This window comes from Hyaena hyaena, unplaced genomic scaffold (assembly GCF_003009895.1).
Source record: "Hyaena hyaena isolate Hyena2069 unplaced genomic scaffold, ASM300989v1 scaffold_404, whole genome shotgun sequence".
NCBI lineage: Eukaryota > Metazoa > Chordata > Mammalia > Carnivora > Hyaenidae > Hyaena > Hyaena hyaena.
The window spans coordinates 899,717-1,136,830 of record NW_024081036.1 but is presented as its reverse complement, the minus strand read 5'-3'; the positions used below and the strand labels follow the sequence as shown (position 1 = coordinate 1,136,830).

The window sequence follows — 237,114 nt, the reverse complement described above, 5'->3', positions numbered from 1 at the left end:
AGAGATAAAAACCTTTCCAAATAAACAGAAATTGAAAGAATTTGCCACCACTAAGCCAGCCCTACAAGAAATCCTGAGGGGGATGCTCTGAAGGAAAGGTTGCAAGGAACAAAGATACCAGAGACACCACCACAAACATGAACCCTACAAAAGATACAAAGACTCTAAACCCACATACTTCAATAATAACACCGAATGTAAATGGGCTGAATGCTCCAATCAAAAGACATAGGGTAGCAGATTGGATAAAAAAACAAAATCCATCTATAGGCTGTGTGCAAGAAACTCATTTAGACGGGAAGATACCGTCAGATTAAAAGTAAGGGGATAGAGAAATATATAGCATGCTACAGGAAATCAAAAGAAAGCCGGAGTAGCTATACTTATATCAGAAAAACTGGACTTTAAATTAAAGACAATAACAAGAGATGAAGAAGGGCACTACATAATAATTACAGGGTCCATCCATCAGGAAGAACTAACAATCATAAATGCCTACGCACCGAATATGGGAGCACCTAAATATGTAAAACAATCACAAACAGAAACAAGCTTATAGATAAGAATGTGCTAATAGCAGGGGACTTTAACACTCCGCTTTCAGCAATGGATAGGTCAACCAGACAGAAAATCACTAAAGAAATAATGGACTTGAAAGACACATTGGACCAGATGGATCTGACGGATATATTTAGAACTCTACATCCTGATGCCAGGGAATTTACTTTCTTCTCAAGTGTGCATGGCACATTCTCCAAGATAGATCACATACTGGGACATAAAGCAGCCCTCAATAAATATAAAAGAATAGAGATCATACCATGCACACTGTCAGATCACAATGCTTTGAAACTTGAAATCAATTACAGGAAGAAGTCTGGAAAACCGACAAAAACATGGAGGTTAAAGAACACCCTTCTAAAGAATGAATGGGCCAATCAGGCAATTAGAGATGAAATTAAAAAATATATGGAAACAAATGAAAATGAAAACACAACAATTCAAAATCTATGGGATGCGGCCAAGGCAGTCCTAAGAGGAAAGTACATTGCTCTCCAGGCCTATTTCAAGAGATTAGAAAAAGCGCAAGTCCAAAATCTAACAGCTCACCTAAAGGAACTAGAGGCAGAGCAACAAGAACGCCCTAAACCCAGTAGAAGAAGAGAAATAGTAAAAATTAGAGCAGAAATAAACAACATAGAGACCAAAGAAACAATTGAACAGATCAATGAAACCAAGAGTTGGTTTTTTGAAAAAGTAAACAAAATTGACAAACCTCTAGCCAGGCTTATCAAAAAGAAAAGAGAGAGCACCCAAATAGACAAAATTATGAATGAAAATGGACTTATTACAACCAACCCCTCAGAAATACAAGCAATTATCAGGGAATACTATGAAAAATTATATGCCAACAAATTGGACAACTTAGAAGAAATGGACAAATTCCTAAACACACACTCACTACCAAAATTCACACGGGAAGAAATAGAAAACCTGAACAGACCCATAACGAGTGAAGAAATCGAATCAGTGATCAAAAATCTCCCAACAAATAAGAGCCCTGGACCTGATGGTTTCCCTGGGGAATTCTACCAGACATTTAAAACAGAATTAATCCCAATTCTTCTCAAGCTATTCCAAAAAATAGAAGTCGAAGGAAAACTCCCGGACTCATTTTATGAAGCCAGCATCACTCTGATTCCCAAGCCAGACAGAGATCCAGCAAAAAAAGAGAACTATAGGCCAATATCCTTGATGAATACGGATGCAAAAATTCTCAACAAGATCCTTGCAAATCGAATCCAGCAGCATATCAAAAGAATCATCCACCAAGATCAAGTGGGATTCATTCCTGGGTTACAGGGCTGGTTCAACATTCGCAAATCAATCAATGTGATCCATCATATCAATAAAAGAAAAGATAAAAACCATATGATCCTGTCAATAGATGCAGAAAAAGCATTTGACAAAATACAGCATCCCTTCTTAATAAAGACTCTCGAGAAAGTTGGGATAGAAGGAACCTACTTAAACATCATCAAAGCCATCTATGAGAAGCCTTCAGCTAACATCATCCTCAACGGGGAAAAACTGAGAGCTTTCCCCCTGAGATCAGGAACACGACAGGGATGTCCACTCTCACCACTGTTGTTTAACATAGTGCTGGAAGTCCTAGCATCAGCCATCAGACAACAAAAGGAAATCAAAGGCATCAGAATTGGCAAAGAGGAAGTCAAACTTTCACTCTTCGCAGATGACATGATACTCTACATAGAAAACCCGACAGACTCCACCAGAAGCCTACTAGAACTGATCCAAGAATTCAGCCAAGTTGCAGGGTACAAAATCAACGTACAGAAATCGGTTGCATTTTTATACACCAATAATGAAGCAACAGAAAGAGAAATCAAGAAACTGATCCCATTCACAATTGCACAAAAAACCATAAAATACCTCGGAATAAACCTAACCAAGGATACAAGAGATCTGTATGATGAAAACTATAGAAAACTTATGAAGGAAATTGAAGAAGACACAAAGAAATGGAAAAACATTCCATGCTCATGGATAGGAAGAATAAATATAGTTAAGATGTCATTACTACCTAAAGCACTCTACACATTCAATGCAATTCCAATCAAAATTGCACCAGCATACTTCTCAAAACTAGAACAAACTATCCAAAAATTTGTATGGAACCACAAAAGACCCCGAATAGCCAAAGTAATACTGAAAAATAAAACCAAAACGGGAGGTATCACCATCCCAGACTTCAGCCTCTACTACAAAGCTGTCATCCTCAAGACAGTATGGTATTGGCACAAAAACAGACACATAGACCAATGGAACAGAATTGAGAACTCAGAAGTGGACCCAAAAGTATACAGCCAACTGATCTTTGACAAAGCAGGAAAGAATATCCAATGGAAAAAAGACAGCCTTTTTAACAGATGGTGTTGGGAGAACTGGACAGCAACATGCAGAAGAATGAAACTAGATCATTTTCTCACACCATGCACAAAAATCAACTCAAAATGGATAAAGGACCTGAACGTGAGACAGGAAACTATCAACACCCTAGAGGAGAAAGCAGGAAACAACCTCCTTGACCTCCACCGCAGCAACTTCTTACTTGACACATCCCCAAAAGCAAGGGAATCAAGAGCAAAAATAAACTGTTGGGACCTCATCAAGATTAAAAGCTTCTGCACAGCCAAGGAAACAACCCAGAAAATTAATAGGCAACCAACGGAATGGGAAAAGATAGTTGCAAATGACATATCAGATAAAGGGTTAATATCCAGAATCTATAAGGAACTCACCAAACTACACGCCCGAAAAACAAACAACCCAGTGAAGAAATGGGCAGAAGACATGAACAGACACTTCTCCAAAGAGGACATCCAGATGGCCAACAGACACATGAAACGATGCTCAGCATCCCTCCTCATCAGGGAAATACAAATCAAAACCACACTGAGATACCACCTCACGCCAGTCAGAGTGGCTAAAATGAGCAAATCAGAGAACTCTAGATGCTGGCGAGGATGTGGAGAAACGGGCACCCTCCTACACTGTTGGTGGGAATGTAAACTGGTACAGCCCCTCTGGAAAACAGTGTGGAGGTTCCTCAGGAAACTAACAATAGAACTCCCTTATGACCCAGCAATAGCACTGCTAGGAATTTACCCAAGGGATACAGAAATGCTGAGGCATAGGAGCACATGTACCCCAATGTTCATAGCAGCACTCTCCACAATAGCCAAACATGGAAAGAGCCTAACTGTCCATCAATGGACGAATGGATCCAGAAGATGTGGTTTATCTATACCATGGAATACTACATGGGAATGAGAAAGAATGAAATCTGGCCATGTGTAGCAACATGGATGGACCTTGAGGGTGTTATGCTGAGCGAAATAAGTCAGGCAGAGAAGCACAAATATCATATGTTTGCATGTATAGGAGGATTAGGAGGAACTTGATGGAGGAACAAGGGGGAGAAGAAGGGGGGAAATGGGGGAAACGGAGAGAGGCAAACCATGAGAGACTCTTGAATGCTGAGAAACAAACTGAGGACTGATGGGTGTGGGGGGGAGGGGGGATGGGCATGGAGGAGGGCACTTGTGGGGATGAGCACTGGTTGTTATATGGAAACCAATTTGACAATAAACTATTTGTAAAAAATTAAAAAAAGGAATTCTTTCTTCTCCTACTCTGCAAGCACTACTATTGTTTTCTACTTTTCTAATTCATGAGTTTTCTTACTCCTCTTTGACACCTTTTACAACACTGCTCTTTATGTGAGGAATATTTTGTTAACAAAATGTACCATACACAGCCAATGAGCAGAGGTGTTAGTTCATAATGCTTTACCTGTTCAGAATTTAAAGTTTTAGTATTTGTAGGCATGTGGGTGACTCAGTCCGTTAAACAGCAGACTTCAGCTTAAGTCGTGATCTCGTGGTGTATGAGTTTGGACCCCGTGTTGGGCTCTGTGCTGTCCATGAGGAGCCTGCTTTGGAGCCTCTGTTTCTTCTCTCTGTTCCTTTCCCACTCACACTTTCTCTCTCAAAAATAAACATTTAAAAAAATTTGAGTTTTATATTTTGAGAATGTTATTCATCAACTCGTTCCACAAGTACTTATTTATTACATAGGCACTTGAAATATCATGCAGTCACTCAAACAATATTAACAGTAGATTACAACAGAAAAGTTTAAATATGTGCATAGAAACAATGGAAACAAGTACAGTGACCTTTCGGTGGAAGAACATGAGTGGTGTTTTCTTTTTTCTCTATAACAAGTATGCTTTCATTTGATAAACGAGAAATTTTAAAAAATGAATCTGGGGGTGCCTGAGTGGCTCAGTCAGTTGAGCATCCAACTTTGGCTCAGGTCATGATCTCATGGGTTTGAGTTCTTGGCAATGAATGGAGAGGAGGGAGACTTCTCTGAGTCTTCCCACTTCCATGATTATAACTTTTGAGTTGTATGTATTTTTACATATTCAAAGGAAAAAATTAGATGCAAGGATGAAAAACATCAAACTAAAACTACAAACAAAAAAAGTAACCTATGCGTAATTAAATATATAATCTGACTATAAACTTTGGCAGTAGGGCTGTTATTATAAACCCCAAAGTAACTGAAAAAAAAAATCAAACTTAGCAGTAAAGTAGGACCAACTTATTGGCATTCATGTGATTCTGAAACTTTAAGTTGTAAGACACAGGAAATAAGTACATATATTTACTCTGATGTTGTAGGGAACCAGGATTTTCACTATGAGGAAGAGAAATACAAATCAGGAATGTGGAAAGGAGAAGAATGCTATGTTCCTAAGCTAATAGTAAAGTTATCACTGTACACTCATGAACTTAAAATATTTATGTTCCCTAAATGCAAACTGGTGAAGCCACTCTGGAGAATAGTATGGAGTTTCTTCCAAAAACTAAAAATAGAACTACCTTACAATCCAGCAATTGTACTACCGGGTATTTACCCAAAGGACATAAAAATACACATTCAAAAGGGTACATGTGCCCTGATGTTTACAGCAGCATTACCAACATTATCAACAATAGCCAAACTATAGAGAGAAGTATCCATTGACTGATAAATGGATAAAGACGTACATGTGCACATGCACACACACACACACACACACTACTCAGTCATCAAAAAGAATGAAAATTTCCCATCGCTGTGACACAGATGGAGTTCGAATGTATTATGTTAAGTGAAATAAGTCAGTCGGAGAAAGAAAAATACCATGATTTCGTTCATATGTAGTATTTAAGAAACAAAACAGATGAACATATGGAAAGGATGAGGTGGAGCAGTGAGGAGAGAGGGAAACAAACCACAAAAGACCCTTAAAAACAGAGAACAAACTGAGGGCTGATGGAGGGAAGGGGGGGAAGGGGGATGGGCTAGATGGGTGAAGGGTTTTAAGGACAGCACTTGTGGAGTGCCTGGGTAGCTCAGTTGGTTAAGCCTCAACTGGGTTATGGTTCAGGTCATGATCTCACAGTTTGTGAGTTTGAGCCCTGGGTCTGGCTCTGTGCTGACAGCTCAGAGCCTGCTTGGGATTCTCTCCCTCTCTCTGCCTTTCCTCCACTCTCATGCTCTCTCTTTTCTTTCCAAATAAATAAACATTTTCTGTTTTAAAAAAAAAAGAAGGGCACTTGTGATGAGAATCAGGTGCTGATATAAGGGGTGAATCCCTGAATTCTACTCTTGAAAACGATATTGCACTGTGTGTTAACTAAAATTTAAATAAAAAGTAAAAAAGTAGAGTAAAATAAATAAAATGAAATAAATGGAAATAAAATAAAATAAAATATAAAAATGTTACCTAGCGCTGAAAGGGTCGGAAGCAGGGACAGGCCAACAGCTGTGCATAAACCCATGCACCCCACGACTTGCTTTCTGGATCTCATTCCCTGTAAAGCAACACGGGCTCCTGAGCAACGGGCGATAGCAGCCCGGGACACGGAGCTACGAGGCCACGCTGGAGTCCTCTCCAGCCACAGACGAAGCCACGTCCCTGCCCGAAGCACAGCGATCACCGAACTCTCCCAGCTAACACCGGCGACGGCTGCTTCTGCACCAAGTTCAGCTTCTCGTTCTGTCACGGCGCCTCCAGCACCCAGTCCAGGGCAAAGGCCCACTTCCCCGACACAACTTAAATCCCCAGAGTCAGGCCCTGCTAACATCTGTGCTTGCAGTGCCCTGCGGGTCACCAGTCACCGCGGGGTCTGGGGTCCCCCCGCTGCACTGGAGGCCTCTTCTCGTGGGAGGGAGGGCTCTCGGCACCTCCCGCACCCCCCTCCCCCCACGGGAGCTAGAGCGTCCCGGAGGCATATGTGCGCAGGCACCTCTGTGGATGATGGAACGCATCTCTAGACCTTTCCTCGTAATTACACACCACCGCCGGGATGGCGTTTCAGAAGCTTCCTCTACCCCGTGCGTGCTCCCCTGGCTTCGCTGGCCCCCAGACACAAGCATTCTCAAGGCTTCTGGCTGTTTTTCTGAAGCCATCTTCCTAAATAATATGCCTATTCTGTTACTTCTGGAGTTGCCTACTTTAGACATTATTTCTTACCTTTCTACAGCATGCTCTCTGTCTTGTACATGTGAGGAAAAAAATTATTCAAACTCAGAGGAAAACAGAATGACAACTGCTTGAGTTTTTTGAAATGCTAAAGCATTTTCTCATAAATCTGTTTGACTCTCATCTGACACTCCGGGGGGAATGTAACTTGACGTTGCTCAGAAAATATTCGGTTAACAATCTACAGTGGATGCTGCTTTCCTTCACACACATCCATCCATATTCACTTCCGCCTCATTATCCAACTGTAATAATAAGTCTTTAAAAATTGACCATCAGTATTGACATCATCATGACAATGAAAGTGCCGATTATTCCTTTCTTGAACCATGTGTTTCACCAAGGGCCACCCTGTCCTTTCTCAAATGTGGAAAATCCTCTTTTCTGGACCACAATGTCCTCTTGGTGAAGCACCGAGCTCTTGACTCCCCCTGAAAACACCCTGTAGTCACGTCCCACCGCTGGGATGCGAGGAGCCTCTGCTGATGAGCAGGAATCACGGCAGCACCCACACAGCCCACCGCAGATCCTCTGTAGAGTGACCAAAGGCACCCGGGCTTCGGGCTGGGTAAAATGTTCATTTCGCACACTCATCTGTGTTTAGCGGATCAGCTGAAGACGAACGGGATTTAAGTGATCCAGCCTCACTCTTCAGGTAAATCTGGCATTAGATACGATGTTAATTCCTTCCCCCGTGCATTATCACTAGATGAAAGAAAAGGGCTTTCACCATTTTTATGTGAGCTATGTAATACAGTTTTATCCTTACTTTGGAGACCTTGAACTACTTAGCATCATCATATATTTGATTATATAACCAGGGACTGAGGCACTTTTACTTTGGTGACCCACAGAATGAGGTCGGGTTAGCTTTCTGAATCTAATGATCTGAGGCCCTTAAAGAAGTGGACATGGACATTGAAGAAGGACCCATTCCAGAGAGTATTCTGGGAGCTAGCTGTTACAAAACACACTCAGTGATGCTGCGATTTTGACAAGGTTGGTGGGTATGAGAGCGCAAAATTGCTGCCTCCTGAAGATGCAGAAACATTTTAGAAGAGACAAACATGAACTTCTAGTAGCGTATTTTATTCCTTTTCCAACTCCATCTCTTTTTCTGTTCATTAGTTTTCAATTCATATAACTTTCTGTAAAGTAATCTGTGGATAAGATGATCTAAAAATTCTCTAAATTCCATTGAGTGATTCTCTGCAGTCTCTGCATGTCCTTCTGTGACTATTTGTCAGTGACTGAGGTTGTCAACTTTAGCAATCCGCAGGTACAGGATGCCGTGGAATATGGAGGAATAGTGCATCTGGGAGAGGCAGCTACTTAGCTTTAAAAGGATGTGCGGGATGCCTGGGTGGCTCAGTCAGTTAAGTGTCCAGCTCTTGATGTCCGGCTCTTGATTTCCCCTCAGGTCACAGTCTCATGGTTCATGGAATCAAGTCGCATGTCGGGATCCATGCTGACAGGTCAGATCCTGCTTGGGATTCTCTCTCCCTCTCTCTCTGCTCCCCCATTCCCCATCAATAAACAAACAAACAAACAAAAAAAAAAAAGGATGTAAGAAATCAGGCCTTGAGGGAGGCAGATGAATGGCAGGAGAAAGAATAGGAATGAGACCCCAGTTTACAGGCAGACTCAGGTCTTCCCACTAGAGGTAATAAGTGAAGTCAGAGGAGGTGATACAACATCTTGGGGAAAGTACACAGAGGAAAAAAGACTGAAGAATGTTTATGCCAGAACTAAACCAAATGTAACACCAAATCAAAAGGTAAACCCCAAATTCTAAAGGGTCCTTGAAAGTTCAGAAGACAGACCTTAAGGTGGGTTCAAATTCTCAGAAATGAGAAGTAGCTCATCAGTGAGTGGAAGTAAAAGTGAAACCCTTGTCACAAATGTTTTCTATTCTAGAATGGTATCCAGGCAAGAAATATTATTTATTCTTTATATATTCTCTTCTAGAAAGTACCAACAAGGTATGCTGAAAAATATCTGGAGACTAAATAATAAACACTTAGCCATCCTAAAATGCTGGAATATATGAAGCCTCCAAGAAACACACACACATACAAACGCATACCGAATTCAAATATATGAAATGTCTCACTCAATAAATCAAGCAGAAGGAAGGAACTGAGTGACTGTTGTCTAAGTCGTTGAGATCTACAGTTCTCTGAATATGGAATAAAAATAGATTGGTAGTCATTTTCTGTTTAAGACAATAGTCACATTAACTTGATCTGTGCTTTTACCAGCTTTCTGAAGAGTGGCAACAGACCTTTAACTTTCACTGGGCCATGGAAATGATAGCCATAGAATGATAACACACAATTCAAACTTCTCAGAGAGTGAGGTTGTGACTGAATGTCTGGCATCCAATGATAAAACTAGTTTGAGGATCCCTGCATAATCACAAATATCCTACTTGTGGGAGCCAGTGGACTTTCAGTCTGGGGTGGGTATCATGGCCCAGGGCAAGGTGATGGGGTCCAGGTAAGGGCATCTGCATGTGACCCTGAAGGCTGAGTCATGTGGCACATTTGTGCACAAAAGCACCGTCTGGCCCAGCACAGGGTATCAGAGCCCAAGCATGGTGGAGCCCAAACAGGGTGGTAAGTGACCAGGTGAATGTGGCTTGGAATCATTCCTTCTCTGTCTCTAGGCATCACCTCTAAACTTGTGTGTGTGTGTGTGTGTGTGTGTGTGTGTGTGTGTATACACACACATACTCATGATGTGTGTTTTGTGCTGGGGGTGGGGATCCACTTTCTCCTACTCTAGAGGACACTAGGGTCCGAATCCACATAATTCCAAGTCCATCCAGACCAAACCTGTCTTTTCTACTCCTCTCCTTTGATATTCAGGTATTGTCTATCTCCCATGGCCTCATCTGAATATAAGTTCAAATATATGGAAACCAACTTGACAATAAACTATTTGTAAAAAAAAAAAAAAAGAAAAGAAAAGAAAAGAAAATATTAAAAAAAAAAAAAGTACTACTTTTCTCATATCAGAAATAACCCAGCTGCAGTTGTGAGCTGAGCTAGCCTTAAGATGCCCGCAGGAGTCAACATTAACCATTACAGTAAGTGCCATTTTCAGCATTAGAGGTCCATAGCCAGGTGAAGTTCATCGCTTCTTCCACCGGATTCTAAGAGCACACAGCTGCTGTATTTGCCATGTCAACTGGCAGTTCAGGTGTGTATGTGTTTGTCTGTGCCCTGAAGGCTGTGAGCTGCTTATCCAGGAGCTCGGTGTTTCACACCTTGATGGCCCAGGCCCAGAACACAGTGTTTCATGAATGTGTGTTGCACTGATAAACACCTAAGCCTGGGGAAATGCACAGCAGCCTAGTACACGGCAGTTGTTTTATTGAGATTTGAGGCAATGACGCTCGGGATTCCAGCTATGCTCAAATAACAATGGAATTTGAGAGGTTCTTTCTAAATTATGACAGCAGGTCAAAGGCTTTTTTTTTTTTTTTAATTAAAACCATGTTGGCAGTGGAAGCCTTCTTTTTTTTTTTTTTTTAGAAGCACACAATTTCCATCTTTCTTCTTCTACCAAATTATTTCTCAGTTTGTTTCCAAGTCTTACATTAAATAATGCTTTCTCCTATGCTACTCAGGAGAATGGAGTGAGGATGGTCTTCAGTTGCATATTAAGTATATCAGAAGCTTGCAAACCATATGAATATTTATTACCAAGTTTCATTCTGTGAGTTTGCACCATGTGAACTTCCTTAAAACCCATCACACAACATTATACAACTTAAAAGGTAAACTACAAGACCTGATGGCACAGAGTCAATGAAATAAAACACTTCAAGTGATTAGGTTTGCAGTTCAAAAGGAAAGGAGAAACCTCCACTCTCAATGCACATATCAAATATTAAATCTCACCCAAAACCCCTGGCCAGCCCCTGTGGACAAGGGGAAGGGTGCCTGATCAGCAAAGTTTGGGTTATGCCCACCGTAGCCACTAGAATTAATATGATTTTAATACAAGGTAATGGGAAGACTGGATAACCACATGCGAAAGAATGATGTTGGTCTCCCACTTTGTACCATTCACAAAACTAACTCAAAATGGGCTAAAGACTTAAACGTAAGACCTGAAACCATAAAATTCCTAGAGAAAGCTCCTTGACCTTGATCCTGGCAATTTTTTGGAAATGACAGGCAATTTTTTGGAAATCACAAGTACTAGCAACAAAAGCAAAATTCAGTAAGTGGGACTACATCAAAGTAAAAAGTTTCTGCACAGCAAAATAAACATTCAGCAAGATGAAAACACAACTTACCTAAAAGGAGAAAAATATTTGTAAACATATAACTGATAAGGGGTCTATATCCAAAACATCCAAGGAATGCATCCAACTCAATAGCAAAATCACAATCTGATTATAAAATGGGCAGAGGACACAAATAGGTATTTCTTCAGAAGACATACAGATGGCCAACAATTACATGAAAAGATGCTCAACATCACTCATTACCAGGAAAATATAAATCAAAACCACAATGAGATATCACCTCCCACCTCTTAGATCGGCACTATGAGACAACATGGATGACTCTGAGAACACTATTCTAAGTAAAATAAACCAGTCACAGAACAGATACTACACGATTCACTTATCTGAAGTATCTAGAATGGTCAAACACGCAGAAGCAGGGAGCAGAATGGTGGCTGCCAGGGTCTAGGGGAAGAAGGCAAAGGGGAATTGCTGTTTAATGGGTATGAAGTTTCAAGATGAAATGGTTCTGGAGATATGCTGTACAACATGGTGCTTAACTGTATTTTATATTTAAAAATTTGTTAGGATAGATCTCATATTATGTGCTTTTTTACCACAATTGAAAAAAATTCTATTGCTCAGACCCATCCAGATTGTTGGATTCATTCATTTCCACTGCTGCACATCAGTCCATTGTGTAAATGGAATTTTCTGTTTATTCATTGACTGTCCTGCTGATGGACCCTGGAAGGTTTCCAGGTGTTTATTATTGTAAAGAACACTGCTATTAACACTCTCTACATACCTCTTAATGCCCATATGCAAGAGTATTTCTTGGGTACATACCTTGGAGTAAAACTGCTAGGTTTTTATTTGTTAATGTCCAACTCTAGGAAGCAATGCCAAGTTATTTTTGCAAAGTGACTGTGATTAATTACACTTTCCCAGCAATGTACAAAACCCTCCTGTGGATTCATAGCCTCTCCAACATTTGTTTTTGTCAGAACTTTTACTTTTCATCAGTCTGATTGTGGTCTTGATTTTTATCTCCCTAGATGAAAATGATATTGAAAGCCTTTTTATATGTGTATTGATTGGCCATACGAGTTTCCTTTTCTTTGAAATGGCTGCTCATGAATCTTGCCTATTTTTCCAATGGATTGTATTATTTATTGAATTGTAAAAGCTCTTTATATATATATGCATATATATACACATACATACATATATATGATTGATATTAATCCATTATCAGTATCATATGATGCAAATATTTCCTCCCAGTTTATAAGTTACCTTTTCAATTTATGTTTTTTTGAGTTAACAAATTTCTTAATTTTTAATGCACTAAAATTTGTCTATCTTGTCTATTACATTCAATGTTTTAAAAAAAAAATCTTGTAGAAGAAATCTTTCCTAGCCCAGGGTCTAAGACACATCAGTATTTTCTACCAGGAGTGTTAACATTTTGTCGTTGGCTTATCAGTCTCTAATCATTTGGAACTTATGTCTACATACATTGTGAAGAAGGAATCCAACTTCATTTTTTCCCATATGGATGACTTTTCTTAGTCCTGTAGTCAAACTGTCTCTCCTTTTGCCATTATCAACTCATGTCACATTAGTCAGATATCAAACATCCACAAATATGCTTTGATTATCCCTGAACCTATGTCCAGCAGTTTTAATTATCGTAATTTCATATTAAGTTCTGATGCCCGGAGTAAAATAAATCCTCTCCTCCTGATATTCCTCTTCAGAAATGTTCTGGTTACCTTAGATATTTATTCCATAGAGACTCCCAAATAACTTCATCAAATCCTATCAGAATTACCCTGTTGAAATTTTACCTGGAATTATTTATTAAATACATCCATCAACTTGAAAAGAACTGACACTAATCTTGGAAGTTACAATATATTGTATAACTTCTACCACAGAATCATAGACCCAGGTCCACAGGGGAGGAATGTCAAAGTCAATTTTTAAGGGGAAAAAGTCATCTAGGAGACACTGCTGTGGTTACCTTTGAAAAATACCATCTGCCACTAAGTCTCCTTGCCTATTCACACTGTATCAGTCTACACTTTTATGTCTTTAAAAATATGCCTTAATAATAAACATTTTTAATTTTCCATGTGGAGATAGTATAGGTTTTTAGTTAGATTTACGACTCAGTACATTATATTCTCCATCACTCTCATCAATTAGGTCTTCTCTTTAAATATGTCTTTTGGTGCTTGTAATGTAAAGAAATGCAACTGATTTTGAACCCAGTCACCTTGCTAAACACTGCAAATAATACTTTTACTCCTCCTTTCTAATCTAGGATTCCAGTATATTTTTCTTATTGCGCTACAAAGGATAGTTTTGGGGTTTTTCTGTGTTTTTTTTTTTTTTGTTTGTTTGTTTGTTTGTTTTGAGAGAGAGGGAGAGAACAAGTGACTGAGCAGGGAAGGGGGGCAGAGGGAGAGAGAGAGAATCATAAGCAGGCTCCACACTCAGCATGGAGCCTGACATAGGGCTCAATCCCACAACCCCAGGATCATGACCTGTGCTGAAATCAAGAGTCAGACGCTTAACCCAGGTACCCCTACACTATTAAGGATCTTTTTAACATAATATTTTTAATATATATTTTTAAGTTTATTTTTTAGAGAGAGAGAGAGAGAGAGAGCAGCAGAGGGGCAGAAAGAGAGGGAGAGAATCCTAAGCAGGCCCTGCACTGTCAGTGCACAGCCAGATGATGGGTTGAACTCACAAACTGTGAGTTGATGACCTGAGCTAAAATCAAGAGTCAGACACTCAACCGACTGAGCCACTCAGGCGTCCTTATATAGGATCTTTAATAAAACTGGAATAAAAGTGGCAATAGCAGGCTTCCCAGGGAACATTCCTTAATTGTAAGGAAATAGATACTCCTGTTTCTCCATTTAGAATGATGGTGTTAGATGTTTTTTATACATATGCCTTACTGGTTAAGGAGTTCCCTTCTATTTGTAATTCACCAAGAGATTTTAACATAATTGTAATAGAATGCTTTAAGGGCTTTTTCTGTATCTACTAAGCATAGTTTTTTTATACATATACTGATATGTTAATAATGTCATTTAGAATTTTTGCCTATGTTCATAAGAGAAATGTGCCTGTACATTTCCCTTCTCATGCTGTCTTGGTTTGGTTTTGGTATATTTGTTCCATAGAACAAATTGGTATTCTTCTCTCTTTTGATATAATTACAAGAGTTTGAATAAAACTGGGATTGTCCTTGTCTTTTATAAGCAAGTCTGTTAGAACCTGCTTATAAAATCATCTGTGGGAAGATTACAATAACTTCTTCAATTTCTTTACTAGCTACAGGGCTATTGAAGTCAATTACTTCAATAATTTTGAGGTCAATTCTAATAAATTATATTTTTCCAAGAATTTGTCCATTTCATTTATGCTTTCAAATTTGCTAGTCTAGAATGGTTGATTGTATTTAGTAGTATCTCTTTAATATCTATTTTATATCTACTTATGTCCCCTATCTACATTCATTGTAGCATTTCTGTCCTTTTACATTTTCAGTTCATAATTTTTGGCAGAAATTTGCTGCCATTATTTTTTTTAAAAAACCCACAATTTTTGCTTTGTTGATGTTCTATATTGTAATACCTTTGATTCTATTTCATTGACTCCTGCTCTTTTTTATTTTCTCTTCAACTTAATTTAGGTTTATTCTGTCATTATTTTTCTAACTTCTTAAAAGATAGGCACAACTCATTAATTCTGAAGTCTTCCTCTTTTGGACAGATTTAAAGCTAAAAAATTCTCCCAAGGATAAAAAAGCGAGAAAACTTTCACTTTTGCTGCAGCCCACCAGTCTTTATGTGTAGAGCTTTCATTATCATTCAGCAAATTTCCACTGTGGTTCCCACTTTAACTTGTGGATTTTTTACAAGTGTGTCTTTTAATACACAAAGATATCTTTTTGTTTTTAAATTTTAATTTCATTATAGAGCAGTAAGAGTTCTTGGTCTACATGGACTCATCTTCGAAATTTCCGGAAGCTTTCTTAGTTGCCCAATACCTGACCAACCATGAATGCTTCGTGTGGATTGAGGGGGAAATGTGTTTTCTCTAATTCTTTGTTATTTTTAAAGTTTATTGATTTATTTTTAGAGAGACAGAGACAGCCCGAGTGCGGACGGGGCAGAGAGAGGGAGGGAGAGAGAATTCCAAGCAGGCACAGAGCCTGATGTGTGACTTGAACTCACGAAACCGCGAGATCATGACCTGAGCTGAAACCAAGTGCCAGACACTTAACCAACTGAGCCACTCAGGTGCCCCTTCTCTAATTCTTGATTGCAGAATTCAGTATATATCCTAGTTGAAGCTTATCAATTGTTATTCAGTTTTTCTATATCTTTTTTTGAGTTGATTGCTTAACCTATTAAAAATCAAGAGTTGGGGCGCCTGGGTGGCTCAGTTGGTTAAGCATCCGACTTCGGCTCAGGTCATGATCTCAGGGTTCGTGGGTTCAAGCCCCACATCAGGCTCTGTGCTGACAGCTCAGAGCCTGGAGCCTGCTTCAGATTCTGTGTCTCCCTCTCTCTCTGACCCTCCCCTGCTCTCTCTCTCTCAAAAATAGATAAAACATTTTAAAAAAAAAATCAAGAGCATGTCTTGAAAGCTCCTCCCGCAATGTCAGTTTTATCTCCCTGTAGTTGTGCCACTTTGGACTTCAAACATTACGAGCGTATTTTATTAGATGCATGGATGTTTAAAATTACCACATCTTGATGAGTTTAATCCTATATCACTATGGTGACCTATTTTGTCCCTAAATTTTTTTTCTTAAAATCGATTTTATTCTACATTAATCTGTTTTATTTTAATATTTATTTTTTCATCCTTTCATTTAAAACTTTAAACCACATATGTTAGACTTTTAAATTCAATCTTTCAAGTTTATCCTTTACTTGTGAGTTTAAGTCAATTAATTTTTATTGATATATTTGGATACATTTCTGTCACCTTATTCTTTCAATTTGTCCCCTTTTTCTGTTTCTTTTTTATCCTTTCTTACCCAAAAGAAAAAGATATCTGCATTCCCCACCTCAATAACAATATATCATTCTTTTACATTATGTATTCCTCCTCTAATGTCCATCATATTGATATTATCTAAACATGTTTTTTATATGATATACATATAATAATTTTTAAGACTTTTTCCATGTGCATACACGTTACCACAGCCTAGATGAAGCCAGTCAACACACTCTAAAAGATTAATATTATGAATTTCTGTCACCAGAGATGAGTTTTGCCTGAACTTCATATAAGTAGAATCATCCGATATATCAATTTAGTGTTTTTGACATTTATTCATGATGTTGTGCTTATCAGCATTTTGTTATTTTTTATTGCTTAGCAACATTTCATTGCCTAAATAAACCACAATTTTTTAACCTCCATTCTTACTGTTGGGCATTTTGGGCTGTTTCGAGCCCATTTCTCTTGGGTCCTTTTTGCCTTTAATATTCCTAAATTTTGCAGCAAGGAGTGATCATAGTCACTCACTCCCCACTGAAAAAACAAGCCCTGGTCGGTGAGAGGCAGTGTTAGGAAGAGACATTTTGAGACCGCAGAGCATTGACCTGGGGGGCTGAAGTGGCAGAGAGCAGAAGGGCCTGATGGGGGTCAGTGCCCTCACCCGTTTTCCCAGGTGCTCACAAGTATGCGGCTCTTCGCGGCTGCCTAGAGTCTGCCAGGGAGCCCTCCGGGGCCAGAGTTCTGAACAAGCAAGGGTGGGAACTATTGTGCCCAAGGCGCACCTTGGAGAAAGGAGAGCAAATCCCCAAGGTCTGCTGCTTTCCCTCAGAAGCCTTGCTGACTGTCTCCTGCCACTGACCACAGAACCCCCACCACTACCCACGAGAGTTCCAGGAGCTTCCGTGATGGTAGGGCTCTCCCACCACTCTCTCTCCCCTCCCAGGAGTCAATCTCGGGGGAGGATCAGCCGACCTGTCTGTTCAGCATGTCGGCTAGTCCCAGCCCCCATATTCTAAACAAGTTCAAATCTTTAAATCATACAGAGCAAATGCTATACACATTGGATCTGCCAGTTTTGTTTCACAGTCTGTACACTTCCAGTTTCCCCATTTGGTTCAAAACTCGAAACACTGCACGGGAGCTGTTGTGTCCTCCCCTTGCAGACGGAGGTGTGCAGCTGCGCAAGGGACAGAGGCATAAGAGATTTAAAGTGATGCAGTTACAGACTTCATTCCCCAGTAGAATGAGCATTTCCCCCGATTTCTCATGAAGGCAAACTATGAAGTTTCCTTTGAGCCTCTACCACTGCCCCCTGCTTTCCTTCGGTGCAAAGCAGGGTCTTGCTTATTTCAGTCGAAGTCAGATTCCTCAGTGCCTGTGGCTGCCGAACGTGGGGACTAAACCAAGAACTGGAAAGAAGCTGACAGGTGACCTGTTGGTTTACGCTTCGGACACAGCATGGGTGACGCAAACTGGCTTCTCCTGGCTCTTCCACACTGCTCGGGTTCTGTATTCACAATTCACGGTTCTGTATTCACAAAGCTGAAACCTACACTCTGTTGCCCAAAAAGAATATCCCAAGTAAGATTCCTAGGAAGCAATGGAACTTGAAAGTTTAGATTAGTGTCTGATCCATGTGGGTGCTGGGTATATTTTCAAATCATATTTAAAATACTAGAGTTTTTTCTCTTTTTCTACCGAACTAAAAAAAAATATTCTGAGTTTACTGTAATTGTAAACAGTGCTTTTTCTTTCATTCATTTTTAGAACTCAAAAACCTATTCTCATAAAAGAAACACGGTTGTGCCTATTTTGATAGTCAACAGAATTTTCACCCTAATTTACACTGTGAAATTCTGAAGCTTTTACTACTGAAGTATTTTCCACATTCAGTCATTCAAATAAATATAAAATGTACATCTCCTTCGTGCAAGGCATTGTGAGAAGCAGAAAATTAATGCTCAATCTTGAAGCCATATCTAAGCAGATGGTGGGAACGACTGTATGCAAATCAGCATAATACAAGAAGGAAAAACTAAGTGATATAAAAGCTCAAAAAAAAGAAAGAAAAAAAACCAAAACCAGTATGGAAACTCAAAGAGTAAAGAATTTCCTCCCAGCTAGGGAATCTGATGCAGCTTTGCAGGAGAGGTGACATTTGATCTTGACCTTTCAAAAAGCAGAAATGAAGTGTGAGGGTGGGTGGAGGCACCTGATGGAGGGAAGTTGAAGATTTAAGTCACGGAGGTAGGAGAGAAAGGGTAAGCAAGCTAGAGAATGTAAGGGGGTAAAAGCTGAGTAGAGAGTAAGTTGAGAAAGTACCTATTTCCTCTAACCTGTTCAATCTTTTTCTGAATACAGGGAGCCTGGCAAGGATTAACCAGTAAACAAACAAGAGGGAGTTCAAAGTTTCAAGAAAGTTTACAAGCTTAATAGTGTAAGATAGTCTCTCTTAATCGGCCCCCCTCTGACCAGATTTGCTAAGGTTTAACAATTCTCTCCATTCTCCCAATAAACACAGTGGCTGACGGCGCAGCCCATGCACACAGAGGCTGGCAGCAGGCCCCTCCAGCACAGCTCTGACTTCCATTAGGCAAATTTCATGCTGACTGAGATCTGGCTCTCCTTGCTCCTAAAAATTTGATCCACTTAGACTAGTTACTGGAATTACAGAATTTGGCTAATGACAGAGGTGAGATGAAAAATGAGCATTTCTGTAAGGACTAAGTTGAATGTTTTGCAAAGAATTGGTAACAAGTAGTCCCTTACAAAGGGCTATTGAGTCCTAGTGTGGTGAGGTAATTGCAAAAAAAAAAAAAAAAAAAAAAAGAAAGAAATAATAATTAGCAAAAGTAAGTAAAAATCCAGAATTCCCAGATAAAATGGTTTAAAAAAAATCAGGAAGAAGCTGGGGTTTAGATTGCTTGATAAGTGTCTTAGTTCTTGCTGTTTATAAAAACCAAAACTGGAAACTGTCCAGTACATTCAACGTGATAAATGCCAAAAAAAAATTTGTGTTAACATCAATGAAGGAAGCACCCTCAAAAAAGGCCTCAGCCCTTAATGAAAATTGGAAAGTACATATTCTCATTTTTGAAATAAAATATATAGATTTTTTCCATTAACCAGTTTTTAGTTCCTATCTTTGCGAGTGTCAGAGTCCGTTCAGTCCAACTACTCCATGGCTCTCCATAAGTGGGTGGGCTCTGACAGCTAAGGCTTCCGGGTCATTGGGGTAAACTCTACACAGGACGTCTGGTTTCACACCCGAAAATCATCTTACTTTTGTTCTCTGACATTAATATTTCTGGTTCTGAACACAACTGGAAATAATCATAAAGTCCAAAGGAAGACTGAATGCATTCAATAAGCATCTAATAAGCTTTACAATTTTTCACTGGGAGGCTAATACTCTTACCCCTAATCATGTCACATTTTTCTCTTAAAAACTAGAACATTGACCTGTGGGGCTGCCCAACCCAACCAGCAGAGGACTGTGTCACTACATATGGTGGTGAGCCCAGCTAGAGGACTCTACTCTGTCACCTCCTTTGCAGCTGAGTGACCGTGAGTGTGACTGTGTTCTGTCCAAGAAGATGTGAGCCAAGTTGTTGGGAGAGGTCTTACAGGAAGGATCCTTAAAAGGGCAGCAGACAGTGGGGAAACCTTTTCCTGCCCTTTTCCTTCCTGACATCCACGAGATAACCTGCTGAACGAGGCGTGCTTTCCAAGACGTGCTATCAAAGACCGGAGAGCAGAAGGACAGACACTCGAGCCCCTGACGACACTGTTAGCAAAGGAATGGCCCCTTGGGGGCTTCCTACATGTGGAAAAAACACCCACTAAAACATAAAAATAAAAGAAACTCCTCTTTTAACTAAAGCCATAGTTATTTTCGATTTTCTACTCTGCGCAACTGTGACTTTTCCTAACAGGTAGACACTATAAACCAGGTATCTTATCTAAGTGGATACGGTGCAATGCAATTTTTATGATAAATATCACCAGAAAATGATTAAAAGTAGTTCTCCGCTTTATAACCTGTGTTTTTAGAATCTCTCTCCATGGCAAGCCAAGGGAAGAATGTTCTAATAGAGTATCTGAGGAAAGCATGTTCTCAGAATTTGTCCAGAACCGCAACCAATCTGCTCGCCTCCAGAATGCTCAGGATCACTGCCCAAATGAACCAAATGGGATGCAGATGTTCCCAAGGCACAGCCGTGGGCCGAGGAAAAACCACAGGGAAAGACATTATTGACATAGGAGAATGCGTGCAAGAATTCATTCCATGCAGTCTACACTAAGACACGTATTTTCCTCTTGACTTTCATGCCAAATTAGTTTAAGAGAAATTTATCGAATGCTACGTTATAGATCTTTTGTGAAACATTATTTTTAAAGAGCATATCTTCTCCTGAAGCAGATTTCTCAAACGCAGAAGGAGCAAATGAAGCACAGAGATGGACGTTCTTAGGCACATGGAAAACGGGATCATGCTGAGCTCATCATGTCGCCAAACATCAGCATCCTGGGGGCTTGGTGTAGTCTTTCATGCATCTTGAGCCTTGGGACCCAGCCTCCTCTCACTGAGTCCTAGTGACTTGCTATTTAAATTTTAGAAAGAACTTCCCATGAGGAATAATTTTCAACTTAGGAAGAATAAACTCTTAAGTTGCCCGTTCACTAAACAATAGCATTTAATCATCCAATCCCCTTGACTCTCTGGACCGCAAGAGGTCAGCAACAGATGGGACAGATGGAAATGGCCACCCTCACACTGACAGATTCTTTAAGCTGAGCTTTTCTTTTGGAGGCTATGTTTTTATTTCTTGTGTTTCTCAGCCAAATTGGGGAAGAGCACTATTTCACCAAGTCACAGTCAATCTGACAAGCAGAATAAAATGTACCAAGCCTACCTAGCTGCACTGAACACCTCCATACGGGGCTGTGTAAGACTTAGGCTCTCGGTGATGACTCAATGAGCTCAGTGACCTCAAGACAGTGAGCACATCCCCACTAGAAACTGACAATCCTTTTGGAATGCTGAAACCTCAGTTTTGACAACAGAACTCATTTCCCAGCCTATCCCACCCCTAGAGATAGAAGGGTTGCAATGGCACAAAGGATTTAGTGTTTTAATGAGAAAGAGACACATTTGTGATAACTACATAAGAATAATTCATCACTAATAACAGCCAAGGGACAATTGACTATGTACCAGGTATACTATGCTGGGCACTCTAACCTGTCCCCAACTTTACAAGGCAGTGCCTCCTCCCCCGTTACAGTGGAACCTTGGAACCTTGCTGTTCCAAGGTAGCCCCTGCTGTGCACGGATGAAGCGAGGGTTGACACCAGGTCCATGTGGCTCCAGAGACCAACTTCCGTAACCACTCGGTTATGCTCTCTCATTCCATAAGAGAACCGTATGCATACCTGGTGTCTACGGCAACAGTAGGAATGCGGATCATTATTCCTATCCATCAATCTGCCAAATTCAAGGAACATCATGAGTCAAGAAGCAGATCTCAGGAAATGGGGGTATACAAAGTGCCAAAAGATGAATGATGTAAGATCACTACAGAAGATGAGTATATTTAATACTACAAAGGGAAACTGATGACCTGCAGTTAACTGGGCAAATTCTATTTTTCACTCCTTTCTTTACAGAACACCAAAGAAAAATACAGCCAGTTACTCATTTTTGAAAGTGATTTTAGGAAGAGCTGTAAAGGCTCCAGATAGGTCTCCTAAGCAGTCTACTTTTTCCTCTGTTTTCGAAACCAAGGACTACCTCCTCCCACAAACTGCTCAAGGTCTTAAATTCAGAAGCCTCTGGATCAATGTCTGCACATTCTGGTTAAAATAGTACAGGCTTGGTGTGCATTCCCAGCACACTAGCAATACTAACCCAACCAACCAAACAGGCCAGGAGATGGGAAATTTGGAGAGCATGAGGCATGAACTGGTCCCCGACACCTATTTTCTGAATCTTTGCCTAAACTAGGGATGTGTAATAGAAAAAACACTTGACTAGCATTCAAGACACCCAGATTCAAGTCCTATTTCATTAGTAAGTAGCTGAGTAATGTTAAATCGTTTTCAAGTTCCAGGCAGTATTCTGTAAAAGCAGGGGAAAGAACTGTCGGCTCTCAAGCTGTGGTGAGTGTAAAGACCACCCGGGGAGCTCACTAACAATTCTCCTGGTTTGGGCCTAAGACTGTTTCAGTGGGTCCAGGAAGCTGCATTTCAACAAGCTTAGGGGCTTGCGATGCTCCAGCTGCTGACACACTGAGCCGGTGGCCTGTGGAACCTCCTGCTTCCCAGCTTCTCCACTGGCTGGCTAGACACACTCTGAAGAGACACAGAGAGGAAGGGCTGCCGTCAGCACCAGGGTGCTCCATGCCTCTGAGGCTTGTGTCCCTGGACACCTACAGATGGTAGCCCAACCCCTCCTGAAGCCATGGCCTCTGTCCCTCTTCTGGGTGACAGACCTCCTGGGCTTCGGCAGGTAACATCCCCGCCTGGTTTGAGCTACTGGGCTACACACCCCCCCACAGTACTACCCTGAACTGCTAGAGAAAATAATCAATCACCATTCTTCCTGATTTAAAGATGTGAGGCAAAGGATACCTGATATGTCAATCAATCAATCAAGAACCATAAAGGAAATAGTTATTTCCTTGGAGAGATCTGATTTTTTGTAGGAAAAAAAATGGCTGTTAGCTTTAAGATCCAAATACAAAGACAGGAATTGCGGTGAGGAAGAACAAGGAGGCAGCACAGGATAGACAGGCAGGCAGCCACAGACAAACTCCCTAGCCTTGCTCAGCCTCCATGTATTCACCTCCAACACAGGGAAAACAGTCATTTAGAGGAAATAGATTAAGTAATAAACATTCTAAGAATAGCGCCTGTGACACAGAAAGAGCCCTTTAAATGGAAGTTACGAAGAAATCCAACTCATTATTCATCAGTGAGGTCTTACAAGGTAATACCAAGAAAACAGCACAGAATATAAGAAACCAGGAGGAAAGGTAGAAATAATTCCTGATTCCTGCTCTCAGAATCGGGTGAATTTTTCAGAATATTGGCATGTCCATTTCTTTGAGTTACCTTAGGCAGCCCAGAAACTTCTGAACTTCCTAGATCCATTGTTCTAATCAATAATTTTCAGACACTACAAATTTTTCTGCTTCTATCTCACTAGTTAAACATCTATTCCTTGCTCATGCTTCTAGCTAACATCTTCTGGCTTATTTTAGTGACGGCAATTTGCTAAAGCACTTTAAAAATGTAATTTTTGGGGGTGCCTATGTGGCTCAGCATGTTGAGTGTCTGAGTCTTGATTTTGGCTCAGGTCATGATCCCAAGGTCATGGGATCTAACCCTGTGCTGGGCTCCTTGCAGAGCATGGAGCCTGCTAAAGATTCTTTCTCTTCCTCTGCTCCTCTCCCCTGCTTGCTCTTTTTCTCTAAAATTTTAAAAAAATGTTATTTTTTTTGTTAACAATTCAATTAAAACTTTTCTGTAAATAATGTGTGTATGTAACTATGTGTGTGCATGTATACACACAAACACACACACACACACAAACACACACACACATATTTGTTTTTCTTCTCTTGGACACAATTTTCTTACTTTCAAAAGTGTTGGGAAAACTGCCAAAAGTAATCAGTACTTGAATTGGTTCTAATTTAAGTTCTCAGTTCAGAACTACGTGCCAGTTGAGGTGACATCACACCTGACAGAACTTGTTCCCCCTGCGAGATTTTATTAAGTCTTATTCTTCATGATGTCTTGGCCCTAAGCTAGAATTTGAACCCAGGCCCTATCTGATCATAAATTCTATTTCCTCCTTTATTATTACACAGCATTTCAGAATTTGAGAGGTGAAAATAATAAAATGTAACAGGTTAACAAATCATAGGCAAATGAGTTAATATCACTAAAAATTGCATAAAGAAGCTACTCACAAAATCCTAGACATTTACATGCAAATATCTCTTCTCTAATGGATATGCCCTGGGCAAAATAAAGGTTTGTGAAGTAAGTATCTGTACTGACAAGAGCCAAATTCCATGTAATAAATTAAGGAAAAAAGGAAATCAGAACACAGTGTCATCTTCCAATTACTAAAATTTATATTCATGACACCGATAAAAATCTGCAAGCAGCATTAGTCAATTTTCAGTTTCGAAAAATATTTTATTAAATAACTGTTAAATAGGATTTTTACAAAGCATAGAAAAAGGTAAAAATGCTTATGTTCCCCAAAGTTTCTATGTGATTTTTTCACCCTCTTCTCGTCAGCTGCTCTTTCTCATGGGGCCAGTGCGAAGGGACGCAACGAGGGTGTCACCCGTTCTGCTTCCCATCGAAGAGGAAGGGCACGTGCTCTGCAGAGACTCAGCATGTCTCCAGGTAACAGGTGCTACACGGAGCCTGCTTGGAGGTGGGCTCACCTGTGGCGGCTGTCGGTCTCTGGGAGGAGCCCCTCGCGGGGGCTCAGGAAGAATTAAGAAGCTGAACAAGGTTTTCAAGACATTTCAAATAATAGGCATTTAGAGGGTTTTCTTCTGAGTTCGAGAAAGCTGAAAGAGAAAAATAAAGAACATGGAACAGTAAGTTTATTAAATTCAGCACTGCACTTAAGAGCAGCCAGAAGTCATATTTATTTTTTATTTAAACTTAAGCCTCTAGATTCAGTACCTCTAGAAACTCATGGTCACAGCAAGAAACCAAAAAAACTATAAGCCACTTATAAAGAATCAGACTGTAAAAAAATTAGTTACTAAGTAATTAGTAACAAAATTAGTAACTAGTTAACACAAACTAATAACTAAAAGACTTCGCACAAGGACACAGTACCGTGCCTTAGCATAAAAAAGTGTTCAAAGAAGAATGCTCATTGAAAACCTGTGTCACTTAAAATGAAAAATGAACTGTGAAAAGAAAACCCTGCCTCATATCATGATCACACCATAGGCTGAGAGGAGACAAGGGCAGGGGATCTATTCTCGGAGACTATAATTCAACTCCCTGATGTTAGATCAAAGTTTTCTGTTCAAGGTCAATTCTAATTGGGCCCAGTTCTTATCACCTAAGAACACACTAAAGCATGGTGGTAGCCACTGGCAAAGGATGTTTAGTGCAAGAAAAAAAAAAAAAAAAAGGAGTTGGAGAAAGATCACAGACACATTTTAAGAAATTACTCTCTCAAACCTTCATCTATTATAACATTTTATTATTTAAAAAGTGACGTAATGAAAAGCATGGACCAGTGTTGAAAACTGTCTTTTTGCCGTGAACTACCCAAATATTTCATTAATCAAATAATTCACTTAATAGCTTCCAAGTTTAATTGTAATGTCTTTCATAATAAAACTTACTTTTCTTTGCTAAGGAATACGCTTCATCCACTCTTCTTTTTATTGATGGATTTTTCAAAGTTGTTTTTGCCTGGAGAAAACAGAGCAGCCCATGAATCAGGCCTGTTCCCACAGGCTAAGGGTCAGGACACTACAATGCTACCGCGCCGCAGCTGACCACAGGCACACAGGAAGGTGGTCCTGGGATCACACAGGCACACAGCCCACCAGAAGTCACCCATATCCTTCCCTCTCTAACGGGACTCTCTCTCTGCTGCTCCATGGTCTTTACCTCTGCGCTTCCCTTACCCCCCTCCCCTAATCTCAAGTCTTAGAGGAAGACTCAGTCTTGGTTTCAATATTTCGTATTCCCTCCAACTCCAGATTTCAGATAAAATATATCAAACAGTGACAGTCGGTCAACAAATATTTACTAAGTGACCGTGAAGTGCCAAGTCCCGTGCGAAGCCTCGGGGATACAAGGCAAAAGCCCCGCCTCTTGCCCCGGGTCTCCTCGCCGGCTGGCGGGAGGAGCTGGGAGCACAGAGAGGGCACCCCTCGGGGATGCTGCCTATCCTAACGCTCTCTGTCACTATTTAGTCGCTAGATACACAAGGGCATTTGTCTCAGGGGCGGGATGTCTGCAATGAAAGACCAGACCAAAGGCCAGAGTGGGCAAGTGCGCGGCTGCGCCTGCTCTCGCTCCCCTGCGGCCGGCCCTGGGCTGCGGCCGTCCGAGGATCAGGGCAAGACGAGGAGGAGCCACACAGCTGGATAAAGCTTTCCTACCTGGTTTTATTTCAGGATGTATTTTTGTCCTTAATTCGTCTTTCAGCAGAAACGGTCTACACTAACGTTATGCCAATATGCCAAATCAGGCTATGCCAAAAGGAGAAGTCACCCAACAGAGACACCCTTCTGAATTGAGACATCCTTTTAATTAAATGACAATGATTTCAACTGATGGCTCACTAACTGTATAAATGCACGCGGCAATAAGGTCCCTGAGTTCGTTTTTTTGTTGTTTTGTTTTGTTTTTGTAATCTTGCTGCTGCTCCCCGGGCGGGCGTCCCTGGCTGCACTCTCAGAGGCTTGTATTTGCCCCTGGCTAGAACAATAACTTTAAAAACTGACCTTTTGATAATTGTGAATCAGAGCCCAAAGCGCAGCTGCTCCAATCCTCTGAGCACGTGGATTCTCGCTTTCCAGACAGGCAGCTAGCACACTAATGACTTTTTCTAATAATAAACACATTAGGGGGAAAAAAAAGTTCAGTCCCAGACATCACAGTGCATCTGATCTTGGACTAGTCAGACAGTCCCTTTGCCCCCTTCCGAACACACACACAGTTGGTATCACTAGACTATGCAGCCGTCCTATGTACTATGTGTAGGAGGACGGACACCCTCACAGCAAATTATCCTCAGGACACAACAGTCAGCAAGGCCGTGGCCACTTCGTTCTTTTGGCCCTAATTCAGCAAATGCACATTCAACTCAACAACAATAGTGCAGAAGTAAGTAATTACACAAAGTGTTGTGTAAATGAGCTGTCCAATTATAGCTCACATTTTGGTGTGCAGGAAAACAGATCTGCTCTTATGATAAATTATCAAGACCATCATACAAACATCAACCGCATGGGTTACTATATAAAACAATAAGCAAGAAATATCAAATTAATTAAGCCTTTTAGAAAAGGACTAAACATTTTAGAGAAATGTTTTTGTGTATTTATGTGTCAGAGGAAAATGTGATTTAAAGGCATATCCACACAAGACCTGTCCCCTTCTTGCACAGCTAGGCAGAGTGTGAAATCAGGACTTACAAATCATCTGCAGCACCCTACTCATGTTAAGGGAAGACACAGTGAAGTCCAGTCCCTAGGAGATTTGTCATGGTGTTTCCAAAGAGTATATGAACCTATCTTCTTACTTATTTTTATATATCATTATATAGTATCAAAGTGTTTTTTCCTCTAAAATGTGTTTTTAAAAGCACGTTCCATTCTTAAGGGCTGTTACTGGGCTCTGTCTGTCTCTCTAACCATTCCCACTCTACTGGATGCATCTGATTAAACTGTAGCCTGGTCGAGGGCAAAGTCTATCTGCTCACTGATAAACATTCCAACCACAGTGCCAATGCATTTTAGAGGTTCAATAAATACTAGTTGGATGAAAGATTCCATAACAAGGGGTGCCAGGGTGGCTCAGTCAGTTAAGGGTCCAACTTTGGCTCAGGTCATGATCTCCCAGTTCACAAGCTCAAGCGCCATGTTGGGCTCTGTGCTGACAGCTCGCTCAGAGCCTGGAGCCTGTTTCAGATTCTGTGTCTCCCTCTCTCTCTCTGTGCCCTTCCACCTCCCTCATGTTCTCTCTCTCTGTCTCTGAAAAATAAAACATTAAAAAAAAGTTTTTAAAAGAAAGATTCCATAAATAAAGCAACAAAAACGCTGTTTAGGTGATTCTATTAGTTTTTGCTTATAAATTATTTATTTGAGAAAAGAAAAGAAAAAAAGAATTCCATAAGTGAATTCTGTATACTCGAGGGACAGTGCGGAAGGTGCACACGATGCTCACCTTTCTGCCAACCAGCCCCTGCTCCTTCACCCAGCTCCTGTGCGTTCCCTGGCTTCTCCCACGGCTTCCCCATGACTCGCCTACATAATTGGTTACCTGATGAACTCATTCTGTGAGGTTGGAGGTGGCACATCATCAAATGAAACGGTGGTTCCCATGTGTCTTTCTGAGATTCACCCAGTGGTGTTTTTATACAGTGCACTAAACACAGCATATAACCCATGATCTAAATAAGTTTATAATAACTCCTTCTCCCAGTTACTGTCTGTCAAGCATTTTTAATAAAGTACATACACAGATTAGTGTGGTGCCCCCACGAGGTGATGCAGCTGGATAAATTTTAAAAAATATGTTTCATTGTGAAATATACCATGCATACAAAAAAGGCACATTAAACACTTTTAATAGCTATGGAGTGAGCACCCACATACACATATAAATAACCTCAAGAGAAAAGATAACAGTAAAACGTAGCTAGGTAAGTAGGAAATGAGTTTTACTTACTACTTTTCTTCTTGATTTAATTACATATTTAGGGACGTCATCTTTATAGTTTTCAGAGTATAGGACTTTCACCTCCTTGGTTAAGTTTATTCCCAGGCATTGTATTCTTTTTTGGCACAACTGTACGTGAGATTGTTTTCTTAATTTCTCTTTCTGCTACTTCATTATTAGTGTATAGAAACACTACAATCTCTGTATATTGACTTCGTATCCTGCGACCTTACTGAATTCATTTATCAGTTCTAGTAGCTTTTTGGTGGAGTCTTTTGGGTTTTCTATATACACCATAATGTCAACTGCAGAGACTGACAGTTTTACTTCCTTTCCAATCTGGATGCTTCTTCTCTTTCTGGTCTGTGGCTAGGAATTCTAGGGCTGTGTTGAATAAAAGTGGTAGAGAGTGCGCATCTTTGTCTTGTTCCTAATCTTAGGGGAAAAGCCCTGTTTTTCACCACTGAGAATGATGTTATCTGTGGGTTCTTCACATGTGCCCTTTATCATGTTGAAATACGTTCCCTCTAAACCTACTTTGTTGAGGGGTTTTATCATGAATGGATGTTGTACTTTGTCAAATACCTTTTCTTCATCTGTTGAGATGACTGTGTGGCATTTATCGTTTTCTTTTGCTGCTGTGATATCACATTGATTGATTTGCAAATATGGATTCACCATTGAATCATGGGAATAGAATAAATCCTACTTGACCTTGGTGAATGATTTTTTTAAATGTATTCTTGGATACGGTTTGCTAATATTGTGTTGAGGACTTTTGCATCTATATTCATCAAAGATATTGGCCTATAGTTCTCTTTATTTGTAGTATCTATCTGGTTTTGGTATCAAGGTAATGCTAGCCTCATAGAACGCTTTGAGAATAGGTATAACTCTCCTTTAAATGTTTGGCAGACTTCACCTTTGAAGCCATCTGGTCCTGGACTATTGTTTACTGGGAGTTTTTCTTTCATTACTGATTCGATTTCACTACTGGTAATCAGTCTGTTCAAATTTTCTATTTCTAACTGGTTCAATTTGGGGAGGTTATGTTGTTTCTAAGAATCTATCCATTTCTTACAGGTTGTCCAATTTGTGGCCATATAATTTTCCATAATATTATAATTCTTCGTGTTTCTGTGGTGTAGTTGTTATTTCTTCTGTTTTTGATTTTGCTTGAATTCTCTTTTATTTTTTTTTTTACAAATAGTTTATTGTCAAATTAGTTTTTACATAACACTCAGTGCTCATCCTCAAAGTGCCCTCCTTCATGCCCATCTCCCCCTCCCCCCCACATCCATCAGTCCTCAGTTTTTGTCAGCATTCAAGAGTCTCTCATGGTTTGCCTCTCTCCCTTTCCCCCACCATTTCCGCCCTTCTTCTCCCCCTTGGTCCTCCGTCAAGTTCCTCCTAATCCTCCTATACGTGCAAACATATGGTGTGGAGGTTCCTCGGGAAACTAACAATAGAACTCCCTTATGACCCAGCAATAGCACTGCTAGGAATTTACCCAAGGGATACAGAAATGCTGAGGCATAGGAGCACATGTATCTCTTTTATTTTTTTAATGAGTTTGGCTCAAGGTTTATCATTTTTGTAGATCTTTTCAAAGAATCAGCTCTTGGCTTCATTGTTCTGTTCTACTGCTGTTTTGGTTTCTATTTCATTTATTTCTGCTCTGATCTTTATAATTTCCTTCCTTCTACTGGTTTTGGGTTTTGTTTGTTCTTTTTCCAGCTCCTTTAGCTGTAAGGTTAGGTTGTTTACATGAGATTCTCCTCGAGGCAGGCTTGCATTGCTCTAATTGTCCCTTTTATAAAGGACAGCTTTCCCTGCCTCCGAAAGATGTTGGACTATTGTGTTTTCATTTTCATTTGTCTCCAGGTACTTTCTGCTTTCCTCTTTGATTTCCTGGTTGATCCAGCCATTGTTTAGTAGCATATGATTTACCTTCTGATAAACCTCCAGAATTTTTCTTGTGGCTGATTTCTAGTTTAATAGTGTTTGGTTGAAAATGATGTATGGTATGACTTCAGACTTTCTCAATCTGTTGAGACTTATTTTGTGGCCTAATGTATGATCTATTCAGGAGAATGTTCCATGGACCCTGGAGAGGAATGTGTATTCTGCTGTTTTAGGATGGAACGTTCTGAATCTATCTGTTAGATCCATCTGAGCTGCTGTGTCATCCAGAGCCACTGTCTCCTCGCTGAAGTCCTGCTTGGATGATCTGTCCATACATGTAAGTGGGGTGTTAAAGCCCCTACTATACGTATATTACTGTCAATTATTTCCTTATGTTTGGTAGTAGGTGCTTTATGTATCCGGGTGCTCCCATGTTGGACGCATAAATATTCATAGAATTTGGCTATTACTTCGAATATTTTAAGTTTTCACTTTCCTATCTCCTGCAAACATTTCCAAGCTTGTCACTTATTTTTCTAAGTATGGTATGAGTAAATGTATCTTTAACTCTGTGTTTTATAATTCTAATAAAGGTGGTATATTTCTCCCTGCTGCTTCTTCCACATGTTGCCATGTGTCCTGATGTGACTGGTCTCATTTCCCTGTACGCTAGTTAATACTTCAGAGAAGTTATTTGCGGAGGTTCTCTGAGGCTCAGCGTGCACTGTCCTGCACCCATCAGAGTGGCAGATCGCTTTCTTTTCTCTATAATCACCTGGGTGTGGGTGGGGGACCAATTTAATTTTGATTCATCTTTCTCCTAAGAGGTTAGTTCTTTGGAGTTCCACCTTAATATAGACAAGATGGCCCAAAACCGTGGATACATCGTGGATAGTGCTGAATGTATTTCCCTGACTCCTTGACATGCGTAAACAAAAGCCAAACATACAATGTTGGCAAATGTCCCTGAGACAAAAAAATATATACTTCATATATATTTTTTGTGTTTCTCTAGGCATAGACTTTCAATCAAAATTGGCCTGGGAGTTTCCCACTGTTTTTTCAGTACTTTGGTTTCTTTAAGGTCAATTTTGATATATTTTATCTAGCATATTTTTGTTGTTTTCAGAGGAGACCTTGCCTGACATTTATAGAAACAAAGAATACTCTGGATCTATTTTTCCAGGCCCCACAACCCACTCTACTCCTGGCCATCACACCATAGGTTTGGGCACTAATGATCAGAATTCTGCAGTCTTACGTGGGAGATTTTTAAGCAAGCAGACTCTGCTAAGCCCTCCCCCTGGATCCCTAAGTGGAAATGGGGGGCTGGGCCTGTGACATGCCTTCAAAGGGCCATAAACAAACTGCACAGTTGCCACCTCCTATCCCTGCCTCGGAGGCCCCGATCTCAGGTCTGTGGGACTGAGGAAGTTCCTTCTTACCATAAGTTTGTCCATCTGCTTTAAGCTAAGGAAGAAGAGAGAGCATCACTGTGACAAAGACATGCTAAAAATCAATCCAGAGGGAAAATACAGATTTCTCCTTGAGTTCCCTTATGCCGTACTTTTTCCAACTCTCTTAGTAATAACATCGCAGTGAGTGGTCCCCAAAGAAAAACCTTCCTTGCAGAAAGAATAACTAATAGATGAGAGCAGGCATGGAGGCGGAGCCCTCATGTAGCAACCTCACTGCCCTGGGAAGTAGGGCCTATCGTTATCCCTCTTTACCAAATGGAAGGCTAAGGCTCATCTCCGCGGCTGCGAGCACGGCGTCAGTGGAGGAGTTACGGAAAAGCAGAGCTCAGATCCACAGCTCATTTCATAAGTTAAAAGCTGACTGAGCTTCTAAAATCTTTCCCTATGTTTCCAGCTATTCAATAATTATCAGAAAAAGAAAATCACCACTACACACACGGGAGAACATAAGCAGAATCACGGTCACTTACTTAGAAAGCTCCACGTGTCACAGAAAAACATGTCTGGAAAAAGACTGAGGTTAAAAACATGCAAGGAAAACGAATTCATCTAGCCGGAGCAACTACCATGTTCAAAAAATGATACCAGGCACATTACGTGTGTTTATAAACTGATTTCCACCAGAGCCGAGAAAGGAAGGACTATTCTACAGATGGGGACACTGGACTCCAAGCAGCTGCCCCGGGTGGTGGAGTGCACGTGTAAGGGTTGGCATCCAACACCAGATGGTGGTGGGGTGGGGGGGTGGGGGGGGGAGATCCAGAGCCTACCAGTTTTTATTTCCCCAAAACAATGCAATGTCTCCTTATAAAACTCCCTCCCTATACACGTCACACCATCCTCACAGAAACAGCACATGGCTGCAGAAAGACCTTTTCATTTCTCTTTTCTGTTTCAAAATTATTCTGAAGCCTGGCCTCCACTGGTCCTACATCTCAGAGAATCAGGTCTCTGTAAGGCTAATTTCACCATTGGGTCTTGGGTCCTGACTCTCCTGCCTGCTCAAGAGCTCTCTCAGTCATCAAATATTCACAATGTGCTCACGAGCTACAGGCACAATTCTAGATGCCATGCGAAGAGGAGAGACAAAAGCCTCCTGACCTCCTAAGAGCTAATGTTCTAGTGTGGGCAGAGCAGGAGCGATCGGGTCTACGCCAGACATACAGTCTCTCAACCCGTGGTCGTCTCTACAGGGAGGGAGAGGAGATAGTGAAAGAGAAGAGAAGGAGGGAGGAGGAGGAGGATTGGGGGAGAGGGAAGGAGGGGAGCGTAAGGAGGGTATGGGGATACCACGATGGCAGGTTGTCTGGAGAGGCTTCACTGACACCGCAGCATCTGCTCAGAGACCCCGGGGAGCCAGGGGAGGAGAGATGGGAGAAGTCGGGGTGAGGCCCGAGGGGGTCCACGCCAGGCCGGGCTCTGCCTCCCTGCTGCCTCCCAGGTCAGATGGCAGCGGCAAGATGGCAGCGGCAAGCCGGGGTACCCTGGGAAGCTTCCTGGAGGACTGTGGCCGAGTCCAGTTCACCCCAGGACAGGACTCACACCTGATTTGTTCCAACAGCCTCTGCGCCCACAGTGCCTTGAACACAGTGGTGCTTGATAAATATTAGGCAAATCCCTTATAAAAGAATGTTGTATTTTACTGTAAATGGAACACTCCAGGAATGACCACGTGTATACATGGATGTGCGTGCGTCACGTGAACACCCACCATCAGCCAGGATCCTGGGCTTGTTTGCAGGACTGAAGCACATATTATGAAAAATAAGAAGAGGCAGATCAGGGCTGCCCTTCTGCTTGTATTTGCTCATCTCCGTAAGTAAGTCCAAGCCGCCGTGTAGCCTCAGGATCATCTGCTGGCCATCTTCTCCAAACGATATGTTCAGCAGTAGCTTCAACCAAAGAATGCTCAGATTACTGAGGTGCTTATTTCCTCCTTTGGGCAACGTCAGAGATAGAAAGTTCTGTAAGAAGTTACTCTGTGGGTAAATAGAGAGAATATTTTCTTCTTGACTCTTTTCATTATTTTCCTTGTCCCTTGGAGACCAATTAACTAGCATTCAGCCCTTCTTTTCCCAACTTTAATTTCTCCTTCCTCCTAACACCTTCCAAATACTCCACCTCTACCGTTTCCAGGTATCAGTGAAAAGGTTAAGAATAAAATCGTGCTCAAGTTTTAATTGTTACTAATTCTTTCCTGATGATGGATAAAGAAACTACATACAGTCAACTCTTAATGACTTAGGAGGGATAATTCTGGTTGGGGATTATTTCAGGCCTCCTGAGTTTTCTCTTTCTGCCTGCCTTCTGGCAATTTTGCTTCTCATTAAAAATTACCCTATGGGGAGGAAAAAGAAACAAAACCCAAGTCGGTCTTGGGTACCAGTTAACAAGTCTAGTAGTACTGAGCAGACCGGAGTCTTTATAGCTACACATGTGCTTAAAAATAAAAAATATCTCGGGGTGCCTAGGGGGCTCAGCAGGTTAAGCATCTAACTCTTGATTTCAGCTCAGGTCACGATCTCGCAGTTCATGGTATTGAGCCCCATGCTGGCCTCTGCACTGACAGCACAGGGCCTGCTTGGGATTCTCTCTCTCCCTCTCTCTCTGTCCCTCCCTTGCTCACATCTGTTCTCTCTCTTAAAATTAATACACACTTAAAAAACAATTTAAAAAGCAAAACTGAGCATCTAACTCTTGATATCAACTCAGGTCATAATCCCAGGGTCACGGGATCAAGCCTCGCATCGATCTCCGCACTGACCACGGAGCCTACTTTCCCTGACACTCCCTCTCTCTCTCACCCTCTGCCTTGCCCCTGCTCACACTCCCTAAAAAATAAAATAATCTATATGTATATTATATATTCATTCCACTTCAGCTGCTTATCATTACAAATGATTTCTCATGGCCACATGCCACCCTAGGAAACTTATAGATGAATATCAAAAATATCAGTTAGAGGGGGGCCTGGGTGGCTCAGTCTGGCTTTGGCTCAGGTCATGATTTCACGGTTCGTGGGTTTGAGCCCCACATCGGGCTCTGTGCTGACAGCTTGGAGCCTGGAGCCTGCTTCGGATTCTGTGTCTCCCTTTCTCTCTGATCTTCCCCTGCTCATGCTGTCTCTCTCTCTCTCAAAAATAAATAAAACATCACAAAAAAAATATATCAGTTAGATATTTTGAAAGGAGACAGAAGTGTGATCACTTAACTTTCTTAACTGTCCAGAATACCAAGATATCCCTCATCTCTCTCTTGCTTATTAATCTATTCTTATGTATTCTTAGTTTTCCTGCACCTAAATCAAGATGTTGGCTTGAATCTTAAAGAAATTTAATACTTTTACATAAAAGGACTCTGAGTCTAAAAATGAAAGGATACAGAAATGCTGAATCATTATGTGGTGTACCTGAAACTAATATTATTACATTGTGTGTGTTCACTAACTGGAATTTAAGTAAAAACCTAAAAAAAAAAATAAATGAAATCAGCTACAGAAATGTTGGCAGCGTTACCCAGGCAACGAATCAGCGTAAAACCACAGGCCCACCTTGCACTTGCCATCACTCACACCTACTTCTCAGTGCTCAGTCCACACTGATGCTCTTTAGATTCACCCCTGGCCTCTGCTCTGCTACTTTCTGCTGTGATACTGCAGATTTGGAGCAGACTCTAGTGATAAAACATATGGCAGAGCTTTCAAGTATAAATATACTATGGGCATGCCTTCTTTTTGCTGGAGCTAAAGACACTTTTAGACAATTTCCTATACCATGTGGAACGTACAGAAACATGCTGGAGACAAAGCAGACATTTTAGAATCTTAGTACAAAGGTGCCGGTTACATTTCCTAATGCCCATAGAGGAGGAAGGCAGAGGCAGAAGTGTAAGTACCCAGGGGCATTGCAACAGAGCAGCAGAGGAGGGCCCGGGGGGTTCCTAATTAGAGCAAAGAAAAAACAGCTTGACTGAGCTGCACCTGAAGCAGAGTCTGATGAAATATATACCATCGTACACTTGGGGACGGGGACAGGACCAGAACCACAGACTGAGAGTGGAGGACACCTTAGAGACCATGTTTTTGAACCCCGGAAGTTTACAAATGAAGTGACTGCAGCTTACAAAGAGAAGGTCTCTTGCTCAGTCACATGTCAAACCCGAGAGAGCACTGCTTGGGAGCTCCTATTCTGCCTCGCCCGTGTGCTCCACAGGGAGGTGGGGGGAGCACTGCCCCAGCCTGTGCTCTCGCACCTGTGCAGGGATGGGACCACAGACACCCAGGGCAGCGTGGCTCTGTGGCTCCATGGGCCCTACGCTAGAGGTATACACACCCGCCTGTGGTTCTGGTGGGAGGAGCAGGCTCGATTTGCACCTTTTGCCAGTTCACACAAGTGTGAGCCCTCCCGCCAAGGTGGATTTCAAGACTGTCAACTGGGTCACAGAATCCCTGAAAATCAGCAATGACACTCATGAGCCCACCTGAGTTAGCTCCAACACACCACTGAGAAGACTGCTCCTTAGTAAAACTGCTATTTAGTTAGAGGTTGCAGTCAATGTGGGTTTTTTCTGGTGGGGTTGGGGGTGGGGGCTGACAGGAGAGGAAAGGGAGACTCATTCTCATGAATGCTGTCAACTTTCGTAATGTGTCTTGACCTCCATGTAAAGGAAACAAAACACTCAAAGTACTACTCATAATAATACACATGGTCATATTCACATTGTAAAGGGTCTTCCAAATTAGAGATTCTGGTCATATATATCTAAACACAAGCTCACTGAACATGCATATTAGAATTTGTTTAACTCATTCAATCCTTTGTAAAGTACCCGAGGTTAAAATCAGTGATAAGAAGTCAGGTTTTGGCTCTGGAGTCTCAGAGGACTGATAACATATAGGTGGAAGTGGGGCAAGGTGGCTGTGATTTCACGCACCATTCTGACAATGTCAACTGAAGTTGCTACTGCTCAATGGGTCTACATAAAGACCGTACATTACCTTCATGATCTCAAATAAATATAAGACAGCTGTTCTTTCTAAACCTCTCACTTTTGAAAGAGATAAAATATAATCCAAAAGTAAGAAGATAAACTAAATGTGTAATGATCACCCTCCAGCCCGTCACTTTTCATGTGTCATCTATCAGCTGGCTTTAACAAGTGAGCTCCTTAATCCTTTTACAGTCTTTTAAAATACAATGTGTTGGAATCATAATAATTTAATCCTAGAAACTGAGTTGTAGATTTTTCATACATATTCTTGATTAGAAGGATTATTCTACTCTTAAGATATGAAAAAGACATGAAGTACTTACTTTCTGAATTACACCTTTACAGTCATGAGACAAAGCCAGGTTCGAAAGAAACATAAAAACCATCTGCTGAACTGCAGTGTTCTCAAGAGGCGTCTGGGAGGCCAACCTCAGGATGCACCCCATCAGAGAGGCGCCGGGAGCTCCTCGATACGCAGCATGAACTGGTCCACAACTTGACCAACAAAGAGAACTGCAACCTTAAAAAACACAGCCTATCATAATGTCTCCTTAGTTTTACTATGTAGTTAAAAAACCTGGGGCACCTGGATGGCTCAGTCAGTTAAGCATCTGACTTCTTGATTTCGGCTCAGGTCATATCTCATGGCTCATGAGTTTGAGCCCCGGGTCAGGCTCCACACTAACAGCATGAAGCCTACTTGGGATTCTCTCTCTCCCCCTCTCTCTGCCCTTCCCCTGCTTGCATGCATGCACTCTCACTCACAAAATAAACAAACTTAAAAACGAAACACCTAAGTAGTGAAGCATATGCGCCTATCTAATGACTTACCCATGAACCTATGAACTGCAAATCAGCAGTGAAGGCTAGTATTGATGTCTACATACAGCCTAATCGATTTGCCGTCCTCACTGAGGGTTTAATGATCTAAATTTTTTTAACATTTATTCATTTTTGAGAGACAGAGACAGAATATGAGTAGGGGAAGGGCAGAGAGAGACGGAGACACAGAACTGGAAGCAGGCTCCAGGCTCTGAGCTGTCAGCACAGAGCCCGAGGTGGGACTCAGGCCCACAGACCGTGAGACCATGACCTGATCCAAAGTCGAACGCTCAACTGACTGAGCCACCCAGGCACCTCAATAGGGCATTTTATTTAATTAATTTATTTTTTATAAGAAAGACAGTTTATTTTTTTTAATGTTTGTTTATTTTCGAGAGACAGAAAGACAGAGTGCGAGTCGGTGAGGGGCAGAGAAAGAAAGAGACGGAGACACAGAATCCGAAGCAGCTCCAGGTCCTGAGCTGTCAGCACAGAGCCTGATGTGGGGCTCGAACCCACAAGCTGTGAGATCATGACCTGAGGTGAAGTTGGAGGCTTAACTAAGCCACCCAGGTGCCTCTCAATATGGCATTTTAAAACACTAGGTCTATTTTTTTAGTGTTTGTTTATTTATTTATTTTGAGAGAGAGAGAAGAGGGAATCCCAAGCAGGCTTTGTACTGTCAGTGCAGAGCCTGACGCAGGGCTTGCTTGATCTCATGAACTGTGACATCATGACCTGAGGTGAAACCAAGAGTCGGACACAACCGAGACTGAGCCACCCAGGTGTGCCTAGGTTTATTTTTTAAGAGTAAATATGCATAAGAGGTTTTTAAACAGTTCCTTAAAAAGCCGTATAAATAAAGACTTGTGCAGAAGAAGAGAATTTTAGGAATGGGGGTAAGTTGGTCCAACGCCTTCATTCTACACGAGGAGAAAGAAAAGGAGGAACGCAGCAACCCTCGGGCGCGGCCACAGGGCATATGGTGCCAGCCGTGTGCACTACATAGCAGGCACAGAGCTCAGAGAAGCCAGCGACTTCTCAGGGCCACAAAGCTCGGAGGCAGCAGAGTCCAGTGTTTTCTCAGTAAATTAAACAACCGTATAGGATTTATCAAGGGAGGAAACTAACCATGTAAGAATTAGAAATCCATTTTACTGCACTGTAACATAAATCTAAGTGTAGTTAACTTATGAAAGCCCATGCAAGGAGGCCAGCTTAAGTGTAACTAGATCAGAATCAAATACAGTCTGTAAAATAAAGTCATAAAAGGCAAGTAAACACAAATGAACATTGTGATCTTGCCTGTATTCACACCAAATAGCAGTATCCAAATAGCAAGGTTCCCATTAGATCCACTAAATGATGGAGTTTTGCTTGAAAACACAGTAGATAGGAAAATAAAACGTTTCTTCTTCGATTTAGTAACCTAACCACAATCTCATATCTATAACAATTTTAAGTATAAAGTAACATATAGCTTCAAAATATTTAAAATATGTCTCTTTTACTCAATATTTAGCAATTCGTTGTTTCCCCTCCTTCCTTCCCGAAACCCTGAACTAAGTGGGGAAGGTGGGCAGAGAAGGACAAGGTGCCGATGGGCACTGGCGGACAGCTCTGCTGCCCGGGCTGCGGCGCCAGCGGTGGTGGCTGCAGGACTCAGCGAGGACTCCGTCCACGCAGAAGAAAGGACCGGGAAGCTAGCAGCAGACTGAGAACATAACAGCCCGTGCCGTGGTGCGCTCCGTACCCCACGGCCAGCGTTCAGGAGGGAAGACCCTGAAGGTCTGTTGACGTCATGGGCCCTGCTGGCCAGAGACGAGCCGTGGGGGCCCACGTCCCACCGTCCAGGAATAAGCCACTCTAAGCACATGGCAGAGACTAGATGGACCCTGAAAGTTCCTGTCCTTTCTCTGCACATCTTTCAGCATTCGGGGGACCCAGCTGCTGACTGCTGGAAGGTGGCTGGAGGAAAGCACACACGTGAACTGACTAGACCTCAAGTGCATGACCCTGACTTTTCAAGGGGACGTGACTGCCGCCAGCAGTCCCACTCCACCTCCCGAGCGGGCCTGCTTTCCCTCAGCCCCAGCAGTTAACTTCACGCCTTTTCCTCTCTTCTCCATCACCTCCACCCTTGCCTTTGCTCACTCTTAGCCGCCGGCCTCTAACAGTGCCGGGCCCTCAGCAGCCTCTCAGTGCAACATCTGTCCAAGGAGTGACAAGAGGCGTCCCGATGGCGTCCGCTGTTACAGGCAACCGTATCTAGAGCCACCTCTCAGCGCACCAGCTCCTACTCTAGAGTCTGTAAGAGTTTTAACCTATACCTGGTTCTTAAGGTCTTACATCACTAATTTTCACTCTCCTAATTTTCCTATTACGTTCAATGTCCCACTGCCACACACCCAGGCCGGGTCAACCCCTCTGTTCCCTGAGCTGCCTAGCTCAACAAGCACGTACTACAATAGCTTATGACACCTCTACGAAAGCTTCCCTCTAACCAACATGCCCCCCATAAGTAGGAGAAACACTTCAAAATGTGTATTTGTTTTCCAGTCCATTTTAACAGCATGACACAAAATTAGTATTTTAGTATATTCCGGAAAGGCAGAATTGGGATGTATTTACCATTTGGAAAATTTGCAGTGTAGACACAAAGTAGCTGCAGGGCAATTTGCATCAGCGAATCATCCATCAAAAGCCAAGGCCACAGTGAGTGCAAGACAGGAACCAGATGAGCTTCAAGAGCTGCTTCCTGTCGTGAGAAAGAAACAGACAGTATTACTCTGCACATATGAAAGCGTAAAATCAAAACCAAATAAAATAAATGTTACCAATACAAGGAGACAAAGACTGAATTTATCTTTGTTCCGATTAGGGCCAGGTGGCCTGGGAATCCTGCAGACGGATCCAGCACCCTGCCCAGGACTGCCCTGACCATAAGCCTGACCAGTCTCAGGAAGCCCCTTCAACACTGCGGTGGCCTCATTACACAAGTTAGGGAGAAGTGTTAGATACAAGCCAACAAATAACAACAACAAAACAGCTCCCAAACATGTAAATGAAACAGGACAGTAATATTTCACTACATTGAATCAACTCTCATAAATACTCTAAAATGATTAAGAAATGGGATTTTCTGATTAAGAAAACACTCTGATCAGTTTTGAGTTCTCCCCTGCGCCTTCTCTGTCCTCTGTGCATATGTGTGTGTATCTACATCTGGCAAATGTGGACAGATAGATCAGAAGTAGATTAATATAGTAAAATTCAGTCAAAATACTATGTTAAATCAATAAATTCTTTTTTTTTTTAAATATTTTATTTAGCTTTGAGAGAGAGAGGGACAGCATGAGCAGAGGAGGGTCAGAGAGAGAGGGAGACACAGAATCTGAAGCAGGCTCCAGGCTCTGAGCTGTCAGCATAGAGCCCGATGCAGGGCTCGAACCCACAAGCCGTGAGATAATGACCTGAGCCGAAGTTGGACACTTAACTGACTGAGCCACCCAGGCGCCCCTAAATCAATAAATTCTTAAGTAATTCACAGTCTTGATCACAAAGATCAGCTACCTCTGGGACAGTATTATGTATAAAATCTGTTTGCAACAATGCAGTGGGAATTACTAGGCAATGAACAGACCTATGTGTGTACATGTAGGTATTTATACTAAATATACACACCCTATACAGTTTTACGCAGCATCAATGGCAGAAGAGAGTGGGAAGTTATTCCCAGTGTTCAACCCTCTCCATAAGCTTTGAAGTCATTCCCAGTGTTATTCCCAAAGTTATTCACCCCACTCTCCATAAGCTTGGAACACAGCCCCACAACTACAAAGACAGAAACAATTATGTATAAGCTCCGTCTCTACTCTGCCCTTCTGTCCACCTAGTTTATCCATGTTCCCATCTATTCATCCCTCCTGCCCAGAAGTGAGGAATAGGTGTTCCCTTGTTGGGGGTCAAGGAGTCCATCTGTGCTCTGAAACAGCCTCCCCACCTCCTCAGGAATCTCCATCCATCAATTAGTTCTTTTCTTCCTGTCTCTTTAAGAGCTAGTCCCCAGTTTCCTCATTTCTATGTATATTCAAGCAGCTTACATGTTAGGAGAAACAAACACACAGACTAACTTCCTTTGATGCTATAGGTCCTAATTTCTTAATGCTGCTTTTCATGACCAAGCTTCTTAGTGCTGTCACTTCCCATCTCTTATTTAATCTTCAGCTTGGTCCAATTTACTTTCTGTCCTGATGGTGCTACCCTCAGCACTATGGCATCTATTAAAGGTCTATTTTTTCTTCATTTCCATGTAAACTCTCTATCCTGGAACATCTCCAAACTCTCTCCAGCACTCCTGTCCCAGGTGTTTTCTGGTTTTTCTTAAATAGTTTCTACAGATATGACCGAGGCTTTCATATATACTCTCGTGGGAAATGTCAACAGTTTACACTGATAACTCCTAATATCCCCCGCCTATATCCCACTCAGAGCCCCAGACCCTTGTAATCTACTGACTACCAGCCATTTTCCACCTGGATGTCCCAAAGACACTTTACACTAAAACGTGTGAACCTGAACATTACGATCTCTCATGCTCTCTCATGCTCTACACTCTGCTCTATTATGCACACTTGCATGAAAGTAGAGCCTGGAAACCATTCTACGTTTCTCCTCGGTATCTCCCCTCCTTCCCTTCTTCATCTGCCTCCATTAGGGTCTCATCACCTCCTGCCTGACTACTACAGTCCTTGACCTCTAACCCTGCCCACCGTTCATTTACCTTCCAGCCACCATGACCTTCCCAGTAGGGAAACCCCTTAATGTGCCACGTATACAGACATGGGGTGAGGCAGGCATGGGTGACTTGGTGAATTACCACAGCACACCCAGAGATTAGGACTGGGAGCATGGGATACTTCTCGGGAAGCTGGGACGAGGAAAAGAAATTAAGAATCTTTGCCTCACAGGACTGTATTTATACTCAAGAGTAATCTAAATACTCTTCTTTGGATTTATTCCTTATTAAACAGCTTAGGAATGTAAAAATGCTTTGAGTTACTGAGAGATCATACTTTTCATAGATGGCTAATGTGATACAAACGTGAACGCTGTATTTAAAACTAGTACCCAGCTAGCACCTCATAAGTCTATATAAGCAGTGATCTGACCTCGAAGGGGTTCTAGAGTATTCCCAGTGTAAGGGCTCATGGATTAATGTCAACTACATCCAGTTGCAAGCACATCATTTAGCATAAGGATCACAAATTTAGTAAATGACACCTCCATTTTGAGTAAAAAGTTCACACACTGAGAATTTTAGTGAAATGTATAAATGATTCTCATCGAATTGTTCTGAAATGTAAATTGCTAGCAATGTGTCTTTAACAAATGAACACAGTTTTAAGGAATATGTTTAAGACATTCATTTTCCAGATAAGTTGTTCTTCCAGCTTTATCACAAGTAAAAGCAAAAAAGGCAAGAACTTTTTTTAAAGTGGAACTCCTGTAATTTCTCTCTCTTTCTCTCTTACTCACTTTCCACAGTATGTCTCAGTGAAAGCTGGTGCGTCACAGGAGCTGTATCACTATGACATAGCAAATCGAAGCATCCAAGGCACTGGCCTTCCTATCAGCTCCAAACACAGCATCCTCAGTGGCAGCACCGATGCTCACAGCCACAGCAGCACACCTCGGTGGCGCCCAGGCCGAGGGGCGGGTCACTGCACACCAGGAGCCAGCAGAGCGGGAGGTGGAGAACCTCCCCGCTGGTGAACAGGGCCGTGCCGGCGACAGCAGCCAGGATTCTCTACCCAAACGGGAGACATACTCATCCTCTCTCCTTGTGGAACAGACACCCCCGCTTGTTTCCTGGAGAGCTGCCTGACAGTGAACAGCCTTTGAAAGAACTCTGCCTCGGGGCCCCTGGGGGGCCTCAGTCAGTTGAGTGTCTGACTTCAGCTCAGGTCACCATCTTGCAGCTCCGCATCGGGCTCTCCGCTGTTAGCTGTCAGCACACAGCCCGTTTCGGATCCTCTGTCCCCCTCTCTCTCTGCCTCTCCCCTGCTCACTCTCTCTGTCTCTCTCAAAATAAATACACTTAAAAATTTTCTCAGAAAGAACTCTGCCTTATTGGAAGTACACAACCTTTCCTCACCTCTCAGTAAAAACCTAGCTGAAATGTGCCACCATAGAGAAAGGTGCTCGAGTCTGCTTTTCCTGCCTGAAGTTTTCAGTGATGAAGTTCAAATACTGATATGAAAACGAAATGCCATCAATGTTGAAGAATAAGGTGCATCTATTTCTGAGAATTAACAAGGAGTTTCAGGACCAATCAACTACATCTAAAAACATTTGAAGAGTTTTTTTTCAGGTTTCTTCCTGTCTCATATAAAAGTGAAACTTTTAATACCAGCATCACTATGAAATGTTGAAACATCGCTCTACTTACTTTACATTCTTCATTTTGGTAAAGACAGTTTCTTAGAAGCTGCATGGCAATGCTTAGCTCTTTAATAAAACCATCCTCCTGTTTAAAAACAAAAAGCAGTTTAAAAATGGGAACACAATGGCATATTCCACTTTTTTATACAGAGTAATGCCTTCCCCTTTGGGCCACATTATAATGCAGGTGTGCTCTCACTGCACCTGACCACCATCACTTCGAAGGGACTGACAAGCTAATGATCTCTGAAAGATGACCATATCTCAAGAAGCGCAACCGCCACGAAAAAGCTATTTCTGTTCTATCAAGCATGGAGGAACTGAGATATATAATAGGCTCCATGTTTCATCTCAATAAAGTGAAGCGGGTACTGACTGGTTTTCAATCATATCAGGTGTTGGCTGACTTTCCCAATGATAAAGTAAAGAACCTTTGCCTGGAGAGGAAAAAGAGGCAAGAAACTGACAAACATGTAGCCCCCTGCATCAATACAATTATTAAATAAGACTTTTTCTTGGCTTCCTACAAAATGCAACAGAACGCAGTTATTACACAGATCGCTCCTATAATGGTCTTAGCCAAACACATATATATTTGTATTTATAAGCTTATAAATACACATGCATTCATCTTCTCAATAAGCCTTACGGCAGATATTTTTATTTATTTTATTAGTTATTAATCATTTACTATTGTCATCACTATTATATAAAAACCAAATTATGGGGCGCCTGGGTGGCTTAGTCGGTTAAGCGTCCGACTTTCGCTTGGGTCATGATCTCGCGGTTCGTGGGTTCGGGCCCCGCGTCGGGCTCTGTGCTGACTGCCGGCTCAGAGCCTGGAGCCTGTTTCAGTCTGTGACTCCCTCTCTCTCTGACCCTCCCCTGCTCACGCTGTCTCTCTCTCTCTCCTAGAAATAAATAAAAAAAAAAATAAAAAAAAAATAATAAAAAAAAAAAAACAAATTATTTTGAGCTTACATGACATGCAGTTTGAACCTGAGTCCAACAGACTCAATGCTAGAAAGAGACATTCAAAAGCCATGGGAGGAAATAGAGATTAAGAATACCAGCTTCAAAACCACCCAGATATATAGAACAACTATTGGTTTTATGAGTTCCTAATTATATGACTGTGTTGGCCTGAGTATTCATGAGATAACAAATATGACACGCTTAGAACAGGGCCTGGCATATAGAAAGCTTAGTAAGTTATATCTCTTTCCTAGTGAACCTAGGCTTGCTTTGAGAGAAATACCTTCATTTGTAGCATAAAAAATTTATCTGGTAAAATATGCACATTCCAAAATGTTTATAGTAACAAAAACATGTAATATCTAAACTCATTTTAAGATCTTCAATTGAAAATTAAGTTACACACACACACACACACACACACACACACACACAAGCCCAAAGTTGCTAATGTAGAAATGCCATTAGTTTATCTAACTACGCCCTTCTTCCACATCAGATACCCATTTGCACCATGTATCGGTGTTAGGGGTAAGCACAGGACACCGGAGTGATGGTGGCTATGCCACTCCTTCACGCTTCCCAGACGTCCGGAACTCACAGTCACCTGCTTCTTCAGGGCCGCTTTCCCGGGCCTGAGAGAGTCGAGGTTCAGCTGCGCAGTGACTTGCTTCATCCGCTCCACACAGCTGTCTATTAGATCAGCTGAGAGATAAAATCCGAGACCATCAAGAAGATATTCCATTTCCAAGTAAGTTGAAAGCACATATAACAAACTCTCCAAAATATAACGTTTTATATTTCTGACCAATTTCACTTTCGTATTTTCAGTGAGGGATTAATAAGTCAGAGGAAGTGAAAGAGAACTAAAATGTTGAACAATTTCAATGTCTTCAATTTAGTACAATACTCCTAAGTCTACTTTATGTGCTGAGGTATGCATAATTTGCTTTAATAGCAAATCGCAACCGAAATTACTGAACTTGATGTTGCTGTTATTCTCTTTAACTCTAAAACCTGTGTTCCCTGATTACAGACAAGAAATCACAAAACTCTACAAGGGAAATTTATGTGAAAATACACAATCGTCTAACACTGCTGTTACTACTCTCAAAGACTATGTCTTTTTTTTTTTTTTAAGTATGCAATATGTGCTTGTGGTTATTAACATCTAATTATTGTGAAGCTGAGTGATGTGTTACTTTTAAAGCTCCTCTAATATTTAATATTCTCTAGAAGAAGAATCATTACTCAAAGAATAATCTACATATATAATCTTTTTATTTTAAAAGTAATCCATGGTCACTGTATTTCTGTCTGGGGGAAAAAAAACCTCTTTTTAGTAAGACTGAGATTATAAATTCTTTACATTCTGAATCCAAAGAAAATTAAACAAGGAGTAAAATAAATGAAGAAACACTATGCCATAGAGGCTGACGTGCCGTGGGGCTCACCTCTCAAAGCCTGTGTCTGTGCTCTTCTACTGACAGCCAGGAGTGACATCAGCGCATTCACAGCAACTCTTTTTGGGACAGCCTTGGAGGGTTTTCCTTCATAGCACTGCGAAGAATATATATCAAACCACCTTGAAGAAAAACTTAATCTGGAGCAAAACTGCTGTGAATAAAAGCTCTGGTCTATTTAAAAGGCGTTGCTAGGTTTCAACTACTCCGTGAAAGTCCCTGGAACTTGAGAAATCATTAAGATTTGAGATTGCAAATGCTCTGTGTGAAAAGGATTGTAGATGAAATTTACAATATGGAAAAGACCATGATGTAAAGGAAAAATTGTACTTAGTATTAACACACAGCGTGTTCATGCACTTCCTCAAATTCATCAGGGAGTGCGTGTATATCCATGTTAACTTATTAGAAACGGCCCTCAGAAACCTGCTGACCAGAGCTGCCATCAAATCCCTCCTTTCTTCCTGAGACCCATTCCCCTCCTTCAATGTCCCATCATACCCTGCACTGCAGGCGAATGGCTTCTTGCCACCGTTCATCTCTACAGTAACATTTATCTGTCACAGTACGTGTTTTTCTTAAATTTTTTGACTTACGTAAATTTTAAAAATCACTTGTAATTTTGAAAATACAAATATTTTGATGTATCTCCTTTATACATTGGGTATTTATGTATTAAACATTTTTTCATTATTGGGTGCCTGAGTGGCTCAGTCGTGCGAGCATTCGACTCTTGATTTCAGCTCAGGTCATGATCTCCCAGTGGTGGGAATCGAGCCCCGTGTTGGGGCTCTGTGCTGAACGTGGAGCCTACTTGGCATTTCCTCCCTTCCTCTCACTCTCTCCCTCTGTCCCTCCCTGACTGATACTCTCTCTCTTTCTCTCTCAAAAAAAATGTTTTTCCATTATCAAAAATGTCAAATACGTACAAGAGTAAAGGAAACAGGATACCAACCTCTCATATTCTCTCTTTTTGAAAAATTTTTGGCTGAACAATTTCAAGTAAATACTAAATATCACGTACTGTCATATTCCAGTATACATAACCAGAAAGCCATTATCATGCCTATATTTCTTGGTAGCAATCTAATATCCAGTCCAAATTTACATTTTCTCTTTTGTCTCAAAATGTCTCCTCACAGTTGGTTTGCTGGAATCAGCACTGAATAAAGCCCTCACACCACATCTGCGAATCTCCTAAATCTAGAGCACTCCTTTCTCGCCCCTCCCGAGCCACCCACCGGGTGCTCCGTTCCATCCCCCGCATGTTGCAGAGAGTGTGGGTAAACCAGGTCAGTCATCCCCCCACCAAACGCGCCGAGCCCTGGGTCTGTCTGCTTGCTTCCACGTGATGATGTGAGCTCGTCTGCTCTGCTCTGCATTTCCCATTTGCTGGGTGCTGCAGCTCTAAAGGTTGAGGACCTTCAGGTGAGATCTTTTGTGGTAAGATACTCATGTGGATATGCACATAAATTTTAATTACAGTTCAAAGAGTTGATAAATTCCAGTTGAAGAATCTAGAAGTTCCTCATATGATTTGTAAATATTAGACATAATTCAAATTCATAATTTTCCCTTCTACCAGTAATTTTCAATGGTGCAGTTATATACCATTATTAAAATTAAACTGAAAATGATATAATCTTACATAAAATACAGAAGACACACAGAAACAGCTTCACTATTCCTGACTGACCTGTATGTGGCAACGTGACCCTGTAGAAGCCTGTGGATGCGGGGCCCCTGTAGGCCCCCCACCACGGGCGGCCGATTCCCTTGTCAGCAGTGGTTCCGGCATGTAGGCTCCTGCCTCCAACCTAATCGGCCAGTGAGTTAGATACTAAATGCCCAGGCCCAGGGACGCTTGAGAAAGATCACACTTCATTGTCATGGAGAAGGTGAGGAAAACGGCAGCGAATTATTTAGGATAATGAATGTGTTTGGAATATAATCATTATAGCTAAAGATGAGAATCCTAATTTGTCTATACACTTAATCTTTACCATTAATAAGAAAGCTGCTCTCACGTACATGCCCTTATTGAGCTTGTATGTTTTAATGTTTTGAGCAAAACCAGACTGGTCTTATTGAAATACATAATTCATCCACTCTCTGCAGCATCGAGGGAGAAAAAGGAGGTCAGAGTTCCAGGGAAACAGTTGTTCACATAAATGTGTCTTTTATTCCCTCATGAAATCTCATCAAAATGATAGAAGTGGGAGTAAACCCCCAGACACACACGCACACACACACGCACGCACACACTTGCTCACTCACTCATAGGACAAGTCTGGAAACTGGTAAGCAGAAGGAGGAACGGCATATGGGCCGGCGGCCTGAGGACACGGACTGCCACCGCCGTCTGGCGAACGGCCACAGCTGAGGAAATGGAGCAGCAGGTACTCCAGGAAGTGCGAGCAGGACAACTATCTAGAAAATCTCTGAGAAGCAGCTCAATGACCAGATTCTGCCCACCAGCCACCAATCTCTGCACAGCCAAGCCACTCTTCCTCCCCACCCCTTGCAAGAAACTGGGGGTTTCGTCTCTGGAGAGGATGAATTCGAAGGACTCTAAGCTGACAGAAATGAGGCGTATTTCCATGAGGGCACTACACCGAAAATAGGAAGGATTACGTGCTACACGCAAAGTCATTTCGAAGACCCCCAGCTCTCTTCCTCCCACTTTGCTGCAAAACACTTGGTGGCTGCTTTTCAGCTCCAGGCAGGAGATGAGCGATTCTTAGGGAGTCTGACAAGTTCGAGAAGGCAGGCCACGAAGGGCCCCGGCCCGATCCCCTTACACTGTAGCCTGAAGGTGGCAGGCTCCACTCAGATGCCCAGGGCTTCCTATCTACTTTACGTCTCCCAGTTTTATTTTTTTATTTTTTATTTATTTTTTTTTACGTCTCCCAGTTTTAAATGCATGAGACAACCAACATTACCACACCAGGGAAAAGCCCCCATACCAGAAACCAGAAACCAAAATAAAGAGTAAAAAAGAGAAGAAAAGAGATCATGTGGGAAGAAGAAAACTTAGGAGTCCCAAACACAGAGAAGACATAAAGTAGATGAGATGTCAGATGGGAAGAACCGTCAAGAGTCCAGCACAATGAGATTAAATTAAACAGATCCAACCCCCTGTAGAAACTTCTTCAGGAAAATGTAGAAGTCTGGAGACAAAAAAGAGATTCTTAAAACTCTCTGGAGAGAGAAACCAGAAATCATACTGACTTCAGACTTTTCTACAGTAACATGAGAAGTTAAAGGAAGAGACAGGCCTTCTCAAATCTGAAGTGAAGGACTTCCAGTCTACAATTCTCACTAAAGTATAAATTTAATGTAAGGGTCGGAAAAGAGTCAGATGTCCAGATTTCAAGAAAGCTGCTTACGCACCTTTATTCTGGAAACGACTAGAGAACAGACTACCCAAAGAAGGAGCGAAGCAGGAAAGGAGAATGTGGGAGACAGGAGATCACAGGAATTCCCCGGGAAGAAGGGGAATGGAGATCCGGGGTCACACTGCACACCAGGCAGGTCAGAGGAGCTGGGAGTGACCTCTTCCAGAACATGAAGCCGGAGGAAGTTCTGACATTTCTGAATGTACTGAGAGGACATTCGATTCCTGGCAAACAGCATGGCTAATCAGTGAGAACAGGAAACTCAGCAAATTTAAAAATAATAGCACTTACCTCTAAGGAAAAAGGAAGCTGTGCAGGCCAAGAAAGGGCGACGTTGTCTGCAACACAGTTCGGCCGTGCACAGCATTTTCACTGACTCACCACCCCAGGTTGCCTCATCTCTAGCTGCCATGAAGGTCAGGATAGCAGGAAATGAGAAGGGAGCCCACTGAGGCCGGGTAGGTGGGTGGGGCCTGGAAAGGGGACTCAAGTCCCACTTTCCAAAGCAAGAAGTCAACAGACATTTCCACAATGGAATAACCAAGACAGACAAATACAAGCATGTTATTTAGAGACACGGAAGGGAAGCTATAAAACAATCAGCTAAACGAGGTCTGAATAGTTGCCTCTAAGAAGAGGGAAATGAAGGAAGAAGTCTTTTACTTTGGATATAAAACTTATAAACCTGTTTGGTACTCAAAAACGTATACACAGAAAAACAGATATGAAAGCCAAAAACTAACAACAAACAAAAAAGCAACAGGACTAATCTATAATAGTAAATCCACACACTTTTCAACATACACCGAAGGTCAGAGTAGAGGATTTAATTTCTATAATTTTCCACGTAGCACTTATTTCAGACTGAGAAGCCCTTCTGAGCATCCACGCACAGAGCAGGAGTGCGTGGCTCAAAGCACGAGGAGCCCTGGAGGCTGAGACTGCATGCCAGAGGGCTGAAGTGACCGACAGCCAGCTGCTGGGCGGTGCGGACACACACAACGGGAGGGACAGTACGTCTTCCTGTCAACCACAGAGAGGGAGAAAATCAGGACTCAATGTAATTTACGTAAATTCTATGCTCTTTTGCAGTGCCTGGGTGGCTCAGTTAGTTAAGCGCACAACTTTGGCTCAGGTCACCGGTCGTGGGTTCGAGCCCCGTGTCGGGCTCTGTGCTGACAGCATGGAGCCTGGAACCTACTTCGGATTCTGTGTCTGCTTCTCTCTCTGCCCCTCCCCAACTCACACTCTGTCTCTGTCTTTCTCAGAAATAAACATTAAAATTTTTTTACTATTACGCTCTTTTTAGATCTAATTCCTTCTGTACATTAAGTGATCTAGGTATTCTAGGTCAAGACTTTTTGCTTTCTTTCCAGAAGGCACTGATATAAAGAACAGGTTTTAAAAATTACAGTGAACCTTCATTGATTGACACAGCAGTATCTCAAGTAGATAAGCTCTTCCCTCCAACAGATTTACTCTTGAACTTCACCATTCACTAAACACTAGTGCAAAATATATCTCCTAAAAAGTGAAATAAGAGTTGTTTCCTTCCATTACTATTCTTAGATATCAGACCAAATATAAGGAATAAAATTAATTCAACATCTCAATTATGAGCAAAATCTATTATTATAGCATTTTTATTAATCGTGTTATTCATATGTATTTGCAAAAGAAACATTCTGAGTATCTCACTAGGGAAGGCAAAATCTGTTATGTCATATTTGTTCAATACGTTATGATCAAAAGATAATATGGTCTCCATGGTCAAAAGATTTGTATTGTAAGACATATATATCAAAAGACATAATAGTTTCTAAGAGTATATTCAAACCTTCAAACCTCCTCCAAATGGAATTATGAAAAAATAAACTTGCACATTATTTAAGATATAAATACCAATGCAAGCTTTCAACACGTATCCACTATGGGAGACTGTGGTGAAACAGCCATTTAAAAGATTCTCTGCCAAAGCATTTTAATTGAAATTACAACATAACGTATAAGGAAGACGGAGAGTTTTAGTACCAGCTCAAACTTAACACAATCCTCTCCTTCTGCGTTTGCATTTTAAGAACTGAATCACAAGAGGTTAAGTGATGTGCTTAAGGTCACACACCTAATATTTTTGAGTAAGATTTTACAGAGAACTGAAATAAACTTTTGAAGGTCATGATTTTAGTATACTATTTCTGATAATTTAAGGAGTGTAGTTTACTTTCCTTTGTATAACACCTAGCACAACCCACAGCCTGTATATTAAAAAATTTATTGTAATTTATCATTATGGCTGTTTCATAATTCACATTTTAACAGCATTTTATTTCACATATCTTTACACAGGGCGGAGCAAGGAAAACACTGTGCTTGTAGTTTAATAAAGCTCATGAATAAATGTCCCCTCTCAAGTTGGGCACTTCCTTTCTTTACTTTCTTTGTCTTGAACTTGCTTGTGTTCTTCTGACAAATGTCATGTATTCAGATTCTACTGTTTATGTGAATAAGAAGAGTATGATTTATTAGGAAAAAAGGTTATTATAACTGGTTAAAGTATCCATATCCACATAGACTATTTTGTATCTTTTGTAATTTGGAAGAAATGGAGAGGAAAATTGGCTAGTCATTAGGAAAATCATTGAGATGCCCTGTGGCTCTAGGGTACCTCATTTTCTTTGGCCAAGAAGGTAACAGCAAAAGATTATCAATGATAACTTTTGTAATGAACAGTATTGTAAAATATTAAGGAAAAATAAGGGAAAGGTAAATTTAGAAAATTCCTGTGGCAGAGAATTTTTGCTACATACATTTATTTTAATCTGGTTCATCAACCCACATGGACCCATGTTTATCACAAGCCTAATCATGGTTTCTTGAAGCAGCACCAGCAACAAGCAGGAGGAACAGCTGGGAAATAAAATATGTCTGTTTTGGCCTAGCTGGAGGTCTTCACATTTCACCTGGTCCAGGGGGACTGGCTGCAGGATCCATGGTCATGGCTGCGGTCAGGGCTCCCAGAGATCCTGGGCATTCCCGGCCTGGGCAGGGGGAGGGGTAGGTGCGCCGCCCTCACCTAGGGGAAGAGAAGGGTGCTGGGCCCCACAGGTCCTTACATTCCCTGAAGGGAAGAGCGTGTCCAGAAGAGGGAAGGAGAAAGGTGCACTACCGAAGCCAAAGTTAGGAGACTAACCACGCTTTTGAACTGGGGCTGGGGGACCGCTCACAAAGGGTGAATTTCAGTCTCCTCTTACAACAGTCTTCAAAACACAAAACAAGATAAAGCTGCTGCCCTGATGGGGAACAAGGTAACTGGCACACCGTCCGGCTTCGGTGTTAAGCCAAGAAGAGCTGAGTGCAGTGAGGGAGGCGGCAGCCACAGAGAAGGGGCGGTCTCCTAAGAGTGACTTCGAGCAGCTGTGGGATCTGTCCCCCACAGTCTCAGCTTCCCAAGGAGCTGCTGGACACAGGAGAAAACATGAGGGGACCTTAATCAGGCTCCTTATCTGTGCTCTGAAGGTAACTGTAGTCTGTGGGGCAAAGGAGACGGAGACAAAAGTCTGCCTACTCCTGGGCAGCTTCGAGCTGGACCAGGCGCGTCCTTGCCCCTATCGGCTTGGTCTCCAGGGCTCGAAGGGATTGAAGCTGCTGCCCAAAATGCACAGTGGCCATGCCAGCAAGATCTGTCCATCTGTAACCCCCACATGCAGAAAAGGGGCAAAGCCCCCCAGTTCGAAGCAGCAAAGGAACAGCAACAAGTCGGCAGACTAGAACAACCTTCTGTCTTTATACAATGTGGTAGGCTGACTGGGAAATGGAAGCTAAGCCCTCAAGAGGAAAGTCTATTTCTTTTCTACCTTTCAGCGAAAAGATGAAAATCATGAAACCGTATGATTATTAAAAAGAGGGATTTTTAATATTGATAAATCTAGCAATTTCCTATTTGTAAAAACAACTATGCAACTTAGGAAACACTTCAAAATTTTTTTTGTTAGTCTATTTATAAAATCATACTTTACTGATTTTAGAGTGACTTCCAATGAACAAAACTCTTGGTTCATATATTAGACTACGGAAAGTAAGTTTATAACAAAGGCAGCATGGTTTAGAAAGGGGGCATTTTCTCACAAATGTGCCAATTAAGTCCACCCACCTCTATATACAAACCACCTTAAATATATGTAGTTCACGTATATAAATCAAATGTCATCTAGGTGGACATATTTTCAGAGATGTAAAACATGTCTTTAAAACGGCAAGACATTGTGAATTACACCTGCAATCCTGAAATATAACCGTTTTGGTCATGGTGTGGCACACTATTTTGGTGAACTGTTAGATTTAGATTTCTAATATTTCATTTTGAATTTTTATACCATACTCATTAAAGAAACTAGACATCAACATCAGAGGGCCGGGACCAGAGAGGATATCATTAATTTAACTCTATATGCCTTTATTTTATTTAAATGGTCAAAACAAATATTAATTACTTTTTAATCCAAACAATTGAAAAAAAAAATTGTACCAGACTCAACACTGCAAGTCAAGATACTGAAACACTAAAAGTTTTGAAAGATCGAGAGGTCACATACCTGAAGAATGACTTCATTAAGTCGTTCTAGAGAGTTCTGATTTTCCGGAGTCTCATCAAGGAGTGCAGCCAGTGACGGACCGGGGCACAGATCTGCTCTGCCCTGATTCTGCAGCCGCCTCTTTGCTTCTTCGGTCAGGAGGACAGAAAGGAACTGCAGGCTGGCGGTGCCCAGGGCGGGGCAGGTGGGGGACACAGCCACACAGGCGCACAGCGCGTCTGAGAGAGACGTGTCAGTGTTTGAAAACAACTTCAAAATTAAGGAAGTGAATCAGATCGATCTGAGTAATTAAGTTTATTGCCTTTTTATTTCTAATGAAATGAAGCTCTCAGTAGTTATAGGTACCACAAGAATAACTCGAGTGTTTAAAAATAAACAGTCAACCTTACAACATAATCAAGGAATCTATTTAATTTTCATTTCATTCTTTTTACACGGGTTCTTTTTTGTACGAAGGAGTGTGTGTGCGTGTGTGTGTGTGTGTGTGTGTGTGTATGCACAAATGCACATACACACAGTATTTGCTAAGTCCCAAGATAAGAGAATTACATGTATGAGTATTGATCCCTCTGATGTCTATTGAGATCCACAATGTTTCTAGAGTTTTTAACTTTTTAATTTTTATTTCAGTGCTACCCTGAAATTTAAAAAAAAAATTTAAAAAAATAAATTTAAAAAAATTTAGTGTAACTGTACTCTGAAATGTCTACGTCATCACCGTGTAATTGTGTTTCTGTTTTCAAACAAGTTAGTGCTAAACAGTACTTAAAACAAGAGTATGTGGTATTGACATGATGTAGAAACAAAGGTTTCTGGTAGTTGAGAATACAGAACAAGGGTGGTTATGAACAAACTTGCAAATGTAACACAGATTAGAAAAGATAGGCAAGCCACCTCAAAACAATCTACACCGAATCAGCCATTAATTTCCTGCTGGTAGCACTGATTCAATCAAAGGAACATCTGATGTGTTACATTAATTTTATTAATCTGAGTATCACTGGTTTATAATTTTGTTATGTTTTACTTTTATATTATTTGGAACTTATAACCATAAGAATTTCCACCTAAATTTAGGCTTAAAGAAATTCTTTTTTCTTAAGTAACATAAGAAAAATGTTTTAGTGAGAGTGGCATTTCATGAGAATTATGTTCACTTAAATGATGTCTAAATATTATTTGAGTTTGAGAAACGACTGTTATAGATAACAGAAGTTACAAAGTGATCATGAGATGTTTTAAATATTTATGAGCACATGGGATGGAAACTAAAAACAAACAAAAACACCATGGCAAGGAACAGCAATGATCATTTTTATTAGTTAAGTTTCCATAAACATTGCTATTATCAAAGCTGGCTGTTTATGCAGTTGGTGTTTCTGATTAGCCCCATATTACATAAAACTGTGTATGTTTTGTAGAAAGATTTTGGATTGAATATGTCCTTGTTTTATCACCAGGAAAACAGTGTCAGGTGAACAGTGCTGAAGCAGGGGGCAGCAAACGTGTTCTGCAAAGGGCTGGTGAAGAAGTATTTTATGCTTTACACGTTGTTGGCCTTTGTCACAGCTCTTCAACGCTACCGCTACCGCTGTAGCAGGAAAGCAGCCCCAGGCGATGAGAAAGTATGACTGTGCTCCAGTAAATTCTCCTTTATCAAAGCGAGCGCGGCCCAGACCTGACCACTGGGCACAGGTCCTATGTGAGTAGGGCTTTGCTTTGTATTATGAGTGGATCGGGTGGTAAACTAACTCCCCCCAGTACAGATGTAGGAAAATCTCAATTACACAATCTCTTTCAGTTTTCATCTCTTTCAGCAAAATAATGATTTCTAAATGGATGCTATTCCTGTTAGGGTAAACTCGGAACTTCTGGTCCAAACAACTAACAATTCTGTTTCTTACTGAACATGTATTTCCCTATAAATGTTACTTCAAAACTACCACTCTGGTCACAAAATGTTATCATCCATCTAAATTTATAAGTGACCAAATGAGGAAGTAAAATATGAAGAAACACAAGTCAATTGAATTGGTGATAACTTGGAGAGTTAAAACGGAACTCCATTTTGAATATATTTAAACTATTTTTAAAAACTAACGTTATTTATAAGCATTTATGTTTTAAAAAAAGACTTCTTGCTTTAAATGAGACTGTATCAAAAAACAGACAGTAGTTATTTAAAATAATAATTTGTGGGGTGTCTGGGTGGCTCAGTCAGTTAAGCATCCGACTTCAGCTCAGGTCATGATCCCACGGTTTGTGGGTTTGAGCCCCGTGTTGGGCTTTGTGCTGACAGCTCAGAGCCTGGAGCCTGCTTCAGATTCTGTGTCTCCCTCTCTCTCTGACCCTCCCTTGCTCACGCTGTCTCTCTCTCTCTCAGAAATAAATAAAACATTAAAAATTTTTTTTTAAAAAAGAATAATTTGTTGGAGCATCTAGGTGGCTCAGTCAGTTAAGTGTCCAATTTTTTATTTCAGCTCTGGTCATGATCTCATGGTTTGTGAGATTGAGCCCTACACTGGGCTCTGTATGAAGCTTGCTTGAGATTCTCTCTGATCCTCCCCTACTTTTTCTCTCTCAGTCTCTCAAAATATAAATAAACCTTAGTAACTAATCTGTTTGGGGCATGTGGGTGATTCAGTTGGTTGAGCACCAGATTTTGGCTCAGGTCATGATCTCAAGGTTCATGAGTTCAAGCCCCACATCAGGCTGTCTGCTGTCAGTCCAGAGCCTCCTTCAGATCCTCTATCCCCTCCCCCCACTCTCTGCCCCTCCCCTACTTGAGCTCTCTCAAAAAAAAAAATAAGTAAAAAATTTTTTAAATAATTAACTAATGAATTAAAAATAATTTGTCTATGCTAGTAGGCAACAATTATATGAAAAACATCTTATAAAAATAATTATCTATAACTACACTTGTAGCATTTCTGTACTGTATGAAAATCCTTACATCTTCAGACAAGGCATTATTCTTATTATAAAGTTCCATGTTATCATGTATAGAGAATTTTAGGTGTAGATTTACCCACTTACAGTGTATATATGTCAGGAAAGAGACTGGTTTCTACCCCAACCCCTGAGAATCTATCTCACTATTTTCCAGTCATGTCACATCACACGTCTCTTCATAACACCACAGGCTTTTTCTAACTTGTTTTTGTAGTTTTTTCAACTGGGTTTCACCTTTTCAACACTGCATTTTGGAGGCTCCTCAAGAACACTGCAAATTTCTCAAAGTAAACACCTGGTTTCCCTTTCGAATGCGACGGCACGATCACCTAATTGTAGGGAATACCCACGCAGAGGCTGTAACTAAGAGCCACCTTAGTTGTGCTAGCGGAAAGACCCCCCGCCTAGTGTGCACGTCTTCTTACCGATCACCGGTGCCCAGCGCTTGGCCAGAACCGTCATCACAGCTGGGACGGAGGCAAGAGCGGCTTTCCTCAGGAGTGTGGCCAGAAGGTTAAACAACTGTGTCCACGTGTGATAAAAAGCCGATATCAACTCTGCGTCTATGATATTAATGAAAACATTTCAAGCTATTAACACAAAGAATAGAAAATACAAAGCTCACCGGATACTTCATTACACTTCAGGCAAGAGTCACGCGCCTGTCAGATGAAGACAAATGTAACTCAGCATGGGCCAGCATTTATTTCCATTAACTTTTTCACTGCTTCCTAAAGAGCTCTCTCACCTACGCTCTACATAAAGACAAATAAATACACACTCACGTATCCTCCCCTCCTTAATGCATATTCAACAACAAATCAGAAGGCATGACAAACTGAATAGCAGGCCTTAAATTCAGAACCACATACTGTGCATACTGTAAAAGCATAGCATTGTCCGCTGCTTTTATAGAGCTCAAGTTTCTCCTGTTGCCCGTGCACCTTTGTGCAGGAGTGAAAGAAGAAAGCACAGCGTACCAAGGTCATGGCAGAGAAGCCAGAGAATGTCCCTGAAGAACCAAGAGCACCGGCCCTCCGAGAAAACACGCCAGGGGACAGGGTTCTGCAGCTCTGCCTATGGCTGAGAATGCAGCAGTGTGCTCCTGTCATGAGGACAGACACTTCCCTTCTCGCCATGTGGCAAACAGAGGCTACAGAGCAGTGGCCATCTGAGGACTGTCTTCTCGGACCACACCGCTGGCGGTATCTGCCAGCTTTTGTCAAACTCCACCACCAAGCAAACAGAACTTCCTTCTCAAGGTTCTTCTGGAAATTGGGGCGCCTGGGTGGCTTAGTCGGTTAAGCGTCCGACTTTTGCTTAGGTCATGATCTCGCGGTTCGTGGGTTCGAGCCCCGTGTCGGGCTCTGTGTTGACTGCCAGCTCAGAGCCTGGAGCCTTTTTCAGAGTCTGTTTCTCCCTCTCTCTCTGACCCTCCCCTGCTCATGCTGTCTCTCTCTCCTAGAAATAAACAAAAATATTTAAAAAAAAAAAAAAAAAGGTTCTTCTGGAAATGGTATATTCCAGGCAGTTTGGACTAGAGCTGTCCGTGGCGTGTGTCTCAACCTTTTGTCATTCTCACCTGTACAGAGTCTTTTTAGACCTATGTTTTCTCTTTACCATCCCCATGAAACTTCAGTTCCACACAGTCTATATGTCTGTTTATGTACTATCAGTCTATCTGCACTTTACACATAAAAAAATAAGTATAAAGCTTACTGATTTTATTCAACATGGCCAAACAAAACATTTAAGTTGATGGGGTGCCTGGGTGGCTCAGTCGGTTAAGCGTCCAACTTCGGCTCAGGTCATGATCTCATGGTTCATGGGTTCGAGCCCCATGTTGGGATCTATGCTGACAGCTCAGAGCCTGGAGCCTGCTTCAGATTCTGTGTCTCCCTCTCTCTCTGATTCTTCCCTGCTCATGCTATCTCTTTCTCTTTCTCAAAAATAAATAAAACGTTAAAAAAAATTTTTTTAAAGCATTTAAGTTGAAAGCTAAGATTAAAAATGAAAAAGAATTCTTATTTTTATCTAGAAAAAGGAAAAGTTAAAAAAATTAAAAAACAATTAACATTTAAGTTCATAACTTCTCTTGCTAAAAACCTTTAATATAATTTACCTGTTTATATAAATTAAAAGGTATCAAATTATGTACGAAAATGAGTAAATATAAAATATATACTAAAAATATAATCAATAATTTATAAAATCATTATTTTTCCAGAAAAAAATTAATTAATTTCCTGAAAGTTATTTTTACTGAACTTCTGCTTTCTTTCAGATATTGGAAAATGACTTTTAACTTAACCAGCTATGAGATATACATTCAGGTATCACTGACTTTTTTGTTTTCAGCACTTTACAGCGTTGATGTAAGCGCCAAATCACTTACAAAATAATAAAACATATACTATTTTTATTTAATTCTCAAGCCCAAGTTACACACAAAAGTAAGAGAATCAATAAAAAATATCCACCAGTCAGCCAATGACAACCAAGACATGACAGGACTCTGGGACAATCTGCCATGTGACACGGGACATCTCTCCATGTGACACGGAACATCTCGCCATGTGACTCTGGGACATCTCTCCATGTGACATGGGACATCTCTCCACGTGACACGGGACATCTCTCCATGTGACATGGGACATCTCTCCATGTGACAGAGGACATTTCTCCACATGACTCTGGGACATCTTGCCACGTGACACAGGACATCTCACGACATGACTCTGGGACATCTCTCCATGTGACACGGGACATCTCTCCACGTGACTCTGGGACATCTCGTCATGTGACTCTGGGACATCTCTTCATGTGATTCTGGGACATCTCTTCATGTGACAGAGGACATCTCTCCATGTGACTCTGGGGACATCTCTTCATGTGACACGGGACATCTTGCCACATGACATGGGACATCTCACCACATGACTCTGGGACATCTTGCCACATGACATCTCTCCCCGTGACTCTGGGACATTCTGCCATGTGACACCGCACATCTCTCCACATGTCATGGGACATCTCGCTACATGACACGGGACATCTCTCCATGTGACTCTGGGACATCGCACCACGTGACATGGGACATCTCTCCACATGACTCTGGGACATCTCTCCACGTGACGGGACATCTTGCCACATGACATGGGACATCTTGACACATGACATGGGATATCTCACCACATGACTTTGGGATCAAGTGTTGAATCAAAAGTCCTCCAGTCACAACCATCTATACACTACAGTTTTTAGCACTGATACTGCATACTTCCTGTTCATCTTCCACGTGCTAATTATCAATGCTTCGCAAGTGATACCCAACAACACCCAACAGGAGAAATTAAATACTAAGGAATACGACTCTATTGGGTAGAACCAACTGAGCTCTAAAGGGCCCCAAACCATTGTAATTAAGATTTCCCCCACCCCTTTTGCTTCTTGGAGGGCGTTATCACCCTCATGGAGAAGCATAGTCTACCCCGATTGTAGAGATTGCACAGTCTACCCTGATTGGCTTAGTTAGGGTACCACAGTCCCTTGTAAAATTTTCAAGCGAGGAATCATTATTCCTCTGGCACTAGGATATTTTAACACTAATTGGACACTGAGGACTAGATTTGCTGGCATCCTAACATTCCACTTACCTAAAACCAAACAAATCCATAAAATTCAAAAAACTAAATAAGAATGAATTAATAGGCAAAGAGCCATCTGGCAATAGTCAAATTACCAATTACTTCATTATAAAACCTTTTAAGTAATTACCGTATTTTATTTCTAATAAAGTCCTACACTGTTTTAATTTTTCCTTCTATTAAGCACTATATCCAACTTTTCATCAGAGTTATTTTTCAATAATTTAGGACTTTATTAAAAGTTTTAATATTATACAAATAAGTTATAAGTAGGTCATTTGGCTGTACCCCTAGGTTAGAAGAATAATTAATATCTAAAGCTACTGTACTTGCTAATATTACATAAAAAACTTGCCCTCATTTAAACTGAGAGCACAGGGGACGGACCTTCATTATACTACGTACTTGCCTCAAATGGCCTCCTGGAACCACTTAAGACATCCAAACTACAAAACACATTATAAAAAAGCCTTCCGAAATATTGGCAAAGTACAACATAAAATTTAACCTTGAAGTGAGTATCTGGTGCAAAGTAAGATTTTTTTTTTTTCCTCAATATTATTTACTTCTATCCTAAACTTTAAAAAAATAAAGCTCACCTAACACATCTCTGATGCATATGGTGAGGACCCCAACGATGTTTGTGATGAGAGGTTTCAGAAGCTCTTCCGGAGTCACAAGGCCAGGATCTACCAGTAAACACGACTGCAGAAGCCGGGACAGAGACGACAGGTACTCGAGGAGAAAGGACACCTGTGTGAAAGGAGAGAGAGGAAAACAAAACGTATCAAATGAAAAGCCTAGCTCAGTGATATTTCTGTTTTCTATGCATTATAAGTCACTTTCTTTGTAATGTAAGTTAATAAAAAACTAATAAAATGTTAATCATAATTTTTAAAGATCTAAAGTGAATACATAGCAGACAGAATTATTTTCACATATATAAACACACCATTAATGACCACATTAACATTGTCAAGTATTGGTATTATTATGCCAACAAAGCAGTATTTTCAAAGCCAAATTTCAAACTCCATTGAAAGATAGCAAGCCTTTATAGTTTTTAAGTAGCTAAATGGTGGAATCAATATTCTGGAAGTAGGAAGGGGCATTCCAAAGCCTTAAAGCCTATGATTGCATAAAGAAAGAAAGATTACAAAATATTCTTCAACACATCTCCTATCAGGGAAAATGCAAGTGTGTAATGTTTCATTTCCTTATTGCTGTGAAGTCTTTTTTGATGCCTTCATCACTACTGATTGCAGTTATAACAAGTCTGACATCTGATATATAAAGTGTTACCATTAACAGACACGCCACAGGATACGCCATGGAAGGTGAGAGCCAATGAGAAACATCAGAGTGAACCACGGAACACTGAGGCCTCTTCTGAGCCCACACACTGGCCCGCTTCCTCAGCGCCTCCACTCTCAGCTCAGATCTCACCCTTGGGACGCCTCTTCTGACCACCCTGCCAAACAGCACCCTCTCTCTGCCACACACCCTTTCCTCACACTCCCTTTTCCCATACCATTTGTGTGTGGGGGGAGGGGGGGTGGAGGTTGTTTTGTTTTAAAGAGAGAGAATGCTAGAGAGAGAGAGCAGGAAAGCAAGGGGTAGAGGGCAAGAGGAGGAGAGGGAGAGAGAGAGGAAATCCCAAGCAGGCTTCACACTCAGGGCAGAGCCAGATGCAGGGCCCAATCCCAGGACCTGAGATCATGACCTGAGCTGAAATCAAGCTCCGCCGACTGAGCCACCCAGGCACCACCATACCGTTTGTCACCAGCTGAAAAAAACAGTTCACACTTTATTTATTGCTCACTGTCTCCTGCATCGAGGACAGAATTCATATGGGCAGGCGTGCGTGTTTGCTTTGTTCAGACATCTGTCCCTGGCACCTAGAACACGATCTGGCAGAGAAGAGGTTCCAGGACTTTTCTGGAATGAATGAGGAATGCTCTGTGAGGACAAACAGCCAAGCCGCACTGGGCCGACACGAGTACCGAATGAGAACCTTCCATGGGACAGGCACACACCTGATACCCAAGAGCAGGCCCCGCCCCGCCCTCGCGGAGGGCACTGCAGCCTCTGACCTCCTCACCCCCTGACCTGCTGCAGCCGCTCTGGCCTCCATGCTACCTGCTGGAGAGACCAGCCAGACCCCAGTCTCAGGGGCCGGGCAGTGTCCCACAAGACTAGCTCCCTCACTGACCTCAGGTTACACGTCCCTGCCTGAAGGCCTCCCCCACCATCCTAAGTGGAAAAGCCCTACCCTCCCAGCTGTGAGAGCACTGCCGGTCCCGTTTCAGTTGTTCCTCTCAGATGGACACGTGGATTTGCTCATGATCTGCTCTCCCAGCTTGAGAGGAAGAGTTGTTATTTCATCTGCACAGGCAGGATCCTGGTACACGGCAGGCCCTCAGTAAAGATCTGACGGACAGACAGTGGGATGGAGGAGAAGGCCTAATGCAAAGGCTCTGACCACAGTGAGACAAGTGCTTTGAAGACGATGTGTAATAAAAGGGGGTCTTATACGAGGGGCTCTGCCATGGTCAGAAACCCCAAAGACAACACCACAAAGCAAATCCTACAGCCCTTCTTAAACTGACTCAAGGTGACATTTCTCTTAGCCACACTCCACAAGGAACTGTTAAGCACACTTTATATACAGACTCTAGCTACAATCAAGAACTTAAAAACAGTAAACATCTGTAAAAAAGCAAAAATAAATGTATTTTTATTAGGTTGGGTTTTGAAAATACACAGAATTTAGTCACTATCTATTTTAACAACTTAATTTAGGTGCAAATGATAGAGATAACTTAAAATCACAGAACGGGAAGGTAGTTTTTATATAATGCCTTCTTTTTTTATATGGTGCTCAAAGATATCCAGATCTGTGAATAAACATCTACAGCTAGTTACTAATGGAATTAGGAAGAGGATCTAGATCTTTAAACCCCACTTCCCTTCTGCACTACCCAAAGATGTCTCAGATTAAAATGTTAAGCAACCTATTTCAAAGACGCTCACCACACCATGTATATCCTGAGAGACCTTCATCTCTCTCCTACGGCCAGTATATCCTTAGCAGAATTTACGTTTCTGGCACTTTAATGCACAAACAGCCATGAGGCGAGAGGGAGACGTAAGACACTTACCTGTGCCTGTGTGTGTTCAGCGGGAGGGGACAGAGGCAGTGGAGACTTGAGCTCCTGGACACATCTCTCTAGGAGGGCGGCATCCACAACACTGCAAAGAGCAGACAAGATGAGTAGTGTGCTGCGTATGAAAAATTCATCAATCAGTATTTGAAGTTTGAATATAACCTTGAATAGAATTCAAGAGAAAGGATTTTTACCGAGAACTGACGGCTGCCAGAGGGAAGGTGTGTGGGGGGTTGGGCAAAACGGGTGACAGGGACAGGAGGCACGGGTTATGGAATGAGTACGTCATGGGAGTAAGAGCCCTGGCTCAGGGAGCGCAGTGAACGACACTGTGACAGCGATGAACACTGTGACAGCGATGAACACGACAGAGGGCAGCTACGCCTGTGCCAAACACAGCATAATGCACAAACTTGTTACATAATAACTAAGGTTAACGTTGTGCGTCTACTCAAATAAAAAGAAAAGTAAAAACAAGAGAACAGGTTTTCATAAAGACAATAAATATATATAAAAAGGTATCCCATAATTATTTTAGAACACAGGAATAGATCTTATCTAATAAACAGGGAAACAAAGAATTCTGAAAAAAAATATCTAATGAAAAGCAGAATAAAATATAAAGAAGCCCTTTTAGAAGAAAAGCAGATAAGAGAAAAAACTTGGTGGTTAGTTTCCTGTTTAAAATAGGAAAAATATTTGCTAGGATATAAGTTGTGATTTACAAAGAAAAACACAAAATAATGCAAAACAAACAGGAAAAAATTTTTAAGTCCGGAATAAAGAACAGGTAAAGAATACGGTTAAGACTTTGCCATAAAAGATCCTTTAATAGCTCTGTGGCCTCAATCTCGCAATACACTCTTCTTTTCGAGAAGGAGGAGTATTCCTAAAGCTCTGTTTTGATCAATCTTGAGGCAGAAAAACATCGAAAAAGGAAAGTCAATCGACTAGCAGGTTCCTTTTCCAACTCTAGTAGGTATCACAGGGGAAAGGTGACGAATAAATGTGAACAAACTCACACCTCAGCTTAGTATGACTGGTAAACAAGTAATGACAAGTGAAGTGAAACAAGGGATACTTTTTTCTTTTTGGAGTTTTCTTAATATCCTAAAACTTTTTGGACTTTTTTTAATATCCCAAAAAGAAAAACAAAGTACTGCAATTTGGCAGAGGAGGAAGATATTTCAGACAGTGGAAGTTCTCAAGCAGAGTAACGCAAATGACCAGGTGGTCAACAGGAGGCAGGTGCACTGGCTGTAACAGTCTGGATGCGGGAAGAAAGCAAAGGGACAGTGCCTACAAAGAGAGTATCCTAGACATCATCACTTAATCCGCACACTAACCCCAATACCAGATGTTACTAATGGCACTCGGAGATTACTAGAACTTCCCCAAGACTGCAACATTAGGGAATGAACGACCAGTGATTAGACCTTACGTGGGACTGATTCAGTACCTATGGCCTTTCTCACTGTACATATAACCAATATGATAACCCAAAGGCTCTGCCAGAAACTCGTTCACATTAGCAAATGAAAGAATGAGATCATGATTTTCTAAATTTTATTAGAGAATTACCTAATAAAGTGTTTAATCCCCAATAATGAAAAAACTTCTAATGAATTTAAATAATTTTCAGCCCAGGGTCAGTATTCTGACACAACCCTACAGAGAGGAGTCCCCAAACCCCTTCACTTGTGTGTAGCACGACCAAGGGGCTGCATCGAGTGCTTGGGCGCGGAGCAAGGGGGAGGACAGGTGCGGGTTAGAGCTGCTGAAGGATAGGAAAGATCAGGACAGTGGGGGTGAGTTATTAACAGTCAACACACAACCCACACAAGTGAGTACTTTAATGATCTAAGCTGAAACCGTCAGGACAATTCTGGCAAAAGCAGAAACCTGCGGTCTAATTAGCCCAAAAGAAGACCAAGATATATTCCCAGTACCCAGAAGTCTTATACCAGGTTATGAACAGAGCTCACACCAGTCACCTCCGCTGCCCGGCCTCTCTCACCTACAGAGAAGCTCCACGAGGCGTGCTTGCCGGAAAGCGCAGGCAGTGTCCCCTGGTGCGGTGGCCAGAAGGCCGTCCAGGAGGCCGCACACGGCTGAGAGGAGAGGCGGTGTGACCACACACTGCCTAGGCAGAGGAGCAGGTGGGGATGCCTCACGAGGAAGCCGTGATGACGCGGTTTCGTGTGGACCTATCACTGAAAACAAGCATGAAAATCAGCACTGTTTTGTTTACTCTGTGTTTATGTACGACATTCACAAGCTCTGATCATCAGAGGGACATCCCTAAGAGTGCCAGAGAGAGATGGCTGGGAGACTCCCTCTGGGCCCGACGCGTCTCAACCCTAAGGTCAAGGAAGTAGACATCCAACCCTCCACGGTGTGTGTGCACATATGGACACACGGCGAGTGTGTGTGTGTATATACGTGTACACACGGTGTGTGCGTGCACACATGGACACACGGCGAGTGTGTGTATACATGTACGCGCAGTGTGCGCATGCGCACATGGACACACGGCAAGTGTGTACACGTGTATATATGTGTACACGCGGTGTGTACGTGCACACAGGGACACATGGCTAGTGTGTATATACATGTATACACGGTGTGTGTAGGTGCCTTGGGTGACTGTGTAAGAGCCAAGACCAGATGGGCAGAGCATGGTTTTGTGCCCTTGTGCCCTCAAGCACTCAGACCCTGAGGAACAAACAGATGGTCCATGACCTTCTTTCTAAAAGTCTAGGAGTGAGAAGTGCTTCAGAATTCAAAATACTTTAGATGTTAGGAAAACTGTAAGACGCATGTAGCATACATTAACCGACACCTCCAATGGGGTCTTGGGCAACACCCCATAATGAAATAACAAGCATACCACTTGTATAACCACAGGAAGCAGGATGAAGAAAGGAGGAAATAGAACCTCAAACCAGCACTGGCCAGGTTTTGCAGCAGCTGTCTTCAGGTATGGGCAAGTTTTATACCAAATGAGTTCTGAGAATATTTAAGTTTTCAGAGATTCTGGACTTTAGAACTGAAGATATGAGACTGGACCTTTCCCAGAAAACTCAGCAAGGGATTGTTAACAAGAATGCTATCTTTGCTAACCTGCATCAAGACTTTCCCTCATGACCCTCACTTTTTATTTCTTTTGTAAAGAAACATTGTATTTTGGATGAATTCAGACTTACAGAAAGTACAAGAGTAAAAGAATTCCCATATACCTTCGCCCACATCCCTACACATTAATATTTTACCACATTTTATCTACCTACATACCTATCTTATTATGAACTGTTTGTAAGTTGCAGATGTCCTCTCAGCTCTTAATTCATCTCCTAAAGAAAGACTTTGCCTTTTATGATCATAGTACAGTTAACCAGGAAATTAACACTGATGCAGTGATATTCTCTAAACTACAGACCTTCTCCAAATCCTGCATAGTGTTTCACTAATGTCCTTTACAGCTCAAGAGTTCTTGTTTGGATCTAAGTCAGGATCACACTTGGCATTTAGCTGTCATGTCTCTTTGGGTTCAAAACTGGAAGATTTCCTGACTTGCGCTGTCTTTTGGGGCTCTGACATTACACAAAGAGCACAGGCCACTTACTCTGTAGAATGTCTGATGTTTGATGGTTCCTCATGATTAGATCTTCAGAGCATCCTATCAGAAAACCATGATTTCTATCTGTGCCATTATTGGTAGTGTTAAGTTTAACGATTTGATCAACTGGTATCTACCTACCAGGTTTCGCCACTGTAAAGTTTCATTTTCCCATGTAATTACCTAATTCCTTCGGGGCAGAATTAGGACTACAGAACTTTGAGACAATGGAACATCAAGAAAGATTTGACACTTTAAACAAAATAAAATTGGGAAAATTAGATGTAGGTAATTCTACAGAAACCATTCAATTGGTTTTAAGGGAAAAATTTAAATGTTCACAAGATATGTATTACATGTTTTCAGCTTTTGTAGGTCAAGTTTACAGAAGAAAAGAATACCAATAAAGGGGAAGGGCAAAGCAGGTCAGAAATTCAAACTCATCCAATGTATTTAAATAAAACTTTTCTAGGAGCCCCTGGGTGGCTCAGTCGGTTAAGTGTCCGACTTCGGCTCAGGTCATGATCTCATGGTTCGTGGGTTCGAGCCTCGTGTCGGGCTCTGTGCTGACAGCCAGCTCAGAGCCTGGAGCCTGTTTTGGATTCTGTACCTCCCTCTCTCTCTGACCCTCCCCTACTTAGGCTGTCTCTCTCAGAAATAAATAAAACATTAAAAAATAAATAAATAAATAAAACTTTTCTATTTTATCTAGAGAAAATTATCCTACTTACTTACATAAATAGTAGTCAAGTACACTAGCATTTTTATTGATTCCTTTCACTTTCGTTTATCAAATGTAGGCTTACTGATAAGAGACCTTAAATTTTTTTTACATTTTTTTTTTTTTTTTTTACAAAAGTTTAGAAACTAAATTTAAAAGTGAAAAGTCACATGTCTGAAGTGGCCCTAATGTACATTTACAGAAAATTCTTTTCATCCCGTCCTAAATCACTTCAAGACATATTCATTCCCTGGTTAATTGAGCAGCAGCAAAACAACAAATGAAAAAACTAAGCGGCTTTACTGGTGAGTCCTGCTGGATATTCCTGCTAAGGTGACAGAAGTAGCATTATCACCAGAAATGAAAAAAAATTTAAAAATAAATCACATTTTGCGGTGCCTGGGTGGCTTAGTCGGTTAAGCGTCCGACTTTCGCTTAGGTCATGATCTCGCGGTTCGTGGGTTCGGGCCCCGCGTTGGGCTCTGTGCTGACTGCCAGCTCAGAGCCTGGAGACTGTTTCAGTCTGTGACTCCCTCTCTCTCTGACCCTCCCCTGCTCACGCTGTCTCTCTCTGTCTCTCTCTCCTAGAAATAAATAAAACATTTAAAAAAAAAAAAGATTTCCCTGAACAATCATGTCATTATCTTTAACCACTGAGAAAGTATTGCTTATGTAATGCCAAATGATATAAACTTAGTATTGCAAATTNCGCGGTTCGTGGGTTCGGGCCCCGCGTTGGGCTCTGTGCTGACTGCCAGCTCAGAGCCTGGAGACTGTTTCAGTCTGTGACTCCCTCTCTCTCTGACCCTCCCCTGCTCACGCTGTCTCTCTCTCTCCTAGAAATAAATAAAAACATAAAAAAAAAAAATCACATTTTATCTTTATCTTAACACTACTTTCAGGAGATGGGATTCAGGACAACATCTTACAACACAACATACCTACTCTAGGCTATTTTGGGGTGATGAAAATGTCCTAAAATTGATTGTGGTGATGCTTGCACAACTCTGTGAATATACTAAAAACCAATAAATTCTACACTTACTAAATGGGTGAGTGTATGATTATTTGAATTATTCTCAAATTTCATTTCATGCTGTGAGTTCCTAACAATTTAAAAAATGTGAGTTTGCTCCTTTTATTCTTAAGATCAAATGAGTACTTTCTACAATTAGATACTTTTTTATATTGTTAACATAATTATTAAAAAACAAAATGGGACATTGTTTAGGAAGTCAGGGAACACACAGTATAACAAAAATTCTGAGTCAAGTCTTAATTAAGCAATTATTTCTCAAGTTTTCTAAAGCCTTTTCCCTGTGGATGCTTATACTTCAGTGTGTAAAGTACCTTCTTTTTAGGTAGGATATTCCTAACAGGTGAAGAATTTAATGCTACAATAAAGGCATGTACATTCTCCAGAATAAACAAAAGCTAAGCTATAATCTCCCAAATATACAAAGTTTATAAAGCATAATAGAGTTGGAAGCAGTCCCTAATACAAAGAAGAGAATTTATATATTGCCATTAATAAAAATAAGTCCCAGGCTACTCATCAAGCATTTCTAATAGACTCAACATGTGTGCTTTAATGTGGAAGCACACCCTTTGAAAATACTTATGACCAGATTCTCTCCACTTGCAAGTGGACTACTGGGGTAAATTGAGGTGTTTTCCCTAAAGAGGGAGACAAACGAAGTTAACTAATATTTGTGAATTCCCAAATTCAACCCTGAAATACCTGTGCCTAACTAATAAGGAACCATATGGCAATCAGACTATTTGATGACTAAATTAGTGTTAAGGGTATTTGTTTTGTTAATTTCAGATCTATTTATTCTACCATGTTCTGAGCCATTTCATTTTGTTCTTATCTAGACATTGTGTTCTGTGACATTAATTAATTTTGTTCTTTTATTTAAAATTTTTTTTTTTTAATTTTAAACTTGATTCACTTTGTAAAAAGAGAGAGCATGAGCAGGGGAGGGGCAGAGAGAGAAAGAGAGACAGATAGACAGACAGACAGGATCCGAAGCAGCTCCAGGCTCCAAGTTCTGAGCCATCAGCACAGAACCTGATGCTGGGCTCGAACTCACAGACCATAAGATCATGACTTGAGCCAGAGTCAGATGCTTAACTGACTGGGCCACCCAGGTGCTCCTAATTTTGTTTTTATGTAGACATCTGCTTTCAAAATATCTGGACTAACTTGTCATTTTTCTTGAAAGTAGAATGTCTTCCTAAAAGGGTACCTTGAGCCACAAACTGGTCGTGTGAGGCTTCAGGGACAGGCACTGCCGAAGGCCCAAACAGCACAGGTTCACTTCCCAACGAGGACGCCACCTATAGTGCAGCAAAGAGAAGGATTTTACTCTAACACTCACGCATTAATGTTACCACATGGGAAGTGAAACAGAACCAAGTATGGACATAAAATATCCTGAAATGAGAAGGTTTATACCAAAACTGTACTAAATATAATTGGAAAACATTTCATATTTTGAGAGTCGTAGGTTTTTTGAATGGCACTTTCTATTGCTTTTAGGACCTGGCTGGAATTTATGTAAATCAGTAACTCAAATGAGCAGAGTTCTGATGTGAAGCCCATTTAGGATTTTGAGGTCTGGATAAGGCCTACTTCCTCTTATCACCCAAATGTTAAAAGGCTAAACCATACTCCTTTCCTTAACTTTTGCATAATTCATTGTGTCCTTGAGATATTCTGTTCTCCTTGATTCATAATAAAAGGGATTTTTTTTTACAAGTTTCAAATGGCACACACAAATTTTAATAGTGCCTATGAAAAAACCAGCAGAAATACTAAAAGATTCTTCTCTATCTTTCCCCATTTCACAAAAGAACTGTTTTAGGCAGTATGTAGACACTGTGTTTCAGGATACATAATATTTTTTTATTTTTTTAAGTCTATTTATTTTGAGAGAGAGAGAGAGAGAAAGTGCATGAGAGCATGCACGTGAGTGGAAAAGGAGCAGAGAACAAGAGAGAGAGAGGAGAGAGGGAGAGACGGAGAGAGAGAGAATCCCAAGCAGGCTCTGGAGCCCCATAGCCTGATGTGGGGCTTAAACTCATGAACCATGAAATCATGACCTGAGCCAAAATCAAGAGTTGGATGTTCAACTGATTGACTGAGCTACCCAGGCACCCAGAATACAGTATTTTTTAAAACATTAAACATAACATAAATTGTGTAGAAGACAAACACAATTTCATCTACAGGTTTACAGACGAGCAGACTGTGTGGCCTCCTAGAACTGAAAAAGCTCAAACTGATGTATTTGGCACCTTCTATGTGAAAAATATCTTACCTGGAGAGGTCAGATTATCCTTTTTCTTACCACCAATGTATCTTCTCTGAGATGGTGTGACCTTCGCACACCTGGATAAGCCCCAGGTCAGTGCATATGTGCAGTAGGCATGTCAGGAGAATGTCAACAGATCTTATGAATCAACCTCGCCTCAAACTCAGATCCCACACGCCTGAGTACTTGTATACTGACTGCATATCTAACTTTGCATGTTAGTTATGCAGTCAGTATGCAAGTACTCAGACTTCCATGATAGAGTCAAAGCAAAAACCAAAGTTGTTTTTTTTTTAAGTTTATGTATTTTGAGAGAGCAAGTAGGAGAGGGGCAGAGAGAGAGGGAAATAGAGAGAATCCCAAGCAGGCTCCACACGGAAAGCACAGAGCCTGACGCAGGGCTTGAACCCATGAACCACGAGATCATGACCTGAGCTGAGATCAAGAATTGGACGTTTAACCGACTAAGCCACCCAGGCACCCCCTGACCCAAGGTTTTTTATTTTAATAATAAAATATACCAGGGTTACTTTAATAAAAAAAATTTAATAACAGAAATAAACCAAGATTATTCTTATTTTCAGTTTCTGTTAGTAAAGAGAGGATAAATTTGAAGAAAATGATTGATGGAACTTCTATACAGTTTTTAAAATCCCCCTTTCAACTTAAGACTTCAATCATCACTCCTCACTTCAAGTATGACATTACAATAACACCAGAGAGCTACAGCCAATAAATGTAAGCCAAGCATATAAAGTCATCTAAAAGAGAAATCCAGACAAATTTCAGTCTAAATAAATCACTCATATATGATCATGTATTAAATATCTTATTTTATGTAATATTAGATACAGATAAGAGGAAAACACCTAAAATGTATTTTTCTAAAAATGGTATTTACCTACAACAGGCTCTAGGAAATGTGCAAAAAAAAAAAAAAAAATCCTGCCAACAAACATCCAAAATAACTTTTACAGCCTGTGAAGACAACGTCCTGATGGACACCATGTCACAGAGCACAGGACACAGCCCGTGGGGACGATGGTCCTGAACGGAGACCGTGTCACAGAGCGCAGGACACAGCCCGTGGGGACAACAATCATAACTGAGACTATGTCACAGAGCGCAGGACACAGCCCGTGGGGACAACAATCATAGCTGAGACCGTGTCACAGAGCGCAGGACACAGCCCGTGGGGACAACAATCATACCTGAGACCGTGTCACAGAGCGCAGGACACAGCCCGTGGGGACATCATACCTGAGACCATGTCACAGAGCGCAGGAGCTAATCCTAGACGGTACCCACCACAAGCTCCTTTGTTTATATGATACGATTTAAGAGGACAAGGCTGCTCGAATCCTTTATCTTTTCAATTCACATCCTTCCAGCTGACACTCAAGCAGCCCTTGCTACAGATGAAAACAGAAGGAGCACTCGGTGCAGGAAAAGGAGGTTTCTAAGGGCCCATGAGATAGCTGGCTTGTGACCAAAGGTCAGACATTAATAAAAGTTGTGATTTTCCTCAGTTCAGTCCAAGGAAGTGATCTACGAATTTAGAAAATATGAGTTTAGAAAGCACCTCCCTCATAGCTGTATCATAACTCACCCTGTACGGCTGAGAAGACGCGAGGACTTCTTTACATAGTAATAAAGTGTGCTTTAACACTGGATTGTGGGCGATTTTATTTTCTACTAACATCTATATTTTTTAAATTTGCTATATTAGCACATTACTATTTTAACAAGTAAGGACAAAAAGGTATTAAACTGAATTGCTCTGCTTCTATACTCAAATCCTTGCCAGTCTGAAAATAGTCTCCAATGGATGCTTATTTGATCATACGTAATAATATGTAAATACCTTACTTGTTATCTTGAAAAGTAACAACCAATTTTAAAATTCAAGTATTAGCTTCTGGAAGGTGGAGTAGATTCACATGAGCCCATAATGCTACAGGTAGAAAAGGCCTCATCTAGTCCAGGTCCTCATTTAGAGATAAAGACCACAAGCAAGGGCCCAAGGCCACACTCTAATTAGGATTCTCAGTTGAGGACTATATCCATGACATCACAAATACATTCAAGTCAGAAGAAGCCCTCAGACCAACCTCCAAAATGCTGGCCAATCTTGTTTGAGAGGAAACACTTCTTTCTCGCCACTCCTGTTTCCATGGAGGAGGGAGGAGGGATGGGCTTACTTTTCTGGCAAACTGAGCAGGCTTAGCCACTCCGTGCCCCCACAGCAGGGAACTCACATTCTCATTTGCTCTCTACCCCTTCGTAGCCAGAAAGCCCCAAGTGGGAGTCCAGGGCTGTCCTTATAACACTAAGTCTGTTTAATTCTACTGTCACTTGCTCTGTTCATTAAAATGGCTTCGGTACAAAATCACAATCCAGACATTTTCCTCTTTCTCGTCTGCCACAGGACACATCCTGAGATTTTCAATTTACATTCCCTTGATAAGACAAATAAAACTGGGTTTTCCTTGAATTGAAGTATATATACTTCAAGCTTTATCACCTTACTGGTATTATACGGGGCAATAATAGCCTGTTAGTGCAGATAAATTGGTGTTACTCAAAGCCACTGTCCTAAAACAGAATCAAATTTTTCTTATAAAAACTAAAGATAATAGCCTTTTCTTCAATGTGTTTAGAAACAGATTTGATAGCTAAAGAAGTTTTCTAAATCATGCCTCATTGTAAAATAGGCAGTTAGAATTTTAAGAGTCTCTTTCAAGTAGCAGAAAATAGCAAAGTCATTTACCATATCAAAGTAGAATTTGGGTTTTTTAAAAAAAAACACAATTTCTGTCATATAAACAAAATGTATCAATCGTTGAAACTGTTTTCTTTGTATTCTGCCTTTCAGAAATGAAAGAGTTCACTGGATACTTCAAAGTTTTTTGAAAGCTACTTTAGGACTTGAATATTTTATTTGCCAAGTGATTTTATAATACTTTCCATCTTCTTTCATCAAATGTAGTATTGGTGTTTAAATAAGTTATTTGATTTTTAAAAAATGAAAAGAGAACAAAGGAAGAAAATGAGGATTTGGGAGATGAAAAACTCAGGGCACAAATCTACTCACATTTTTCAAATGTGGCAAAATATAAAGAATGAAAGGTTCCTAAGGAACACTAGACTTCATGTGTTCACTTTTATAAGTGATACCTTCCTCCTTACGCGCGAGAGCAGGACCGCTGTGGCATGTTTCACAGTTTGTAATCATTAATTCGAAACAAATTATAACCAGAAGTTTAAATCGCTCTGACTACATAGATCCGTGATTCAAATGGAACGTGTACAACATAAAAAAAGAAAGCTCAGAAAAATACCCCTGAAGGAGTGAGCATAAGAGGATGTAAGATTCCTCTCTGTGTAACTAGAAGAGCACTCACACGCAGAGACTTAGCCCCAGGACCTAGGCCCTACGCCCACGCCTACGCCCCACTGTATATCATTCAAGAGAACAAGTTTCCTAGAGCTTGTCATATTCTACTCTCCATTAGCTTTGTGACCCTACGCCAAATACTCAATTCTCGAAGACACTCCTGCTTCACTCATGAAAGGGTACCGCTCTCAAATGGTGTAGATTTAACACCTTCTAATGGTGTACATTTAACACCGTTTGTAGCACCTCGGCAAACAGCAAACTGGAGAGCATTGTTTCTGAGCTCTACAGGCCAACAGCTGACTCTCCACTTACATCAAATCTTATTATAATAATCAGTTTTACCAAAATTAAAGTATATTTTAGTACAAATATAAAATAAGACTCTAACCTATTTTACTTATTTCAGTTACAGTTATCTGCTTTAAAAAATTGTTGAAATCTATCTCAAAATGTTTTTGCGAATTTCTTTAAATATTTGCACTTGATCTTAATGACTATACCTCTATAGTAACTTAGTTTGGATAACTTCAAACATACCAAAGTGAATACAAAATACAGAAAAAGACATAAAATATTATTTGCTCTTTCTAATGATTTTTTTAAGAATAGTTATTTATAAGCTAGTACACACTAGGCACACATAATGGAATATTATATTTTTCACCAGCCACTGTATTCATGCTAATGTCACATACAAAATATTCACAGTAGGAACAACTAATATGGAGGGATTTGTTTTTTAACGATCAATATCTAAGTTTTTTTTAAAGAATCAATATTAAATTTTTATACCAAAAAACAAACTTGTTCATTTTCATTATATTACAGCCCAGTGGCCTGTATTACCAATACTTGAGGAACTAGAATCTCACTTATATTTTCTAACTAAACTATATGGGTTCTTAGATCCTCAGGTGGTTGAATTTATTTAAACAAAGTATATCATTCTCTTTCTCTCTACAATCACGCACACTGCAGTTTCCCCAGGTTTTCCTGGGGTCACCACACTGGAGGTGTGCCCTTACTCTATCGCTATTCCTACATCAAAACTATTTTTCTTCTAAAAGGCCTCTTTGATTCATCTCTGTTTTAACTGTCCTTAGTCTACTCTTCATTCTATAAAAAAAAAACAAACAAACCTGTAACTGCATCACACAAACGCCAATACATATCTCTCTAATGTTAACTGTAATGTTTCATGCATTTTACTCAGCTGAAAGAGCTTTGTAGTTATTATATCTTACTTCTTCAATCCAAAAACAGATTTTCCTCTCCTAGCTAACCCCTATCTGGTGATTAAACTTTGGCCCTTGTCCCACATCCAATCAAACCATGCATCTGCTGGGGATCTAATGCTTTCAGTACGACACAACGTGGCTTGTGGTTTTCTCAGTACGCTTCATGTTCTCAACTAGACTTTCAACCCCTGTACCTGGGTACTGAATCTTAAGACATAGTTGAATATCGTCTCAGCTCCCTGCAAATGTGTGTATACATCTAAAAGAGACTAATGGAGGACCGTGGGGGAGGAGAAGGGGGAAAATGGTGAGGGAGAGGGAGGGAGGCAAACCATGAGAGACTCTTGAGTGCCGAGAACAAACTGAGGGCTGATGAGGGTGAGGGGGGGAGGGGAACGGGGGTGATGGGCATGGAGGAGGGCACTTGTGGGGATGAGCACTGAGTATTATATGGAAACCAACTTGACCATAAACTATTTAAAAATTAAAAAAAGAGACTAATCCTTTAAAGCCCATTTCAACTGCCACTTCTTATACAGAATCACTTTGTATTTCAGCAATCCCTCTAACATAACCTCACTGGCACCCTGACTACAACATCTATTACGGCACCGAGCACATGTGGCTTTGTTCTGAGGAGTATAACATCACGGCCAACAACCTGGGCTCTAGAGCTATACATACTTCTGGATTCAAATAATTCTGTCAGTTACCAGCATTGGAACCTTGAACAAGACGCTTATTCATTGTATGCCTTAATCTCTCCTTTTGTAAAATAGCAATTGTAAGAATGACCTTCAATACTTTTAAATGCTGGTTTATTATTTTTGAAAGACAGGGATAGAGAGTGAGTGGGGGAAAGGGCAGAGAGAGAGAGAGGGAGACAGATCCCAAGCAGGCTCTGCATGCTGTCAGCTCAGAGCCTGATGCAGGGCTCGAACCCACTAACTGTGAGATCATGACCTGAGCTGAAACCAATAGTCAGACACAACTGACTAAACCACCCAGGAGCCCCGACTTTCAATATTTTTAAAACTATGAAGACCCATGAGTAAAATTTCTCTTTAAATGTTTAAATAAACTTAGACTAAACTAAAATCAATCTTACTTAAACTGGTGCTCCCAAAAGTCTGGAAGAATCACATATTTCACAAAGAAAAGCTCAAAAGGAAAGAAATCACATCTCCTTCATTTTGACAACTGAGAAAACAGATTTTTAAAAATACAGACATAATTCTGCCCAAAAGCAGTAGAAAAGACCACATTTTGGTCCTAAGACTGTTGCTGCACACGGCTGTTTCCTAGGTATAAATACCCACTGAATACGGGTATTTCTAAGAAGTGACACTGTGATTTCAGGAGCACAACCAATGCCTGACCCTCCAACCTGAGGGGGGAGACACTGAGCTGGATGGAAGCCATCTCCGAAGAGGCACTCACTTCCAAGGGCAATGCCCCCAAGGTGACAATGACACTCCTTATCGATCTATGATTTACAAACATACATGTCCCAATCCATACAAAGTTTGCCAAACAACTAATATTCATTAGATGATACCATCAAGGTCCTTAACGTGGCATTAGCTGCACAGAATGGATAATGACCCAGCAACAGCACACAAAATGATATGACCCAAATCAAAAGACAGTGCTTTCCTCAGAAAGACAAAGTGAAAACACCAACCAATAAACAAATTGCATCTTTTGTTATATCTAGGAAACAGACAAAATAATGATATGAATAACCAGATACAGTTATTGGCAAGACTTAAATCCCCTGAACTGATACGCCTCACCATATTCTTATACTTGAGAAAGTATTAGTTGGTCTGGGTATGACAGCTTAGGTTTAAAGTAATACTGGCATAGTGAATAAACTCCCTAGATTTTTTTTTTCCTGTTGGAACAAAGACATAGTATCTCTGGCGTGGCAAGAGAAACATGACAAGTAGCAGAATTGGGGTAATGAGACTACTTCTGTGAGTAAAAGTCACCAATACCAAAGCTCTTCTATTTGGAATCCAAAAGAAGAAAAAAAGAGTTAACTGTAAAAACTCCAACAGATAATTAACTTTTGAGAAACTATACAATATGTCTTACATAAAACTATAATAAGAATTCTTTAAAAAAAAACAGATTTCATTGGTATTTTTTCTAAAAGAATATGTAACAAGCAAGTTAAAGACAATTTTATGTTACTAGAGATGCTTCTATTTAAGAAATGATTGCAATAAATGTATTTCCAAAAATTTTCTCAGGAAATCTAGTATCCTGATCTATAAGATTTGTTATTATTAAAATATTTAGTATACATTATACACACATATTTTTATTACATATTTTATTTATTACCATATATTATTACTGTCTCACAAGATAGAGAAATGTGAAAGTCCTTAAATCCTCTTGCATTGTATAAATACAACTTCTCAGAGTTAATGAGAGCAATTACTATTTATTGAGTACTTACTATAAGCAAAGAACTGAACAATGTACAAATTTCCGATAGCCCTTTTAATAAACACAGTGACCTAGGAATTACTTTTAAGCACACATTAATGCTGTCCTTCTGTGAACTAAATAACTAATCAATACAGCTCCTTTTTCCATTTAATCATATTATTTCCCTTGCTGAGATAAAAACACATACTATTTCTAGCATGGAAAGGAAAGCATGACATCTAGTGGAACTGGGGTAATTACTCCACTTTTCCAAATAAAGATTGAGCTCAGCAGGAACCACAAACTCTTCTGGGTTCTGGATGGAGGGGCAAAGATGACTCCTAAAACTATAGCAAAAAGTAGCAACACTGGGAAACTATGGGAGGTGGGTCTCATTTTGAGATGAACTTTATTATTGCCTGGTAATTGCTTATTATCCTCATATTATTTTTGCTCACGCAAGCAGGAAAGTCAAGGTTTTGCCTTCCGAATAGGGTTTATGCCACAGTAATTGTTCCAAAAATACTTTATGATTTAATATAACATTTTCCACTTGACAATACATGGTTTTGTATGCTTCTAAACAAGTGAAACATAGTTTCAACCATATTAGGAATACTTAGTGTGTCTCAAACTTTTTAGAACAAAGCAACTTACGAATGAAAAGAAAAAAGAAGGCAAGAAGGCATAAATTTCAGGTATTTCAGATAATCAAAACAAGCTTCTAGCAGGTATTTAGAAATTTGTTTAAAATCTCCAGTACGAGGGTGTGTGGGTGGCTCAGTAGGTTAAGCATCCAACTCTCGATTTAGACTCAAAGTCACGATCTTGCAGTTTAATGATCAAAATCTGCATCAGGCTCTGCACTGACAGCATGGAACCTGTTTGGGATTCTCTCTCTCCCTTTCACTCTGCCCCTTCCCCACTCGCACACAGATGTGCCCCCCGCCCCCATAAACATTTAAAAATAATAAAAAATAAAATAAAATAAAATCTCTAGTACCAAACTAGAATCATTTGAATGGGTCCACTTTCTCCAAATTGCTTTGCCCTTAAGCAAAACTGCAGAGTAATCAAGCTTTATGATTATATAGGATCTATTATATTACTATTGATAAACACCTAAACTTTTATACTCTTGGTTCTTTTAAATAAGGTATAAAAAAGGTTGTAAACTCATCTAAAATGACATTCAGTGCAGCTATATGAGTGCATCAGACCCTAACTCTGCATAGACAGCAGTTCAAGTAAATCACAGCTTACCCTGTCCATCCACTATGTAAATTCAAACTTCCAGAGATTCAAAATGAAGCACTAATGCATTCTTGCAGGGCATGGGGGGCTCAGTCAGTTGGGCATCTGACTCTTGATTTCAGCTCAGGCCATAACCTCATGGTTCATGGAATCAAGCCCCACATTAGGCTCTGTGCTGACTGCATGGAGCCTACTTGGGATTTTCTCCCTCTCCCTTACCCTCACTTTTTGGCCCTCCCCCCCTGCTCAAAAATAAATAAAGATTAAAAAAAATAGTTTGAAGCACTAATGCATTCTTTCAAAGTACCATTGTTTCCACGGTGGAGAGAGAACTTGGATCTTGAGCTTGACTGGACAACCTAGATGGAGCTCTCCAAAACTTGAATGAATCATCTACACCTGGAACAAGAAAACTGTCAACATGAATACAGTCTCCTCCTTACTGGAGCAATTAACAGAAAGAATACTTGTTGCAGGAAGCCAATCAAGAACCAAGAAAAAGAGTTTGCTTAAGTTTTGTTATTCTTAATTTATATCAAAACCTTGTTTCATGGAAATTTTACTGACCATTAGTGGACTTTGCTTAGCTTAATCTAATACAATTTAGCAAGAGCACCAGCTCCTAAACTTTAATGTGCCTAAGAATCCTAAAGAGCTACTATTACAGTAATTTCCTATTGCCAGAGATTCCATCCCCCCAGTTCGGGGTGGGAGCCCTAATTCTGCACATCTAACAAGTTCACAAAAGACCATCATGACATTGGTTCAAGGACCAAGCTTTGAGAAACAGTGATCCAGAGAAATCCAAACAATGAAACGTGTCACTTTCCGAATAGGGACATTTATTTAAAATGTTCAAAAACTTCATTAAATATCATTTTCCTCGTAATTTCTCCAGGAATTGAGCAGAAAAGCGAACTAGAAATTCAGACTTAAGTATCTGGGGGTAAAGGAACTATTTCTGAAATTCACTCTTAAAGAGCTCAGAAAAAAATTATATCTATACATGTATACATGCATATAACTAAATAGATTTTATTTACACACACATACGCATATATATACACTTGGCATAGGGGAACAGAGATAGCAAAATGTTAATATTTGGGAATGCTTGTACGATTCTTGCATCTTTTCTGTAAATGTGAAATTATGTCAAGGTTTTCAACAATTACCATTACAAATTAATTTTAACTTACAACTTACTTAAAAAATCATTAAATAATTTACTATTATGAGAGAAAATTATGTACATGTGCTAAGATCTTAGGAAATCCAAAAGAATCTACAAATAGAGATAAAAAGGTTTCAGTAAGATATTTTGATAAATGAGTACCAAACCAAAACAAGTAATTTTTTGATATATTAGCAAAACAAGTAAGAAAATTTAGTAGGAAAAGGTCTGATTGCCTAGGAAGAACCACCTTCCAAAAAGTTTAAAACATCTAACAGAGAAAAAAACCTGTAAAGCTTTACTGAAGGGCATGAAATAACTTATAAAACATTAATAAGATATCAAAAATGGTTTCCATGAAGAATTTATGACATAGGAAAATGCTTACGCAATGTCTAGTGAAAGGAGGGGACACAAAAATGTACATAAGATATGAACACAATCATGTAAAACAAACAAAAGCTAGAGGGAGAGAGAAGACTAGAAGAAAATATACCCTAATGTTAACAAAGGTAATCTTTGCACAGTGGGACCAGAGGTCAATGTGTACTCTTATTTTTCACATATTTTCAATATTATTTTTGAAACACATAGTTTTTCAACAGTTCTTAAAAAGGTAGCTTTTATAAAAATAAAAATATAATGTACTTACCATTTAAATCACTGCCTTCTAAAGTTCCATCAAGAGCAGAAAATTTCAAGTCACATATATACCGTCCCAGGTAACAATGTTTTATCATCTGATTCACATGTTCATAGAAACGGCAGTGATATAACAGAGCCTGAAGGGCAGGCTTTCCTACGAGCGACAGGCCGGAATCCTCATCGTGGACACAGGGGCCCTGGATGAAAAGGGAGAGAAAAGGAGACACTGATTTATAACACAGTTTCTTCAGAAAGACCTGCCCCACATTCTCCTCAACGAATCACATGGGTCCCAGGTGCTACCAAAAGCCTTACACTTGCCTCTGTCATTCTGCACTCAAAACAGAGTGACCTAGGGCAAATTACTGCATAGTACTCTTAAGATTTTGCTGCCCCCAAATCCTCTGAAGGCAGAAATCTGATCTATTCTGCCTCCTAAGAGATAAACATATAGTTTAATACGTTTCTATGAAATGGTCGTTTTAATCAAGTAATTACATACTTGAGCCACAAATACGATAAAACTGGTATTTTTCAGCCTACACAGAATAAAATCAGTGTGCAAATATCTGAAATAATGTGGTCCAATAATTATATTCCAGATTATTTTTCACATCTATCTATATGCCAAAGAAAAATGAAAATGACTCATCACTACCCATGATAAATCTTGTCTGCCATTACTTCTCATTGAATTTACCCCCAAGGGGAACTCACAGGCACACACACTTTCCATCAGGAGGCTGAGGAGAATCTGCCATTATACAATTTTAATCTCTCTGCACTTTTTTCCAAATAGTTTTTCGCACTCCCATCACTACTTTCCTGGAATATCCAATGGCAAAAATCAAGCAGGATTTGCTTAAGTTTGCAAATAATCCTATCACTAGCTTATAAATATTTCTATTTTTAGAAAATGATAATAAAGTTATGATTTTTAAAACAGGCCATAAGAGAAAGAAAAATAAAAGACAGAAAACAGAAATCTAAGTGCCACCAGGAAAGGTACGCTCAAAACATATTCAAAGTTTATCATTGACTGTGAAACTTGTGTTTGGGTCCCTTTTTTCATGCCTCCTTATTACCAAGGAAAAATGGATGCTAAAACTAACTATCGAGGAAGATCAAATAATTCACAAGTTAAAGGCATAATTACATCAATAAGATCATTTCCATCAACCTTTCTTTTTCAGACTATCATCATTATAATAAAACCTCTTACATCATTATTAAATATCTTTTACAGTCATGAATTTGTTATTGCTGTATTCTAATAAACCTACCTAATACCACGTGCTTATTCTTAATAGAGCAATTTACATGTTTAATAAGAAATAAGACTATTTAGGGGTGCGTGGGTGGCTCAGTCCATTAAACATCCAACTCTCGATTTCGGCTCAGGTCATGATCTCACCACTGTGAGATCCAGCCCTGCATGAGGTTCCAAAGTGAGGGTGGAACCTACTTAAAGTTCTCTCTCTCTCTCTCTCTCTCTCCCTCTGCCCCTCCTCTACTCAGGCTCTTTCAAAACACAAAACAAAAAGAAAAGATTATATAATGAGCAACTAGCACATGGTGGTCCCAGTGTAACTTTAAATTTTGAGGTCTAGAAGAAGCAGGTAAAACAGAGAAAAGTGCAAGAACAAGGGTCATGTGGCTGTTTATCAACCACAGTATATATTTCAGGCAATGTGGTCTCTTCATGCATTCTCTTATTTAATCTAGAATGATATAATTCATCTAAAACCACAAAGCCAATCCTAACATCCACAGCCTCAAACTCTTCCCTTTTAAGCAACTTATAACATTTTTTAAAGTTTACTTATTTATTTTGAGAGAGAGAGAGAGAGAGAGAGAGAGAGAGAGAGAGAGAAGGGGAGAGGGAGGGACTGCTCATGTGCACACAAGCAGGGGAGAAGCAGAAGCAGGGAGAGACAGAGAATCTCAAGCAGGTTCCTGCTACCACACAGTCCAACATGGGGCTTAATCTCACAAACTGTGAGATCATGACCTGACCTGAAATCAAGAGTTGGATGCTTAACCGACTGAGCCACCCAGGAGCCCCCAACTTATAACATTCTTAAATGTACATGTCAAATACACAAGAGATTTGCAACAGTTGATTAATATCACAAATTAAAACCCTCATTATAATAATTCAGAGAAGGAATAAACAACCAAGATGAGAATTATAAGTAATTCAGTTAAGTTTAGTAGCTTTGCTCCAACTACTTAACAAACTTTAATAAATCAATAAAATAAAATTAGTAAACAAAGTAGGACAAATACTATTTTTCAAATATATTTCATAATGATGCTCAGAACAATTTTTACTATTATTACACAGATTATATAAAATTTTTACTTTTGCAAAATCATACCTAGATAATTGCTTCCTGGATGAGTTCTACCACAGTCCAAAATTCATAAAGATTTAACAGAAACAGGTGAAGGAATATAAACCATATAAATCTCAAAAACAAGCCCTTGAAGAACTCTTACTATATCTACTGAATCTTTACTCTGTAAGGGTCTACAGAGGCTGATGGTTATACCATCTGCTAGAAGGAAAGGTGTTACAAACCTGCTGTCTTTTTAAAATCCACCATTTCTTCAGTTACAAGTATTCTCAAAGTGGGAAATTATACATAAGTGATGTAGAACTGTAGTAGTTATTGTATAAATATGTATAATTACCAGAGTGATAAGGAATCATTACCATAATGATTTACCCTTCAATTAGTACACAGTTTCCAACTTACAATGGTTCAACCTATGATTGTTCAACTTTACAATGGTGCCAAAACGCTATGTACTCAATCAAAACTGTACAGAAGCTCCTAGTCAGCCAGTGGTCACAGGGTAAATAATGGATACGACCACCTGTACCCATACAACCATTCTGTTTTTCACATTCAGTATACTATTCAATAAATTACATGAGATATTCAACACCTGATTATCAAATGGGCTTTGAGTTAAATGAGTTTTGCCCAACTGCAGGCCAATGTAAGTGTTCTGAGCACATTTAAGGTAGGCCAGGCTAAGCTGTGATGTTTATAAATGCATTTTCAGCTCCCAATATTTTTAAATTTTATTTTCTTTATTTTTTTAAATAGTTTATTGTCAAGTTGGTTTCCATATAACACCCAGTGCACATCCCCACAATTGCCCTCAGCTTCCAATGTTTTTAATTGAACAGTGAGTTTATCAGGACATAACCCCAATGTAAGCCAAGAAGATCTTTATTTGTAAAATGTGCTTTTTCTCTAGTCCCTACAAATATAAAAAGTATGTATTTAGAAAGTAATGATTACAAAAGAAGTCATAATAAGACATAATTTAAAATTCCATCTACTTAACAAGGTTTCAGAACTTGATTTTTTCTTCTTTGCCTATATATCACAATGAAAACAATTTCAACCTACCAAGATTATAGAAGTTAAATTAATTCTGATATAAATGGAAGAATTAATATCCCAGAAAATAAAGACTAAGAGATAAAAATATAAAAGATGAAAAGAGACCTAATATGGGACACATATGGTATGTGGAAAGGCTGAAGAAAAAAAGGAAAGTCATTTTTAAAGAAATAAACATAAAAAAATTGTCAGAACCAAAATATATAGAACATCTATATCTCCAAATTAAGGAGTTTAATGAGTGCCAAAGCAAGAGTGATGAAAAAGAGACATAACCATAAGATCCTAAGGCACCAACGCTGGAGAAGATGGTAAAAGGAAAACTTGCCATAAGGAAGTACAAGAGCCACATGGAGATGCAACTTCACATCAGCGGAGGGGATGTTAGAAGACAGTGAAGCAAAATTCTCAGGAGGAATGATTTCAACCTAATACATGGTAACTACCCAAACTATCAAGTGCAATTTAAATACATTTTCAAATATGCAAGAACTCATTAAGTTTATTGCTCATGCACTTGTTTTTAGGTGGGAGTATAATTATTTTTGAAAATGATTTCTTGGAAAAAGATCCTAACTGAAGAGAAAAGATGATTAAGAGTTTAGAAAAACATGAGATATGATTTAGGCTCACAATCCAAGAAAAAAAAAATTAAATAGAAACTCACAGGGGAAAAAAACAATCACCCAAATCAATTTTTTAAATTATACACACACACAAACCTATATATGTATAAACACACTATATATAAATATCAGAAAATGTTTCTTCTGAGCATCAGAGGAGTCGTGGCAGCCCAGTAAATGGCTCTGTAGTAAATTACCAGTTTACAATTGTTGGAATCAACTTCTAGATAAAAGGCGGCTGCAGAAGAGAATGTAAATGTAATCAACATTCGCAGAATCACAGTAAAGCTAAAGCCGACAATGATTAGCAGAGGTGAAAGAATTGGGAGCACCTTACCCACATCTTCCTCACCTTCTAAATAGATGGAGAGAGAGATGATCCACAGAAACGGGCGTGGAGAAACTAAGAATGGTAATGAACTACACTGTCAGGACCCTGTTTAAATGAGCTAAATCCTATGTAACAACACAGTCAAGGAACAAACATTATTGCGAACTACTATTTAGAGATACGAAGGTATTAAAATCAGTAGGAGGGAAAGCTGTCTCTGTGAATGAAAAGAGGCAGTAAAGTTGATTACAAGCTCTATTAGGTGTCTTAGGTGTATGTATTTATTACTTTAAAATTTTTTTTCTAAAAATTCAATTCATTCAAAATATTTTTAGGTTCTCAAAGAAGACCAAATGATCTGGAATACGTACATGTTATACCATTATTTTTTAAATTTGATTTATTTTAACCAAGCACCAAGCCTGAACCCCCCCTTCTCCACAAGCCAGAGCTTCCTAGGGGTAACGGCCCATTAGCAACAGAACTGAGCGTGGGGTGCTAAAGCCATGCCCAGCATATGCACAAAAGATGGTCTGACTCAGGCTTTCCACCAATGACTAATGGTACAAGGCCCAGAACAATGAAGCTTTTCATGCACACACAAGGCTGCTCCCCAGACCCATCAGTAACTGATGGGGCTGTCTTCCGGCATGGTGGGGGAAATCAGCACAGTCTAATTGCTCTGTCTCAGGATGTCTATATCCGTACCAGACCTGCCCTCAAGTGAGTGCTGGGGGCTGCCAGATCATCTGTAAAACCACCAGAAAGAGCTGAGAAAGACAGTATGCAAAGAAAGAAAACTCTGCAAATCACCAGGTGCCATTATAAATAAGTTTGCAAAGGAAACAACAAATTAATTATATCATAGAACATACCAGTTAATTTGAAAACATTGTTCTCAAGGAGGCAATAAGCTAGAATATTAATTTAAAAACATATATTTTACTCCTAGAGTCACAGTGCTAATATACCCATTTATCTGTGATTCAAAAGGAACTAGAAACAAAATGAAAATTACATTTAAGAAGAGCAGAGAAGAGGGGCACCTGGCTGGCTCAGTCGTTGGAGCATGCAACTCTCATTAATATGGGAGTTGTGAGTTCAGGACCCAAATTGGGTGTAGAGATTACCTAAAATAAAATCTTTAAGAAAAAAAAGAATAGAGAATATTTTCAAGATGACGAATCATTTTGAGATGTAACAATTAAAAGAAACTGCCATAATGTAACTCAGAGATTGGCTGTAATTACCTACAAAATCCTTAACTACAGATAAATTAGGAGTATAAATAAAATGATACTGCTTCTCTGACATCAAGTATTTACTGTTTTGCAAAATCAGTACTTCATGATGACTCATGATGAACACATTAAGAGATGAAAAATACACATGGGTAATTATCACATCAAATATGAAAATGATAAGAACTGAGAGTATAAATGAGCCGACTATGTATCTGGAACACACACACACAGACACACACGTGCAGACAGTTTCCTGCCATGTCCACCGTGAGCACACGGGAGCTACGACTCCTTCCTCTTCCACTGTCCAGGAACTGGGAAGGAACGTGGAACCCAGGTCTCATTTCCAAACACCATTCTCCATTAAAATAAAGCAGGGCTCTCTGGTCAAACGTCTGATTCCAGGCTGGGGATGGGAAATTCTGGAACACCGTGCTATCCCAGAAAGGAAGTGCTCAAAGACGGATGAAAACACATTAGAAGGACAAAACCTTCTTCATGAAGGGTCTCCTCCTCATCAAATCTGGAACCATTTGAATATTTAAATAAGTGATGAAAGAAACAGACTATAATTCATAAAACAAGCTAAGAATCTTTGGCTCCATGCTGGTGTAAATAAATAAATAAGTGGGGCAGAAATGAAAGCTCTTTCTTACATTAAAATGTAACGAGTGTGGGGCGCCTGGGTGGCTTAGTCGGTTAAGCGTCCGACTTTCGCTTGGGTCATGATCTCGCGGTTCGTGGGTTCGAGCCCCGCGTTGGGCTCTGTGCTGACTGTCAGCTCAGAGCCTGGAGCCTGTTTCAGTCTGTGACTCCCTCTCTCTCTGACCCTCCCCTGCTCACGCTGTCTCTCTCTCTCCTAGAAATAGATAAAACATTTAAAAAAAGATAGAGCATTAATCCTTTAAAAAAAATAAAATAAAATAAAATAAAATGTAACGAGTGTAGAAGGACAGAATTACAAGGTCACCGTTCGGCAACCATTCTGTAATAACTGCTTTAGATGAGATTCACAAACAAGTTAAAACCAGTAGGAGAAAAGTTGGTGAGAATCACATACTGAAACGATCTCAGCGTATCTCCCTTCAAAAACACACACACACACACACACACACACACACAAGCACAAGCTGTAACTCCACAGAAGAAAACCAGCAGACTCTACCCTAACCAAGTAAGCAAAGTCAGTAAGTCAGTATCCCCGGTAACAGGGCAGAGATTATCTTGTCTCCTGAGACAATGTACTAACAAGAACACATCACTTCTGTGGCTTTTCTATCAAAAAAATGTATAACCTGAATTTAATCCTGAGGACAGATAAACTTAACTAAAGAATATTATAAAAACTAAATAGCCTGAACTCTTCAAAAAAAGTAGACATGACAACTATATACAACACGTATTCCAAACCCAGGTCCCAGGTCCCAGATCCTGACTGGGGTGTTGTGAAGGACAACAGTGGGGCAACAGGAAAAATGTAAATAATTACCTAATTTTGATAATTATTATGACTGTATAAGAGAATATCTTCATTTTTAGGAAATTCACACTTAAATATTTAGGAGAAAAAGCAGCATTATGCTTGCACCTCTTAACAGTTCAGAAAAAACTACTAGCAGATAAGGCAAATCTGGTATAACATGGCGAATCTGGGTACAAGGTACTGTTACTGTAACTTTTAGAGAAGATTTTTTTTTTCAAAATAAAGTTAAAAAATAAAATATATGTGGACAGTTAGAAGTCCTATCACAAATGTAGAAAGGAACTAAAGCATAAACAAGTGTACTTACATCACAAACTGACAATTCACTATAGGTAAGCGAATGAAATTACCTTTATGTTTAAATGTGTGATACCATTTTCAAGTGAAAAGAACAACTTTAATATTACAAAAATTATACATACGCTACCATGATCCTACATAAAATATTCTAGCAACGTTCCCTGGATATGTGCTTGTCTTCTCCCACGTGCACAAGTCCCAGAGATTTAAATCTGATCACCTGTGAATCTCCAAAATGTAGGTACTCAACAAATGGCTGTAGACATGAACTCAAACTGCATAGGTGATCGCTATATAACCAATAAACACGTTATTAGTAACACTCAAGTTCCATTCAAGTTGTTAGTGCTGCAGGGATATGGATTTGTGACAATGGCCCTCACACTAAACCGAGAAACACAATTTTCCACAAGCACTAACACCAAGCAGACCACAGAGTTTACAAGACACTGCAGAGCTGGAGCATGACAGTCTAGGACCTCGGGCACAATGACTGTCCCCTCTGCCTGAAAAGCCTGTAGCCTTGAAGAAGGAAAGACAAATATTTACAAGCATCACTCTTACGAAAGTGCCTTGAAGAGAAAAGATCTGTGATACAGCAGGAGTGACGTATGCAAACCTGGGTTCTCACTGCAGCAGGAGCCCGGGTTTCAGGCCCTACGGGAGGTGCTGAGGGACGCGACAGCACGAGCCCAACTCCTTGCCTCCCCCTGGTCCTCGTGACCGCCCACACCCACTCCGTTTCTATACCCAGGCACAAGAAAGTGAGGAGTCAGGCTACAAAAAGACCTGATTTTTAACTTTATTTACTTGGCAATATCACTGTGCACTAGCATAGTCTGATGAAGTACTCTCATGTCTGTGGTGGGGGCTGAGAGAAACATTTAAAAATACATTAAAAATACAGTCACATACATTCTACATAGAAATAAAGCAAGAAATTAGGTAAAACAGTAAAGGAAATACATGAAAAAGAACCTAAATTACTGACATAGGTATTAAATGCTAGTGTCTTTCTGATTAAAAGAAGATTAAAATGGATTATACTGGGGCGCTTGGGTGGCTCAGAATGTTGAGCATCGACTTCAGCTCAGGTCATGATCTCATGGTTCATGAGTTTGGGCCCCACATCAGGCTCTGTGCTGACAGCTCAGAGCCTGGAGACTGCTTTGGATTCTGTGTCTCCCTCTCTTTCTGCCCCTCCCCCACTTGGACTCTGTCTTTCTCTCTCTGTCAAAAATAAACATTAAAAAAAACTTATAAAAAAATAAAATAAAATTGATTATATGGGTTACTAAGTGTATTTTTAATACTTTTTAAAATTAAAATGTTTTAAGTGATTTATGCCTCCCCGTGTTCCAGAAAAAAGATTTAAAGCCTATTACAGGGAAAGATAAATTATAACTTGACAGTGAAAGTATACCAAGGATGAAAGAAAGAAAAAAGTATGAAAATAACAGAACCAAGAATAAAGTAAAAAAAATGTATGTACCAGAAAAGCACATTTGATAGGAAGGCTCTAAACTTTCTAGCACGAAACAATAAAAGAAAAGCCAACCTGTTACGTAAATTATGTATGTGAATTATCACTACTCAGAAGTACAACAATCCCAGACAGTGACATGAAATGGGAATTTATCCCAGGGGTGCAGGGAAAGAATCTGGAAATGGGTAGTAATCACAAAAAGAACAGTGTAGAAGGCACAGTGGAACAACGGTACAGAGGCCACCAGCTTAGGCCTCAGGCATCAGAACAAAGTGCAAAGCGGTAAAAGGAATTCTCTTTGTACAACATAATTAATCAAATTATCTATCTCAACCAAAATAATGTATTTGGAAGCTTCTAGATACTGGTGCTGCTTCCTGCTCTCTCCCTAAAGTACTGTGAAATGTATATCAAGACAAGCAAATGACACATTTTTTGGGAACAAGATCATTATTGATCATTCTACCAAAGGCAGTTTTAATTTCAGAATACTAGATATGTAGCACTTGCTTTCTGGATGTAATAAACTGGCAAAGGTCACAGCCTCTTGGAGATTATAAAATTCCACTGAAGTATCTGAAGACTATTTTTATCCCTTTTTGGAACAGCTATTTTCACGGTGGGATTTAAAGTACCACCAGGGCGTCTGGGTGTCTCAGTAGCTTAAGGGTCTGACTTCCACTCAGGTTATAATCTCACGGGTTTGTGAGTTTGAACCCCACCTGGGACTCTATGCTGACAGCTCAGAGCCTGGAGCCTAGTTCCGATTCTGTGTCTCCCTCTTTCTCTGCCATTCCCCCACTCTCTCTGTCTCTCAAAAATAAACGTTAAAAAAATTTTTTTTTAATAAATAAAGTACCACAAAACTTTTAAAATACTGGGAACAAATATGAGGCTACCAACTATTCATAGTGTTAAATGAGGACACTTGAAAAACAAAATTAATGGGGCACCTGGGTGGCTTAGTCAGTTAAGCGTCCGACTTTCGCTTAGGTCATGATCTCGCGGTTCGTGGGTTCGAGCCCCGCGTCGGGCTCTGTGCTGACTGCCAGCTCAGAGCCTGGAGACTGTTTCAGTCTGTGACTCCCTCTCTCTCTGACCCTCCCCTGCTCACGCTGTCTCTCTCTCTCTCTCCTAGAAATAAATAAAACATTTAAAATAAAAAAAAAAATTAATAACCGAGAACAGGCAGAAAACCTGAGTTTATTAAAAACACAAAAAACAATTAGACTTATTTTTCTAATTTTGGTTAAGACTAGCAAAAGTTTCATCATCAAATACTATTTGGGACTGGAGCAGCAGTCAGAGTTTCGGATTCTGGCCAAAATAAGCAAGGCAGAAGAGCCCACAAGCTCATTTTAAGCACTATTTTCAACTTTGTAGTAGAAAATTACTTCTGTGATAAAAAAAAGTGGAGAGTGACAAAAACCCACAAGCTGCAGCAAGTATGTCACTGGCAAGATGGAGCCGTACACTGCGCACCGCGTAGGAGCACCACGTGAACACCCCCGCCTGCATCCGTGCTGTACCACACTGTCCCATGAGCCCCAAAGCACCCAGAAGTCGTATTACTATTGCTTTCACATCATGGCTAGTTCAAGAATAAAAAGTTCAATGGCATTACATTACCAAGCTTATAATACGCAAGTGTCACCAGCCTGACAATGAGACTAGAGATGTTTCGTATTTGAGCCAAAAACAACACATCTTAAAATCTACTATTGGATACCAAGCATCACAACTACTCCACCATTAACATAAGTCTTAATCCTGCGTATTCTTTCCAGTCTTGTCCCCTGTGGCTTTATTATAAGGCAGATGGTGAAGGAGCGACCCTCACCAGAAGGCAGGTGAAACAAACTGAAGTGACGCAGGGAAAAGTGGCCTGGGATCCTCCATAACTGGCAGAGCTCAGCGGGGTGTGTCAAGTGTGGAGAAGTGAACCTTCCAAGAGTTTAATGAGATGCGGGCCTTAAAGAGCACTCGGGGCCACGATTCATGCCACTACCTGAGGAACCTCCCTCACGCAGGCTCATGTGGGTTCAGCAGTTCCTCTAAAGATATATTCTAATGAAAGTTTGAAAAGAAACCTCAGGGGGACTCCTGGGTGGCTCAGTCGGTTAAGCATCCGACTTCAGCTCAGGTCATGATCTCACGGTTCATGGGTTCAAGCCCCGCATCAGGCCCTGTGCCGACAGCCAGCTCAGAGCCTGGAGCCTGCTTCGGATTCTGTGTCTCCCTCTCTCTCTGACCCTCCCCTGCTCATGCTGTCTCTATCTCTCTCTCAAAAATAAATAAAATTAAAAACAAAAAGAAGGAAACCTCAGATTTCTCTAGGATCCTGGGAAGTGAGACGCAATCGTGTGATTAATAAACACACATGGAGAAACAGCATATATTGCCTGCCCAGGGAAAGCATTTTTCTGTCCTCCAAACCGTCTGAAAAGCAGTAGGCTGTAAAAAAGCTAGGTACTACCAGACTTGATATTCAGAACGTGAAACAAAAAATTAATCCAGTTAAAACCAAGGAAAGGCAAATTACGACCTTAACTGCACTAATCCAGAATAGGTAAAAAAAGATGTTAACATTAATACACACTTAACTATAAACAATTCTGCGTATTATTATTAAATAGGCGTATACTGGGAGGGTAAGAGATACTAGCAAAGGCTGATTCAAGGCAAACTATTTAAACTTTCTGTGTTAATGTTTCTTACTTTACAAAATGAGGATAAAAGCAGTCCACGCCTCAATTATGCAAGTTAAATATTAAGTTAATGTTAAGCTCCTAGAAAAGTGCACAATAAACTCTATATTAGCTATTATTATTTTTGTACATAGTAAACACTGTTAGCTATTATTTCTGCTCAAAATTATTTTTAGTGTTACAGAAAAGGATTGGTAAATACGATCAAGCATGAAAAAATTTCTACATTGTTTTTTTTTTAAGTTTATCTTTTTGAGAAAGAGAGAGCATTAGCAGGGGAAGGGCAGAGAGAGAGAGGGAGAGAGAGAATCCTAAGCAGGCTCCACACTCCACATGAGGCTCGATCTCACAAACTGTGAGACCATAACCTGAGCCGAAATCAAGAGTCAGACACTCAACTGACTAAGCCACCCAGCTGCCCATTCTACATTCTCTTTTAAGAGATCCTGTTCCATGGGGCGCCTGGGTGGCTTAGCTGGTTAAGCATCCAACTTCGGCTCAGGTCATGATCTCACAGTCCATGGGTTCGAGCCTAGCGTCGGGCTCTGTGCTGACAGCTCAGAGCCTGGAGCCTGCTTCAGATTCTGTGTCATCCTCTCTCTTTGCCCCCGCTCACTCTCCATCTCTGTTTCTCAAAATAAAAAATAAAGACATAAAAAAAAAAAGAAAGAGATCCTGTTGTCGTAAAGATTCATCAGTGATAATATACATGTATATGTGTATATATATGCTGAAATTTAATCATCAATTAAGCTCAAATATCTACTAGCTTGATAACTGTTTTGAAGTCACCTACCTGCCAAGTATAATCCTTTAAAATTACTGAAGGCATTGGAATTACAAGGAGATTCTGAAGAATAAATGCAGCCTAAAATAAAAAAAAGAAAATGTCAATACTGCCATCTTGTTGTCATCTCTGAAATAACCAATATATCGGAATTAAATAATAAAAAACATGTCACTGGGCAACTGCATGTACTGAGACATCATTATGAGAATTGTCAAGCTCGTTTCTTGTTATATGATGACCTAACAATGGAGAAAATTATTTCATCAGGAAATATACTTTTTCCTATTTCAGAATTTTATTTTTCCAAAAAAATTATCCATAAAATATAAACTGTTCTGTTCTGGTAGCAATTAAGAAATACACTTTCACATTTCTATTATTTCCTTACACACACAGATACACACACAGACACACGCATACACATAACCTTCTCTCTCTCTCTCTCCCCCAGACTCTCCCTCTCATACAAGCTATTCTCAATAGAAAAGTTCAAATGAGAAACACAAACCACAAATGTCCAACTTTACCTTCTAGGTCCGTAACATGATCAAGTTAAATAATCACACTAATATGAACACTGATTATCTATATAACGAAAGGTTGTGATATGATGGGTGAGAAACAGGGGTCACAGAGGGGAACCAAAGAGAGTGAAATGTGCAACCAACTTAACTTGAAGTCAGTAGATTATCTTTAAAGTTGGTAATCATGAGAAAGCTATAAGATTAAGAATTAGTATTTAAAAACAAATAATAAGAACATGACAGCATTTGGGTACTGGAACTGGGCACTGGCTAATGGTGGGCCCTGGAGCTGCCGCATCCTTCACAAGCCTCAGATCACTCTTTCATCACTGCTCTCAAAAATATTTGCATCAAGGGGTGCATGGGTGGTTCAGTTGATTGAGCATCTGACTCTTGATTTCAGCTCAGGTCATGATCTCGCAGTTTAGGAAACTAAGCCCCACACTGGGCTCTGCACTGACAGCTTGGAACCTGCTTGGGATTCTCTTTCCCTCTAACCTCTGTTCCTCCCCCACTCATGCTTCCTTTGCGCACACACTCTCTCTCTTTCTCAAAATAAACATTAAAAAAATATTTGCATCAATCATCATTTCAGCAAAAGGAGCAATAAAGTGAAACCACAAATTATTTATAAAGAATTAAAATAGGGTTTACTTTTCCTCTTATTTATGATAACTACCACAGAGGAATCTGACAGCCAATCATCCTAAATAAAGCTCTATAGATATTAGAGATTCATATGCACTGCAGTAATATGAAAGTAACTTTTTTTCCATGAACTACTTTTCAATGTATAATAATATAGAAGAGTTCATATAAAAATATATCAAATTCTACTTTGGTCTTCTCAAAATAAAGGACTGCAGTATTTACTGTGAATTAGTATCTTCTTTATTCTCTACCAGTATTTTATTTGGGTTTTGCTGCAGATAGAAAAGATAATGGCCAGTGGTCAATCCACCACATAGAGCATACCCCCACTCAGTCATTCCACAGAGAGCATGTTTACAAAGACTGTCACCACGAATTTCTAAGGCTGAACAGGGAGGAGGGGCTAACGGAAGGCATACCTCCCTGCGCACCACACTGCATTCTGATGGGTCCAGAAGAATGCTCACCACGGTCCCCCAGAGCCCACCAGAAATGTTCTGACAGCTGTTTGCCAAGGCCACACAGCCGGCTTCAAGGGTGGTCAGTGCCGATCCTAAGCCCAGTGAAGTGAACCTCACCTGCTCAGATTAAAGAAATCTGTCAAACCAACAAATCCAATTCCTTAACATGAACTCTTAATTTCTCTGGTACATAAAATATCATACTTTTATGACACTGTCTTGATGACCCTAAATTGTAAGATACTTATAGAAAATAGTGTCCTATAAATTTATGAATGAAAAATCTTACTCCATCATTCAAACAAGCAATACAGAAAAGTTCAATAAAAGCAAATCTCACAGAAAGTCAAAACCAGGTATAAATAAGAACAAAAATTATAGCTCACAAGCCTCTAAGGAGAGAAGAGGGTGCTTACACACTTTCTATGAACAAGATTCCTGCTTACTCCTCATTTTAAAAGAGGTTACCTATTATTTTGTTCTCTATCCTTATTAGTACTTCTTCCAAATAAATGGCTTTAACCTTTTTGAAACTTCTTTTCAAAAAGAAATAACTGAACTATCTTTCTCTAAGACATTTAGTATATCCCCCCAAATTATTGTAAAAGAAAAATGTTTCAGCTGATATTAATGTGGTATGCTATGTCTGCCACAGCACCACAGCTGTGCACGCTATGCATTTTGGTTAACTTCTGAATTTGATTCTAAAATAGCTTCACTGATAGTTATAGGATAGCAAAAAACAGTGTGGCCATTACATGGTCAAGCAAACAAGCCCAATGTGTATATAGAATAGAACCTCTATGTTCAGATCAAATGTTTCTAAAATCAAGGTTTTTATTGTTATAGAATATAATCAATTCTTGTTTGAAGTTAATGCATGGTGCCCACAATTAATACTACTATATTATACACTTAAAAATTTCCTAAGAGGGTAGATCTCACGTTCAGAGTTCTAATCACAAAAATAAATAAATAAGATAGAGGACAAGAGGAAACTTTTGTAGGTGAAGGATCTGTTTAGAGCACGATTATGGTAATGATTTCAGGGATATACACTTATCTCCAAATTCACGAATTTATACAGATTAAAAATCTACAGCCTTTTCTATGTCAATCATACCTCAATAAAGTGGTTTTATAAAAAAAGAAGTGGACAAATGGCTACAACTGGAAAATTTATTAATAACCTAAAATTTTACACCATAATTGTATTATTCTATTAAATGACACAAATGTCACTGGGCAGCTATTCTTTGAAATTGAAAATTCTTTCAAATTCTTTGAAAATGGCTGGACTTCTCTAATACTTTTTTACTGTTCTTTCTAAAAGTGAAACTTTATATAACCCCCTTTTTTACCTATTCTTAATCTGTGCTCTAATGAGTTTGGCTGAAGAGGGTCTGCTATGAACTGAACCGTATCCCCTCTAAACTCCTATGCTGAAGCCCTAACCCCTAATATACCTAAATCTGATGACAGAGCTTTCAGGAGGTAATTAAAGTCACATGAGGTCCTAACGGTGGGGCCCTAATCTGATAGGACTGGTGGCCTTGGAAGAGAAGGAAGAGAGGAAAGGTCACATGAGCACACAGTGAGAAGGCAGCTGTCTGAAGGCCAGAAAGGAGAGTCCTCACCAGAACCCAACCACGTTGATGCCTTATCTCAGATTTCCAGCCTCCAGAACTGTGAGAAGCTCAATTCGTTTTCTGAGCCACCTCGTTTACGCTACTTTGTTATGGCAGCCCAAACTGACAAGGACAGGTAAGCAGTGTAAGGCATAGGCACTAAAATAATCTCATTTTGGAAAACACGAATACATATATGCATATATATATTTTGTTTCATCTGTTTTTAATCTACACATAATAGACTCAAGTTTTCTGCACACTGACTTCTGGGTCTCGATCAACCCATAATGGAATCAACCAAGCCAGTCCTTGTTGAGTAGGAGTCTGGTCTTCGCTGTGACGACCCAGAGGCAAGAACCAAAGTGACATCCACTCCTAGAACGAACAAAAGGGAACAGAGGCACATTAGGCAAGGCTCTGAGAAAACAACAGAGAAAGAATACAACAGAAAAACTTAAAAATAATTTTTAAGTTTGAAAGTTTTGGAAATCAAAACAAAGTTAAAATGTACTTAAGACTTGGCTTTAATTTAGTATTTAACCAAAGCAAGGCAAACAAAAATCTCAGCTTCTTCTTAAAAAGTTAAACAAGTTTTCTTCAAAACAACTACTTCCCCCGTGATTTAGACAAAATGTAGTTCTCTAGAGCCAGATTTCAATCAACATGTATTTCAAATAAAATTCAGATTTGTGTAATACACAACTTCTAAGAAACATCTCACTCAGAAGTCATTTCTGTCTCCTAAGAAGAAAAATCAAATGAGATATTTTCATATAGGCTTGAAATGTGTGAGACACGGCACATTCCTTGTCTAGAAACTGCTCAGAAGACACGCAGTGTTCGAGGCCCTCACCGAGCTCTGCGCCTGGGCCATCATCTCATGGGATAAGTGGAGCAAGCAAAGAATTGTGCTCTTCGTGACCCCTTTTCCCATAAAGGACATGGCATTTCCTCCACGCTCCACGTAAAAAGAAGTAATGACCTGAAAACCAAGCATAAACAATATTATGGTGACTTTGCTCTGAGTGGTACATAAAAATAAATACATATCTTTCTACTAACTCGTCTGATTTGAATCTTAACCCCATAAAATATATACAACATTCTTAGTGTGTACATTTAAAAATGGTTACAATGGTATACTCCAGGTTATGTGTTACCACAATTAAAACAAATATTCTTACTTCAAAATTTTCTCCCTTTGGAACTTGTACAAAGGTGTGTAGTATCCTCTTAGAAGACTTTTATGATTTAAAATATGCTCATACATTTTTCAAATGTTACAGTATCCTTAAAGTAGGAGAGTTTATAAACATCTTATTTAAAAAATATACTTAGGGGGCACCTGGGTGGTTCAGTCGGTTAAGTGCCCGACTCTTGATTTCGGCTCAGATCATGATCTCACAATTTGTGGGTTCAAGCCCCGGGTCAGGCCCTGTGCTGTGTGAAGCACGGAGCCTGCTTCAGATTCACTGTCTCCCTCACGCTCTGTCTGCCCCTCCCCTGCTCATGCATGTTCTCTCTCTCTCTCTCTCTCTCTCAAAAATAAATAAACATTTAAGACAAATATTCAAAGTGACAAAAGATCACTTATAATTCACATTTTAGTAAAAAAAGGAATGCTAACTATATTTAGGTGCCAATACTCTACAAAGGAAAAATCTGTTTTGAGTCAAAATAATCGAAACTACTTATTATCTGCCCAATACAACATCAAGTATTTCAGTTCATTCACCCAAGGACTCTGGATGCTTTTATTCATCACAGAATCCCTTAAAGTAAGCCATTTTGTCTTAAAATAGAGACTACTTTTTAGCTTGGATGTTTTTCAGCTAAGGCAGCAGATTATTTTTAAAGATGCCACAAATCATAAATCATGTTAGGTACAGCTTATTTAACAAGAGTAGTTTAGTCATAGATAATTTGGGATTTGTATGCTACATTAGAATTTTCATAAACCAATAACTATATATTATGTCTGAGAAATAACCTGAGATGGTCCAGGAGCTAAAACGATAGGCGACAGGCTCTGCTCTCCTATTCCCTCCTCATGTGTGTATGTTTGAAAGTTTTCATAATATAAAATTTAAAGCTATAAGGGACTATCTTAGGAATAAGACACTTGAATGATCGAGTCCTTCTTATCCTCTGCGAAGTCACTGGACACAGCTGTAGTGTGATGGTTTCATGCCCAGCCAATAAGGGAAAAGCCAAGGACTTTGGGATTATTTCCTTTCAATCTGATCTTTTGGTCAGATCTGTGGATTTAGACTCCATCTGCCTGGTTTTAAGGATTTAATTATCACAGTTTACTTACCTATCATAATGTATCATGCTTAGTTTAAAAGCCTCATGTCAAAACCATGAAAAACAAATATTCCCATTCTAATTTCACTATGCAAAACAAAACACCTGTAATTAGAAATACAGCTCCCTTCTGACAAGGAGCCACTTCAGTGAGAAACTATAAAGCAAATCAATCGTGGACCAACAGTGACTTTGTTTCGATGTCACATAATAAGCCTTGATTCTTCGGTAGTAAAATAAATAAATCTAAATGTTTACTAATTATGTAACTATGCAAAAGGCCCCAAGTAAGATTTAATCGGACTCTGCCACAATGTCTAACAACAGTGACAGATTCCTTCATATTATTTTCCTGTCACTTAATGTGAAGACAGAGATTTTCTCCCCAAGACGTGTAGAACATGAAGTATACTCTGCTGTTTATACCACATCAAGATTTGTTAACCAAGGTTTTCTTAACTGGGAAACATTCTAAAACAGGATTGTACTTTTTTTTATCTACTCCTGAGCTATACATTGTGCTGAAAGACAACCGAACTTACAATGGCACTGCCTTTTTACCTCAATTTCTCACCTAGAACTAAGAAGTCCTTTTGTTCTCCAATACCGTAGGAGGCTCCTTTTAATTTCTGGTATTTGAAACACAACCTGTGATCTGAAGCCTCTCCTCCTACACAATTTTAAAAACAAAAGCACTCCCAATAGTTTCCAAATACAATGTTAACACCTAACTTCTTCCACTGTAGTCGACCCTCACATATCCCTGATCTAAAACAGATAAGTCACTTCATTGTGAACTCATTAGAGAAGATGAGTTCCAAAAGGTTTATAAATGGAGTATATACATATCACATTACACATAATGCTATAAATTAAGTACTTGTATATTGAATTATATTTTAAACACATTAGAGGATCTGGCTTTTTAAAAAATATTACAGTAAGGTCTTTAAGCTAACATAAGTGTTCTAAAAATTCACACATTTCTGTATGAATATACAAATTCTGTGATATGGACAACGTGAAGGGTGGAATAACTAATTAATATACTGACAATGTGCACTTTTTCAGTATTTATAATTATCCCAGAAAAAAAGTTTATTTGATTAAAACAGCTACATTCAAATTCATATTAAATTTTATAGTAGAGCTGAGAGTATTTAGGATTTTGAATTCTTTAACAAAACAAGATGTACTTTTGGGAAAAGTTCTAGGTAACATCATCTGAAGCATGGTTTACAGCTCAATATACAAACATCACCTAAAGCATGATTTAATGATGAAAGCACAAAAATTAAACACACATCATTTATATTATGTCACATTTTTAATATTATTCCAACTGTATTCTAATTTAAAATCACATATAAGATACATATAAATTAAATTAGTCATTATTTCAACCATATGTGCAAATCACTATGTTAGGATAATGAGGAGCTATGGGTTAGTGGAAAAGATCCAAAGATGATTCCCACAAGCTTACAGTGTAATAACAGATGAACGCATAAAACAAAACAGAAATACAAGGTCTTAAGCACCATAATAACGGTATATATAAACTGCTACAGGTATACAATCTAGGAAGAGACCAGTCAGTCGTTCTTCCCTGAGTGTGTATGTCTCAAAGAAAAGATTTCCTGGAGCGCCTGGGTGGCTTAGTTGTTTGGGTGGCCTACTTCAGCTTAGGTCATGATCTTGCAGTTGATATGTTCGAGCCCCACATTGGGCTCTGTGCTGACAGCTCGGAGCCTGGAGACTGCTTCAGATTCTGTGTCTCCCTCTCTCTCTGCCCCTTCCCTGCTTGCTCTCTGTCTCTCTCTCACTCTCTTAAAAATAATAAACATTAAAAAAAATTTTTTTAAAGAAAAGACTTCCTAAAGGAAGGTAAATGAATAAGTGAGATCTTAAACTCTATACACAGATTGCCATCCAAAAAAGAGAAGAAATTATATAAAGAAATAGACTTTTTAAGTTTTACTTAGTGAAATGAGCCAAATAAAACTGAAACTTCAGAGATGTGGGAAAAAAATAAAACTGATGTAAGATTCAAAATGCAAGATTACAAAACTCCTTTATGATAAAGAGCTTTGGGTTGAAAGGCTAATCTGGGAGAAGGGCCTCGGCGTGCCTGCAGGTGTGAGCACACAGCATAAAGAGGAACGGAGCTCTGTCGTCTGGGCCCGCGACAGGCCACGCAGACTGGGGGAGACCCGGAAACGCTGGGGCCACGTGAGCCGGGACCACAGTGGCATCAGCAGGCACCGGAGGTGCCCGGAGGTGGGGGAATGCTGGTGGCACCGCCACAGCATCAGCGTCCACAAGCATTCGGCTGGAACGAGGCATCATCACTGCAGATGAACCAGAGCCTCTGGCCCACGTCAACCCCGATAAACTGTGGACGTGGGTCAGCAAGCAGACACGGGTAAATGCTGCCCCGAACAAGACCGGAGCTGCCCCCAACACATGTGGTACGATCAGGCTGCTGCGAAGTTCGGGGAAAGGGTAAGGTCCCCAAACAGCCTGTCAGCGTGAGGCCAAGTTCTTCAGCAGAAGAGCTGAGGAGGAGATGAAGGGTGAGCAGGGAGCTAGTGTCCTGGTAGCTTGAAGCCACGTGGAGGGAGGTTCATTAAATACTGACAAGTGCTTTCCAAAAAAAAAAAAAAAGAAGAAGAAGAAGAAAAGAAATAGGAAGTTATGGATACAAGTTGGTCAAGCATCCCATGTCTAGAATGCCCATGACATCGATCGGCCCAATCATCTCTGAAAATCTAACACTGCCTCCTCCAAGAGCCTTTGCTGACGTCCTAATACAGGTAAGGAGCCTGCCTCTGACTACCATTCAACCTCAGCTATTACTGAACCTTTCAAGATAAGCACTGCTGACAGATTTGCTCAATAAGGAAATAATAAGCTGTTTTTAGATTCAGACACATTATTACTTATATTAAAAGCAAAAGCAATAGAAGCCAAAGGTGGCACCTCCCAGGCTCCCTTGCAGGGTGCCACTGACACAGAGGGGCCAGAAGACGGCAGTGTAGACAGTATAGCCCCGCCGCGGCCGAGGTGCTTACGGCCTGCAGCCCGACTCCAAGGGAACTGAGGCAGAAAGCTTCACTCATCAGAACCCAGGAGGCAGGAAGAAACAGGCTCGCGCCAGACATCCTAGGAAGACTGAGGCCAGTAAGAAATAGTCCTGTAGCAGTTCCTCACAAGTCCTCATGTTCCAGAAAGACCACAGGAAGTTCTGCAAGACTGAGATAAGCTGCGGCTGAGCCTGGCCTCATGGACTACATGCAACAAGTGCAAGGCTGTCAGGGAGCCTGGTGAGGCCCTTCTCTAACAGGACTATGTGGAGCTATGCCATTGCTGTATTTGCTATATCATACTAATACTATACTGACCTAAATGATAAAAATGGGGTGTTATCAGAATGTGTGAAATAACGTTAAGGCCATGCCTAGAAAGTAATTAGAGCTAAAAATACTTGAGAATAGCTTTTTAAAACTCAGTGAAATAAAACTACCACATAAAAGCCATAAATTAAAACAAAAGGATAAAGTGGGGGAAATAAAGTGGGGGAAAGCATTAAAGGGAAGATCACCAAAGCCAAAGTTTCATGCTTTGAAAAGAATGATAATAATAAAACACACAAACAGCTAGTAGGAACAATTGAGAAAACTAGAGGAAAGGAGTAATTTAATACCTCGAATGAAATGGGGTATCTCGATCTGAAATTTAAAGAATAAGATGATCTGATGAATAATCTTAGGGCTATGAATTCAAAACATTAGATAAAATTCTAGAAAAACATAACTTAAACAAAAAATTAAAAATCTCAAAATTCTAGGTTTAAAAAATTCAATTCATTTACAATCTTCCCCAAAAGAAAACTCCAGGTCTGAACTGCTTCCTCATCAAATCCTACACTTATGGAATAAATACCAGCAATTCCCAGCAATTATTTCTAAGGGAAAAAAGAGTTACATAAAAATAATTTATACATATAAAGGTGGATTAATTTTGATATTAAAACCTGACAAAAGTTTCCTGAGAAAGAAGACAGAAGCATTCTAAAACCATTTTCTGCATAAAAAAATTGGTAGAATTCCAAAAACATTAACAAACTAAATCTGAGGAATAATATATCACAACCTAAGTTGAAACTCTACCAGAAATGCAATGATGTTCAAAATTTTTAAATGGATCAATCTAATCCATCACCTTAATGGAATACAGGCAAAAAAATTATGTTGATCTTAAAAGATACAGAAAAAGCATTATACATTTATGATTTTTTAAAAATATCTCATAAAGCAAGAGTAGAAGAAACCTTATTTTTCTTTAATTGAAAAAACTACCAAAAACAATAGTGAAAGGTGAAAAATTAAAGGTCTTTTCCTTTGAGTTTGGAAACAAGGATTGTTGGGTATATGGTTTACATATAAAAACTGAGTACGTTTCTACATATTCAACAATAGTTAAAAAATATCAGGGGGAGGGGCAAGATGGCGGAGAAGAAGGGAGCTCCGTACCTGCACTCGCGCCCATGCATCACACGGAAAAGATCTGAAGCCATAGGAAACAGTACCAAACCCAAAGATTGGGAGAAAAACGACACAGGATCCACTGAGAAAGCCTTCTAACGGCTACCTCAAGAAACAAGCCAAATACACATGGTGGACAAGCCCAGATATCACTACGAGTAGGAAAATAAAATAACCAAGCTCTCAACAAGAGAGACAAAGAGATACCATTCAAAAAACACTCTCTGAAAGGATAGGCCCTGGACAAAGAGTATTCCTGGATACAGCAGCGCTCACAGGAGCAGAGAGCATAACAGGTCTTAAAAACTAACAGCCAGAAAACTAACTAAAATGACGAAACGAAAAAGCTCTCCCCCAAAGAAACTCCCAGAAGAACTGACAGCTAATGAACTGCTCAAAACAGATATAAGCAGCATAAATGAACAAGACTTTAGATTAATAATCATAAAATTAATAGCTGGGCTTGAAAAAAACATAAGGGACATCAAAAAAAAACTATGGCTACAGACAAAATGGAGGACATAAATAGACATGAAGAATTAAAAAATGCGATAAATGAGATACATAGTAAATTAGAGGCCTCCAAAGCACAGATTGAATAGGCAGAAAGGAGAATAAGTGATTTAGAAGACACCTATATAGAAAAACAAGAAGCTGACAAAAAAAGAGACAAACTGATCTAGGAACATGAAAGAAGAGTTCGAGAGCACAGCGACACAGTCAAACACAACAATATCCATATCATAGGAATCCCAGAAAAGGAAGAGAGGGGGAAAGGTGCTGAAGGAGTCCTGGAACAAATTATAGCAGAGAACTTCCCCGACCTGGGAAAAGAAGTAAATGTTGAAATACAAGAGGCTCAGAGGACCCCCCTCAGACGTAATTTGAATCGACCTTCTGCAAGGCATATCATAGTAAAAATGGCAAAATATAAGGACAAAGAGAAAATTTTGAAAGCAGCTAGGGAGAAAAGGGCCCTAACATACAAAGGCAAACCTATCAGAGTGGTGACAGACCTATCTACTGAAACTTGGCAGGCCAGAAAGGAATGGCAGGAGATCTTCAGTGTGATGAACAGAAAAAATATGCAGCCAAGAATCCTCTACCCAGCAAGCCTATCATTCAAAATAGAAGGAGAGATAAAAATCTTTCCAAATAAGCAGAAATTGAGAGAATTAGTCACCACTAAGCCAGCCCTACAAGAAATCCTGAGAGGGATGCTCTGAAGGAAAGGTTGCAGGAAAAAAGATACCAGAGACACCACCACAAGCATGAACTCCACAAAGGACACAAAGACTCTAAACCCACATATCTCAATAATAACACTGAATGTAAATGGGCTGACTGCTCCAATCAAAACACATAGGGTAGCAGATTGGATAAAAAAACAAAATCCATCTATAGGCTGTGTGCAAGAAACTCATTTTAGACTGGAAGATACCTTCAGATTAAAAGTAAGGGGATGGAGAAATATACAGCATGCTACAGGAAATCAAAAGAAAGCCGGAGTAGCGATACTTACATCAGACAAATTGGACTTTAAATTAAAGACAATAACAAGAGATGAAGAAGGGCATTACGTAATAGTTAAAGGGTCTACCCATCAGGAAGAACTAACAATCATAAATGTGTATGCACCGAATATGGGAGCACCTAAATATATAAAACAATTAATCACAAAGAGAAACAGGCTCATAGATAAGAATGAGCTGATAGCAGGGGACTTCAATACTCCAGTTATAGCAATGGATAGGTCAACCAGACAGAAAATCACTAAAGAAATAATGGACTTGAAAGACACTTTGGACCAGATGGATCTGACGGATATATTTAGAACTCTACATCCTGAGGCCAGGGAATTTACTTTCTTCTCAAGTGCTCATTCTCCAAGACAGATCACATACTGGGACATAAAGCAGCCCTCAATAAATATAAAAGAATTGAGATCATACCATGCACACTGTCCGATCAAAATGCTTTGAAACTTGAAATCAATCACAGGAAGAAGTCTGGAAAACCCCCAAAAACATGGAGGTTAAAGACCACCCTACTAAAGAATGAATGGGCCAATCAGGCAATTAGAGATGAAATTAAAAAATATATGGAAACAAACGAAAATGAAAACACAACAATCCAAAATCTATGGGATTCGGCAAAGGCAGTCCTAAGAGGAAAGTACATTGCACTCCAGGCCTATTTCAAGAAACTAGAAAAAGTGCGAGTCCAAAATCTAACAGCTCGCCTAAAGGAACTAGAGTCAGAGCAACAAGAATGCCCTAAACCTAGTAGAAGATGAGAAATTGTAAAAATCAGTGCAGAAATAAACAACATAGAGACCAAAGAAATAATTGAACAGATCAATGAAACCAAGAGTTGGTTTTTTGAAAAAGTAAACAAAATTGACAAGCCTCTAGCCAGGCTTCTCAAAAAGAAGAGAGCACCCAAATAGACAAAATCATGAATGAAAATGGAATTATTAAAACCAACCCCTCAGAAATACAGGCAATTATCAGAGAATACTATGAAAAACTATATGCCAACAAATTGGACAACTTAGAAGAAATGGACAAATTCCTAAACGCACACCCACTACCAAAATTCACACGGGAACAGATAGAAAATCTGAACAGACCCATAACAAGTGAAGAAATCGAATCAGTGATCAAAAATCTCCCAACAAATAAGAGCCCTGGACCAGATGGCTTCCCCGGGGAATTCTACCAGACGTTTAAAACAGAACTAATACCAATTCTTCTCAAGCTGTTCCAAAAAATAGAAAGAAAAACTCCCAGACTCATTTTATGAAGCCAGCATCACTCTGATTCCCAAGCCAGACAGAGATCCAGCAAAAAAAGAGAACTACAGGCCAATATCCTTGATGAATACGAATGCAAAAACCCTCAGCAAGATCCTTGCAAATCGAATTCAACAGCACGTAAAAAGAATTATCCACTAAGATCAAGTGGGATTCATTCCTGGGTTACAGGGCTGGTTCAACATCGCAAATCAATCAATGTGATACATCACATCAACACAAGAAAATGATGATCCTGTCAATAGATGCAGAAAAAGCATTTGACAAAACACAGCATCCCTTCTTACTAAAGACTCTAGAGAAAGTCGGGATAGAAGGAACCTACTTAAACATCATCAAAGCCATCTATGACAAGCCTTCAGCTAACATCATCCTCAACAGGGAAAAACTGAGAGCTTTCCCCCTGAAATCAGGAACACGACAGGGATGTCCACTCTGACCACTGCTGTTTAACATAGTGCTGGAAATCCTAGCGTCAGCCATCAGACAACAAAAGGAAATCAAAGGCATCAGAATTGGCAAAGAGGAAGTCAAACTTTCACTTTTTGCAGACGACATGATACTCTACATAGAAAATCCAACAGTCTCCACCAGAAGCTTACTTGATTTGATCCAAGAATTCAGCTAAGTTGCAGGGTACAAAATCAATGTACAGAAATCGGTTGCATTTTTATACACCAACAATGAAGCAACAGAAAGAGAAATCAAGAAGCTGATCCCATTCACAATTGCACAAAAAACAATAAAATACCTAGGAATAAACCTAACCAAGGGTACAAGAGATCTGTATGATGAAAACTATAGAAAACTTATAAAGGAAATTGAAGAAGACACAAAGAATTGGAAAAACATCCCATGCTCATGGATAGGAAGAATAAATATAGTTTAAAATGTCATTACTACCCAAAGCAATCTACACATTCAATGCAATTCCAATCAAAATTGCACCAGCATACTTCTCAAAGCTGGAGCAAACTATCCTAAAATTTGTATGGAACCACAAAAGACCCCAAATAGCCAAAGTAATACTGAAAAAGAAAACCAAAATGGGAGGTATCACCACCCCAGACTTTAACCTCTACTACAAAGCTGTTTTTGTGCCAATATCATACTGTCTCGATAATGACAGACACATAGACCAATGGAACAGAAATGAGAACTCAGAAGTGGACCCAAAAGTATACAGCCAACTGATCTTTGACAAAGCAGGAAAGAATATCCAATGGAAAAAAGACAGCCTTTTTAACAGATGGTGTTGGGAGAACTGGACAGCAACATGCAGAAGAATGAAACTAGATCAATTTCTCACACCATGCACAAAAATAAACTCAAAATGGATAAAGGACCTGAATGTGAGACAGGAAACCATCAAAACGCTAGAGAAGAAAGCAGGAAACAACCTCTTTGACCTCCACCGCAGCAACTTCTTACTTGACACATCCCCCAAAGCAAGGGAAGCAAGAGCAAAAATTAACGATTGGGACCTCATCAAGATTAAAAGCTTTTGCACGGCAAAGGAAACAATCCACAAAACTAACAGGCAACCAACGGAATGGGAAAAGATAGTTGCAAATGACATATCAGATAAAGGATTGATATCCAGAATCTATAAGGAACTCACCAACCTCCACACCCGAAAAACAAACAACCCAGTAAAGAAATGGGCAGAAGATACGAAGAGATACTTCTCCAAAGAAGACATCCAGATGGCCAACAGACACATGAAACGATGCTCAGCATCCCTCCTCATCAGGGAAATACAAATGAAAACCACACTGAGATACCACCTCACGCCAGTCAGAGTGGCTAAAAGGAGCAAATCAGAGAACACGAGATGCTGGCGAGGATGTAGAGAAACGGGCACCCTCCTACACTGTTGGTGGGAATGTAAACTGGTACAGCCCCTCTGGAAAACAGTGTGGAGGTTCCTCAAAAAATTAACAATAGAACTCCCCTATGACCCAGCAATAGCACTGTAAATAGCAATCCCTATTTACCCAAGGGATATAGAAATGCTGAGGTATAGGAGCACAAGTACCCCAATGTTCATAGCAGCACTCTCAACAATAGCCAAAACATGGAAAGAGCCTAAGTGTCCATCAATGGACAAATGGATCAAGAAGATGTGGTTTATCTATACCATGGAATACTCCATGGCAATGAGAAAGAATGAAATCTGGCCAAGTGTAGCAACATGGATGGACCTTGAGGGTGTTATGCTGAGTGAAATAAGTCAGGGAGAGAAGCACAAATATCATGTTTGCACGTATAGGAAGATTAGGAGGAACTTAACGGAGGACAATGGGGGAGAAGAAGAGGAGAAATAGTGGGGGAAAGGGGGAGAGGTAAACCATGAGAGACTCTTGAATGCTGACAAAAACTGAGGACTCATGGGTGTGGGGAGGAGGTGGGAGATGGGCATGGAGGAGGGCACTTGTGGGGATGAGCACGGGGTGTTATATGGAAACCAACCTGACAATAAACTATTTGTAAAAAAAGAAAATTCAAAAATTCATTTTCACTGACAAGAATATTCATTGAAGTAGGATCCAAAATTGCTCTAAATTAGAATAAGAAAACCCCAATGTCTTTCAACATAGTGCAGTGGACACCAGACAAAAGGAAACTAACTCTGCCTACAGGAGGCAGGAAGACCAAGTCTCAGAAGCGTAATGATGGCAGAAAGCAGCCATGTGATTCCATTTTACAGAACTTACAAAATCAGGAATGGTTCTAAAAATGAACACATAATTCAGTGGTAAGACTACCAGAAATGTAAAGAATGATTACCATAGACTCCAAGTAACAGCCACCTTTCAGGAGAGGAGCAGAGCTGGAAGGGGCTGATACTCCCTGGCGCTGGCAACGCCCACATCAGGCAGGCTCACCGGGCGCTGCCTGAGCCCCGCAGCCCCTGCGTGTTCTGCACAGACGTGCCGCGTTTCACAGGTAAAAAGGATAAAGCCCATAAGTGAATATATTACCTTAATGAGGGGACTTAAATGGAAGCCTTAGTTTCTTCTTCTTGAAAATCAGTGTACTCTAAAAGTGATTTTACATATTTATTAATAAAAATTATTAAAGCACTTAACACATGATGATGAGTCATATGAATACTGCATAATAATCTACATTAAATACAGTGATACACAGAATGCACTTAACACCGTGCGTGGCACAAAGGGAGTGATCAATAAATAGTAAATAGCTATACTTTGGGGCTGCTGCTATTGCTATAGTCATTGGTGATGTTTACTTACTTCAAGAAGACCTGACAAGTACTTGCCACAAATTTCAAGTGGCTCTGTGCGAGGAGAGTGTGTGCTCCATCCTGGAGACGCGGTAAGGTGAGCCATGCCTCGTAAGGTCCTCTCGAGGGAAGGCAGGCCGTAGAAGTGAGGTGCATCGGTGACTCTCAGGCTCTGAAGCAGCCTCAGAGCCAGCTGCGTCTGGAAAACGTAATGAAGTTCCAAGCATTTCCTGTGTATGTAAAGGAAGGAAGAAAATAATCAACAAGAAAACAAGTGTGACGGGCTACTGGGTTAACTTACTGATGGCAGAGGTTACAACAACTTCGTATGTCAGAAAAAAATGAACGAGGAGAAATAGGGTTCTCAAAACAAGACTTTTCAAGGAAAACATAGTTAAAATATGATGTAAAAGACCAGTAACAATTACATCAAAAGAGAGGTAAATGTATATTGCTATTAGCACTCAAAAATAAACCCAAAAGTTGGAATGGAAAATTAAATTCATACTTTAAAGGAGTTAAATTGGCATATATTAAACCTATACTTTCAATCATCTGGCATCACTCAAAAATTGAATTTTTAATAAGCTGAAACTGTTTTCTCCAGAAAGCTAAAATAAAAAGTTTTAATGAGTTTGACACATAATTTAAATGAAACAATCAAGAGAACATTTTTTATTAGGAAACAAAATCCCTGACACTGATAGGCGAGCCTGGAGCCAAAGATGAAATTCCTGGGAGAAGTAACAACAGTGTGTAGCAAAGCACTGAATAAAATCTGAAATCAACTCAGTTTTACAAATTTTTAGACTCCAAAACTGACAATCTACTATGTTTTTATGTATTGCAGTATTAGAGTACTGTACATGTGTAGTTGAATTACAGTATCATGAGTTTAGAGTTGAATGATTTTTAAAGATCCTAATTTTTATATACCTAACATCCAACTGCTTTTAAAGTTTTAGAAACACACAGAACTTGCAACAAAGCCTAAAAGTTATTTGTATAAATTCATATTTCTCACAGGTCAACAACAAAGTACAGCTTACCTGTGAACAATGTGGGGTTAGAGGCACTAACCCCACGTGCAGTCAAAAATCCTCTCCAAAAACTCAAGTAATAATAGCCTACTGTTGACCGGAAGCCTTACTGATAACATAAAGCAGTCAACTAACACATATTTTGTATGTTTTATGTTATAATATACTGTTTTCTTACAATAAGGCAAACTAGAGGAAGGAGAATATTATTTTTTTAAGTAAGCTCTATGCCTAACATGGGGCCTGAATTCACAACCCTGAGATCAAGAGTTTCATGCTCTACTGACTGAGGCAGTCATTCATCCCAGGAAAGGAAAATATTATCAAGAAAATCATAAAAGTACTATATTGTATTTTTTCAAAAAACATCCTGTATAAGTAGATCCACATAGTTCAAATCTGTGTTGTTCAAAAAGCAACTAATCTAATTAATAGTACTAAAAATAGTATTAAAAATATTCTTCTGTTCTTTAATGTTCTTTAAATTAACATACGAGTCATTCTTTCTTTTTTTTTTTTTCTTTTTTCTTTTCTAGGAGAGAGAGCGACAGGGTGAGCAGGGGAGGGTCAGAGAGAGAGGGAGATACAGACTCCAAAATAGGCTCCAGGCTCTGAGCTGGCAGTCAGCACAGAGCCCAACGCAGGGCTCGAACCCACGAACCGCGAGAACACGATGACCTAAGCGAAAGTTGGACGCTTAACCGACTAAGCCACCCAGGCGCCCCAACATACGAGTCATCCTTATTTTCTGTCCCTCTTACCTCAACTCCTCCAAAAGAAAACTACACCACCGAAGGAAATAGTGCATCTGCAAATATCTAACCAAGCTCAGTTCAACCTAGCACATCGGCCACCAGTTCCCTCTCCTAGTCCCAGTGAACGTTCCCCAAGCTCTGCACCCAGTTTGTCTCATAACTATGCAAGTTCCTCTCAACATCCCGCGAACAGTCCATAGCACTACTTCTCAAAGTCTAGTCCAGGGACTACCTATGGCACTTCATATGCAAAACCTGAGCTACTGATGTTAATATTTTAACAAACCCCCAGGAGAGTCTATACACATTATAGGTCTAGATGCACAGAACCTACTATCAATAGACTCACTGTTTTTGTTTTCAGTACTTTAAGGAGGCATAAATGCATGCCGTGAAACTCACATATCTTATATATACACTACAACATGATTTACATATGTATATAATCATGTAACCATGAAGCATAACAACATATAAAACATTCTCATCACCTCAGAAGGCTCCTAAGTGACCCTCTCTAGTGAAATTTTTATTGACCTGTATTCTAAATTTACTAATCCTCTTTTATACTGTGTCTAGCCCACTATTAAGCCCCTGCAATGAGTTCTTTACTTTAGAAACTATAGTCTCCATTTCTCTGCTATTGATATTCTCCATATTTTTACCAATATTACTTATCTTTTCATCTAATATCTATTAGATTTATATTTAAAATATTATTTAGGGGTGTCTGGTTAGCTCAGTTGCTTAAGTATCCAATTCTTGATTTCAGCTCAGGTCATGATCTCATGGTTCATGAGTTCAAGCCCCATGTCAGGCTCTGTGCTGACGGTGCAGGGCCTGCTTGAGATTCTCCTTCCTCCCTTTCTGTCCCTCCCCACTCACTCTCTCCCTCTCAAAATGAGTAAACTTTAAAAAATAAAATATTATAATAGTTTTAAAGTTCCTGTAACAGTTGACATTTGTGGGTCTATTTCCAATGATATTTTTCTCTGAACTACAGGAGACATTTTCCTACTTCTTTATAGTTCTCTTCATTTGTGATTCTATATAGAACACTTGTATCCAAAAGCTATTGGGGGGGGGGGGGGCCTGGCTGGCTCAGTTGGTAGAGCACGTGACTCTTGATCTCAGGGTTGTGAGTTTGAGCCCCACACTGGGTATAAAGATTACTTAAAAATAAAATATTTTTTTTAAAAAAAGCTATTGAGGGTAGAGTACATAACAGTTTCTCATAGAAATTATTTGGTCACAAGATTTCGGTTAGGGGATGACTTCAGAGATCTAGTCAGGTGTTGAACTGAATTAGGGCTATTTGACATGTTAGTTTGTTTCAAATGTCATGTATAGGGATCAAGTCTTTCTCTCTAGCAGAGATGTGGAATCTCAGCATAGGAAGACCTCATGAAATAAAAAACTTTTATACATCAAAGGACACTATCCAAAAAGTGAAAACATAACCCACAGAATGGAAGAAAATTTTGCAAATCATATTTGATACAATATTGATGTCCAGAATATATAAAGACAGCTCAACAATAACAAAAACCCAATGCAAAATTAGGCAAAACACTTGAATACATATTTTTCCAATACAATAACCAATAAATACAAAATAATTTCCAATACAAATAACCAATAAGCACAGGAAAAGATGCTCAAGATCATTATCATTAGGGAAATGGAATCAAAACCAAAATAATCCCAGTTTATACCGCTAGGATGGTCATTATAAGAAGTGTTAGGGAGGACGTAGAGAAATGAGAACATTCACACATTCCTAGTGGGAATGTACAATGGTGTAGCAGCTATGGAAAAGAGTTTGGCACTTCCTCAAAAAAATAATCACAGAGTAACAACATGAGCCAGCAACTCCAGTCATAGGTGTAAACCGGGGAACTAAAAACATGCATTCACACAAAAACTTGTATATAAATGTTCAAAGCTGCATTATTTACAATAATCAAACATAGAAACAACTCAATGTCCACCACCAGATAAACAAAATGTGGTCTATCTGTACATGGACTATTGTTCAGTCATAGGAAGCAATGAGCACTGATATGTGCTGGAATATGGATAGACTCTGAAAGCGTGATGTGAAATCAGACACAAAAGATCACATGTATCTGATTCCATTTACATAAAATGTCCAGAATAAGTAAATTCCCAGAGACACGAAAATTAGTGGTTGGTTGCCACAGGCTTGGATAAGGGTACAATTTTCTTTTCAGAGTAATGAAAATGTTCTGGCATTGAATGGTGGCAGTTGAACAGCATTGTACACATACTAAAACAATTCAATTGTATACTTTAAAATGGTTAAAATAGAAAATTTTATCTAATTACAAAAAATTTTAAGTCAGAATTATAGACACACATTTGAAAATCATCTAGGTAATAAAAAAAGTCATAAAGTTATAGAAATGCTTAGATAAATGCATAGAGAATTAAGAGAGGACCAAGAACTAAAACCTAAAGACAGTAAAATACTGTGTGTGTGTGTGTGTGTGTGTGTGTGTGAAATTACAATCAAGCTATACAAGAGACTTCATTGAAATCAAAACAAATAGACCACAACTGATTATTATTGAAGTCTTTCCTCCTCAATTCAAAACAAGTAAAAAGTAAGACTCTTTAGAAATCCAAAGGAAACTAGTTTCTACATAAATGTCCCCAAACCTTCAACAACACAAGTGGTACCTGTCGGTAACTGCCACGAAACTGAGCAGCAAGGTGCTGAAGAGTGCAATCAGTTCCTTCTGGAGCTGTTGTCTGACAGCCGTCTGGATGTCGTCTGTTTCCTCTCGTGCCTGTGACTCCGTCAGAACCAGCAGGTCTAACAGTGGGTTTGGACTCTAAAAAATAATATTAAAAAAATGTTTACTCTCTAATTGAGCTGTATGTTGTTTCCTAGAAAGGCTTTTGTTGCAAATCATGTTCTGGATTACCTATGAGTTTTACTACCTAACCTGCAGGTATGGGACTCTAGTGCATTAGCACAGACGTTCTGAACTCAAAAGGTGCTCATATGTCATCTCAACAGAAGAGCAGCACATCTATTATAGAAAACTGAGGAAAATATAACGAAGCACAATGAGAAAAACAAAAAAGCCATCACTTCACAGAGACAGCCGCTACGAGGAGACTGGCGTACACTATTCTCATTGTGGGAGTGTAAACATAAACAGAATTCTAATTCTATATTTTTAACAAAACTGAGATCAAGTGAAAAAATCCACTATTGTAACCCCTTTTGAAACATAACATTGGGGCACGTTGTGGGGCACTCAGTCCGTTAAGCATCCAACTTCGGCTCAGGTCATGATCTCTTGCAGTTTGTGGGTTTGAGCCCCATGTCAGGCTCTGTGCTGACAGCTCAGAGCCTGGAGCCTACTTCAGATTCTGTGTCTCCCTCTCTCTCTGCCCCTCACCCACTCACTCTGTCTCTCTCTGTCTCAAAAATAAATATTTAAAAATTAATAAACATGTTATCAGTATTTCTTCAAAAATAATATTTTAATATATGATTATTATTCAACCACAGGGATTTATCACACCAACTACTAAATCATCAGTGATTTCTAATGTCACGGAACTGTGCAGCAGGGTGTTCAACTCTGATCATATCCTGTGTATGAATTCTAAGCTATGATATTACTAAATCAAACCAGTTTTAACGGCTTTAATGTTTTCAACATATACCGCCAAACTGTCTCTGAAAAATGTGTCCCAACACATGAGTAAGTGGGGTGGGAGCAGATCACAGCACTCAAGCCAAAGCTGAATACTGGTACTGTTGTCGTCTTTGCCGATCTGATAGGCTGACAAATAAAACTAGTATTATTTAAATTTTTTCTTCTTTTCCAACTTTAAAAAAAAGTAACTAAAAAATGTAACAGGATTATTTTTAATAATACTAAGAAGAGAAAACGTTAATTAACCAATAGCATTAAAGACTGATGGAATAGTTATTAATCAAAGAAAACAAGATTCCTCCATTTAATTTTTTTATTAAGCTAGAAGATGTGCATTTTCATATTTTACAGATGGGCAAACAGAGATTTATAAAGATGTTAAGTAACTTGTCCAAAGTCATACACACCAACAAAGGATTCAACCTGAGAATCATCTAGCTTCAAATATGGTTAATATTCTGTCCTGTGTATTATGCCACATTAATTCTGCATATTACAACATACAAAAAGAGAGAAAATGTAATTACTACTGTTATGAAATCCTTCACCTAAAGCACTCAAAAAATAACTGCCTTCTTTGGACGGAAAAAAATGTGAAGAAAATTCTAAGTTGTTTATATCACGTAGTATGTACCATACACTTCAATGAAGTACACAGAATTATAAATAATACAACTGAGAGGGGCTCCTGGGCGTCTCGGTCAGTTAAGCGTCCAACTCTTGATTTCGGCTCAGGTCATGATCTCGTGGTAGTGGGATCAAGCCCCACGTCAAGCTCCACACTGAGCTTGGGATTCTCTCTCTCCCTCTCTCTCTACCCCTCCCTAGCTTATACATTCTCTCTCAAAATAAATAAATAAACGTTTAAAAAACATAATACACCTGTGGGTTTTAAGAAAGTATTGGGAGCAGATGTTTTCTTTTAACTTACTTTACTCTGTTTCATACCTAAGCAGCATTTTTCCCCCAGCTTTTCCTTTCATCCTGAACAAGAAGTGCCTCATTTGGATCAAATAAAATTACATAAAACATAACTACAACTTCTGTGTTTTACAAAGCAATAAAACAATCAATTACACATCTAATAAAATCATAAAAATAAATATATATACTATACTATTCTTAGCTCCAAATCACCAAAGACTTAATTACACTTACCTTTACCCCAACTCTCATAAATACTGACAAAATGAACAAGTTGGGTTTTTTTAATATTTATTTTTGAGAGAGACAGAGAGGGACAGAGCAGGAGTGGGGGAGGAGCAGAGAGAGAGAGGGAGACACCAAATCCAAAGCAGACTCCAGGCTCTGAGCTGTCAGCACAGAGCCCCACGCGGGGCTCGAACCCACGAACCACAAGATCATGACCTAAGCTGAAGTCGGACGCTCAACTGACTGAGCCACCCACATACCCAACAAGCTGTTTTTAATGCAAACTCCATCTTAATAAAATACAATTTTACTATCAGGAATTATTAATCCTGATATGCAAACAAAAAGTAGAAACTACTAATAGGTTACTGTATTGTTATAGGATGCATATACCTAAAACCAAGATTCTTCCCTAAAATCTCATTCTGTTCATAATTTGTTTCTTCTTATAACTGCTAACACCTTTTCCCTTTAGAACACATCTTCAATTTACATATTAAGATTCAGTAAGCTTCAGCAACATCACTTCTAAAATACAGAATGAATTACCATTTTTCATGTACAAGAGAGAGAAGTTGCTACTGATGTCTATTGATCTCAAGTATTTAATCATACCTGAAGATATTGTCTTTAGACATTAGTATTCAATCCTAATTTTAAACCAAGTACATGGGCCATTACTTTGTCACCGCGACCTCCAAAAAGAACAATTTCTACAAGGATGGTTCTTTCCCATTCATCACATGCACCTTACCATCCATCAGCAGCCTACAAACAACAGGACGTGGCAATGCCCTTCATGAACGCGGAGCGCGTATGAGCCCATGGAAGTTGGCCCACAAAGGTGCAGGTGCTGTATGGGTCTGAATAGCCTCCCCCCTAAAAAATTATGGCCCCACTTTTACAAACTTCCACAAAAAAGAAAAACACATTCTGCTTGCTCTCAAAATAAATACACTTTCAAGAAATAAAAATTTAATTATTCAGCAATCAAAAAGAATGAAATCTTGCCATTTGCAACAATATGGATGGAACTAGAGTATATTTTGCTAGTGAATTAAGTCAGTCAGAGAAAGACAAATACCATATGATTTCACTCATATGTGGAATTTAAGAAACAAGATAGATGAACATAGGGAAGGGAAGGAAAATAAGATAAAAACAGAGGGAGACAAACCATAAGAGAATCCTAATTACAGAGAATAAACTGAGGGCTGCTGGAGGGGAGGTGGGTCGGGGGATGGGCTAAATGGGTGATGGGCATTAAGGAGGGCACTTGTTGGGATGAGCACTGGGGGTTGCATGTAAGTAGAGAATCACTAAATTCTATTCCTGAAATCATTCTTACACTGTATGTTAACTAACTTGGATTTAAATTCAAAAAAGAAATGCATTGTGAAAAGAAAGGTATTCAAACTCAGCACTTCTTGGTTCTTTTATACATTAACAAAATTATCTTTACGTTAAAATGTAGATTAGCAATGCCATAAATTACTAAAGTGCCTAAAATGTTTGTAATAAATGAATATTCTGATAAAACACATAGATGACTTTTCACAAGAGAAAAGTTCTCAGTTGTCCCTCAGTAAATGAGCTGATTTTTTTACACTTCCTATTCACATCCTTCTGCCTGATCACAGACTCAGGTACTCTGCCTGACCTTCCTAGTTTCTGCCACTTTTGTAAACCTCTTCAGGTTATGTCCATACATTCAAAACAATTGCTTTAGAAATGCTATTTTACTGACCTTCTTAAATCATCTCTCGCTTATTTTACCCATTTCAAACGAGAAACTATAAAAAGTATTTGACTATCTATTTTCAGGTTTCCCTTATTTTGAATATTAATCTTTACATAACACTTAATAATTTCATGCTTATAGCAGGACACAGAGCAAAGTCTCTTAACAGTGGATGCTTAAGTCCACTTTGCTCACCTTTTGCTCACTCTATCATTATTTATCACACCAGTGATGATAATGTATGAGACAAACTAAAAGCTTTCTGAAGACACTCTGATACCATACAGTCAAATAAATAAACTATACCAAAAAACCTTTCCTAAGCCTGCATCGAAATTATAGTACAACCATTCAGAATTTTGTAAAAGTCTCATTTTAATTTCAAAACTATCAATAAATTATAAAATATGCATCAGCAGTCATGACATACTATAAAATTCATAGCAATTTACATGTTTTTTTTTTTAAATCGTTATTCCAATTGTTACACAGTTTAATTTTTTTAATTTATTTATTTTTGAGACAGAGAGAGAGAGAGCATGAGCAAGGGAGAGGCAGAAAGAGAGGGAGATACAGAATCTGAAGCAGGCTACAGGCTCTGAGCTGTCAGCACAGAGACTGACAAGGGGCTCAAGCCCACAAACTGCGAGATCATGACCAGAGCCGAAGCCAGACATTCAACCAACTGAGCCACCCAGGCACCCCGAGACTTTTTTTTAAACATTTTATTTATTTTTGACAGAGAGCAAGCAAGGGAGGGGCAGAGAGAGAGGGAGACACAGAATCTGAAGCAGGCTCCAGGCTCTGAGCTGTCAGCACATAGCCCAATGCAGGGCTGGAATCTACAAACTGTGAGATCATGACCTGAGCCGAAGTCAGGCACTAAACTGACTGAGCCACTCAGGGTCTCTTAATTGTTAAGTTTTAACTATTTAGTTGGAGTTAATTTAGGTAAATATATTTTAATAGGCAGAGTGATTTTTCTATTGTACAACCCATGTACAACATCTAATAAGCAAACATTCAATTACTGCACAGAATTTCAAAAAAAGATGCTAAACCCAAGCCCATTATAACTACTTTTTTCACAGCCCAAAGCAACCATAACTCCCAGAATACAAGAACTTCAATCTAAGGAGATTGTTTTAGAAATTATTCTTCTTTAAAAAAGACTAAAAAGATAATGAAGTTATAAAAAATTTATAGATCAAAAATTGATTTCTCAAAAACTCAGAGGAAAAGTTTCATAGAGATTCTTCTAATGATACTTTAATATTCAATCTCTAAAATATTTAAGCGTGCCTAAAAGCTGAACAAGGAACTATAGTGACATAAGGTCTTACTGTTTTGCTTTATTAAAAATGGTCAGAAAATAACTGCCTCCAAACACCTTGGTAATATTTTTAACAATTAAATGATGAAAGAAAATCAAAATACATTAAATATTAAATATGGTACCGTGAAATCATCCTCGAGAACACAACAGGAGAGCAAAATTTAGACATCCATGTACCCTGGAAGTTCAATCATCTTATTAAGGTTTCACTTATTAATTATGCACTTTAAGGAATTAGTCCGTCATCTGTCACTTGTGTTAAATTGTTCTGTTTATCATGTCTTTTTAACTATGTTTAAAGCATTTCTTGCCATTCATGGAAGCCAACAAAATAATGCCCTCCCACTGGACATAAGTTTTTTCATAAGTTACACAAATTGAAAACAAAGGTAATCTGAAAGAAAATATGGCCCCCCAATACTAAAAATAATGTTTATTAAAGAAAACTTCGTGGGGTGCCTGGGTGGCTCTCTTGGTTGAGCACCCAACTCTTGACTTCAGCTCAGGTCATGACCTCACGGCTTGTGGATGCAGGGCTGCTCCGGGCTGGCAGTGCAGGGCCTGCTTACGATTCTCTCTCCCTCTCTCTCTGCCCCTTCCCCACTCATGCTCGCTCACTCTTTCTCTCTCTTAAAATAAATAAACATTTTTTTAAAAGAAAAACCTGTAATAATTTTAAAATATAGTTCTTCAGAAAACACAGGCATATCAAAAAACATAATATATAATCCAATCTAAGAGTCGTGTACATACAGAATCTTGTTTATGATACTTTGGACTTACTTTATGTTCCCATCTGATCTATACCCCTTTCACCTCCTAGCTTTTGTTATTTCTGCTTTTCATCTTTTATAATTTAAATAGCATTCCATGAGCATAATTTCCACGTTTAGTCACAGTCCTACAGGTATGTGTGTATGAGAGCAAGAGAGAGCGAGCGAGCGTGAGCTGCCCCCTCCACCAATGGCCTTGTTACTCCCGGGAGTAGCTACCCTCCCTCCCCTGGGCTCCTGTCGGCCCCCCAGCCTCCATCATGCCACCCACGCTCCCGGAGACAGCTGCTGCCACGGTCTTCTTAAATTTCAGTCGCATCCCGCCACCCTTCCACTCAAAACCCTCCACCAGCTTCCTCTCTCACTTAGGTTAAGCTCCTTAGCCCACAAGGTTCTACCTGAGCCTGATTCTGAATATCCTTCTGATCTCATCTCCTACCTCTGTTCTTCATTCATCCCGCTACATCCACATTGACCTCCGGTTGCTTTTCAAACCTGACCCCGACAGCCAAGTGCCTTTGCATTTCTTTTCCACTCTTGCCAGATACTCTTCCCTACGTACCTGTATGGCTGACTCTGACAGCTACCTCGGTGCTCTGAGGGGCACCGACGGGGCCTTCTCTGACCCCCGGATCCCATTGGGCATCCTCCAGGCTGGCCTAGCTCTGCCTGCTTAACGTTTCCTCATCACACTTATCATTCCCTTTGCAGAGTATCTGTGCTCCACTCCACTATTCCAGGAGGACAGGGTTTCTGTCTTATTCCCGGACGTGGTATTTTTATGTAGTCATATTTACCGATTCCCCTTATAGGTTCTAAATTATATATCTTCTTGGAGAAAATCTTCTCTACTCCAAAGTTTTAAGTAAATACTTTACTAGACACAGCCTATATAAAAACCACACTTTTTTATTCTAGAGCATTACTAATTTTTACAAATAAATCATTTGTTAAACCTAAAACTCAATTCCTTAATAACACTTACCTGTCTAAGAAGTAATTCTAGAAGCCAGTTTAGAAGCTCTACTGATGAGTTTTTTCTTTGTTCCTTCAATAACTTATTCAAAAAATGTATGATATCTATTAGCAGTTTCTCATCTTCAGTGCAAGCAGGAAGCACTTGTAGAAACCTATAATAAAAACACACTTTTCATGGTTTCTAGCTCTTTACCGTAAGTCGTGTGCTGACAAACACTTCACAACCAGGTAAGGAATGCGATGACTGGCTGTGTTTGCCAATTCCCAGAGTGAAAATCTTTGCCGGTGGCTGACTGCAAGCCACCAACACTGCACGCACCTGCAGAGACAGGCGCACCGGCACACCGCCGTATGGCACGCCCCTGAGGAGACACGTGCACCGGCACACTGCCGTACGGCACACAACCTGTGGACACCAGCACTCACTTGTGGACACCGGGACACTAGCGTACGGCACACACCTGTGGAGACATGAGCACTGGCACACTGCCGTAAGGCACACAACTGCGGACACCAGCACACCACCATACAGCACGCACTTGTGGACACGTGCACCGGCGCACTGCCATACAGCACGTACCTGTGAACACTGGCACACACCTGTGGACACTGGCACACACCTATGGGCACCAGCACGCACCTGTGGACACCGGCACACTGCCGTACAGCACACACCTGTGAAGACACACGCACTGGCACACTGCCGTACGGCACGCACCTGTGGACACCAGCACTCACTTGTGGACACCGGCACACTACCGTACGGCACACACCTGTGAAGACACACGCACTGGCACACTGCCGTACGGCACGCACCTGTGGACACCAGCACACCGCCGTACAGCATGCACCTGTGGAGACACGCACACCAGTGCACCTCCATATTGCACACACCTGTGGACACCGGCACATCGCCGTACAGCACGCATCTGTGGACACCGGCACACCACCGTACAGCACGCCCCTAAGGAGACACGCGCACTGGCACACTGTCATACGGCACGCACCTGCGGAGAAACGCGTACCGGCACACCACTGTACGGCACACACCTGTGGACACTGGCACACTACCGAACAGCACGCACCTGCGGAGGCACGCGCACCGGCACACTGCCATATTGCACGTACCCATGGACACTGGCACACCGCCATACAGCGCGCACCCACGGAGGCACACGCACCTGCACACCACTGTATGGCACACACCTGTGGACACCGGCACACTGCCGTAGGGCCCATCCACAGAACAGAAAAAACAGACGTGTGGGGCGCCTGGGTGGCTTAGTCGGTTAAGCATCCGACTTTCGCTTAGGTAATGATCTCGCGGTTCGTGGGTTCGAGCCCCGCGTCGGGCTCTGTGCTGACTGCCAGCTCAGAGCCTGGGGCCTGTTTCAGTCTGTGGCTCCCTCTCTCTCTCTGACCCTCCCCTGCTCAAGCTCTCTCTCTCTCTCTCTCTCTCTCCTAGAAATAAATAAAAACATTAAAAAAAAAAAAAAGACGTGAATAACCTCACAAACACAAGTATCACCAAAATGTTGTAAAATAATCAGGAAGTGATGACATTACCTTCATTTTTCTTATAACTTATTTAACTGTAAATTTATATAATTTCATATTTAGCAATGGCTGTGTTTTCACGTGAACTTAACAAAAGCCCTGAAACTCAGTGGCCAGCTTTCTCACAGAGGCACTGCCGTTCCCAGCAGCACTGGAAAGGGCCAATTAGGCCTCGGGATTGTGAGAGATACATTTGAATTCACATTTCAGAGACTGATCTGACCTCGCGTTTTGAAAACTGCACGTTACGTTTAATAGAAAGTTATACATCTCAGACCAAATTCACACGAAGACTAAAATGTAAAACTGCTGGCAAAGGCTGCTTGTCAGTCTTTGTTTCGCATGCAGCCATCTGCTGCCAGTTAGACAAGTTTGTAAGCCGGAGCCTTCCCAGCAGCTACTAACGGATCTCCACACAGCAATCAACTTCATGAGATTCCGAGTGAAAAGAAAAAGGAGATAATTTTCTTATGAACAAAACAAAACAAAACAGCCCGCTGCAGGGGCCCCAAACCCACTAATCAATCAGTGAGGTCTTGGCCGTTTTATAACGTGAACAGGAACAGACATTCACTCTGTTCATTCAGGCCTTTCCTAATCGTCTACCTTTGTGAGATGGCAAAATGTTCGAGGATGGGATATAAAAACTGTGTTGATTATCATTAGTTCCAAAATGCGGTGACTCAGGAAATTATTCCCTTTTGCCACTATTAGGCATTTATCACAGATAATAAAAATTGCAGTCTTTCTTTCTTACGGACACAACATATCTCTAAATGACAGCAACGGGAAGAATGTGTGCTCTTATCTTCAAAGATGTGGAGATAAACCCAAACACAATTCAATCCCGGCCTTGGAAAGTGGCGACCCTGAGCTGTGCCCACTGACCTGCTGAGAGTGGTGTGCCAGGCCAAGGACCTCAAGGTCAGCCCACAGGGGCCGGTGGCAGGCTTTAGAGACAATCTGTCATTCAGAAGATAAAAACTTATCCTCGTGATGGCAGCCCTCACTTCCCTGTGGCCTGCAGCCTCAACGACCGAATGGAGACAGTCCCTCAGGCCACTAGCCGTGAGCGTCACCTTCAGAGCAAGGGTGTCCTCTGTGGAGAGCTTCAATGCATCCGAACATCTAAGCAAACAGACACAGAGGAAGAACAACGTAAGGCTATTTAAATAAAAGCTGACATTTATGTTTTTTATAAACTCTCACCAAAAAATTCTTTATTATCTTCATTTTAAAGGGTGACTCACAGCAAAGAGAAAATATATATATATATATATATATATATATATACCTGTCAATATTAGTTTTATACTAGCATCCTAAGAGTTTGTACTGACATTTTCCTGCTTATAGAAATAGAATTTTCATGCAAATAAGAAAGCCCTGACAGATCAGAATACTAGAATATTCAAAGTAATCTTCATCACAATAATGGTAACAACACTTACACATATACTTACTTAACTTTTACTCTAATTCAGAGGACTTTTCCAAGTGACTTATATCCATTAATTAATCAAACTTTCTATAATCTCTAAAACAGATCATGTACTTTTATATTTAAATTTTCTGGTGTGATAATTTTTAAAAAGTAATGAACACATGTAATCTTTAAAACAAAGTAAAAATCACAATCTTCAGTGAAAAAGTAGAATCAGATAGTAAGTTAAAAAGCCACTTGCCCTAAAGGAAAAAGAAAATCTAACTAGTTACTTATAATTAATTAAATATGGGGGTGCCTGGGTGGCTAAGTGTCTGACTTCAGCTCAAGTCATGATCTCATGGTCCATGGGTTTGAGCCCCATGTCAGGCTCTGTGCTAACAGCTCAGAGCCTGGAGCCTGCTGTGGATTCTGTATCCTCTTCTCAATCTCTGCCCCTTTCCCATTCACACTCTGTATTTCTCCCTCTTTCTCTCTCTCTCTCTTCTCTCTCAAAAATACATAAACATTAAAAAAAAATTTTTAGTTAGTTAAATATGAATGCGTTTTCAACTAAATGTAATAGCTTACTCTTTGATTTTAGGTTCAGAATTCATTTGCTTCAAAAGATTCTCACTCCCATGATACCAGGACAAGTTCCAAGCTATTCTCAGCATGTCTGAGACTGGCTTCAAGGCCAAACAACCAGCAGATAATGGCAAAACCACAGAGTAAGGACTCACAGCATGGTGGCCAACTACATGCACTGGTAGATGATACCTAAAGAAAATATATATAAATAATTACAAATTTTGAAATTCTTAAACACAACTAAAACCAATGAGCTACAAATGAGGGCCAGCTCTACGCCTCCCAATAATACAGAGGTCGCTCTCATGGCTCCTATTTTGAACAGTAAGCATGCTGTATATAGTATTTCAATTATTCTTTTGCCATCCTCCAAACTCCCAAAAATACTTTCCGAACTCTTCCCTGAAGACTTACCTGATTCTGTGTTGTATTAGAGTTGTTTGCAGACATAACCAATGCCTCCTCAAGTCAAGGCCTGTGGCTACAGGTAAGCCACACACAAAAGGTTAAAGCTAGTACACGAGTGCCTACTTTACACCAAACACTGTATATTATCTATCATTCATCATTTACATGGTGTGGCACTGATACCCATTTTACAGGTGATCAAAATGAGTCTTAAAGAGGCTAAATGAATTGCCTTATGTTCACAGCAGTCACTAAGTGACCAAGTCACAACTTAATATTTTCACTTGAGAACATAGCTATATCACCAATAAACTCAATCAGCATGTGTTACCAAGAGGAACCAGAAATATTTTCAGATCTAAGAACAGATTCAATGGCAACATCTCTTAAACCAGTCCAAGTTAATTTAATAGTGTTTAACAGCAAAGTCTAGCATATTCAAATGTTAAAAAATAATTTTCCTAAAATACATATTCCAAACCCCTAATTCACATAGCTGTGACTAATGTTAGATAAATACAATTGGGTAAGATTTCTAAAGGGACCCTTTACTGTGCTTTTTCATTTCATGCACCTCAAAAAAACAAGCTAAGGGAGAGTTCTACGTACAAATGAGGCTGAATAGTTTAATATTTTTGGAAAATTGGACTTTTTCACAAAAGAAACCAAGATTCCTTAGACAAATGGCTAACACCAGGTCTGAGACAGGGGAGCGGAAGGTGATTCCTGGCCATCTCTCTGTGCAAGAATGCAAGAAAATACTCAAGAGACTCATGGGGCCTGCCAGAAGGGCACAGAGCTCAGTTGAAAGGACTTCCACCGAACAAAAAAGGGTAAGGCAATCAATCAATGGGGAAATTTTTAGTAAGGTAGAAAACAAGCTGCAAATTTAGCCTAAAGAACGCAGACGGAAGAAAGGAACAAAAGGCACAGGGTAATTAATGCATCACAACCAGTTTTAAAAACCACCTCCCATCTACCAGAGGGGGCAACACTTTTTAAAATAACAAAACTACTGTGAGTAAAGGAACAAGAAGACCCTTTCTTCTCGCTATAGACGGATCTTTCCTGAGCTAACTCTGGCTCTTTTCCCTAGGACGGCCAAACAGATATGGAGCGTCAACAACATCACAGAGCTGCTTTTTTTGCTTAGGGTAAAAATGCCTCCCACACCCGGGCCGTGAAGTGTGGAAACAAACCGTAAAGGCATGATGGGAAGCCAGACCTCTGAGCACCCTTGGGTGCCGTGCCTCTTGCAAGTGACATGTTCCGTGGGGCCTGGAAACATGCATGCAGCCCACTTAACTAGACCCAGTATCTCCTATTAGCACCCGGGTCCTCCAGCCATGGCAGGTCCCAGCACTAACACATGCAGTGACGTTCCAGGCACAGCATCCTGCCGTCATGTTGGGTTTGATGACTCAGCTGAATCTAGAGGCCGTAGAGAGTGGGTGATGTCTACAAACAAGGGGCTTTGCTCTTTTAAGAATGTATCCAAAAGGAATTCTTGCACTCTATCCCAGGAAACATACCTGTTTTCAGGGGTGGATGCAGGAACAAAAACCCAGAATCAACCCAAATACTTTCTCACCGGAAAATGAGTAAGTTGTGGTAAATAAATTTAACAATGGAGTATTATATAGCAGTGAAAGTAATTATACTACATGTAATAATATCTACCAAGCTATGGAATGTTCTTTTTAAATTAATCATAGTTTTATTCAGATAATATTTACTTATCTTTAAAATACACAGATTTTCAGTGTACATAAAGCCTGATGAATTTTTCCATTTGTATTCATTTCTATGACCACCACTCATAATAAAATACAGAACATTTACATCCCTTCAGAAAATCTACTTGTCCCCTTTTCTTCTCAATTACTCCCTTTGCCCTCCTCCAAGAGGTAACTGCTATTTTGGATATAACTGGAGAAATTGGATCATGTTACAGAATTATTTTTCAATTTTCTTAGATGTGATCATGCACAGTATAGTGACTATGCAGGAGAATGCCCTTAATTTCAAGAGGTACATGCTGGAATAATTAGAAAGTAAGTAAAAGTATGTCTAGAACTTATTTTCAAATGCATTAGAGGAAAAATTACATATAAATAAAGAAACACATTGAAGGAGACAGAAAAGCAATTCAGCCCGTGTGTTAACTGCTGAATCGAGGCAGGAGAGTAAGCACATTTGTTCACTGGACAGTCCTTTCAACCTCTCTGAACTCCTTTCCGGATGGAAGGCTGGTGGTGGGGACGTGTCTCCAGAACTCTCTGAGGCGCCACTGTCAGGAAACATTAAAACGCTACAAGGCATGTGATTTAAATACCAGATGAAAACTGTGACAACTTACAGATTTTGGTTTCCCTTTCGGTAACATTTTACCTTCAAAAAATAAATAAATAAATCATTTACCTTCTAAAAACTGAAACAGGCAAACTGAAGACTGGTGGAGCAGAAGGTTTACTGGAAGGGGTAATAGACCTAGTTCATTAGGGAAAAAAAAAACACACAAAAGGAAAGAAACAACTGAGTAAACCTTAGTTTCATCTGACAAATACAATTTGCTCCTTGACTGAAACGCCAGTCAAGAGTTGCAACTAGTTCCATCATTTGTGCAGTTACATGTTTGCTACCACGGGGACTGGCTTCCGAAGAGTAACGACGCTCTTCTTCAGGAAGTCGTACAGTAAGTGACTCATGTGATGCGGGCACTGCAAGGGCAGGTCAGTCTGTGCCCCTCCCACATGATCCTGCTCAAGTTCAGTGTTAATCAGCTACATTATCGTCCTAACATCTTCCCAAAAGTTTTTAAATAAAATATTACAGAAAATATACATAGAATTGAAAGTATATACCAAAAAGGGTATTAACAAAAATTACTACAGTAGTTTTTAAATTTTATGCTCAGTAATATTAGAAAATAGGAGTTCAGGGGACTTTTTGAGCCAATGGGCTTTTTGATATGGCTTGCTCAAACCAAAATGGGAAGCATAAGCTTCATATTTCAGAAATTTCCAGGCACTGCCTAGAGACTATTTCAAAAACTTTAAATAACTGAGTAAAAAACTTTTGTGGCGCCTGGATGGCTCAGTTGGTTAAGCGTCCGACTTCGGCTCAGGTCATTATCTCATGGTTCATGAGTTCAAGCCCGTCGGACTCTGTGCTGACAGCTCAAAGCCTGGAGGCTGTTACAGGTTCTGTCCCCCTCTCTCTCTGCCCCTCCCTGCTCACGCTCTGTTTCTCTCTCAAAAATAAACATTAAAAAAATTTTTTTTTAAAGAGTAAAATCTTTCAAAATTCTCATAGCTTACCACACATCCATTCTCGATACTTCATCAAATAAGAGAAGACAAAATAATGCTCCGACTTCAGTCACAACGTCATGATCTTCATGAAATATCAGGGAAACTAAAAATAAAAAGAGGCATTAACTTCATGAAATATTTTTACCTCTAGAATAATGAACCTCAAATTTAAAATATCTTAACTCAGAGGGAAGAGGTGTCATTCTATGAGAAACGCCAACATTAACCCAGATACACTAGCATATGTGGATCATTTGGAGGGCTCGTTAAAGCAGGGCTTCTGCTTCTGTAGGTTTGGGCTGGAGCCTGGGAATCCCACACACGGCTGGGCCAGGAACCACACTTGTAGACCCACTCACTCCATACTGTGCGTGAGTAACTTTCATTTACACAAAGAAGCAAACTGATCTAGCTTCTAGGAGGCTTTGCCAAGTCTTTTATCTCTAGATAAGGTCTGCTCATTCAAAGATCTTATTTGATCATTCCTGCCCTTTCCTACAAGCATATAATCAGAGAACTTACTTTTGATGTTAAAACACTGCCTACGTGTTGGTGTTGTTTTATTTTGTGTGTCTTATTATAACCAGATAATGGAAAAGGAAACTGTTCTGAGCTAACAAGACATAAGGCTAGCACCAAGACATAACTGAAGTGGCCTGGTCAAATCCTTTAGCATTAATAAGCCTCAGTTTCCACCTCTGTAACGTTTCCAATGTTAAGATTTCTCAGTGCTTGACAACTATGAAATTCTAACCAACTAGGCACGACAGTGGTACCAATCACACAGGAATAACAACATAATACAGAGTTAGTAAATCCAGGAACACAGCAACAAGAAATTAGTTGCCAAAGAAGACATTTGTCCTAACTATATGAAAAGAAAAATATCAACATGTAATTGACATGACTAAAAATAGCAATGAACTGGGGTGCCTGGGTTGGCTCCGTTGGTTAAGCCTCCAACTTCCGCTCAGGTCACAATCTTGCAGTTTGTGGGTTTGAGCCCCACGTCGGGCTCCATGCTGACAGCTCAGAGTCTGGAGCCTGCTTCGGATTCTGTGTTTCCCCCTCTCTGTTCCTCCCCAACTCTCTCACTCTCTCAAAAATAAATCAATGTTTAAAAAAATAGCAATGAACAGAAACAGAAATACACATAAGAATTTATGATGAAATATACACTCCATATCAGTGGGGACAGAATGAGCTATCATATTTCCAAAACCATAAAAAATTATTGCAATACAACTACCTAAAATATGAAAAAAGTAGATCTCTACCTTACACTATATATCAAAATCAATTCTAGATAAAGATCTACATTTTTTAAACAACACTATAAACATGTAACAGAAAAAATAGAAGCCTCTTTAGAATTTGGAATTTGGAAATGGAGAAGTCTCTCCTTTATAGAGCACGATGAAAAGCTCAGTTGCTCTAACAGAAAAGCTTTATTTACTTTCATAAAATATTTAAGGCTAAAGATAGAAAAATAATTACATCAAAAGTATAGAAAGCTTAGAAGAAAATCTTCATACAAAATCAGGCATAAAGTTTCTAGTTGTTATAGAAGGGAAACTCTACCCGTCGCTAAGAGGAAATTAAATACAATAGAAAAATAGCCAATTCATAGAATAAGAAATTTGAATATGTAATAAATACATGAAAAGATAATCGCCTGCCCTAAAAGTTAAAAAAATAGCACAACAATGATATTATTTTCACCAGTAAGATTAAAGAATTTTTTAAATGAGACATATTCAGTGTTAGCACAATTGTGAGGCAAACAGGTACTTGTAAACACCATGGGTGGGAATGATCAGGAAGGGCCCTGAACCATATACCCGGTAAAATCTCTTTGACCAAGCAGTTCCAAGTACAGACTATGCAGAAGATGACCATAAAATAGGATTAATGTTAGAGTTAAAAACCTAGGAGAAATATTAATATTAATATGGCAAACTGAAACTCTGAAACACTACTCAGTTTTTTTGCTTTTAAGAAGGCAGTCTCACATGTAATAACACGGAAGGATATTCAAGAGACATTTTCAGTTGGAAAAAAAGCAACACAATACTTAAGTATTTCATGAAAAATACAACGCGGGCATATAGAAAAGTTCGTTCCAAATGGTATATGCCAAACAATACCTATCACATTCTTCTTTGGGGAAACTGAGAAAGAAAATTTTAGAAACTTCTAGCATTTTACTTTGTACTGCTCCATACTAGTTGAACTCTTACAATAAGGGTGTATAAGCTCTGTAATTATTTAAAACAAAAACAAATCAGCAAAGGTGAGAAGTTTCAGTTCTTCTCTTGCCTCCATCATTATCTGGTTATGACCTTGGCCAAGTTGATAAATCTCTCTAGATCTCCACTTCCTCACTGTAAGACAGGGTAATAAAGGAATTCTAAATTAACTTCTAACTCTGAAACTCAAGGTAAGATTCTGTCAAGATACAAAGTTTATAATTAAAAGCAGTGTGTCTGAAAGATTATTTAATTATTATCCCCCTGCCATTTATTCTCCATGCTGTGGACAGAATATTCTTTCTAAAACACACATCTCTCCAGTTATTTACTTGTAATTACATGGCTTTCAGTGCTGCCTACTGTGACCCTCCCAGCCCTGCATGAACTGCCCTCTGTGCCTCATCTCATCATTTTCCCTTCATGCCCCCAAAGTCCAGGCATTCCTGACCAGCCACCATGTCAAACACACCATTCTCTCTCACACATAACTACCGCTCCCTTTATCTGGAAATCAACCCTCTCTAGTTGAACTCCTATTCGTTTCTGAAATCCCAACTTAGATCCACATTTCCTGGAAGCATTCTCTCATGTTTTCCCACTGTGCGATCAACTGAAGAGCACTTCCCTCTGGCACCAGGAATTCCACTATGATAGGCGGTATTAGCACATTTGTCAACGCCTCCAACTGCACTGTAAGCTCCAAGAGGGCCAATTACCAAGCTTGTCAATAAATATATCCCCAAGGCCTAGTGCTGTAGCTTGCACATAGTAGATACTCAATAAATATTTGCTGAGGAATAAATTTTCCTGGTTGAACACATGGTTAAAAAACTAATTTTGCCCTGGGGTGCCTGGGTGACTTAGTCGGTTAAGCGTCCGACTTTCGCTTAGGTCATGATCTCGCGGTTCGTGGGTTCGAGCCCCGCGTCGGGCTCTGTGCTGACTGCCAGCTCAGAGCCTGGAGTCTGTTTCAGTCTGTGACTCCCTCTCTCTCTGACCCTCCCCTGCTCACACTGTCTCTCTCTCTCTCTCCTAGAAAAAAAAAAACAAAACTAAACTAATTTTGCCCTGAAACTAAACCCATTTATAAGAGATGTTGTAATTCATTTTGAGACTCAGTGAAGTAGTTCTCACAAACATCAATGAGAAAGAATAATTGTTAATATTAAAAGGGTACACAGATGATGTTGCCTTAGTGTATTTGACAGGGAGCCTGGGTGGCTCAGTCAGTTGAGCATCCGACTTCAGTTCAGGTCATGATCTCACAGTTCGTGGGTTTAAGCCCTGCATCAGGCTCCGTGCTGACAGCTCAGAGCCTTGAGCCTGTTTCAGTTTCTGTGTCTCTGCCCCTCCCCCACTCATGTTCTGTCTCTCTCTCTCAAAAAAAATGAATAAACAAACATTTAAAAAGAAAAAAGAAAGTGTATTTGAATCTAGTAAACACTCATGAATGCTTAAATAATTTAAATCACACTTATAGATGAAAGAGTAAATAAGAGTAAGAATTAGGTTTGAAAAGAAAAAAGAAAACATAAACAAGGGACTAAATTTTACTGAATAGGGTTCACAGGAAGATAATTAACTCGATTAAAGAAAACTCGAGATCCGCAATTATTATTCTTCCTCAGAACGATCTATGTAAAACTTGTAAAATTTTACACCCTATTCAGGACTGTATGAGCCTGGACATACCAAGTCTGTTTAGAACTTCTCCTGGTGTGGACCTTTATCAATGCTTATTTCAAATAAACTGTGTACTACTCACTTGGAAAGCAGAAGCCATTAGAAGAAAAGAAAATGCTAAAATAAAATGACTACATTCTGATCTATATTTGAATAATATTTTGAACATAAATATTACAATAATTAACAAGGTGAAGCATATTGAGACATTTGATCAAGATGCCTCTTTTAGAATTATTTAAAAGCAGTAGCCTAAACTTCTAAGAAAAGGACACAAATGTTACCAAGCTCTCTATCGAGAATGGTCAGAAGGAAGAAAAAGAGAACTACATGGAATCTTTGAACCTAAACACAATAAAATGGGTTTTTAAAAATCACAATCACACTATATATAATATAATAAATTCGTGCTCAGAGTCATTCAGGACGACCGAGTTGCCACTCTGCACACCCTAGGTGTATAGCCTTCATGTCAGTTTAATGACAGAACCGGACACCACACCGCAGTCAGGATGTGATAGCATAATCCAACCAACACCGTGGAAAGAGACACTGGAGCATGGCAGGAGGGACAGGAGCTGCAGCTCTGTCTCTCTTTGTAGGTAACAGGTCAGGGATCACCAGATGCAGCCACATCAATGTGCAAAGAACAATCAAAGGCTTCAGCCTTTCTCAGTTCTGAGGCCTGCTCAGTAACAGGATTACAGGGAAATCTCCACAAAAGAAACATTTTCCACTGTGATGGGTATTTTTAGCAGCACAGTCACTGAAAAATGCTGTTATTCTCTTAGCAAAATGGAAATAAATGTTACCTACATTTAAAGAATAACACTTAACACTTAAGACGGATCTCATTATTAGCAGAACTTATTTTATTCACCTCTGAATAACAGGGTCAAGAGAGAAGACTGTTGTGAGAGGGCCATACGCATGACCGGATCAGCGCAAAGAACCTTCCTCAAGAGAGTGAGGCATGGCTGTATCAAGCACTCTATAACCTGGTCAGGAGAGAAAAAAACAGTTATTTTATTATCAGCAATTCTAAGGCAAGGTAAAATAAACTATAATCTTATTCTAAATTTTATACTTTTTCATCAAAATTGTGTCAAACATAAAGGCAAATAAATATTAAGAATTACTGGGATTCCATGGGTGGCTCAGTTGGTTGAGTGACTGACTTCAGCTCAGGTCATGATCTCGCAGATTGTAGGTTCCAGCCCCACGTTGGGCTCTGTGCTGACAGCTCAGAGCCTGGAGCCTGCTTTGGATTCTGTCTCCCTCTCTGTGCCCCTCCACCACTCATACTCTGTCTCTCTCTCTCTCTCAAAATAAACATTAAAAATTTAAAAATAAAAGAATCATTTTCCACTGAAAATAAGCTTTGTATATACTTCCACTTACATACCTTTAAAAAAATTAAGATTAGTTTTCCTTTACAGAGATCTCACTCTTAGAAATAAAAATCTAAACAAGGTATGTGGTGTTAATCAGGATTTAATTTCGAAGTACTCCCCAAATTCAGCTGAATTTACTTTCAGATCTGATTAATAAAAATATTAATCTGTAAAAATATGTATAGATACATATTAGTCTTACCTCACCATCTTGACATACACATTCATTTAAATACTCTATTATCTTGTCAATTAAGTGTAACTTTTTCACCACAGCATGCATTTTAATATCTATAAATCCAAAAAAAAGTTACTAAGAGTTAAAGAATATTGTCTCAAGTTTTAAAAATACAGAACAGATAACCAAAACTCAAACTGTTAAAAATAGTTACATCTGATGGTGAATTTAGATATAACTTTAAACTTTTACTGTATACACATCTGAACTATTTGAAAACTTTTAAGTAACAAGTACATCCTACTTACTTCTACAATGTAGAAATCAAAAGCTATTTAAAAAGAATAATTAAATCAACTAGTTCAGACCCTGAAAACTACTAGAATTTTAGTATATAATTTAGATATATAATATAGAATTTAGAATTCTGAGTATATAAATGACTCCTTTTATTTGTACAGGACAAATTCTTTTCTTCATATTGCTTTATTGACAATTCTGTTTTCCAAATCCATCACATCAATATGTTTAGAATCATCCACAATTAATGTTAATACATGGCAACATGGCCATTTTCTATTGATAAACACTCAGATTCCAAGGGCGCCTGGAAGGCTCAGTCGGGCAACTCTTGATCTCAGAGTCCTGAGTTTGAGCCTCACACTGAGTGCTGAGCTTACTTAAAAACATAAAAATAAATAAATACAAACTTCTTAGATTTCTAACCTCAAATTGCCAACAGCAAATATAAACGGTAAGGGATTGTTACATACTCAATGTACTTCTGAAAAATATTAACTTTGTTAGTAACGTGTGTGTGTGCGCGCGCGCGTTCACTGCTATGTGCTGTTTATGTTCCCCCAAAATTCTTATGCTGAAACCTAATCTCCAGTGAGATATTAGAAATTGGGGCCACTGGGAGGCAGTTAGGACACACGAGTGCCCCTGCAGAAGAGGCGTGGGGGAGCTTCCTTGCCTCTGCCCCCTATGAGGGCACAGGGGAAAGATGGCTACCCACGGACCAGGAAGTGGGCTCTCACCAGACACTGAATCTGCTGGCACCTTGACCTTGTACTTGCAGCCTCCACAACTGTCAGGAATAAATGTCTGCTGTTCATAAGCTACCCAGTCTGTGGTATTCTATTAGAGCGGCCTACCTAGAATGAGACCTACACATACAAACACAAATACGTGCATATGCACACATACGCACAGAGCGGCCTACACAGAATGAGACCTACACATACAAACACAAATGTGTGCATGCGCACACACACGTGCGCACACACGCATGCGTGCACACACGCATGCACACACACACAAAGAATTATTACTAGCAACAAGAACTCTACTTGCTTATAAGTTAGCTGTAAGTATTTTACATCTCTCATGACAAACCTTGTTCTCCTATACTCTCCTTGAGAATATACACATATGCAATGAGAAAAACATAAACACTGTACACATATTGAGTTAGTAACTACGACTATAACTACCTTTAGCTGCCACTTAAAAAAAAAAGTTTCTACTACCTGCCAACACAGTGTATACCAAAATTATAGGTCTTATTTTTGGAATGTTAACAATACTTAAAGAATACTCTTTACAAGAGCTTTTTGATCTTCTTAGCTAAGGCTGTCCACATTTTTCTAGAGCCTTATTTTCTGCAGTCCATATCACTGTTATTAAAGGCACAAATATGCTGGATATGCTTTTTCAAATTACTCTCTCATCCCAGTTTCCACTAATGTCAGGGCAGGAACATTAAGCATATCCCATGGTCCAAGTCAGAAACAATCTTTTTATGTAAGTGCAAAATTATCATTTGTCTCAAATATTAAAGATATATACATCACATACAGGGAAAATAAAAAAACTAACCCAAAGAATGGAAACCTATGTAATAACACTACAAAGTTAACAGTATATTTTACTTGTTGTTTTTTAAAATAAACCTTATAAAAACACATAGTTACAGTGCACTATTTTTATTTCACCCGCCCACAAAGTACTGTTTGATTGATTTCTCTACCCAGGATGGAACGAACTGAAAACATCATGTACTAGGTAAATTGAGAAAGGAACATCAAATTCACAGTTAGAATTGCATCAATATTTTAGATGGAAGATAATTCCATCATATGACATTCTACTGGTTAAATAATGGTGCTGTAGACCAGGGATCAGCAAACGTTCTCTGAAAAGAACTAGAAAATATGGTAGATTTTGCTGGTCACCTATTGTCTTTGTCACATATTCTTTATGTTTCTTTTTTTTTAATAACTCTTCAAAAATATAAAAACCAGGGCACCTTAGTGGCTCAGTCAGTTGAGCATCCAACTCTTGATTTCAGCTCAGGTCATGATCTCATGGTTCATGGGTTCAAGCCCCATGTTGGGCTCTGCACTCACAGCACGGAGCCAGCTTGGGATTCTCTGTCTCCCTCTCTGTTCACAAACATATGCTCTCACTCTTTCAAAAAAACTAACTCATTAAAAAAAAAAGTAAAAGCCATTCTTAAGGGCTATTAAAAAAAAATCAAAAAGGCTGTAGCCTGCATCTGGCCCCCAGAACCGCAGTTTGCAGCCCCTGCTACCACTACATGTGATTAGCTACCTGAAATTCAACTTTTGGCAATACAGCAATCACCTTCCTTAAAAGACAGTACCTTGCATAATCACAGCTAACTGTTCTGCGGCTGACTTTCTCAAGACAAGATCGATATCATCTGAGGTAAAGATTTCATATACCTTTTCAACAGTCTCCAACTGAAAAACAAAAGAAAATAAATTGTTTTCAACTACTTCAAATTATAATTCATACCATAAGAACAAAAGCTCCAAAATCAACTTCACTTAAGTGATATATTCACGTGATGTAAATTTGCAGCAATGATGCGCTACGTTGGGGAAAACTTAAGTTCTATAACAAAGAGCCATCACATCCTCTAAGTCTCTTCCTAATGTAGGTTTTTGCCAGCAGGTCATTCATAACCCATTAGCCACTTTAAGAACTGCACAGAGAACACGCACGCTCCGTAACATTTCCACAGGCAGCAAGCCGAGACTAGTGATCCCAGACACGTGACTCAGGACTTCTCTGTGGCTCCCAAAAGCCACCAGCTAGAATGCCCTGGCCGTCCACCGTGCCTCCCGCAGACACCCTGAGCACAGGGCTTGCCGCCCAGCACTCCACCTTAGCCACTCCCAACCCAGTCCCTGCCACTATGTGCCAGGCCAGGGTCTGAGATGGCAAACCCAAAGGTGAACAGGGAGGGGAAAGGACAAAGATGACACTTGTCCACCCCCCACTGCTACCTTCTAGCCTTAGCAGGGACTCACGAAGACCACGCTAGAACCCCCACTCCCCACTGCCCCCCATATCTCACACAGGGCACAGGAGCAGCTACCAGTGGTTAGCGCTCAGGGAGCCCCGCAGGACCTGGAGTGGGCTCAGGGGCAGGTTCTCCAACCCTCCTGCGAGGGCTGGCACACGGCGCTGGACCCTTAGGCCGGAAGAACACTGAAGGTGTTTCCCCATTTAACGCCACGGTATTACCTGGGGCTGTACAACAGCATCGCAGGCTTTGGGGGGTGAGCCTAAACCTAAATAAAAACGGACAGACTGCATGCTTGAAGTCATAAGAGAAGCTACAAAGCACAGGAACAAACCAATGACGATGCAAATAGCTTTCTTTATCTACTCCTGCACTGGCCCAGGGTGATGTGGGTATGGTCCTGGCTAATGATAGGGAAATGGGTGCTACACCTACAGAGGTACAGGAAGAGCCAAAGATTTAGAAAAGAGCTAAACAACAAGATCCCAGAACCACTTTGACATTTCAGGGGAAGTCCCTTTGCCACCCGTATTACTCTTTCCCTCTTACAATGAATAGGCTGATAACTTTTGTCATAGGAACGGTCTCCTTTTGACTTACCAGCTATTTCCATTTCCGATAGTTTTTATGTCAGTAGCATTTGTTTTTAAGACTCACCAAAGAATTTCTATTACATTAAGCCTATATTGTATTTAATTATTATTCTAATTAATTTGCATTTCCAGCATATATGTTAAACGAAAGGATATAATGCCAGGCATGTATTAAGCACCAAAGAAATCCAAGAAATATTTATTCAATAAATAAATGTACCCAGAAGCCAGATAAAGCAGAAGACAGCTTCAAACTGCCGTGAATAACCACGCCTGAAGGTGGCAAGCACTTCTCCCAGATGCACACACCAACTGAAGAATGGGACATAAAGTGTCTGATATACAAATACAGCAAGTAAGCACAAAATAAACTCGAAACTTATACTCACCTTAATAATCAGTTCTTTCCTGTCATCCAATTTGAGTTCGATAGGTTTCTTTACAATGAATAAATTAGTTACTCTGGAGAGAAGTTTGGCATCTATCAAAGGGCGTTTTATATGAGCCTCGTCCTCCCTTGTAAGATGACAGGCTAAAAGCTTTAATGCTAGTGAACGGACCCTAAAGAAACAAAGTGTTTCAATCAACATTTTGTAATATACAAGGCCTATAAATTTTAAAAACCTAAAATCACAAAGCATTATTGTATATCAACATATTAGCTATGCTTATACTGACATTACTAACGATGGTACTTTATTTTTCTATTAAAACATTTAGCGCATAACTACAATTATTTTTTCAATTATATATCTATAAACATCAGAAATAAAGAATAATCAATAAATTTATAGTGACAAATGAAGAGACAGACTCACTGAGACTATCAACTTCACAGTCCATTATCAATACCATAATCAGCTGCAATAGATTAACCTGCAAATTACATCCCTAACTGATTCCAAGTACTCGTGAATGGAGTACAAACATTAGGTCAAACCTCCAGGAAAGTAATCATATTATTAACCAAAATGTGATGTCTTAACAATCTATGAAAACATTTATACGGGGTTAGACAGATTCTTCTCAAATAAGAAAATGCAGGGACACCTACGTGTCCAACTCTTGACCTCAGCTCAGGTCGTGATCTCATGGTTCAGGCTGTGAGACTGAGCCCCACGTCAGGCTCTGCACTAGAAGCATAGAGCCTGCTTGAGGTATTCTCTCTCTCTCTCTCTCTCTCTCTCTCTCTCTCCCCCCTCCTTTCCCATTCTCTCTCTCTCTCCCTCCCCCCGCCCCTTCCATCTCTGTCAAAATAAATAAACTTAAAAAAAATTAAGGAAATGCAAATATTTGTGATTCCTATCAAAATTCTGTTTTATCTGGAATGGATTAGGATTAAGGTCATTTCAGTGGAGAGGCGGGAGATTTCAACAGAAGACTAAATACTGCACACCACTAGAGGATGAAATGGAAAAACAAAACACCATCAAGTAGACAAAGGGCACTGAGTCAGAGACAGTGAGACAACAGGATCTACCACTACTCTGACAGGTTCCTGAACTGTATAAAAACTGGGCCACTGTAAGCAGTCAGGCTACTTTCTCGCTGTACCATCTGCTGTTAGAACACCGAGACACCTATGTGATGCTTCTCTTTTGCCTTCACTACAAGCCAATGCCACCTGTATTAAATTCTGGGGCTGTCAGTTTACGGACAGGCACAACCCTAGTGAGAAGGCTGCGCTGGAATGTGGGAAGCATATACTTAGGCATCTCCTCTAGGATGTAAACTTCGCGTCTTTTTAGGTTTAGCAAGTGGCACCTGAGTCTAGTTATTCCATTTATTTCCTTCAACAAATATGTTTTGAGCATATTTATGTCCACAGCACTCTATGAAGTTCTAAGGACATAACGACCAGCCAGGGGACAGGGTTGCTGCCCACATGGAGTTTCTGGGCTGGTGGGATAAGGTAGAATTCATCAGGTGAGAACAAATATGCAATGGTTTGTTTTGAGTTCTGAGTGACAGAGAATTACCTTACTGGGAGAGTGGTCTGGCCTGGCCCAGGGCCCCAGGGAGGGGATTGCTAAGTCCTTGCAATGTCCTGCCTGATACGTCAGTCTTTGTTTCCCTGGAGACTATAGGCCTCCAGAGGCGCACCCCCACCAAATCTGGGGTTGAAGTTTACTGCATTAGCACATTAATAGAGACACCACCCAGTCCTGCAGAGGCCTGCGGAGGTGGAGGCCTGTGGAGGCCAACCCCTGAGGAGCGGGGGTTAACGCCCCCTCTGCCTGCAACCACTTCACTCCATGGAAGTTCACCTCTAGGCTGGAAGGGTTACTGTCTCTTCTCTCAACTTTCCTCCCAATGTTGTCTAAGCGTGTTAGACTATTTCCACCTACTTCCTTACTTTTCAGTCTAATCACCTGTTTATAAAGAAGCCACTGTACTATCCTGATGTCAGGTTAGAGGAAAGCAAATGATCCACTGTCAAAAGGACGTCTGATCCTCCCAGCCTTTCCAGCCTTTCCACCGGTTTCGTCTTCGCCACTGCTTAACCCTCGTAACTGTGAGCTCTTTTCCCTTCTCAGTGAGGGAAAATCTAACCCTGCTCCCTCAGGAAAGCAAGACAAGATCCGTGTCGCCCTGACAGAGAGGGAAAGAAGACAATATGTTTTTCCTCTTTTCGTTTAGTTTAAACGACACCTAACACTAATGGTGGAGAAGAAAACGTTTTCAGCTTCCTAAATAAGAGTACAAACTAGATTAAAATGCCTAGTTAATCCGGTATATGGTCACCCGGCCCACTACACTATTATGAAGGCTCAATTTCCAGAACAAATGTTTAGAAAGGGAGGCTAACGATGTCTAAGGAGAAGCCACCGCGTGCGTCCCCGCGGCTCCAGGGCCTGCCCGCGGCCCCAGCCCGCCGCCTCGGCGCGGCAGCGCGGGGACACCCGCTGGACGGCGGGGCTGGTTGCGGAAGCGCCCGGGGGTCCGTCACGCACGGGCCTCCTCTCGGTCTCGTGCTGGAGCACCGCCGTCCTTTCCCCTCCTCGGTTCCACCCTGCTGGGCGTTCCCGCCTCGCAGCCCGCCCCGCCACACCCGGCGCTCCTCCCCGGCACCCGGCGCTCCGCCCCGGCACCCAGTGCTGCTCCCGGGTACTCCGTGCTCCTCCCCGGCACCCGGCGCTCCTCTCTAGTACTCAATGCTCCTCCCCAGCACTCGGTGCTCCTCCCCGGCACCCGGTGCTGCTCCCGGGTACTCCGTGCTCCTCCCCGGCACCCAGTGCTGCTCCCCGGTATCCGTGCTCCTCCCCGGCACCCAGGGCTGCTCCGCGGCACCCGGCGCTCCTCCCCGGTACTCACGCCGGCTTCCTCACGAGCAGGAGCCGCAGCAGCGCCCTGAGGTGGGCGGGAAAGGGGAGGGCCCCCGCGTCCGCCCCGGGACTCGCTTGGCTCAGGAGGAGGACGCAGCTGCCCAACGGGTCTTCCGTGTCGGCAAAGCCCTTCGGAAAAAGACAAGTTACTGCTAGTTTTACACATCGAACCCGACAGTGAGACGTGTACTGGCCCGTCGGGCAACGCCTCCATCTCCTTCAATTCGCCGAACCGGCACTCGGCAAAAGCAGGTCAGAAGCTTCCAGAAAGCTGCTGTCCGCTGAGGGACGAGGCTTAACGCGCTGTACCCGAAGGCGGCAGCGGGGAGCTTCGGGGAGACGCCGGCTCTCCTGACGCCCGCTAGCCCCGTCTCCCCGGTCCCGACCGAGGCGCCCTCCAGACGAGACCTGTGCCCTGAGACGCCCCCCACCTCCACGTCCTCACCCACAGACGGCGGGGGGGCGCCCCGAACCCCCTCTCGCGTCCCCCTCCAGCACCCCGCGCGGGGGCCGGGAAAGCCTGTTTCCCGACCCTGCTAATGGGCGCATCACTCATCACATACGTCCGGATGGGATTCACGAGGCGAGTCCAGTGACGTGACCACGTGCTTAGAAAGCACTGCCGGCTTTGCCTGAAAGCCTTCAGGTAAGGCCGCGTTCTAGTTTTCACAGCCATTTCAGTCCCAGACGCCTGCTCCCCGCCTCGTAACCTCCCCCCACACACGTGAAGTGACAAACGAGCGGCCCCGCTGCGTCCCTGCGGCCCACGCCCCGCTGTGCGCACGCGCGGCCCCGCTCCAGCCCCGGTCCCGCTCCAGCCCCGCTGTGCGCACGCGCGGCCGCGGGGGGCTCGCCCAGTGTACCTGCAGCAAAGGAAGGACAGGACACAGGGACTCGAGAAACTTGTTCCAGGTCGCCGCTGTCATCATCAGTCGCCCCTGCAGCAGATACATCAGGATGGCCTTGGCAGCAGCATTCACCTGCTCAACAACACGATCAAAGAATCCGACAGTCAGGTCTCCCGCTAAGTCACCTCATGTCCCTGGAACTCTGGGTAAAATCTGGAAAGGTGCGGGGCGCCTGGGTGTCTCAGTCGGTTAAGCGTCCGACTTCGGCTCAGGTCGTGACCTCACGGCTCATGGGTTCCAGCCCCGCATCGGGCTCTGTGCTGACAGCTCGGAGCCTGGAGCCTGTTTCAGATTCTGCGTCTCCCTCTCTCTCTGACCCTCCCCTGCTCAGTCTGTGTCTCTCTCTCTCTCTCTCCCAGAAATAAATAAAACATTAAAAAATATTTAAAAAAAAAATCTGGAAAGGTGCTCTAATTAACCTCTCTCCCTTCAGTGTTCGTATTCCACAGCTTCCTCTTACATTCTCAGCCCATCTTCCTCCCTAATGATTTCCTTTTTTTTTTTTTTACATTTAAGGTATATTTTTCCATTAAATAAAAGTTTCCCTAATGATACAAGCTGCTTGCTGTAACTACTGTATAGTTCATATCTTACATAAAAACATAAACAGCTTCATCTGAATTCTTCGAGAACAAGTATGCTCTATATTTTGATTCTCACATTTTCCTTAACATCTTTTTATGTAAGTAACACCTTAACTAAACCCATCCATCAAAAGCAAGTTTCTTTTCAGCTTCTCATTACACTGTCTAGTTATAGAATATTATCTTCATTTAACTGAGTGTCATATAATTACACTGGTCTTTTGCATTTACTCTTAACATGGCATACCTCATTTTTGGGTTCTTGAATGCCAAATGCAGAGATTTCATACAGAACTTTTGGGTGAAGTAGAAAATGAATTCCATTACAAAGTGAAGACACAGGTTTAGTGACATTATGGACACCTAAACACTCCTGTAAAACAGTTTTAAAAAAAATTTAGTGACACTAAGTTCCCAAAGGATGCCTCTTTCTTCTGCTTACAGTTTTTCACTTCATTGAAACTTTTCTTTTACCTAACAGAGGATGAAAAAACCTTCTCTTGCCTGAGTTAAGTCTACATGATATATGTGTTGTTACTTTCTGCCAACAAGCAAAGTTTTGATAAATAACCAAATTCCTGAGGCAATCATAATCTCTTGAAGTTGTTCATAATGATAAACATAAAAAAATAACCTAATAAACTTATGCCGGGGTGTTTACATTTGGCTTACTGAGATTTGAGAAAGAAAAACAATTCAAATGAAAATAGACTTGAAGTTTTGGGGGAAAGGAAGGACAATATATATGCAGGATATTTATCATCGACATATTGATAATACATCACTGAATACAAGTACCGACTGCGTACTGTCTCTCATACTCATTATCACAAATTCTTTTCTCAATCTGAGATAGAGAACAATATTTTCTTAGGGACTGCCTAAGATAAAAAAGGGGGGAAAAGCTCCCTGAAATATTAACAGAATTTAAATACAATATAAAAAGGTAAAAATAAAATCAACAATGACTCTTAGAAATGAAATTTTCTTCACCCTGCAAAATTCTACTTCCAAACCACTACCAGTAATTCAGAGTAAGTCAAAAAGTTACACATCCACATATGTATATTTATACACACACACACACACACACACACACACATATTTTTTTTCTCTTTAGATTTTAACTTCATGCCAGACTGCAGCTATATATTCCAAGCTTTTGAAAGGGTGTAGCCTTGGCCTATGGTTTAATAAAAGCTCTGTCACTTACTTCCTCAAAACAAATTCTCTGACCTTCAGTTTCTTAATGGGAATAAGATGTCATCCTTAATGAAACACGCTTCTTCTCTCATCACTAAATACATCAACTTACCTATACTGGTCTTTTTCCCCACACAAAAGAGCACGAGGAATCCCATCAAAGACGCACGCTGCCTGCGAGAGCACCTCCCAGCTCCATGATTCCGTTCCTGCACCTGTGTGCTTCTTCTCCAAGCACTTTCACTTCCTCCTTCACGGGGTGAGTCCCTGACTCCGACACATGCTCTCGGGGTCCCCAGATCCAACGTGCCCCTGCTGCTAACGGTGCATCTGCCAGTTCTCCATCGCAACACAGCACAAGTCCTGGGCCTCTATGTGCTCACTCCCTGGCTGTCCTCCACCCACACCAGCAGGACGTCAGGCCCCACCGCCCCACAGAAGCCGCCTGTCAGCTTCCGTGACACCAACCCCAGTGGGTTCATCCCTGCTGCCGTCTAACTGTGCCCAGGATACCATATCCCCTCTTCCCTCAGATACTTCTATGTTTCTGTTGCTGGCTCTGCTGTGGCCACCTTCCAACTGGTTAGACCCTGGGCGGCCTCTCCTCCCCAGTCTCTCACCAGATGACCCAACACAGCCTTGTGGCTTTCAGCACCATCTCTGTGCTGACGACTCAAGTCTTACAGCTGGTCTGCGCTCCACACTCCAGAGAGAGTTTGGTGCAAAGCGTAAGAATAGAGTTCAGCAGTCAGATTACCTGGGTTCAAAGTCCAGTTTTTACTACTCTAGTTACTACTTCTAGACCGTGGACAAGTTCATAGCATCTCCGTTTTTTCAAGAGATAATACATATCTCATAGTGTTGTTACAAAGATTAAATAAGGGAATACATTTATAAAAGTACATGATATACAGAATAAGTGTTAGTTGTTATCACTATTATTGCCACCATCTTAAAAACCGGCATTATTATTGTTGTTGTTGTTGTTGTTATTCAACCATCTACTCAGCATCTCCACTTAGATATAAAAAGGCATCTCAAATTTAACAGGTTCAAAACAATTCTATCCAACCCACAATCCGACACCGGGGACAACCATTAAATCCCAAATCCCAGAACGCCTCCTCGACGCTTTCTACAACCTACTCCCATTATGAGCAGACCATTCACCTCTACATCCATAATGTATCCTGAATTCATTTTCTTTCCTGCATCTCCACATCATTGTATCTCACTTGGGCCACTACAGTGGAATTGGGTTAGATGGAATTTGCTTCCACTCTTGACCCCGGACAACTGATTTTCCACACCATAGGAAGAGTGATCTTTTTTAAAAAAGGTAATCAGATCAAATCATGCTCCTGCATAAAATCATTCACCGAACTCAGAATAAAATTCAAAGCTTCATAATGGTTGCAAGGCATTCCAAGGAATTATTTAAAATTCACTTCAAGGATATGAACATCAAAGCCAATGCCACTATTGTAAAGTTCTGAGTGTAAGAACAATCCCATGCATGAGGATCTCAGCTTCTGGACCTCCTCATCTTAATAACATTAGCTGCCCTGTATCTCAGGAACACTTCAACTTAGCTTTTACTTGTTTTCCCTCTAAAATCATAACGACAGGTTTCTACCTAGCTTAACACTTTGTAACATACTACTTCTTTGACCTCCAGTGTATAATCCCACCTACTTCCTTCCCTCTGGCCTTTACTTCCTCTGATTCTATGGGCTATCACTTCAACTACTTAGCTCACTTTCACCAAAGGCCTTCCCTCCCATCTTCAAGGAAAACCCGCAAAGATCCATGGATCCAAACTTTCACATTCTCCCAAACCACAGCTAGCCAAAGATAACTATACAAAGTAGATTAGTTTCACTAATAAGATTATTAAAACAATCAACTGAGCTTTCAATGCAACTCAATCCTTCTATTTGATCGTATCAAACCTCTGCTCATACCAGTCATTTCAAACACATTGCAAATACCACTTACTCTCAATCTCAAAGAGAATAGAGAATTCAACTTGCTGCTACATCTAAGCCCACCTAAGTTCAATTAATCATCAATATTCTAGATCCCAATGCCTTCAACTTTCAAAGGCACTAGCTTCTCTTAATTAGCCACTTGTCACCCTCTACCTTTCCCTCTCAACTGGTTCTTTTGATGAGTATTTCAACATATTAAATGAAGATATCAATTCCTAACAAGCCCCTTCAGGCTATGGTACTTATCAAATCTGTCAAATCCCTGGAAATATGGCAGAAGTAACTATAACACCAATGCCAAAGAATATAAGATTCCCAAAGTATAAACTACCTGCCAAAGATAACCTTACAATCAAAAGTCACACACCTGCTGAAAATAACAACATAAAAGAGATTCAATACTCATAATAAATGAGAGCATTCTATATAATAGAATAATCTAAATAAGATTATAAAATAGTATGTTTAAAATTTTCAAAGGAGCAAAAGAAGAAAATGAAAGACTATTATGAAAACAATGAGTTAAAAAAGAAGCAAAGAGGGGTGCCTGGATGGTTGAGCCTCCAGCTTCAGCTCAGGTCATGCTCTCGTGGTTCGTGAGTTCATGCCCCATATGAGGCTCTGTGCTGTCAGTGTAGAGCCTGCTTCAGGTCCTCTGTCTCCCTCTTTCTCTGCCCCTCACCGGATTGTATTGTCTCTCTCAAAAATAAACATTTAAAAAAATTATTTAAAAAAAGAAGCAAAGAAAGAATACAGTAATGAAAAATGCAAGAAGTGAAATTTAAAACTTGACAAATAAATTAAAAGCAATGATGATGAAATCAAGGTGGTTGTTATTTATAAAAAAGTAAAAACAAGGGCATTTGGGTAGTTCAGTCAGCTAAGCATTGTCTTGGACTCTTGATTTTGGCTCTGATCATGATCTCTCGGTTCATAGAATTGAGCCCTGTGTCCAGCTCCACACTGTGAGCATGGAGCCTGCCTGGGATTTTCTCTTCCTGTCTCTCTGCTCCTCCCCCACACGCATGCTTTCTCTCTCTCAAATAAATAAACTTTTAAAAATACATATATGTTTTTAAAAAGAAAAAAACAGTAATTCTACTTCTGGATATACACTCAAAAGAAATAAAAGCAGGGACTCAAATATCTGTATGCCCATGTCCAAAGAAGCATTGTTCACAACAGCCAAAAGAGGGAAACAACCCAAATCTCCTTGAACAGAGGGTGGCCCTTCAACAAATGTGGTATTTACTTGCAACAGAATATTATACAGCCTTTAAAAAGGAGTGTAATTCTGATATATGCTATAACATACACGAACCCTGAAAACATCAATTAAAAAAAAAAACAATAGACACAAAAAAGGAAATACTCTATGATTCCATTTATATGAGGTACCTAGCACAGTCTCACTTAGAAAGTAGAATGATGGCTACTAGGAGCTGGTGGGAGGGAGAATGGGGAGTTATTGTTTAATGGGTACAGACTTTCAATTTGGGAAGTTAAAAGTTTTGGCAATGGATAATGATGATGGCTGCACAACAATGTAAACGTACTTAATGACACTTATAAATGATTGGTAAATTTTGTGTTTTGTATATTTTATTACAATTTTTATAAAGCAAATTAGACATAGCTGAAGAACTAGCATAATGAATGACTGCACTGAGGAATTCCATCCAAACAAATTTAAAAAAATGATATGGAAAACGTGAAAGAGGACTTAAAAGACACAGAGAGTAAAATAAGGAGGTCTACTTAGATCTAATGAGAGTTCTATTTGGAGACAGCAGTAAGGATAAGAGAAACAGTAGTGATTAAGAATTATCCAGAAATGGAGACCTGACTCTTCTGGCTAAAGAGTACTAAACAAGATATATAAAAATTGTACACACAGACACACCGTAATGAAACTGTAGAACACTGGTGACAAGGAAAAGATCTTAAAAACAATTAAACAACACACACACACACACACACACACACAGAAATTATATTTACCTGATAACAGACTTCTCAACAATGATAGAAGCCAAACAAGAAGAAAGCACTCTCGGCAAAGTGCTACAGAAAAACAGCAACAGACCTATAGTTCTCTATCCACCTGAACCATCATTAAGGAATAAGGTAAAATCAAGGCATGTTCCAACACCTGTACTATCAGTTACAGACTGTCAATGAAAATATTGAAAAACTTATTCCAGTAAAAAGTAGACTGAACCCAAATATGTATCAATAAGTAGAAAGTATTTTCAATCTAAGGTGCAATTAGGATGAACTAATTAGGATGAACTGGTAAGATCTGAGTCCATCTATTAAATGAAAACCATCAGGCAACAAAAACATATGTACACTATGAAATTATATACTTTTTTAAGCAGAAAAAACAATTGTATATATTATTTATAAAGATACATAGTGCAAATATATAAAACATATGGATGGGAAAGACAAACACCAACCAACTTTGTAAGAGTGGTTGTCTTGGTGGATGAAAGAAGAGGAAAAGGGAAAGAAGCTTCAGTTATAACTAATATTTTTATTTCTCTGAATAAAAGAGGGTCAGAAGAAAAACTGGCAAAATGTAAACATTTGTTTCACCTAGTTGGTATTTACAACAATGATAAATATAAGAGTATATTTTCAAGAGTACATAGAAACATATATCTTTCAATACTGATCTGTGTACAATGTTCCTTTCAATATTTAAATAGTTACTATTTTATGTAATATTCTATGCTGAAATATTTTATAACTTAAAAAGATAGAAAAATATTTTCTTGAAGAGATAAATATTACTAAGAAAACAGAGCTAAAACTATAACATTCAAGCCAAATAACCTAAACTTTTCCTGAGCATAGAAATCACTTTTGAATACATGATAAAAATCAACATTTTCTTATATTTCATCATTAAATAACACAGCATAAATTTTTAATTAATTAATTTAAAATCTAATTTACATCCAAGTTAGTTGGCATATGGTGCAACAATGATTTCAGGGGTAGATTCCTTAATGCCCCTCACCCATTTAGCCCATCCCCCCCTCACAACCCCTCCAGCAACTCTGTTTGTCCTCTATATTTGAGTCACTTATGTTTTGTCCCCCTCCCTGTTTTCATATTATTTTTGCTTCCCTTTATGTTCATCTGTTTAGTATCTTAAATTCCTCATATGAGTGAAGTTATATGATAGTTGTCTTTCTCTGACTAATTTTGCTTAGCATAATACTCTCCTGTTCCATCCATGTAGTTGCAAATGACAAGATTTCATTCTTTTTGATTGCTGGGTAATACTCCATGGTGTATGTATATATACATATACTCATATATATACCACATCTTCTTTATCCTTTCATCCATCGATGGACATTTGGGCTCTTTCCATACTTTTGCTATTGTCGATAGTGTTGCTATAAACATTGGGGTGCATGGACCCCTATGAACAGCACACCTGTATCCCTTGCTGGGTTATAGGGTAGTTCTATTTTTCATTTTTTTAAGAACCTCCATACTGTTTTCCAGAGTGGCTGCACCAGTTTGCATTCCCACCAGCAGTGCAAAAGAGCTCCTCTTTCTCCACATCCTCACCAACATCTGTTGTTGCTTGAGTGGTTAATTTCAGCCATTCTGACTGGTGTGAGGTGGTATTTCAGGGTGGTTTTGATTTGTATCTCCCTGATGATGAGTGATGTTGAGCATCTTTTCATATGTCTGTTAGCCATCTGGATGTCTTCTTTGGAAAAGCGTCTATATGTGTCTCTTACCCATTTCCTCACTGGATCATTTGTTTTTTGGACATTGAGTTTGATAAGTTCTTTATAGATTTTGGATACTAACCTTTAGCTGATATGTCATTTGCAAATGTCTTCTCACGATCTGTTGCCTGCCTTTTTGTTTTGCTGATTGTTTCCTTCACTCTGCAGAAGCTTTTAATCTTGACAAGGTCCCAATATTTCATTTTTGCTTTTATTTCCCTTGCCTCTGGAGACTTGTCAAGTAAGAAGTTGCAGCAGCCAAGATCAAAGAGGCTGTTGCCTGTTTTCTTCTCTAGGATTTTGATGGCTTCCTGTCTTACATTTAAGTCTTTCATCCATTTTGAGTTATTTTTATGTATGGTATCAGAAAGTGGTCCAAGTTCATTCTTCTGCATGTCGCTGTCCAGTTTTCCCAACACCATTTGCTGAGGAGACTACCTTTTTTCACTGCAGCTTTGTCAAAGATTAGTTGATCATATATTTGTGGGTTCATTTCTGGGTTCTCTATTCTGTTTCATTGATCTGTTTTTGTGCCAGTATCATACTGTCTTGATGATTACATCTTTGTAATACAGCTTGAAGTCTGGAATTGTGATGCCTGCAGCTTTGGTTTTCTTTTTCAGGATTGCTTTGGCTATTCAGGGTCTTTTCTGGTTCCATACAAATTTTAGGATTGTTTGTTCTATCTCTGTGAAGAATGCTAGTGTTATTTTAATAGGGACTGCATTGAATATTGGGTAGTATCAACATTTTAATAATATTTGTTCTTCCAATCCAGGAGCATGGAATATTTTTCCATTTTTTTGTGTCTTCTTCAATTTCTTTCATAAGCTTTCTATAGTTTTCAGTGTATAGATTTTTCACCTCTTTGGCGTGGCTTATTCCAAGGTATTTTTACGGTTTCTGGTACAATTGTAAATGGGACTGATTCCTCGATTTCTCTTTGTGCTGCTTCATTATGGTGTATAGAAATGCAACCAATTTCTGTACATTGATTTTATATCCTGCGACTTTTCTGAATTCATGTATCAATTCTAGCAGTTTTTTGGTCTTTGGGTTTTCAACACAGCATATCAGGTTGTCTGCAAAGAGTGAAATTTTGACTTTCTCTTTTCCAATCTGGATGCCTTTTATTTCTTTGTGTTGTCTGATTGCTGAAGCGAGGACTCCCAAAACTATGTTGAATAGCAGTGGTGAGAGTGAACATCTTTGTTGTGCTCCTGACCATAAGGGAAAAGCTCTCGGTTTTTCCCCATTGAGGATGATATTAGTAGTGGGTCTTTTGCATATGGTCTTTATGATCTTGAGGTATGATCCTTCTATCCCTAGTTTCTTGATGGTTTTTATCAAGAAAGGATGCTGTATTTTATCAAGTGCTTTTTCTGCATAGAGTTGTTTTTTTTTTTTTTTTTAAGTTTATTTTCAAGAGAGAGAAGACAGAGAGAGAACGAGAGTCGGGGAGGGGCAGAGAGAGACAGAAAGATTGAGAATCCCAAGCAGGCTCCAAATGGTATGGGTTCAAAATCATGAACTGTGAGGTCCTGACTGGAGCCAAAATCAAGAGCTGGAGTTAGATTAAGCGACTGAGCCACCCAGGCATCCCTAATTTTAGAGTCGTTGGGTTTTTTAAAATTTTTTTAGCGTTTATTTGTTTTTGAGAAAGAGAGACACGGTGCAAACAGGGGAGGGGCAGAAAGAGAGGGAGAGACAGAATCTGAAGCAGGCTCCAGGCTCTGAGCTGTCAGCACAGAGCCTGATGCAGGGCCTGAACCCATAAATTGCGAGATCGTGACCTGAGCTGAAGTCAGAGGCTTAACCAACTGAGCCGTCTGGGCACCCCCCCTCAACCTCCCCACTAATTTTAGTTTTAATAAGAGAATCCAGGGACACCTGGGTGGCTCAGTAGGTAGAGCATGAGACTCTTGATATCAGAGTTATAAGTTCAAGTCTCACATTGGGCATGGAGCCTACTTTAAAATAAAATGCTATGAAAGAAAAAGGAAGGAAGGAAGGAAGGAAGGATCCACTATTAGCTCTCCCCACCAAAAATAAAACAAAAAAAAAACACCCCAAAACTCACCTTAATAATCTCCAAACAGCAGTTGTAAGTTTCAACTTTCACTTGCAGTAATGGGTGAGACAACATTCGGAGAAATACCTTCTGACTTTCTCCTTGAAGTAATGGACTGGCCTGTGCCGATTTCCAGCTGGTAAAAAGGTAAAACATCCAAGACATCTAAGGTAAGCAAGTTACTAAAGAGATTGAAAAGAATGTTGGAAGAGGTTTCTTCCTACTCCAATTCCTTGAACTGGGATCTTATTCAACTAACACCCCATATTAATATTTACCCAAGCACTTGTTTCAAGACAAAAAATATTCTCTTAAAAAGTACCCAAGGGGCACCTGGGTGGCTCAATTGGTTAAGCGTCCAACTTCAGCTCAGGTTGTGACCTCACCGTTTGTGAGTTCAAGCCCCACGTCAGGCTCTGTGCTAACAACTCAGAGCCTGCTCCAGATTCTATCTCCCTCTCTCTGCTCCTCCCCTGCTCACGTTCTCTCTCTCTCTTTCCCTTAAAAATAAATATTAAAAAAAAAATCCTTTTTAAAAAAAGTACCTGAAAAAGTCTTTAAAAACCCTTGTTTGGAATGTAAATGGATATCTCCATTATGGAAAATAGTACAGTGTTTCCTCAAAATTAAAAATAGAACTACCATGTGATCCATCAATCCTACTTCTCATTATAAATCCAAAGGAAATGAAATCAATATCACAAAGAAATATCTGTTCTCCCATGTTCATCCCAATATTATTCATAACAGCCAATACAGTTGACCTTTGAACAACACAGGGGTTAGGGACACCGACCTCCATGTAGTTAAGAAACCATGTTTAACTTACGACTCCCTAAAAATTTAGCTACTAGTACCTTACTACTGACCAGAAACCTTCCCGATAATTGTAACAGTTGATAACACATATTTTGTATGTTTTATCTATTATACACTGTATTCTTATAATAAAGTAAGCTAGAGGGAAAAAAGTCTGAACAATCATAAGGGAAAAGACATTTACAGTACTACACATGTATTTACTGAAGAAAATCTGCATTACTCTCACAGTTCAAACCTGTATCATTCCAGGGTAACCATATATGGAAACAATCCAAGTGTCCGTCAACAGATACTCAAATAAAGAAAATGTGGTGTATATATACAATGGAATATTATTCCTTTGTATATAAAAAAGAAGGAAATCCTATCATTTGTGACAACATAGATGAAGCAGGAGGCCATCATGCTAAGTAACATAAGCCAGGTGCGGAAAGACAAATACACTGCATGATCACATTGACACGTGTGATTTAAGGGTCCAGACGCATAGAAGCAGAGACAGAACAGTGGTGACCAGGGGATAGGGAACAGGGGAACTATGGAGATGTTGTTCAAAAGGTTTTGGTTATTCGGAATGAATAACTTCTGGAGATCTAATGTACTCTGTGGGGATTAGAGTTAATAATACTATATTGTATCCTTGACACTTGTTAAGAAAACATATCTTAAGTGTTCTTACCACATACACACACAACGACAGTAACTATGTGAGGTAATAAATAAATCCCATACTTAATCAATATTTATCCTCATGGAATTTACTCTTTCCAAAATCAATGAAGATACCAAGTTCTACACATAAATCTGCTCCAGTGTCTTCAAAATAAATTAACCAATGCATGACACATTCTAAAAATCCATATAGGAAAAAGGTAAGAAGCATTGAAACTTACATTAAAAAAAAACAAACCCTCAATTTAAGTTATTCAACGAAACTTTAGAGACAAATAAACAAATATGCTTGGTTTGGATGGACACCAAAACAAATGTATAAAAATCCAGGGACAATTCATTTTGATTATAGGTGTGGCATTTTTTAAGTTTACCCTATAAAATAGTTAAGATGCAGCCATACATACATAGTTCAGAGATCAAGCATATATAAAAACAATTTTGATTAAAAAACAGTAACAAGGCCAGTTCTGTTTTCATGGTTCCTAAGTGCACACACACACACAATATGTCCTATAATAATATAATCATATCAAGAAAGCAAGTATTACATCTTTGAACACATGCAGACGATTTCCTTTATTAGGGGCAAATGCTGATGACAGGAAAAGCTTCGCAAGCCTTGGTCTGCCAGCTCCACTAATTCTAAGAGATTCTTCTCTCCCTAAAAAAAACACCAGAATGGAACAGTAAATGTTAAGTTCATGTACAAAAGAATTCTCAACAGCTAACTAAGCAACTTCAAGAAATTAGATCATTCAAAGACCCCCAAGGCTGTTCACATTTGCTTAAGTCCACTTTCCTAACAAGCAAACTAAAAATGTCAGCCAAGGGGGGAAAATTCTTAGCTAAATGCCACAAGAGACTATTTTTCACCTCTAAGTAGGCTTAAAGTTACAAGCAAGTGGCCTTGTTCTTTGACCGTTTGTAGCCCTATCTCCCTGCTGACTGTAGACTTAAGAAAGGACTCGTGTATTTTATGATGCACTTCCCATTCTACATCCTCACCACTTCTACAAACATAAAGGACAACCAACACATCACGATTAACTGACTATGCAGAATATCACAGAAATCATTTGACAATCTAAACTTCTATCACGGAAGAAATGAGAAGCCAGCAGCAGTGAGATATGGCAAAAGAAAAGGAAAAAATAACAGGTAAATAAAGGAAAATTAGAACTAAGAGATTGAGATAGATTCCACTGTAGGAAACAAAAGGAATAAAAATTCATTACCAAATTTTTTAAGATCTTCAGGACCCATTTTTGGTACTTTCAAACAGTAAACAACTATTGTAGTCAGTTGTTTCTAAGACTCATAAACCCCTTCACTGATAATGTACTAAATATCCAAAAAGTATCTCTAAAAGGGATAAATAACAATACATAATCATTGCTGTAACACTGCACCTAAAGTCATCCTACCTTACAACCTACTTCATGATTTTATTTAATGAAAAATCAGGCTCTTTGTGTATGTAGTGAGTCTATAAAATATTAAAGGGAAAATAGGTCTACAGATACGCACTAAAATGGCCCATAGAGTCGTCTGTGTCAATTGTCACTGTGTTCACACACAGTAAGTCAGTTCAAACTGGAATTCTACTAAATATTAAGACATTGATAACTACTGCCTTTTCAAAAACCACTGGGTCTCAACAATGTATACCAGTCATTATTCCAAAGTCTTTGTTTTACCTTTACTTACTTTAATCTGAAAAATGAGAACTCAATAATTATGTATCCCACCTCCAAAATTCCATTGTTATATGCCCATCAGTTTGAAGGTACAGGTTACATTTTCTAAATGTTTTACCAAAGGAATGTTTAAAAGATATTTACAGAACTTTTTACCTCCTTCCCAACATCAGACAGGAAGTTACAGGTACATTCGATTGAGTAAACAGCCTCCGCAGTTTGTTTATAAATACTGTAGTTTTCAGAATTCAGCTGTTCCAGATATGCCACAACAGCTTCGTGAATATTTGGATATTCCAGAGAAATAGGCATGTCCAGAGAAACCAAAAATAATGCTGCTGCCATAGGCTCGGGTAATAAGCGGCTCGCCTTCATGAATAAAAAACAAGTTAAAAATGTTTTAGAAAAATATGGTAGACTATGATGTTAATACAGCTAGCTCAACTTTTTATTTTAATCATTCTCTATCACAAAGTCCGTGGTTTTCCAAAGAAAATTCTATTCCTTAACACCCCACTCACTTCTATGTCTTATTCAATGTAATTTTTCTGGTCTCAGAACGACTCAAGTCCCAACTTCAACTCCTTCCAAAAGCCTGGAACACAGGATACTTCCTTCTTCCCCAAAGCAATTCCCAGAGTCACTTTCCCCTCAGGCCTTGAACCTTGTTTATATCTCTGCCAGGAAACTGAAGGCAGGAGGCTTTGTGATCTAGGTATTTCATGCTGTGCACATAAATCTGCAGAATAATGCAATAAACTCCTGAGAACAAGAGCACTTCACCGAAGCTGCACACATAACCCAGGGCTTATTAACTACATACTGAACTGAGTAACACTAAATCATACACAACTATAGACTGATTTGAACAGAAAGTGATTTTTTGTTTAGTTCATATTTTAGAGGGGAGACAGGAAATTCAACAATACTTAAATAGTTCTAAACACTCAGAGAGGAATGACCCTTAATTAGTATAAAATCAACAAGCCCAAATGAAATATTATACATTTTATAACCCTATATCAATTGATTTAAAATTGAAAGAACTGTTTGTTTGGGTTCTGGTTTTTAATTATTTGAATCTGGTGTCAGGATTCTGAGTCAATTAAAGAAACAGGATTAAAAATTCAATGTTTGGAGAAAATCCTTTTGCAGAGCTTACTGCTTTGGCTGAAATGCTCTTTATTAAAGGGCAGGTTTGGTCACCATTTATTTCATGCATATCCTATTTTAAGAATAATTATTAACTGCCTGAAAATCTAAGATTAAGGGCTGAATCAGCTAAATGATGCTTCTAAATTAAATTGCCAAATATATATCAGAAATTATAGGATTCAAATTTTTAGTTTTATATGAGCATGAAATAAAACCCAACTATCAAGACAGCAGCTATTAGAAAATCAAGAGAAATTTCATGATTCTGTGAAGAATTCTCTTAGAAGGGAAAAAGAGAGGCAAAGTAGATTATCTGCTCACCTACCATTTGCTCACTCAGCAAATACTTGCTGGGCACCTACCGTGTTCTCTACAGTATGCCAGGCGGCGTCCCAGACCCTCGGGACACAGCAGGAAACAGGGTGGGGATGTGCCACTACTCCGAGCAGTAGGGGAAGGCCTCTCTGATAGAGTGACATGTGGCTCTTTGGCAGAAAAGCACCCATAAGAGAGGGAACTGCAAGTACAAAAGCCCAGAGACAAGGGGCTGGCACAGCTACCGCTGAGGGACGGTGGGGGGAGTAGTGGTGAACACATCAGACAGGGCTCCGGGTCACCTTAAGACTTGCCCCTTGCCCTGGGGAAGCACTGGGAGATTTCACCAAGTCCCAAGAGCAGTCTGGAGGAGCGGATGGAACAGGCAGGGGTGAGAGCTGCCGTAACAACCTGGGCAAGAAAGGTGCCTCGAACCCAGGTAACAACAGACGGAATGGCAAGACGTGTTCAGATTCCAGACAGACGTCAAGGAAAAAATGACAGATTTTGCACAGGGACTGGATCTAGGTGTGTGTGCATGACAGGAATCAAGGACTACTCTAAGTGTTCGTTCTGCCTGACCAACAATCAGCCAGAAGAACGAAGGTGCTCTCCTCCAGAGAGGGAAGGCTGTAGGAAGAACAGAGGAGTGCAGAATTAGGGTTGAGACGTGTGACGTTGGAAATATCGACTGTTGCCAAGTGAAGATGTCGAAGGATGTTGAATCTGAGTTTGCAGTTCAGGTGACACACGTCGTCTGGAACTATGAACCAAGGAGGTGTCAGCAAACATGGTACTTAAAGACCACAAATGGGTCAGTCCTGGGTTTTACTCCTTTCAAAGGTTAGAAAGAGAAAGAAGAATTAGCAAAGGAGACTTTGGGAGCTGGGCACTGTGCTAAGATATTAAAGTCTCATGGATCTAACTCCAAAGGCACTAGGTTCTAGTTTAAAAAGCTCTTTCTCTGACTCTAGTCAGAGAATTAAGAGTCTGAAGTGAGAATTAAGCACTGACCTGATGTTCAGCAGTGTCACATAATAAACATTAATTTCTTTTCTTTCTTCTCACCTCATTTTTAAGAAATTCTGACGTCTTCATTACCTACATCTGAAACCTCATCATGTCAGCAGCTCAAAGCACCATGCTACAGTCTCAAGTCTAATCCCAGCACAGCCCATTGGACTGATGACAGCCAAAAGACTGAAGACAGCCTTCCTACATATATCAGCATCATTCACGTGTCAGTCAGAACTAAAAGTGAAGACGCTTCAGGGCAAATCTATCACCACTATTAGATAAAAAAGAATCAGCAAGACTATCTCAAATGCTGGGGGGGAGGGGGTGTGGGGGTGCGGCAGGAGGGACATAACATTGCTTTCTCTGAACCTTCCCACTCAGAGAAGGCACAGCATTACCCAAGGGCTTCTGAAAATGCAGACTTCCAAGTCCTACTCCAGAACTAATGGATCAGAATGTGCAAGATCTCATTAACAAGATCTCTACGTGATCTTTTTGCACATTAGACTTTAAGAAGTGTGCTCTGAATCTATCAGCTTTCGTAAATTATTAGGGATATATATATCTCAGTGAAACAATCAGAGGCTTGGGATATAAATTCTGCATCCGCAGGCTGCTGGCTTAGAAAGAGTCCCAAAGGGTCCTACAATGTTCTGGATGCTGCTTTGAGCACACAGCCAATAGTTTTAGCTCTTATTTCTCACCAAATTGATTTATCCAACCAGATTGTTTTTCATAAGATTACCAATTCATCATTTTAGCCTGCTGATAGGTATTTTTCAAAATCTTTTCAAACCAATAATTATCCATTTCAAAAAGGCCCTCACAGTTATCTTTCAAACTTTCAAATCTAAGAAATCTCTACGAAGATTCACATTATCATTTTCCAACTTCCAAATTAAGTATCTGGCAGGTGGCAACACAAATATTTAAAAACCACTTTCCAGGTTGGAAGTTTTAGAATCCAAACCGCATTTCAATTTTTGGTGGGCCAGCAACAGGCAGAGGGCAGCATAATCTTCTATTCATATAAACTGAAAGAAATTTAACAGCAATGTAATAGGATTTTAAAGTTCTTAGTTTATCAATGAAAGCAATTATAGCCATCTATAAACCAATACCTTAATCACAGTCTCCTCCATGGCCTTATTTTCTATTCTTATAAAGTGGCAAGTTATGTATTTAAGAAAGGTACCAAATTGACAGATAGTGATTTACCTTCAAAAACAAAAACTAATAAATAAAAAAGAACTAACTTCAAAAGGTAAAATATACACGGAGGCTTTATTTTATTCTAGCATTGAAGTAACTCAAAATAAAATAAACTGTTGATTTCTGCTTTAATTGATTCCTGCCCAAACAAGTACAGATGAAAAAAAAATCTATCGCCAAAAACAATAAATAAAATTATATGGTATAACTGATGTTTTCCATCAATACTTCAACCTATAAGGTGATAATCTGTAATACTTAGTAACAAGTTAACGTAGCACTACTAATTTTTCAGCTATATATTCTTAGGTAAAGTGAGACATCCATATTTTAAATGCAATTACAGTCTTGCATGACTGGAATTCTTCAATTCATAATGCTTAGACATTAGAAAACTTCCTCAAAACAGAAAATTTCTTCAGAAACATAATGACTGATGAATAAAAGTTAAAAATTAAAATTAATAGAGTAAGTAATGCTCTTTTCTCTACAGCAAAATATTAAATTTAAAATTTAATGTTTTGTTCTTGTTTTCCCAGATAACTTGATAATATATTACATATGTAAATGTAAATGTAAAAAAATGGGAGTCTATATACCATGCAGAATTCTAGAAAAAAAGGGCAAACATCTATAACAAAGGACATTAAAAGGCACAGGAGGGGCGCCTGGGTGGCTTAGTCGGTTAAGCGTCCGACTTTCGCTTAGGTCATGATCTCGCGGTTGGTGGGTTCGAGCCCCGCGTCGGGCTCTGTGCTGACTGCCAGCTCAGAGCCTGGAGCCTGTTTCAGTCTGTGACTCCCTCTCTCTCTGACCCTCTCCTGCTCACGCTGTCTCTCTCTCTCTCCTAGAAATAAATAAAAAAATATTAAAAAAAAAAAAAGGCACAGGAAATAGCTCCTTAGTTGCAGCAATCTCTCCTACGCCTTCACTGAGACATGCCCACCTGTCTTTTTGCAGTAAGTACACTACAAAACCCGTGTGCATGAATCATTTGAGATGTTTTACAACTAACATTTAAATTCAGAGATATAACTTCTATTTAAAAACACAGTCATAAGGTGCCTGGGTAGCTCAGTCGGTTAAGCATCCAACTTTGGCTCAGGTCGTGACCTCACAGTTCATGAGTTTAAGCCATGCATTGGGGTCTGTGCTGACAGCTCAGAGTCTGGAGCCTGCTTTAGGTTCTTTGTCTCCCTCTCTGCCCCTCCTCTAGTCTCTTTTCCTCTCTCTCAAAACAAATAAGTAAACTTTAAAACCCCAGTCATGAAAAGATTTAAGAGAAATACGTACACCTACTAAAATCATCTTTAACATATAGTTATATAACAAACAACTGCTACAAGCAACAAAAGTGATGAATCTCAAAAAAAAAAAAATCCTCAACAAGTATATTCCTTGTAATTCCATTCATGTACTATTGAAAAACAGACAAACTGGTCGATAGTGAAGGAAGTCAGAAAGGAGAAGTTTAGCTTGGACAAAAGAATGAGGGGTAACGGATGGGAAGAGACCTCTGAAATGCAGGTAACATTCTATTTCACGTTCTGGGGTGGTGGTCACTTTTTAAACAGATACATTCATTTTGTAAAAATGCACTTAACTGTGTACTTTTCCAAACATGTTACACTACAATTTTAAGAAGTTGCCTAAAAAAAGAATTGTTTTTAGAATTAATGTTTTCTTTCTACCAAACCATTTGTCAAAAGTGTTCAAATCTGTCAGTCTTTCTCCATTACTCCAATTCCAATATCATCTTTATAAATCATTAACTGATCAGAGGAAGTTTACAACCGAACACTTACTCGTAACATTTGGTAAACCACAAGCAACATGACCCCCCTCACCTTCTCCACAGGGAGAAGCGTCTGCAGCGCTCGGACCGCGAACAGGGACGTGCTCACAAAGGCCATCCGGTGATGCACCTGCACGGCCTCCGCTTGGTCCGAACTGACACCGCTCTTATGGTGGCACACGGCATCTCCTAGGGACGCTAGCACCATGAGCAGTTTCTCTTTCTGTAGACATTTAAACATGAGAGAGGGAAACAACCAGTTTCAGGAGCCAGTATGGAAAATTTCACAGAGAGTAATTTAAAATATTATGACTGAATAACAAAACAAACCCAAACAAAAATTTCCTCCTCCCTATAAGAATCACCTTTACCTGCTGAGATCATTTAGAACACCACAAGTGAATAACAGGCACACCAAAAGTTTTTTAACCTAACGTTTATGTATTTAATATGAATTGTAATAATAAAAATAAATACAAAAGTTTAGTGAAGCATAAATTCCTCCTGTTTCTCATGCTTCATTGTTCTAAGTTCCAAATCAGCACGTCAATCTCTCACAAAGTATGTACTGGGCTTATTGTATGCTTAACACAGTGGCAGGTATACAGAAAGTTAACTTGCAAATCCCAACAATAGAGATCAAAATACATCTCTATGAGACTCTTGAATGCTGACAAAAACTGAGGACTGATGGATGTGGGGGGGAGGAGGGATGGGCATGGAGGAGGGCACTTGTGGGGATGAGCACTGAGTGTTATGTGGAAACTAATTTGACAATAAACTATTTGTAAAAAAAAAAAATGAATAAACATTAAACAAAAATTTCAAAACAAAACAAAAAAAAAAATACATCTCTATGTGCTAACATTCGCCCATAAACTAGCTGGTAAAAGGACAGCACCAGGAAGACAGAACAAAGGAGCACTGGAGAGAGACCTCACTCTCACCTCTCCACTGAGGATCTATGAAAACAAAAATAGGAAATCCTCTGTAAACTCAGGATAAAAATGTATGCCAGAAATTTTTTCATTCAAGAATAAATATATTGGAAGCAAATTAAAAGGTATGAAGCCTAAAAATATTACATTAAAGATCTAAGCTACAATGAGATACTGCTTCACCTCCATTAGGATGGCTACTACCATGGGTGGAGCTGGAGTGTGTTATGTGAAGTAAAATAAGTCAGTCAGAGGAAAGCAAATACCATATGATTTCACTCACATGTGGAATTTAAAAAACAAAACAAATGAACATAGGGGAAGGGAAAAAAAGGAGACGGAGGCAAACCATAAGAAACTCTTCACAACAGAACAAACTGAGGGGTGGCTGGAGGCACACTGGGGAGTTGGGGACGGGACAAGGGGATGGGCTAAATGGGGGATGGGCACTAACGCAGGCACCTGTTGGGATGAGCACTGGGTGTTACATGTAACTGATGAATCACTAAATTCTACTCTTGAAGCCAGTATCACAGTACATGTTAAATATCTAAAATTTAAACAGAAACTTGAAACAAAAAAACAAAAGAGACAAATAATAAGTGCTGGGGATGCAGAGAAACTGGAACCTCTGTGCCTTGCTGGTAAGGATATAAAACGGTGCCGTTACTATGGAAACAATATGGCAGTTCCTCAAAAATTAATATATTTAATATATATTTAATTATATATTTAAGGCTACCTTCTCTAATCCCAATAAAAAAATCTAAAAATTAATAAAAGTTAAACCAGAGGTCATTATATTAATAACTACCAGCCCCCTGCAAAAAAACAAAGTAGAAACACAGTGACAATATTACTATATTGACATACCATTCTTCCACGTAGCACTTCTCCATTAAAATAATATTTTTATATACTTACAAACAATATATGTTATTCAACATTTACTTTGACAATTTACAATTTGAATTAATGAACATTAACTTAAGATCTCCATATTACAGAGCTTTTTCTAAAAAGTCTATTTACTTGTAAACTGTTTCAAATAACCTTAATAAGTCCAAAGATGAATTGAATGCTTCTCAAAATAGTATAAAAACAAAGTACTGTAATAATCCATTTTGTGCAATCCCTATTAAAATAACACGAGCATTCTTCACAGAGCTAGAACAAACAATCCTAAGATGTGTATGGAACCAGAAAAGACCCCAAATAGCCAAAGCAATCCTGAGAAAGAAAACCAAGGCTGCAGCCATCACAATTCCAGACTTCAAGCTGTATTACAAAGCTGTAATCATTGACGGCATGGTATTGGCACCAAAATAGACACATAGATCAATGAAACAGAACAGAGAACCCAGAAATGGACCCACAAACTTATGGCCAACTAATCTTGGACAAGGCAGCAAAGAATATCCAACGGAAAAAAGTCTCCTCAGCAAATGATGTTGGGAAAACTGGACAGCAACATGCAGAAGAATGAACCTGGACCACTTTCTTACACCACACACAAAAATAAACTCAGAATGGGGCGCCTGGGTGGCTTAGTCGGTTAAGTGTCCGACTTTCACTTAGGTCATGATCTCGCGGTTCGTGGGTTCGAGCCCCGCATCCGGCTCTGTGCTGACTGCCAGCTCAGAGCCTGAAGCCTATTTCAGTCTGTGACTCCCTCTCTCTCTGACCCTCCCCTGCTCACACTGTCTCTCTCTCTCTCTCTCCTAGAAATAAATAAAACATTAAAAAAAAAATTAAAAAAAAAAAACAAAACAGATGCGGGTGTGTGGGTGGCTCCATGGGTTAAGTCCGACTTCTGCTCAGGTCATGATCTTGTGCCTCATGAGTTCGAGCCCCACTTCGGCCTCTGTGCTGACAGCTGGGAGCCTGGGGCCTTTCAGATTCTGTGTCTCCCTCTGTCTCTGCCCTTCCCCTGCTCATGCTCTGTCTCTCTCTCTCAGAAATAATCATTACAAAAAAAATTTTTTAACAAAGCAGATGAACATAGAAACAAAAGCAAAAATAAGATAAAAACAGAGAGAGGCAAACCATAAGAGACTCTTAAATACAGAAAAAAAAACAGGGCTGATGGAGGGAGATGTGGTGGGGAGATGGGCTAAATGGGTGATGGGCATTAAGGAGGACACTTTTGGGATGAGCACTGGGTGTCATATGTAGTGATGAGTCACCAAATTCTATTACTGAAGTCATTATTACACTATATGTTAACTAACTTGGATTTAAAAAGGAAAAAAGAAAAAAGAATCAGGCTTGCAATTTTCACTATTTCCAGCATTTTTTCTAAGTTAAAAAAAAAAAAAAGGGAGAGCGGTAATGTTTTAAGAAAAGAAAGGATTAAAAAGCAACAGAAACTAGTCCACAGTTTTAATCTGTTGGGCTAAAAATGTTCAAAAGGCTATGAAGTAGTTGATGGAGGGGGAGAGAGGCCAGTTTTCAGAGGATATTCATTGCTTTCAGGAAAAGAAGGTGGAGAATTAAATCAGATTAGCAATATATTCCAAACAGTCTCGATAAAACAGAATTTATAGTGTAAACACAATTTCTCCTCTATCCACACATTATAAAGTAAGTGGTAGATACTGGGAAGCATCTACCTGGATGCTGATACAATTACCTAGATGGGGCTCTCCCCCACAATGCTCTCAGCCTCATCTTCTGCATTTCCCTTCCACCGCACCCCACCACCACCGCGCCCCACCATCTCGGACCATCACCACGCACCACCACCACCATGTGCCACCATCTACGACCACCACTGCACTCCACCACCACGGCGCCCCACAATCTCAGACCACCACTGCTCTCCAACACCGCGACCCACCATCTCGGACCATCACCGAGCCCCACCACCACTGCACCCCACCATCTCGGACCATCACCGAGCCCCACCACCACTGCACCCACCATCTCGGACCATCACTGTGCCCACCACCACTGCACCCCACCATCTCGGACCATCACTGCACCCCACCACCACTGCACCCACCATCTCGGACCATCACTGTGCCCACCACCACTGCACCCCACCATCTCGGACCATCACCGAGCCCCACCACCACTGCACCCACCATCTCGGACCATCTCCGTGCCCCACCACCACGGCCCACCACCTCAGCATGTGCAAACCTCAGCAGGCATCCTCCCGCAGAAGACCAAGCTCATCCTGCGTTCAGAAGGGAGGCCAACATCCTCAGCATCAAGAAGAACGCCCTCTAAGAGCAGGCTCTGTAGCAGACCAGTGTCTCTCCCATATCTTCCACCTTGAGTTGTATGCGGTCTTGTTGCTTGCTTGCCCTCACCAGACCTCCCCCTCACCACGAGTGAGCACTATGATTTCCTCTGTGTCATTCCCTCCCTCCTGCCAGATAAAAGCCCTACCCTTATTTGCTGACCCAAATCTTCCTTACAATTTAAGACTCAGTTCAGTCATGATCTACAAAAAGGCCTTCCCTGAGATTCTAAGTTGGGACTGTTGTCGTGGTATCCTTGGCAATAAAACAGGATTAAAAACGTAGAGTCCTAAAGTGACTCTGAAAAAGAAGCAGCTTCATTTCCTCCTCTGTAGCATGTGTTATCTATGTGAGAGGGTCGTGAAGACTGAGTGACTTCATAAACACAGAGACCACCCCAGGGGAAGTGCTATCCTGCATCCCTGGTGAACTGTCACTCCTCTAGGCTTACTTCTTGTCTTACTAGTGCCACCAACTAGTAACTACCTCCCACGAGAGTGGAAAGAACAGCTCTTGTTCATCTCGCACCCCCAGTGCCGAGCATGTGAACGTTTGGTGAACTAACATCACATCTCTGGACGGGTGGCAGCAGCAGGGAAGGCCTATGCTCATTAGGGGCTCCACTCGCCCAGTTAGAAATTCACAGTCTGGTTCACTTGCCCTCAGCGAGCCGCTACTGGGTACAACGCTCTTCTCTCGGGATGTGTTCACAACGCGTTCAGCCCCACTAAATTCCAACCGGCAATTCTTCAACATGCCTGACTAGCTAAGTTACCAGCAGGTAAGACGGGAATGTGGAAGCAATGAGGCATAAAGAAGGAGAAAAGACTGTTTTTCATGACTTTGCAGTGACAGGAGCCACAGAGAGGGGAAGGCAAAACATGAACAGAACACAGCCCCAGGAGTCTGGGGTTACAGGGCACGAGGCAAAGATCCTCGTTCCTTGAACTGAATTTACCATGTGAATGAATAAAAACAGGCTTGAATTCAAAGCGAAGCAATGAAGGAATCACATTCTTTAGGTCAACCTAACCTTTACAAGTACTTAAGATAAGTTTTCTATCTTAACAAAATATAAGTAAGTTCAGTAAAAATATTTTTCTTTTATTTACTTCGAGGGAAATAAACACATTCAATGTGAGGTGTGGGCAGGTTCCTTTGACTATGCCTACATAACTGAGGTATGGAGTCCCAGACTGCTATAAGCACTATGTGGAAGGTCTAGAGATTTGATTACATATCCTCAGATATTTACTTTCTGCATTGATAGCAACACCTGTATTATTTTGTTCCTTTAATGACTCAACAAAAATACTGATTCTACCTTTCTTTTTAAACTTGATAAAAGTAGGGACATTAAGAAACTCTATTGTTTGCTTTTATTAACATATGCCCAAAGGAATGAGATTCTTTTCCTATGAGGCATTTATTCTTTTAAACTAGTAAAGTGAATTAGATATAATTTTAAGCAGTACTGTTTTATTTAACATTTCTATCATACCAACTGGCACTTCTACAACAGATTTAACCTTTAAAGTAAAAATAATTCCTTGAATCATAAAACATCAGCAGCCAAAAGTTAAAAGTGAATGACTAACTTTTACAGATAAATGTTCTGGCCAAGAAAATTTAAGTTAATTTAAGAAGCAACTGATAAAACATTCTTCACACTTCTAAGAAAAAAAAATCACTTGTTGAAAACCTTCAATATGTGAAAATCTTCTAAAAGTACTACCAGATAGTCCTTATAACCCTAAGGACTAACGAAAAATTGATTAAGAACTGATATCCCTATCTAATGGGTAAAGACATTGAAGTACCTGAAACAATGTATTAAACCTACTGTAAAATATGTGTTTCTCTTTTCAAGAGACGTGTGTGTGTGCATGTGTGTGTGTTGTATGTGTGTGTGCATCAAGGTCTGAGTTTTTCACACATGGGTCTTGGTATTAAGTATCAGTATTTTGCTTTTTATGTTCTAATCTCTATTTACAAAGTGTAATAAAACAACGACCTTAGTCAAAATCACATAAAGAGGAAAAAATTGGCAACTATAGAAACCAATATATATTTTTGTGACAAATAAGTTTTGCTTTAATAGAAAAGATAGAATATCAGTCCTTCAAAGGATTCAGACGATAATTTTAAAACAGAATATATAAAATGAAAAATGGTTTGTGATATACTGAAATGTATACGAGGGTATGGTTTCCAATTACATAGAGATATTCTCCATAGTTTACAGATCTGCGAAAATAATACTGTAGCAGAGCATTTTTGAGGTTCCTGTATACATGTTGATCAGTCATGCCTAATCAAAACACTTCTTTCAAAAAAAAAAAAGTAAATCCATACTCTCCAAAATTATCCTCCCTACTGAAATACAAATAGAAAGGAACAAGGCATCCAGTAGTAACATGAAGTACTGACACACACAACGACATGGCTAGATCTCAAAGTAATCCTACTGAAAGAAAAAAATAAAACAAAAAAGCATGAGTTCATACATACAAAATTCTAGAAAATGCAAACTAATCTATTATCATGAGTGTATTCATATGCCAAAATACATCAAAAAACTTAAAGAGGCGCTGGGCCATGTGGGGTGCTGAGTCAGTTGAGGGTCTGACTCTTGATTTCAGCTCAGGTCATCATCCCAGTGTCGTAAGATCAAGTCCCGTGTTGGGCTCTGCACTGAGCATGGAGCCTGCATGAGATACCCCCTCTCTCCCTCTGCTCCTTCCCCTGCTCATGCTCTCTCTCTCTAAACAAAACAAAACAAATAAACAATAAAGGGGTGCCTCAATGGCTCGGTCAGTTGACTGATTTCAGCTCAGGTCATGATCCTGGGGTTGTAGGATTAAGCTTCACATCCACAGAGATTTTTTTCTCTCTCTCTCTCCTGACTCTCTCCCTTTCTCTCCCTCTGCCCCTCTCCCCTAGTCGCACTGTTTCTCTAAAAAACTTAAAAGTTTAAAATAAAAGATTCTCTCTCTTTTCCTCTGCCCTTCTCTGCAGTTCACGCATGCACTCTCTCTCTCTCTCTAAAATAAAAAAAATTGGGGTGTTTGGGTGCCTTAGTTGGTTGAGTGTCCAAGTTCGGTCCAGGTCATGATCTCACAGCTTGTGGATTAGAGCCCCACATCGGGCTCTCTGCTGACAGCTCAGATCCTGGAGCCTGCTTGGGATTCTGTGTCTCCCTCTCTCTTTGCCCCTCCCCCACTTGCACTTTGTCTCCCTCTATCAAAAAAAAAAAAAAAAAAACTTAAAAATTTTTTTTAATTTTAAAAAATATGTGCAGCTTACTGTATGTCATTTATACTTCAATAAAGCTGTTAAACACCCACATAAATATATATTCACACACATATATATGAATAAATAAGAAATGTGCAAAATCTATATGAGAAAAATACTTTTGAAAGACAAAAATGTAGACTTCAAGAAATAGATATAGCACATTTTTCCCAAGGTGTGGAAAAAAATCTAACTATGATTCAAAATCCAGAACCAATTCTTTTAAAAGGAACTGATAAAGACAGCTACATAAAAATAAACAAAGGAATAAAGCTTTTGCACAGTCAAAAAGCATCATTTGGAAAGTCAAAAAAATCTATATGGAAGGGAAAAAATTGCAACCTGTCCTGTAAAGCCAATGTTCTTAATATATAAAGAGCTCACAGAAATTCGTTAAAAGAAGAAAGACCAATGACCCAAGAGAAAAGTGCATAAATGCCAGGGCTTTTCACAGAAAAAGAAATGAAAATGACCCTTAAAGTTACAAGAGGGTGCTCAACTTTCCTAACACTACACTGACATATCATCTATCACGTAGCAGAATGGCAAAAATCTGAGGTCTGACCATAAATCCTGCTGCTGAGTGTATAGCAGAAAACACTTTCTAATAAACTGCTGGAGAATGAATGCACTGGTATAGCTGAAGAGGAAAATGCAAAATGATCTACAATTAAAATTCATTTACTTTTTTAACTGAAGTATAGTTGACATACAATGTTACACTTAGTTTCCAGGTGGACAATACACTGAGTCCACAATTCTATACCTGATGCTAAGCTCACAAGTGTAGCTACATCCCATACCACACAATGCTATTACAATATCACTGGTTATGTTCCCTATGCTGTGCCCTTCAACCCCGTGACTTAGATATTCCATAACTAGAAGCCAGTACCCACTCTGCCTGTCCCCATATCCACTCTCCCTCTGACAACCTTTTTGACAGAGCGATTCTACCTAAATCTACCCTAGGACACACATGTACATGCGTGAAATGACATATGCACATTATTCCCATCACATAACTATATTAGCAATTGCGTCCATCAGTAGGAGACTGGGCAAATAAAGGAATGATGAATACATCCACCTGTGTCCTGGAAAAATCTCCATACTATTATTGCATGCACACAGGATGTATTTTTAAGTTATAAAAATAAGATGTAAAACCATATATAACCTACTACCTTTTATGTAAGAGGTGGGAAGAGCACTAAGATCTACATACTTACTTGCTCACATTTGTAAAAACTAAAATAAAAACGGGAAATATGAACCAGAAAACAAGATGGCAGAGAACCACCTCTGAGTTATGTGTTGCTGAGGAGAAAACAATTCCCAAAAGTAAAATCAAATTAAAACAAATCTAACTGTATAATCAATTGGTAACAGAAAATTCTTTCAAGTGAATTCAAGGCACAATTTTTTGACTGTATATTCTTAATGAGATTTAGTCTAATTTAAAAAGAATTTCAAAGAAATCTTGAACTTTATCCATTATTGATCATAGTGATACTAACATTGCCATTCTAAAATTACTTAGCACATGCTGAACATTAAGCTCATAAGCACTTAGGTCAGTATTGCTAAGAACTAAGACTTTCTATGAGTGACAATACACACAGAAGCAAAGAAATACAAGTTTAAAATCAGAGAAATAGCAATCTGAACTTATATTTTTTAAATATATATTTCCTAGTTCAATTACTAAAAGAAAAAATGATATCACAGTTGCTATAAGTACCCCACTGGCCTGTTTTTGATCTTGATATACATCTCCCCATTACAGGTAACCAGAATCAAAACCTAATTTATTACAAGGGCGCCTGGGTGGCTCAGTCAGTTAAGTGTCCGACTTCAGCTCAGGTCATGATCACATGGTTCGTGGGTTCGAGCCCCGCACTGGGTTCTGTGCTGACAGCTAGCTCAGAGCCTGGAGCCTGCTTCAGATTCTGTGTCTCCCTCTCTCCCTGCCCTTCCCCTGGCTCATGCTCTGTCTCTCTCTATCTCAAAAATAAATAAGCTATAAAAAAAGTTTTTTTTAAAAAACTAATTTATTACAGTAATCAGAATTTCTAGAGAAATGGCCTGCTCCAGAATGCACAAATAAGCCTGAAACATACTGTATCTGAAAGAAACCTCTCAAAGACTAGCAAGAAAATAAAACCAGCTCAGAAAGACCAAAATAAAATAAAATACTATTTATCATATCCCAAAGGAAACAAGGATTCTCACCATATCTATAGCAAAAAGGCTGCTGTCATCCCAGATGTCTGCTGAAATCGCTTCACCAATAAGGACCATATCCTCTGCAAGCAACTCGAGAACTCTTATTATCATCTGTCTACTACCTGGGAACAGACACAGGAGAAGGGAAAAGTTAACTTACAAAAATGAACATCTAGATACTACACTGCTCAGTCCTTTCGTTCAATTTTTTTGGTGACTTTAGAATCCCTGAAGGACATGAATAGGACAGTCAGAATCTACAACCACCGTTAACACTTCTGTTCCATTCACAATACTATTTAACACATCAAATGTGCTCATAATTAAGAAAAATATTCAGAAAGAAAGGAGCAAAATCTAACTACAAATGCCTTCAGATAGATTAAGATGTTTCTAATTCCGAGACCTTCCGTGTTACACGTAATGGGTGACAGAACCCCAGGTAAGGTCTAGAAAACTCGTCCTGCCGATCCACTCAGGGCTGGAGACATGAGCCGCGTCAGAAGTGCCACACCACACCTGGCCACCTGGGAAGCTGAGCTTGGCTGGACCAACGAAAGGAATAAATGTCCATGACGGTGCTTGCTGAAGAAACTTCAGGACATTCCACCTGAAACGGGTTCTTAAGCCAATACTGACTTAAAACTCTAAAAAAATTCCAAAAGAAACTGTGCTGTCTCACCCAGCACAGCAGTCTCTTTTCTCCAGAGATGGAATATCAAAGGAATTCTACTCGTAATTACCAGCTAAGTGAGTATTCCATCAAGACTTTCTTGTCCCACATACCAGAGGTCAATTTCCAATGAAAGAAGTAAAACAAACTACCAGATGATAAGGGTCTAGATTAACTGTTTCTTTAGAACAGCTGCAGCAAGTTCTCTTAGAAATCTCTTATGACATTGAACAATTATAAATGATGCAATAATTTACCACAAAAGGGCAAGAGAACATTTTGAAAATTTTATGTACCAAGATATAGCTTTATAATTATCAATCTGACTTTTTACAGCAAATTAAGAAAAGGTTAAATGCGAAATCATTGCATCTAAAACTACTCTTCTCAGTCTACCATGCAGACAAATGCGTATACTTTATGATGCCAAAGTCCTGCTCATCCTTCGTTTCACGTTAGGAGTACATGAATTACTGCCCTCCTAACTCCTGGAAGCAGAGTTACTCAGTCTGTGGTGAGTTAGGGTATATGGTTTTCGTCAGGACAAAAAAATGTTTACTGCTTCCCAAACATAGCCCTACGTCCTGCCTCCGTCCCCCCCACCCCCCCAGGCAGGCAAACATAAGCCACAGAGCTTAAAGATCCATTCAAATAGGAAAGATTTTTTTTTTTTTATTGAGCCATTATAAACCAAAAAAGGCAAATCTTGTTTATCTTGTGCTCATATCTCAACAAGGTTATCAACTACAAAAAATGTGTAGAGTTAGAGAAGAAAAAATTATCGCTTGCAACATGCCAAGGGCTTAAGAGTGTGGATGTTGGCTTCAGAACCTTGGTTTGAGCCTCTGTTTTAGCTGTTTGATTTTGGATCGGCTTCTACACCACCCTAAACTCCAGGCTTCTCATTTGTAAAACAGAGATAGAAGTAGTAACTAGCACTTATGGAAAGATAAAATGGCTGTGTGAGGAGCATGTGCAGTGACGCACACGAGGCCAAACCAACTGCTGGGCAAGGCGGGAAGTCCGCGCCATAACTACTGTCAGCACCAGACTCTGTGGGACAGCAGCCACACTGTTCATGTTCTCATCGTCCGTTACTAAAATTACAACTACGTCACAATGCAGACTTCAGTACATCTCTGCAAATTTACCCAGCACATTTGGGAGAAAAAGCAACTCCAGGATGTTTAGGGGGTTTGGGGTGTTTAGAAAAAGAAATGACTACAAAGGTAAGAATCTACCTCAGGGTTTATTTCGATTTTTCACATGTTTCACGGCTTACCCATGAACTGAGTGGGAAGACTGAATAGCTGAGAGCAACTCAAAAAGTTTCAAAGGGCAAAAGCCAAAGATCCTTTTATCCTGACCTACTCACTCCGGCCCACCTTCTCTAACCTGCCCCCGCCACAGTGTCTTTTCAGTGCTTATGGTTAGCCATACAGAAGGAGAAGCCTGGGAAATAAGAAGCAATAAATGGAAGGGCATCCATGTTTACTTAGAAGACCATAAAGATCTTATTAAGTCCTTAGGGATTTGTATCCCAAAAGATCTGTAAATACAAATTCTAAAGGTCCTAACTCTATGAGTTAGGAAACTCTATGTTTTCCATCTTCTATAGATGGAAAAAAGAAAAGAGTCTCAGAGAACAGACAAAATGAACACAAATCACATAAAAAGAACCACGCCTTCAAAAACAACTAACCTGGGGGCGCCTGGGTGGCTTAGTCGGTTTAGCGTCTGACTTTCGCTTTGGTCATGATCTCTCTGTTCGTGGGTTCGAGCCCCGCGTCGGGCTCTGTGCTGACTGCCAGCTCAGAGCCTGGAGCCTATTTCAGAATCTGTATCTCCCTCTCTTTCTGACCCTCCCCTGCTCACGCTGTCTCTCTCTCTCCTAGAAATAAATAAAAATATTAAAACAAAAAAACAAAAAAACAACTAACCTGTTTTTAGGAGCGGAACTGCCGCTTCCAGCACGGAGACACAGAACTGGGGAAGACTGAGCTGCTGGAGCTGCAGCTCCAGGGTGTCTTCGGTCTCCAGCTCCGGCAGATCCACGTGCACCAGGTCCAACGGTGACGGCACAGAAACCCTGGAGTTTACGGGAGCATGGCTACTACTTCCGCTGGAAAAGAAACAATGATAATCCTCGAATATGGAAAGAGCCCACAGACAGCCTTCCTGCCTGTCTGCTGCCTGGCACATTAAAAGCCTCACACTGGACACAACCACATTGCTTCAGGCAACGGTTCTGGTCAGCGTTGTGAAACCTTGGCAAACTTATAAGATTAAACTCCATAAAGACAGCTCCAGTTGTAAATGAAAGCAGGAATGCATGTATATACATTGCTTTTCAAAGGGATGTTCTCAGAATTGCTAGAGCAGCAATCACCATTAGCACTAATAACCCACTCATGTCGAGACAAGAGCGTGCCAATTCACAGCAAAGTTCTTCTGTAATCAACTTGTAGAGGCAACACGGAATCGTTTATATAGCTCCCTAGATTTTCTGTGATTCGCACCAAATGTTCTAAGTGAGCCAATGTTCGCAACTGAAGAATGCTAGAAAATGCCAGAAAAATACGAGGAGAAATGAATTACTTCATTTAGTGCATTCAACATCACATAATGATTTTGAAAATGTATCGAAAAATGGAACATCCCAACTTTCCTGGCTTTTTTCACTAAAAATTCTTACCTTAGCTATAAAGTGGTGGGGTGGGAATTAAGTGCTATCGAAAGGCCTGAACCTCACATTTACAAAGGGCCTCAAATGTCTGACTTTTAATGTTATCCACAATTGTATCACAGCTACACTAAGGCTACTGAGCATGTAAAAGCCCTAAATGGATGTTTGGTCATTTCAACACCCCAAAATAGGAAAATGAGGTGGGCTTCTCTCAAAGGCCAAAGACCCCTTGAGGTGGGTGTTCCCTCAGGGGTGAAAGTTTACAAACACACAGCACACTAGACAGAGCTCAGAGAATGAGGCAGAAGGGCTCTTGAGAACAGAGAGAAAATCTGCGCCTGACCACCCCCAGCCGCTGCAGAAGGGTCAGCACAGGCTCAGATCACACTGTCTGAACCACAGTGCCCCCGAGCCAGGTTTTTCTGCACAATGACGATGGTGATGGTGATGCCACGCTATGACGGGACTGAGAGGGGACAATGGGAGGACACGAAGCCCGCACAGCACTCGGCGGGATGCGGTGCACGCGGCCGGCATGAATCCGTGTCAGTTTGTGGCAGCAGGGTCATGAGAAAATAAGCACGCCCCCAGACAAGCGTGCATCTCACTGAGCATTTATTAGAACAACTCCAAAGAGGAGACTAATAGGTTTATAAGATGCTTGTGGCATAAGAATGAGCTAACACACAAACACCACGCCAATCCCTTTAACAAAAGCTGGTATGTAAGACCCTGTATTCACACAAATGAGTAAAATACCATAAATTATGCACCTTAAAGGAATCCTTCCCCTTTAGTCTCCAATCATTCCTTTTAATAGTAAATACTGATGCATCCAAATTATGATTAGAGGGGCGCCTGGGTGGCTCAGATGGTTAAATGCCCAACTCTTGCCTCCAGTTCAGGACATGATCTCATGGTTCATAAGTTCGAGCCCCACATCAGGCTCCATGCTGATGGTGCAGAGCCTGCTTGAGATTCTCTCCTCTCTCTCTCTCTCTCTCTCTCTCTCTCTCTCTGCCCCTCCCCAGCTTGCTCCCTAGCTCTCAATATAAATAAACTTAAATTTTTTTTTTAATTATGATTAGACTTACAAATATGGGATCAAAATATTATCAAAGAGGCACCTGGGTGGCTCAGTCGGTTAAGCATCCGATTCTTGGTTTCGGTTTAGGTCCCCATCCCAGATAAAAGGGACTGAGCCCCGCAATGGGCTCTGCTCTGTGCATGAAGCCTGCTTTAAATTCTCCCTCCCTCTCCTTCTCACATGCTCTCTCTTTCTTTCAAAATAAACAGATAAAACATTTTAAAAAAATTAAATATTATCAAAATGTATCTGTCATTTAAAGCTATACTTTTAAACTAAACCATATTTCATCTATGGCTAATAAAAACAATTAAATGGGTCAGAATCCTCATTCATTTTTTAATGGAATAGAAAGGAAGAGAAAATATAGCTCACTATGTAGCATATGGAATCAAAGTACTATTTTGTGAGTACCTTGTTGTGGCAGAGACACACACACAGACGTACACACAGGCAAACATACACACACACACACACAGAGCACATGTCTGTGTACTGAGTACTGAACTGCATGTAGTATTATTTCGTACTGTGGGTCATGGGCAAAAAAGTATGAAAACCACTGGTTCAGCACAAGGCCACACCTGTGGTAATTTTCCAAGAGAGAAGACAGAGGAAAACGTCAGTCTCCCTCTCGAAATAAAACACACACACCCGTTAACTGGGCTTTGCAACAGTCACCTGGAAGACACTGCGTCCCAGTCCTGACCGTCTCCCCTGGGCCGCTGACCTGTGCGTCCCGCCACCGAAGGCCGGGGGCTACTGCTTCCTGGAGAAGGATTCTGGGAATGATGAATAACTCTAGCTTCATGACAATAAGACAAAGAAGAATTTTGGGAAACTGTATCTGAGAGGAAAAGAGAATAAAATTACCTGTCAGTAGAGACAAATCATGATTATCAAGTATACACATCATTCTTCCAAAAAACAGTAACAAAGTTAAGACGGTAGAAATGCTTCCATTGGGGTAAAAGTAAAGGTCGACCTTTCCCACAGGTGTGTCCGCTGCGCACACGTGCATCTAACACCAGGCTTACATCTGACCGGCCCGGTGGCGCACGCGGCCTTCTAGCCGGCACTGCTGACTTGGAGCACCAGGGCCGCCCGGGCAGAACAGCAGATTCTGCGCATCTCTGCTCAAAACTCCACAAGAAACCCTACCTCAGACCACATGCAAAAATTAACTCAAAGTGGATCAACAACCTAACTATGAGAGTTAAAACCATAAAGCTCTTAGCAGAAAATATAGAGGTAAATCCATTGGATTTGGCAATGGATCTTTAGATATGAAACCAAAAGCACAACCAAAGAAATACAGATAAATTGGACTTCATCAAAATCAAAAACTTTTGTGTTCAAATGACATAATGAAGAAAATGACAACCTACAGACTGGGAGTTAAATATGTGCAAATCCATGTCTCTAAAAAGGACTTAGTAACCAGGATATAAAAGAGCTCCTAAAACAACAGTAAAAAAGACAAAAAAAAAAAAAAACAATTTAAAAGTGGGCAAAGAGCTTTAAAAGACATTTCTCCAAAGAAGATACACAAGTGGCCAATAAGCACCTAAAAAGTCACTAGGAAAACCCCAGTCATTAATCAGGAGTCTTTAGGGCAATGCTAATCAGAACCACAGTGAAATACCACTTCACATCTACCAGGAGGACTAGGGTTTTAAAAAGGGGAAATAACGAGTGTTAGCAACACAGAGAGAGACCGGAAGGCTCACAGGTTATGGTGGATGTAAAACGAGGCAGCCATTGTGGTTGGGTGGGTCCTTGGAGAGCTAACATGACCCAGCAATTCCACTCCTAGGTATATTCGCAACAGACCTGAAAACAGGGGCTCAAACAGAGATGCCTATGTTCACTGACACATTATTCACAATAGCCAAAAGGTGAGAACAAGTCCCATGTCCGGCAACAGATAATCGTATAAATGAAATTGGTGTATACAAAAAAAAGGACTGAAATTCTGACACAGTTACAACACGGATGAACCTTGGAAGCATGAGGCTAAGTGGAACAAACCAGACCCTAAAGGACAAATATCGTGTGATTCCACTTGTCTAAGGTTCCAAGAACAGACTTAGATTTAGAAAGAGAACGTAGCGAGGTTACCAGGGCTGCAGAGGGAAGGGGATGGTCACAGATCTTCCATTTAGGGTGATGACAAACATTCGAGAACAGAAAATGATGATGGCTGCACAAGAGTGAGAATGTAATAATGTCAACAGAGCTGCACATTTTTAAATGGAATTCGGTAAAATGGAGGCATTTGCAGAAGGAGAAAAAAAAAAGCTCTCCAAGAGCATCTCACCTCTTTCTTTGAGCACTTCAAAGAAAATACGAAATCCTTACCACGATCTACAAGCCCCCACACACTCTGGCCCCTGGCTTCCCCTGGTCTCCCTCCCCACTCCCCACTCCCCGTTTACTACCCTCTGCTCTCACGTCTGCCTGTTTTCTGCTCCTCGAGACCGTCACTTCCTATCTGAGGTCTCCAATCTTCTGGGAATACTGTTCCTGCAGCTCTTCAAGGGGATAGTTCCTGCTCGCCTCTCAGGCCACCCCCTCCGAGAGGCCCTCCACACCCATCCTATCCAGGTAAGCCTCATTTCCCCAGTCATGGTCAGTCACAGCACCCTTCCAATTTCCTTTGAGCACTTCTGATCTGAAACAAACTTATTCGCTTGTAATATTACCTGTTCCCCAACTTTCTCAAGGATAAGCTCAGAAGGGTTGGGGACCTTATCTGTTTTGTTCAGATACCCCTTAGAGACTAGGATGTCAGTCAGCATACAGTTGGTGATAAATAAACATTTAATACATGAATAAATCTTCAAAGATATTACTTTTATCAACATTATAACTCTTCTCCTGATGAAACATGCCGTGTCTACAAGCTCTCTGTTATCAGTCATTTGCAAAATGCTGTATCTCAAGAATGTTAATGAGGAACCCTATACCCTCCGAGATCTATAATAAACTTAACATAGAGCATAAGTATTCGAGTAGCATAGGATCAGTGAAACTCTGAACAGAACAGGGATTAACTGTGAAGCATGATGATAAATCACTGCAATTTAATATTCAACTTTCAGGGCATACTGAATAAGCGCACAGAATTTCTAACTTCTAAGTACTGCTTTGACAAAGCCAGCCGAGTGCTCTATTTGGCCATTAGGTGGTGCTTTTCTCCCTTAAAAGTCTGGCACTGCTTTCATATAATCAATACTCTTTAACTACATCACAAGCCGCATAAAAAGTTTTCATAAAATACAAATGAGGGGCACCTGGCTGGCTCAGTTGGTACAGGATACAACTCTTTGATCTCAAGGTTGTGAGTTCAAGCCCTATGTTGGGTGTAGAGGTTATTTAAAATTAAATAAATAAATAAATAAAAATAAAATATACCCAAAAGTTAAAAAAATATTTATTAAAAAAATACAAATCATTTTTTAACCCAATCTATTAATACAACAAATAAATTTCTAAAATGCCCAAGGTGCCACATAAATATCTGAACTCAGAATTCTTGTCCCTAATCCCCAATACCATATGCATAAGAGAAAAGAAAAAACAATCTTGCAAATGGCTCTTATCAAAAAAAAAATTAAAAAAAGAAAGGAAGATAGGATCATGAGTGGTTCTGTCACTGATAAGACTGGTTTTCAAAGGTGATCATTTCATGACATTTAGGAATAAGGAGTTTATGCTGTGAAAATTTACACAGTAAGTATAATAGAAACTTCTCAACAGAGGACCATGGGGGAGGGGGAGGGGAAAAACTAGCTGGGGAGAGGAAGGGAGGCAAACCATGAGAGCCTCTTGAATACTGAGAACAAACTGAGTGCTGATGGGGGTGGGGGGAGAAGGGAAGGAGGGTGATGGGCATGGAGGAGGGCACTTGTTGGGATGAGCACTGGGTGTTGTTGGAAACCAACTTAACAATAAACTAGAAAAGAAAAAATTAAATAAATAAATAAATAGAAACTTCTCAGAAGAATCTGCAAATACCACCGGTGACTAATGAATAAACAAACATAAATACCTTGTTTACTAGAGAAAAAACCTGGATCTCGGTGAAAGTTCAGTCTGTTTCTTAAATACACGCACAGCTGCTGCAAACAGGACACGGACTGTAACGCCAGCCGATGCTTCCCGTCTCCCCCAAAGGCCAGTTTCAACAGAGATAAAAGGCTCTGAAATACAGAAGAGCAGTGAAAATGATCAAGGGAAGGTGGATGTGGAGCTTAAGTAAGGTTAAATGAACAACCAAAGGACAAAAATTAACTTGTAAAATATTTGTGAGACATAAGGAACAGAAACAGACAAAAATGACCTGGCATAATCCAAGAAGACGGCACAAAGCAAGACAATAAAACCTCAACAGAAGAGTCAGTGTTTGTTACGCTAAGTCTGTTGGCTGAGTACCTATTCTGGGAGATCCTGAATTACTCCCCACTCAGGACATTAAATTACAAAGTAGTTTTTAAAAATAACAGCCAGCCTTCGGCATCTCAAACAGCTCAATCATTTTGCCACGTTTTGGCAACTGTTGACAGCTTTCCTTCCTCTGCTGGTCCTCTGACAACTGCCACCTAGGTCTTAGCAGTTGCCACTGAGGGGCCTGCACGCCAGCCCTGTGATCACAGAGGGAGGGTGTGAGGCATTGCAGCTGCTGTGGGAAGGCCACAACCCTAGACCCGGGGCCCCGAGCTCTGCCACAGAAACCAGAGTCCATCCAACCTGCCCACGACCGTATTCCCACCGTACCCAGCACCGCGCCCGCCACCTCCTGCACACTCAGAGAGCCCTGCTGTTCTTAGGTGAAGAACAGTGACTGCTGCCCAGCCTCAATTTCCAAAGTCTAGTCTCCCTTCTGCAGCCCATGAAAGGTCAATTCAAGGTGGTCAACCTGGACCTGTGTGTGCCGACTGAGACTACCTCTGATCAGAAGAACTACCACTACCCAAAGAAATTAGAGCAAAAGTGATTTCAGTGATCAAAGACTTCATTTCATAAGTACAAGAGTGCACACGCCTTCCCAAGGACTCCTGCTTTGCAAACTCTGTTTCACTGTAAAAAGTTCTCTATTTCAAAATCTACAACAATTATAGAGGAGACGTACCTGAACAATTTTTGGCCTTTGAAGGAAAATTTCAGCAGGAAAATCTTGCATGATAACATCCTTCAGTAGCTCACAGGTATTCCAGATTAAAGTGTGGCTACTACTTCTTAAAGAGCTGCAAAAAGACAGCATTATTTTACTTTGCTTGGTGGCGTAATGACCCTACTAACAGCCCTTCTGGTCTCACTGAGACTTCGCTTCCCTGGGTGGCTTTCCTAGACCCACTCCCTAGTCAAGAACTCTGGGGTAGGCCCTTCCTCCATAAGCTTATATTTGGTGCTGCGGCACCTGCATGTTGGCTTTCTATCCCCCACTAGACCCTCCTCAAGGATAGTCACCCCACAGTGTCCATCGCTTACACCAAGACAATCATAATGCTATAAACGGAGATCAATGAAGTCAAAGGGCACAGAAGGCAATGTGATTTGCCAAACAAATTAGTAAGTAACACAGAAAAAATTACACTAAATGCGGAGTTAAGGTCTAGAAATTAGATTCATTACTGCTCTTCCCCAGGCTAGTGAATCAAGCTGGGATTCCCCTCCTACCCCAAACAGAGGACACCCCCACCTTCTCAGACTATATGTACCCCTAGGGATGAGGCAGAATCCACACGTCCTCTCTCAGCCCAGCTCCAGCCCACCGTCCACCACCACCACCCAGAGGTGTGAACTAGAAATCCTATCTCTTCCCAGGGCACTGACTCAGACCCCTCTGCCCCTTTCCCACGTGTCCTCCACCTCTTCAACGTTATGCCACGAGAATTTACTGATGCCTTGGAAGGGCCTGCATCAAAACGCCGTTAACAGCATGCAGCCGTTTATCCAGTCCTAATTCTAGCACGTTGGCCTTTACACTGCCTGCTGAATATACCGTCCACGAGAAAGGACTGCATTTATGTTTAATTTTTTTCATTTCTATTAACCAAAGGCATAAACATTGGCCAATCAGTCTAGTCAATAAGAGATGACTCATGTCACCAAGAAGTATGTACATGATTCCAATCACATAAACAGAAGTGTAGCCTGATTACAGCAAATGGGAATTTTCTGACTTGCTTTCTGAAACAGTGAAAACCATTCATATACTCCCAGTCCTGCCTTTCACAGACACTTAGTATGTTTTTTCCCCTGGGTGAAAATGTATGACAAGAACAACCAGATGTAATGGCTATCAGTGAACCAAAATCCTGGCACATACCAGGCTCCGTACCTTTCATTAGAGGAGAGAACGTGTCTATCTGTTGCAGTGAGCGGTAGCCAAGGAAATGTAGAAAACTTCAAACACTTCACAGTCTGATTTACTGTTAACAGAACAGCAAAATTTAAGGGATCAAAGACAAGTTGACAGACTCCCAATGTTAAGAGCAAGGCTTCACTCTTAAAACAAGTCCTCAAAGTTATATCTTACAGTAACCTAAAATATACTAAACAAGATTAGCTGTAAATTCATTCCCTAACAGGATAAATAACAGAGTTCTGTTTTCATATTTTACACAGAACCCATATATTATTGTTATTAGATGAGCACTCAATACAAACCAATACTGGATGGCATTTAGAATTTGAATTACATTTTCTATCGTCCCCTGTGGCTTGCCAGAACAGAGCTTAAATTTAACATGAAAGGAACTGGCATTTGGGGATCTTAATTGTAGAAATTAAAAATGATATAGATGTAATCATACACTATATTTAAAAATTAGTCACATTCAAATGTCCCAAATGGTGTTAGATGGCTAAGCCTCTCTGAAGACGACTTGAAGACCATAAGGTTGAAGATCAAATATCAGCACTCAAACCAGATTAAAAGAAATCTGAGAAACCAACAATTTTAAACTACCCCATTCAAATTATTTTTTTTAACAAATCATATATTGTACAAATTAAGGTGGCAAAGCCAGTACCTACATAAACCCTTCCAAGTGGCAAACAGTCTTTCTGCCAAATGCTTTGCAAAGAGCATGGAATCACTGAATTTGGAAAAAACAGCATTATTAAATCCCCAAATACAGCACAGTTGCTTCTTTCAGAAGTGCGAGCACACAAGCAGGGTTTACTTTTTCACAGGAAAGCAATAGGTGGATGGAAGGAAGGACAGACTTCTACCGGAGACAAAATTATGGGTCAAAAATAAGCCCTATCATCAACCCACAAACTCAGCTCACATAACGTTTTAGCATCTCAATGGCCCCTAATGTCTTCAGCAGCTACACTCGGTGCCCACCGTCTCAGCCCTGGACACTCTCGCCCTTCAGATGTCTCCCTGTCACTCAATAAAGCCTCTTAATCACCAAGAAATGATCACCTCAAAACCAAAGCACCCTCACAAGCCTAGCACAATTTCACGGAAAGAAAAGGTAAAGTGTTTTAACAGGCAAACAAGTTTTCAGTTCTTTCTTATGCTGTTTTTCAAGTAGTTTCTGTGAACGGTTTTTAATAATAGAGGGCATCCAAACGGAGTTAAATGAGACACCGGACATGAGCAGATACACCCCTGGACACAACACTTTCTTTTCAACAATGCAGACAAAGAAGATTAGGTACACACTCAATTACTGCCTAACTACATCACTTGGAACCAAGGTTTTATCCTTCCCTAGCCTCAGTGCCTTCATCAACAAAATGGGGAGAGTAACAATATCAATTTCAACAGGACTTGGTGAAGATTCGTTTGTTCACTCAAAGAATACACATGGAGTACCTACTATGTTTTTGGCACTGTTTTGCACGCTGGGCATAAAGCGATGTTCACAGCTACCATTAAGCTTATAACGAGGGAGACAAAGAAGAGGGAAATTAATATGTAATTTCAGATGATATATGTTAGAAAGAAAACTAAATATAGGTGGAAAGTGACCACTAAGGCCCTCGGGAAGGCCTCTCTTGAGAAGGTGACACATGGGCAGAGACCCAGCCAGACGGGCAAAGACCCGGATGAGAATCCAGGGAGGAAGAGGCTCTCCCGTGAGCCGGGCGCCGAGAGAAAGATCCCAAGTCTTTGGCTTGAGTAACTGGGTGAACGGTACTTGGTGAGCTGAGCAATAAACAGCAGGACACAGACAGCGTGGGGCATGGCTCCCGACGCAGGGCGCGTGGTCGGCAAGCAGGAGGGGTGCCTCTGTCACCACGCAGCTGCACACAGCTGCTCAGCGGCACTCACGATGCCGCAACGTTTCACCACTCGGACTCTGTATCCTAATCTGAGGAAAGTGAAACGCTCGGGCTTGACCACAGTTTGTCTTTACCACAATGAGGAAAAGCACATTAATTTCTGATCTACAGGTCAGCAGGATCTACTCCTCTACATATACACACCCAGTGGTCGTGGGGACACCTCCATCTGCTGGAAATCACTTCTGTCTGGAGGGAAATAGCCTATCAGGATTTCCGGCTGCTGTGGCAATTCTGGTAAGAAAACATACATCACTGTGTTATTGATTCCTCACTTGCTAAAAGTGAAACTTATTCTTTTCAAATACTACTGTTTTGTCTTAACGTTTTTTAAGCATTTTAAAAGCTAGAAAAGTAACAATTTTTTTTTCTCTGAATAGTCCTCCTCTAGAGGAAAAAAATGTAAATGTTGAGCCAGTTTTGAATCAAGGGGGAGGGTTTTCCACTCTTTTAAAGTTCAGCAAATACTACTACTATCTGTTAGAATGAAAACATGCACGATATATATGAAGACTCTGTTACAAAGGATTTATTCAAGGGCTATCTCTGCTTCTCAGTCCATCTCCCTCCTCACTCTTACTCCAACTGCGTAGTTCCCGACCACTTCAACTTTCACTAATATCTTTAAAGAAAACGTCAAAAACAAAGGAGTCAAGCACTCTTTCAGGATCTCTGACGATCGCTCCTCTGTCACATGCGACTGCACACTCAGCAACGCAGCTGTAATAAGAATGGGAATAAGGAAAGGACTAAAACTAAATTTGTAACTGTGCTTGAAGTTTTCAGGCCAGTACTTCCTAAGATACTAACACAGATAACAAAAAGTGAGCCCTAGACCACAGGTCTGATCTCCCCCGCAGGGAACTAGGTTGAAAATAAATGATTTAAAATTCTCCTTTACTGGTTACGGCTTAGACAGAAATTTTCACTGTGAAAAATCGCCATCACACAAGAGCCCTGTACACAGCAGCTACAATTATCTTCTCGGTAACAGCGGCACCAATGGTCTCAGCTGTGCAGCACGGCACAGAGAAAAACAGGATCTTATAGGAGAAGTGAGCAAAAATGCGTTTTTGAATACTTTTACGACTCAGTCACATAGATCTCAGGAGCATTTTCCCCCCCTTCAAAGCAATGTAATTGCTGTTGTCCACGTAAGGCACTCTCCTGAGAAGTCAACAATGAGAGCAGCCAACTGTGCTGTGCTTGGTACATGCCAGGCCCCGTGCTGAGCACACACAGCACCGTCCCACTTAATCCTCACAACAATTCGATAAGGTGTTCTATCTTATTGTCCCAGTTGCCGGACGTGAAAACTAAAACCTGGAGGGATTAAGTACTATAGCCAAGGTCACACAAGTACTAGCAGAAGTGGCACTCAAACCCACGTCTGTCTGACTCTGATTTGAACAGTGTACCACGCATATGTCATCTTCATTGGAGACCCAGTAACAAAACCCAGAGCTAGGACAGAGACCACCCCACGGCTCCAAGAGGAACACAGTGCAAGAAGGCAAGTGTAAAACATTCAGAACAATGTCTGTCACGTTGTAACGAGCGCTCGGTGAAAATCTGGTGTTATCACTGAAGAAATAATCTGTCAAACTAGTCTCATGGAAAGAAAATCACTGGCATCTCTTAGGCCCCTTGACCAAATAAAGTAATAAATACAAATGTAATCTTCTCTGAATAACAGCAGAGAAGGGAAATAGGCCAAACTCATGTAAACTAATGCAAGAAAAATAAGTTATGGGAGAGGGTCTTTTTTTTTCTTTTAACCTAAGGTCCCGTTCCTTGGAATTAACCACCAAAAAACAATATATTGCTATTTTAACAGAATGCATCCAGAGTGACTCCAAAGAGTTACCAGTTTGTTTGGTTTGGTAAGATGCGGAGTGTAGGGCCGGGTCTTCGGAAGGAAGAATAAAAAGTCCATCCAGAACGCCATCGATTTCGGCCTGTAGATTCGGCTCCACATTAGAACGAAGTTTAGATAAGAATTCGACTGCACCGAGGTCAAGCAAATGCTTGACTGCTGGGGGATACTGAAAGAAGAAGACAGAGGCTTGAGAGTAACCATATATGTCAAAACGTCTACACTTTATCTTACAGCAATGAAAGCAGGAAAGTATTTTTAGTATGCTGGATGTTCCTTTTTCAAAAAATAAATCTTGCATTGATGCACCCAAAAGTAAAGAACTTCCATGAACAGGACATAGATTATTATACAGATGTACATAAGCCACGTGACGACACTTACCACTTACGAGAGACTAGCCCAGACACTGCGTGCTAGAAGTGCACACTGTCCAGTTCTACATTTATTATCTGGATGACGTCTCTCCACTGACTCCCACCCCGGCCTCTCCTACCTCTCCAAGGATGCCAAATAATCCCCTATGACTGCACAGTGACTTACAGTTTCAAAGGTTAAGCTTGCCCTTTGACATTTGACCGTGACAACTACTCTCAAGACAGGCTGAGGGGCTTTTAGGTGGGTCAGTCGGTTAAGTGTCCAACTGCAGTTCAGGTCATGATCTCAGTTTGTGGGTTCAAGCCCCACATCGGGCTCTGTGCTGACAGCTCAGAGTCTGGAGCCTATTTCGGATTCTGTGTCTCCCCTTCTCTCTGCCCCTCCCCTGCTGGCACTTTGTCTCAAAAATTAAAAAAAGTTAAAAAAATTTTAACAAAAAATAGTTTTATAAAAAGACAGGCTGAGGAACATAAATGTGAAATGCAATTTGAGATACTCGAGGTATTTATTAGCCGCAATGGTAACGTTAACTTGAAACATAGCCTCTTACAAACAGACACATCTAATCTGTAACACGTAAATAACAGAACACAAGGAAAAACAGAACAAGTATCAACTTCCAAAGATGATTCCAAAAATCAGAACACACCACAACCCAGAAGTTCTGTTATTTCAGGGCACAAGAGAGCCAATGTTAGACTCAACATTACACATAAAAGGAAGTTATACACCCAGACGAACATCTCTGGTTGTTCAAAAAAATTTTTTTCTTTAATTATTTAGCTTTCCAAAAAGAAAAAAAAATCCAAAAACTCTATAAATTAAGCAACACTCGCTCCTCTGATTTTATTTCAAAATGATCCTACCTTAACCAATCTGTTCAACAGGCTGAGGACCTCTTCTTTCATTGGAACCGACGGGAAATTGAACCATTCCAGCAAACGGAGGAAAAGTAGCCTCTCCTGAACCAGATCTTCACAGCACACTAAGGTGTGCTCAACCTTGCAGAGAATGTTCTTGAGAGCGCGTTCCCTGATCTCGGCCAGCTGGTGACCTGTCAAAGCACAGCACAAAGCTACTTCCCAGCTCCAAAGGGGCGCCCACCCGGAATTCACCCTAAAACCTAGTTATTGACGCTGGGGGCGGGGGGCAGGGTGAAGGAGGACATAAACCAATTTTTTTTTTTTCTTTTCTCTTTGTTTTTAACCGGCGGGCCTCTGGTGCCCTCGGGACGCGAACCGCTGGGTTTCCACGGAGTCTGAGATGGATGCCCGGGGGCTGCCCTGGCGAGACCGGGACGACAGGAAGCCATCTCGCGGTGGCCCAGCCTCGAAGACGTTACACAGCCAGCCCTAGCGCGCGGCCACGACAGGAGGGCGACTCGGGAGAGGGGCAGCTCAGACTGTTACCGAGTTTCCTGATAAGCCCCGCCAAGACCATTTCGTCCCGCTCAATCAGCCGCCGCCGGAGAATTAAACTGCCGCGCCACAACGTCCGCCTACAATGAGTGTCCCCACGGAAACCCGGCCGGCCGGGCTGCGGGTTCCGCAGAGCCGCAGAGAGCCACCCGGCAAACAGGAGGCGTCCAGGGGGCTGCGGCCGGCCCCGCGCCTCCGCAGAAGCTTCAAGTCTCTCTGTAATTACTACTACGGGGCTCCTAGACCGCGGTGTCTGTCGTAAGAACCGGAAAGAACGAAGAGACCAGCAGCGAGCAGAACCCGCCTTGGCCGCCGTGCACGTCGGGAGTTGTGGTCTTCGGCCATGTGTGCTCCGCTCCCGGAATTCCGGACGCGCCGCTGCCCCCACCGCCTAGGGTTCCGGCGCCCCAGAGCGGGCTCTGGCGCGGGAGACACCGGTGTGGCAGAGCGCAGCCAGGCCTGCAGACTCGCCCTGACCCCGCCAACCTGAATTCTTGGCTCCCAGAACCATACAGTTTTCAATACAGAGTTTGCTTTGGATTCCCGCACGCCCCCCTCCCCCCCCCCCGTTGGTTACTAAACTCACTCACCCTCTTTAACTGTAAAATGTACCTGCAGCGGCAAATGGTGTCCTTGGACACCTAAATTCAATATAAACAAGTCACACAAAGGAAGGAGGAGGGGCGGGAGGACATAACTGAACAAAAGAGAAAGAAGAGGGCTGTGGAAAGAGAAAAAAATGGGAAGGGGGCGGGCAACGGTGTGAATTAATATTTGAATCCCACAAAACTGGAATGGCACTGGGATTGGTCTGAACACAGGGAAAAATAAGTCTAAGCAACTATAAGAGCAGCAACAAGATTAAATCTGTAAAGAGATTTTCATTCTACAGAACATTTCTCTCACCAGTGTTTTCAATGTCCCTAGAAGAGGGATGCCAAGGTAGGTATATCCATTCTTATTTTGGAAAAATAAAATAAAAATATCTTACATTCATAGGAGTTCTTCACCCACAGTCACATCAAGTGTCAGATTGAGAGCCTGACCATAATTTTCCTTGTGACATTCTTAGGGCCTTGCTGCCCCTGAAAGGCGTGTAGGCAGGTTAGAGAGTGGTGATGTTAGACCTGGAACTCCAAGAGTAAGTAGGAATTTGTTTGCTAGGCAAATAAATGGGGTAAAGGAATTCCTTCCAAAGAAAACAGTTCAAGCAAAGGCAAGGATTCAGAAGGAGTCTGTCAAGGTCAGGGAAAGAGAGAAATTTTAGGTGGCCAAATTACTTCCAGAAGGCAGGCAGGAGGGTGAAGGGGCTGCTAGCCTCCGTAAATAACTGGCATGCTAGTTATTCTCTATTTGTCCCTCTGGCTTCCAGTCTGGCTGTGGCAAACGGGAGACGGCAGTAGGAAATTGGAGAGTGAGAGGAAAAAGAGGTGTAGATATGTACCCAATGTTCCACTAGCCCATATCTGGGCCTCCCTTGCCAAGATGGTGACAGTGGCTACATTCTTCAACCTTAGGGGAAGAGCTCTTGCTGGGCACTGTGCCAGATGAACCAAGAAGTGGAAACACTTATACCAGCTGAGAAGTTTCTGTAGTTATCCAAGCATGAAAGCTTGGATTGCTGGATTTGAAGTATCAAAGTCAAAATACATATGACAGTATTGAGGAATAATGGAAATAGCTTTTCAAAGATATTTCTAAGATGAGAAGTCTTAGATGATTAGAAACTGAGGATGTCTGTAGAGAAAGGGTGCTAATACTGTGAGAGAAAAATATATTACAGTTGACTCTTGATCAACATGGGTTTGCACTGCATGGGTCCACAGATTTTTTTTTAATAAATACTGGAGATGTGTACTGTAGATGTGTTTTCTCTTCCTTATGATTTTCTTAACATTTTCTTTGCTGCACCTTACTATATTGTAAGAACACAGTGTACACACTACATATAACATATACAATATGTGTTAATCAACTGTTATGGGGAAGGCTTCATGTCAACAATAGAAGTTGGTAGTTAAGTTTTTGGGGAATCAAAAATTATATGTGGATTTTTGACTGAACAGGGTCACTGCCCCAAAACCCTGTGTTGTCCAGGGGTCAACTATAATATAAAACAAACATGTTGCAAGTAAAATGGGAGGGATCAAACTATAAAATGGTCTCTTTAAATGAGATATAATGGACATGTAACATTTTATCAGTTTCAGGTGTGCAACATGATTTGATATTTGTATACACTGCAAAATGATCACCACTGTATGCCTAGTTACCTTCCATCAAAAGTGGTTTCGTTTATGTTCTTTATTTTCTAACTTTTATTGTTATTGTTGAATGTATACTGTTTTTATAATTAGACAAAACTCTTTAAGTCCTGCTTATTACATTCAAAGCAATTATGTATCATTTTTCTCTTAGAGTAAATACTGATTTGCCAATTTTTCCTCAAAAAAAATCAATCTTCAATGTTTTAATTCCATTGAAAAGAATGCTCAGATTCTAATGTATTTACTGTATTTTTATTTATTATCACTTGCTTTCTCATTCCTTTTTTTTTTAATTTTTTTAAACTTTTTTATTCATTTTTGAGAGACAGAGAGAGACCGAGCACGAGCAGGGGAGGGGCAGAGAGAGACACACGCACAGAATCCAAAGCAGGCTCCAGGTTCCAGGCTCCAGGCTCCAAGCTGTCAGTGTAGAGCCTGATTGTGGGAGCTTGAACCCACGAATCGTGAGATCATGACCCAAGCCAAAGTCACATGCTTAACCAACTGAGCCACCCAGGCACCCCTCTCATTCCTTTCTTAGGTATGTTTTGTGGCTCCTTTTCTAACTTCTTGAGCCAAAAATTTTGTTGCTTTGTTTTCATTCTTTCTTTAGTTGCAGATAATTCCATGAATCTACATCTAAGAAAAATTTTAATCATATATCATGAATTGAAATTTATAATGTTCTAACTATGGTTATTGTCAACCATTCTGCAACTGCTATTTCAATACTTTCAGTTTCACCCAAGATCTATTTAGATGGAAGCTTGTAATCAAGTCTTTCCTGCATACACTTTAATTATTAATTTTTGCTATTACTATATCTGCACCAGTAACTGGGGCTTTTATAATTTTGAACTTCGATGTAAGTTTTCTACATGATGCCTGAATACTTTAAAAAATGAGAATCGATGCCTGTGTGGATGTATGGAGAACTGTATGTATGGATATTCTTAATTTTCTACTTGTGCTAAAACAGTGTTTGTTATATTTATTTAAATCTTAACTTATAATAAAAACATTTGGGATTTTACCTGATGATAAATGATAGTCATCCAGCTGGCAATGTATTTGTGGATCAGAAAAAGGATGAAGAGTAGAGACCTTGTATGTTGGAATCTGCTGATCATCACAAGCCACACAACATAATGGAGAAAAACCTATGGACCCAGAAGCACAGGTCGTATTCTAACTATTGAGCTCCACTTAATTCTCAACCATTCTTCAGCCTTTTACTCATACTCATAAATCACTGGCAGGTATGGCCTCAGTCTGTTTTATGGGATCATTTGGCTTAGATGAAGATATTTATTCCCAAAGTCACAGGATATATTCAGTTACTCTCCTAAAACTCATAATACTATTTGTGGTGGCATATTCTGGGAGAAAAAGAAATACTTTATTTTTTTCTTGGAAAAGTTGTGCAATTTTGCTCTTCTTCAACACTGTGAACATGAGTTCTAATACAGTGGGTCTGTCATTTGTGATCATATGCATTTCCTACCCTTTATTCCTGTTACTTAACTAATCAAAATATCTGGGGGAACTTGTGTGGCTCAGTCAGTTGAGCGTCCAACTTCAGTTCAGGTCATGATCTCAAGGTGCATGAGTTCACGCCCCTCATTTTGTCTGCTGCTGTCAGCTCAGGGTCTCTTCAGATCCCCTGTCCCACCCCCCTCTCTCTATGCCCCTTCCCTACTCATGCTCTTTCTCTCAAAAATAAACATTTAAATGAAAATATCTGGCTCACAGTCACATAAGCTAAATGAAGTATTAAAACAAAGTATTATGTAGAGCACAAACCTTGGAACCAAACATAGGTTTGATGTTTATTTATTTTATTTTGAGAGAAAGAGAGAGAGAGAGCATGCACATGCACAAGGTAGGGAAGCACAGAGAGAAAGGGCGACAGGGAATCCCAAGCAGGCTCCACGCTGTCAGCACGGAGCCTGATGCAGGGCTTGAACTCATGAACTGTGAGATGACGACCTGAGCTGAACTAAGGTCAGACGCTTAACTGACTGAACCACCCAGATGCCCCCAGACATAGGTTTAAAACCAGCTTTGCAACCTTCTTAATTGCATAATTATGGGTAAGCTAATTAACTTTCCAGATTGCAAATGACAAAACTTTTACTCAAAGAAGTAAGCAAAAAGTGAGTTATGTATTACCTCACTCTAGAAAAGTCTCTGGCCGCAGATACTCAAAAAACATTAATATTCTTTTTCTCAGTATCTTAGTTTGCTTCTCTCAGTGTGTTTGTCTCATTCTTTTGTATAACTGGAAAATGTAAGGAAAAGAGGAGTATGGTCCAGACTTCCATCTTCCCATATAGCGAACCAAGAAGAAAGAAAAAAATTTTACTCTCAACATCTGGATATAAAATCCCTGATGGGAATCCCATCAGAACCATCATTATAAGGTTGCCTGATCCTAGGTTACTTATTCACACTCTGAACTGCAGGGCCGGGTACTATAATTGGACTAGAGTTACAAGGAGTTCGGCAGATTTCCACCAAGGAAATGGGGTGGGGTTAACAGAAAATGGGCAGAAAGAATCCTCGGTAGGGGGAGAAAACCTGACGCCTCTATCACCCCTAAACCTCAGCTTCTACAAGTAGAAATTGGAGCTAAAAACAGCACCCACTGGGGTGCCTGGGTGGCTCAGTTGGTTGACGGCCCAACTCTTAATTTTGGCTCAGGTCATGATCTCGCCGTTTGTGAGAGGAGAGAGCCTGCGTGGGATTCTCTCCCCACTCTCTCTGCCCCTCCCCCACTCACATTCACTCTCTCTCTCTCTCAAAATAAATAAATAAACATTTAAAAAATTATACAAGATGTTCCAGATAGGTCCTTTCCCTCTCTGCCATGTGAAGACACAGAAAAAAAGATTTGTCTCTGAACCAGAAACCTGAACCAGAAACCAGAAACCCCATCAAACACTGAATTTGTTAGCGCTTTGACTTGGGGCTTTCAAGCTCCAGAACTGTGAGAAGTGAATTCTGTTGTTTATAGGCCATCTCTATTCAATCTACGGTATTTTTTCAGGTAGCCTAAGTGGACCAAAATCATTGTCTTTCTAGGGATCGAATACAATGTTGCATCGCATTTCAATAGTAGCTGCAAGTGTAACCAAGGGGTAGCTCCCTTCATCACACCGGCCTGGCCTCACCCTTCATCACAGGGTCCCAACCTCACCCTTCCTCACAGGGGCCCGGCCTCAGAAGCAGTCTTGCTGCCCATTGTAGGAAGCCCTATAGACAGAGGCACTCAGGGCCTTATGCCTATTTGTGCAGCCGTTCCCCAGGCACAATTTCCAAAACAACGGGAATTTTCCTCATTTTTCAGAGGAAAGAAATTATTGGCCTGAAAGAGAAATCCTTTTACAAGCTACTTTTACATTAATTTGGATATTAATTTATTTATAAAGACAACATATCAAAAACAGCAAGCAATAGGATTCGTAAACAAAAGGACTCGAACTAATAGATGCAGGGAAGTTATTCGTGGTACCCAGGGCAGGCAAACATTCTGTGTGTCTTCCAGAAAGTTACCCAGAGCCCAGTCTGCCTTACTTAAGAATAAAGATCTTTTATTAATGAATTATTAATAATTCTGATCTTTAAGAAGGAAAGAGAGTCATGGCTAAAAGTTTCATCCCCTACTTGTGAATTTTCCTAATTATGCACCATAACTTTGTCCTATAAATGAATCTTTAATTTTTAAGGGGATCATCAAATTCTAATTCATTTTCCCAATACCAAAACAGAAAGGTAATAAATGTTTTATGCCACTTTAAAGTGGAAGAATTGAAACAAGGTATATTCATGTTCCACTTCCAATAACAAAGCAACATGGATTTGAACTCTGCTTTCTTTGCACACTTTAATAATTAGGGCTTTTAATTATAGATGTGGAGAAGCAGAAAAGGAGGTCTGCTATCACCATTTCTGTTCAACATTATACCGGAAGTTTTATTCAGAGTAAATGGCAAGAAAGAGAAATAAAAGACATCCAGATTAGAAAGGAAGAGTAAATCTATTTCTATTTGCAGGTGACATGACCTTACATGTAGAAAATTCTAAGGAATCCACAAAGAAACTATTAGAGCAAAGGAGAGACTTTAGTAAAGTTACAGAATACAAGTCAATATACAAAATCAAGTTCTATTTGTCAACACAAGCAACAAATAATCCAAAAATTAAGTAAAGAAAATGATTACATTTATAATAACAATAAAAAGAATAAAATACTTAGGAATAAATTTAACACAAATATATGACATCCACACGGAAAGTTACAAAGTATCATTGAAAAGCATTTTATTTTCTTTTTTTTATGTTTATTTATTTTTGAGACAGAGACAGAGCATGAGCAGGGGAGGGGCAGAGAGAGAGGGAGACACAGAATCTGAGTTAGGCTCTGAGCTGTCAGCACAGAGCCTGATGCAGGGCTTGAACCCACATACGATGAGATCATGACCGGAGCCAAAGTCGGACGCTTAACCTACTGAACCACCCAGGCACCCCTTGAAAAGTGTTTTTAAAAAGCCTAAGTGAATAGATGGGGCACCTGGATAGCTGGGTCGGTTAAGCATCCGACTATTGATTTGGATTCAGGTCATGATCTCACAGTTCATTATTTCAAGCTCCACATCAGGCTCTGTGCTGACAGTGCAGAGCCTGCTTGGGATTCTCTCTCTCCCTCTCTCTCTCTCTCTCTGCCCCTCCTTCACTCATGTGCTTTCTCTCAGAATAAATAAACTTAAAAAATAAAAGACTTGAATAAATAAAAGACATCCTTTGTCAATGATTAGAAGATTCTATATTGCTGAAATGGCACTACTCCCCCAAATTGAACTACAGATTTAAAGCAATTTCTATCAAATACCCAGCCACCTTTCCAGTAGAAAGCGATAGGTTATCCATGTGGAAACAAATATTATTGGCTTATATTCATATGGAAATTAAGGGAAACAGATTAGCCAAAGCAAAATTGAAGGACTTCTGCTTCCCAATTTCAAAACTTACTATGAAGCTCAATACAACTAAAAGTCCAGAAATAATCACTCACATTTGTGGTCAATTGCCTATAAATCAGTGTGCCAAGATGATTCAATGAGGAAAGACTAGTTTTTTTCCACAAATGAGACAACTGTATATCCACATGCAAAAGAATGAACTTGGATCCATATCTCATATCATCTACAAAATGAACTCAAAAGGGATCAAGATCTTAAATACAAGCACTAAAACTATAAAATTCTCAGAAAAAAACATAGGCATGCATCTTCATGAGTGTGAATTAGGATACAGTTTCTTAGGTATGAGAGGAAAAACAGAAGCAAAAATTTAAAAAGGTAAACTGGACATCATCAAAACTTAAAATTTTATGCTTCTAAGGATGCTATCAAATAATTGAAAAGTCAAGGGGCACCTGAGTGGCTCAGTTGGTTAAGCATCCGACTTCGGCTCAGGTCACGATCTCGTGGTTTGTGAGTACGAGCCCTGCGTCAGGCTCTGTGCTGACAGCTCAGAGCCTTGGAGCTGCTTCAGATTCTGTGTCTCCCTCTCTCTGCCCCTCTCCTGCTCTCTCTCTCTCTCTCTTTCTCCCTCTCTCAAAGAATAAACATTAAAAAAATTTTTTAAAAAGAAATTGAAAAGTCAAGGCAAGGATAAATTATTTGCAAATCATATATCTAATAAGAATCTATTATCCAAGATACATTAAAGAAGAACCCTTTTACACAGTAAAAGAACACAACAGTAAAAAGACAAATAGCCCAATTTAAAAATGGGCGAAGAATCTGAATAGATAGTTCTGCAAAGCCGATATCTAAATGGCCAATAAAAACATGAAAAGACCATGAACATCATTAGTTATCAAGGGAATGCAAATCAAAAAACCAAAAACAAAAACAAAAACAACACAAAATGAGATACCCCATCCCACTCCCTAGGATGCTGAAATCAAAAATAGGGGAAACAGCACTGTTGGCAAGGATGTGGAGAAACTGGAACACTCACTCACTGCTGCTGAGAATGTGAAATGATGCAGCCACTGTGGAAAAGAGTCTGGCAGTCCCTCAAAAAGTTAAACATAGAATTAACATAAGACCCAGCAATTCTACTCCTAGATGCATACCCAAAAGAACTGAAAACAAGTATTCAAGCAAATGCTCGCACATGAGCATTCATAACAGACCCCTTTGCAACAACCAAGGTGGAAATAACCCAAATGTCCATCTGTGGAGGAATGGGTAAACAAAAATACAATCGGATACTATTTAGCCATAAGACAAATGGCGTAGTTATACACGCTGCAACATGGTTAAACTCTGAAAACACTTTATCCAGTGAAAGAACCACGTCACAAAAGGTCACCTATGACATGATTCCATTTACCTGTGTATTCGTTTGCCACAGGCTGCGTGGCTTGAACAGCAGAAATGTACTGGATGAACTGGGAGGAAATAAAGAAAGGAGTTCAAGGTCAAGGCACCAGAAAATTTGGTTTCTGGTGAGATCTCTCATCCGGGCTTGTAGATGGCTGGCCTCTAGCTGTGTCCGCTCATGGATTTTCCTCTTTGTGTGGCCTGGAGGGAGAGGCTCTCCCGTGGCCCTTCCTCTCTGTATGAGGAAAGCAGTCCTATGGGATTAGGGTCCCACCTGATTACCTCATTTAGCCTTAATTACTTCCTTAAAGGCATTCTCTCCAAATATAGTCACATTGAGAGGGCTTCAATATGTGGATTTGGGTGGGAAATAATTCAAGTCTATAACAATATGAAATATCCAAAACAGGCAAACTCATAGAGCCAGAAACCAGATCTCCCCCTCCCACCCCCTCTGGGGATGACTGGAGGGGGGAATGGGCAGTGACTGACAAATGGGTACAAAGTCTTCTTTTGGGGATGATGAAAATGCTTTGGACTTAGATAAAGGTAATAGTTGCACAATATTGTGAACATTCTCAATGCTATTGAACTGCACAGTTGTATTAAAAAGTTAATTTTATGTTATGTGAATTTCCCATGAATTAAAAAAATTAATAGCAACTTTTTAAAAAAGCAAATAAAAAAATCAGTCAAGTTTTGGTGAGGATGGGGAGAAATCAGAACCTCTATATACTGGTGTAGAAATGTATAATGCTGCAGCAACAGTGGAAAACAGTAGGCAGTTTTTCAAATAGGTAAACATGGAGTTACTATGCGACCCAACAATTTTACTTCTAGGTACATGCCCCCAAAACGAAAGCACGTAGTCACAAAAACTTGTACATGAATGTTCATAACAGCCTTATTCACAAGAGCTGAAAGGTGGAATTACAACCAAATGTCTGTAATTCATGAGTGGAAAAAAGTGGGTAGATGGAATGGATAAATCACATCTATACAATGAAACACTATATAGCCAAAAAAAAAAAAAAAAGAGGGGGGGATGAAATACTGATACACCCTATAACATGGATGAAACTTGGGAACATTGTGCCCAGTAAAAGAAGTCAGACACAAAAGACCACACATTATATGATCTCGCTTACGTGAAACATCCCGAAAGGGCACATCTACAGAAACAAAATGATTTAGTGTTTACTTAGATGGGGTAGCTAAGGGGTAGGGGGTTTCTTTTGGAGATGATGAAAATGAAAATGTTCTCAAATTACCTGTGGTGACAGTTGCACGTATCTGTGAATAAATAAAAACCACTGAAATGTACACTTTAAATCACTGAATTGCATGGCACATGAATTATATTTCAATAAGCTATTACAAAAATAAAAGCAATAAGACATTAAGGTGAAAACAAGAATTTATTTCATAAAGAATTTGTAAAGACATCAGCATGGTTTGGTAAGGAAACTCACAAGAGTGTCTTTTCCTGAGAATTTATGAGAGCCGCACTTTCCATATATCTGGTGACATTTAGATGCAGCCTTTCCAAAGTGATAGATTAGACCAATGGCCCTTATGTGAACCTTTGAGCTTCATTCCCAGATATCTACATTATTCAGCAAGACATTTCCGCCTCCATTTCCCTACTACCTTCCCACTGGGGGTAACTGTTCACTCTGTAATTTAACCTCTCAGAAACATTCCCTTTGGTAAAATGAGGTAAGTATATACTTTCCACACCATGAGATTCAATTAACTAATGATGGAGGAGTTCGTGGATGAAGAGTGCAGTGGAAGTTCAAAGTAATATTGTTATTATGTTTAGAAATATTTTCAATATGTAAAGTCATATAACCTCATTATTACAGTCAGATCCATGATTCCTGGCATGTGTCCCTTCCAGGGAAAAGAACTAAGAGCCCACTCTTTAGAGATCTAGCACAAACACATATTTTCCTGTGATCTTCAGGTGGTGCCCACGTTTGCGACTTCTCTCAACTCAACTTTAATGATAATGGCCTCCATTTGCGCCCCGGCTGAATGTAATCTATTTAATTGAAGTTCCGAAAATGACCCTGACTTCCAGCCCTGCCTTGGCTGGTGAGAGAGCTATGTTGAATGCATCTCGGGTCTGTAAATAAAATACTGATTCTAGTCACTTCCACAGAGTGCATTTGATAGTATGGGTTTTTTTTTTTTCAGTGCTGACTCAATTTTAAAGTTAGGTATCTCTAAGGGAAAGTGGGATGCCAGTTAAGGCAAAAAAGGAAGTCTGGAGCTAACACTGGCAATTTCTTTAAAAAATACTTTGAGCCCTCTCTTAATTTGTGAAGGTAACCTTGCACAGCCATCAGGTAGATTAAACACCGTGTCATGTTGACTCTGAAATGAAGACAATGGTCCTGGAATTCTAAAGAACATCTCTGCATACAGCAGGTCTACAATCAATATGCTTTTTACTGATAGTATTTTAGGACACTTCAGATGGTCTAGGACAGACTGAGTCTCAAAGGGGCCTTTACCTGATGACTTGAAGACCTCTCCATCTGTGCTTTTCCACAGGACTTCTGTCCATGCTGTCTGCTTAATAAATATTCTGATTAAAAAATGAACAGAGGACACTTAAGACCATTGTACTGGTAGTTTCTGACCATAATTTACTTGTTTTTTAATTTTTAATGTTTATTATTTTTGAGACAGAGAGCAAGCAGGGGAGGAGACAGAGAGAGAGAGAGACCCAGAATCTGAAGCAGGCTCCAGACTCGGAGCTGCCAGCACAGAGCCCGATTCAGGGCTTGAACCCACGACCAGGAGATCATGACCTGAGCTGAAGTCGGCCGCTTAACCGACTGAGCCACACAGGTGCCCCTGACCATAATTTTTTAATCATACATTTTCCCCTCTGTGAATGCCCCTCTATGAATTCATATCCTTTGTCTTTTGTTCTGATAGTACCTAGTGCGGAGAATAGTCACCCCAAAGATGTCCACAACCTATTTCTGGAAGGTACAAGTATCTTACTTTACATGGCAAAGGAGAATTAAAATTGCAGATGGAATTAAGATTGCTAATCAGATGAGTTAGGATACAGAGAAAGTATCCTAGAATTTCTGAGTGGGCTCAATGTAATTATAAGGGGCTTTAAGGGGTGCTTGGGTGGCTCAGTCAATTGAGCCTCCAACTTCAGCTTAGATTATGATCTTGTAGCTCCTGAGTTTTAGCCCTGAACTGGGTTTGCTGATATCAGCAGGGAGCCCTCTTGGGATCCTCTGTCCGCCTCTCTCTCTGCCCCTCCCGGATTCACACACTCTCTCCCTCAAAAATAAAAAATAAAAATAGGTAAATAAATAAAGGGCTTTAAAGGGGGGGGGGAGACAAAAAAGGAGGTCACAGTGAGCCAGTGTGAGATTCATGTGCTGTTGCTGCCACGGACTTTGAAGATGACCAGAGAATGCTGTTAGCTCCAGAAGCTGGAAAAGGCAAGAAAGGGATTTTCCTTTAGAGTCTGCAGAGAGGACATAACCCCGCAGACACCTCGAACGCAGCCCAGGGATACCCTTGTCACACGTTGGACTTGCAAAACTGTAAAGTAATGATTTTTTGTTGTTCTAAGCCAGCGAGCTTGTGACCATTTGTTACAACAGCATACAGAAAACGGATATAGCTCGGAACTAGAGTTCCTTGGAGAGTGGAGGTACTGACCCATGTTCTACTTTTCCATAGCAAACCAGTCTTCTGGCTTCGAATCTGTTGCTTATCCTATGCTGTCCTTCACTCAACAAAAATCCTTAGTTTCTGTGCAGTCAAATCTGTCTCATTTTTCCCCCTCATGCATCGTACACTTTGGTATTTCATTTAAAACCTTTTCTCTCCTTCAAGTTCCAAAGACATTTTCCTTTCCTTCTGCTGTTAGTGTTGCGGCTTAAACTATCCAGTTTAGGTTTCCAGTTCGCCGAGAAGCTGATCATTCACGTGGGGTGAAGTAGATCTCTGTTGGTTAGGATGTAACAGGGTCCAAACTAGCTGAGGCTTCAGAAAGACAGAAGTTTCTTTGTCTCTCACTGAAGGTCACGATATCAACAGGCAATCCAGATGTGCAGATCCTCAACCCGTGCCTTCCATTTTGGAGTCCAGGCGGCTGTTTTAACACATGTTTCATCTTCAGGGACTGGGGAGGTTTTATTTCCCCCTGCTTTCTGATGAACACATCCAAAGACCGAAACTTACATTATGTTCTGCTTTAGATTTGTCTCCAAATTTGGGGCTTTAACTTTCTTAAGTGTCATTTATGTCTGTGTATCTTATAATTTTCCGGGTGGGGGGCAGATTTCTATGAACACTTGGCAGATTCAGAAGTTTTTTCTGGTTTTCATTCCATTGCCTGTCCTAGAACAATCTTCTGTGAAAATTTTGTCTTTGGGTTTCAATGTTGTGTCATGGTGTAATTTTTTGGAAGATATTTACTTATTTGTTAATGTTCCAAATATCAATCAACAAGAAACACCATGAAATGGTATCAATGGAAATAATTAAGTTAAACCAGTAGATACATAGAATCTTCAAAGTGTGGTTGCACCGGCAGGTACATAGGTGATGAGACTTATTTTATAACTGACAATAGGCAAGTTTCTTTTGATGCTTATTTTTAAGAATCATTCCAATTTCAAGAACATGCATGCAGTAATAATAATAATAGTTATAAACAACAGAAAACTAGGCAATTGTTCCACTTTTTCTGCTAAAATCTACCACAAAATTATGTTCTTTAGCATTACAGATTAAGCAAATATTTAAGAGGAGAAGAAAGGGGTTGGGAGAAGCACGGAAAAAAATATATAAGACATGACTTAAAAAAAGAGAAAGAACTTACTTAAATAGACATTTCTCCAAAGAAGAAATACAAGTGGCCAAAAAGCACACGAAAAGATGCTCAACATCCTTAACCATTAGAGAAATTCAAGTTTTGACAGGACCTTTGATAGACAGTGATCTATCTCCTCACGCCCATTACTATGGCTACTATCAAAAATGAAAACAAAAATCCAGAAAATAACAAGTGATTGGCAAGATGTAGAGAAATTGGAACCCTTAACCCTGTTGGTATGAATGTAAACTTGTAGGGAAAACACACGGCTGTTCCTAAAAAAAATTAAATATTGAATTACCATTTGATCCAGCAATTCTGCTTCTGGGTACATACCCCAGATAAAAAGCTAGAGCTCAAAGAGATATTTGTACACACTTGTACACATTTGTACACACTTATAGCGTTGTTCAAATACTCAACATGCAGAAGCAACCCAAATGTCCATCAACAGATGAATTAGATGAACAAATTGTGGCTCATGGATGCAATGAAATATTATTTATCCTTGACGAGGCGATGAAACTCCCTGAAACCTGAGGACATTATAAGTAAAGTAAAACATACACAAGGACAAACACTCTATGATGCCACTTATATGAGCTACCTGGAATAGTCAAGTTTACAGAGACGGAAGTGGAATGGTGGCAGCCAGGGGTGGAGGCAAGCGCACGTTACTGTTGAATGGGTCCAGAGTTTCAATTCAGGAGGATGAAAACGTTGTGGAGCTGGGTAGTGATGAAGCCTGCACAACAGGGGAAATGTGCTATGTCACCGAGCTGTACACTTAAAAATGGTTAGGATGGTGGGTAAGCTTTAAAGGGCACCTGGATGGCTCAGTTGGTTAAGCATCTAACCCAATTTCTGCTCAGGTCATGATCTCATAATTTGTGGGATTGAGCCCCACATCGGGCTCTGCACAGAGCATGGAGCCTGTTTGGGATTCTCTCTCTCTCTCTGCCCCTTACCTCTTAAAATAATAAACATTTTTTAAAGATGGTAAACTTTATTTAATGTATATTTTACCACCATTTTAAAAATAAACTAAAAAAGACAGATAAATTTGAAAAGTGAGAAGAAATGGCCAATAATAGAGTCCTATAGTGTCTCACCACAGTTCTGTGACTTTGTGCAAAGGCGACACTTTACAGTTAACAAATAAAACAAACAGGTGACAACGTCACACAGAAATGGGGCATGAAGGACATATCAGTGCAGAGGACATCCAAGTCACATCAGGAACCTGGATGGGCTGGGTGGAATCGCAGAATGTAATTCAAAGTGAACTTAGAGGAGGTGCCTCACTGGCTCAATCAGCTAAGCATCTGACTTCAACTCAGGTCATGATCTCATAGTTTATGAGTTCAAGCCCTGCGTTAGGCTCTGTGCTGGCATCTCAGAGCCTGGAGCTGCTTCAGATCCTCTGTCTCTTTTTCTCTCTGCCTATCCTTTGCTCACTCTCAGTCTTTCTCTCTCTATCTCTCATCAGTAAATAAAACATTTTTAAAAATTAAAAATGAATTTAGAGATGGTGTTCATGGTTTAGTTTGTTTGCTTGTTTTTTTTTTTTTTTTAATTTTAACCCAGTGGCCATGGGCTTCCAGAGTGCGAGTCAATCCTAACTTGCTTATAATTTTATATATCTGCTTTTATTTATTTATTTACTTATTTTTGAGAGAGGGCATAAGTGAGCAAGGAGCAGAGAGAGAGAGAGAATCCCACTAGGGACAGGGTGGGGGGTGAGAGAGAGAGAGAGAAGCAGGGCTCACCTGAAGAGTGTCTCATGTTCACCTGAAGTAGGGCTTGAGCTCACCTGATGTGGGACTCGAACTCATGATCCGTGAGATCATGACCTGAGCCATAGTCAAATGCTTAACAACTGAGCCACCCAGGTGCCCTACATATTTTTTTTTAAATTTGCACACATGCACTACTGTAGGGAGAAAGTCTGTGGCTTTCGTCAGATTCCCAAAGCAATTTCTCAACCTGCAGAAACTGAAGAAATAGATCTACTCCGAGCTCCCCTTTCTTGGATGAGGAAGCTGAGACTTGAAGAAAGGTGGCTTCAGGCCTAAGGTCACAGAGTTAGTTACAGTAGAATCTGCTTCTCCTTTTCACAGACGTATTTGGAGTTTCAGGTGACTTCCCCCTTGAGGGTGTTTCCATTTTTAAGAGAGCGCTTCTTGGAACTTGCTGTCCTCAGAACAAAGGGATGGCTTGTAAGCGCTGCTGGCTTTTCTGGCCCTGCCTTTACTGATTCCAATGGGAGTCCTTTACCGAGGGAGGGACGGGGACGACCAGAATAGAAGCAGAGGAAGGGTACAGTATCTGCTCACAGCCATGGAGGGCGGGGGGCAGGTGCAGACTGTAACTTCTTGGATGTCCTTGGGCTTAAATGACCCCCCTGAGATAGTGACAGGAAGTAGAACCATTGTTACTCCTATCACAGAAGGATCTAGCTGCAGGGCGGGGCACGGTGAGGTCCAGCCTCCCCAGGGAGGCTAGAGAGTGATTCGCAGCAGGACCTTCCCAGAACAAAAGAAGAAGGAGGAAATTTGGGCTGAGCACAGTGAGTGCAGAGACCAAACTGGGAGTCTGATAAAGCATCAAGTGGGGCAAAGAAATCTAAGCTCTCTTCTTGGCGGGAACTAGCTATGTTTTAGTAATAAGATCCTTTCTCAGGAAAGCAGGTGCTTTGTGGACAACTGCTCTTAATAAGCACACCTCAGTAGGTTTGGCTGAAAACCTCACAATCCCAGAGAATAGAATAGTTAAGTCAAATAATGAAGGTGCCACAGTAGTTCAGTAACTGAAGGCACACTGCCTGATACCGTGCGCCCTTCCATTAAGTCTCAGAAACGTGCGCCAGGTGACACAATGCTCAAGGGATGTGTTAGTTAAATTAGTAGATTAGAATTAACAACTAATTAAACTCGGGGCATAGTCTTCCCAGCATGAAGCAGTAGTCAGCCAGAGCCTATTCTAATTAGCCAGGGGGAAACAGTACTCACGGGAGGAGGAGGGGAGCAGCCCAAAGGTGCTCCCAGATGTTCTGAATCTCTACAGTATCAGCTCAGAAGATCCAGTTTGTGATGAGGAGAGACATGTTTTACGAACGTGGAAGATTCCAGAAATAACTTATTTTTCTATGCATGAATATAAAGCTGTCTCTTTCCGGGGTACCTGAGTGGCTCAGTTGGTTGACCTTCTGACTTCAGCTTAGGTCATGATCTCATGCTTCATGAGTTCAAGCCCAACAATTGGGCTCTCTGCTGTCAGCACGGAGCCCGTTTTGGATCTTCTGTCCCCGTCTCTCTCTGCCCTTCCCCTGCTTGCACTCTCTCAAAAATAAATAAATTCTTAAAAATCTGCCTCTTTCACGGGGCACTTGGGTGGCTCAGTTTGTTAAGTGTCTGACTTCGGCTTGGGTCATGATCTCATGGTTCATGAGCTCTAGTCCTACATCAGACTTTCTGCAGTCAGCATTGAGCCCACTTTTGATCTTCTGCCCCCCCTCCCGCTCTATCTTTCAAAAATAAATAAATATTAAAAAAATTTAATCTGCCTCTTTCAGACTATATGGATAGCAAATATAAGGAGTGCTGGTTTGTTTTTTCTTATATTCATGAAATGAACTCTCAGGAAGTTTGAGTCATAAGAATTAGAGTGTTCTGCTTCTCCAAAGAAGATATCTAGATGGCCAACCGACACACGAAAAAATGCTCAACATCACTCATCATCAGGGAAATACAAATCAAAACCACAATGAGATACCACCTCACACCAGTCAGAATGGCTAACATTAACCACTCAGGCAACAACAGATGTTGGCGAGGATGCGGAGAAAGGGGATTTCTGTTGCATTGCTGATGGGAATGCAAACTGGTGCAGGCACTGTGGAAAACAGTATGGAGGTTCCTCAAAGAATTAAAAATCTGGGGTGCCTGGGTGGCTCAGTCGGTTAAACATCCAACTTCGGCTCAGGTCATGATCTCAATGGTTCCTGGGTTCAAGCCCCACGTCGGGCTCTGTGTTGACAGCTAACTCAGAGCCTGGAACCTATTTCAGATTCTGTATCTCCCTCTCTCTCTGACCCTCCCTCGCTCATGCTGTCTCTCTCTCTCTCTCTCTCACTCTCAAAAATAAATAAAACATAAAAAAAATTTTTTTTAAATCAAACTACCCTTACATCCCAGCAATTGCACTACTAGGTATTTATCCAAGGGATACAGGTGTGCTGTTTCAAAGGGGCGTATGGACCCCAATGTTTATACCAGCACTATCAACAATAGCCAAAGTATGGAAAGAGCCCAAATATCATCAATGGATGAGTGGATAAAAATGTGGTATGTTGTATATATATGTATATATGTATATATATACATATATATACACAATGGGGTATTACTCAGCAATCAAAAAGAATGAAATCTTGCCATTTGTAACTATGTGGATGGAACTAGAGGGTATTATAAGTGAAATTAGTCAAAGAAAGACAAATATCATAGGACCACTCGTATGAGGACTTTAAGATGAACATAAGGGAAGGGAAGCAAAAATAATATAGAAACAGGGAGGGAGAGGGGCGCCTGGGTGGCTTAGTCGGTTGAGCGTCTGACTTTTGCTTAGGTCATGATCTTGCGGTTCATGGGTTCGAGCCCCGCGTCAGGCTCTGTGCTGACTGCCAGCTCAGAGCCTGGAGCCTGTTTCAGAGTCTGTGACTCTCTCTCTCTCTCTGACCCTCCCCTGCTCACGCTGTCTCTCTCTCTCTCTCTCCTAGAAATAAATAAAACATTAAAAAAAAAAAAAAGAAAAGAAACAGGGAGGGAGACGAAGCTTAAGAGACTCTTAAAATTTGGAGAGCAAACAGAGGGTTGCTGGAGGGGTTGTGGGAGGGGGGATGGGCTAAATGGGTGAAGGGCATTAAGGAATCTACTCCTGAAATATTTGGTGCGCGATATGCTAACTAACTTGGATGTAAATTAAATAAATAAATTATTTAAAAAAAGATTTAGGATGTTCTGCCAATAACTTGTATGCTGCAAGTAGAATTTGCATTATTTACACAATAAAAAATAAAAACTTCTTTCCTGTGATGTCAAATGTACAGTTTTCTGCTATTATAATTTTTTAATCATATACTGACTACTGAGTTTTCTAAGGGTTATCTATAATAATGTGTAGCATGAATACATGCTAATGGGGAACTAAAAAGAAATTAAAAATCTATATGGCAAAAAAATTGTTAAGTAGAATAATGAATTTTATATGAGCTGATTAGCATGAGAAAGTACAAAAAAATCTTATGTGATTAATTGGTGTCAATTGACATCAAATACAGCAATTTTATTTTTAGCATGGTAAGAAGAAATATACAAAAAGTTCTCAAAGAAGATGTATCATAAATAATCCAGTCTGGCTATTTTAACCACCAAAATAACTCAAGGTTATAGGACTTTTTAATTATATATTCAGGGGCACCTGGGGGGCTCAGGTTTGAGTGTCTAACGGTCTTGATTTCGGCTCACGGTCCTGGGATCAAGCCTGGCGTTGGGATCTGCCTGAGTGTGACACTTGCTTGAGATTCTCTCTCTCTCTCTCTCTCTCTCTCTCCCTCTTCTCTCTCTTTCTCTCTCCCTTTGCCCATCTCTCTTGCTCCCACTCACTCTCTCTAAAATTTTTAAATTAAAAAATAATTATATATATATTTTTTAATTTTCACAGTAAAAGTACTCATTGTCATTAAAGACATGTTTGAAATTAAAAAGAGATGGAAAAAGGAAAATTACATTTTACTTTTACTTTAGGACTTCTATGTATAGGTTTATTTGCTTATTTCGGGTACATAGTCACAGTTTTATAATACATAAATACATGATTTGGTGTTCTTATTTTGTTCCTTAAATGAAAATCATCTTCCAATGTTATTAGACCTTACTTCCAACAATAGCTTCTGTTATTATACATACCGTACTTCCTAAATTGCATTTTAATAGTTGCACAACATTCCACGAATTGTTTATTATCTACAATAGCATCAAACAGTACTTAGGAATCAATTTCACAAAATAAATGTAACACTTGGACACTGAAAATTACGAAACACGACTGGAAAAATATTTTTTTAAGGCCTAAATAAATAGAAGGACATCTTGTGTCACGGATTGGAAGGCTCACTATCACTGAGTTGGCAATACTCCCAAATTGATCTATACGTGCAATGCAACCCTCACAAAATCCCACCTGCCCTCTCCACACAAATGAACAAGGTTCATCCTGAAGTTCACTGAAGAGGCTCACAGGCACATCTAGGATGCTAAATCAGTGGTGTATTAATTTATTCAAAACACATGGTGAGACACTGTGTGGTGGGAGATAGATTAGTGCAATATAGCATAGAGTACAAGCAAGGTAAAAGACCCTCCCTGAATCTTGGGATTCTCTCCTCTCTCTCCCTCTCCCTCCCTTCCTCTCTCCATCCCCCCTTATCCAATTACGAGGACCAGAGTTGAGGTTGAGAGGTTAAGCAGGAAGTTCCTGCGATCGATTACATGCATGGCCTTCATTAGAACACAGGAAGAGGACTTCTAGCCTCAGCTGTGGATTGCCAAGCGGTCTGCTGCACAGCCATGGTTTTGTCTGTATTGCTTAGCCCAAGCACAGTGGAGCCAGGGTGGGTCCAAATGAGTAGCCAATTTAGGGATGATCAGCTGTCCACCTAGAAGTGACATGCTCTGTACCTCATGACTTGGCCCGTCTCCTATTTTTCTTCCATAAACAAACACTTTTGATCACTTCATCCTATTTATCATAAATGTAATATGTCTTGAAATTCACTAGTGTATTATCTACATTTAACATGGCTTATGAATTCTGCTCATGTTTTTCAAGCTACTTCTTTGCTGATTTTCTATCTTTAGCACATCTCATGAATTTTACCTGTAACTCATATGCTATTAGCTTATGTATGCTTAACACATATGAGTTTCATCCATCACATCTGTGATGGCTAATTTTACGTGTCAACTTAACTGGGTTAAAGGATGCCCTGATAGCTGGTAAAACATTATATCTGGACGTGTCTGCAAGGCTATTTCTGGAAAATATTAGCACTGGAATCAGAAGACTCAGTAAAAAAGATCCACCGTCACCAATGAGGTGGCATCGTCCAATTCCTTGAAGGCCAGAATAGAAATCGACTAGCACAGAAAAGGGAGAGGAAGAGTGAATCTACTCACTCTGCTTATCTGCTTAGCTGGGATATCCATCCTCTCCTCAGACATCAACATCTGTGCTTCTGGGTGTCAGGCTTTCAGACTCAGACTGGGACTTACACTCAGCTCTTTGAGCTCAGGCTGAATTTTATCAGTGGCTTTCCCAGTTCCCTGGATGACAGATGGTGGTTTGTAAGACTTGGCTCCAAACTGCATGAACCAATTCCTGTCTGCTTTGTTTCTCTGGAAAACCCTGATAATATTCTATTTGTCTCTCTTGTCTTCTGTAACAGAATTAAATATTCATAAATAATATAGCAAATTCACATTATTTTTATGTTTATTCATTCAGGAAAGACAGAGAAGCATGAATCGGGGAGGAGCAGAGAGACAGGGAGAGGGAGAATCCCAAGCAGGTTCTTTGCTGCCAGTGCAGACCCTGATGGGGGGCTTGAACTCATGTCCCACGAGATGATGACCTGAGCCAAAACCGAGAGTCAGACACTTAACCGGCTGAGCCACCCAGATACTCCAGCAAACTCACTTTATAAGGATAGAGAAAAACTACTGGATGCTGTCTATTTTCAGGGTTCTTTCATACTCTCTTTTCATAAAATATTATAAATTTTAGCCATGTGACCTTCCAAGCCAATGTGAACCTCTGTAAACTGCTAGCCCTATTGGTTGACTATTATACTCAAGTTGTTTTCATCCTTGGCCTCCCAACACAACTGTATCAGTCAAAAGACAGAAATGACAAGAGTCATTTTTACACAGACACTTTAACATAAAGGATCTATCACTAGATATAAGAAATTGTTAACTATGTTTTGAAGCTCTGAAAAGATAAAACAGGGAACAGTAAATTACCACGGAGGTTAAAAAAAAAAAAAAAAAACTTGAGGGAGCAAGTGCCCCAAGGTGGTATTTTTTAAAATTTTTTTAATGTTTTTATTTGAGAGAAAGGCAGACAGAGACAGAGACAGTATGAGCAAGGGAGGGTCAGAGAGTGAGGGAGACCCAGAAACTGAAGCAGGCTCCAGGCTCCGAGCTGTCAGCACAGAGCCCGACGTGGGGCTCGAACACACGAACCATGAGATCATGACCTGAGCCGAAGTCAGAGGCTTAACCGACTGAGCCACTCAGGCGCCCCCAAGGTGGTATTTTGATTCTAGTCCTTCAGGGGTTATAAAAATTGCACATTGGATTCACCTTCTGCCCCAGCTGCTGTTGTTAGAGTGAAAAAATATTGCTGGGGGGCTGCTCACAGCTCGGGGGCAGACAGGAAGCACCCTGGAAGGAAAAGTCTTCGCCCCTAGCCCTGCAGCCTTGCTCGGGCCCTCCCCAGGGCAGAACCCGCAGGGAACCAATTGGTAGGGCAGATATGTGGTTCGCAGAGACCCAACCCACCAATCACAGAGCCTAATAGAGGGGGCGGTTTGGAGTTAAAGGCCAAAGACTTAGTGACTGGCCCATCAACCTCGCCCAATGTAGCTAGATAATGTGTCCTGTGCCACTATTACTGAAAAACAGCAGTTCCTCACTGACATCAGAGCTACATGCAGACTGAAGCCACAGGGGCCAATTTTTATTTCTATGTGTGATAAACTGGTATATTCCAGGGAGAGTCTGAGTCGATCCCAAAAGGAGTAACATATATTTCCTCTTTGAATGGGGGAAACTATCCTGAATTAGCAGTTAATGGTCAATACTTTATCCTCCTGAATGTTTATTTTTATTATTTTAATTTTTTTAATGTTTAGGTATTTTTGAGAGAAACAGAGAGAGAGAGAGAGAGAGAGAGAGAGACAGAGCATGAGTGGGGGAGGGGCAGAGAGAGAGGGAAACACAGAATCTGAAGCAGCTCCAGGCTCGGAGCTGTCAGCCCAGAGCCCAATGCGAAGCTCAAACTTGCAAACCATGAGATCCTAACCTGAGCCTAAGTCAGACACTTAACCGACTGAGCCATCCAGGCCCCCCATATTCTCCCGAATGTTTAATTTTTAACCGATGTTTCTTTCAGACACATTAAGGAATCATTCCTTAATGACAAGTTAATCATTTCAGAAACATTGATAAGTTCCTTTCAAGCGTTAAACCTCTAGTAAGTGTCCCTTTTTTCTACAAATCTATAAAGGGTCACTTTCAATTGCCATATGAATTTTTATCTCTATCCCATTGGGTATACATATAGCTATAAAACTGTTTCTCCTGAAATACTTAGTGATTCAAAATAAGCTCCATTCACCGAGAGGTATTATGCTAAGTGAATTAGGTCAGAGCAAGACAAATACCATATGATTTCACTTACATGTGGAATCTAAAAAGAAAAACAAATAAACAAGCAAAACAAAACAGAAACAGATTCATAGATACAGAGAGCAAACTGGTGGTTGCCAGAGGGGGTGGGGGGTGGGGTTGATGGGTTAAATAGCTGAAAAGAATCAAGAGGTACGAACTTCCACTTATAATACAAAGAAGTCATGGGGGTGAAAATTACAGCATAGAGAATATAGTCAATAATATTATAACTTCATATGGTGACAGATGGTGTGATATGATTCATAGGAAATATATATTTAGTCAAATGACCAAAATAGGTTTCTCAGTTGATCTTCATTCATAGTTACTGAAAATACCCCAGAGCCGTAAAGGTGAAATGGGGATCTTATTGTTAAGGAAGGTAACTTTTGGACCCTACCCAAGCATGGGGGTTAGTTGCCAGTGGGACCAACCCTGGGATTAGAGGGTTAGAATCTCTAGTCCCTTCCCCTGACCTCCGAGGAGGGGAAGGGGCTGGAGACTGAGTCAGCCAATGGCCAATAACAATCGTGATTATGCATTGAAGGGTCTATAAAAAAGCCGAGCGGACTGGGTTTGGAGGGCGTCCAGGTTGCTGAACACGTGGAGATATGGGGTGATGGCGCACAGAGAGGGCACGGAAGCTCCACGCCTGTTCCCCGTAACTTGTCCGTGTGCCTCCTCATCTGACTGTTGATTCATACCCTTTATCATATCCTTTAAGACACTGGTGAACCTAAGTGTTTCCCTTAGTTCTGTGAGCTGCTCTAGCAAACTACCAGAACCTAAGGAAGAGGCTGTTGGAACCCCAAATCTGTAGCTGCTCGGTCAGAAGCACAGGCAATGGCCTGGGGTCTGTGGGTGGCATCCAAAGTGGGGGCTGCGGGCAGGGGAGTCCTGTACAACTGAACCCTGAATGTGTGCAATTTATGCCATCTCCAGGTAGACAGTGTTCAGAATTGAGTTGAATCGAGCTGAATTCTTGGACATACTGCTGGCATCCAAGAACTGCTTGGTGTTGGGGAGGTGGGAAGGGTGGGGAACACATGCATAAAGTTCGAATTGGGTCCAGGAACCCTGAAGGAGATAGTAACTAGATCTGTTCTGGTGAACATTTTGTAATGTATGTCAATGTCAAATCACTAAGTTGTAACCTGAAAGGAATATATATCGTACATCAACTATACTCCCATAAAAGAAATTGGAAGAATTTTATTAATTTCTAAAAAAATTTTTTAGTGTTTATTTTTGAGAGAGACAGAGAGACACAGTGTGAGCAGGGGAGGGGCAGAGGGAGGAGACACAGAATCAGAAGCAGGCTCCAGGCTCTGAGCTGTCAGCACAGAGCCCAACGCGGGGCTGTAACTCATGAACCGTGAGATCATGACCTGAGCCAAAGTCAGATGCTTAACCAACTGAGCCACCCAGGGGCCTTGGAAGAAATTTATTTAAAAAAAGCAAAAATTAGCTCCATTCAAGGTGTATATATATATATATATATATACTATATATATTATATATAACTTTTATATATATATATACTATATATATTATATATAACTTTTATATATATATTTTAATATATATTTTTTAATCTTTAAGTTTATGTATTTTGAGAGAGACAGAGTGCTAGCAGAGGAGGTACGGCAGAGAGAGAGAGGGAGAGAGAGAATCTGAAGCAGGCTTGCTGCAGGGCTTGAACTCACAAACTGTGAAAACATGACCTGAGCTGAAATCAAGAGTTGGACACCTAACTGACTGAGCCACCCAGATGCCCCTCCAGGTATATAATTTTTATAATTTTTTAACATTTATTTATTATTGAGAGAGAGAGCATGAGCATGGGAGGAGCAGAGAGAGGGGGAGACACAGAATCGGAAGCACACTCCAAACTGTCAGCACAGAGCCTGACATGGGGCTCAAACTCACAAACCGTGAGATCGTGACCTGAGCTGAAGTCAGACACTTAACTGACTGAGCCACCCAGGCACCCCTCAAGGTATATTATTAAACTGGCCATGCGTAGCTATTTCTGAAGAGCAAAATTCAGTTTATCTACGAAGGGAATTATACCAATATCATTAACCACACATGTACATTTTGAATAGTTTTTGAAATTCAAGACTATATTGAAGTTTTAATAATTAATCAGAAATACGCAATGTTAATGAAACCCAATATACTCGGTACAACTTGGTTCTGCACAGTATGGGCACAGACAAACATTCATCACACAATGTAAATGAGGCTGTAGAGTTTGGGAAAACCCAGTACTCATCGAGGTATCACCTTCCCTGTTTTAATTTTAAGCACGTTTACATCATCTTATTACTGAATTCAGAGTAAAATGAAACATTAAGATTGGTCACAAAGAGCTACTAACTGCATATTCTACTTATTTTAAATGTTTTCAAAGTGATATTACTAATAATGATATTCCCCTTTAATTTTGTATGTCTGTTATGTAAAATAACAATTTTAAAACCCCTGTGGTAATAGAAGAATACGCCAGAATTGTTTACTATGGCAAAAAAGGCTGTTTTCATGAAGAATGTAGTTTTAATAATGACAAAGGTAATTTCATTTATCACACTATTTTTTGAAAGACACATATCCAGATTTTTACCATTTGGTATTTTATATTGCCCCATTCCTTCAAAACAGTTTTTTCAAGAAATACAGAAACTAGTTACTGCCCCTGCCCCAGTGGAATTTAGATTCAGTAAGTCTAGAATTTTAGCTCTGTTCATGTGCATTCATCTTTTTTATGTAATTTTGGAACACAATGACTGGTCTGAGTCGAGATTTAACTATTAACAAATTTTGTCACAATGGTTTAGTCTCTGCCATCCTACCTTAACGAGCAAGTGTCTATGATATGTTACCTACTTAAATAACATGTTCAACCACTGTTTATAGAATACACCCAGGGTAATGTAAAAGGTTAAAACACTTTTTTAGCTGAGAAAAGCCAAATAAGAATTTCTTGGTCAGATTGTATCCTGGTTTGAGTTCACCAGAACATATTCAACAGATAGTCTACTTGATGATGTCACTGAGGCAGAGAAAGAGGTAAATTCATGCTCCACTAGCCAAATAAAGGCACAGGGTAACTATCTCAGATATTCCAACATTTCACAAAGATTGTACAAGAATAAGTTAATTTATTACTTTCTCCGCAAGTATTCTACTTTTAGGTTTAAAAAAATCAGAGAAAACAGTGAAAAAAAATCACTAAGACTTGCAAGCTCTGAGTAAAATGTGTACTGACTACTGTACAGGTTCCTTTGTGCTCTCGTCTCCAGATTACTCGGTGTCACTTACAGTAAAGAACCAAACCCTGGTGTTTCCCAGTCCCAGTCACTAAAATTCAGTGGCTGTTTTCAGAAAAGCTAACAGCATTTCAGATAAGCTATTCACGGTTCATTCAGATTTCTTCACACGGGGTAATAAGGTAGTGAACAAGTATCGTTTTTAATTGAAAAGTCGTCTCTCAAAACAGTGTTGAGTGCAATGGCTATTGAGCACTTGAAGAAAGATAATGATCTTTACAAAGTTTCAATGACCGCATTTGTTTCGTTGAAGTAGATTTTCCACTTGGAAGTATTTATCAGTTTGGGAAGGGAATCCTATTGTGCTACAGTATTTATTTAACTGCAGAAAAAGATACTTGTCACTTGGGAAGTGTTTGCCTTTTTTCTGAAGCAAGCTAAATTCGGGAGCACATGGTGAAAATAAAGTAAGTTCATTATGTGGAGCTGCCAGGGATATTTATGGTGTCCAATAAGACTTAATCACTTCATCACTGTATTTAATGGCCTGTCCTTATTTTTCCCACTCCGGGACCTACATGCCAAAGTGCCTAGTTGATAAGTATCCCATACATATTTTAATGAATATCAATGCTGACTAATCTCTGTTAAAAAAAAAATATTTTCTTTTTGCCAAATGGAAGAATTGCATAAACATTGTAGCAAATGCTGTGGGAGACTCCTTTCCCCGTCTACATCCCTGCTACCCTTCCTTGGGTTGCATTCAGTTATCGGGGAGATAAGCCAGTCGTGGGTTGGGGTGGGGCTCAGCCTCCACTGGTCACTCCACCAGGGGTTGGTCATGCTGGTGGATGCAGGACCAGCCAATGAGACATGAGATGCAACACCAGTCAATGAGACGAGACAGAGGATCTACAGGGGACTCATTCTAAAGTAGGATACCAGAAGGAGTGTATACTTCACTGTCCATCCAGCCTCTGGATATTTTGTGTGAGCACATGATGTTTGCAGCTGCTGCAGCTACCTTGTGACCACGAGGAAAGGCAAGAGGTGGCTCAATGCTGTGAGGAAGGCAGAGCAGAAAGATGCAATCTTTTCCCTCCATGATGTTCTGAGCCTCTGACTTAATGGCTCAGGGAACCACCCTCTCTCCAGAGGAAGGAACTTGCCATGGAAGTTTCCCCTTAACTATTGAGCTGAGTGTTAATGTTGCTTTCAAACAACACTATTACAGCTGACTCTTGATATAACCAACAATCTGTTAATTGATTGAATTTTGGAGTTGAACACCAGAATGCTCAGAGTTTAACTTAATAAATCAATACTGGGGCGCCTGGTAACTCAGTTGCTTAAGCTTCTGACTCTTGATTTCAGCTCTGGTCATGATCTTATGGTTCGTGGGATCAAGCCCTACATCGGGCTCTGTGCCACAGTGCTGAGCCTGCTTGGAATTCTTTCTCTCCCTGTCTCTCTGTCCCTCCCAACTATATGCACATACACATGCGTGCGCTCTTGCTCTCTCTCAAAAATAAAAATAAATACACTTAAAAAAAATAACTTATTACCCTCTCCTGGTCCTAGCTTTTACAGGACATCAAACTAATATTACAGGTGGTGATTTTTTCCCCCTCAATCAAGTGTACACTGTCATATGCCAAGAGCCTTCACCAAGAAGATAATTCAAGTAGAAATAGATTCTTCCTTCTCCAGTCTGCCAATCCCCTGGCTCCTCCAAACTCTTCAGTCCTTTATCGGCAACTTGGGAACCTAGAGTGCTCCAACAATACCACTCCTTCTCGAGAAGGGATACAAGATGCTGCATGTGCCAGTACATTGGGGAGGGGTGGGCGGGGGGGGGCTCCTCCACTGTCTGCCAACTTCTGTTTCCCATCCTGTTCCTACTGATAAAGTTGACTTAAAGTTGATTTGTCTATTGGGATCCACGGACTCACAAGTAAACTTAAGTCAGCCTGCATTTATGGGAAACACCCATCAAGAAAATCTAACACAGACCGATCACAATCCTCCCTCTCAGCTTTACCTTACCCTAGAAAACAAGACTTGCTGGCCTTATAAGGAAATTCTGGCATCCTCGAATATCATGCCGTGCCTCTGTGCAGAGCCCCATGAGGGAGTCCAGCTCAGGAACCCCTGTGAGATCATGACCTGGGCCAAAACCCAGAGACGACGCTTAACCGACTGAGCCACCCAGGCGCCCCCCTGCCTTGCCTCTTCTAGTGCTCTATAGACTCACTCTTGTGACAAATGGCTCCAGAATGATGTTCACTGCTTCTGAGGCACTGTGCTCCCCCAGCCCACGCGTTACCTTGGATAAAGGACATCAGAGTCGCTGCTAAATTATTATAGTTTTGTCATTTGCTACTATCTATCTTTGCCTTGCTTCAGACTCAAATCCTGAGTGGACCTGGCATCTGGGTGACGTGCTGATCACCTTCACCGAGGGTCTGAAACTGTTTGCTTCCTTTATCTGGATTTGGTTTCTGCTCAGATCTGATAAGCAGACTGACCAGGGTAAGTAAAGGAATCTGAATTTAATTTAAATGGGATGAAAAGCCACTGGCTGGTTTTAAACAGAGTGCCTGACCCAGAATAGTCACTGATTTGCCACCGGGCTGACTTCACTTCCTGCCTGGGCCTCTGGGCCTTGGAGTCGGTGGCAGCTGGTGTAGAAGAAGCAGGATTGGGGGGCGCCTGGGTGGCTTAGTCGGTTAAGTGTCCGACTTTCGCTTAGGTCATGATCTCGCGGTTCGTGGGTTCGAGCCCCGCGTCGGGCTCTGTGCTGACTGCCAGCTCAGAGCCTGGAGCCTGTTTCAGTCTGTGACTCCCTCTCTCTCTGGCCCTCCCCTGCTCACACTGTCTCTCTCTCTCTCTCCTGGAAATAAATAAACCATTTAAAAAAAAAAAAAAAAGAAGCAGGATTGGGAAGCCAACCCTGAGTCAAATACTAGCTCTAAAGCACGTTCGCAGTAAGTCACAGGGGCCAAACCACTTAATGTCTTTCAACCACAATCCCATTTAAGTCCAATGGGGATGGAGAGGAAGTATAGGCAGAGGAAACCAAATCACAGAATCTTCCATTCCCATTGCCAATCAAAAGTGAGTGGAAGAAATAGTTGAAAGAAAAAGGTAAAACACACCCGCAGCGATGACAAGGAGCATGACTTCCTGACATGAGGTAGCAGCGTAATTAATCAGCGAATCCCGGGGAAACTCCCACCAGACTCATCAAGAGGGAGTAGAAGTCTCACGAATATATCTCAATTACAGGGAAACATATTCTGAGGATATCTTTATCTTTTTTTTTTTTCCTGCTGTATGTTTACATGTTGGGTGGATTTAATATAACAATAACATGGTAGAGGGGAAGGAGGAGGCTGACTCCCTGCCTGAAGCAGAGGCTTAAGGGAGTAGTGCTGGCTCAGGACCCACCTGGATCCTGGGGGTCGCCACCCCAAGGGCACACATCATCCCTCGTTCTCTCTGGGTTAAAAGAACAATTGGGTAGAGTGGTTAGCAGAGTCTCAAAAGAGAGAGTAAAACTCTGTAGGTTCTGTTTGTAAACCAGTTCACTTGGCCATCTTAAGCAACTCTGTTAGGAAAGAAAATTGAATCTGGGGTAAAAATCTCTTTGAAGGGCGTATTCAATAAATGAATGAAGGTATAATTGAAGGTACAATTCCTGTTTGAACACCTAGAGCCCTTTTCAACAACTGCTCTTTCATTAGAATAAGCAAGACATTTTTTTTTATTCATTGCAGTTTTAATTACATAAACAACAGAAGCATCAATACTCATTGGTAAGATTTTATTACAAGGGAAGAGTGACCCACCTTGCATCCTGCATACTTTCCAAAGGTGTGCCTTTGTTAGTAAAAACTAGCTAGGGTGTGGTAGAGCCCACAGTGCGTGTGAAGTTACAGGCTCACAAAAACAGAAGCATTAGAATGTGCTTCATTCACAATGGGAAACTCACAAATTAGTGCATTACTTACTCTGATCTTCAGTTGGTTGCCAGAAACCAACAAAAAACAGACTTATTGAGAATTTTGAAGTAATTCTTTTTAAAAAGGCATTTTTTTTCTATTTAACAATGATACATTTCTTTCCACAAACTTGTAGAGCGTTACAATGCAAGGCAAACCCTTGGCTGGGCTTGAAGGAATATGGAATTCCAAATAATACAATTCCCTGGATTTGTGTAAAGACTAGTAATTAAAAGTGAATATCAACAAATGACATTGTTTGCTGACTTGGGCACACAGGAAAACTTAATGGACTGGCACAGAACTCTAAGAGGGACTGCTATTTACCTTTCCCATATCCAGAAACAAAAGATCTACCCGAGATTTAACTGTGGTTACAAGTGAAATACTTGGTGCTTTCTTTGTTTACTCAAAATTCTTTTTCTCAAAATGTGATTACAATAGTGCATAAGGCAAAGGTCTATGGCATAATATTCACTCCCTTTCACCCTGGCAAAGTGTTTTTTTAAAAAAAAATGCTATCAGGAATTTCTCACAATGTTTTGGGGAAAAAAGTGTGACATTTTTTGAGTAGCAATGGAATGTTTTTTTAGTGGGTGGAAACTGTAACAACAGACACTCAGAAACATAACACTGTATTTTTTTTTATTTAATGGAAAAATACTTTTCAAATGTATTGCAGTTTATAGAAAAAAAACAGTCTGTAGAAAAGTGAAATTTATCTGTTGGATTTCAGAATCATAAAATTCAGACAAAATCCTAAGAAACTTTATTTACTGGGAAAGCGTGTTTAACACTCTAATGTAAAAAATATTTTTGGGGTGCCAGGTGGCTCAGTTGGTTGAGCGTCTGAGTTCAGCTTAGGTCATGACTTCACAGTTGTGAGTTTGAGCCCTGCATCGGGCTCTGTGATGACAGCTAGCTCAGAGCCTGGAGCCTGTTTCGGATTCTGTGTCTCCCTCTCTCTGACCCTCCCCTGCTCGTGTGTGCACTCTCTCTCTCTCTCTCTCTCTCCCTCTCTCTCTCATTCTCTCTCTAAAATAAATAAACTATATATATATATTTTTTTTTTTTAAATAGTCCTTCTGTTAAGGTGACCAGGTAGTTAGTGTTTTTCTTTTTCTTTGTTTTTACAAATATTCTGATATAGATGGATAGATAGAGAAATACAGATACCAAAAACCCCAATTTATATCAATGGTTTTCCATATATATCCTTTAAGTACAGGAAAACCTTTAAAACAGAATCATTTACTTAGCTTAAGTCTGTATTACATTGCTTAGGATCACAGGTAGATTGCTGAGATGATTATCAATATCTATTAAATGTCCAAGTTACTTTATAAAACAAGTACTCAGACAGTTTTATGCAAAATATGCATTGAATGAAAAGAAAAAAAAAAAACAGGGCACTTGGCTGGCTCAGTCAGCAGAGCATGTGACTCTTGATCTTAGGGTTATGAGTTCAAGGCCCACATTGGGCATGGAGCCTACTTTAAAAAAAAGGAAAAAAAAAAGCCACATGAATTCCTAGTTTACCGTTTCCTTTTGTAACACCCTCCTTACCATAACGTCACCCAGGAAGACTTCTGCAGACTTCTTCTCATCTGGCCATGCAGCCTTTGTTATAATTGGTGTCATAGCCAATGTTCCAATATTCTGATGAGAGGGAATACAGAAATGAGGTTGTGGCTAGTGGGCCCCAGTCTCGCCGGCCATAAAAACTACCTGGAGAGGTGTTTTTGAAAATCATTATAAAGCCAAGGAAAGGACAGAATTGTAAGAATTAAAATTAAGTCCCTGTTTCTTTCCTTTTCCCCACAAACCTCTTCCTAGAGATAACCACTGTTAACAGCTCAACGTCAGTCTTTCCACATATCATGCGTCTATATAAGCACGTAGGAGGTATGTGGAAATAGAATGTATGCACACTCATTTTTGGATAACTCTAATCTACTTATTCACATCATTGTTCTGTAACTCTTTTTTTAACATTCGTTTCCTCCCTTAATCTATGGCAAAGCCTAGAGGTTTATTCATTGACTACACCGACCCAGAGGGATTCCAGACCACAGATTTCTGAGACGGCCAAAGCATCTCAGGCAGTCTCGGTAGGAAATAGATGGACACAGTCTTCTTTGCACAGGAAAGAGGAGAATAAGCAAAAGTCTTTTGTTGGGTAAATACCCAGCAGTAGAATTGCAGGACAAAATGGTATTTCTATTTTTACTTTTGGAGGAAACCCCATATTTTTTCCATAGCGGCTTCGCCAGTCTACATTCCCACCAACCATACACCAGATTCCCTTGACCCCGTAGCTTCACCAACATTGGTTAATTTTTATCTTTTTGATACCAGCTATTCAATACAACATGGTTGTACAGAATGAAAAGATGGAAAGACAGAACCGATGATCTCAACAGCAAGATCAAATATAAAAACCAATATCGTTTCCTAGTACTACAAATACAGTTATTCAAGATTATATATAGATAAGGCTATTTGTGCTTTATAGATAAAGAAATTTGGGGGGCAACTGGGTGGCTCAGTCTCTTAAGCAGCCAACTTCGGCTCAGGCTGTGATCTTACAATTTGTGAGTTTGAGCCCCACCTCGGGCTCTGTGCTGACAGCTCAGAGTCTGGAGCCTGCTTTGGATTCTGTGTCTCCCTCTCTCTCTCTCCATCCGTCCCCAGCTTGTGTTCTCTGTCTCTGTGTCTATCTCTGTCTCTCTCAAAAATAAACATTAAAAAAAAGTAGAGAGGGGCACCTGGGTGGCTTGAACATTTAAGCACCTGACTTTGAACATCAGGATGTCACAGCTCCATGAGTCAAGCCCCACGTTGAGCTTGCTGCTGCAAGTTCACAGCCCCCTTCAGATCCTGTCTCCTTCTTTCTCTGTCCCTCCCAGGCTCATGCTCTCCTTCTCTCAAAATAAAGAAACTTTAAAAATAAATAAATAAAAAAGAAATTTGATAAAACTCAATTAATTTGAATGATCACTTTCATAACTATAAAAAACATACTTAAAAACATACTCGCGGTAATACAGGAAACCTTTGTTAACAACAGAGATTTGTCTAGGTGTTTTCACTTTGTATGTAGTTGTATATATGTATGTATTCAGGGTTGCCAGATTTAGCAAATAAGAATGCAGAGCACATAGTTAAATTTGAATTTCAGATAAACAATGAATATTTTTAGTATAAATGTGTCCGAGATATTGTATGAATACTTACACAGAAAACTATTTCTTGTATTCCTGAAATTCGAGTGTAACGTTGCCTCCTATATTTTATCTGGCAACCCTGGCTGGGTACGACTGCTGGTAAAACCAGTTAACATCCAAGAAATGCCGACTTTTGACTCCTGTGCATTTATGAAAATCACATCAGAGAACTGTAAAATAAAGATCATTTTAATCTTACTGCACATAAGCCTCTACTTAAACAGAGATCACCATTTGTATTATCAGATACCACTGTACATTGGTCAATTAAAATGCAAATTGAGGCTATTTTGCCTGATGAACATACTTCAGAGATGAATAAAAGTCATGAATAACTGATTAATGGTGAAAAATGATATATGGGTTTTAATGGCGCTGTTAGATAAGTTAATCAGCAAAATTGGAAACAGGAAAAGGAACAAATGGCTGTATAATTATAAGATGCTGTATGGATTATACAACAGAAAGACATCTCCTTAAGGGAATTCGGTACACAGGACTATTTCGAGGAAGTGGTGGGGCACACATAATTGTATTATACGCTTCCTTCTCTACCTAACCAGCAATTTTGTCCAGCTGGAATCTAGTTAAATAAATTTCAAAGTCTCCCTTGAGGAAAAAGAAAAGCCACAAAAAGGCAGAGGGGGAGTCATTTCCTTTTTTTGCTGTAGAAATTTGGAGAGAGAGTGTAGAGTAAATGTATGTGCCGATCAATTTAGCAATAACCAATGGGGAGAAGAGGTGGGGGTGGGGAATGGAATGAACCTCTTTATTTTCTCCCTTATGATTCCAACAATGGGCCCCTCGAGACAAAAGACTAATGCCATCTATGGCCCAGGGATGGCTTCAAACGTAAAATTAAGAAACTATAAAATATGGACAGCTATCGTTTATAACTGAGACGTCATAGTTTCAGGAGGTATAGATATTAGGGAGCAAGAGGTAAGTCATCTGGTACTTAAAAATTATGGGTCTATCTTGACTAGAAACAATGTGCCCAGGCATCATCCACCCATTCTTTGTGAATTGCACTCTTTCCTTGGCTTTTTGATGTCCCCTAATCACCTGCCCCTTCACTCTAACACTCTGGCCTCAGATGCAGCCAGCGTGGTAGCCCTCCGCTGGGGCCTCTCCTTTTGAGCCCGGGCACACTCCCCACACCTTCCTTCGAATTCACCACCAACACTATTGAGAACCTAGAGCTGACCTCAGACCTCTTTCCTCACTCTTTTCTGTGTGAATTCATTTTGCTCTGGCCAGTAGCTCGATGAGACTCAAAGTGAATTATACAAAAGCTTTGTTCTAAGGAAAAATTATAATGTAACCATTTGTCTTGTAATTTTGCTGTATTTGTTCATCAGCTTGCAAGTTAGGGAGATAGCTTACCTTTAAAGGTCATGGATTTATGTAAATAAAATCTACTTTCTCTTCAACGGAGGAAACATAAAAGATTAACAATATGAAGACAAGCCAAAGGATAGAAAAAGCAAGCTCTCTGAGACCTTAGGAACTGTAATGAAATCACAGGTGACTGTGGGATGATTATCGTCTATTACATCTGGTTCTGAAACCAAAGCCAGAGTAAAACCAGATTTATATCACGTATACCACACAACGGACATTTTCCCCTAATGACATTGTCTTTGTTTGCTGGCTCTAAAAGAATCTGTCTTATGGAAAACTTGAAATTATTTTCACTTAAGATCAACATATGACAGTAGTTTCTGACATAATCTCATTTGAAGGGGAGGTCCCCAGGCTCCAGCCTGCCGGGACAGAAGACCCGGAAATACAGAGACATCTCAATTCTTCTCTGAGAACGAATATTTTGTGTTTTGTATTCATAGATTTTGTATATTAATTAAAAAATCACTTCTAAAACTATTTGCTCATTTTTTTTTTAAACCAGTGCTATTGGAATTCATCAGAAGATCCGGCTCACCTTTACACGTTTTTATCATTGCTAGCTGCACGTAAATAAATCATTTCTTCACTTCATTGCCTTCCGTACAATTTCCTGAAGCCCATTATTCAATGAAGGAGGCTATTTTTAATACCAGGCACTTTAATATGGACTTGACAGTAATTAGTTTCATTTTCTTTTCTAGTAAACAAAATTGGATATATCTAACATGCAAAATTTACATGGAACTTCCAAAGAGGAGTAGGCCATGAAAATCGTATTTAATCGGAAATACTATGCTCAATAAAAGCCCCTTTCCAACTCTCTCATTCACTTTCCATGTTACTTTATGAATCTTTTCAATGATTGGTAACATTTTAAACATAAATTTGAAAGACTGGCACGATGAACAAGCACATGCACACATTAAGGCATTTTTATTCAATTTCAGCATGCATCTCCATAAAAGGAAATTCTCCAGGACAATCATGATGCCATCATCACACCCAGAAAAATGAACAATAATTCCTTAATACCCAGTCTATTTTCAAATTTCCCCAATTTTCTGCAAATGTTTTTTTTGTAGCTAATTTTAGTGTGTGTTTTCAAATCAAATGTAATATTTGTGCTAATTGAAAATTATGTGCTGGGGTGCATGGGTGGCTCAGTCAATTAAGTGTCTTGACTTTGGCTCAGGTCATGATCTCACAGTTTGTGAGTTCGGGTCCCTCATTGGGCTAGCTGCTATCAGCACAAGGCCTGTTTCGGATCCTTTGTCCCCCTCTCTCTCTGCCCCTACCCTGCTCTCTCTCTCAAAAATAAATAAAACAGTTAAAAAAAAAAAAGAAAGAAAATTATGTGCCAATCTTGAACGTGAATATATAAACATAAGTTCCATTTTATTTAAGTGGAAAGGTTTGATGAGATTTCATTTACATATTCCTGGCTATTTTTTTGGTGATGTATTTCATATTGCACCCCATTAACAAATACATAATGTTAGATTATTCTAAGGTATTTTACATAAGGCAAAGACCTTTCTTTTTTTTTTTTATTTCTAGGAGAGAGAGAGAGCGTGAGCAGGGGAGGGTCAGAGAGAGAGGGAGTCACAGACTGAAACAGGTTCCAGGCTCTGAGCTGGCAGTCAGCACAGAGCCCAACGCGGGGCTCGAACCCACGAACCGCGAGATCATGACCTAAGCGAAAGTCGGACGCTTAACCGACTAAGCCACCCAGGCACCCCAGGACCTTTCATATAAGGCAGGGACAGCCAGATCATTCCACTGTGGGTACTTTTAAATTTTGTGATTAGGAAGTACAGTGAGTCATTTATACCTTAGGAAATGTGCTCCTAAAAATCATTGGCTATGCAAAATCACAGAATAAAAACCACAGGGTTTTTGGGGGAAATGGAGTCAGAGGCATAAATCACCAAAACTTCATCAGTGGCACACACACACACACATACACACAAACGAGAAACCATATGAAAATGGCAGCAATTCAGTTTTACACAAGCTAAATGGTTAAGAAATACATAAACACTGGGGCGCCTGAGTAGCTCAGTCTGTTAAGCATCCAACTTCGGCTCAGGTCACGATCTCACGGTTTGTGGGTTCGAGCCCCGCATCAGGCTCTGTGCTGACAGCTCAGAGTCTGGAGCCTGCTTCAGATTCTGTGTCTGTCCCTCCCCTGCTCATGCTCTGTCTCTGTCTCAAAAAGCAATAAACATTAAAATTAAAAAAAATACATAAACACTATATAAATACGACATTTTCTCTACCCCCAACCCCCTCAAAGACCTGCAGACTGCATGTGGGTGTCAGGAGGGTGAGTCTGGTAAATGAAGTCATGCATAAGCAAGGGTTATGCTCAATTTGTGTTATGCTCAAACTATTCCCTAATGTATCAATTATATTGGATCGCAACTGTGGCTTCAGAACAGGTATTAGAGCAGAATGCCATCTGGGGGTTCATTCTTTGGCAACATATCAATATCCCATCAATCCTTCTCTTCCTGGTTTTAGCATTCATTGGTCGTCTCTTCCTGGGTCAATGATTTCAGTAGCAGTTGCCATGCCGTGATTTTCAAATTCCTTCAATCTTTCTACATTCATAAGCTAACAATCTACGCAAAGAGCTTTTCCTCTTCTATACAGATAATGGTCTGTGTTACATCTTTGCACTACACACAAGTCTAATCCTTCACTTCCTGTCTATCTTTCCAGTGTTTTAGAGCCATGATTTTAGACTTCCTCAGTCTTCCTGTCTCCCAGTGAAACATTCCCATTTCTTTAGCTATTTCTTCTATCACATGAAGAGAATTCCTTCTCTCTTCTGGTCACTATCTTTGGAATAAGCTTCAATTTGCACACAGAAAATGTAATTTTCCAAGTGAGGCCTTACTGAGTGGATTGAGACAATTGCTTTCTTCACTCTGGATGTTGTGGTGCTGGTCATGCAGCCAAAGGCCAGCATAGCTTTGCTAAGGTCACATCTTACTGTTGACTCATATTCTCACCAAGATTGCTGAGCTAAATTTCCTCCAACCACACATGTCTGATTTTTTTTTAACCTAGTATCAAGAACTTATTGTGTTCGATGCCATTTTAGTAAATTCAACCCAATTGTCCAAATTTTCTGTTCAGTTTTGTGCACTAGCTATAAATCTAAAGGGCTCCATATTTTTATCCAAGTCATTAACAAATTTGATCAGCAAAGGGCTAAGGACAAAGCTTGCCCTTGATTACGATCATTTGACATTTCTTGATTATAATCATTCATCCAGAGTTCAATCTATCAAACTGTCCTTGCCCCAGGCTAAAATTTCTACACTGAATCTTCAAAGATATCATATGAGAACCTTGTCAAATGCTCTGCTGAAGTCCAAATACCCTGGGTCTGTAGTGTGGCCCTTAATTACCCCTTTAGTCACACTGTCTAAAAAAGAAATAAGGTTAGTGTGACATCACTTATCATTAGTGAAACTATGCCATAGCCTCATGATGTTAGTTTCCTTTCCAAGGCGTTCATAAACTACTGAATATCAAACAACTCATTCATCAATGTAACAAAAGAAGATGTTTTTTAAAAAGTAAACATGAAATGCATTTAGGGAGAATTATTTTGAAGTTCAGTTTAAAATATTAAATTGTAATGTTCGCTTGTTTAAAGTTTTTCAAATTTCTATCGTGCTCTCTGACCATGAATTAATTTGGGGGAAGCATGAACACAGAATAAATGGCAATAAGTGCGGTAGATTTTAAAAGAAAGCCTTTCAGGGCGCCTGGGAGGCTCAGTCAGTTGAGCGTCCGACTTTGGCTCAGGTCATGATCTCATGGTATGTGGGTTCGAGCCTCGCGTCGGGCTCTGTGCTGACAGCTAGCTCAGAGCCTGGAGCCTGCTTTGGATTCTGTGTCTCCCTCTCTCTCTGACCCTCCCCTGCTCACGCTCTCTCTCTCTCTCTCTCTCTCAGAAATAAATAAAACATTAAAAAAATAATAAACTAAAAGAAAGCCTTTCATTTATATTTTTGATGCACTGTAATAAGTTTAATTTTTATATATTTTTAACAAGTTGTTCTTTTCAAGGCTTCACAATATTCTAAAGGAAAAAATAAATGTTGAAAGTAGTCCTTTCTCCAAACCTACTTTTAAAATTTTAACATCATTAGCTTGTAACACTAGCTGTACAGCCTCATTAAATAACATTCCCATGTTAACCGCTTTATGTGATGTTTGATAGGTCTATAAATCCATCTAAACAGAGAGAGAAGGAATCAGTTAACAGGGTCCAACCAAAGGGATCAATCAGTAATTCTGTGGCAGACAATCCTGAAAGTAGATTGGTATGTATTAAAATTTCAGTATTGCAGTTATATTCTACAGTGAAGATTCATGCAGTAGAATCCACCTAACGTTATTTCATAAATTTAAATACAAGTGAGAAGTCCAATGGCTATTTTTGTATAGACTTACAACGCTAAAGATACGTTTCTGGCAATACATTTTCCTAGACCGAAAACAGCAACACCATCATCGTCTTTGAATTCAAGTAGGAAAACCAGTCAGTAGTGCAACACCCAAGGTTTCTCTTTCAGTTAGCGCTGCTAAAAGCCAAGAGAGTGAGATATCGCTGGAATGTTTGTTCTGCTTAAGATATTAAGACAGTTAGAGAGCTAATATGCTTGCTTACGGTATCAGGAATTGAAAGTGAATATATAAATAACTTTAGTATGGACTAGAATGCTAGTCATCTAATATAAGGAAATGGATATGTTTAATATTATCACAATATGTGACAGTCTCATTTCAATGTTAAAAAATAGAAAATATCATTTCAAATGGACTAAAAAAAATCCTATTTTAAAAAGGATAATTTAATTACTTTGTTTTCCTGGAAAAATAATTAGCACTTTGCCTTTAATTAATTTGAATTTCACTGGGAATTCTGGATCTAAATATTACTTGATAATTTTCATCTTCTATTGAAATATTGCTTTTCCCCCTAAAATATCAAATTGTCACATTAAGCAAGGAATGGAATTCATAAGGCAAATGATTCCTTCCCTTCTTTCTACATTGAAAACAGAAATTGTCGCCTGCTTCTTTTTCAATGATTTTTTTAAAAAAAAATTGGTAATTACTGTGGTATTGATATTGTGTTTATTATGCTAGTCTGTATTTTAGAGAATTATGGAATATATGTCACACAAATGAAATCAATTTCTTAGTGAATTACACAAAACACATTTTACTATGGAGGGTTTGATGTTCATTTCAGATAACTTTCTTATGAATTTATTTATTTCTCTCCCTTTCTCTCACCCCATTGAAATAAATTCTATTAACTACAAATTTAGCTCTGGCTCAGGAAAGTACTGACCATGCTTTTCATCTACTTATAGTGAGCTCCGCAGGACTATAACATTAGTGGGATAGAACATTGTCCTGGTTCTATGCCAATTACTTTTAAAACAAACATCTTTTAACTAAAGTGAACATTGTGCCAATTTATGTATTTGACTTTTAAAATTAGGAGAAAGTCTTGGCTTAGTTTCTGTAATGGTCTAACATTACCCAGGTCTATTATCCACTTCAGATTGATGAGTTCCATTGTGGTTGACATTTAATTAAATAAGATAATGCATATCTTATTAATATGAATGGTCTTATTTGTCTCTTAAGAGGGAGTGTGCATACTAAAGAAAGTCACATTTTAATGGTTGCATTAAATAATATTTTTCAGGTTGGAGAATATGAAAGGCTTTTGAAGTATAACTGATTTCCAAATATTTATTGTGTTATATACATATGCAGTTAATTTCACAAACTCCTATATATTAAGATTCCACTTTTTTTTCTTCTAATCCCTTTTGAAATAAATGAAACATCCTGTGGTTCTTAGATATGTTGGTTATGTTTATCATATTTATGAAAATAAACCTTTTTTTCTTTTCTAATATAAAAATATTCAGGTACAATCCACAATATCACATGATCCATAAAAGCAAAGGCATTCATAAAAAAGAGAATTCTGACATAATTTGTTCTGAATGTTATTACCTAGTGTCATGCCACATTTTCTATCCAAGATGGGTATCAGAAAATGAATAAACACCATGTGTTAGAGTTGTAACTTTTAAGAATAAATTCCAAAATAAGAAAGAAAATGGGAATGTAGCTACTTCTAAAGCATGAAAAAAAAAGGAGACTAATTAGGACCTTTTGTTTCACGCACACACACAAAGGACATGTGTGACATAATAATGAGTTTCAAATATGTGATAAAGGTTCTATAAGGAGAATATTGAAACTTGTCTGTGTTTGCAATGAAAGTCACAATCAGAAATGAGCTCATGTGGAAGGGTTTTTACTGGTCCAATAACAGGTCTTTCCCTTCCAACCTATAAAACTTTGAATTAACAGCAGGTTGCTTACTTGTAGTTTCACAGAAGAATAGATAACACCTATTTTCTGACCAATTTACACATTCTTAAACTAAAGAGAAAGCGGGGGAGAGAGAGAAAGAATAGTATTACTATGGATAAGCAAAATGCACAGGTCACTTACAATTTATAAGTTAATGATTTTTAAAATATTTTCAGAAAACCTAATAACCTTCATAAAATAGCTTGAGCAATGACAAAAATAGCTAATTCGAATTTTATTTCCATTTCCAAATCTTAGCCTCTGTGAAGATGCTAATGGCCTCAAAGCAGGCATCCCGATTGACATTAATTAGTTAATTATGTTCTCAAAGAGAATCCATTCCACAGTGTTACCTCTAAGATATTTTAGAAGGTAATGAGGCTCTGAAATTATAGTTGAAATGGCATTAATAACGAAGAATGTAACAGAAAGTGTTTTAACATGTAGAGGAGATAAAAGGGATGCTAAATAGGGAAGAGAAAACTATGGTAAGATAGAGCACCACTATACGTATTCTTTATTACACAAATATGGATATATATTAAGGGCCGACCATACGCCATCGTGGGAACTGGTCAGGTGGTCTCTGGAAGGTTGTAGTCTTTCTGTCTGGTGTTTGGCCTTCAGTCTGCGGGAAGGGAAGACCGTGAACCGCGCCGGGGAAGCTGGAACGCAGGGACAGGAGCTGGAGCCCACAAGACAGACGAGCCTGGTGAGTGTCCATCACTCTCAACAGGGCTGATGTGTGTCCTTTAGGGGAAGCTGGCACTTTTCGCCTTTGAGCTAAACACACCCCTGGCCCACGCGTCAGAGAGGAGGATATGGGGCACTGTCCCTACCAACACGGTGAGCCGGCAGGTAAGTGACACAAAGTGCGTGAGCTGCCACAACCCCTATGCCTCTCCACTGCTCTCCTGAGCATAAGAATATTATAACTGCAATTTCCCTTCCCCTTTCCAAATGTCTTTGCGGTGCACCCCCCCCACCCCCAACTAGAAATATACAGGGACCTGAATTCTGCGAAATACTGTCCAGCCTAGCCAAGTCAGCACATTGCCAGGCCACCACCGGAGTATGCTTAGGGACCATCCAGAAAATAAAATGACAGCCTGGTTCTAAAATGTAGGCCCCAACAAAACTCCAAGCTACAAACCCGAACAGGATCCACTCGCGCGACGTGAAAAAAAAGAGGTTCTGTGTCAATCAGTGTTGGCAGAAACAGAGGCAGACGCAGAGTGTTTAACCAGAAGGAAAAATGTTTAGGAAGGGGACAGTATAGAGAGTGGTGAACAGAGTTAAGGGCTATTAAGGAATAATGACACCCAGGAACCAGCACCTGCATGGAGCCATTACCCCCCAAAGCTGAGTGGACAGTCCCAGTGAGAGAGGGGGGAACAGCAGCTCAGGGCACCTAGCGCCGGGGAAGAGGTGGTGTCTGCCTCAACCAGGGCACCACAAGGAGAGGGCACCCTGGGTCCCCTCTGCTCTGCGTCTCCACTCACAGGCAGCCTCCCGACATTGCTGGGCCTGCCAGGACACCAGTGGGGCGAGGAACCCCCAGCAAAGCCTTTGCGGAGGGCAGCCTCTTAGAACACAGCACAGAGCACAGAACGGTGGAGGAATTTCCATGGAAATCAGAGTAAGTGGCACAAGCCATCACTCTAAACTGATCCGGTTTCATAAGCAGTATGTATCTTAAATGACATTTGCTGACCCTCCTGAGGAAGTTACCAGTCAATCACAGGATCGTGTAAATATGACCAAGGGTGACAAATTCCTGGGAAATGCAGGAAGACTTTGGATTGCAAGTAACTTTTTCTGCGAGTGTTCCACAAGACGAGCAAACATTTCTAATACATTTTTACTGGATGAATGAGCCACATCTTGCAATACAGGTAGTACATGTCACCGAATGTCACATGATCATAACTGAGCCAATGGTTCTTGAAATTCACCTTGATATACAAGTGCTTTGGATTACAAGCATGTTTCCGGGATGAATTATGCTTACGATCCAAGGTTTTACTACTGGATGACTCAAAAGGTAGATGTTCCTAAGGGTCTTTCTACCTATTGTGGTGTGTTTTACTTGCCGGTTCGTGTCACGCTCCCGCAGGGACCAGGACACTTGCAGAGCAAATGCTGATCCGCACGCAGTGACCCCCAGTCCGCTTGGTGTATGTACACTTCACCCACTGTTGGGTTCCTGCGCCCCTAATCTCTCCAGCCCCAGCAGCAGGCCAGCAAGCCTCGCATGCATCGTGGAGACGCTGAGGCAGCACCTCTCCCACCCAAGGGTACCAGCTTCACTGAGGGACTCGCCCCGATCCTTGAACAAGGGACGTTGGACAGAGCAGAAGCAAGTTCTCAAGGTGCATTTTGGCCCTTTCCCCAGAAATGCTCTGGAACAGCCTGTGGGCCAAGGTAGGAAGAATCTTCTGTTTAGACCTCTCCTTTTCTGCTTCCTCAGCTCTCACGTGTGTGTGGCTGGCCTGTCTTCACCCAACCTAAAAGCTAAGCCTCTTTCTCTGCACCGCCTGGAAATAAAGACTTAAATACCCCCCAGCCGTTCGTTGGGAATAAATGTTTATCCCACAGCCACTCACTATTCAGCAGTGACTCCACTGACAGATTATATTTATGGCGGGAACCTGTCAGGGACCCGACCCGAGTCCCGAGGAAGGGAGGGCTCGCTGCTGGGCCTGCTATTGTTCGCAGTTTTCAGACGAATCTGAACCCAAAAACAATCAATGACAGAAGGAAATCTGAATCACACTGATGTTTCCTGAATAGCTCCCTGGGTCTTGGGTTGCTTTCTCTTTCCAAGGTAAATCCTGGAGTTGCCAGAGTTTTCCTGAGGTGACGCACAGTCAGCAACATTTTAAAGGGAGGACCTATTTAGAAAACGGTTTCAAAGGATTGCAGTCAAGACTGCTTATTTGGGGGGCGCCTGGGTGGCTCAGTCGGTTATGCGTCTGACGTCGGCTCAGGTCATGATCTCACGGTTCGTGGGTTTGAGCCCCGTGTGGGCCTCTGTGCTGACAGCTCAGAGCCTGGAGCCTGTTTCAGATTCTGTATCTCTCTCTCTCTCTCTGACCCTCCCCTGCTCACAATGTCTCTCTGACTCTCAAAAATAAATAAAAAACATTAAAAAAAACCCAAAGTTGCTTATATGTAATATATGTTGGTTTGTTATTACAATGAAGTATACACTATATGCCAATGAAAATGTAGTGTTTATTAAAGTTTATTTATTTATGGGGGGGAGTGGCAGAGAGAGAAAGAGGGAGGCAGAGAATACCAAACAGGCTCCACATGGATGCAGGGCTCCAACCCACAAACCTCGAGATCATGAGGTGAGCCCAAGTCAGATGCTTAACTGACTGAGCCACCCAGGTGCCCCGAAAATGTAATGTTTAAATAGGTGATTATTGATAGGCATTCATTTACTTCCCTATATGATGGAGAATTGTTTTTTGCCAAGTGCTGTTTCTAAACCAGTGCACAGACTCGTCTATTTCCGGGTCTCATTTGAAGTCATGCTTTTTCATGGTGACAACCAAGGGGTAATAAAGGGACAGGGTAAAGAGTGCATAGGTGACTGACTTGGCATTTCTTTTGTGATCATTATTAATTTACAGTTAAAGGTTAACCATACCTTCCCAACTCCTCTTGATCAAAAGTTTAGGAATGTGATAGCATCGAAAATGGGTTTGCTCTCCCCGCCCCTTTTCCCATGTAATTACACAGTTCCTTCTTTGCAAAATATGGTTACCATGGACATAGTGTGGCGATTATCCCAATGTCAACAGTAAAGAGAAAATGGAAGGACAGGTTACACCAAGGACATCGTCACGGCATGCAACTTCTTTTTATGAGGAGGTGAGGTTAAAAGATTAAGCGGCTTATATATTTTGAACTCTTACAAGTGGATGTTAACATTATTTTTTTTTTTAAATGTTAGTACTTCAGGGGCTCAGTTGACTTCATGTCAAACTCTTGGTTTCAGCTCAGGTCACGATCTCCTGGTTTCCTGGGTTCGAGCCCCATGTCAGGCTCTGCACTGGCAGTGCCAAGCTTGCTTGGGATCCTCTCTCCTTCTCTTTCTGTCCCTCCCCCACTTGTGCTGTCTCTGTCTCTCTCAAAATAAATAAATAAACTTAGAAAAAAGTCTATTCAAAATTCTGAAAAATAAAATACTAAACACGTGGAGAGGGGTGCCTGGATAGCTCAGTCAGGTAAGCCTCCAACCCTAGATTTTGGCTCAGGTCATGATCTCACGGTTTTGTGAGTTCAAGCCCCCTATTGGGCTCTATACTGACAGCACAGAGCCTGCTTAGGATTCTCTCTCCCTCCTCTCTGCCCCTCCCCCCACATATACACATGTGCGCTCTCTCCCTCTCTCTCTCTCAAAATAAACAAACATTAAAAAAATAATAAACATGTGAACAAAAATACATGGGCATCTTCATGTACCTGTCGGCCACCAAGAAGTCCCATTCTTTCCCATGCTGAACATCACACCTCGCTTTCCTTAAGTGGTAGAGGTCTAGTGGGTAATGGTGAAGAAGGTGTGCTAACTCAGATGATGTGAGTTCAAATACTGATTTTTGTCACTTTTAGCTGCATGATGCCGGCAAGTTATTTAAGCTCTCTGTGCCTCATTTTCCTTATTTGCAAAATGGGATGTATTAGTTATCGACTACTTCAGAACAGGTTACCCCAGAACTTAGCGATTTAAAACAAACACATATCTTGATTTCTTTGGGCCAAGAACTCAGAAACAGTTTACTTGGGTGGGTCTGGCTTGGGGTCTCTTCTGACTTTGAAGGCAAGACAAGGGCTGGGCTGTGGTCGTTTAAAAGCTGATCTGGGGTGAGGGTTTCCAAGATGGGTCGCTCACATGTGGCGCGTGTGGCAGGTGGGAGGCTTCGGTTCCTGCCCACTCGGGCTTCTCTGTGGGCTGCTTGGGTCTCCTCACAACATGGTGATGGGAAGTCTCCCTTGCCGTCTTAATAAGAATCAGAATTATGTTTTTTCTTTAGCACCCTCTAGGGTAGGGTCCTTTGTCGGTTACCCAGTCCCAGCTCTCACCCACAGGTGGCTCCCATATCCTTGGCCTGCACCCCCTCCCCATGGGGGTGCTGTGAGTCTTTGTTTGGCTGCTGCGTGATAGCAGCTCTCATCAGTCCATATTCTTCACCATTTTGTTGTGTGAACTTGACATCAGACCCTCCACAACTCAAACACCAAGGCCATAGGTCAAGCTCTCTGAGTTTCTTGAAGCTTGTGATCATTTGGCCTAAAATGGGGGGCAGGGAGTAACTCCTTTTCTCCCTCTTTAAAGGGCCGGACACATAGCTTCTTTTCTTTTGTACCAGAAGCTAGGGTGGTTGGTTAACCCAGGCAGAACAGGTTTGCAGCCACTCTTCTTGCAGGTCAGGCATAGATTAGCACTTACTGTAAGGTGAGGGTACTTAGCACTTGTTCTCAAACTCCACCAAAAGAGGCATTAAAACGGATCCTGGTGGGAAAGCACTCACTGAAAACATTTCTACACTTCTTTCAAAGAGAGCGCTTTTTGATCCCAAGTGCTTTGACCAGCCACTGCTAAGATGGGACTCAGACAAGAAATCTTATACATACGAATGGGATGTTCCTTACTGTATGCAACAAGATGTTTGCATCATCAATATTTTTCCTAGCACAGGTCTCACAGTTTTCAAATATGTCTGTTGTTAATTGAAGAAGGTAAAATTACTTCCACATAAATTATAATTAGTATAAATGCTTTAATAACCCTTGACAGGTGGCCTTATGCATTACTATTTACAGTCTACGTATTTGTCTTGGGTTGTTTGCTAAGTGATATAATACCACTTTTTTCCAATTCCAATGTTTGCCCCTTGTAGTATTTTCTCTGAGATACATCTTTCAGCACACTTAAGGTACTTAGGAAGCTGTCACCAGCTTCATTCTCAAGAATGTATCCGAATAGTAAATCCTAAGACAACTACCCTAAAATAATTGTTGCCAATGCAGCAGTTTCTAACTTTTGAAGGTGGTCGGTATACGCTTCCCCCAAGATATGCCACTTTGGCATCTCGATGGATGCTCTTGAGCTGAAGGTAATGGGAAACAGGAGACATAGGAAGGGCTCTTTGCCATCCTCCTTTCTGCCTAAAAGCAGCGCGTATTTTTCCCTCCATAAAGGTGATTCAGAGTCCTGTTGGTGGGGTCTTGTTTCCAGGAGGCTCAGAGAAAAGAGGAGATGAAATGAGCTTGTGTAAGACACCTTACTCTTAATCATCATGTATTTCCTCGTCCTGCCCATAAGTTATTACCCTAGAGCCCAGTCCCCTTATCCTCTTCTCTACAACTTATTGCCCTTTTTAAAAAAGGTTTATTTATTTGAGAGAAAGAGAGCACGAGTGGGGGAGGGACAGAGAGAGAGAGAGAAAGAGAGAGAGAAAGGGAGCATCCCAAGCAGGCTCTGTGCTGTCAGTGTGGAGCAGGATGTGGGCCTCAATCCCACCAGCGGTAAGAGCATGACCTGAGCCGAAATCAAGAGTCGGACGCTTAATTGAGCCACTCAGGTGCCCCATCCCCTTCTTAATAGTGTATACAAGCCCCCAACTCTAACTATTTCTTTGGGTTTTTACTTCTTTTCCATGAAGCCCCTATGCCCATAAAAATATTAACGTCAATAAAAATATATATATATGTGCCTTTTTGCCTGTTATTCCATCTTTTTTCAGTTTAATTTGCAGGATTATAATTTGAAAGGTCAGAGGAGAAGTTTTTCTTTTTCTATGCTTTGGATTCATATCCTTTGAAAAATAACGGTGATGAAAGAAAAGGTATGATAAGGAATTGGGCTTTTAATGAAGGGGTTCAGGACATCCCCCCAAAAGATGGTACCTTAACGTACTGAATATTTGGAAGCTGAAGGAATTTGAGAAATGAGACCTGCAGGAAGGAGTGTCTGAGCTTCGCCCGCCCGAAGCAGGTCATAAAACATAGGAGAGACTTTCTGACTTACATCTGAGGTGGGTCAGAGGTGTCCTCCCTGCATCCTGAGGCAAGGAGCGTCACCTGTCATCTCCAGAGATAGACACCGAGAGGAATCTGAACACCCTGCTACACTGAACTCAACCTATTTGTCTTCTATCTTGCGGCACTTACCATTCTCCTTCATACCTAGCATGGAACCACTCGGGTTGAACCTATTCTTCGGCTCTTCACTTCCTTAGGAAGACCTCCATGTTGCATAGGCATTAATATTAAATAAATTTGCTTTGTTTGTTTGTTTGTTTGTTTAAAGGGAGTCATAACAGTCAGCCCAAATTCAAGGGGAGGAGGGTGTCATAGAACTTCTGGATGTTTTTTATAATCACCAAAGTCTCCTTGCTCTTAACTTACTTGTACTCACCTGTTAAACTCCTAAGTTGCCCAAATCCATTCGGTTCACCTTTGTGACCTCTACCCCAGCCCAACTCACCCCTTCCCTGGCTTCCTGTTCTTGACCTGTGTAAATGTACACGAGTTTCACCATCCCCTGACTACTATCCCCTTGTTACCTCCCATCACTCTTAGGATGAAACTGAATCTCCTGACCCACAAGGCCTGAAATGATTTGTTCGCAAACCACAACCCTGCCCCCCACCCTCGCTTTCCACCTTCATCTCCTGCCTCCCATCACTTCATCATGTTCCTTCTTCCTCAAGTCGCCAAATTCTCTCACACCTCAGAGATTGTCCCAGAAGACTTCCCTGCCTGGATCTTCACATT

At 40.3% G+C, this 237,114-nt stretch overlaps 1 protein-coding gene across 3 annotated transcripts; it reads right to left on the bottom strand.

The window, feature by feature from the left end:
* Window positions 1-24,611: 24,611 nt before the first annotated feature.
* RTTN (rotatin) lies at window positions 24,612-188,016 on the bottom strand. Of its 3 annotated transcripts, none has more exons than XM_039251940.1 (49): window positions 187,938-188,016; window positions 187,395-187,582; window positions 186,142-186,319; window positions 184,419-184,508; window positions 182,314-182,404; window positions 181,102-181,216; window positions 180,022-180,172; window positions 176,649-176,814; window positions 174,135-174,316; window positions 171,528-171,643; window positions 161,862-162,032; window positions 156,472-156,684; window positions 155,167-155,279; window positions 153,131-153,257; window positions 144,346-144,471; window positions 143,470-143,586; window positions 142,596-142,735; window positions 139,670-139,841; window positions 138,019-138,118; window positions 135,375-135,463; window positions 134,659-134,776; window positions 129,850-129,946; window positions 128,951-129,019; window positions 126,122-126,310; window positions 124,996-125,235; window positions 122,558-122,702; window positions 115,576-115,730; window positions 111,088-111,307; window positions 99,012-99,140; window positions 98,423-98,533; window positions 96,486-96,644; window positions 94,898-94,969; window positions 82,509-82,698; window positions 80,990-81,081; window positions 71,281-71,371; window positions 66,706-66,901; window positions 64,683-64,773; window positions 62,121-62,274; window positions 58,300-58,437; window positions 54,923-55,140; window positions 46,924-47,029; window positions 46,071-46,174; window positions 44,502-44,579; window positions 40,682-40,808; window positions 37,552-37,748; window positions 33,951-34,218; window positions 26,918-27,021; window positions 25,805-25,874; window positions 24,612-25,006 (listed from the first exon to the last, which is right to left on the bottom strand). In XM_039251940.1, the coding sequence occupies exons 1-49, from the start codon at window positions 187,966-187,968 to the stop codon at window positions 24,921-24,923; spliced, it is 6,690 nt and encodes a 2,229-aa protein (XP_039107871.1). In that variant the 5' UTR covers window positions 187,969-188,016; the 3' UTR covers window positions 24,612-24,920. The 3 variants fall into 3 exon arrangements, with proteins under 3 accessions (XP_039107871.1, XP_039107872.1, XP_039107873.1); XM_039251941.1 differs by having other exon boundaries at window positions 46,077-46,174; XM_039251942.1 differs by lacking the exons at window positions 24,612-25,006; window positions 25,805-25,874; window positions 26,918-27,021; window positions 37,552-37,748 and having other exon boundaries at window positions 34,173-34,218.
* Between the last annotated feature and the right edge of the window lie 49,098 nt (window positions 188,017-237,114).

Bases quoted from the DNA above. Each gene is read 5' to 3' on its own strand.
- RTTN (XM_039251940.1), bottom strand. From the start codon at position 187,968: ATGGTCTTGGCGGGGCTTATCAGGAAACTCG. The intron at 186,320-187,394 runs GTAGGATCATTT...TTCTTCTTTCAG, and splicing joins TGTTGAACAGATTGGTTAAG to TATCCCCCAGCAGTCAAGCA. The intron at 37,749-40,681 runs GTAAATACATCC...GTGTTTTTTAAG, and splicing joins CACTGCAAATTTTCCAAATG to GTTGCAGTTCTCTTTGTTGG.